Source organism: Lagenorhynchus albirostris, chromosome 3, assembly GCF_949774975.1.
Source record: "Lagenorhynchus albirostris chromosome 3, mLagAlb1.1, whole genome shotgun sequence".
Classification (NCBI taxonomy): Eukaryota; Metazoa; Chordata; class Mammalia; order Artiodactyla; family Delphinidae; genus Lagenorhynchus; species Lagenorhynchus albirostris.
The window spans coordinates 25,695,310-25,939,102 of NC_083097.1; the positions used below are offsets into that span (position 1 = coordinate 25,695,310).

At 39.9% G+C, this 243,793-nt stretch overlaps 4 protein-coding genes across 17 annotated transcripts in view; 2 read left to right on the plus strand and 2 right to left on the minus strand.

Annotated features, from left to right (window-relative positions):
• The window catches only part of CDH6 (cadherin 6), a 129,422-nt gene extending 102,450 nt beyond the window's left edge, over nucleotides 1-26,972 (plus strand). For both annotated transcript variants that reach the window (XM_060146902.1, XM_060146903.1), the window contains 8 exons: nucleotides 1,428-1,595; nucleotides 3,752-3,939; nucleotides 5,952-6,205; nucleotides 11,341-11,477; nucleotides 14,005-14,126; nucleotides 15,186-15,303; nucleotides 15,437-15,688; nucleotides 20,962-26,972. In XM_060146902.1, coding sequence (XP_060002885.1) covers nucleotides 1,428-1,595; nucleotides 3,752-3,939; nucleotides 5,952-6,205; nucleotides 11,341-11,477; nucleotides 14,005-14,126; nucleotides 15,186-15,303; nucleotides 15,437-15,688; nucleotides 20,962-21,452 — 1,730 coding nt within the window. In that variant the 3' untranslated portion in view covers nucleotides 21,453-26,972. The remainder of the gene's footprint in view (nucleotides 1-1,427; nucleotides 1,596-3,751; nucleotides 3,940-5,951; nucleotides 6,206-11,340; nucleotides 11,478-14,004; nucleotides 14,127-15,185; nucleotides 15,304-15,436; nucleotides 15,689-20,961) is intronic.
• A 67,288-nt stretch (nucleotides 26,973-94,260) lies between these two features.
• On the minus strand, nucleotides 94,261-221,285 carry DROSHA (drosha ribonuclease III). 9 transcript variants are annotated; one of them, XM_060146906.1, is made up of 35 exons: nucleotides 221,171-221,284; nucleotides 219,963-220,089; nucleotides 218,796-218,861; nucleotides 217,046-217,879; nucleotides 212,806-212,898; nucleotides 207,152-207,262; nucleotides 206,699-206,930; nucleotides 203,470-203,611; nucleotides 201,532-201,686; nucleotides 198,461-198,541; nucleotides 192,031-192,117; nucleotides 189,662-189,748; nucleotides 180,824-180,895; nucleotides 179,147-179,228; nucleotides 178,119-178,193; nucleotides 166,050-166,219; nucleotides 161,665-161,765; nucleotides 159,934-160,033; nucleotides 158,168-158,275; nucleotides 147,562-147,669; nucleotides 146,666-146,804; nucleotides 146,270-146,330; nucleotides 139,845-139,904; nucleotides 138,350-138,449; nucleotides 134,380-134,482; nucleotides 132,105-132,175; nucleotides 125,767-125,811; nucleotides 124,084-124,241; nucleotides 122,470-122,575; nucleotides 103,893-104,034; nucleotides 101,011-101,093; nucleotides 100,816-100,919; nucleotides 98,508-98,600; nucleotides 97,654-97,700; nucleotides 94,261-94,523 (listed from the first exon to the last, which is right to left on the minus strand). In XM_060146906.1, the coding sequence occupies exons 3-35, from the start codon at nucleotides 218,810-218,812 to the stop codon at nucleotides 94,393-94,395; spliced, it is 4,098 nt and encodes a 1,365-aa protein (XP_060002889.1). In that variant the 5' UTR covers nucleotides 218,813-218,861; nucleotides 219,963-220,089; nucleotides 221,171-221,284; the 3' UTR covers nucleotides 94,261-94,392. The 9 variants fall into 9 exon arrangements, with proteins under 9 accessions (XP_060002889.1, XP_060002887.1, XP_060002892.1 ...); XM_060146904.1 differs by having other exon boundaries at nucleotides 161,641-161,765; XM_060146909.1 differs by lacking the exon at nucleotides 207,152-207,262 and having other exon boundaries at nucleotides 161,641-161,765.
• LOC132518832 (mitochondrial import inner membrane translocase subunit Tim8 A-like) lies at nucleotides 101,119-102,572 on the minus strand. Its single transcript, XM_060146913.1, has one exon. It carries the CDS (start codon nucleotides 102,366-102,368, stop codon nucleotides 102,075-102,077), a length of 294 nt encoding a protein of 97 aa, XP_060002896.1. The 5' UTR covers nucleotides 102,369-102,572; the 3' UTR covers nucleotides 101,119-102,074.
• Nucleotides 221,286-221,497: 212 nt separating the features above from the next.
• On the plus strand, nucleotides 221,498-243,028 carry C3H5orf22 (chromosome 3 C5orf22 homolog). Of its 5 annotated transcripts, XR_009539982.1 has the most exons (10): nucleotides 221,498-221,637; nucleotides 222,865-223,010; nucleotides 225,227-225,376; nucleotides 227,566-227,995; nucleotides 231,465-231,527; nucleotides 231,771-231,892; nucleotides 234,127-234,193; nucleotides 236,528-236,667; nucleotides 239,742-240,132; nucleotides 242,402-242,751. XR_009539982.1 is itself a non-coding variant. In XM_060146920.1 (9 exons), the coding sequence occupies exons 1-9, from the start codon at nucleotides 221,557-221,559 to the stop codon at nucleotides 242,801-242,803; spliced, it is 1,245 nt and encodes a 414-aa protein (XP_060002903.1). In that variant the 5' UTR covers nucleotides 221,498-221,556; the 3' UTR covers nucleotides 242,804-243,028. The 5 variants fall into 5 exon arrangements, 4 of the variants coding, with proteins under 4 accessions (XP_060002903.1, XP_060002902.1, XP_060002904.1 ...); XM_060146920.1 differs by lacking the exons at nucleotides 239,742-240,132; nucleotides 242,402-242,751 and adding an exon at nucleotides 242,758-243,028; XM_060146919.1 differs by lacking the exon at nucleotides 242,402-242,751 and having other exon boundaries at nucleotides 239,742-241,708.
• The last annotated feature ends 765 nt before the right edge of the window (nucleotides 243,029-243,793 follow it).

A 243,793-nucleotide genomic window follows, 5' to 3' on the forward strand; every position in this document is an offset into this window, starting at 1 on the left:
ACCACTCAAATTTTACTTTTGTTGTCTCGTTGTCTAGCTTATCCTAACTGCTACTGCCCTAAAAAACAAAATGGATTGCCTTAATGGAATCCTTTTTCAACATCTCATTTTTCTGCACTGTCTCCACAGAGTAGCATACTATCTTATGATGAACTGTTTTTTAATAAACATCACTTGTATTGTATAGTAAATTCTGCACATATTTTTGCTGTCATAATAGGAGCAGAGTTCCTTTTATACGATTTTTAAGCATCCATTATTGTTAGTAGAAATCAAAACCTTTCTAGGTCGCTACATCCAGTTGGAAATCGATGTAAGAGGTGCCATGAACTTAGAAAGAATCCCAAGGAAAAAGGAAATGTTGAGTTTAAAAACAATGAGGATGAAAAATTAGAATTATTCAACTTAAAGGACAGAAGGCTAAGGTGACCTCCTGTGTTTAAATAGAGAAGTACTATTATCTGGAGAACAGAAAGCAGCTTCACTTTCACTGAAGCCAGCACTGCAGGAATGAAATTGAGGTATTCATTCCTAACTGTTGTCTGAGGTATTCTTGTTAAAAATAAAAAAAGATATTTTCAGCTTCACTAGTCATTAAGCACTGGAATGTGCCACCTGAGAAGGTTATAAAGCCTTCTCCAGTGATTTTTGAAAGAATGCTGCTAATTGAAGCATAAGCCTTACATAGAAATTAGACAAACTTTTAGAAGTTCTTTAAACTAATTATTTTATAACCATCTAACAACAGAGATAAATTTTACCTAACTGAAGAATGTTGGTCACTGCTGGGACCTGTTGAAAAGTTCACGTCAGCTTTAGGGAAAAAATTCTCTAGGATCATACAAGATGATCATTACGAGACAACTGATGCTGTGTTTTTATAAGACCACAGTTTTGTGGTTTAGAAGATCCTCAGAGCATTCATTATGGTGGGTATATTTGCTGAGGAATTAGTTAATTCGGTAATGTGAAACTCAGGAGTCAGTTCAAGTATATATGACTTTATTAATTTCCTCATAATGCACCTAGTGTCCTTTATCAAGCAGCTACAGTAGTCTAGCACTGTGCCACACGCCAAGTTATATTTTGCTGTGTCATCTTATAACACTTAATATTTATAGCACTTACAGTCTGCACTATTGCAGGATGTGACTTGTACTTGTTTTCATTCTCCTTGCATTATAGGTGTATTTTTTTTAATGTATCTATGTATCTACCTCCCCTATGTGGGTTTAATTTCCTTCAGTACGAAGGAAATTGATTACTATTGATTGATTACTATAATCAATCATCTTAATGGTCAACCATGACATCTGCACAGTGTGATGCATATTGTGGGTGACAATCTATGTTTGTTTGCATAAATAAATGATTTTGTAAAGTATTTTTAATATATCCCTTTCCATTTCTGAACTTCATATCCATAGGTATCATCAAGACAGCCTTGCTCAACATGGATCGTGAAAACAGGGAGCAGTACCAAGTGGTGATTCAAGCCAAGGATATGGGTGGACAGATGGGGGGATTGTCTGGGACCACCACAGTGAACATCACGCTGACGGATGTCAATGACAACCCTCCCCGGTTTCCCCAGAGTAGGAACATTTGATTGAATGAGTGTCTTCAGTGCACTTTTGTAAAACTGTAACTTTAAGAATGATATTTATTTCCCGTTATTATTATTAATTGCCCAAGTTAGTGAATTTAGTAGGAACTGGCACATTTATTAAAATGAGTGGACAACACTGACGCTCAGTAGATGTGACCATTTATTGGTAATTAGCTGAGCGATAGTCTGATATGGTTATTATAAAAGCAACATCATTATTTTATTTTTCCTTATTAATAAGACCACCACAGGCATAAATATGCTTGTGCAGAACATATGTATACAAGCCTGCTGCTGTTAGGACAAATTTGACTTTATATTTTGTGAATTTAATCAGGCATGTAATCTCCCTTAAGTCCTCACGAGGCTTTGCAAGGGGAGGATTTATCATTTTACTGTTTCTAAAAATACAACTCTGTGGAAATAACTATTTACTTAATCCATTTGTAATCATAAATAGTTTTCTACATTATGGTTCATTGAGATACCAAAAGTCATCTCTAAAATCTTTAACGCTCATGATTAGGTAAGAAGGACGATAAAGGAGAAACCAGCATTCATAAATGCCCACTCTGTCTCAAGCAGTACACTTGACCCTTTCACTTAGAGACCTCACATAGGTACTGGTTTTAATGACATTTTTCTTCCAGGATCAAAATTCCTTTCTGACTATGATTTCCTAAGAAAACTACCTGAATCCTGTCTTCCAGGAGAAAACAGCTGCCATCATTAAGTAGAAAACCCACTTACTCAAGCGTGGCCCTTTTGTAAAGCTGGTCAGCTAATAAGGGCTTCTTTTATAATGGAGATACACACAGATCAACAGGAAATAGTTTTATCTTGTTTACTTTTTTCAAGTATTTTAATCACAGTTAAATGCAAAAACAGAATAGCTAACTAATTTCTGATTTAACGGGGAGAAGAAAGGTTTTATGAACGCTAAAACATCCCCCACAGAGGCCTGAAATGAAAATATCAGAATCACCAGCACATTTCCCAGAAACCTCCTTTTCCATATGGGGATGTCCTGGGGAAGGATAACAGAAGGATTACCCATACCACGGGACCTTCCCCCTCTGTGCTCTCTCCTTGAATAAATAGACTGTGATCATTACTGCGTAGTGTCCCGAGGCAAGGGACCGGAGAATATAGAAAGGGGCTGGAGGCACCCGAAAGGGAAGTGGAATACACTAGAGAAAAACTTGGCATGTTTTATCATTTTACCAAGGATGAGCTCAATCAATACTTAGTGGATTAAATATTGTTGAAGGACTATATTTTAGTAGTGTCATAGTCTATAAATTTTTTTTCCAAAGCAATTTGTGTAAATAGTTGGCAAAATGTAATGGGTGAGAATAGAATAAGTTTTGTTTTTACTATTTGTCTGTTCCTAAGCACATGCTGGCCTGACAGATCTAATTGAAACTCACATGTACTCTCCTTCAACGTCTTTTCCAACATGAGAAAAGTATACGTCTAGCTTTTAAATTAGTAATATAAATACAAGAATGGGAGAAATCTATGCATAGAAAAAACACTAGTAAAATTTAAAGGAAGAAATTAGTCAAAATTAGAAAAAATTAAGAGATTTTTTCTCAATGTATTTATCTATATCCCTAACTGCAACTAGACCAGCTTCATGTAGGAGTGAAGGAATCTCTACTTGGATACATTCTGGAAGTGCTGTAATTTGTTTTCACCTTCAGTTATTATTAGCAATGACAGAAAGAGCTCTTTTAAAGAACACCTAGTAATTGGCTTAAAGTCACAGTTCAGGTTAAATTCTTTTTTATTCTTTCTGCTAGATTACATTAACAGGGGTCTTTGCAACCTTCTGCACCCTCCTTTCACAGTTCAAACTTTCTCACAATCACACCAAAAACTTGGAAGCCTACTTACAGGACAAGAAAAGTGTTTTCCCTTTGCCACGAGACAGGTCATGAAATAGAAGAAATATTCTTAATAATCATGAAAATAAAAACGTTAAGGAGACTAGGGCACCATTAATTATTTTAAGGAAAGCACGAATCTGCCTGCATCCATGGTAATGTGTGAACGAACTGCTAGAAAATGGGTTTTGTTTTTAGTATGATGGAGTGTAATTAGTCTATGTTTGACTTATTTCTGTCTGGTGATTAATAGGTACATACCAGTTTAAAACCCCTGAATCATCTCCGCCGGGTACACCAATTGGCAGGATCAAAGCCAGTGATGCCGACCTGGGAGAAAATGCTGAAATTGAGTACAGCATTACAGAGGGAGAGGGGCTGGACATGTTCGATGTCATCACCGATCAGGAAACCCAGGAAGGGATTATAACTGTCAAAAAGGTAATGCATTTTTTAAAATACCACACAAATGAAGGCATTTACTTTTCTCTGGTCCCTAAGTAACTGGGGGCAATTACATCTCACATGAACGTTCCTCTCAAGTCTTGTTTTATTAATTTTCTTTTTAAGACCTAGTCTAATTACATTGAGAGTTCTTTGGTTGGCTTTCAGGGGTCCTCAATAATCTTATACATTCATTAATTCCGTACTTTCAATAAATTTTTATTAAAAACTTCCTAAGTAAATAAACAATATAAACAAATGATATACAAAAAAATACATGAAATAAATAATGTAAGTGAAGAATAAATTTAAAAACAGTTTCAGACACTGTTCTAGATGCTGGAGGTGCAATAGTACATTCAACAGGATGGTCTCTCCTCTCAGGGAACTGCTCCCATGGACAAGGAAGCAAATAAACAAAGAAACATGTATAACTACAAACTCCATTACGTGCTTTGAAGGAAGAGAATAATACAAGCAGTGATAAAGATGGTTTGAATTAGAGAGGATATATAAAGACCACAAAAATAAAGTAGCAATATTTCCTGCAAGCTCTTTAGCTACTTTTTGGAACACAATAATAAAGATTTTATATTCTTAATTCCTATTTTCCCCTATGTACTTATTCACTATTTAACCCGCAGAATTGTTTGGTACCACGGAGCAGTATACTAAAATATGGCAAAAATTAAAAACCAATAAACTGTGTGCTTCAAAGCTGAAAATAATCTTAGTTTTGGTTACTTTTTTTAAAGATTTCACTTTTATCATGTATGGTGTAATATTTTCTCTCTCCTGTCGCATATTGTTGTATTTGCTGGTAAATATACGCGTAAGTAGATGTAAATAAGAAGAAAAATTTTCATCTTAAGCTTTGGATTACATGCCTTAATATCTGGAAACACAATAAAACATGCTTAAGTGACATTCAGATCAATGTTTTATGCTATAATATAATTAGGAAGCCCATTAGTGTGCATTAACCTTTTTAATATTCTTAGTGCCTTATCAGATTCAAACTGAAATTTTGCCTAGCCGACTAAATCACATTCACTAACATCTTGATTAATTGTGTTTCTCGTGAGCCTTGTCATATTATCATCTAAAACTAAAAGTCAGCAACAAGCATTTGGGTTCACTATGTCTCCAGAAGCAGAGATACTTCTCCTAAAGACCTCTGACAACGATGATCATTACTTTCTTTGGCAAGTAATTAGCCGGACGCCCTTATCAGGATATCACTTGGAATATTTTATCAACTCACGCTAAAAAAAAACCCATTTATAATCTATTTTATCTGAATGAAGAACAGGGAATCATGCTTCAGACCAGTGGTTCTCCATCCTGGCTGCACAGTAGAATCACTAGGGGAGGTGTTTAATAAAAGTATAGATTGCCATCCCCACCCCAGATATTCTGGTTTAATGGTCCAGGGTGGGGCTCAGATATTGGCAATTTTTTTAAATTAAAAAAAAATTTTTTTTGGCCATACCACGCAGCATGTGGGATCTTAGTTCCCTGACCAGGGATCGAACCCGCACCCACTGCAGTGGAAGCACAGAGCCTTAACCACTGGACCGCTGGGGAAGTCCCTTGGCAAATTTTAAGCACTCATTAGCTGTTCAATTACAGCCAAATGTGACAACATCTGACACAGAAGGATCTACTACATATTTGCCAACCTGCCCCTGGCGAGGCTCCCTGTAGTCAAATATAAGGATTTTTTTTAAAGGGGGCCTGTTCTAGGTTCCCTCCTGCTTCTAGGTTCCCTCTCCTGCCCATCATAACTTGCACCCGTGGTGCGTGATTTCAGCCCACACTTCCATCAGGATTGTGTGGTATCTGAATTCCAATGTCTTTATCCAGTATCACGCTGTGTAGTGATGTCTCAAAGCAATATGATCACTTTCATTTATCAGTGATTTGCACTAAAAATGGCTCATGCCTTGGCTTTCTGTGTCTTGGCTGCTTTAAATATGTCACTTCTTCCTCCCCGCACCCCCCGCAAGCTCTTGGACTTTGAAAAGAAGAAAGTGTACAGCCTCAAAGTGGAAGCCTCCAACCCTCACATTGAACCCCGCTTTCTCTACCTGGGTCCATTCAAAGATTCAGCCACAGTTAAAATTATGGTGGAAGATGTAGACGAGCCCCCTGTCTTCAGCAAACTGGCCTACATCCTACAAATAAGAGAAGATGCTCAGATAAATACGACAATAGGCTCAGTCACAGCCCAAGATCCAGATGCTGCCCGAAATCCTGTCAAGTAAGCACACTTCTGTGACATGTCTCTTCCATAAGTTTGTTGACTTATATTCAAATATTCACTTGTAAGTTGGAAAAGAGGAATCCCGTTTTTCCAATTAGTTTTGTCTTCCTGAAAAACTACTTTAAAGTACCTTTACTAACTCTGCTCTCCTTGCTCATCATAAAATATTATTTTAGCAACGATGTAAACCTAAAAAACTCAAAATTGGGGGTGAAAAAACATAAAATGAGCTATAAGGAGGTTACTGCTTACATGGAAGTGGTACAAGGTAATGCAGCTGAATGGTCTGGGATTTTTTTTTTTTTTTTTTAGGTCTTAGATTTGTCAGAGATTGGTATGGAATGGAGAAAGCATTTTTAACAAACAAGGCGCTGTGCTTGAAAGTCAGTTTTTCAAGCGTGGAAGAACCCACCATGTAACACTTACAGGCAGAATTGTGCTCCATTTGGATGCATAATTTTTTTCTGTTGCAGACATGGATAAAAACAAGCACTGTTTCATGATATACGTCTGTGAAATCCTGGGGAAATTAAATTAATAGAGCTGAATCCAAATATATACTATGTAAGCAAGCTCTATTTTCCCTGTACTTTCCTTACACCTTCGTTGTAAATCATGTTGTAAGAAAGCCTCATTGCCCTTTGAGACCACCACTGCTTAAGCATTCTAGAACCTTATCATGAAAGCACTGGAGTCAACAACTTTGAGCCTTTACCAGTAGCTTAGTTGACTAGATGAGAAAAGTGCTAAACCAGAATAGTATTGTGTAAATTATTCCTCATGAAGAAAGTAAGCAGACTGAGAAGCTGTACCCGTGAGTCTACAGATCTATTCTGATCAGGGCACTTGCCGTGTGCCAGGCATGTTCTAGGCACTAGAGATATGACAGAGAACAGTACCAAGTCCTGATCTCATGGAGCTTACATTCTAATTGGGGAAGAAAGAAATAAGCAAATGATAAATATATGCTATGTCAGGTGAAACTAAAGTGTAAGCAGTAAAATAAGACAGAGTATAGAAAACAAAGGGTATCTGGGGTACTATTTTAGATAGTGTGGTCAGGCTTGGCCTTGTTGGAAATCATCTGAGTAAAGATTTGAATGAAATGAAGGGATGAACCACACTGCTCTCTGGGGGAGGAACATGCAAACAAGAGGGGAAAGCAAGGGTAAGGTCTGATATCAGAGCTTGCTTGGCAGGTAGGAGTAGAGGTCTCCGCAGCTGAGAGAGGGACGCAGGCTGGGAGTGGCACGGTATGAGGCGACAGGGAGGTTTGGTAGGTGGTGAGTGAAGCAGGGCCTACTGGGGTTTGTAGGCACTGGTAACCACTGGATTTTATTCTGATTGAGGTAAGAAGCCGCTGGAGAGCTTTGGGTAGAAAAGTTAACTAATCCAAAACTACTCTCTAAGAGGACCACACTGGCTGCTGCATGAAGAATACTATTGCAGATGAAAGAGTTTGAGGCTCTAAGGCAGTCGTTTTCCAACTTTTTAGCCATTGAGCCCTTGAGTTCAACTTTTTAGCCATTGAGTTCAAATGAAACCTCATGGCAAGTCCCACATCTAAGACTCAAAAATGCCTGGCTTATTTTCAGGGAATAATTTTAAATCTTTGGGAAAACAGACTCTGTTGTCTTATCATTCTACTGGAATACCTGTAGGCTCCTTAAATTGGATGATGGGCAACCCAAAGGAGCCACATGAGAGCCCCATGGGTCAAGTGTTCCTCCGTATACTTTTAACATAATTAATAAGGAAAATGAATGACGGCCTCTGCTCCTACAACACAAATAACCTTAAGTACTTTCCCAACGTGCAGAGTTCGTTCTACTGCATAAGACAAAAATCTTAGCAGGTCAACATCAAGACCAATTTAAAAGTGCTAATGCTGGAAGTTTATAAATATGAGCTTCGGTTACCTCTTTGATCAGTCAACATGCTTTTAATTGAAAGAGATAATGTCTTCTGGGAATGTAGGCTTCATTTTTATGTCTGTTTTACTTTTTATACCAAATACCACTTTTACCCATTGCAATTATATTATGTTTTATTACAGGAAGTAGTTAGCTTGTCAGATTAGGCTGGCTGTCAGCTAATTTTAAAGTTTCTTCTGCCAGCCTTCCCTTGGTACATATGGATTTCATATATAGATATAGCTTTAAGGATAAAAATACACATAGATATATTGGTATATAGATGCATATTCCAATGGGGTTTTTTATAGGATAAACTGATTCTTATATTCGGAAATTACAACCACACATAGTTTTTGGTTATGCAAGACATAAATATTGCACAAGTAAGTGCTAGACACAATGTTAGGTGCACAATTAATACTGGAGAATTCTTCCCCCAAACAATGATTTATCATTATGTAAGCACAAATCTTTAATTCTTTAATTACATAAAATAATTTTCTTCCAACAACTTCATATCACAAATATCCTTTGATTTCCATGGAAGTCTTATAAAATGTCACTCTGAATACTTATTATGAAAAATTTACATGCAAACACATTTTCTTTTCCTGACCCACAAATCTCCCTTCAGGATACATGAGAAGACAAATTATTGAATCACAGAATACAGTAAAATTCTAGGGAATAAAACGAGGTACCTAGCAGAATGATCTGCTATAATCATGATGAGATTGGTTACCTTTTTCCTTATCAGTTATTAATGTGACTGGACAGTAAATTTCTGGATATAAATAGAAATTACTTTGGAAAGAAAAACAACAAACAAATGAGGCCTTGTGTGCCTCAAATGAGATATCTTTCCTAAACAATGTAGACATTTTAGGTTTTCTATTAATTTTTAAAGCCCCAATTAAGGAAAGAAAATAATACACAATTATGGTATTTCCTAAACAGTCCTCTCTCTTTAAAATCAAAAGCCACCTTCAAGTAAAAATTCCTCACCCCTTACCCTTTATTTCAAGGCTTGATTGGAAAATACGATTACTTGTAAAACTTAAAACTATAGCAGGAAGAAAAGAGGCAAAGAGCAAGAAAAGATTACTGCTGTGTATAATTGTTAACAGCTTATAAAGGCAATAAGCATCATGTCTTAAACTTGACATTTTTCATGAAAGAAAAAAAATATATTTGTAGAAAATTATTAAATTCCTTACAAAGGCTATGAATACTGAGATTTCCTTTTTGGTAATTATGTCCTATAAATATTTATCATTCTCAAAAATGAAGAAAGGTGATCAAGCAAGTTCAATGCAATTGGCTTTTTTTTTTTTTTTTTTTTTTTTTTTTTTCGGTACGCGAGCCTCTCACTGTCGTGGCCTCTCCCGCTGCGGAGCACAGGCTCCGGACGCGCAGGCTCAGCGGCCATGGCTCACGGGCCCAGCCGCTCCGCGGCATGTGGGATCTTCCCAGACCGGGGTACGAACCCGTGTCCCCTGCATCGGCAGGCAGACTCTCAACCACTGCACCACCAGGGAAGCCCCTAAATTCTTAATAAATGTTGATTCATGACAAAAATGGCAAAACAGTAGCTATTTCATCTGTTTGAAACCTTTTGATAATAAAACACTAGATTTATGTAAACTGAAACTAAAATTCCATCTTGACATATATGTATCCATTGTGAACTTCATTAATTCTCTTTAAAATCAAGTTTAAATAGCCTACAATAATGGAATATATATTTTTTAGACACCTGCTAGATGACAAAAATAGATTTTATTAAGATAACATTGTTTATTATAATTCACTAGTAGTACTTTAAAACAAAATAATTAATTGAAATAGAATCTTGGAACATGATACACTATTTGCAAGTTAGTAACAAGAGTTTTTTTAAAAAGCATTCATAATACTTCCACATGTGTATGACTAGGTAGGACATTTACTTAAAATATATTTCTACTGAGTTGACATTTTAAAATCTCCTATCATGATGTACATTTTGAGAATTCAGCTGAAATAGGCAATTTTTTGTTCATAATGGCCTTCGCATATCAACTTTCTTCTGAGTTTTCTCTTTAATGCTCCCCCCATAAAACGGCGTATACATATTTTCCCCTTACATATGACTATCCAGACACTAGTAATAAATTTATAAAGAAGATAACATTTCTCAAAATCTACTAGTCTTTCATCAATTCCAGCGTTGAAGACTTTGTCCTGTTTTGGTTTCTAAAGCACCTCTTGGTTTTCTTTGAATTCTCCAAAGTCTCCTTTTTAAAGATTTATCAAATTCCTACTCTACTCTGGGCACTGTTTTAGTCCCTGTGGCTCTCCATTCTCCCGTTCATCCTTTAAGCAAGTCCATTCTTTGCATTTTTCCCGTTCTCTTCCTAGAGTGTTGAATAGGAAATCTAGGTTGTCAGTCTGGATGTTTATCTTGAGCTTCCTGAACGTTCCTCAGGCACCTCAGCCTCAACATATCAAAACTGGAACTTATGATCTTCCCCAAATCCTGTTCTTCACTCCTATCATTTGTGACAGTACCGTCCAACCGTTCTCCACAATTCAGCCAGTGATCTTTGCTAAGCATGAGTTAGATGGTGACACTCCTCTGCTTAAAATCCATTGGAAGATCCACATCCAGTTCAAATAAACTCCAACTCCTCCCCACAGCCAGCCCATCCTTCTGCAGTCCCGACTGTGGATCTCTCCGCAAGCTCATCTGCTATTTCCCTCTCCAGATTCACTAACCTCAGCCACATTAACCATCTTTTGCTTTTTCAACATAACGATTTTTTAAATAAAATGGATAATAGAAAAGTAGCCAATAACTCTACGTATGCACACACACACACACACACACACACACACACACACACACACACACATTAAAGTCCTAACCAAATGTCTAAAAACTTAAGTTAAAATGTAACAATTACTATATAAACTTGATCTAAATTACATTTTTTTAAAATGAAACTTTAGTAATGATACTCAGAATCATGCAACTTGTCTAGTGGGTGTACTATTAAGACCTCAATTGTAAAGAAATAATTTATCAGACTATTTTGCTTAATATTAAGTTACCGATATTCAAATACGTGCTACAGGTAGAAAAAAATTCACATAACAGATTTTCTGGGAATAGTTTTAGGATGCGAGAATAGCAAATCAAAGAAAACCTTTCTAAATTCTGCTCTGCATTATCAGGTATTCTGTTGATCGACACACAGATATGGACAGAATATTCAACATCGATTCTGGAAATGGCTCAATTTTTACATCGAAACTTCTTGACCGAGAAACATTGCTGTGGCACAACATTACAGTGATAGCAACAGAGATCAGTAAGTCCACCCTTTTACCACTGCTGTCCCTGATTGACAGAGAGAGCATCTCCACAAGGGCTAGTGAAATGCGGCTGAAACTCGTCACCATGTATTGATGATCCCACTCGATACTTATTGAGGGAAAGAGCTCTGCAATGATTTGCACTAATGTTTCTTCTAGACACATGTTGGTTCGTTCCTAAATGCAGAAGCAACTGTGGAAGTTCTGCAGTTTGGGAACAATAAAACAGGAATGCATCTGTCAACCTAGGTTGAATTGGTACATGTTGGATTTGATTCCAAAAAGCTTATAAATCAGAACATTACAGAAGCAGCTAAAAGAAATGGGCTCACAGACGTTGTGTGTGTGTGGCTGGGAGGAGGGGGTGGGGATCAAGTATATTCTAAAATGTAGTCATTGTTTAGAAATCTTCTGGATAGTCATCCTTTAGCTTTCTGTAGAATGTCTATTTCAAAATTGTTACAGAATTAAGAGATATAAATTGTAACTTTTTCATGGTACACCAAAGTGACTACTACTAATCACCAATACTAATCAACACAATGTTTAGAATGAATTTTATGGCAGTCCCCGTGAAATTTAAGGCAGAGAAAAATAGGGCCAAAGGAATACTTCAAATAAAATGGTTATATACAGCGAAAACTGTATAATGTAAACACAATGTATAGACCTAAGTAGATGAAAGAAAAAGGATCTTTAAAATAACATTGAAATGTTTGAAAATAGGCTTCTAAATTATAGCTCATTTTTTAGTTTTTGTTTTTGATTTTAAAAGTTCAAACATTTTTAGCTCAGTGGGGTATCTAGTGTGAAATACTCCATATCAAATGGTATAATACAGTAATATTCTTTGTCAACATAACTCATGAGATTTGAAGTGACTGAAAGATATTGACTAGAATAACAACCAACGTGGACAAAATGAAGCATTGCTTTCTGATAGTGATAAGAACTCCTCATTATAAATTTGTTAGGTAGGAATTTGATTTTCAGAATTTATGTGGACTAATGTGGATACCAATGACTGACAATACTTCAAGCTTTAAAATTATAAAATTATTTCCCACTGAAAAGATCATTTTTTATAACATCATGAAATTTTATTTTTTACTGAAGTAGTCATCTCGTGTGTATTTTAAACTTTGTACTAAAAATTTCTGTTTTTAAGATTTAATGTTTTTATGATATCTCTGAAAGTACTAGTGATAAAGATCTTTTAAAACTTCATCTTCTGCAGTTCTAACTTGGGAAGAATAATGTGAGCAAAATTTTAGATTCAAAGGAACCTAAGAATCTTATTGTCTAAACTTCTTAACTACCTTTGATACCAAGAGCCAAGAGCTTGTATTAAACCAACTCTCTCCCACTCCAGGGCCATTGCACCTGCCATTTCCTCTACCTCGAGAGCCGGAAATATTCACATGGCTTAATCCTTCTCTTCATTCATATCTCTATGCAAATGGTATCTCATCAGAGAAGCCAATCCTGGTCATCCCATACAAAGCAGCACCTCCATCTCTCTCCAGTCCCTTTTGCCTGTTTAATTGCTCCATAGCATTTGCCATCTGGCACATTATATATTTATGTGTTTACAGTTCGCCTACCCCCATAAGAACAATGCTCCAGGAAGCAGGATCTTTGTTATGTACCCCAAACAGTGGCTGGCACTACTTAGATATTAGATGCTCATTAAATATTTATGAAGTGAACAAACAAATAGACATGAGTGAAGTGAGTGAAGAGACCTGAGGTAAGAGACTCCAGCTCCTGATTCTTAGAACAGGAATCTGCCTTCCATACTACCCAGGAGATTATCAGAGATGACAGCCAAAATACTTCATTTATCTCAGGTCTTCAAACACTGATTCTGCTCTATCATTATCCTAGATGAGCAGCCTAGGCTTTGGAGTCAGACAGACCCAAGTTTGAGTCTAGGCTCCAGTCCTTACTATCTCTGTGAATATGGACAAGTTACCTAACTTCTCTGTGTCTCATCTATAATATGATGTGTTTCCTCATCTACAGTATGGGGGCAATAATTATATTTATCTCAGAAGTTTATAAGGATTAAATAAAATATAACAAAGTGCTCAGCACAATGTCTAGCTCTCAAACTAAAATACTAAGACCATTAACAATCATTATTATCCCATCCTTTTTCCTTCTGCCCACATTTTTCCCATCTGCCTACTTCCTTGGCTTCCTTTAAAATATGCTTCTAAAATTCCTTTCCTGGAGAGCTTTTCTTTATTTTGTGTTACTCTGGGGTTCGTTATACAGTTGCACTGTACCAATAGAAGTAGCTTTGTCTCCTAGATATTTCCGTCAGGTGTATCCAACTCCAGAAGTACCAAAAAATCTAATTCTACTATTTTGTGGCTATGATGATACATAATTCACTGTGGTACTCACAGGAGCCTTGGGGAATCTATGTATGAATGAGAAAGGAGTGAGTAACCATCATCTAAAGGGGCTGGCCATCAACATATAAATGCCTATTCCTTTCTTTTGGGCATTTTGCAGATAATCCAAAGCAAAGCAGCCGAGTACCGCTGTATATTAAAGTTCTAGATGTCAATGACAACCCTCCAGAATTTGCTGAATTCTATGAAACCTTTGTCTGTGAAAAAGCAAAAGCAGATCAGGTGAGTTTCATAAGAAAGTAAATTAATTAGCTCAGATTAATTTAGATCTTCTAATAATTCAGATGATACACAGAGCTGAGGGCAAGTTTTGAATTATCTATGAAATAAATGCCAACAAAATTATTACTATAAATAAGAACCACGATGAATGTTTAACTTGCATAAGAGAACAAACAGTTTTTAAGAACAGGAAGTTCATCAGTCTCAAAGACTGATGCTGATCCCAAATCAGTCTTAAGTTTTGACATAAAATAGATTAGTCACAGCTTTATTGGAAAAATCTTTACTGGTGAGCAGATACTTTTAATTACCATATATACTGGAAAGTAAAAGCTAGAACATATTTTACAATTGCCTATAATTCATAGTTTCACTTACTTACATTGCCCATCTGTACAAGCAGTACAAATTCATGAATGTTTTACTGTTTTACACATTTGTCCCCACCTGAAATCGGTCTTTTCTGACAGTGATATAAAAACTATGTTACAGTTTGTCAAAATAGAAGTGCACTGTTAAAATGCATGTTAAAATGAGAAGCTGAAGTTGTGTGTTTTATATTCAAATTAGCTTTTTTTGCAGCTTGACGGCTTATGTATATGCCAAGATTGAATTTCTAAGCAGCCTGTCCAAAGAGTGCCTCCATTTACTTAAGCTGCAATATTGTCATAGATCATTGTGATATTTTATAGCTTGGTATCACTCTAGGGCCATGTTTCTCAACCCAGGTGATACTGCCCCCCAGGGGACATTTGGCAATGTCTGGGGACATTTCTGATGGTGACAAGGAAGAGGGTACTGCTGGATTGAAGGGAGGAAACCAGGCTTGCTGCTAAAAATGCTACAGTGCGCAGGACAGCTCCACAACAAAGTACTGTCCCTGGCTCTACTTCCAGCCTGTTAGTTCTTTGCATACAGTGGATTCATTGTAAATTTTCTAGAGGCTATCATTTTAAAAGTAAAATTAGAAATCATTTGATCAAGCCATTTACTGCAAAACTGTAAGAAACACTGTTGAGTCAGCAAGACTTGATGGCAGCTTTATGGTTTCAATTTTAGTTGATTCAGACCCTACGAGCCGTTGACAAGGATGACCCTTACAGCGGCCACCAATTCTCGTTCTCTTTGGCCCCAGAAGCAGCCAGTGGCTCAAACTTTACCATTCAAGACAACAAAGGTAAATGAGCCCAAGTTGTCTTGTCTGTCTATGTATCTATATCTGCATCTATTATCTGTCTACTCCCATCACAATTGATCCAATATATAACATGGTTTCCACTTCCATTCACCACTTTGCTTTCCGGTTCCAGACAACACAGCGGGAATCTTAACTCGGAAAAATGGCTACAATAGACACGAGATGAGCACCTATCTCCTGCCTGTGGTCATATCAGACAATGACTACCCAGTCCAAAGCAGCACTGGGACAGTGACTGTCCGGGTCTGTGCGTGTGACCACCAAGGGAACATGCAGTCCTGCCACGCGGAGGCCCTCGTCCACCCCACGGGACTGAGCACGGGGGCTCTGGTTGCCATCCTGCTGTGCATCGTGACCCTACTAGGTAAACTGCTTCTCCCTGCATCCTATCTCCCCATGCTGAGGGGCACACACTGTTACTGTGGCTCTCTAGATTTATCCTCCTCCCGCATTAAGGCATACAGCCCGATCTAGGTGAGGAGAGTTATGTGCTGAGAATCTTATGTGGTTCACCCACGAACTAGTTTTTGCTTGAAAATGGCTTTGGAGAATGAACAGCTGTGAAACTTGCCCATGTCTTTCCCTACCCAGGGAGTCATTCCACCAAAAGAAATCTCTTTTCTATCAGACTGGGAATGAACCACAGGGGGATTTGAGGGCCATATAAATATGCCCTTTCCATTTCATTTGTTGTTTAATATTTAACCTGGAAAACGTTAAATTTTCAAAGAACAAAAGTCATTGGACATGGGGTATGTAATGAAGGCCATTTCTACAAAGGTAAAGTTTAAAGATCAATGGGAAAGTGGAAAGAGAAATGTGATGACTTTTTTTTTTCTCATACAGGAGAATAAATCGTGGTGAAATTTTCTTTATCTCAGAAAACTTATTTGGATCCACCCACTTAAATAACTACCTTCTTAGCATTGCTCTCTGATTGCCACATACACAATGTCTATTATTTCTCAGACTCTCAATAATAAATAACGTTTGTGACTCAGGAAATAAATCTTTGACCTAAAAGAAATGAATGAATAGTGAAAATCAAGATCTAATGGTGAATCAAAGGAAATTTTTACCCCCAACCAACTAATTAAGTGCACAAGTTGAGCTCAAAATGCTCCAAAGTCCCTTGACTGTTGTGAACTAAGAAATCAAATGTTAGTTAATGCAGCCCTTCAAAAAAAAGAAGTTAAGATTTGAGAAGCTTGTCTACACCATGGGGGGAAAAAATAAGCCAGAGTTAACCTGGATTTCACAGAAGGAGAGAAACTCCTTTTTAAAAAATGACAATATAGTGACTTCGAAAAGAGGAAAGGAAAACCTCCATTTCTCCAAGAAGAGAAAGCCTAGGGATCCCTGTTCAAGAGTTTCACGTTCCAGATCAGCTCTGCTAATTATAACAGAGTCTTGAAACTCGGCTAAAGAACTGTGATTCTCTTTGTCAGCTAAGATTTGGGGGAAGTATTTTAAGATATGAGGGTAAATAAAAACTGACAGTATGCAAAGACAAATCAGTGTTCTAATGGTGTGAGTCTGTAAAAACTGTTTTCCAAGAGAAAGATATGAATATTCTTTTTGATTAAAAAAAGAGGTTATATGGGCTTCCCTGGTGGCGCAGTGGTTGAGAGTCCGCCTGCCGATGCAGGGGACACGGGTTCGTGCCTCGGTCTGGGAAGATCCCACATGCCGCGGAGTGGCTAGGCCCATGAGCCATGGCCACTGAGCCTGTGCTCCCCGGCGGGAGAGGCCACAACAGTGACAGGCCCGCGTACCGCAAAAAAAAAAAAAAAAAAAAAAAAGAGGTTATTTTTAGAAGGGCTAGACTGGCATGCCATACTCAGGTAGAATTCCATGGACTCATGGTCTATGGAGGAAGAGCCAGCTTTCATCTCATAGAGGTCATGCTTCCCTTCCCTCATCATCTACCCACTTTGTCCTCCCCCTTAGTTTCCTTCTAACCAGCTCCCTATGTCCTCTCTTTTCATCTTTTCCCTCCAGTGACTTCACTGTCTCCTCATTACTTCTAATTTGCCTCAGTGTTTCCCACATCTTGTCTAGTCTCTTTGGAATTCTGTACCTAATTAAAAAGGAGAAAAATGGGAGCTAATCTTTACTAGGCTCACAGCATGGGCTAGACACTGGGCAAGATGCTTTACAAATGTCTTTCTCACTTAATCCTCAGAACCATCTAGTCTATATTTATCTGCATCTTACATATGAAAACAGAGGCCCCAGGGTGTGAAGCCAAGTTACACAGCTAACAAGTGGTAGAGCTAAGTTCCAAACGCAGGTCTTTACCCTGCCGACCCCTGGTGCTTCCACACTGTACTCTATTTTCTCCATGAACTTATAGAATGCAGTGTAACTTTCAGGCTGAAAGAGAGCTCGAACTAAAAATGAGACCATTGAAGAAAGTGGCCGCAAACCTGAGAGTTGGTAAGAGAAGGAAAGCCACATTGATATAGGAGGAAATCTGCCGTCAAGAAAGTGGATCATGTGGCATCTGTTGTTTTTGTCAATAAAGCAACAGTAAAAACAACTACTACATCTCGTGCTTCTTTGGTGCTTTAGAGTTGGCATAATAACTTTCACACTGGGCACTGTGTTATTGCTTCTCTTTTACAGAGAAGGAAACTGACTTAGAAAGGTCGGATCGTTTAAGTGAACCTAGATCTGCTGATCTCAGATGCCTTGCTACCTTCCAGTTTTATGATGGGATTTGAACACAAATTTGTCCAAGCACGCTGGGCCCAAATATCTCACTGCTGTCCTCTGGCCTCAAGGGGGTAGAGAAAAGGGAAGGGCTCAGTTACAGAGAAGGCAGCATTTTACTTTCTCAGAGTGTTTTTGTTCCATGTGCTTAGAACTCACATTTTCGGTTTATAAAAATTAGCTTTGAAAAAGATCTTCCTTTTAGACAGTTACACCCTCAGGAAATTCTGTTCAGATGTGCATTGGGCCAATAAGAAAAGATATAGGCAGTTGTAACAGTAGGAGAATTAGGCAGTGCACAAATGCCTTTAAATTACTGAATGTGCCCTCTGTCTTCTAGACAATTGCACTTTCAGGTGTGCACAGGAGTAAAAGACAAGATATAGGCACCTTAAGCTGCGGAAAAATCAGGAAGTGATAAATGCCTGCTATCTTGCCTTAAACGTTGGAATGAACCCGTGTCCATCAGAATTTATTTCTTTGAGCAACAGTTAGCTTGATTCTATTCTCTATCCCAAAGGCTGTCCTTATTTACAACCCTCTGTTTTGCAAATCCGCGTCACACTGGAAACCAGCATAAAAGGTAGATTAAGAGCATCCCTCCACCCAAAGCCGTGCAATTTTCCACCCACCTGGACCCCCGGGTAAAGTGAAGGCATACAAAGAACACACAGCCCCACGTGACATGGCCCTTCCTACTCCGCTCGTCTCCCCGGCACCTCACACGCTGCAGGCACACCCCCACCCCGTGGCCTTCCTCCTAGCTCTGTCCTCTTCTCCAGATAGTTCCTTAGATAACTCCTCATCTCTTTGCTCAGATGTTACTTCCTCAATGATGCAGTCTCCCCTCCCGAAAATATATACAGCCCCTCAAACGTACACGGAAGTCCTTCCCATCCTCCTTACTCTGCCCTACTTTTTCTTGTTTCCATTGCACTTATCACCTTATGATAATTTCCTTATGACATACATTGTTTTTTTCTGTCTCTATCCGCCACCCCACCACCACCACTCCTGCCTCCCTTTTTCAGACAGGCTCTTGATCTTTTTTCTTTATTATTATTGATAATGCTTAGAACTATACCCGGCACAGAGTTGGCACTAAATAAATATTTATTGAATGAACAAATAAATAAATACCCTGAATGAAAGGGATAAATGAGGCATCAGGATACTCTCTGGCAGCAAAAGAGAATGTGTACCGTTACACAACCGCATGCTTGAAAACAGCAAAATTGCATATCCTTTAGAAATAGTCTACAATCCAAACATGCTTCAAAGCAGGGTAATTAAGAGTACAGGCTTTTTAGTCTGACTGACCTAGATTTCAATTGTTTGTACACGTGACATCTCGAAACCTCAATTTCCTCTTATGTAAAATGGAGTTATAATGATGGTACCTACTTTGTAAGACTATTATGATAATTAAATTCGATTCGGTATGTAAAGCACTTAGCACAGTGCTTGGCACATAGAACTATCTCGATAGATCACCAATTATTAATACTATTAACATCTGAAATGTTAAATATATAGACACCTGGGTGTGCCTATATCCATTAATATAGAGATAGATATACACATCCACCAAAAGCCATTATTCTGTAATTTTTATTGTGATAATTCAATTTGCACGGCTCATAAAAACTGGACCATGTTATGGATGAGAGAGTAAAGAGGTGTTACTGGTACTAATCTCCCATGGACAACCCCAGGTTAACAATGCATTTTCTGCCCTGGATGGCTGTTTTCTCTCCAAGCTGTCAATATGTTTTCACTTTCCCATCCATGTGTTCATTCATGGATGTGTCTCTTTACAGGTAGCCAGCTGTTTTCTACCCAACCAGCTATGAAGAAACGCCAGGAGCTATTTGTTTTTGTTTTTGTTTCTTTCGTGGTACGCGGGCCTGTCACTGTTGTGGCCTCTCCCGTTGCGGAGCACAGGCTCCGGACGCGCAGGCTCAGCGGCCATGGTTCACGGGTCCACCCGCTCCGCGGCATGTGGGATCTTCCCGGACCGGGGCACGAACCCGTGTCCCCTGCATCGACAGGCGGACTCTCAACCACTGCGCCACCAGGGAAGCCCACGTCAGGAGCTATTTAAACACAGCTCTTGCTTTGCCTCTAATCCGAATTAGGAAAAATCAAAAGAACAAACATTCCGGTCAACAGACTTACAGAACATGAAACTCTGAGAGATTTTTTAAGTTCCCACTCAAATGTGTTTGTTTTGTTTAGCCTAAACACAGATAATCTGGCATGTGCACTATTACCTGCCCCCTTCAAACTGGCTGATCTTGAAGTCCAAAACGGCTTTCTGAATTGTATCTGGGTCTCTGCAGGTATTACCTGTCCTTATATGTAAGAAAGGTATCCAAACATCCACGTCTCTACTTTGGGTTTTAAACTAACTTTATACTTTTCTTGGGAAAAACAAAGAAGGCATCAGTGCAAAAGTTATTTTAGATGTGGAGTTATGCAAACCCTTCAACACATCCCCGAAGGTGCCAGCCTTGTACTTATAAACAGTTTCAGAGCATTTCAGGTGTTCAGCATAATTTTCACTCTTATTGCAGTACTCTCACTGTGTTTGAGCTCTTTTTTATTATTATTTTTTTCCCCTTACCTTGAAACTAGTCTGCCATTTCAAAGCAAGAAGGAACTACTGACAAAACATGAAGGTGTTCTATCCTCTACTTAAATCCTAACTTTCTTTCAAATAGTTACTCGATTTGGGGGTGGGAGAGGGTCATGGTTTGATCATGCGTGGAGGCACGTGCAACCTTAAGGAAGCAAAAGTTGAGTCTCGAGTAGTTTCCTCGAAAACTTTGAAAACTTCACTTTGGAGCAGTGTTTCTTCCTGATGTTAACTGGTCGGCAAATTAACTTTCCCTTCCCTTGCTGTTTTGTTTCTGCTTCCAGTGACAGTGGTGTTGTTTGCAGCTCTCAGGCGACAGCGGAAAAAAGAACCTTTGATCATTTCCAAAGAGGACATCAGAGACAACATTGTCAGTTACAACGACGAAGGTGGGGGAGAGGAGGACACCCAGGCCTTTGATATCGGCACGCTGAGGAATCCCGAAGCCATAGAGGACAGCAAATTACGCAGGGACATTGTGCCCGAAGCCCTTTTTCTACCCCGACGGACTCCAGCAGCTTGTGATAACACCGACGTCCGAGATTTCATTAACCAAAGGTTAAAGGAAAATGACACGGACCCCACTGCCCCGCCCTACGACTCCTTGGCCACCTTCGCCTACGAGGGTACCGGTTCGGTGGCCGATTCCCTGAGCTCGCTGGAGTCGGTGACCACGGATGGAGACCAGGACTACGAATACCTTAGTGACTGGGGGCCTCGGTTCAAAAAGCTCGCAGATATGTACGGAGGGGTGGACAGTGACAAGGACTCCTAATATGTTGCCTTTTTCATTTTCCAGTACGACACTGAAACATGTGAAGTGGCTCTTTCTTTCTATTTATCCACCGCTCCGTGAAGGGTTCTCTGTTCTACCCGTTCCAAAAGTTAATGGCTGCAGTCCGTGCGGATCCAATGTTAGAGACTTTTTTTCTAGTACACTTTTATGAGCTTCTGAGAGGCAAATGTTTATTTTTTAGCGCATCCAGTTAACCATGTCAGCCCAACAGGCACCGTGCTGGAGGAGAGGATGGGGAGTAATCCTTTCCCCTGTTCTCTTAGTGCAGGTTTGGAACATGCTCGATTTCACTGGCCTGGTCTCATAGTACATTGCATTGACTCAAGGTCAGCTGACTGCTCTGTACATTTCACATGCTAATGGGATAAGGGATTATACTTTATAAGAATATAGTTTTAGTTAAAGAAATGAAGGAGGAACCACTGCTCCTGGTATATCAGCTCACAAGGAGATGATGAACTATATATGGGTGTGTATTTCTGTTACAAAGAATTTCAAATGATATTTGCCAGTCCTGTTTATCCTTCATGATCTTTTTTCTGGCACCAGTGACTATTCAAAACATCAGATCCACCAACGTTTTGAGATTCGCCTTCTTCTTTAGGAAATGATGCCAATTAAATGGTAACATTCAAAGATAACCAAAAAAAAAAAAATCTTAATAAGACCTCATTCCTTGCCACTGACTCATAATTTGTTATATATTAGACATACAAAAGTTTGCCCTTGCACCATATAAAGGGAAAAGAAAAATAGATAATCAATGTTAACAAAGGAAATATTCAGCATATTTTAAAGTTTGGGCCACCAAATGTATCATGGATCACCTGAAATTATTTCAGCCATCAGTAGGCTAATTACAAATACGTCTAAATTGTTTAGAAAGTTCTTGAAGGAACTTTTCTGAGACAAAGTTTAACTCCTTGTCTGTAATTGTCAGTATTATTCTAATCTACTTGAAAGTAGCAGTGTGAAGTACAATAATTCATATTCTTCAGATACGTCTTATACAATTAAGTTGCATTAGTGAAGGTAGATTAAATAAAACTCAGATCCCTCTCTCAGAGTCTAATGGGGAGGTAAGAGCCAGTCACACTTGAACTTGACACCCTGCCCTTCACATTTGGAAATATCCGTATATTTATATAACACGATACATATAGAAGAACACTGAAATCACGGTGAAAACCTACATATTACATGTTTGGAAAACACTTAAAAAGGGAAAACTTGGATTCCCTTCAACAAGGGTGCTTAAGATTGTAATTAAAATGATAGCTGACTTTCAAAAGCATTAAAATTTTTTCATTGTTTTTAACTTTGTTCCCACGGCAATCCCTGCCCTCATCTTTGAACGAATGATAAAGTAATGGTCTCAAACTGCAACAGAAAAGTAATGTACAATCCATCAAACCCATTATTTCTCTAATTATGCAATTAGCATCATAGTTATCGTCCAGAGGACCCAACTGAACTGAACTAATCCTTTTGGCAGGTTCAGATCATTTATTTCATATGCTATTCTAATGATTTTTGTCATTAGACTCTTACATTGTGCAGTCATCAGAAATTTCCAAAGTACTGTAACGAAACATCCTTGTTTTGAAAACTTGGAAAAAAACAGACTCTGTATGTATATAATATGTACTTAAGAATACGCTGACTTCAATTATTAGTCTTAGGGATTTATTTTCAATTAATGGTAATTTTCTACAGATAATCTTAGTGCCATTTCCATTTGGGGATAATGTCCTATCAGCACATACTTTCTATTTGGAAACACACTGTTGTTTAGTAGTTAAGTTCTAAATAGGTTTATTACCCAGGAAGTAAAGACAGCACCTTTAAAATAAGAGAAATATAGTCTTTGGGGTTACCCAATGAGAGTGAAAATTTTTTACAACCATATTATTCCTTGTGTTTCCTGAATGGATGGACTTCCCTGTATACTAACAAGTATTTCATGGTTGGGCTGTTTCCTGCTTACAAGGTTTTCTTTTCTAGTTCTTCACACACGCACAGACATACACACACACAGGAACGCAGACAAAATACTACAGGAGGGCTTCACTGTAATGAGTCGATATATATCATAGTCACAGGTAAGTGTTGAAAAAAAGATAGCTTAGGAAAGTTAATTATAAGAACTAGTTATTTATAGCAATAGAACAGCACCTTAATCACACAAATTACTGTAAAATTTAAGAGCTCTCTATCCTTATATTTCATGTCATGTAATAAAGTATATCAAGAAAGATAGTCCTGTAAAAGAAAAGTATCATCAGAAGTCTTCCTTCTAAAATTTTGGCATTAATTGGAATGTGTGTGGGTTGACGCCAGCAACTTCCATGTTTAAGGGTAAGGTTTACGCTTTCCTCCTAAAGTGAAAGTAAGAAGTTCTGTAGTGGAACTTCTGAGGTGTAATTGGAAGTTATCTTATTCCACCCTGAAGATGGGACAGTTATACCAAGAGCAAGTTAATATGACTAAGTACATAACTGTTAAATCTCTTACCACAAAAGCTGATGATGAAGTGAATCTCTAAGAAGTTGGATAGATTGGAGCTGAATATTTTGCACAAGGGTCCTATAAATGTCAAGACTGAGTAACATTTTCCTAAAATTAAAGCTGCCTGATGTCGTGGAAACAATAAGAGCCATAGTTCCATCATTCTGTGCTGGTCTCACTTCCTTCCACCAAGACATCCGGTCAAGAACCTGGGTTGACATGAATGACTGGAGAAAACATTAGCTTTCAGCTCAGTTTTCACACTGTCTCTGTCCTGATATTAGATGTTTGTGATGAGAAAGAAGGAAATTGAGAAGAGGTAAAGTTGTTTTAATATTTGCTTTAATCACTGAGAAACTAAAATTCATTAAGTATAGGGAGATTGCCTTTGTGGGTTGTTTCAAGAACTTTGAGGCCCTTCTCACTTTTTTTTTTTTTTTTTTGCCCTCTATTCAAAGGGGAAAGTTTCTTCATCACTGAGATGTTCCCTAGAATAAGCTGAAATTTTGAAAACATTAAGCTATTGTGCATAAGTTTAAAGCCCCTTCACTTCATGGCACTTTCTTCTGAAAGGCCTGGAAAACACTCATTCCCAAATAAAAGACTAAATCAAATGAGGGAGAATCAAAATTGGTTTCATAGAGCCATAAGAGAGGGGACCTGGGCCCAGAAAATATATGTTTTTGTAAGAGCTTTCCTAGCTTTACAGTTTAGGTGCCTATAGGGAGGTTTGGATACAAATCAACTCCATTTTCAGATGGAATAACACCTGGTGTTATATTCTAACTCAGTATAAAAATTTTGGTTTAGTGTTCATTTTTCAGCTCCCAAAAAGTTATACAAAAAGTTCTTATAAGTTGAATCTCTATCTTAGAAGCATCCAAATTTTATGGATCCAAACTAACTTCAGAATGTTTTCATTCATTTCACTTTTAGGTAATTTTTAAATTTAAACATTTAAGTGATACATACGTTTGAGGTGTTCTGATTTGCTAAGCAATACCTTATACCAAATGCTTTGTCTTGAAATGGGTATTTCACTGGAGATAATCATGTATAAACTACGAATTGGGCATTCCTCAATTCTATATACTTGAGGACCATTAAAAAAGTATGCAGTTGAAAGGAAAGAAGAAACTTGATTCCTGGGCACAAACTAAATATTTAAAGCAGGTACAGCTAAATTCATTTTCCCCAGAGACTGAACGAACCACCAAATAAATTATTTTTTCATAGTCACTAGTGTTGAAGTGGTGTAATTACTTTGGAAGAACACTAAAAAGTCATGATCTCCACTATTTTGAAAGGTATCCTCTGGAAAGGATCATTTTAGTGTAATTTTATTCTTTTTTTTTTTTTTTTGGCCTAGAGGAAATCTTTTTTGAATTGTGACAGGAGATTAAAAATCCAAGCAGTCTACTATTACCACTACAACCCAGCCTCCTTTAACAGATAATAAGAGTGGAAAGATTAAGACTTCGTGTGTGCATCTTCAGGAAAATGAACTATTTCCTGAGGTCTGACAGCAGCTTTCTTTTCTAGAGAATACAAAATTACAGTATCATCTCCTTAAAAGTTCAGTGATTCTTACGGTTGCAGCATTTTTAATCTCCCTTTGGCATCTTTATGGGATAATTTTCTAAAGGGATAATTCTCTACTAAAAAATATCGGACCCCGACCATATTTTCTGTGCAGAGCAATACATTGACTCACACACTTGTTAAAAGTTAATAAAGAAATAGTTCATTTTTAAAGCCAGAAGTTTATGGTCTCTGCATTGTCAATTTAATTTAAGCATTGCTGAGACAATCTTTAATCTACTCCCCATTTGGTAATACCTTATTTATGATGCAGTTTCATTTTTTAATTTGGGGGGAACGTTTGCCCGACAGAGCCAGCAGATGAAAGTGCTGAAAGGAGGTGAAATGGAAACAAAGCCTATTACCCACTGTATTTCAGACAGGACCAGGCACTTAGTCGAAGAGCCACTGGGTTATTAGATTAATTTCAAAAGAGCTTTTACAAGTTGCTTAATTCCCTTTTTTAAAAAACGCATGGACCACAAACTCAAATTTCTCCTCAAATGGGGTTAATCCGACAAATGAGGCATGGACCCAGCGTTGTGGAAAAAGCATTCCACTATAATGAGATCTTGGTCTTTCTTGCAAGACTGTGCTATTTATGTAAATACGTCTAGAGGCACCTGCTATAAGCTTTTAGTTTTCTATGATCTATTAGTTTAGTGTTTATTAAGGAATCATATGTATAGAATTACTAGGCATTCAGGAGGAATGCTGTGTAGCAAACGAAAACTGATCTGCTCGGGAGAAACACAGGAGCGATTCAAAACCACTGTACTATTTTGTTTGTGATTATTTTCATTGCTTTGAAAGTAAACTGCATAAGAATAGGACTTAAAATAATTGCTATGGGCATCTTCAGTAGTACCAAGCTAAGGCAACATGGCATTCTCCTACAGTGATTTGTGATTTTAAACCCCCAAAATAAAAGCTTTTTGGTATTGATTGTTTTTAATTAAAAATACTCCCAAGTATAAATTGAAGCTGATACCACCCTGGAAGATTTACTGACTGGAGTGCTCAGTTCATGTGGTTTTTCTCGGTATCGCTCGTGTCTTTGGCAACAACACCTGATGGAAACAATCACTGCTCAGCTTTCATCCACATTTCTAGCTAGGGAGATTTTCATAACTTCACAGTTTACATGAGAAAGTTTTCTGTATTAGAAGAATGGAGTTGAGACAATTACCTTATAGCTCAGTGTGGTCGGGCCTTTTGTTGTAGTCAAATGGCAAATACACGCTCCTTGAAATGGCTTCTTTTATTTTCCTTTGTTTTCTTAGACGTAAAAATTTGAAAAGAATGCAATTTAAAAAGTGATTTCTCACAAAGAGTAAATATGCCTTTTGCAAATCAATTTTTGTAACAAGTTATTTATATGATATTACTTAATAAACTGGTTTTTTCTAACTTGTTTTTTTTTCAGTTCTCTCAAACTGTTGTTTGTAATCAGAGATCTTTAAAATGTACATACTGATACACACTTTATCTTTCCAAATCTGCTGTTTTAACCTCTCAGAGAGCTAGCTAAAGCCAACTTGTTATACAATAATTAGCTTGTAAACAACAGTTTCTCCCAGCCAGCAATATATATCATTGGCACGGCCCTGCAGACTTCTTACCACTGGGACATCAAGAATTCTACTGTTATTTATGGAATCGCTGTATTAAGAAAGCTGATTATCCTCATGGTAATTGCTTTAGATAAAAAAGGACAGTTCTATATTTTTGCCCATCCCAAATCTCCATCTTTCATTTCCCTCCCATACAAGCAATTATCTATGGATCTCTGATTTAAAAAAGAAAAAGGGGGGCTTCCCTGGTGACGCAGTGGTTGAGAGTCTCCTGCCAATGCAGGGGGACACGGGTTCGTGCCCCGGTCCGGGAAGATCCCACATGCCGCGGAGCGGCTGGGCCCGTGAGCCATGGCCACTGAGCCTGCGCGTCCGGAGCCTGTGCTCCGCAACGGGAGAGGCCACAACAGTGAGAGGCCCGTGTACCGCAAATAAATAAATAAATAAATAAATAAATAAAAATTAAAAAAGAAAAAGGGTTAGTCCAAAGGGGAATAAGAATAAAATCCTTCCAGCATTCTTATACTATGAGTAAATAAAATGTTTTCAGCATATTCAGAGCTGTAATATTTTACCCGCTTGCTCTTTTTTAAGCTGCCTCCTATTTCTAGAGGAAGTTTCCCAATTTTTTAATTGGGAGAATTGAATTCATTGCTTTGCTATGGCGATTTTTATTTATTCATTCATTTGTTCAGTATACAGCAGGCACTCCACTGTGTGCTGTGGAATATTCAACAATAAGCCAGATATATTTTTCCCTTCTCTCCAGATGCCTGTCCATGAGGAAGGGCTGCCATAAACTCATAACTAGAGTACCTACCAGAAGGTGGCATGGGACGTTTTCAGAGAGGTATATATGAAAATGTTCATAGGATTTCATAGGATGGAGAAACTCTTTCTGCCCAGGTACAGGAGGGTGTGGGAGGTTTAGGAATTAGTGAAATTGAGACAAAGGGAGGTAAGAATTGAAAAGAATAGCAGGAAAAGGAGAGAAAAGAGAGGGATGTTTAAGTAATGCCATTGATCTCAGCTGAGGTTCCGTGAAGGGGACTAGGTTTGGAAAAGTCACATGTCATCAGAACACAGAGGATCACCAATGCCATAGCAGCTGCTTTTTCTTGTTGCTTTGTGTTTTCATTTTTTGCCATTTGGCTTAAAGTTAACTTGGTGGGAAACAGAAAACGATGGAAATAAATGATGCTACCAGAAATATACTTTTTGAAGGATATGTACATTGTACAGTAGTATGCACGGTGCACTAGAGCCAAGCCCTTCCTACCCCGCTACCCCATCCCCAGCTCTAGGCCACCCCAAGGCAAGCATAGTCTGCAGGATCTAGGAAACTTCCCTGACCTAATAGTAACATAAGCAGCAAGTGCAATGTGCTTTCTCAAGGACCCAGTTCAGGAAGCAGATTCCTGCAAACATTCAGATGGGCTAAGCCCTTTCCCATCACCTTAACAAACCACTTCCCATAATGATATTTATTAGTAATTCACGCTAGCTGCTGCAGTAGACAAAATCCAAAATCTCTATAAAATTTATGTCTCACCCTTGTGAACGTCAGGGTTGTTGTGGGCCTTTCTCCCTCTTGTAGCTATGCCATCCGCAGCTCGTTGCCTCCAAGGGCTAACATGCCAGGGGAGCAGAGTGAGCTGGACGATCATATGAGCTCTTCCTAAAGTCAGGGCCTACACGTGGCTTATGCAACTTCTGCTCATATCTCATTGGCCAGAACTCAATCATATGGCCCCAAAGGCACTGGACAGAGGCTGGGAGATGTAGAAAGACGAGCAACATGTGACTCTGTACAGCACACGTATATGTATCTGCCACATCTAAGTTCAGTCTCTGTCAATCTTGCAATATCTTTCCCAACCCCCGCCCCAATTTCAGTCACCATAATAAGCCATATCCCATAATAATCTTGAGTGTGTTATCAGAAGAGCAGGTACAAAGTCATTTATAGGGAATTCCTTGGCGGTCCAGTGGTTAGGACTCAGCGCTTTCACTGCTGTGGCCTGGGTTCAATCCCTGGTCGGGGAACTAATATCCTGCAAGCCATGAGGGGCAGCCAAAAAAAAGTCATTTATAAATTCAACCTCCAAGTTGAAAACCCTTGTAAGAGATGTTTGTCTACCATCCCTGGACTCTAACACCCATGGTGGGCATTGTTGATGAATTGACTCACGGATTTCGAGCCTTAGCATCTCTAGCAGGAATGCTCCAGCAGCTGTCAACAACAGAACAATGTTGACCTATTTGCCATCCCAAACCTTAGAGATTAAGTCCTCTTGTAAAAGACATGGTTTTTTTTTTTTCATTCTAAATTTTGTTGACTACTCGCCACTGACATTTGGGAAGAGCATTCTGGTCTTGAGGTTACCAAAAATTTGGAACAGTTAAGGAAGCTAAAAGGCTCAGCCTGCCATTATAATTAGCTCACATTTTTATTTCATAAATCTGAACCAACAAGCCTGTATCTCTTTCAACAATTCAGATGTGAATTTCAGCCTTGTTGTTGCATCTCTCCATAGTGATACTCATGAACCTTTATATTCATTCTGCAAAAACCATTTGAGAATTTACTATGGGCCGGGCACTGATCAAGGTGATAGGGATACAGGGGTAAAAAGACAGACACACACCCTGCTCTGTGCATTCCCTTCCCTCAAGACTGCCCTGATTTAATCTCCTATTATTAACCTTAGTTTACCTGACTAAACATTTTGTACAGAATGACACCCTGACTCTTTAGATCACTTTTCTGGGTCTTATATTCCTGAATTCAATACTTTTCTAAATATGCTATGAATAGATATGGTTCTTTAGAAGGAGTAGATTGTCTCCTACTTGTCTATAATATACTTATTCCTTTTTTTAAATGTCTCCCTTGACATATTAGATCATCTTTATTGCTTCCTGAGCCATTTAGTCTCAAAAACTTAACTTTTAATGGTGAATATGTCTTGTTTGCACATTGATAAGAAAATGTGTCCTTATAGTCAGTAAAGGATAGGTTTTATTAAAGCTTTTAACTTTGCTTAGCTGCCTGATAATAATGCCTTACTTTTATGCAGCACTTTAGAAATAACTATCTTATACATGACTTAATATAACTCTCACAAATGCCCTGTACACTAGGCTGTATCACTCCCATTTCACAAACAAAGTGGGGCTATTTGTCCCTATGTCCCATCACAGGAATTAGGATTAAACTCAATTCTTTTAACTCAGGCTCTGCAATCCTGCCACTGAATCCCCCATTTTCCCCTTTGTACACATAGTCCAATCCCATCCATCTGAGATAAATATTTATTGGCAGAAAGAAAGATTCTTTTTTCCTTTATATAAATTCAGATGAGGTTGGACTCCACTGATGGCTGCAACCTTAAAGACATTCCTCTCGGGCTTCCCTGGTGGCACAGTGGTTGAGAGTCCGCCTGCTAATGCAGGGGACACGGGTTCGTGCCCCGGTCAGGGAAGATCCCACAGGCCGCGGAGCGGCTGGGCCCGTGAGCCATGGCCGCTGAGCCTGCGCGTCCGGAGCCTGTGCTCCGCAACGGGAGAGGCCACAGCAGTGAGAGGCCCGCCTACCGCAAAAAAAAAAAAAAAAAAAAAAGACATTCCTCTCCATAACATCAGTCCAAATGCTCCGTGAAGGAAAGAAGAGACTGAAAAGCAAAATTCTGCCTATTAATGCCAATCATCCAACTGATTCCTATTATGAAATGCCACTGAAACAGCTTTCCCAAGGGAAAATATTCCCGAGAAACATAAAATTCCACCCCAGACTGCAAAAACTCTAGTTGTTTATATAATAATCATCTTGACAGTATTGATATTTCACACCATCAAATCGTGGTAAGCCCTCTATAGGGTAACCATGTCCTTCAAGAGATGGGAGAGAAGGAAAAGAATTAGGACTTCCTGTCGCAATTCAGATTTCATGAGTTTGGAGGAACAAAGGAGACTTGCTCTAGCCAGGAGCATCCATTGAATCCAAGCACCCACACCAACAGCCCAGCGTCTGTTATATCCTTGGAAAACCCAACTGCCCAGTGAGGTGGCATCCATGTGCCAGAGCAGTAGCTACAGATCTGTGTTTACAAACTGAAAGTAATGTACTTTCCATATTTTTCTACAATTGAACTTCATTTCTGTTTTGAACCTTCATTCCTGTGAGCAACAGAAGCTCAACTTTAGTCATTTAGGGTTTCTTTCCACACCCTTTCACTGATATTATAGCTAAATTCTAAGGGGCCAAAGTAACGTCAAGAGTGGGGGTCAGGAGAAAGGCGAGGCATAGTCAAAGCTTAAAGCCAACCTGCTAGGAAGAGTAGATGGAGTCCAGAAAAAATATGATAATTCTCTTAACCCTCCCTGTCTGTCCTCCCACCTATTGCAAAATGGGGAAGCTGAAGTTTATTGATCAGAAATGCTTTTTATGTTATTGTCATTTCTCATTCTCAGAAGGTCAGGATCAAAAGCTTAAGAAAGACACCTGCTTCTTTCCTGACTTATGGTTTTGGCAGAGATTCAGAAAGAACTCAAAGTTGCCTTAGAATGTCACTGCTTCAAACTGAATGCTAATTTATAACTGTTTTCTTATTCTTTACTATCTCAAGCATTATAAAAAGTATTCATGATAGTATTAAAATATAATATATAATATATTAAAATTGAGCCAATCTTCAAAGATTTCTGAACATCTCTTATGTGATGAAAACTTTACTACCTACTTTTTGTATAAAACATATTTTTCCCTTATCATAATCAAGAAGATCATGACAAAGTATTTTCTGATTTGTGAAAACATTTATACAAAAGAATCTTGCAGAGTTACAAAAATTAAATCACAAGTGAATATATATTTAACAAATAATTTGTACTGAAAATAATAAATGTGCAATCCAGACTGTTTGGTTCCCTTTGGATCCAAAGAACTATATCTACCTTAAAAGAATTTGGCAAAATGACACCAAGATTCAAATGATAGCTCTCAAGTGAGAAAAGGTTGAGGGGCAGATTGATTTTGGCATTAAGACCTGAACTGGGTCTCAGAAGGAGTGCGAGAACCTACGGCAGTGTCACTGGAATGCTTCTCTAAAATGCAAGCTCCCTGGTCCCATTCCGCAAATAGCCAGGGCTATTTTATGTACTCCAGAGGCTGTAGGCATTCCAAAGTTTGGAGGCTCCACCTTCACTATATTCAACATATTAAGTTATACCCACACTTTACCTTGAAGATGTGAATCAAGCTGCAGTTCACTAGTTTACACAATGTTGTTATATATTCATATATATATATATATATACCACTAGACTTGTATTGATTTTATATCTGCAATTTTCCTTCTGTATTTTAAAGCCTTTTTTAAAAAAAATTAGGCTTTTTTTGGGCTGCAGCTCATCTGAGAGCATAAATAAGTACTGTGTGTACTGTGCCTAATATATTAAAAGATGTCATGGAGAAAGGGAAGACAGGATTGGAAATCTGCATGTATAGCAAGTTCCCCAGTGATTTTTATGCACACCAGAGCTTTAGAAACAATTCTGTTGTGGTAACAAAGGCAAGGCATGCTCAAGGAACTCTGGGTAGATGGATTTAACTAGAAAAGAAGGTTCTTGAAGGGAGGAGGAGGGATAGAAGTTGTAATAGTTGCACGTGCCTTCCAACTTTCCTTTACTTATTGAACACAATGCACGTACTTGTCCAGCAAATGATAAAGGAATTAAAACAGGTGCCCTCCCTAGAAAAGTTTGCAAGTTTCCAATGAAAATACCAGGAGTAGTTCATACACGTTCGTTTAAATTCTCAGGTGAAGCTCTTCACTCTCCCATCTTTTTTTCAGAACCTTTCTGGCTATGTTCCCTGCATATGTCAGTCAATGAGTAAATAATTGAAATCCCTATAGAGTCAATTCTCCAGTCTTCCTAAGCATTTGCTTTTGTTTCTCTTTTTAAAGTCAGCTGTTATTCTATGAGCCTCAGCTGGGGAACCCCTCCTCTCCCAGGGCCCAATCAGAGTTCCACTTCAGTTAGCTTAATTGGAAGAAGACACAACCAAATTTCCAATTAAAGTTCTAAATGAGCTATTAGAACAGACTATTTTTGTCTTTTCAGAGAAAGCTCTTCTAATAGTCACTTTTTAAAAGGTAAAACTTCTTAAAGGAGGAAAGGTGAGCACAATCTGATCAATTACCACCGTTAATCATTCCTCCTAGGAAAATGGGTCTTTTCACTTAGGTACTTTGGAAGTAATCCACTTATTCATCCTTTTATTAATTTTAATTTTTATTAAATTAATATATGTATATCATCTAAAATGCCAAATTGCTCTATAACGCTTATAAGCCAAAACTTCCCACTCTACCCTCGCTCCCTTTACCCAGAAGTCACCCCCTTCAACTCTTCCAGAGAGTTTACTTCCATATTTCTAAATAATGCTTAGGTTAGGCTGAATCATAAGAAATTGCAATTTTTGTAGGTGAAAAGTGGTTAACATCAACGGTTTCAGATGGTTCAGCTTAATACTACTATCGCTGGGGTTTACAGTTCTGAACATTGTCTACTGACTTCCCACTATGGAGACAAAGGGTTTAGATTTCCTACAACCACACCCCAAACACACGCACACACACACACGCACACGCGTTCACTTCTCCCCCCATCCTTCCCATATAGTTATAGCACAACTGGTGATTAAGAGTTTATTTACATTATTAGCCTGTGTAAATATGATGACTCACAGTTGAGCCTCACACTATACTGTGATTTCACGTCTTTTCTTGCTCAACTTTACTTTTCCCTGAAATTAGTAATTGCCTCATTTTAAACTTTGCTTGCTTTTTATATACCTGTCATAATTCAGCCACAAACATCCTGACGTGATTCTTGAATTTCTCTCAGTCACATAAGGTAATCTGTCAATTCTCTTCTGCTTGCATATCCGTCTAGAAACTCTCCATCTCTCTGATATCAGGAATGAATTTTTTAAAACATTTTCTTCTACTCCTGTTTGCTTATCTCTATTTTTTCTAAATTTCTTTTCTGTTTGCTTTGGTCTTTGTCTTCCACATTAGAAGTCTTCCTCAAATGTCTAGCAACCCTTAGCTGTCTGTTCCTAATTAATAGCGAGGTACTAAAAAGCTAATTAGAAGGTCTAGCTGTCGGCTGGCGGGCCTCCCCATGGTGTGACTGAAGTAAGAACCGATGGTTTCACTGGGGCACTCAAATGTCGGCATTTATGAATGTCTTGTCTTGGGTCAATTTCCAGTGAGAGGATTCTACCAGTCTCCTCCCCAGGGATCCAATCCTGGTTGCCAGTATTTAGAAACCTTTACACAGGGAAGGAACTGGAGGAATCCCAATGTTCAGAATAGAGATTTTTCATGTAATTCATCTTTAAGGTACAGCTCTTCCCCCCTGCCCTCAGCCATACCTGTTGTTCCTGAGCACAGGATTTCACTGATTCAGTGTTTCTAGAGAGTAAACCTCCTACCTTCTGCTGAGATGGGGAGAGAGCAGTGAAAAAAATCAGCTGGATGTGCAGGGTAGGAAAGAGGATCTGGAGACTAACTGCTCCTGATACAGATTTACAGTCAATCCGCTTCCAGCCACACCCCACCCCCTGGCAATCAGAGGTACCTGGCACCACTACGCCTTGACCTTGCCTGAGTGTTGCATTATAAATTAGCTTGCTTCTTATTACATTCCCACCCCACGCTAGAAATTAGGCTTCAGTTTCTCCATTCTGCTGAGTGCGTTGCTACTCATTTATCCTCCTTTCACCTTCTAAATCCATCAGTCAGTGAATATGAATAAATATTTAAGGTGATAGATGTTTGAGACTACAGCTTTGAATATGACAGACACTCGGGGTTTATAGTCTAGCAGAAAAAACACCAAAAAATTAAATCAGCAGTCATAATAATGTGCTATGATAGAAGTATGGGGGGGAATGTAGATACAAATCAGAGCTTCTGAGAGGAATGCACGATTATGCTAAGCAGTGAAAAATCGGCATGAGATGAGCGAAAGAACATCCCAACAAAATGAACAGCCTACGAGAAAACCTAGAATTGGCAAAAACCATGGTATATTCAGATAACTTTAGAAGTCTGGTGTGATTAGAGTGTAGTGGGCGTGGGGACGGGAAAGGATGGTGAGATCTAAAAGAGAAGGAGCGTGGAGACGAGGTGGTGAAGAGTAATATAAGACATTTTCAAGAGCTGGGACCTTAAAGTGGGAGCCATTGTAACATCTGAAGAACAGGAGTGACATGATAAGATTTTCTTTTCAAAGATACCTCTGGCTCTAGTGTGGAGAAAGGCTTGGAACAGGATGGATTTACACACAAGGGAACACAATAGGAGGCTAATGTGGTCACTCAGACAGGAGGTGAAAATAGCCAGTACCAGCACAGTGGTCACAGTGATTTTATTTTTATGTGCTTGGATTCATGAGAGATTTAGAATGGTTTTGCCCATTGACTGGGTTGTGGACCATCCCTACATGTTTCTGGACTGAGCATTTATGTGGCTTGTGGTGCTATCATCGAGAGGGCTCAGGAAAAGGAAACAATTTGAAAGAAAGATAATCCGTTCAATTCGAACAGGCTACGTGTGAGGTATTCCTGTGACATTCAAGAGAAGTCAGGCAGCAGTTGAAAATATGGATCTGAAGCTTAAGGTGAGCAATTTGGGATGTAGATGGAGCTTTGAGAGCCAGCAACATATAGATAACAACTTCAGGCACAGGAATGGAAGAGACTGTGCAGAGAGAGTCTGTAGAGTGTGAAGAGCAGAGGGACAAGGCACAACCTATTTGAACACCACTATTTAAGGAATAAACAAAAATAAAAGACCCTGCTAAGCAGACTGAGAAAGATTTTCTCAAGAACTGGGAGAAAAGCAGGGTTTTTTTTTTCCAATTTAGGGTAAGAGTTATAATAAGGATGGAAGGGTCAACAGTACCAAATGTCACCCAGGGGTCAACTAAGATAAGGACTGAAAAGTTTCCATTGGACATAAAGAAGAGAAGGTAGTAGATGACCTTGGCTACAGCAATTTCAGTAGAGATGGGACATTAGCCAGGGTGTAATGGGTAAGGAGGTGAAGTCAGTGAACTTTGCCAACTCTCTGTGGAAGTTAAGAAGTGGTGAGAGTGTGTAATGGCAAGGAAGGGAGGCACTCATAAGATAACAGATTTGGGGTCAGGAGGTTCTTTCGTTTCTGTGGAGAAGCAGGCATAGCTACCTGTGTAGAGAGCAGGAGAGAGAGATGACTGAAAAGAGAAGGCTTTCCAGGTAGCACTAAGATCCAAATTAGCATTCAAGACCATGAATTTACAGTAGCTCTAATCTGTAGCCTGATGTGATTAAAGTTTGAATCAGCTCCTTCTTCCCCAAAGCCAGAAAAGATGTAATGTGATATAAAGCCATTCACCTTTCCATCAAACTTTGTAAGATGCATAGAAAATTTAGGGAAATAGTAATACTGTATTTTGTAGAACAATTCAATGACATATTTAGCAGTGTTAAAATTTCAGTCTCGGGCCTCCCTGGTGGCGCAGTGGTTGAGAATCCGCCTGCTGATGCAGGGGACACGGGTTCGTGCCCCGGTCCGGGAAGATCCCATATGCCGTGGAGTGGCTGGGCCTGTGAGCCATGGCCACTGAGCCTGCACGTCCAGAGCCTGTGCTCCGCAACGGGAGACGCCACAGCAGTGAGAGGCCCGCGTACCACAAAAAAAAAAAAAAAAAAAAAATTTCAGTCTCTTGACAATCTAGTTCACCATTTGGAAGCTCATGTTTCTTCATAGAAGAAGCCTTTAAATGACTCTCTTAAACAACCTATTTGATTATTCTCGCTCCCTTACTTTCAAAGGCTGTTCATTAGATCCTTAGAGAATGAGCAGCTTCCTATACATTAAAAAAAAAAAAAAAACCTTCTAATCATGGGATTCCAATATTGCATTGCATTGACACTTTTTGTTTTAAATCTGTATGATTATCTCAGAGAACAGATGACATCTAATCAAGTCAGGCTTATCTCATTTCACTTGGAAAATTTTTAAAGCATTGGTTCATAGTGTCTGTAACCAAATTTGGTCTAGGACCACTTCCTCCACAGAGGAGTCATTTTAAATTCTCCCTGGTTATTGGTAATATATAATGGATCTTTGGGGGGACAAGGTTGTTAAAGGTATACCTGGTCATGTTACTACTGTACATAAAGAATAACTTTCAACACCATTTACAGTCATCAGTCCTCCTCATTTCTGCTTTGTCAGCAAAGCCCTCTAGGAAATGATATATACACGGTCAATATCATATGTTATACATCTTTGTTATCCATCAGTGTACCTGCCATGTTATGTATACAACAGGCTCCCAATGAATATTTATTGACTACCTGAATGAGTGAGTTTTTATATCTTTGAAGAAGAGTTACTCTTTAATATCTGTTCTTTGGGAATGTCAGGTTGTGTCTATATGTAATCAAGTGTGACAACTGTAATATTTTCCTAAGCTTTTGTACATTAATTTACAAGCTTTCACATTCAGTTTCAGATAGCAAGTGCAAAAAGCATCTTTTTCATGTTTGCAATGATCCCACATAGTCAAGATTCTCAGTGGAGCTATCACACATTGACCTTGAAATCTCAACGGTACAACATCGGATGGTGACTCAGGAAAAGACGTGTGTGCATGTGTGTGTGTGTGTGTGTTGTTTTGTTTTGTTGTAGGGTTGAATATTGCAGCTGGGCTTCTTAATAAGGAGACAAGAGGTTGAATACCTGGGGGACAAGTGTTATACACACACTGAAAGGCAACGTTCATCTCTTCTGAATACATGATAATGGAGAGGAGAATGGTGCTGAGCAAGCAGTATGTTCAGGATATTAGTGTGGACCATGAAAAACTGCTGCACAGTCAAAACTGATGGGAAAAGTCTCATTGAGCAGTTTTGAAAATATTTTTTTTCCAAAAGTTAAATTTTTCTAAAGATTTGGGATTAAGATTGCTTTCTGAATTCTTGGCTCTTTGTGAAAAGAAAACATTGTTTTCTGAATTTGGCTACTTACGTCTATTGGTCTATAATAGGGGTGAGGGTGTGACAAAGAGATTGTTGAGGCACAGCACCAGAAAGTTCAAGCCAGGAAAAAACTTTTTAAATCACTGCTTTAGATAAAAATAATAATTTTCCAAATGAGAGTTCACGAAATGGATAACCTTTTACACGTAAAAAACTCTTTTGTTCTAAGTTTACTCTCAACATCCCAAACATCGAAGACATTCAGTGTGGGTTTTGCTTTCAGCACACTCTTGTACTAACTTCTCTTTGTTTCTGCATCCATTTTTTTCAGTTGTTTCTAAAAGCATTTGTCACGCACCTGCTCTGTGCAAAGTCATGTCAGAGATAAAAAGAGAGTAGGATTCTTATTTATCCTAGAAGAGCTGTTAAATATTTTCATGCTGGGAATGGTATATACTGAGAGTATATGCTCTCAGCAGTTAGAAGAAGAAATTACTTGATTCTCTAGCTCTTTTACCCATAATGGATGCTCTTCTAACTAGTCTGTTTTGTGGTTTGAGTTAATAAATTCCAAAGGAGAAATTAATAGCCTACATTTCCATTTGCAGAATTGGATACATTGAATCATGCTTCTAAGTGTTTCAAAGTCTTTTACTTTGCATTATCTTGCAAAGAGTGAGGAAAGAAAAAAGCTTTACAAGAAGTATTTTTTTACTTGTAGTAAAATTTTAAATTTAAAATAGTCCAAATTACTAGTGTCCTTCATTGTATAAATTATTAATTCCTGTCATGAAATTAGTGGATAATTTTATAAAAATTAAATATTTAAGCATTTTTATTGATGTAAAATAGTATTTGATGTAGCTAAATGTGTATAATCATTTGATATGTATTTCTTATTATTTTCTTGTGTCTATTTTCTATGGAGGAAAGATTTGTATTTTTTTAGATAATTTTCAAATTTGGAGGAAAACAGTATACCTTAAATGTGTTGATAGAGCAGTGTTTTTATTACAACTTTCACAGTATTCCATCTGATGAGGCAAAATTATGTTACCAATGAATCTGCATCAAATATTTTTCCCAAGTATCAAAATAACTCGTAATTAAGGAGCATACTTAATTATCAGAGTTCATCATCCTTTGAGAATTCAGGTTATATCTGTAAAAACCAAGTATGATAATAATTCATATGAACCAAAATGCAGGATATAAAACCCTGCATGTAGTAATAATGCTAAACCAATACTAAAATTGGTTTGACATTATTGAATTGCCTATTGGAAGTGCCTATTTCTATTTTCACCAGAAATAGAAAAAAAGATGGACTTTCAAATATTTATAAGCTGGTTGAGAAACAAACGGGTAAACCAATGAATATTGTGGTAGACACCTGTGGAGGCATGTGACCAGCCTTGACTATCTGAGGACGGACAATCCCACCCCAGTGTGATTGGGGTCTCCTGGCCATAGCTGATTAGGCAAATGCTTTAGGTAGCTCAAGTTTTGTTTCTATTGCTTCTAGAGTCACTTATATAGTTTGCTTGCATTATTTTGCAGAGAGTGAAGAAAGAAAGAATGTTACTTTTGTTTCTGTTACTCACCCAAACAAAATGTTACTAAGAAAATTATAAAAGTGGTAGTTTGGGGTGCAAACAATAGGCAAAGGTCAAATCCCAGAGGACTCTGCTCAAACACCAAATGCTGGTAGCAGAAGGAAGTCCTTCTATCATCCCAGCTTCCACATGGCGAAGAAGCTCTGACTGAGGAATGGAAGCTGTCTATGGCTGAGTGTGGCTAAAGCACCATAAGTGGAAAAAAGACCCTATGCCACTAGCTACCAAAGCAATAATAACTCCATGAGGTTGTTCCCTCAGTGTGAAGGAAACCAGCCAAGGCCTTCACATCAAATCTCCTTCCATTCCCTCCCTCAGCACTTCAGGGGCAGGTGGAACAAATTCTGGTGTCTGTCACCTCACAGCCTGTACACGGCAGATATTTGGGCAGCAGTGGAAAATAACTGCTTTAGGATGAAGAACCATTCCTGAAGTAAAAATGCAAGGACTGGCTGCTGCAGCTGTCCTGTCTCACGCTAAGTGCCCAGCTCCATGGTGCTTGTGAGAATGTCCTTCAGGGGAAGATGGTCCATTCCATCCATCACAGCGGGCCATGCCTTGCTGAGCCTGAGTTATCAGCCCCTTCTGTTCTCATGTAACCACTTCCTAGGGCAAAAACAGGTCCCATGTGAACCCATTCAGGGCCATGTCAGCGGCACCTGAAGTCCAGCCTTTCACATCTCTCTCTGGACTCAAAGTAGCATTATGTGAAAAGCCTTGCTGTCCTTCCCTATCATTAGACATTCACCAGGTCAAGCCTGTAAGCCCTAAGGTCTCCACGAACTCAAATGTCTCTTCTCTTTCAGTGCGAAGAGACAGAGGAGTGATTAGACCATCTTTCCCAGACACCTCTGAGTTTCCTATGCAAAATGACTCATCTCTGCTCCAAAGGTGGTCATACCCTAAGACAAGGATAAAGATCGAATTACACTTCTGGACCTGAACTAGACCTTGTCTGGTGCGATGCACGTCTGCATGACCCTGGTCTAAATCCAAGGTCTCTCTCTACATTTTGGGAGAATGGTTGTCAGGATCTGTCAGTGATGAAGGGAAGAAAGCCCCCTATTAAGGTACCCAACTATCTAATGAAGAGGACCCTGTGAGAGAAGTGTCTGTATCTAACTCATAAGACACTTCCTGGAAAGGGATGATGAGTTTTAAGGATGAACAGCAATTTTCCAGACAGAATTGGCAGTAATCTTCCAAGCACAGAGTAGTGCAAATATGTGCTTCCCTGTAGCAAAGGCAAGTAATTTAGTATAACTAAAGCCAGTGTGGGAGAAATTCAAGCTGGAAATCCTATGCCAAGGAGTTTGGATTTTCTCCTGAAGGCTACAGGATGTCCTCAAAGGAGTTGAAGTACAAGAGTGACATAATCAAATTAGGGATTCAGAAACTTCAAAACAAGAGCAGTGTAGAGAATTGAGTAAAGCTCTGAACTATGAGGTTATTATACAATTATAATCAAGAAGTAATGAAGGCTAAGAGTAGACCTTAAAAGTTCTCATTGTAGGAAAAAAATGTGTGACTATGTGTGGTGATGGATGTTAACTAGACTTATTGTGATGATCATTTTGCAAAATACATAAATAGCAAATCACTATGTTGTACACTTAAACTAATATAATGTTATATGTGTATTATATCTCAGTAGAAAAATAAAAATTAAAAAAGTAATTAAGTTTTTGAAATAAGACCACTCAGTGAGAATAAAAATTAGGGGAGATATTTGGGAAGGACAAGTGACAGAACTTGTTGACTAACTGAGAGTGAGGAAGAGGGGGAAGTGGAGGCTAGGATGACTACCAGCTCTTTCTGGTCTAGTCAATGGGTAGGTGTGGAAGAAAAGAGTTAACATTATATTTTTGTTTAGCCTCTCTTTGCAAAAGCATTGCAATATTCCCTTACTTCTTCCCATCCAGAATTTATCACCTAATTTTTCTCTGAAACATATGAAGCAAGTGAGTGATGTTTATATATTAGTTTTCCATTGCTGTGGAAAAATTGTTACAGACTTAGTGACTTAAAACATCCAATTATTACCTCAAAGTTCTGTCGGTCAGAAATCTGGCATGGCATGCCTACATTCTTTGCTCAGGGTCTCACAAGGCTTGTAATCAGGTGTCAGCTGGGCTGGGCTCTTATATGGAAGCTCTGGGGAAGAATCTGCTTCCAAGTTCATTCAGGTTGTTGGCAGAATCCAGTTCCTTTCAGCTGTAGGACTGAAGTCCCCAATTATTTACGACTGTCAGCCAGGGGCTATTGTCAGCTTCTAAAGGTCAGCCACATTCCTTGGCATATGGTCCCTTCCATCTTCAAAGCTAGCAACGCTGTGTTGAATCCTCATTCTTTGAATCTCTGTGACTTCCTCTTCTGCCACCAGCCAGAGAAAACTCTGCTCTCAAAGGGTTCGTGTGATTAGATCAGGCACACTCAGATACTCTCCCTTGTGCCATATAACATAACATCATGGGAGTGATACAAGGGGACAACGGTCATGGGTGCCATATTAAAATCCTGCCTACCATACCCTACAAGGGTGGAGCTAAAAGAAGTGATTCTCCTCCAAGACCGGGTAGTGTGAAGAGGGATATTAAGATCAGAGTAGAGAGTTGAATAAAAACCCAGACTCAGAGAGCCAAAAGGAGAAGTCAACAGATCTCCAAAGAGAATGTCCAAAAGCAGAAACTGAAACAAGGATATGGACATAGAGGAATAAAAGCCAGGAATACAGGAGTCCAATGAGTCAAGACAAAATGGAAAAAAGGAACTGTATGTAAAATGGTGACTTGAGCAAAGATGTCTAACTGTCTTCCCAGGCCCTTGTTACAGTGACACAATGATTTTGAAAACAGTGAACAAGCTGTCTCAACACTTGAATGAGGAAAATTTCCTCCACATTCTATGGCTTCAGAGAGATACAACAGAGATGGAACAAGGTTAAAATAAGTAGAAGAGGTCTTGGGGAAATTCCAGCAACATCTTCCAAGTTTGAAGGCTGAAGAAAAGAATGGATCATGGGAAAAGCAGGAAGTGTGTCACAAGGGAACCACAATCATCTAGAAGCAACTGTTCTGTGAGCCCATAAGCATGGGCCAATCTACCTAACAGACAGTTGGATGGCAGCTGGGCTGGATGACAAAATATGGGTAGAAGAAACAGGAAAGGCACAACTCCATGGCTTGTGCTTGGAGTAGAGGTTGAACCACATCAAACATAAAATATAGATATTTGGCCCCTGGAAGACAGTTAGCAGAGATTCAACGTACAGATAAATGGAATTTCTGAAAGAGACCAGAACAAATGGAACAGAAGCAGGGCTCAAATAAATGAGAGAATAGCTAGCATTCGTTGAGAACTTATGATGTTCTAGGTGCTTTGCTAAGCACAGAACATACATCACCTCTAGTGGTACTCCTTCCATTGTTTTTGGGAATAATCGCAACCGTGTGGATGACTCATCCAACACTCTGCCTTCTCAGTTTTTAACTAGTTCACTTCTCTGAGCTGTTGTTATGATTTATCTTGGATGATATTCTAATAACATTGCAACCCCTGCTTCCTTTTTGTTTGCATTGGCCTTGATTAATTGTGGGTTTTTTGTTTTGGGGGTTTTTTTGGCAGGGGAGGGGGAATGGGGGGTTTCCACACACCTTTAATTTTCAACTTTGCTAAGTTACTTTGTTTGAGATGTGTCTCTTTTACACTTCATCTTGTGGTATTACATTTTTTAAGCAATGTGAGGTAGGAGGAGTTTTCTTTTTCTTTCTCTCAACAGATTGTTTACTCCATTTACATTTATTAATTTGACCCTATCTTATTCTTAGTTCTATATTTTATGTATTTAATACTTCCTTTGTTTTCTCTATTTTCCTATGTGATCTGGGTTTCTCTATTTTATTTTTGTGTGATTTTGTGTTTATAATAAATTTTTAGTTTTTAGATTTTATACTTTCGAATAATACATTTAAACAACTTTTAAAATTTATTCATCAACCTTAAACAGCATCTACCGATTTCCCCTAAGGAAGATGAGGAAATTATCATACATATCTATCCTACTAAATGTACACACCCTCCACATACTGATTCGGTTGGTTATATTGCTATTTTAATTTATTCTGGTGTTATCTATATGCATTAAAATAACACACTTAAACCTTCATAATTTGAATTATCAGCATTTGTTAGAATTTCTTATGCTCCATAATGAAATAACAGGAAACAAACACTTCCTCTCATCTCTATTTTCTTCTGACCTCCTGATTATTGTACTGAGATCATTATTTCTATGTTGTTACAATATATAACCTTTGCATTCTCTTCTAATGCCATAATTTCCAGGTGTTTAGTCCTGGTACTATAACTAAATGGTATCAGTATTCTCATCATTCTATTCCTGAAATCTTTATTTATCTCTTATCTCTTGATTGGCTGGATTTCATAATCAAATAGTTTTTTTTTTTTCCCAAAAAAAACTAAAGAGCGCCATGTTGCCTGAGTTCTTTGGTGTATCAAAATAATGTTTGTGTTCTATATACTTGAATGACATTTAACTGAGTATAAAAATCTCAGAACACATTTTATTTCCCTGAAGACTTTGTAGTAATTGCCGTAGCATTTTCTAGCATTGTTGCTAGGAAGTTTAAAACTGACTTGGTTTTCCCTTGAATTAGGTGAATTTTGTCATTTTCTGGCTTAGTTTCACTAATTAATTCAGTGAGTATTAGTTGAAAGTCTACTGTAATAGGTACTTTTCTAACTGCAAGATCCACATCAGGTTCTTCGCTCTTCACGTCCAGCAAATTTACCATTATCAGTTGTCCTATGGCAGTGATTTTTTTGTTTTTACCTTTAAAATGTTATGGGGTTCCCGTGAATTCTGTTCTCTTTTTGTTGAAAAGTGTTTGAAATTTTATCCACTGCATGATTTAATTCATTTTCTGACGTGTATTACCCATTTGCCTTTTTTGTTTTGTTTGTTTGTTTGCGGTATGCACGCCTCTCACTGTTGTGGCCTCTCCCGTTGCAGAGCACAGGCTCTGGACGCGCAGGCTCAGCGGCCATGGCTCACGGGCCCAGCCGCTCAGCGGCCTGTGGGATCTTCCCGGACTGGGGCACGAACCCATGTCCCCTGCATCAGCAGGCGGACTCTCAACTACTGCGCCACCAGGAAAGCCCTCCACTTGCCTTTTTAAATGTTCTCTTTCCTCCACTCACGCCACTGGCTATTTTTTTTTTCTTTATGTTTTTCTTGTTTTTCCTATCTTTCAAATATCTATACATTAGTCTATGCTAGTTTCTTTCTAATTATGAGTCATTTTTAAATGACAGTGGCTCCATCTTGTTCAGCTTTTTGCACAGGAGTCATATCAGGAAGGAATGTGGGGGAGAGGCAGAATCACAGGAGCCTCATTGAAGCAGTGTCTTCTTAGAAGACTTTCTCATCAGCTCTGCTGTGCCTTTGCTTCAAGCACGTCTCCTCCCCATGACCCGCATTCCTTCTGGGAGGGGGCAGAAGATTTTGAGACTCATGGGGAAGCCCCATAAGGCTCAAGTTCTCTTGTGGTGACTTGACATTTATTTTCATTCTCCTTCAACTGACCTTGACCCACTGATCAAATTGATTCCATGTGCAGAAGGCGCGGAGGTGAAGAGGACAGGCTCTGTAAATGACCAGTAAAATTGGGATCGTGATAGTACCCTCACCATAAGGTGACTGTGAGGATTACCTGAGTTGGTCCATGTAAACCATTTAAAGCTGTGCCTAGCACATAATAAACACTTGATAACCATCGGCCATTGTTATTGTTGATACTATTATTAGTGGTACTGATATTCCCATTGTATGCCTTCAGGATGTTTCCTGCAAAGTTAATGGATTTTTCTCCTTCCAATCCCATTGGGTCTGCAGTTCCTCAGTGTGGGATGTGGAATTAATGGTTTCCAGTAAGGGGTAACTGGTGAAGCAGTTCCGAGCAGTGCCACCTACTATTGGAAAACGCTGCAGTGTGTGTGTAGACTGTCAAGTGTGAAGCTACTTTTGGCATCCTTTTGGAATTGAGGCCAAATGTCCCTATATTTAGAAGCAGTTCTTCATAGTTTGGGATTGTATCTGTCTCCTGGTTTCATTAAAGATAGACTCTTTTTTTAGAATTGTGTTGCTTTCAGTTGCTATTAGAGAGTGGTGCTTAATCCAATTATCTTTATGCTGCCATCTTTAAGCAGAAGCTCTTCATGTCTTTAAATCCAGGAATATTTTTAAATAAGTGAGAGAATGATGAGCTCCTCCTTTTTTTCCACTGAAGCTTAAATATGAAGACATTATAAGAAGAATTTAAGAGTTAATGCAGTTTAAAAGGACAATTTAAACCTTAAAATCACTTCCTAAGGGAGATTATTAAATCTTATTCCAATTTTATACTTGTGACTAAATATTTTTTATTTAGAAAATGGCTTTGCATTTGAAATGGAAGTATAGTTATAAAATCTTGGTAAATACATTTCAAGTTGTTATTTAAAGCCTCTATGAAATTTCAACTGAGTATAAATAGATTTATTTTATATTTCTATGTAAATATCTATGTATGTGTCTGTGCATATATATGTGCATATGTATATGTATATATGAACACAGATATTCAAAAGATATATTTTGAATTACATTAATCTGGTTTCAATCTATTTTACCCAGGACAGAGTTTGAATTTTATGGATTTTACTTTCCCTTTGAGTCTATGTCTTACTTATTATACTGAGAGAAGCAAAATAATTAAAGCAGTTGATGGTTATTTGTTATTTTCACGATGATGATGATCTCACAGTATGTTTGTAAATTATTTCATTTCTTTTTCAAACAGTCACATGAGAAAAAGCAATTATTATGCCTACTTCACTGATAAGGAAAATAAGGCTTAGGGGGTAAGTCACATGCTCAGAATCATCCAATCAGCAAGTAGCAGATTTATCAAGTCACGCTGGCTTAAAACCCACACTCCTAAATAAATAATGTGCTAAACTACCTCCCCTCTTTCTCCAGTACTGCCTACTTGGGTCACAATACTCATTTTACAAGGGGAAAAAAGTAAACTTCAATTCGGTAATTGTCCAAGGTTACCTAATTCAAAAGAGAAAGAGATAAAAAGATATTCTTTTCACTACAGCTCTTAAAAATTAGAAAATTGAGGTTATGAGTCCCAGAATAAAGAACAAGTAAGAAACTTTTAATCAATATTTTAAAATTCATTTATAATTTCTGAGACCTATTTTCCTGTACTAAGGCAGCGGGGGAAAAAACACTCTCAAGAACATTCTTTTCCATCGATGGCCAAATCTTCCAAAGTATGAATGTATCTCCAAAACAAATGACCTCTTGGCTATTAAACATAGGGAAAAAGAAATTGCTCTGAACAATGGTGCATATAAACTGAATTTTTGAGGTATAATAAATATGATTTTCCTTGAAGGTGATTTTTTAAAAATTCAGGCTGCCAAAGTAAGTCAAAAGAGAAAAATATAGCTCTTTGCTTCTATATGCCGAGGTTAATCATAAAATGCATCTTTGTTTTAAAATCCTATGAATGTCAGAATAGGAAACCATCCAGTGTCAGTTCATAAATGGACCATTCTGTTTGAAACTTTGACAAATGACTCCCTGGCTTTGCTTTTCTTTGCTGAGGAGGAAAGCAGTGGCCTTCTGGGGCAACTCCTTAAAGATATTTCTATGAGATTTATGTGACACAAAGCACTCTCAAAGACAAATCAATATATCCAAGTTGAGCATTCTGATATAATCACACTGATCAAGAAAAGTGCTTCATTGCCACAGATCTGTCATTTCTTCCTTTCATTGTGTGGTGATGCCTAAAGATTGTATGTCCCTGAAACAAAGCTCTGAATGACTGTCTTCAGTCGTGTAGGGTATTAACAGAATTCCATATAATCAGCCGTCACTCTGGATACAGAACTTATTTCCCTTGGGAAAACCATTCAAGCTCAAACTTGGTGGGAGAAATACATATCAGAGAGCAAAACTTAATGAAGAAAGATAGGCCCGGATTATGGCCTTATAATTAGTTGTGAACCTAAATATACACACAACGTTAACCTCAGATATTTTGGCAAATCATAAATTCCGTAGGGTTGTAGAAATGATGATCTCATTGCCCCACACTGTTTCTGAGGGAAGACGTACAGTCGTCTTGATTACCAGGGGCTCAGGTTCTCACCAGGCACTGTCCTGAACTCTCTCCAGTTCCCAGAGATACACAGCCCAGCAACCCTCCCCCTACTGGGATCCAGCCTCTGAGCGTCACTGACCTGCTTTTTCTTTAATGAAACTAAGCAGTCCCCTGATTAAAATTTTCCTAGGTCTTGGCATTGAAGCAAATAGAGTGAAGGGGAAAAAAATTGGTCTCAAAATTGTGTGTGAGAATGTATTTAGAAAGGGAACAGGATAGGGGCTGTTGATGAAGTTTTAGAGGATGAATAAATACCATTCTCTCTCTGTTGTGGGCTGAATAGCGACCCCTCCTCCCAATCATACGTTGAAGCCTTAACCCCAGTACCTCAGAATGTGACTGTATTTGGAGAGAGGGCCTTTAAAGAGGGGATTAAGTGAAAATTGGGTCATTAGAGTGAGTCCTAATCTAATATGACTGGTATCCTTACAGGAAGAGGAAATTTGGACACAGGCTGCTACAGAGGGAACTGGGGGTGGGGGGAACAACCATCTATAAGCCAAGGAGAGACGCCTCAGAGGAAACTAACCCTGCTGACAACCTGATCTTGGATTATTAGCCTTGAGACCTGTAAGAAAAAAGCTTTTATTGCTTAAGCCACCTGATCTGTGATACTTTGTTATAGCAGCACTAGCCAGCTAATATGCTCTCCTCCAGAGCTCTGAACCAACTGATAAATAAGAGGTGAGGAACAGAGAGATGGGAGCCAAGGGTCAGCTGTATTTTCGATAACACTGATTTGGAAATGTGGCTTTGGATCCACAGTAAGGTGTGCACTGAAATGAAAACATCAGGCCTTCCCTGGAAGCATACCGTATGGAAGAGCCCAGGAGGCACTCTGGGTGGGCAGACAGGTCTGAAAGAAAGAGGACCAGAGCCAGTCAGGAAGAAAGAGGATCCCCTGTGAAGGAGTGACTGAGGGGGTGGAGAGAGGTTGGGAGTGTTCTTCCCCGACCTTTCTTCTCTGAGTGGGGCCGTGTAATTTTGTCCCTCAATGGAAATGTGAAGAGCGAGAGATTAGCACCTCCAAGCTCCCACCCCCAGCTGATCTCAAGCTTTGCAGAGAGCTGAGGGCGTCTCTGCTCATCTTCACTTGGAAAGACCACATGCAACGAAAATGCCCCAAATGAAATCTCACGTTGCCCCCTTCAACATGCTCATCTTTCTACAGTTCTTTTCTTGAGGAATGACTTTATTGTCCGGCCAAGGGCCTCAGGCAGTCTCTGGGGGTTATCTAGTTTTCTCTTTCTTTCTGCCCACCTGTAGTCTCATGGATTCTTCCTCTTCAATGGCTTAGAAATCTGTCTGCCCCACTCCAGCCCCATCGTCAATGCTTTAGTACATCCCCCTCCCCCTTCTCCCTGGATTCCCCCAATCTTCCTAAATGGCCTCTCTGCCACGTGCCATTTTCCACACTGTCATCAGAGCAAATCTTCTAAAACCCCAATCCGACCACAGCACATCGTCGATTCAAATCTTTCACACTCCTTATGTAAGCGTTAGGAAATCTGTCTGATCTGGATGCCTCTCCCTCTCTGTCCAATCAGAGCCAGGCGGAGCCGGAGTTGAGAGGCCACCATGAATCAGGGACCTCGGCTACTGAAAATGAAGAAAGGGAAGACAGTTTTGCAGGAGGTCACGGGAAGGCCCCCACTGTCAGTAAGGGACCAGACCCCAGGCCTATCTGTGGCCCTCTCACCCCTTCCTCCCCAGGGAAGAGGAAGGACTTACTGGTGAATGAAAGAAATGGGCCAGTATGTCCCTCTTCTCTCAGGGGCCTGCCTGCCCACAGAGACAGTGCCATTCTCTTGGGACACGGTGTAGGTTTTCATTCAGAGGCTCCGTCCCTGCAGGAAATCCTGCATCCCGAGCACTGACTGTAAACCAGTGAATCTAAATGCTCAGAAGCAATCTAAGGAAGTCCATCTGAGCCTCACACTAAGCCTCGTTCTCCCACGGTTTTACTAAAGACACTATGTAGATCACCATCTACCTGACTTTAGAGTTTCATTTCCAAACCTGCTTAAGGATCCCTATTGCAGGCTTATGATCCTGCCCCTGGGTTATGGCTCTGTGATGCTAAGAGCAAGTGAAATGACACAGTCAAAAAAAAAAGGTCATAGTTAACAACTTTTGCTCATAAAAGAGGTGAATTATAACAGAGGGGCCCCTTTGCTTTTCAAGAACTAAGAATCAGCTGCCACGGGGGCAGGCAGTCTTTACTGCCCCTCTTGTGGAGCCTGTTGCTCTGCAAAATACCTGTGCCTTTGAGGGCTCCATTTTCGTGAATGATGGATACCACTTTCTTGCTCATCACAGTGACATCAGAGCTTCCAGCAGTACCAATCCGCCTTTAATCCTTTAGAACTAATGTATTAGAAGGCCGTGAAGATTCTCCCATCTTAAGTCTCTCATGCCCATCATCTCTTTCCACTTCTTAGCTGCCAGCCAACTTCATTGCTCTTCTTCTGAAAACGACAATAGCTTCCTTACCCGTCTCCCTGAGTTGTGTCTCTCTCTGCTGCAATTCATCCACTTCATTGCTGGCAGATTAATATTTCCAGCAGGCATATTTGGTTATATCTTTCCCCTATTCAAAACCTGTCAATGGCTCCCCACTGGTTTCTAAATTAAATAAGACTCCTCCTGCTGGAATTCAAGGAAAGCCCATCACAGTAAGGCTCCAACTTTCCTTTTCAGCTGCGTCTCCCAGCATTTTGTATTGTAGTCATGCTACATTCATTAGTGTCACCGTAATACAACTTGACAGTTTTCTGCTTTCTTGTTTTTGCTGCCACGTTCCTACTTCTAAGGATGTCTTTTTGCGTCTCTAACATAGATCTTTAATGATATGTAGGAACCAATACACAACTATTTAATGAAATCTTTTCTTATGTCCCGGACGTTGACAAAAGGTTGACCCTTTCTCTTTTTGACACCATAGCATAAGTACTTTGTGCTTATCTTACGGCATTTATTTTATTCTACTATGGTACTGACTCACCTCTTCCCTCCAGCAATACACAAATCTTTCTTTGGATGGACAATTGCTCCTTTCCTATTCTCAGCCACGCAATTTGGGTGGAATTTACTCCTCCTTTGTTTTCATAGGAGGAACATGAACCAATCCACTAGTTCTATCTCCCCCCTCCCATCCCTGAGTCTTGATATTTTGTTTAGGGAAGAAGATATGATCCCATTAAGGTCATGAGGCTTAAGAAATATTTACTGGAGCTTTGACAATAGAAGCCTCCCTTGTCTTCCAAAGACAGTATAGTCAAGAAGACATTCTCTCTTTCTCAGGTGGTGGTGAGGGTATGAGGGCTAGAATTGCAGCAGCCATTTTGCTAACATGAGGGAAGCCGGCCTGAAGATAAATCTGGCACAAAGAGGAGGGGAAAACTAAAACAATCATGGAGAAAACATGATATTTTGAACTTCTGTGTGAGACAGTACTTGGAGCCAGGCCTAGTTTTAGACTTTTCAGTTAAGACAAAAAATTCCTTTAGGTAATAATGGCGTATTGTATATTTGAAAGCTGCTAAGAGAGTAGATCTTAAAAGTTCTCATCACAAGAAAAAAAAATGTTTGATGGATGTTAACTAAACTTACTGTGGGGATCATTTTGCAATATATACATATACCAAATCATTATGTCACCTAAAACTAATACAATGTTACATGTCAGTTATATCTCAATTAAAAATAAAACATTCAGGGCTTCCCTGGTGGCGCGGTGGTTGAGAGTCCGCCTGCCGATGCAGAGGACACGGGTTCGTGCCCCGGTCCGGGAAGATCCCACATGCCGCGGAGCGGCTGGGCCCATGAGCCATGGCCGCTGAGCCTGTGCGTCCGGAGCCTGTGCTCCGCAACGGGAGAGGCCACAACAGTGAGAGGCCCGTGTATCGCAAAAAATAAAAAAATAAATAAATAAATAAATAAAACATTCAGTGAATAACAAAACCAAATGATGAATGTTGATGTCAGCCAATGATGAAGAAAATGTATATAAACATAAAAAAAATTAATCTTGACATGCTATTATGTGCCTATACCACCTGTATGAGAATACAAATATTCCTCAATTTGTTTAAGCCAGTCTAAGTTTGGTGTTCTGACCCTAGCAACAATCTTTTCTTTTTCATACTAGACATATGGTATCTTCTCCTTTAAAGTTATTGGAGAACTTGTAGTAACTTACATTGCAGCCTTATAATAGACACCTTTTAACGAGATTGATTTTTGCAATGGGGAAAAAAAGTTCCCATGAATTCACTGAAACAAAATTTTTAAAAAGAAAGAAAATAGAATAAATAGTCACTAAATGTTTGCTGAATTGAATGGGATACACTGATACTGACTAAAGGCACATTTTATCAAGCAGATTGATTGTGGAAAATAATGTTCAAAACGATTTTTTAAAATTCTGGTTGTTTAGGAAAGTAATCAGCAGGCTCTTTTTCTCAAACTAGATTTAAAAATGTGTGTGTGTGTGTGTGTGTGTGTGTATACATATGTATATATATATGTGTGTATGTGTGTGTATATATATATATATACACACACACACATATGTATATATATATATGTATATATATATTTCTCAGACCCAGTATATGAGGGTAACCAATTCTTAACATTTGACCATTTTAAGGCCATTTGTATATTTAACTTAAATGGCCTAGCCCATGGATACAAATAGAGCTGCACTGGTATGTTAACAACAAAATTATAAGGGCTCTGAGGCCATATGCTTAGCTTCAGAAAGGTCAGTCTTTCATAAAGATTAAAGTCCCCAAGAGTAATTTCTAAGGGTTCCAAAATTTATCCTATTCATAGCTCATCTCAGAGGGTGGGCAGAGCTCTCATGCATGTTTGGTTCCAAGTAAGAGTTTCACTGTTTAACTGAGTCTCAATCTGATGAAAGCTGGAATCCATGTGCCCAGAATTGGAGGAACTGCAACAGCAGCACAGACTGCTGTATTAGTTACCTATTGCTGTATAACAAATTACCATAAATGCAGTGGCTTAAAACAACACCCCTTTATTAGCCCACAGTTCTATTGTATGAGGTTGGGCATGGCATGGTTATGTTCTGTGCTCTGGTTACCAACGGCTGACATCAAAGTAAGTGTTTCTGGGTTGAGTTCTTATCTGGAGGCTCTAGGGAAAAATCTGCTCCCAAATCATACATGTTGTTGGCAGAATTCCATTCCTTGTGGTTGTACAACTAGGTCCCTGTTTCCTTGTTGGCTGTGAGCCAGGGACCACTCTCAGCAGCTCAAGGCCACCCATATTCCTTGGCATGTGGTCTCCTCCACCCTCAAGCCAACAATTGTGCATCAAATCCTTCTTGTGCTTAGAATCACTGACTTCCTCTGTCTCTGACCTCTAGACCCAGATTTGAAGGGCTAGTGTGATTAGATCAAGCCCACCCAGATAATCACCCTATCTCATGCCAACTGTTTTGAGACCTTATTACATCTGCAAAAAATCCCTCCATAGTAGCATCTAGATTAGTGTTTCACTGAATAACTGGAAGAAGGTGTGTGTGCACCAGGGACCAGGAACCTTGGGGCCACCTTGAACTCTGCCTGCCACACCTGTAAAGATCATGAAATGCCAGGCCCTCCCACCAGGACCCGTCGGGATCTCAGGCATTAACAACTCCTCTGAATCTTGGGTGTTTCTGCTTACTCTTGGCTGGCTTGATCTCTTGTAAAACCGGGGTGATATGAAAATCAAGCCTTACACCCCTACTCTTATTTTCTTTCAATATCTTAGTCTGCTCAGGTTGCCATAACAAAACACCATAGACTGGGTGGCTTAAACAACAGAAATTAATTTTCTCACAGTTCTAGAGGCTGGAAGTCCAAGACTAGGGTGCCAGCATGGTCAAGTTCTGGTGAAACTCTTATAAGGACACTAATCCCATCATGGGGACCCCAACCCCCATCATAACCTCATCTAAACCTAATTACTCTCCAAAGGCCCCATCTCCAAATGCCACTGCATTGGGGGTTAGGGCTTCAACATATGAATTTGGAGAGGATCACAGTTCAGTTCATAGTAGTATCAAAATAAATGACAACAGCAAAAATTCCACCCATTGCTCAGGGATGATCGGCATTTTGGCAGAACAAAAAAAATTTCTTCCCACCACTATCTCTACCTCACTCCCCCACTGCACACTATTGCCTACAAACAGCAACAGTAAATTTCCTGGAGACACATTTCTATCTAAGCTGAATGCAGAAAGGTATGCTCCTAAAATAGGCATTTAGCTCCTGGGTCTCAAACATCCATACCCAGCACTGGCTTCAGCCCAGTCCTGTAGAACAAAGGGTGGGCGGAGACTTACATCTCACAAAGGCTGTCAAATCAACAGGTTTTCCACAATGGCTCCTGAAAATTGCACTACTTTTCAATTACTCTTTTTAAAATTAATGACTTTTGTTAGTTTCCTACTGCTTCGGTAACAAATTACCACACACTTAGTGGCTTAAAACAACACAAATTCATTATCTTACAATTTCTGAAAGTCTAAAATTGAACAACAGAACTGTGCTCCTTCTAGAAACTCTAGGGGAAAATCCATTTCCCCATTCTCCCGCCTTTTCCAGCTTCTAGAGGCCATTTGTCTGCACACTTGTCTAGTGGTCCCTTCCGTGCATCATTCTGACCTCTGCTTCCAACATCATATGTTTCTCTTTGACCTCCTGGCTCCTTCTTATAAAGACCCTTGTGATTACCTTGGGCCCATCCAGATAATCCAGAATAATCCTCCCATCTCAAGATCCAATCACATCTTCAAAATCTCTTTTGCCATGTAAGGTAACATATTCACATGTTTGGAGGATTAGGACATGGACATCTTTGGCGGGGGAGGACCATTATTCTGCTGACCACACTCCTTTTTTTAGTATAATGACTTTTGTATCCCAAAGCAGACTAAATTAATGAGCTATAAGAAGTGATATTCTGCAATTATACTTTCAGGCAAAGACACACCAATTTTCAGGTCAACTGCTTCTAGTTAGAGAATATCATCTGAAATAAATTTGAATTGTGTACATGTTTGGATGTTTTGCTTTGTGGACATATACTGAGCAAGAGAAATGAAGAGGTGGTACCTTTTACTAATCTTCAGTCTGTTGTACCTATACTATTTCCATGTCTTTCAAAGTGCTCTCATGTTTAGCCTTTATTTTTCCCTAAAGATATTTAACTGTGCTTAAATTTATTTTTAAATGCAGTTTGAGTACAAGATAATCACGAGCCCTAAAACGGTTGAAAACTGGTGAAGAAAATGGTGCAGGGAAAAAAGTGTAATAAGCCTCCATTACATTACATTTTATGTCTAAATTCTATCTATGTATTTTATAATTGTTGTTTATTAACTAATTAATCTGGTTTCCATTATCCAATTGATACATTTCTCTGGGAGAAAATTGCTTGAGAACCTTGACTGAGAACAGAATTCCTTACAACTAACGGAAATATTTTTCATGTAACAGATTTTCACCTAATGGCCAGGATTTCAGGAAAGAATTCACAGTGATAGAAGAGGGTTAGGTGTGTTTCCGTGTAGTTGACTAAGCAGCCTAGGGTTGAACTGCAGTGAAGGCACCCTGTTGTAGGTATAAAACATGTGTACGGAGCCTGATTTTCGATTTAACCTCTTTCTGTGTTGTCAGCAGTGAATAAGACCTCTCCTAGGTGGCGAGACCAATGGCTAGAAAGCCAAGGCCAGTTTTCAGGTATTGCACTCTAGGGAAGGCAATCTGCCCCCAGTGCTTCCAGGATGCTGTTACTGAGAAAGCAAAATTGCACTGTTAGAGGTCAGAAGCTTCCATTCACCTCTCTGTGGCCACACAAATAGAATTGTTATTTGATGGAACCATAATATAGTTGTGGAATAGCATGATTATACCCTCGGTGCCATGGGCTGAAATCAATTTTTTAAAAGAAATCTAGTTCATTCTCTGAATTTCAAGAGTTGGTTTAAATAATTTCAGAAAATTTTTTCAGGCTGAAAAGTTTCACTAATCCCACTAATAGTTGTTACCAGTCATAAACCAACTTGAATTGATTTGGGATCTAGAATATATATAACCCTCACCTGCCTCTTCAGACTCCATGAGAGTGAACTTGGTAGCATGTTGAAAATGCTACTTTGCATGCATTGCCTGAAGAATACCTACACTATTTCTATGTCTTTCAAGGTGCTGTCATGTTTAGCCTTTATTTTTCTCTAAAGACATTTGTTTGTGCTTAAATTCGTTTTTAAATGCTATTTGAGTGCAAGATAACCATGTTGAAAAAACAGCTGAAAAAATGGTGAAGAAAAGAGTGCAGGTGACTTCCCTGGTTGTGCAGCAGTTAAGACTCCGCACTCCCAGTGCAGGGGGCCCAGGTTCAACCCCTGGCCGGGGAACTAGATCCCACATGCATGCAGCAACTAAGAAGCCCCGTGCTGCAACTAAAGAGCCCTCAAGATGCAACTATAGGAGCCCCCCTGCCGCAACTAAGACCCGGCGCAACCAAATCAATAAATATTTAAAAAAAGAAAGAAAGAAAACAGTGCAGGTGGGAATTCCCTGGCGGTCCAGAGGTTAGGATTCTGTGCTTCCACTGCAGGGGGCACAGGTTCGATCCCTGACCAGGAAACTAAGATCCCACATGCCGTGTGGCAAAACAAACAAACAAGCAAAAACCCACTACAGGAGAAAAAAGTGTAATAAGCCTCCATTACATTATCTTTTGTTGGTGCAAATTCTATCTATGTATTTTACAATTGTTAACTATTTAATCTAGTTTCCATTTTTCAATTGGTATATTTCTCTCTCTGAGAAAACTGTTTGAGAATGTATCTCTACTCTTAGGGTTCCATCAGCTCAAGAGATAATGAAGGCTGTTGGCTACAGTTGTTGATATAAAAGTCATCCAAACTTAAAAACAAAAAGTGGTTTTTATGCTGTTGCACAGGGGTGATGTGTTTGACAACACTACAAGGATTTGCTGTACTGTTTCCTAGACCCCTGCAAAGTCACAGTCCTTTGCTCCAGGGACCTTCTCTTTTGGCATGGGTCAAACAATGGCTGATTTCAGGCATAACCCCCTGTCCTCTGTTTGTCAGCCCTCTGCCTCTGAGAGGACAGGGCGAGGCTGGGGAATCAGCAAGTGTCACAGACTGTTGCTTCTGGGGCCTTTAATTGGGCTCTCAAGACTCAAGGGCTAAGTGAGAAGAAGATGATGATTAGTGGGCTAGAGCACAAGCTAAATGCACTCTGTGTGTGTGTGTGTGTGTGTGTGTGTGTGTGTGTGTAAGCCTTAAAAACCAGGCCCAGTACATTTCACAAAAGACAATCCACTGCCGCATGTATCATCCCACAGCTCCAACTGCTATGATACCATAAAATCTCTTAAAAATGTCTGTTTTGAAAAGTCTCCCTGTCCAAGCTTTGTGTGTTATTTGACCTTCTCTTCTGTCTTTTTGCCCCATAATCATCCTATTGGTCTGGTGGTTGCCATACTTGCCCATAGAGTCTAGGAATTCCTGCAGAGGTCTGCAAAGCCACTCTGCAGTACGTGGTAGCCCATATTCTCAGAACACTTAGGAGTACTTTTATCTTTACTACAAGTATTCTGTTAGCATATACCGCTGCAACATAAAACTCAAAGGCACACAGGCTCATAATTAATTCTTTTCTAGTTTATATCAAAGTAACACAAGTATGTTGCAAGAAAAAAAATCAAATAGTAAAGAACAATTTATGATGAACAGAAACAGTCTCCTACCTTCCCCCAGTCCCTCTCCCAAGCAAAACCTCTTAACTATTTTTTAATTCTTATATTTATTACTTTCAAGATACTAAATAACATGAATATGAGATTTGTAGATGTATCAAATTTATATTTAGCCTATTGTCTTCCAGAAATGAAAGATGAGGATTAATTAACTTTTATAACTATCCTCTTCTTTCCCGCCTCTTCCTCTTTATAATACTTGATGTATTATCATTTTTATTTCTTGCCTGTTTATCTTTAATTACCTTAAATAATATACTTACGCCTCAATTTCTTACGTAACAGGTTCAATTTTCTCAAGCCATGTTCCTGGGCGTAAAAAGGATTAACTTGATTTTCTCTAACTAAAAGACCCTATTGTACCAGCTGGCAGAAACGTTAATCATTATTAATTCCATGCAAACTATGTTGTTTTACATTTAAAATCTATAAAGTCAGATTTAATTCCTCCTTTCCCTGTTCACGGGAGGGCAGGTCATTTCTGGAGGGTTGCTGTGGTGCCGAAGCAGTGGGGGTAGGTCGGCTTCTATTGGTGATTAACCTCTGACCTCTTTGGCAAGTCCCGATCTTTGGTCATTGACATCTGTGTTGGCATCCACCGTACTGAACAAGGCACCACTGTGATCTCTGGTTACTAGTCTGAATGGTTTGTATCATCCATGTTCTGATAAGAGTTCCCATCAGATCCACTAGCCAACTTAACCCTGCTGTGACCATTTTTCACTCATGAACAGTTTTCTGATTCTCTTCTATGACTATGGGGCAAAAGGGAGCTCAGCAGTGCTGTCTCAGGCCCCCTTTGCCTTGACCTGCCCCACTATAACTCCCATTTTATGGCTATGACACCACTCTGTTAAGCATTGAGGGGACCTCTGCAAGCCTTGCTGTGTAGCTTGCTGCCTTCCAGGAGTTGAATGCAGAGAGGTGTGCACTGCTCTCCTCTATTCTTACTTACTCTTACTCAAATCTGTCTCCTCTCACCCCAGAACTGGAGTGGTGGGCAGAGTACAAGCAACTTCCCAAGCACTTGCTTACTCTCTAAACCTCTAGTTTCCTTCCTCACATCAGGCAAACCTAATTTTAGGCCCTGATACCTTCAGAGATTTTTTTCTTTGGATATGCAAAGCCAAGCTTTTGGAACTCAATACATATTCTTCTCAAAAATCCTGGCTCTCGAAAGCTGAAAAATCTTTGGACTTCTAGACAGTGAATTTCAAATGCACACTCAGAATCTCAAAAGCCAATAACTTGACTGATGCATGGGGCTAGGTCAGCCCTCCTCCAGTAATAAGCCTAGAGTGTCTCAGCCTAATATACGAAGTTTAATAGAGAGAAGTTCTTGGAATTAAAAACCAAAAAATGGTGAGGGTCAGTGGGTAATTACCAAATATTACCATAGACTATGTTCCAAAGACAAAAGTCAGTATCTCAATTCCACTGCACATAAGGTGAGGTTATTAGCATCAGTATCCTTCACTTCAGCCTTTCTCCTTCACTCTACCTTCTTTTATGTTACTAATTAGTTGCTGTTCAGTTTCAAGTGATAAAATACCTGACTTATAATGACTCAAATATACCTGACTTATAAACTACTCAAATATCGATAATTTCAGAGACAGACAATCCAGAACTGATAAAATGGATAAAGATGGCATGGAAGACCTTGTTGTTTCATGGTTGCAAGATGACTAGTTCCAGGAATCACATTCGTGAACCAGGCAGGAGGAAGTGGAGACAGGAAGAAAGGGCCGGGGCCAGTTGCATCTGTTTCCTTTATCAATAACGCAAATGCTTCCCTAGAGTAGTTCTCTCCCTAAACTTCTGTTTATGTCTTATTGGTCAGAGCTGTGTCATATGGCTACCACAGGCTGTATGGGTGACTGGGTAAGTATGCACACTTACAACCTCTATGGTAAAGACAGGGGAGAGTGAAGGAGGTTGGACATAGATGTTTTATCCAATCTGTAGTGTCGGTCAAAGTCCTCCCTTTGGCGCGCCAGTATCCATATACCCTAGCAGAACACACTCATCCCTTCAGCAAGAAAGACACCCACAGAATATCATTCAGTTGCTGCATCAACCTTGAAGTCCACAATTTCTGAATGATGGTTTGTCCTCTGCCAATTGTAGATGATTCTCCTTGGGGTCAGATGGTCTATGCTAAGAAACAATATGTCTGATATACGATGGAGGAGGAGAAATAGAATAACTGAAAAACAAAAACAAAACCAGCAAACCAAAAAGACAAAACAAAATAGGACAAATACCCATCCGTTTGGGAAATGGTAGAATAGGAAGTATAGAGATGTCACTGCTCTACTACATACATCAAATCTCACAACCTCACAAGGTCAACCTTGGCTCTGCTCTCTGTATGCGGCTCCTGTGGTCCTTCTGCCCTTGGTTCTGCTCTCCAGAAGAGTCACTGTTGACCGTCATCTTCAATGGCCTACTTGAGACTGGTCAAGAGGATGCCCCTCCAGAATGGAATGTGACTTAGCAGGGGTGCTGCTAAACAGCCTACCATGCACAGGACAACAACCCCCCCCAACAAAGAATTATCTGATCCAAAACGTCAATACTGTGAAGCTTGAGAAACCCTGGCCTAGAGTCTCATTCCCATTTCTAATGATTTTATAGGCATAGGCATGAGACCCAATTCCTGAGATCCAACGTGACCATAAGGAAAAACTCCTAGGACATTTATGGGAAAGGTATTCTCACTAACAATAAATGGCACATGGTAAAAAAAAAAAAAAAAAAAAAAAAAATTGGGCTTCCCTGGTGGCGCAGTGGTTGAGAGTCCACCTGCCGATGCAGAGGACGCGGGTTTGTGCCCCGGTCTAGGAAGATGCCACATGCCGCAGAGCGGCTGGGCCCGTGAGCCATGACCGCTGAGCCTGCGCGTCCAGAGCCTGTGCTCCGCAACGGGAAAGGCCACAACAGTGAGAGGCCCGCATACCGCAAAAAAAAAAAAAAAATTAAGCAATCTTATTCATGTAATATCTGCTGCCATCTGTAACCACGAGAAAAGAAATCACTAACGTGCCAAGGATAGTGGAACAGAAAGATGAAAATCTCAAGTCCTTGATGACATGGCTGAGCTACTCCATTTAAGAACTCTCCATCTCCAGACTTTTTTTAGATGAGAAAATACATGTCCTCCTTGTTCAAGTCCACTTTAGTTGGATTTTCTGTTACTTGCAGTTGAATGCATCTTAGCTGATACAGGCTACCTTGGTCCTTCTTTTCCACGTGGTTGGTTTTTATCCTACGACTGATGAAGTTCATTCGTATTCAAGAGCAGAAACCAGAGAAGCCAGTGTGGCTTTCCTCTGCTGTCGTGCATGCAGATCTATACCCCAAAAGGCCCTGTCATTTTTTGAGGGAATTCTGATTGAGAAGCTTGCTCACATGGATGAGGCATGGCAGCTGACTGTTTTGCTTTAGAAAGAGTGAAAAGTCAGCCTCTGTTAGGCGGCAGGTCTACAACAGGCAGAAAAGAGAGGGGTGTGCTTCAGGCACCAATACACAGCTGGGACCTTGACTTTTTCTGAATTCGTATTTGTTTTAGAAAACATCCCTCTGTTTTTGCTGATTGGTTGATGATTGGTTGGTGGGTTGTTTGGTGGGTTGGTTGGTTTGGCTTATGGATAAGTCCTAGCCTTCTTGCTGTTCTGCATACAGAGCTGTGGGACCCACCTGTGCAGTTCTGCCATCAGATTCTCTCTGAGTAGTGTCCTTTACTCCTGTTTTATACCACAGTTTGATGTAGAACCTAGAGTCTCTTCAAGGTTCTTGGCTCCCACTGGCGCTGCTGGCTCCCACAGGATATTCTAGGCTTCCTTCCTTCAACACACTTCCATTCTTTTTCTGTCTCCCAGAAATCCATTGAACTTTCTTATCCATTGGTGACCCACCTTTCCTGGCCCTCAACTTAGTCTGCTCACTATGGGTTAACTACTTCTATATATTTTTCCCCAATGGTTTTGGAGAAATGTCAAAAGGCAAATAAACGTGTGCTCAACCTGCCTTCTTAAAACTGAAGCACAGGGCTTCCGGGAAGATGGCAGAAGAGTAAGACGAGGAGATCACCTTCCTCCCCACAGATACACCAGAAATACATCTATACGTGGGACAACTCCTACAGAACACCTACTGAACGCTGGCAGAGGACCTCAGACCTCCCAAAAGGCAAGAAACCCCCCACGTACCTGGGTAGGGCAAAAGAAAAAAGAATAAACAGAGACAAAAGAATAGGGACGGGACCTGCACCAATGGGAGGGAGCTGTGAAGGAGGAAAGGATTCCACACACTAGAAGCCCCTTCGCGGGCGGAGACTACGGGTGGCAGAGGGGGGAAGCTTCAGAGCCACGGAGGAGAGCGCAGCCACAGGGGTGCGGAGGGCAAAGCGGAGAGATTCCCGCACAGAGGATCAGGGCCGACCAGCACTCACCAGCCCGAGAGGCTTGTCTGCTCACCCACCAGGGTAGGCGGGGGCTGGGAGCTGAGGCTCGGGCTTCGGTCGGAGCGCAGGGAGAGGACTGGGGTTGGCGGCGTGAACACAGCCTGAAGGGGGTTAGTGCGCCACGGCTAGCCGGGAGGGAGTTCGGGGAAAAGTCTGGACTTGCCGAAGGGGCAAGAGACTTTTTCTTACCTCTTTGTTTCCTGGTGCGCGAGGAGAGGAGATTGAGAGCGCTGCTTAAAGGAGCTCCAGAGACGGGCGCGAGCCGCGGCTAAAAGCGCGGACCCCAGAGACGGGCATGAGACGCTAAGGCTGCTGCTGACGCCACCAAGAAGCCTGTGTGCGAGCACAGGTCACTATCCACACCTCCCTTCCGGGGAGCCTGTGCAGCCAGCCACTGCCAGAGTCCCGGGATCCAGGGAACTTCCCCAGGAGAACACACGGCGCGCCTCAGGCTGGTGCAACGTCACGCCGGCGTCTGCTGCCGCAGGCCCGCCCCGCACTCCATACCCCTCCCTCCCCCCGGCCTGAGTGAGCCAGAGCCCCCGGGTCAGCGGCTCCTTTAACCACGTCCTGTTTGAGCAAAGAACAGACGCCCTCCGGCTACCTACACGCAGAGGCGAGTCCAAATCCGAAGCTGAGCCCCTGGGAGCTGTGAGAACAAAGAAGAGAAAGGGAAATCTCTCACAGCAGCCTCAGAAGCAGCGGATTAAAGCTCCACAATCAACTTGATGTACCTGCATCTGTGGAATACCTGAATAGACAACCAGTCATCCCAAATTGAGGAGGTGGACTTTGAGAGCAAGATTTATTATTTTTCCCCTTTTCCTCTTTTTGTGAGTGTGTATGTGTATGCTTCTGTGTGAGATTTTGTCTGTAGAGCTTTGCTTCCACCATTTGTCCTAGGGTTTTATCCGTCCATTTTATTTTTGTTGTTTTTAATAATTTTTTATTTTAATAACTTTATTTTACTTTATCTTCTTTCTTTATTTCTTTCCTTCCTTCCCTCCTTTAGACAACAAATCATCCCAAATTAAGGAGGTGGACTTTGAGAGCAAGATTTATGATTTTTTTCCCCCTTTTCCTCTTTCTGTCAGTGTGTATGTATATGCTTCTGTGTGAGATTTTGTCTGTATAGCTTTGCTTCCACCATTTGTCCTAGGGTTCTATCTGTCCGTTTTTTTGCTTTTTGTTTTTTTAATCTTTTTTCTTAATAATTACTTTTTTATTTTAATAACTTTATTATATTTTATCTTACTTTATTTTATTTTACTTTATCTTCTTTCTTTTTTCCCTCCTTCCCTCCTTCCTTCCTCCCTCCCTCCCTCCCTCCTTCCTTTCTTTCTTTCTTTCTTTCTTTCTTTCTTTCTTTCTTTCTTTCTTCCTTCCTTCCTTCCTTCCTTCCTTCCTTCTTCTACTAATTCTTTCTTTCTACTTTTTCTCCCTTTTATTCTGAGCCATGTGGATGAAAGGCTCTTGGTGATGCAGCCAGGAGTCAGTGCTGTGCCTCTGAGGTGGGAGAGCCAACTTCAGGACACTGGTCCACAAGATACCTCCCAGCTCCACGTAATATCAAACGGTGAAAATCTCCCAGAGATCTCCATCTCAACACCAGCACCCAGCTTCACTCAACGACCAGCAAGCTACAGTGCTGGACATCCTATGCCAAACAACTAGCAAGACAGGAACACAACCCCACCCATTAGCAGAGAGGCTGCCTAAAATCATAATAAGTCCACAGACACCCCAAAACACACCACCAGACGTGGACCTGCCCACCAGAAAGACAAGATCCAGCCTCATCCAGCAGAACAGAGGCACTAGTCCCCTCCACCAGGAAGCCTACACAACCCACTGAACCAACCTTAGCCACTGGGGACAGACACCAAAAACAACAGGAACTACGAACCTGCAGCCTGCATAAAGGAGACCCCAAACACAGTAAGATAAGCAAAATGAGATGACAGAAAAACACACAGCAGATGAAGGAGCAAGATAAAAACCCACCAGACCTACCAAATGAAGAGGAAATAGGCAGCCTACCTGAAAAAGAATTCAGAATAATGATAGTAAAGATGATCCAAAATCTTGGAAATAGAATAGACAAAATGCAAGAAACATTTAACAAGGACCTAGAAGAGCTAAAGATGAAACAAACAACGATGAACAACACAATAAATGAAATTAAAAATACTCTAGATGGGATCAATAGCAGAATAACTGAGGCAGAAAAACGTATAACTGACCTGGAAGATAAAATAGTGGAAATAACTACTGCAGAGCAGAATAAAGAAAAAAGAATGAAAAGAACTGAGGACAGTCTCAGAGACCTCTGGCACAACATTAAACGCACCAACATTCGAATTATAGGGGTTCCAGAAGAAGAAGAGAAAAAGAAAGGGACTGAGAAAATATTTGAAGAGATTATAGTTGAAAAGTTCCCTAATATGGGAAAGGAAATAGTTAATCAAGTCCAGGAAGCACAGAGAGTCCCATACAGGATAAATCCAAGGAGAAATACGCCAAGACACATATTAATGAAACAGTCAAAAATTAAATACAAAAAAAAAAATATTAAAAGCAGCAAGGGAAAAACAACAAATAACACACAAGGGAATCCCCATAAGGTTAACGGTTGATCTTTCAGCAGAAACTCTGCAAGTCAGAAGGGACTGGCAGCACATATTTAAAGTGATGAAGGAGAAAAACCTGCAACCAAGATTACTCTACCCAGCAAGGATCTCATTCAGATTTGATGGAGAAATTAAAACCTTTACAGACAAGAAAAAGCTGAGAGAGTTCAGCACCACCAAACCAGCTTTACAACAACTGCTAAAGAAACTTCTTTAGGCAAGAAACACAAGAGAAGGAAAAGACCTACAATAATGAACCCAAAACAATTAAGAAAATGGGAATAGGAACATACATATCGATAATTACCTTAAATGTAAATGGACTAAATGCTCCCACGAAAAGACACAGACTGGCTGAATGGATACAAAAAGAAGACCCATATATTTGCTGTCTACAAGAGACCCACTTCAGACCTAGAGACACATACAGACTGAAAGTAAGGGAATGGAAAAAGATATTTCATGCAAATGGAAACCAAAAGAAAGCTGGAGTAGCAATTCTCATATCACACAAAATAGACTTTAAAATAAAGACTATTAGAAGAAACAAAGAAGGACACTACATAATGATCAAGGGATCGATCCAAAAAGAAGATATAACAATTGTAAATATTTATGCACCCAACATAGGAGCACCTCAATACAGAAGGCAAATACTAACAGCCATAAAAGGGGAAATCGACAGTAACACATTCATTGTAGGGGACTTTAACACCCCGCTTTCACCAATGGACAGATCATCCAAAACGAAAATAAATAAGGAAACACAAGCTTTAAATGATACATTAAACAAGATGGACTTAATTGATATTTATAGGACATTCCATCCAAAAACAACAGAATACACATTTTTCTCAAGTGCTCATGGAACATTCTCCAGGATAGATCATATCTTGGGTCACAAATCAAGCCTTGGTAAATTTAAGAAAATTGAAATTGTATCAAGTATCTTTTCCAACCACAACACTGTGAGACTCTATATCAATTACAGGACAAGATCTGTAAAAAATACAAACACATGGAGGCTAAACAATACACTACTTAATAACGAAGTGATCACTGCAGAAATCAAAGAGGAAATTAAAAAATACCTAGAAACAAATAACAATGGAGACACGACAACCCAAAATCTATGGGATGCAGCAAAAGCAGTTCTAAGAGGGAAGTTTATAACAATACAATCCTACCTTAAGAAAAAGGAAACATCTCGAATAAACAACCTAACATTGCACCTAAAGCAATTAGAGAAAGAAGAACAAAAAAAACCCAAAGTTAGCAGAAGGAAAGAAATCATAAAAATCAGATCAGAAATAAATGAAAAAGAAATGAAGGAAATCATAGCAAAGATCAATAAAACTAAAAGCTGGTTCTTCGAGAAGATAAACAAAATTGATAAACCATTAGCCAGATTCATCAAGAAAAAAAGGGAGAAGACTCAAATCAATAGAAATACAAATGAAAAAGGAGAAGTAACAACTGACACTGCAGAAATACAAAAGATCATGGGAGATTACTACAAGCAACTCTATGCCAATAAAATGGACACCCTGGAAGAAATGGACAAATTCTTAGAAATGCACAACCTACCAAGACTGAATCAGGAAGAAATAGAAAATATGAATAGAGCAATCACAAGCACTGAAATTGAAACTGTGATTCAACATCTTCCAACAAACAAAAGACCAGGACCAGATGGCTTCACAGGCGAATTCTATCAAACATCTAGAGAAGAGCTAACACCTATCCTTCTCAAACTCTTCCAAAATATAGCAGTGGGAGGAACACTCCCAAACTCATTCTACGACGCCACCATCACCCTGATACCAAAACCAGACAAGGATGTCACAAAGAAAGAAAACTACAGGCTAATATCACTGATGAACACAGATGCAAAACTCCTCAACAAAATACTAGCAAACAGAATCCAACAGCACATTAAACAGATCATACACCATGGTCAAGTGGGGTTTATTCCAGGAATGCAAGGATTCTTCAATATACTCAAATCAATCAACGTGATACACCATATTAACAAACTGAAGGAGAAAAACCATATGACCATCTCAATAGATGCAGAGAAAGCTTTCGACAAAATTCAACACCCATTTATGATAAAAACTCTGCAGAAAGCAGGCATAGAGCAAACTTTCCTCAACATAATAAAGGCCACATATGACAAACCCACAGCCAACATCGTCCTCAATGGTGAAAAACTGAAAGCATTTCCACTAAGATCAGGAACAAGACAAGGTTGCGCACTCTCACCACTCTTATTCAACATAGTTTTGGAAGTTTTAGCCACAGCAATCAGAGAAGAAAAGGAAATAAAAGGAATCCAAATCAGAAAAGAAGAAGTAAAACTGTCACTGTTTGCAGATGACATGGTACTATACATAGAGAATGCTAAAGATGCTACCAGAAAACTACTAGAGCTAATCAATGAATTTGGTAAAGTAGCAGGATACAAAATTCACAGAAATCTCTGGCATTCCTATACACTAATGATGAAAAATCTGAAAGTGAAATCAAGAAAACACTCCCATTTACCAATGCAACAAAAAGAATAAAATTTCTAGGAATAAACCTACCTAAGGAGACAAAAGACCTGTATGCAGAAAATTATAAGACACTGATGAAAGAAATTAAAGATGATACCAATAGATGGAGAGATATACCATGTTCTTGGATTGGAAGAATCAACATTGTGAAAGTGGCTCTACTACCCAAAGCAATGTACAGATTCAATGCAATCCCTATCAAACTACCACTGGCATTTTTCACAGAACTAGAACAAAAAATTTCACAATTTGTATGGAAACACAAAAGACCCCGAATAGCCAAAGCAATCTTGAGAACAAAAAATGGAGCTGGAGGAATCAGGCTGCCTGACTTCAGACTATACTACAAAGCTACAGTAATCAAGATGGTATGGTACTGGCACAAAAACAGAAAGATCAATGGAACAGGATAGAAAGCCCAGAGATAAACCCACGCACATATGGTCACCTTATCTTTGATAAAGGAGGCAGGGATGTACAGTGGAGAAAGGACAGCCTCTTCAATAAGTGGTGCTGGGAAAACTGGACAGGTACATGTAAAAGTATGAGATTGGATCACTCCCTAACACCATACACAAAAATAAGCTCAAAATGGATTAAAGACCTAAATGTAAGGCCAGAAACTATCAAACTCTTAGAGGAAAACATAGGCAGAACACTCTATGACATAAATCACAGCAAGATCCTTTTTGACCCACCTCCCAGAGAAATGGAAATAAAAACAAAAATAAACGGGACCTAATGAAACTTCAAAGCTTTTGCACAGCAAAAGAAACCATAAACAAGACCAAAAGACAACCCTCAGAATGGGAGAAAATGTTTGCAAATGAAGCAACTGACAAAGGATTAATCTCCAAAATTTATAAGCAGCTCATGCAGCTCAATAACAAAAAAACAAACAACCCAATCCAAAAATGGGCTGAAGACCTAAACAGACATCTCTCCAAAGAAGATATGCAGACTGCCAACAAACACATGAAAGAATGCTCAACATCATTAATCATTAGAGAAATACAAATCAAAACTACAATGAGATATCATCTCACACCAGTCAGAATGGCCATCATCAAAAAATATACAAACAATAAATGCTGGAGAGGGTGTGGAGAAAAGGGAACACTCTTGCACTGTTGGTGGGAATGTAAATTGATACAGCCACTGTGGAGAACAGTATGGAGGTTCCTTAAAAAACTACAAATAGAACTACCATATGACCCAGCAATCCCACTACTGGGCATATACCCTGAGAAAACCATAATTCAAAAAGAGTCATGTACCAAAATGTTCATTGCAGCTCTATTTACAATAGCCCGGAGGTGGAAACAACCTAAGTGTCCATCATCGGATGAATGGATAAAGAAGATGTGGCACATATATACAATGGAATATTACTCAGCCATAAAAAGAAATGACATTGAGCTATTTGTAATGAGGTGGATAGACCTAGAGTCTGTCATACAGAGTGAAGTAAGTCAGAAAGAGAAAGACAAATACCATATGCTAACACATATATATGGAATTTAAGAGAAAAAAATTGTCGTGATGAACCTAGGGGTAAGACAGGAATAAAGACACAGACCTACTAGAGAATGGAGTTGAGGATATGGGGAGGGGTAAGGGTAAGCTGTGACAAAGCGAGAGAGGGGCGTGGACATATATACACTACCAAACTTAAGGTAGATAGCTAGTGGGAAGCAGCCGCATAGCACAGGGATATCAGCTCGGTGCTTTGTGACCGCCTGGAGGGGTGAGATAGGGAGGGTGGGAGGGAGGGAGACGCAAGAGAGAAGAGATATGGGAACATATGTATATGTATAACTAATTCACTTTGTTATAAAGCAGAAACTAACACACCATTGTAAAGCAATTATACTCCAATAAAGATGTAAAAAAAAAAAAAAAAAAAGAGCATGACCCAATCCACAAACAGTAAATGCAAAAACAAAAAACAAAAAAAACCTGAAGCACGTACTTGACAGAGTATATCCTGATACAACAGGCATATCATCTCTGAAAGATTGCATCACACACTAACTAGTAACGTCAAACTGAGGATGGGGTCAAAGTTGAAATCACAGATTGAGATTCAAATTACTAAGTCCTAGAAACTTGAATATATCTTTTTTTTTCTTCTTCTGGGTATCTGATGGTATCTATCTTTATGTCATGGCTATGGGCAGAATTTGGGAAAAGTTTTGCCTCTAAAGCTTGTATGAACTCAAGAAAGAAAACCTGTCTATATACACTGATAAGCATGGTCTTTTTAATTTGTCTCAAATAACCAGCCTACCAGTCCCAGTATTTCATTAATTTTCAGTCCAGCTACATAGTTTGATGCCTGCCTATAAAATAATATATGTATCTGCAAAGGAGGAATAAGTTGAAATAGTCTATGGTTCTTATAAATCCAGCCCTTGTGACTGGAACAGAGTTTGACAAATGGGTCTCATGGAAACTCTCTCTTTCATTAGCAATGTTACTACGGCAACATGAACACTGGGCCTGACCTTAGGAGAAACTAATCTCTAAATTTGAACTCCCATGATACTCAGATGGATAGAAGCAATGTAAGAAATTTTCTGAATAACTATTTTTAAGTTTCCGGAACGGTAATCTTGTTCCAACTTCCAAACTTCATTTCACAATTTTAACGAAGAACGAGTCTGAGGGTTGGATGATGACCATGGAGGATAGAGGTCAGAGAATGCCACAGACCACGTGGCAAAACTCTATGGGAGATCTGAGCAGAGAAACAAAGGGTGGGATCTGGAATCGATGGTGAATTGTTTTACCTGCTGCTCTAATGAAGTACCAAGCAACAACACGGGACATGGAAGGCCCAGCTGGCAACCTTCCTTATTCCTCATACTAAATACTGCACAATGGGCCACAGGTTCATTCCTCCTACCCTAAGGGACAAGGTCCCCATTGGGAACTTAGAGCTCCTTCTTCCCGCCATGACAGCCCAGGAAGTGACTGTTGCCCCTGGTGATAGCAGCAGGCAGCTGTTCAAGTCATAGCACCTGTGCCTTCAACTACTCTCCCCCCAAAGCTCTGAGCTGAGCCATTGGCTACCCTGCAGAACTCCAGCATTTCTAGTCACTTTTGTGCTTCATACACTGCATAAAACATGCACAATGGGAAAACCACTTCATGTTCACTTTCTTGCTTCTATAAACACCCACATGTATTCGTGGTAAAAAGGGTTTTAACAAAACTCCTGTGAGAACTGTAGAGATGCAAGACTAAGTGAAGATCTTTTTTTAACCAATCCTTTAAAATGTTTCCAGTGTGGACATATTTTAAAGCTCTCCAGGGGAGAAAGCAACTACTTATTTACAAGGGTGTGCTGGGTACTTATTCCCCTATAGTCACTGGATGGCCCCTATTATCTCATTACTCTTTAATGGATAATAAGATGTATCTAAAAGAGAAGAGACCTCATAGGAGGGAATTCTGCATGAGATTGTCACAAAGCAACCTAGGTGGAAAATGACAGACTATTAGTGAAATGCTAAACTGGAAAATAAGTACCTGAACACCACATTTGCAACGTAACATAGATAGAGAAAAATACTGAACTGTTTAAGCTCTAATCGATCTAAAAAGAATGCTGAAAATATCTAAAACAAGGCTGGAGACCCGTTAGAGTTTGAAAAGTGTTTACTTTCAGTTAGTTGGAGTATTTTCCACTCAGGCTTAGATGTCTTTCTTTTTTTTTTTTTTTTCACATTCTCACTGTAAGGCAACAAGAATTTTTTTTTCACAGCAACCAATAATTATTCTTTTCTTCCTGTAATTATGTAAGTTTCAGGTGTATAGCATTATAATTTGACATCTTTATACACTACAAAGTGATCACCACCACAAGTCTAGTTACCATCCATCACCATACAGTCAACCCCCTTCCCCCACTTTACTCACCCCCCAAGCCCCGTAATTTCTGGTAACCAATAATCTGATCTCTGTATCTATGAGCTTGATTTTGTTTCTTTTTGTTTAGTTTTGTTTTTAGATTCCACATATAAGTGAAGTCAGATGGCATTTGTCTTTCTCCAACTGACTTATTTTACTTAGCATGATATCTTCAAGGTCCATCCATGTTGTTGCAAAAGGAAGGATCTCTTTCTTTTTTATGGCTGAGTAGTATTCCATTGTACATATATACCACATCTTCTTTATCCATTCATCCATTGATGGGCGCTTAGGTTGCTTTCATATCTTGGCTATTGTAAAAAATGCAACAATGAACATAGGGGTACATTTATCTTTTAGAATCAGTATTTTCATGATCTTCAGACACATTCCCAGAAGTGGAATTGCTGGATCACATGGTAGTTCTATTCTTAATTTTTTGAGGAATCTCCATACGCTTTTCCATAGTGGCTGCACCAATTTACAGTTCCACCAACAGTGCACAGAAGTTCCCCCTTTTCCACATCCTCGCCAACGTTTGTTATTTCTTATCTTTTCAATAATAGCCATTCTAACATGTCAGGTGATATCTCATTGTGTTTTTGATTTGCATTCCCTAATAATTAGTGATGTTGAACATCTTTTCTTGTGCTTGTTGGCCATCTGTATGTCTTCTCTGGAAAAATGTGTGCTAAGAGCCTCTGCCCATTTTTAAATCAGATTGTTTTTGGTTATTGAACCAATATTATTCTTAAATAAATTGTGTGTGTGTGTGTGTGTGTGTGTGTGTGTGTTTTATGCAAAGTAAAGAGCTTGTTGTAGTTCATGACCCCACTTACACATGGTCAGAATGGCAATAGCACCTTCTTGGAAGGTCTCTGCTAACTATGGCTTCAGTTGCCTTTTCACACCTGTGATTCAAACTGTTCAGTCAGCTAAAATGGATAGCAAGTGACCTGGTGCAAATTACAGGAATTTGCAGGACAAGCTCCAGAAAGCACTTGGCCAAGTGCCTGTGCAGTTCTATTAGACAACCCATAATTTCTTCTGGGAATGGTCCAGAGGCCTCTTTGACAAGGAGCAGTTCTTATTCAGGGCGTCTTTCAGCCCATCTTGAAGTAAAGGGGGAGCATTCCTTGAGAAGTGAGTCACTTCCAGGGCTGAGGAGTGGCTGTGTTTTTAATTTATCTGTTGAACTTCAGTCATGATGAGTAATAATCCAATAGAAAATATCTGTTCTTCACAGGAATGTCAATATCTGAAGCAGAGTGAGTGGTTGTGGGCTTCCTCATAGGACTCAGGAACACCAGATTTTAAATAGCCAATGAAAAAATGCCTTTTACAGTCGTGATAATACAAGAGAACAGTGAGGTTTTATGCCTGGTTTTTGTTTCTTATTTTTGTTTTCTCCAGCAAACACACTAAAATATAACTCATAAATATGTTCTTGATTTACAAAAGCTAGGAAAATTGAGTGTTCCTTAATTGCCTTTCTTCTCCCATAATTGAATTTCTGTTTGTGTTGATGCTTACAGGAAAGGGAGGGAGGGATCTGAAGTCCCCTGAACACTTAACTTTGTCAGATCATACATCCAGAGCTTCACATATTTTATCTCATTTACCTCATACGCCACCCAAGGAGATATGAGGCCTTACTGCTTCAGTCTTACAAAGAATATGAGATTCGGAGAAGCTATTTAGCTTTCCAAGGTCACAACATCAGTAAGTTTTATATAATCTGCCTGTCTTTAAAGACTGCACTCCTCCCATGACCTTGTTTCCTTGAACCAGCTCAAAGTATTAACTAAAAATGGTGAAACGGTGATCTTTCTTCTTGACCTACCATAAAGATGAAACCAACATTGGTTGTATTCTTGTAGATTACACTATTATGTTAAGCCATGAAAAAAATCAAAGAAACTCATTGTCTTGTTCTTTCATTCATTTATTCTTTTGTAGGTGCAGTTTGCTTCTTTGTTTTGTAGACTGAATTCAAGATTCATTCTCAGTCTACTTTCAAGATAACCCGAAGTAATTTACAAGCTGAAGCACAATGTAAAATATGACATCTACATCAGAAATAGAAATGAATTGGTCAAAAGGAACTAATCCAGTCATTCAGCAAGTATATATTAACCAGGTACTTCTCTAGAAGTCATCTTACCAGAATCAAGATTAGCCTATTATTATAATTAAGTATAGAATAATGTTCTGTAACAAGGGGGAAAGGGAAGTGTGTTATACTACAAAGTTTGCATTTTCTAATAAGTTAAAACTATAAACTTCACACTAGAGATAAAATATTCCCAGAACAAAAATCAAGTAGATGAGTCTTATGGATCTTTATAGAAAGGGCACGAGTAACCTAGGGGAGAAAATCAAAACTACCATTTTGCAAAGGACAAGACATGCCGTTCAAATGGGCAACTCTTGAATCAATCTTCCATACGCTTACGCTTTATAGGACTTACAGGCTTAGTCATCAAACAACATGGATCAATAACTGGCACTGAGAAGCATCTCTGAAGCATCAGACAATAGTACAAATTTCCAGTCCTCGTGCTACACAGGGAAAAATATCTTCACCCTAGAAAATTTGTTTTTCAACAGTGAATTCAATAAAAAGATGATACCAATCATCTATACATGCTATGGTAAGCTTTCAAAATAAATATACATTAGGCCAAAAATATTTACCATAACATGTATTAGGTGTTGTTTAGTTTTTGTGTTGTGCAGTTTGGGTGACAACTTCTCAAATTACATAAAGACGAAAAAAATGTCTCAGACATATTTGAAGAAACACCATTTGTTTCTTTGTGATAGACCCTGATTCTTCCAGCCTCCTTTCTACACCACCCACTTATTCCTGATTTGTAGTTGAGAAAAAATTGAAAAAAATAGTTATTCGCGAAAATGCAGGGAGATTGCAAACACAGAGGTAATACAGTGATTAAGATGAGGTCTCTGTTTCATGATTCTTTTCTTCTTAAAATATGGCTATCTTTCTTGGACCTCTCCCTACTTGATATTCTGCAAGCATTTGGCACTTTTGACAACCCCACTGTTTTTTATATCCTGTTCTCATTGCTTTTAGGATACAAGTGCTTTAGTGATTATCTCCTTCCCTTTTGGATCACTCCTCACCCTTACCCTCTCTTCTTTCAGCAACACACCTGAACTGTCATGCCCCAGTGCCCCCTCTAAAATAGACAATTGACCCTCTGCTCTGTTCAATCTACCTCTTCCTGAGGGAAACTCACTCCTGTCTTGTTTCCATTGACACCTCAATTTCTCCATGAAAACTGTCTTTCACAGAGTTGCAGCTCAAACTGTGCCATCTGAGGTTCTGGTTTGCTCGGTAGGTATTTAATGGCCTCTCTCACCAGCATCTCAAATACAACACGGCAGAAACAAAGCACATTTTCTTGCACTAGGTCTTGTCCTACACACCGTGTGTTAGGCAATGGCACCATCATTCTCCTAGATACACAGAAAATTATTTGCATACCTTGTTAACTTTACCTCAACAATTTCTAGGAAGGTGATGTTTTAACCCCATTTTGGTCATGAACCACTTTGGGAATCCAATAAAGGTCGTGTGCCCCTGTGGTGGTTATGAGAATGAGCCTCTCAGATCTCCAGCTTCAGGGAGCACCATTCACTGGGGGCCCTGGCTGCTGTGCTCAAAGTAGAGCTGCTGCCTTTGCATCTCAACTATGCTTCTGACAGGCTGTTTCCAGATGGTTACTAAACACAGCAGGAATACTAAGGCACAGCTGTTCCTGGGAGACTAGGGACTCCCCTGATTAGTAATTTGGCTGGAGGATTCCACTGTGGCCTTTTTGAAGCGTCCTTAGATGGAATGGCATTCTGAAAGGATTCCACCAGAACTTCCTTCCTTCCTTTCCTCTCTGAAGACTCTCCCAGCCTCTTCCAGCTCCCTCCTCATTTTCTCCCACAGGCATTTTAGCGAAGAAATTTCTTAAATGTTTAATATGATCTTGGCATCTGCTTGTTGGGGGATGCGGGCTAACAGAACATTCTCCCCAGTTAAATTCATACTTACACTTCCACAAAATTTGACACACAACGTTTGAGGTTTGTGCCTCCCCGTAGTTCACTCATGGGACTTATAGGAAGCCCTCGGCCACCATGTTAAGAACTCTCCTTAGAACCTTTCCTTTTCATTCCACCCCCACTACCTTCCCTTAACATCCTACTCACCTTTCACCTGATACCTAAGACAGTCTTATAATTTATATTTCTCCTTCCAAATATCTTTTTTAAAATCTATTATTCATGATCTTTTAACATTTTTCTAAAGAGAAAATCTACTTGCATCACTCACCCGTTCACAAACCACCATTCCTTGGAGGATAGCCCATTGATCAAGGTCATGTCTGCTCTACCCAAACTTCCATCATCCCTCTTCATGCACAATGTGGTTTTTGTCATCCCTTATGTTGCTCCCATATCCTAAAATGGCCTTTCTCCTAGTTTTGCAGGTTAAAAATGATCCTTCTCTTTCTAGGCCCAGTTTGAATGCCACTTCCCTCCTGACGTCTATTTTATACATTTATCTCAATGTCCATCACAAATGGTTTTGTGAGGAGCTGCCTTTCCCACTACATTGTAGATTCCACACAAACTATTTATGAACGCTTTCCTCCCCACACAGCAATGCCTTTCCCACAGCAAGTGCTCAGTAAGTATTTGTTGACCTGAACTACACCCAAAATCCTACAGAATAAACTCGATACTCGTCACACTGGCATTTAAGACATTCCATAATCATGCCCCATACAGTGCTTTCTCCACCGTGGCAAGGTTGTCCTCAAGAAACCTTACACAAGGGTGATTTTTGTCCCAGCAAACTGACCACCATCTAGTGTCTGGTAGTCACCCTCAGAAACCAAAAGTGCATCTTTCCCATGAGCCAAAGTCATGATGTAGAACACCAGAATGTCAGTTTATTATTTTACAGCAAGAAATTCTTGTTGTGGAGACTAGAATGCATGAAAGATCTATGATCAGTAATTATCTCTCTGCAGGCAAATCTAAAAGGAATGCTAAGTTACAATCAAAAGAATGTGTGGTGAGTCAGAAAGAGAAGAATCACAATTGAATATTTAATAAGATCCTTTATTCATTTATTTACTCATCTAATTGAATATCTACTCAAGCCCTCTGAGGCTGGCATCTCCTCATACTGTGTTCTTACCTATGAGACCAGAAGACTATAAATCATTTGGGTAAAACTCTCTTCTTGACAGAGTTTGATGGGGATGGCCAAATTTCATTTGCTAGGCTTTTAAGACTGACTCATCCTACTTATTTATTTATTTATTTTTTGCGGTATGTGGGCCTCTCACTGTTGTGGCCTCTCCCGTTGCGGAGCACAGGCTCCGGACGCGCAGGCTCAGCGGCCATGGCACACGGGCCCAACCGCTCCGCGGCATGTGGGATCCTCCCGGACCGGGGCACGAACCCGTGTCCCCTGCATGGGCAGGCGGACTGTCAACCACTGCGCCACCAGGGAAGCCCTAACACTACTTTTTATGATTGTTTTCTTCATATGTGTTGATTTTATATATTGTATCATGTTACAGTGCAATCTTCTAGGTCAGTAATACAGCTTGGTATTTAAGCTGACCTGGCATAGCTAAGCTCTGGCCCATTATATACTGAATGGCCTCTTTCCTCTGTGTCCTTGGGAGAGTACATCACTGTGGCCTCCTTGCTATCCTCCAAGCATCTTCCACTTGTCCCCTTTACAGAGGGGCCAGCCCTGGCCAGCCTGCATATTTTTGCTGATAACACACCTCACTTAACTCTGCCATAGGACATTCTTCCTACCTGACCCACCTGTCCCCCCACCTCTACCTTTCCAAAGCCTGCTCCCTCCTTTAAGATTCAGATCAGATTCCAGTTTCTCCATGTTGTCCCCTCCAATCACTGCATCTCATTTGTGAAGTCTCCCTTATTAGAACTCTCATTCATTCTGAATACCACTTATTGGTCACTTCACCTGTGCTACTTGGGTTTTTATTTAACCCTCTATTGAGTGAATATGATGTATCATCAGCTAAGTTGTAAACTCCTTGGAAACAAGGATTTTGCCTTATAAAATAACAGTTCAGATAACTATAATGCACTTAGAGAGAGAGGGAAGACTTTCCTCTGGGACTTTCCTGGCGGTCCAGTGGTTAAGGTTCTGTGCTCCCAATGTGGGGGCCATGGGTTCAATCCCTGGCTGGGAAAGTAAGATCCCACATGCTGCGCAGTGCAGCCAAAAAACATAAAATTAAGTAGTTAGGAAAAAAAAAAAGTTGTTTAGAATGTTATCTCTTTCAGTGGAACTAGACTGGAAAATACAAAAGTGTGTTGTGTAGTCTTGACTTTCCTCAATACCCCCTCTCCGGGACCTTCTGCCATCATGATATTACACCCTCTAGAATGCTCCTCCTGGCTGATTCTTCCCTCTGGTCCTGGTGTTCCTCTCACTTACTATGGGCCTTTCTGCTATGGTCCAGGCTTAAACCTTACTGGCTCCAAGCCCTGCTTTCTGTCCCCCATCTCTGCCTTCCTCTCATCCCCTATGCTTTCTTGCTGCCTTGACAGAGCCTACGGACTTCCGAGCCATCTCTCTCCTTCCTCAAACTAGCTCCACGGAGCACCCTGGCCTCCAGACTAGGAACCTGAACCCCAAGCTTCTCTCCCTCCACCCCATCTGTTCCTCTACTCAAAATAAAACTGCATGCTCTTGCTGAGTGTGCTGCCCTTAGAGCACCTATCCCCCACTCTCCCTCCCCAACCCCAGCTGAGAGGGGGTCACCACAGGAGATGTGGAAGCATGGTGATGATTGCCCCTCCTAAGTAGCAGGTTACTGAGTCATCCAATCAGGACAAGGTGTTCAGCTCCATTCTCTTGCAGGAAGACTTTTGGGTTCTGGCCCCCATATGATTAGCACCTTGGCCAGCACCAAAGGAGCCAGTGGCTTCATGCTGTGACAGCATGGATTTTCCAAGGCCATGTAGTTCAGACCAAGGATGACCAGGTCAAGAGATGTGGGTTCCAGGACTGAACAGAGTCATGGCGACCACCAGGCACTCTTCACCGTGCAAGGAAAAGAGAGGATCTGGGCAGCCCTGATTCTCACATGTGCATTCGCTGGTAGGAGCTGGAGACTGAGCGTGACTAGGTCTGAAAGGCTGCCTCTTGCTCCTGTTGACTCCGGCAGAGCATTCAAGATTATGTGCAAGCAGAGGCCAGATGAACTCAAAGACGGGAAAGTGGAGGCTCTCTAGATCCATCGTTGAAGAAGAGACACAAAGTAGGAGGCTGTCCACTTCAGCCTTACTTACCCCAGGAAACACTCTCAGTCAAGTCTACTCTCTAAATAGCTCTACTCTGAGAACCCAGATGTAGCTGAATCAGTAAGAAATCAATAAGAAATGGCCCTCATTTCTCATGCAGCCCTGGGCCAATCCCTCTGAGTATAACTATTGTACTTCCTGGTCTTTTCAGGGAAACTGAGGCTGAGAAAGGGTAAGACTCTGAGACAGCAGCCAGGAAAAAAAAATGTCCTTTGAAGGGGTTGTCCTCCCATAGGCGAAGAGCTACTTTGGCAGCCTCTGTCAATGCCAGCAGGCCAGGTGGGGTCCCTGCTGTACTGTTATGTGGGAGCTTACCCTCTACCCCTTCTCCCCACAAGTCAGATAGACATCAGAGAGGACCTGACACCCACCAACCATGAGACTCCAGAAGCAGGGGCATTGGCAGACGATGGGGTCCGCAGTGCTGCCCCTAAGATGGGACACTGATATTCTCAACCACAATGGTATTCATGGTTTTGAAATGGCCTGTTTTTCCATTAAAAATAAAAAAAGATAAAGTATTAACAACCTGCCTGGAGTCACACAGCTAGTAAGAGGTAAAGCCAGGACCTGAACTTGTTTTGTCAGATACATAACCACTACACAGAAGTTAACTAAGTAAAGGTCAAAAATATTTTTTCTATTATTTTAAATATAGTTTAATGAAAATCTTTCAGAAATGGAGCATACATTTCCATAGATTCAAAAATAGAGAAAATGAAACTCGTTTCTGCTCCCTAGTTACTGAACAGAAGCAAGAGGTTGTCATGGTATGATCCCAATTTAACATCTTCAAACAAACTCCCCTAGACCTTGCTGATGGGTGAACGTGGGGAGGAGACAGGGGAACCCAGTCAAGCTGCACTGCTTTCTTTACATGACTTCGTCCCAATCTCCCCCGCTCCCAACCAAATGTGAGCAAATGCACATATTTGGGCTTGTCTATTGGTACAACTTGTCTCCGCCCACATACCCTGGGAGCAGCCTGCACCACCTCCAGGCAGGGCCATCGCGCTGCTGGCTTCTGTGCACAAGCACCTCCCTGCGTGAACACGCCTTTCTAAGAGCGATGTGTGTCCTGAGCTTCCAGGCTTGTTGCCTGGCGGCTCCTCCTTGATGGAAACCCTAATGCCCGTGATTTCTTCTAAGTCTTGTGTAAAAACCACCTTGAGCTCCTGTGATCCAGATTTTGTGAGAAGCCAGAGGTTTACTTTCTGTTACACCCTATGGAAAGCGGTTGCTGTCAAATCAATGTTTTCCTTTCTTTCTTTCTTTTTTTTTTTCATTATCCTCTTATTTTTGGTCTGCCTTTGGCGCAAACCTGTTTTTCTTCATATGGTAAAATCTACTTCCTGCTAGAATATTATTTGATTTTGAGCCTACCAATTATTTTATGGTCAATTTTAACACATGATTTAATGCCCTGGAAAATAGCATTTTAGCCAGTTCTTGATTCAGAGTTATTATCATGAATATACAGTATTTGATTCTTATATAAAATATGGTTCCATGTATAGAATTGTTCTTTTATCATTGTTATGACTCTAGACTTAACATTTCCCTGGCTCTGACCATGTCTCTAGCTCCCACTGAGACATTCTCTTGCTCTTTCTGGCTTTCTACACCACTTCTCATCTGAAGAGAAGGAGAAACCAGAGTCAGGTACTTGTTAAGAAGCCTGGTCCAGGAGAGCCAATAAATCTGAGAGAAGAACCAGGGAAGTGAATACATGGCTTTATTCAGGGCTGAGTTTCATAAGTGAGGCTTTTTAATACTTCCTTCTGAGTCAGGGCTATACTTTGGAGAGCTGAAGATGTAAGGCAGGTAAGTGGGGTATCTCAGTCCTTTGGTAACCCCACAGCATCCCAAAGGACAAAGGTGACCTTTTGTTGATTGACAATGGACTGGATTCAGTCATTTACCTGAGGTCTTTCCTTGAAAAGACTCACACATTTCTAGTTATGCTGGTGGTATCTTGGTTGAGCAAAAATGTGTGAAGCAAAAGGACAGAAATATAATATGTGGCCATTACGACTTTTCTCCCCAAACCAGATTCTGGCTAGCAGAGTGGTTAATGACTTGTTTGTGAGGCTCTGATATTTCTGGACTTACTAACGTGGCATTCCAATTATTTGGGTAATGTTGGGCCTGGGAAATGTCCCCTCACATTTCTTTTTGTCTTGGTCACGTCTTAACTCTTGTCTTTCTTCACTGGTCCTGTGAACTAGAGGCTAGGGCCCTCTCCTAAACACTGTAACGCCCGCTCTAAACACCAGGACTAAAGTGGAATAGTCCTCACAGTCAGGGATTTATGGCCCAAATTCCTCCAGATTACATTCAATAATGAGCAAACCCTTCTGATTCAGAGGACCTCCAGTTAATTACTCACAGGACCCAGCTAAAATCATTTTTGGCAGATGGTGTCCAAAACCTAATTGGTTCATAACCAATTATCTCATAAAACAGGTACATTTATTTAGAAACTAAAACAAGTACATCTTTCAATTAATGCATCCTGGCAGTTTCATCAGAACACTGCTTTGATCAAAACTATGTTATCTGTGGGCATGTTATCCAGGTTTTATACAGTCATTGAGGGGAACAAGTAACAACTGCTCCAACACTTTAGAGGCCCAAAGCTTCTTTTCATGCTCTACAGTGTAAAATTTTCAGGACTTAATTAATCATTTTTTCAAGTACCAGAAAAGCCCCCAAACTATTTTCTGAGCACAAGTCTAGTTTTCTGCACCTGGCCTCCATGCAGCGGTCGGATGGCTATCAATCCAAGTAGATAGCATATTTTGCCTACTTGCTTCCATAAAATAGTAGTATCAAGTTGCCATCTGTTTATCTTTTATTCCAAAGGACACTGTTCTATCCTTGATTGACATACTGCCTTTCTTTAATATAAGACGGTGTCCAAAAATATAACGCCAAACTGTCAGGTGTCCGATTCTCATCAAAACCTCAGGCTGAGATTGTTGGACAGTCACTTAAAATATATGACATACATATGACCCAACTCCACATAAAGTCTATCCTTTGATCAAAGTTGATATTGGAAGGCCCAGAATTGAAACAAGTGGTCTTGGCCTCTGCAGAATTGCCTTTCCTGAGCTGTACTGTAGGTTTCATGCCCTTGGCTTTGATCTAGACACTAGAGAAAAAAACCTTATGAGTCTAGATGCCACATGTGCTGTAGGAATATGGCTTGAAGACATTGTACTCTCAGTCACTCAGTGCACCTTTTATGAACCTACTGTGAAATGCATTTTGGAATCCCTGCTAATATTATCTATAGCCACCCGAAGAGACATGAACTTTGTTAAAGGCAGGGGTGTCACTTACTCTGGGCTGCAATAATGGATAGGTTCCTCCCGTCTGGATATCAATATGACAGTGCCTAGAGGAGCCTCTTAACTCAGGACTTTATGGATCCATTAAAAAGACGAGTGGGGACCATATACTTTACACTATACTGTAAACCTGAACCTTGCTTAGTTACGATGATGGGGGATTCTGGACAATGGGGTTGTGGTATCAGTTTCCAGACCAGAATAAAAGGCCTGGCTGGATGGGACTTTGAGAATCCTTTTGTTTTACTACTCCTCTTGCCTTTGTTCCATTCCTGCTGGCGAATGTGCTCTACCCTGTTCTTACCTCACCCAGGGCTGAGCTGGAATCTTCCTTCTTGTTTCAGAGTACTTCCCGTGAGAGTCTGTTGTGCCCTTGCTCACACTGACATCACATGAGCCTTCAGCAACTGCGGGCTGAGGAGGACACCTCTGCAAGTGCCCTGCGCTAAGTTCATTTCCAAGCCCAAGGATGGCAAACTGCCTCTTTCCTTCTTCCGTGTCCCCAGTCTATGCCCTCCAGGAAGGCTGGTTCAGCTTGCCCGGCACTGCGGCAATGAGAGGGTTTATTTCCGTTTCTTTGGCCTTGAAACAGTAATTTTCTGCTGAATCACACTTTGGCCAGACAGTTGGGGCACCAAGACAGTCTCTGTCTGATTCTAAGAAAGAGTCTCCCCGGCTGCTGCAGCTCTGGAAGACGCCTGCTGAACAATTTCACTGCTAGTGGTGGGAGGAACAGGGCTGTGGTGCTTTTGAACATGAATTTGAAGCCTGGCTTTGCCTCCTACTAGCTGTGTGATCTCAGGCAAGCTAGGCAACCTCTCTGAGGCTTGGTTTCTTCATTTCTAAATAGTACTTACCTTGGCAAGGTTGAAGTAAGGGTTGCAAACTACTGCTTCTCTTGAAGAATGGAGGTGGGGAGGGGAGAGGAGAGGGTGAGATAGATCTGTACGTATTTTTTTCAATGAGAATGAAAAACCACATCTCCCTTTTTTCCCTTGGACTCTCAGAAAACTTAAGAGATAAACTGGATATTCAGTTTGAGCAGTACAGTAGATAAAATCTTCCGCCCCACAATTTTGAATGTTTATTTCTCCTGGATCTTTTTGTTCCTACTTTTACCTATTTCTGGGTCCTCCTTTTTAAATCATATTTGTGGTTCATTATTTCACGTGGATTCTCTTTATTCACGTGGGTTTTGAGCTCTGCTTGAGCTTTGAAGAATGTCTCAAATCTTTTATGGGACGAGATGTGGTGCACACAAAAATATGTCTATATTGCTTGTTCAGAGACATTGCTGTGAACATTTTTGTGGCACTATATAATAATATACTAGAGAAAGCTATCTCGCACCCTGTCTTTCTTAGTCCTCCCAGCGACCTTATGAAATAGACGTTATTAATTCCATTTCCCAGAGGAGGCAGCTTGGGCTTCGGGGTTGGCTTTCTTCAGATCACTTAACCTCTCCCAAGGGTCAGAATTTCATGTGCGACCCAAGCCTTTTGAATCCCAGCCTAATGCTCTTTCTTCTGCCGCGGAGCTGCCTCTCCAGAGAGTTATTAGCTATTTCAGATTAGCTATTGGGCCTAATAAATAACACCCATAGCAAGAGGCCAGGCTATGTGCCGGGCATTTTACATGCATTATCTCTTTTAGTGCTTCCCACAGGCCAACCGTGTAGCCACCGTGTTAGCCTCTCTCATAAACCATGAACTACATGAAGGCAGGCTCTCCAAGGTCCAGGTCAGTAAGAGGAGGGTTGGGATCTGAACCCAGGTTAGCGTGACTCTACAGCTCTCGCTCTTATCCACTACCCTCCAAGAAAGAGCATCTGCTCTGTCACCGAGTGACACTTCCTGGGAGCCGTGTTCAAAGGACTCTGGGCTTGTGTGATGTCGCTGTGTGGCTGTGAGAGAAGCAGACGGCAGCAGCAGGCTGTTTCTGCTCCCCTGACCTCTCCCCACAAGGAAGTCGGCTCTAGGCAGGCAGCCGGATGGCCGGGCCACTAACCTGTCACGGCCCATTAAAGTCTCAGGACACTGTGATCTCATTGGGGTCTGTGAGGAACGGCCACCATCACCGCCTTTGAGTCCCAATTCACGCTGTCCTTGAGGGTCAGCTTGTGCACTGTGATTTTCTTAGCATTCTCTTTGCTGTCTGCTTTAAGAGCTTCACATCTATGGTAATAACAGAATACACATTCCAGGTACTGGCCCTTAGAAGCATCCTGGGACTGTTTGTGGAAGTATAATTATTACCTTGAAGTTTATTCTTTTTATCTTTGGGATTTATTCAGCTTTTGGAGGCTTTTACCTTAAGATATGCTTTTGGGTTACAATAAACAAGGCAAAATGTTTCTGGATGTATTCAAAGAGGGTGTGCTTTTTCATCTTGATAGGGGTACCAACTCTATTAATGTTAGTAGGATTATTTTATTTTCTCTGTGGGCTGTTGCCCCTCTTGACCGGAGCTCCAGGCTTGTCTTTGTTGCTCTATCCCCAGCTCCTAGCAACACCTGAGGTCCAACCTCCATCCACCACCGCATAACTGATCACAGGCAGTTCCACAACTTCTTGAGGTTTTGGTTTTATTTAGGTTCTTTCAGTCATTAAATGGGGATAATAATCACCCTTTCTACCTCTCGGGTTGTTAAGAAGCTCTAATGAGATACTGTATGTTAAAGCGCTTTTAAAACCATGTGTTGCCATGAAAATGTAAGATCACCACTGTGGTCCGGGTGCAGACTTCTGATAAAGGGCATGCATGGACTTACGGGATATGCCAGCATTAATTACCAAGGCATTTGGGCCTGCAGCCTAATTACCTGGAAGAAGAGTGGAGAATTCTATAACCCTGTCATTTTGCCTACCTGTCATGAATCACAGGCATTGATTGTGGAACTGAGGTTTGGATGACCAGCATTTTTATCCAGATCGTCACAATCAAGCCTGCAGAGATATGGGAAGAACAGGGTGTTGTGAGTGCACCTTCCTTTACAGCAACATGATTCATTCTTCTCGAAACAGGGGTTGGCAAATTACAACCAGTGGGCCAAATCCAGCCCACCACCTGTTGTTTATACACCCCACAAGCTAAGAATGGCTTTTATAATTTTAAATAATTGTAAAAAGATCAAAAGAAGAATAATATTTTGTGGCACATGAAAATTATATGGAATTCAAATTTCAGTGTTTTCTATAAAGTTTTGAATTTCATGTATAAAATTTGTGAAAATTTGTTTTCTCTCCTGTTCTATAAATACCTAAATAATACTCTCAGTTTTGCCTGGCAAAGTCTAAAATATGTACTATCTGGCCCTTTGCACAAAAAGTTTGCTGACCCCTGTCTTGAAGCATTCATTCTGCACTCGAATCCAAGGCACTAAGAGGTTCTCATCAATTTGAATGCTGCCATGCCACTCAGGGACTTAATTTGTGCTGAGACTCTAAGGGAAAGATGTTCTATATACAGAAAAGGCTGAGACTTGGGCACTGAACGGGCAGAAGGGTCCGTTTGGGACTCAGCCAGGATGGGAATGGGCCAAACAAGAAAACGTGATAGGGAGGAAAAGAGAGATGTATAAAGCTAGCAGCGGAAGAAACCAGTTCCCCAGTCCCCTTGGTGATGCAACGTGACCCAGATCTGATGAGGCCCTGTGTGTGGTCCCAGCTCTCTCCCCACTGGACTCAACACTGTTTATTCCATTGCCGTCTTCCATTACTGAGCAATAGGTGTGTTCCTAATGCTCTCCTGGGAGACACAGAAGAAGGGAGTTTGCCATGTTGAATGCACAGCACTTTGGGCCCCCTAACCTCCCCTGGGCTTTTCTCCACGCCCCCTCCCCACTCCGCACCCATCCCTCCTCTGCTCAGAAGCCCCTCTTCCTCTCCCCCTGCCCTAGTTGCTCCCAGCCTCTGAGAACTGGCAGGCCCCATCTGTCTCCTCCTCTCTCGCCTTTCCTCTGGGCCTCTGGCTTCCCCCCAAGTCTGGGCCAACCCTGCATGCCCACACCCACCGCTTAACTCTGCCTTGACGTTTGCCAACAAGTTCCCTCCGTGTTGGGGGAGGAGGCAATAAACAACTTACGAGTTTTCCCAACCCACGGAGCCGAGGCGCCCTGAGCACCTCCGTCGGCGGTTTGGAAGTCTCGGCCAGTGATGCCGTCTCTGCGGCTTTCTCACACACGGGAGGACAGAGACATGGCTGAGGAAAACGGAGCCAGGCCCGGGCCAGAGATGGAGATTGGAGCCAGAGGAATACTTTCCCTGGCACCTGACAAGACCCAGTGCGTGGGGTTGAGTTCTGGAGAAACGCGAAAGGCAACCTCAGAAGTAAGAGGGACTGTACCAGGCTGGACAAAAATGTAATTGCTGTGGCTCCGCGGGATGTCTGCACACCACGGTTGTCCATTCCCTGTCAGGCCTCATCAAGTCTGCAGTTCACATTCGCTAGGTACGTTGTGCAATGTTGTGACATCAATTAAGCTACTTCACCTCGCTTTGCTAAGAGGGACAGACCCAGGAGAACTGAAAAAGTGGAGGGCAGTGTACAAATCACCAAAGCTCCGTGCAGTTCACGACCTGGGGAGATTCACCGAACAACCCTTTGATTAAGGAGGAACGCATTCCCGGGGGACCTGGGAGGACAGCCGAACCACCTGTGGAACCAAGGACAGAACGTCGCTGAAGCCTTTCCGACAAGTGCCCTTTCCTGGCAATACTCTATTGTAAGAAAATGAAAGCTTACATTTTTGCCACCAGCTCCTTTAAGCAGAAATGAAGTCTCAGTGAGTAAAATAACCCTGATTAGCACAGCACTACAGAGAAGCCTCCAGGGTCTGATTTCACAGCCCCTCTGGACTTTCTCTTCAGGCAGTTAAGCGTTCACAAGAAAATCCCTTCTTTTTATGTGGCTTCTCCAGCTGCATCATTTTGTGAAACAATTTTTGAAAGACAAAACACAATAAAGCCCCACACTTGTACTTCTCTTATCTTCGATGCCTCTTGAAATTTCCAACTAATCTCCAATATGCTTAATTTCTCCCCACCCCCAAGCCTCAACCATTAAATTAAATAAAAAGAAAAGGGGGGCAGGGGGAGAGATGTCCCTTGTGTTACTCAGCAAGTGTGTGATTTGTAAGATTCTAAAAATCCTTCCAGCCCTGCTTATTTTGACAAAACTACTTAACACTTCAAGCAACGAACCACGGGGCATAAAAGTATAATCTGCAGAGAAAACCTTAATCCTCTATAGTAACCTATTTGAATCTCCTCAAAACCATTTTGGTGTGTAGGCCTGGAGAATTAAGTCAATTGTTTGATCTGAGAAGAAAGGCAATTAGGGCTCTCTCTTGATCTTTCTGGTTGAATTCTACTCAGGGGCAGCCACTGTTCTCAACAGCTCCATTTGAGACCCCTATTATTATAATAATAGAGGTGAGCATTAGAATTGCTACATTTAAGGGTCTTGCTGCATTTTCATTATGAGTTGTTTTATCTGAGAGTTTCCAACTGTGATGGGCTAATATTCAGCCTACAAATATTAGCAAGCTGGGTTTTTTAGTTTTTGTCTTTAAACTTCATTTAAAACTTTTTCTTTCGTCGGACAAATATTTCAGCAGAAATGAAACTTTCAGAAGCAGCTACTTGGGTGATGGGATGGATGTGTTCATTCACGGCTGGGTTATTGACAGAGATCTGATGGGGGGGGCTCTCTTCAAAGGGATGTCTCTGAGGACATTGACAGTGTAAGACAGAGATGGAGAATCTAGTCGGGGTTGTTGTGAGGGAAAACTGGGGGTTCTGCCCTTATTTGCTTATAGCACCTCCCAAATTTCGACATAGGAACAACAATCTAGTTGGAGGTGCTGACTGGCGCTGTGTCTAGATATACAGTTATACGGAACTGAATAAAGATCATTTGTATTTGTCCAGAGCAAGGAATATTGGAGAGGGAGCTGCTGCCGGAGATTATGGGGTCGGGTGACTAAAGCTTGTCCCACAACACCCATTGGTGGCATCACTGGTGACCAAGCCATTCCTCAGGTTTCTGTGGCTCTATCTCATCACCTAGAAGTAGCTCCCGGAGCTATTCTTTGTCTGCTTGCCTGTTTATGTGAACTCCCGACCTCAGAGAGGTGTGAGAGCAACAGCTTCAGGAAGACAAGAGAAATCAAGCTCCCCTGCTTCCTGCCGGATCCCACTGAGCTCGTGCTCTCCTGCTCTAGCACCGAGCTCCCAGCCAAGTGCAAGGGCAGGAGGTCCAGAGAGGGTACAGATGCTGCAGCCTCCAATGGTCATTCTCTTCACCTTAGCCCCAGAGTTCCTGCAGGAGGGTTGCTTGGAGGATGCTGGAGTTCTGCTCTAGGGTAGTTGAGGCTTGTGGAAGCGTGGCAAGGAGGAGTCTGGTTGTTTTTATTCAGCCAACAGTGATGGCAAGCCCACAAAGATCCCGTGGTTCAAAGGCAGATTAGTGATGGTCCAGCCCACGAGGAGCTTGTGGTCTAGCAGGCAAAGATGGGTGAGTCAAGAGACAGTAAAATACAGTGTGACAAATGTGATTCAGGAAAGAACCCAAGGGTGTACGCTTAACCTACGTTTAAGGTCCAAGGAAAGGCTTGTGAGAGACAGTTCCTGAGCTGAGGCCCAAAAGATGAGTAAGAGATAAGGAGCAAGGAGGTGGCCTATTTAGGGCCGTGCACAGCCCTGGAGGGGAGAGAAAGGAGAAGGTGTTTATGTATCTACAACTGCTTCTATGAGGCTGGAGTGCAGCGTGAGGGGTCCAGGGCCAGCAGAAGAGGCTGGTGTCTGGGCAGGGGGGAACTGAATGCGGAGATGAGGAATTTGGGCTTTATCCTACAGGCAAGGGGGAACCCATGAAATATTTTAAACAGGACAGTAACGTGAAATGATTAGCCGTTTAGAAACAGAAGGGGAAGGTATTCACTTTCTAATGCTGCATAACAAATGACCACAAACTCAGTTGCCTAAAACAATATCCCTCATCTAGCCCCCACTGACACATAAAATTAATCATCACAATCATCTAGTCCCCAAAAGAATTAGAGAACTGGCACTGTTGAAATTATTATTTCAGGGGTGGAGGGTAGGGAACCTGAAATACACACATGCCACAAAACTTGAAACTAAAGCTAAAATCAAGCCTTTAGTTCTCATACAGAGCATAAAGGAAAAATGTAAATGACGCCACAGGAAAGCAGTGCATCACATCCAGAATGTGGGAAACTCTACGGAACAACTGACCAGGTTTCTTCAACTAGAAAAAAAGGGGGAGTGGAAGAATGTTCCAGATTAAAAGTGATGTAGAAGACGTAAAAATGAAGGCAACGTATGGATCCTGTTGGAATCAACAGTTGGACAAACCAGCTGTACATCTGAATATGGGCTGGTTATTCGAAGTTATTAAGGAGTTTTTGATAATTCTGTTAGGGGTCATAATGACATTGTGGCTAAAACACAAAATATTATGTTTGATCTGAAAAAAGGTTATTTGTCATGGGGAGTATGGTAAGGTGGAGTCAACAGCTGGGTGGATTGACATCATCTCTCAAAACCAAACTAAAGGTGGGCCTCCCCGGACCCCACCATTCCTCCAGAAGGAATGAGTCACTCTCTGTCTCTGATCCTCTGTGTTGCGCCTTATGTGCATGGGTGTATGTGCTTCCTTTTCTAAAGAGTGAGCATCCGGGACTTCCTTGGAGGCCCAGTGGCTAAGACTCCACCCTTCCATTGCAGGGGGCATGTGTTCGATCCCTGGGTCAGGGAACTAAGATCCCCCATGCTGCAAGGTGCAGCCAGAAAGTAAATAAATAAATAAATATAAATAAATGGTGAGCTTCCTGAGAACAATGATGCTGCTTTTCCCAGGATTACAGTAGGTGCTACAAATACTAATAAATCTTAGAATGAATGTTCTCCAAGCCACTAATTCATATGCAAAAATGTATTTCATTTCACGGCTGTTATAATTTAACATTTCTTTTAACATAAAGGGGCATTTCTGAACCACACATAACCATGTCAGAATGAAATCAGGAACATGACAGCATTGGTTCAATACAACATTAGTAACAGGTGGATGAACTTTTAAAAAAACTCTTGTTGGGCTGGCAAATATTCAGTTGGGGTTGTTCATTGCCTGCCTCGGAAACACTTATGTTAGTGATGGTAACACTAGTGGCTATAACGGATAAATCCCCAAGTAGTGGTTTAACACATAGATGTTTGTTTCTCATTTGAGTAAAGTCCAAGCAGTATTCTCCTATCCTTGGAGGGGAGGTGGGCGGTGGGAATGGGGGTGGAGGCTCTGCTCCACACAGCCACTCATGTTCTCACTGATGGTAGCTTTCAAGGTCACCCTCCCTGGATGTCAGCATCCAGCCAGCAAACTGGAGTAAGGGGATGGAGAAATGGCAAACATGCTCCTGGCACCACAGCCTGGAAGCTCTTCACATTCAACGGGTGGGAACTAGCCACTTGGATTCACTTCAACACAGAGGCTGGAATGTGGTCCCCTGTTGGGCAGGCAATTCCTGATAACGATTCTATAAGAATAAAAATCTTTTGTGGCCAATTAAGTATCTCTTCCACATGCCGTTCGCTTAAAAGTTCTGATATTTACACAAAAGAAATACAATACCTAATTATGCTTTATTTTATCCTTCATGAAACAGAATAAATAATGAAGGTCTAGGGAAGATTCGAGGGCTAGTAGCTTTAGGGAACGGGTCTGCAAGACTTTAGTGTGTTGTTACTCCCGGTTTAGAACCATCTCATGGAACCCAGGTAATTCACAAAGAGTCTTCTTCACTTTGTACAAGGTAACCATAGGGAAATGTCACAAACAAGGATGATGATAGAAATAATTCTGAAACAGCTGGCTGGTCTAAGAAAGCTCAGCTAGAGTTGAAATAGTTCAGATGGAAGCTGAGTTCCCTCTCTGGTGTAAATTTATCTCCCGTATGAAGCCCACAGTTTCGAAGCAGTACATCCCTGGAATGGTTTCCTATCTCCAACCTGGGAAAAACAGTGTTCTCCTTTGTAGATGTACAAATAGCACTGAGGTTTTTGAGTCCATTTCTAATCTGTACTTGAGCTCAGATAACTTCGTTGGGCTATAAAACCATGTATGCAACTGCTTATTCAACATCTCCACAGAGACATCCCATAGGCCCTGAAGTCCAATACAGCCAACTCAACTCAACACCTAATTCTGCTTTTCTCGAAATAGTTTGTATCTTGATTGTACAAAAATTAGCCTGGTGTTCTTTCACTTCATTTCTCCTACCTCGGTGGTTCTCAACCAGAGGTGACTATTTTGTCGCCAGGGGACATTTGGCAACATCTGAAGACATTTTTAGATGTCATAACCGGGGGAAGAGATGCTACTGACATCTAGTGGGCAGAGGCTAGGAATGTGGTTAAACACCCTACAAGGCATGGGACAGTCCCTCCTGGCCCCAAAAAAGAATTATCTGGCCCAAAATGTCACTAGCGCTGAGGCTGAGATACCTCGCCCTACTCCATGGCCTGTAGGTTCTACCTCCTATGTATCTTGCAAATCTGTTCTTTCCTGGCAGCTCCATTCTCAATGCCTTGTTTCTGGCCTTCATCACATCTCTCATGGAATACAATAGGATCCTAAGTCGTTTTCTTGCCACCCAGTCCTGCTGCTTCCTTGGAAGGAAATGTCCGAATGGCACAAGCTCTCTCATCTTCAAGGTTCAGTTAACTCCTCAAGTATTAACTCCTGTGTGAAGGAGACAGTTAACGTCCCTGTCCGGCCTGGTCTCCCCCTTCCCCTCCCAATCTCAGAGGCCCTTTGTCGGTAGATGCACCATCACTTCATTGTCTCCCTGACTAGAACCTAAGCGACTTGTGAGAAGCAACCTTAATATTCAGCCTCTATGAATAACACAGCACAGTTGAACTGATGCAGGATATACACCCTCACTGGTGCTTCTCATGATCAGAAGTGGAAGGTGAGAAGACTGGGTTAGGCTGGGTCAGAGGCAAAGTGGGAACTGTAGTCACAGGGCCTGCTGAGTTGGTCTGTGGGGCTAGTTACAGAGTTTGGCCACTGGCCTCATTACTGCTCAGCAGAGCCCCCGAAGCTAACCTGCCCTGATATGTGTTTGATGTGTTTCACTGCAAGGGGTTTTCTACTGTGTTATGGACTTAACTTCTTCAGGTTTCAAGAGCCATCAATATGGAGAGAGAACCTGAAAAAGGCCAGAATACTACAGAGAGGAAAAGTGCAGGTACAATAAAGTCCTGAACCCATGCTGGCTTTGGCATTACTTTGATGCACAGGCAAGACTAGTAAAAGTGCTTGTTTAAAAAAAGTTCAAATATTTTCCCTTGCTTTTTGGCTTTTGCTCTAACATTTTCAAGGCTACAGATGAATTCAGGGTTCTTTCCCTGTTAGTCCTCCTCTGGGGGAGAGAACCAAGACAACCTTTTCTTACAGCCACCATCTTACATTTCTATAATTAACAAGTTAACGGAGTCTAGAGAGGTCTTCTCTCTCACTCCTCTCTATCGTGTGTGTGCGTGCACGCACGTGCATTTGTGTGTGTGTATGAATGTGACAGCATTGTCTATGACAGCAACGAATTACTTACAACTACACATCTTTCATTAGGTTAGTCAATAAATTATGGTATAACCTGGCATACAAAATACGCATTAATACGCAGCTATCAACGTATATGTGGATTCAACACTGAGAGATGATTTATTAGTTAATAAAAAAGAAAGGATGGGCTTCCCTGGTGGCGCAGTGGTTGAGGGTCCGCCTGCCGATGCAGGGGACACGGGTTCGTGCCCCATTCCAGGAAGATCCCACATGCCGCGGAGCAGCTGGGCCCGTGAGCCATGGCCGCTGAGCCTGTGCGCCCGGAGCCTGTGCTCCGCAACGGGAGAGGCCACAAGAGTGAGAGGCCCGTGTACTGCAAAAAAAAAAAAAGAAAAAAAAAGAAAGTCTCCAGATAACCTGAACGGCTCCCTCTCCTCCTTCCCTTCTTAACTCAAATGATACCACCCTTTTGGGGAGCTTCCCCAACCACCTGACTGAAAACTGCACCCATCTCAGCTCCTACTTTACTTTGGCCATCATCTACATCACCCTGTGACCTCTGTCTTATGTCCTGTCATCGTGTGTATTCCTTCACTAGCACACGAGCTCCCCCAAGGGCAGGGAATTTTATTGTGTTCACTGCTATAGCCTCAGAGGCTAGCAAAATGCCTGACGCATAGCGGGCACTCACTCGATAGCTGTTAAAGTAATGAATAAAAACACATTTGTTTTAAAAAAGAAGTTTTGTCTTTATTAATAATAAACCAGTGAGGTTCAGTTTAAAACAACATTAAAAAGATGTTACGTCTTTTAATGCAATGTTAGCCCTTTATTACCGGGACCACTGTGAGCTGATGGAAGCTATGAGCCCCCCTCTCCCTGCTCCCCGCCACCTCCCCAAATCCAGTACAATTTCAAGATATTCTGAGACTTTCCTGAAGTCTGTTTATAAACTTCTAAAGGGTCCACTGACCCCAGGGTAACAGCACCTGGCTTAAAGCGTCCTCTGGCTTGGAATCACAATTTCTCCCCTATTCTAGTGACTCAAGGAATACGTATGACTCAAGTATCAGTCTTCCCCCACCGCACCCCACCATTAGCCAGTTAAGTGTTACAGAGATACCTTCTACACAGGATTCACCAGTTAGCGACGGTAAGCACAATGTCTGCAGCTGAGACCATGACAAACACCCAGATGAAAGCTGAAAGATCGAGTGAATAATCCAGAGATTTCAAACAGTACTGATGTTTACAGAGCACAGCCCAAGAATCTGGTAAAGTGAATTTTTTGCCTGTCAGCTAAAAGTCTGGAGTCACAATCTCAGAAAGATAGAAAAATCAGGATCTATTCCACATAGAATATATGTTTCAAATTTTACTATTTAAAGAGCAAAATCATAGGGAATATGCACATTTACCCAAGTGAAGTTTTCCATTCAATAGGAGAGAAATCAAATACGTTGTAATAAAGACTCTCCAGCTAAAAACTGAATATGAGATCAGTAAAACAACAAGAGTGATTTGACTGTGTTTTATTTCAGTGGGCACACTTTATTCATAACTGTCTCCAGGAGAACTAGGCTAGGTCTCAACCGGCAACAGTCACAGTTATCAAGCAAGTAAATACACCACCACTTTCGTGCTCTCCTTTATTTCTTTATGTCTTCAGTCTCATCTGGCTCTTTCTCTTGATGCTCTCTTTCCCACCTCATTTCTTTTAACTCTTGTCTGTATTTCCGTTCAATGAACCGCTTCTGATGGGCCATCTGGGGAAAGTTATCTGACACGAGGAGATATATTTTACACTTAATAAAGGAGAGCCACCAGTGCACAGAATGATGCAAACTAAACATACACACATACGAACGAACATGTATTCATAGGAAATCTATATAGTTGTATTTTGTAAGGCAAGAGAAAAAAAATTGCTTGCTTTCTTCTCTTATTCTTTTATCATTCGGGAACACAGTGGAAGTCTGGATCAGCAGTCGATTCTGGATTTCAGTATCTGATGTGAACTCGAGCATAAAAGGCACCGAAATACACAGACATGTGGCTTCCGAATGTTTCCAGCTAAGGTGTTTTAACACAGTTCTCCTAGCAACAAGTGATTTTCAGGGAGAGATTAAAGGCTATAGCAAAAGGGAGTTGTATATTTTTACAAAGCTTAAACCAAAAACCTCAAACAAATAAGGACATTATCACACCATTATTTACCAACAATTAAAGTTTCTGAAAAGAGTAAAAAGATCAGATGGACAAAAGGAGGCCACATCCTAAGTCATTATTTCTGATAATTCAATTTGTGAAGTTTATCATGAGAAGCTAAAAGCTATATGGGCAACAGCAACTCAAGTAGAGCACTTGCATTTGGTGAAAGGAAACATGTCACTCAATAGTACAGTTTAACCTACATTTAGTTTGATATTTGACCCCGCTCAAGAGTGTTGACACAGTGGAAATCTCGAATAAGATGTAAACGTTTTACAATTCATTTGTTATTTGTGGTATATAATGAGTGTAGCAATGGAGTGAGCAATCAAATATGGAACAAGAAAAAGTCATTTTTTACACACTTAGTCAACAAACACTTACACACTTCAGCAACAAATATCACAAAGGGATGCATGCACGAATGAGAGCAACACAAGTTATCTGGTAACAGAGGAGAAGGACACCATTCTCCCTAACCTGGTACGGGTCTGTTAAACACAAGAGGTACTACTTCATATTTGAAAATAGGAAGAATCAGCATGGCATGTTTGGGGGAAAGTTTGATTTTGTTGAGGTTGAAGCATAATAAACGTGGACATAAATATACAGTATATTCCTAACCCCCCTTCCTTTCAGCACAGTGTCCCATTTTTCACCCCAGGTGGGAGGAGGGACAGGGAGGGTGGTAGGAAAAGGAGCTGAAAGGCAGGTGGTGAATCACCTAAGACCTAAGAGTCAGTGATTGACTTTAAACAAAAGAGGAGCCATAATGGCATATTTTAGAAATAAAACAGCAATAAAATCCTATTCTCTAAACGATATTAATTTGATTCCTTATGTACTGTATAAAACACAGGTTTCAAGTATTAAGAGTACTTAATTCCACCACTCAGATCTAGCCATAGATAAGCTTTTAGAATATATCCTTATAATAAGCACTTTTCCTATGAAGTAAAGTTATACTCCACACACACACGCAATGTAAGTGTGCACATATATTACACAGACACATGAACACTTAAAATCATTCCCCCAGCCATCCTTACATTGGGAGAGTACAGTTATAGGCACATTTTGATGGGTACACTTGGGTTGGTAAACTACTGCCCACAGGCCAAATACAGCCCTCTACCTGTTTTGGTAAATAAGATTTTATTGGAACACAGACACCAGCCATCTGCATACTACCCGAGCCTACGGGCTACAGTGGCAGAGGTGCATAATTGTGACAGAGTACTTACTATCTGGTCCTTTATAGAAAATGTTTGTCAATCTCTGGGATAATTTATTTAAACATTTCCCTACCTTCAAACGTGCAGTTTGACTGGTTGGTTTTTTGGCTATTACAAACCAAGCTGTCACATTTATCGTGGTAGGTGAACTTGAGCTCATAGCTCCAATTATTTTCTTAGGTTTGACTCCTAGAAATGAAATCTCTAGATCAAAGGGTATGAACCTCTTTAAGGACCTGATACAGACAGCCAAACTGTTTTCCAGCAGTTTAAACAATTCCCTTCCACCAGTATGCATGTGGAGGCCAGTCTCAGAATCAGCCATCTCTCCAGTATGTTTTATGGTTGAAAGCAAACAAACCAAAAACTCAAAAGATCATCTCTAGCAACCCTACAGCTGGAAAATGGAGTCTCATTTTTAGTTCAATATGTGATTATACACATATAAAAAAGCTCCACAACAGAGTCAACAAAACTCTCAGTGAAGATTCCATGGACATGGGACCCTGGTAACACCAGCTTCTGCCCCCAGGACTCCTCCCCCTGCCCCCACCCACAAGCTATCATCCGCCAATTACCACTTGGCTCCTGGCCCTCCTGCCTTTCCTGGAATCTCTCCCAGGCTGAGCATCCGGGGCCTCTTTACCTTTAGCTTCCCGCACTTTGCTCTCTCCCACACTGAGCTGGCGTTTGAAGCATGAGGGAACTGCACTGTCAGGTTTTACCCACAGGTTCTGCTGAGCGGCACGATATACCTCAGAAGAAAACTTCCTTGCACTTAAGCCTTCAATTTACAAAAGACTCTGTAGTTCCCTATAGGGTCAATTATATAATTGGAGTTTCTTCAACCCAGCCATCCCACTCTTGGGAATCCAACCCTTAGAACTAAAAGCAGCAATACAGCAACTTTTATTATCAACAATGATAAAAAGACAGAAACAGTGTCCACCAAAAATTTTAAAAGCTGAATAAAATACGGCATGAAATATTATGCAGCCCTTAAGAAAGAATGAATTGGAGCCACTATGACCTGCAGGGCTGCCCGTGATGTATTATTTAGCAAGAAAAGAAAGATGCAGAGAAGTACGTAAATATCCTGTCTTAATAAAACAATGGCTAAAAACTAAAAAGAAAAAAACCATCACAGGTTTAAGATTTTAGAAGTATAGAGAAATATGTAGAATGAAATATACTAAGTCACTCACATGGGTTACCTGTGCTGAGAGTGGGACTCTATACAAAACAGGAAAATGAAAATCAAAAAGCATTTGGGAATACTTTTTTTGTAAATTATAAGCCCATTTTATACATATCTTACATTCTACTACACTCTGTCTGGAGAATAATTATGAAGAAAAGATCACATTTTATCAGTACTTACCATTTTTCTACTTCCCCATTTTCTTTCCATAAAATACTCATTACATTATGAACATATAATTATAGAAAAAGAGATAGGCTTACATTTTTCAAGTGCATCCATTGCTGCTCCCATTTCTGCTTGCTGAATACTATTAAATAAAATAAAGACAAGGTACATTTTAAGATTTTTTTTTCAAAAACACAAAGCATGGCTCCAAATTATTCAGCCTGATTTTCTTTCATATTTCGTTCATAAAATTTTATCTGATTACTTCTACTGTCACATACTGAATTGCACAGATAGGAATACACACAAGGGCATGCAGAAATGTCATTTATTTGCACAAAGCCTGTTAAGTTATTCATTCCACACCTTTAACACTGCAATAAAATGCCTTCCATCTATATTAGGTCTGAAGTATTTCTTACTTAAATTTGAATATCTTCAGTGTAAAGTTTAAGAGGCAAAGAGTAAAAAAATACACGTGTAGACAGACTTCAAATCATTTCTCAGTTTAAGATATAAATTGGAAGGTTCAAAGAAAGGTGATAACATACGAAATTCTTTTTACCTGAAGATGTGAACTCAAGTGAGTAGTAATAAGAGATCAAGTGTCTAATGGCTGTGTCATGCATGACATGTTCTGTGAAATGCTTGCAGCAGTGTTGGGTAACTTAAACTGGACAGACCTTACCTGTGCACCAGGTAATGTTCTTTCCTCAGGTAGCCAAAGCCCTTTAGGCAATGGCATTCCCACTGCTCAAGGCCAATTCTCAAGTTTGGGGCTGAGCTTGGTGGGGACATTAAGCCTTGGGATTCACTTTGCTATTACCCTCGAATACTCTATACTCTGAGTTTAAAAAGACAGGCTGCAGAGTTTGGAAATACCAAGCAGGCACCTGCCAGACACACAGGATGTTCATGTGAAGAAATTTAAAGTATCTTCTTCTCATACCTTGGGCCTTTCCCACAGCCGATTCTTTCTCCCTTGAAGTAGACAGCCACGGTATAGGTCCTAGCATGGGATGGCCCCACTGTCTGCAGAGTCCTGGAAGGAAAAGGAAAAACATTAATTACGTAAAGTGTTACTTAATTGTTATTGCTAATATATAACTCCAAGAAAAACCATGTGACTTATTGCTTAGAGAGAGGAAGCTAAAATTAACAGGAAAATTAAAGGAGTAAGGTTTTGATTTGCTAACGTGACAAATATAGAGAGCTTTGAAGTAGGAAATTTAAAAAATTCTACAGTGGATTTTTATATACACATATTTTCCCCAAAGCATTATAAACAGTATCTGAAGGCGAACAACGAAGGGTAAAATATTTTTTAACAATTTCAAAGTGTTATTCCTAGTATCATAAAATTAACAAACTTTTGTCAGTGAAAAGTTAGCCATTTCAGTCTGTTCATTGTTTTTCAGTGCTAATCACAGCGAAAAATCATAAATATTCGGGTAATGCACCTCAAGCCAGAGCTGAATGGCTTCACACCCTTTACGGATTCTTTCTAATGTCTGGTATCTTATCCAAAAGATCAGAAAATACATTTAATTTCTGAAACATCAGCGATCAATTCAAAGGTATGCTATGATGTGGAGTACACAACACAATTGCCAAAAAACAAAACTCCAGGCACTCTGGATTTTAATGACAAGGTGCAGATTTCAAATGTGGTAAAACTGATAACTTCATGGAAAAGGGAAATTAAACGCAGCCAACAAAGATAATGGAATGAACACAGTAATCTTGAAAAAACTATGTAAAACAACCCCATCATCTTGATAAAAAAGAACAAGCTCATCACGTACTTTCATTTGGGGGATATATGAGAAGGGAGCAGTCATTTCCTTTGTGTGTATATACTCACTAGGATGAAAGTACACGGATGGCTTCTTAAAGGTAGTGCTTATTATAGTAATCACGCTGGCGCTATGAGAAGTTTATCATCCTCATTTTATTTATTGAACTTTAATTATCACTTTGATGAGGAAATACTTTGAGCCTTTCATGTCATACAGTTTGGATGTTCATTATGCTTATTAGACACATGTTAAAGTGCTGTTTCTAAACATTTGGTTTTTTTCCCAATAAGTAAAGGAATCACTGTTTAGCAGTGACAGCTTCTTGGGACAATTTATAGCAGCCTGCTGTGGGGTGACTCAACCTTCTCTTGGCCTCAGTTTTTCTTTTAGTGAAAAAGCCTATAACGTGTTGTGACTATTAAATAAAAACATAAAAAAGGATTTAAATTCCCGGCTGCCACTCCGGTGTTTTCCCTTGAGTACTGTGAAGTCTGAGAAAGTCCGCAGGAAGGGGCTTTTATTCCATATGAGACACTCACACAAATGTGTGTACTTGCACCCATGTGTGTACAGAGACGGGGGTAACCCAGTCCTAAAACTAGATACTTAAACATCCTTAGAAACACATATCCAGACCATACCTTGGGAGGCAACCCAGTTATTTTGATAATCCCTCCCTTTTATAATTCCTCTTTGAAACCACCTTCTAAGACCACCTTCTGAGACCACCCTCTGAAACCACCTTCTGAGTGTCTCATGATAATTACTCTACTTCAGAGTCAAACCTCCTGTTTTCATCAAAACTGGTGTTACGTGTTTAGTGACCTGCGTTTCCTTTGAATGACTTTTGGCTACTACTCAAAGGATAAAGATGTGTCACTAAAGATATTCAAATGTACACGGCAGCTTTTAGTACACATTCTGAAAAGAAAAGTTCCAAATATTTGAATAATATAGCAGCGGTGAAGAACTGCCCTGCTTTTTACAGTGATTGCCTATCAGGCAATCGGGACAGAGGCCAGCAGGGCCTCAAAGAGAGTGGAGAGAGACACACAAGTACTGTTACAAACAAACAAGCACACACCATCTAATCTAGATGCGTAGGCAGCAGGGGTTATAAGAAATAAGAAGACAACTATAAGAATGTACATAAAACAATTTAACCTAAATTTTTCTGATCTTGATCAGAAAAATTATCTGAGCACGTCTTTCTCCCAGGGAGCAGTTGCCAAAGCATTTTAGAGATGGGAGAAAGCACAGATAATCGAATGTGACCCACTTACTTAGAGCTCAAAGACTGAGAGGCCCAAAGAGTTTGAGCATTGGGCCCAGAGTCGAGACGTCTCCATGCAGGACTCATGTGGCCATTACCCCACAGTGATTAGTTTTTCCTCCAGGCACATGGAGCATTACTCTAAGCTTCCCGGATCCAGCAGCCTGTGGGCAGCAGGTACTCACTTGTACAGAGGAATGTCTGGCTCTTTTCCTTCTGTCCTAAGTGTCAAGCAACACTGCTGAAGCTGGGATTTGGGGTCATTCCAATCCTGATTCAAAATGAACTCCTGCAACAAGTCCCCAAAAAGTTTTTAGTAAAGGGTTCTAGAATCACCAAGCATAGAGCATACAACCAATTTAAATTTTATAGGAGCTTACTTTTAATCGTGGAAAGAAACAAACATTCATGAAAGTATGAACATATTCCAAATCCTTATCAATGTACAGAGCTGCAATAAATGCTGAAAAAGAGAATACGTAAAAATAAGCCACAATGCATTGCCATTTACTAGAAAGAGTACAAGTCCTAGACTTTTTTTTTTTTTCTTGTAGCAGCTTTTATTTCAGTGATTAAAAGAACGCAGTAAATGGAAACTATGCTGATTTACATTAGGCGTGCACCTCTACCTGAAACTGCTGTTAGTTTTTGACTGGCCTAAATCTTTATAACTTATTTTTTCATTTAGGCACATCTTTAAATTTTTTTGGACTCTGACATACAGGGTAAGTTAACTTGTTCCTTGTGGCAGTTTAGTATGAGAATTATGTTCGCTGGCTAGATTCCTTTAACTAAAGGCCTCTAGACTCTCAGGCTACCTGTACTAGCTCAAGACTGTACTTTACATACAGATATTTAAGTGAATCACAGTATAAGGGAGGGAGATAACCTAGAAAGGTGAAATGTACTGTATGAATAATCCATACATTTTTTTTCTAGCACTGATAATCAAACATTAGATAAGGAGGCCTACAGGAAAGTACCAAATTACTCTTTCCCCCACTGCTGCCCTTTCTGAGAGACACAAAGATGTATATCGATCTCTCCAGAAATCTGAAAGGAATCCAACAAATAACAGATTATTACCTATGTGGTCCCACTATCAAACTATAGAGCAGTTCCACTATTAAAATTGTAGGAAGCAGTTAATGGGACTATGAGGAAAGCATCGTCCCACATACAGTAATATACATCTCGTAGAGTTTTCCATTCATCTGTCAATTGTTTTCCCAAGATTAGCATTAAAAAACACAACCCCAAACACATTTGACCCTCAAACCACCCCCACACACAAAAATTGGTCTTTGTTCATTCTCAGATGACAGGATGTCCCAAGAGTGACAAAGGTGGGAGCCGATCCCCCCACAGCCTTTTCTTCAACCATCCCATCAACTGCTCTTCATTTCTTGAACTACCTTCCTTTTCCAAAGAGGTAATACTCAGGTCAGTCAGAAAGGCTTTCTGAGAAGACTGGCTTGGATTTCTGGGTCTGTTCCAGTCGATTCAAGATGAATTGGCTTGTATCAATGAAGCGCTCAGCGCAGTTCACAAAACAGGCCTCAGCCCGACTGTCCAACTTTGGCCCAGGCTTGTCCATGCACTTTTCCCAACAAAGTTCCGTCATCTGGTGCACCAGCTGCTGGAAGCGCTGCTTCTGAGTCTCTACCTCGATGAAATGCTGCAGCTGCGGGTCGACCGAGCCCAAACCCGCTGCGGAGGAAGACGAGGAGGACTCCATCCCAGCGCGGCCACGCGTGCCGAGACAAACTCTGCACCAACTCACCGACCTTCCCAAGTCCTAGACTTTTAAGAAACGTTAACTTCCAAGCCCTCTTTATTTTTTAGCATTACCGTTTCATCTTTCTTCAAACAAGAACTACTCTTTATCACTAATATTAAAAGCAGCAATAGAGATGTATAATTAAGATGCAAAACCACAAAGACCAAATTACGTTTGACTAAGGGATAAATGAATAATTAGTTAAAATGATACACAAAGTGCTGCTGTATAGCAGGGAAAGAATGACACCTGGGAACACAACCATGTTAACGTCAAATAAATCAAAATAAAACTTGAAGATCAGATGTGATGCCAGAATGAGCACATCCTTGGGGTCTGCTATTCTTAACACTGATCTTGAGGAGATCACCCATTTACAAGGGTTTGTGTTACCTTTCATCAACAGATATGGGACAATTTATAGATTCAATCTGCCGAAACAGAGAAAAAATTAATACTGCGCTTAATGACAAACAATATAACCAAATTTGCATTAAAAAATGGTGACCCCAAAGACAGCTTCATTAAAAGGTACCTTCACCACACAAACAAACGGCGAGTTTTTAAAAGGAGGAATAAAAATAGCTTTTGTTGAGCTAAAAAAAGCCAGTGAGACTGATGATCACTCAACTTACTTTTTTTCTAATTCTAATCTTAAGTTACTTTTCTTTAATTGAAAAAGAAGTTCTTTTAAGCTCCTTAGTCAGATTGCCTTTGCACTTTGTAAATCAGCTGATCTTGCATGGTAGACTTTAATATCTGTATATAATTCCAATTGCCAAAAATACCAAAACATTAAAAAAAAAAAAGGTTCCAAGACCCAGTGAATGGCCCACTTATTTTACAGTAGTATCAGAAACAATAAAATTGTGTGTATAATTCTTTAGTTAGGTATAATAGGATTACTTATAATGCTACGAGACCATATCAGATGGTCTGATAACTGCAAGAGATGACAACATTGTCCATAGAGCTTTGAGTTCATTCACAACAATAGACAACTGTTTTAGTATTTAGGGAATAAATTACCTTCTTTCTTCTAGGCCTCTATCTAAAGGCTGCTGGGTGGCAAAAACAGCTATGATTCACTATTTCCCATCTTTACATTCTGTTACTGTTTCACACAAAGAGATGTGATGGCTGAACATTAGGATGGAGGGGCGTAGGGTGAGGAGGGGGGAGCATTAGTGAACACAGACTGAACATTAATTCATTATCCACAAGTCTTTTTTTTAAAATTTTTATTGGAGTATGGCTGCTTTACAATGTTGTGTTAGCCTCCACTGCTCATTATTCACAAGTCTTAATTCCAAATTATTCTCCTTCAAACAAGCTTTGGAGAGAAGCATAAATAAAAATTAAAATAGAGAAGAGGTTTCTTTAATCAGAAAATAATAATAATGAGAAGCAGCATAAATTTGGTCCATTGATTTAAACTTGAACCTGCAGGTTAAGAGAAAAGCTTTATTCCCTAGGACTCACATTCCAAAAGGTCGGCCAAGGTCTTGGTCCTAAGGGCCACAGGCCTCTTGGTCTTGTCGTTGGTGATGGCATATTCCTGCATGCCCAATTCCTCTGCTACCTTGGCTTGAGTTCTGTTATTCACCAAAGAGCTTCGCAACAGCTGGCCAAAAGGAATTGAGGTACATTTAGAAACCATTTCACTTTTGGTCTCTCTCTTGCTCCTGTGTTGGGCCCACCCAGCCTAGACCACAGGGACACCTAGGCAAGCAATGGCTTAAGTTCTCAACCACCACCCCCAGGCAACAGTGACAAATTCCACATGCTCTAGTTTCTCCTTAATAACTTACTCTGCTCTTGGATTTTACCTAACTGACATATAAATAGTTCATTTAGTTGTTTAGTAGCAGTGAGCAGTGTTGGGGGAGATGCTATACTATACTAAAGGTCAAAGATTCCATTAAGTTTAATGTTACTAAACCAAGGAGCATTAAAACTTTAAAAAAATCAACTTATTGAAGTATAATTTGCATACAATAAAATGCACCCATTTTAAGTATAGTTAAATGAGTTTTGACAAGCTTCTACATTTCTGTTACCCCAAACAAGTTCCCTGGCCCCTTGGCGACCAATCAATCCAATCCATCTATCACCAGGCAAGCTTGACCTACTTTCTGTCACTGTACGTTAGTTTTAAAGGAGCATTTTTTAAAAAGTCAAAAATAAGCTTCACATTTTATGGCACTGATGCTAATTTTGATATCACAGGATTTGGGGAAGTGACGCTTTAGTATTATTTAAAATATTGAAATTATTTTTTTACTTTCATTCTTTAAAGATTTATATTGTATATATATATATCAGATTTATATGTGTGTGTGTGTATATATATATATATATATATATATATATAAAGATTATATATACTATATATCCTGACTCATAGTTTTTCAAGCTGAGACCCTTTATTTTTAATCAAATTAAAATGTAATTTCCGTATTTCAACTTCAGGAATTCCAAACAAAAATTTCTACTAGGAATTTCAGTCAGCTAGCAGTCCTCTAAAAGGACCATCCAAGTAGTAACATTAAACAGTGCATGAAAATTGTACAACCAGTCTATTGTAGACGTGCCCATAAAACAAGCATGGCTTAGGAATTCAACAGTCACTGATCACTCACTAAAGGAAGGTGGGGAGGGAGGCTGGAGAAAGTGGGTAGATACAAAGATGAGAACTCACCAAACAAAAGCTGAAAGTAATTATCCCCAATCTCTAAGATTTGGGGGAATAAAGTACCTAAAATTAGAACTTTTTCTTACAACAGATAAAACAAACTCTTGGTCTAGTACAATTCCTTCCTGCTAAGGAATAACCCTGACACCAGGGCCAAGGAACAGGAAGCACTGCAAGTTATGCTGGTACTATATCCCCTGCCGTTCCACATCGAACTCTGTTTATTAGATGCAAGTTTTATGCTCTGTGGCTCCACAGTGTCAACTGAGCTTATGAAAATCAAGATTTATCCTCAATGCCTGAGACTGCAACCTTGACAATAGATAAATAAGAAACAATATGTTCTTAATTTGTCTGACAATGATTCATGAAGCAGAAATACAACTTGATCTTCACATGCCATGCTTGCTGTTGAGTTAGACTGTTATTCTTTGCTTGTCTCTGCTCCTTTCCTCCTCCGATTGCCCCTAAACTCAATCTTTTCTTCAATACAGTGTTTTCATTAAAATTAATATCCACAGAGAAGCTCAAAATTAAAAAGGCCTAGCATATAACGTTAAAAAGAAGACACAACCAGGGAATTCCCTGGTGGTCCAGTGGTTAAGACTCAGCACTTTCACAGCTGTGGCCCAGGTTCAATCCCTGGTCGGGGAACTAAGATGCTGCAAGCCATGCGGTGCAGCCAAAAATAACAAAACAAAACAAAACAAAAATGCAACCATTAGGGAGCCCACCAGTCTAATATCTTGTAATTACAGAATAACTGAGCTGGAAGCTGGAAGGGAGACATCTTTTTCAGTCTGGATTTATAATGGGGGAGGGGGAGGTTCACAAAGTACAGGCCATGGGGGAACAGAAGGGCTATTTTGAGAATATGGCTATGCTGCGTGAACTAGCTTCTCTCTCAGTACATGCTTTTGGTGAGAGGAGAAAACTCTAACTTGGGCTGCATGTATGGAGATTTCATGCCTTAGAATCATGGCATGCCTGGTGTACATATGAGCTCACACAAACCAAAATATGTCACTGGTTATTGGGCCCCAGCTGCCGCCTTCCAGCCTCAGGGCTCCTCATTCGGTGCTGAGCAGTAATGCTGTCTGACAGGGAAGGAGGAAAGCAGTGAGGATGTAAACAGAAACACTACCAATTTTATTTAAGATATGCCCCGATGGGTCTCAAAGCACCGGCAGGGTGGCCAGCAGAAGGTGAGATCTTTCAGTTCTTGCCAAAACTTGGAGCCTGAACCAAAAGTCAGTGGGGGAGAAGGAAGATATAAATCATCCATATTTTTAGAGTCAGTTTAAATTTAGAAGATGGGTTGAAAAGAGGTAAGACGTTGCTCTTAAACAACAAAGTCTGAATGGCAGTTCTTTAAATGACAACCTCCATCCTTGGCCTTTGCTGAACCCTGTTTCAGAATAAATCATGCTGTTTGCCAACCAGTGAGATCAAGAGGGGATCACAAGGCAAAAAACCACCTAAAGTTATGGCAGTTCAGTGCAACAGCTGTGGAGGCTGATGCTATAGCAGACCCTGGGCTGCTGGCTGAAGATCTGAGCTGATCAACATCCCGTGGCTGCCCTCTGAGAGCCGCTATCTCTGAAGGAAGCCATACACAAAGTGGCCGATGCAGTGCACTGTGACAGCTGCAGTGAGAGCAGAGGCCACAGCACGCGCAGGTACTCTTCTCCAGCCCAGCTTTTCAAAAAGGCCTCCTGGAGGACCTGACCCCTGAGTAAAAACGTTTCAGAGGCTTGTTGACCTAGCTGGCTGTTATAACAGAATCATTAGTTAGTTCTGTCATACTGGTACTCAGGCCTCTTCCAAGAACCAAGGGATTAGAATTTCTGGACAAGTACGTTTTTAAAAATTTTATGTAGGTGGATTCTGATGAATGTAGAGTCAGAACTGAAAAGAATGCATCTGCCAGTGGGAGAAGAATGGGTGCAATGGTCTGAGTGTTTGTGTCACTGCAAAATTCATATGTTGAAATCCTAACCCCTAAAGGTGATGGCATTAGGAGGTGGGGGCCCCTGGAAGGTGATTAGGTCATGAGAGTGGAGCCCTCATGAATGGGAGCAATGCCCTTATAAAAGAGGCCCCTATCAGCACAGACACCAGACACAAGCAGGAAACACTAAGGCTGCTGCTGCCGCCACCAAGAAGCCTGTCTGCAAGCACAGGTCACTGTCCACACCTCCCCTCCTGGGAGCCTGTGCAGCCCACCACTGCCAGGGTCCCGGGATCCAGGGACAACTTCCCCAGGAGAACACACGGCGTGCCTCAGGCTGGTGCAACGTCATACCAGCCTCTGCCGCCGCAGGCTCGCCCCACACTCCATACCCCTCCCTCCGCCCGGCCTGAGTGGGCCAGAGCCCCCGAATCAGCAGCTCCTTTAACCCGATCCTGTCTGAGCGAAGAGCAGATGACCTCAGGAGACCTACATGCAGAGGCGGGGCCAAATCCAAAGCTGAACCCCAGGAGCTGTGCGAACAAAGAAGAGAAAGGGAAATCTCTCCCTGCAGCCTCAGGAGCAGGGGATTAAATCTCCACAATCAACTTGATGTACCAGCATCTATAGAATACCTGAATAGACAACGAATCCTCCCAAAATTGAGGCAGTGGACTTTGGGAGCAACTGTAGGCTTGGTGTTGGCTTTCTGCATCTCATTGGTTTCTGGTTTCATGTTTATTTTAGTTTAGTATTTAGAGCTTACTATCATTGGTAGATTTGTTTATTGATTTGGTTGCTTTCTTCCTTTTTTTTTTTAATATATATATATTTTTTTCTTTTCCTCTTTCTGTGAGTGTGTAGGTGTATGCTTCTTTGTGTTATTTTGTCTGTATAGCTCTGCTTTTACTATTTGTCCTAGGGTTCTCTCTGTCCATTTTTGGCTTTTTTTGTTTCTTTGTTTTTTAGTATAGTTTTTAGTGCTTGTTATCAATGGTGGATTTGTTTTTTGGTTTGGTTGCTCTCTTCTTCCTTTCTTTTTAAAATTAATTATTCACTTTTTTATTTTTAATAATTTATTTTTAGTAACTTTATTTATTTATTTATTTATTTTTCTTTCTTTCTTCCTTTATCTTTCTCTCTTTTTTTCTGAGCCGAGTGGCTGACAGGGTGTTGGTGCTCCAACTGGGTGCCAGGCCTGAGCCTCTGAGGTGGGAGAGTCGAGTTCAGGATGTTGGTCCACGAGAGACCTCTGGGCTCCACATAATATCAAACAGCGAAAGCTCTCCCAGAGATTTCCATCTCAACTCTAAGACCCAGCTCCACTCAACAACCAGCAAGCTACAGTGCTGGACACCTTATGCCAAACAACTAGCAAGACAGGAACACAACCACACTCATTAGTAGAGAGGCTGCCTAAAATCATAATAAGTTCACAGATATCCCAAAACACACCACCGGACATGGTCCTGCCCACCAGAAAGACAAGATCCAGGCTCATCCACCAGAACACAGGAACCAGTCCCTGCCACCAGGAAGCCTACACAACCCACCGAACCAACCTGACCCACTGGGGGCAGACACCAAAAACAACAGGAACTATGACCCTGCAGCCTGTGAAAAGGAGACCCCAAACACGGTAAGTTAAGCAAAATGAGAAGACAGAAAAACACACAGCAGATGAAGGAGCAAGGCATAAACCCACTAGACCAAACAATTGAAGAGGAATAGGCAGGTGACCTGAAAAAGAATTCAGAGTAATGATATAAAGATGATCCAAAATCTTGGAAACAGAATGGAGAAAATACAAGAAACATTTAACAAGGACCTAGAAGAACTAAGAGCAAACAAACGATGATGAACAACAAAATAAATGAAATTAAAAATTCTCTAGAAGGAATAAATAGCAGAATAACTGAGGCAGAAGAATGGATAAGTGATGTGGAAGATAAAAGAGTGGAAATAACTACCACAGAGCAGAAAAAAAAAAAAGAATGAAAAGAATTGAGGACAGTCTCAGAAACCTCTGGGACATTAAACGCACCAACATTTGAATTACAGGGGTCCCAGAAGAAGAAGAGAAAAAAAAAGGGATTGAGAAAATATTTGAAGAGACTACAGTTGAAAACTTCCTTAATATGGGAAAGGAAATAATCAAGTCCAGGAAACACAGAGAGTCCCATACAGAATGAATCCAGGAGGAACATGACAAGACACATATTAATCAAACTATCAAGACACATATTAATCAAACTAATCAAACTAAATTAAATACAAAGAAAAAAATATTAAGAGCAGCAAGAGAAAAGCAACAAATGACAAACTAGGGAATCCCCATAAGGTTAATAGCTATCTTTCAGCAGAAACTCTGCAAGCCAGAAGGGAGTGGCAGGACATATTTAAAGTGATGAAAGGGAAAAACCTACAACCAAGATTACTCTACCCAGCAAGGACCTCTTTCAGATTCGACTGAGAAATTAAAACCTTTACAAACAAGCAAAAGCTAAGAGAATTCAGCACCACCAAACCAGCTTTACAACAAATGCTAAAGGAACTTCTCTAGGCAGGAAACATAAGAGAAGGAAAGGACCTACAATAACAAACCTAAAACAATTAAGAAAATGGTAATAGGAACATACATATCAATAACTACCTTAAATGTAAGTGGATTAAATGCTCCAACCAAAAGACATAGACTGGCTGAATGGATACAAAAACAAGACCCGTATATATGCTGTCTACAACAGACCCACTTCAGACCTAGGGACACATACAGACTGAAAGTGAGGTGATGGAAAAAGATATTCCATGCAAATGGAAATCAAAAGAAAGCTGGAGTAGAAATTCTCATATCACACAAAATAAACTTTAAAATAAAGACTATTACAAAAGCCAAAGAAGGACACTACATAATGATCAAGGGACTGATCCAAGAAGAAGATATAACAATTGTAAATATTTATGCACCCAACATAGGAGCACCTCAATACATAAGGCAAATACTAACAGCCATAAAAGGGGAAATCGACAGTAACACATTCATAGTAGGGGACTTTAACACCCCACTTTCACCCATGGACAGATCATCCAAAATGAAAAAAAAATAAGGAAACACAAGTTTTAAATGATACATTAAACAAGATGGACTTAATTGATATTTATAGGACATTCAATCCAAAAACAACAGAATACACTTTCTTCTCAAGTGCTCATGGTGTTAACATCCTCCAGGATAGATCATATCTTGGGTCACAAATCAAGCCTTGGTAAGTCTAAAAAAATTGAAATCGAATCAAGTATCTTTTCCGACCACAACACTATGAGACTAGATATCAATTACAGGGAAAAATCTGTAAAAAATACAAGCACATGGAGGCTAAACAATACACTACTAAATAATGAAGTGATCACTGAAGAAATCAAAGAGGAAATCAAAAAATACCTAGAAACAAATGACAACGAAAACACGACAACCCAAAACCTATGGGATGCAGCAAGAGCAGTTCTAAGAGGGAGGTTTATAGCTATACAATCCTACCTCAAGAAACAAGAAACACCTCAAATAAACAACCTAACCTTACACCTAGAGCAATCAGAGAAAGAACAAAAAAACCCCAACGTTAGTGGAAGGAAAAAAATGACAAAGGTCAGATCAGAAATAAATGAAGAAGAAATGAAGGAAACAAAAGCAAAGATCAATAAAACTAAAAGCTGGTTCTTTGAGAAGATAAACTAAATTGATAAACCATTAGCCAGACTCATCAAGAAAAAAAGCGAGAAGACTCAAATCAATAGAATCAGAAATGGAAAAGAAGTAACAACTGACACTGCAGAAATACAAAGGATCATGAGAGATTACTACAAGCAACTTTATGCCAATAAAATGGTCAAATTCTTAGAAAAGCACAACCTCCCGAGACTGAACCAGGAAGAAATAGAAATTATAAAGAGACCAATCACAAGCACTGAAATTGAAACTGTGATTAAAAATCTTCCAACAAACAAAAGTCCAGGACCAGATGGCTTCACAGGCAAATTCTATCAAATATTTAGAGAACTAACACCTATCCTTCTCAAACTCTTCCAAAATACAGCAGAGGGAGGAACACTCCCAAACTCATTCTATGAGGCCACCATCACCCTGATACCAAAACCAGACAAATACGTCACAAAGAAAGAAAACTACAGGCCAATATCACTGATGAACACGGATGCAAAAATCATCAACAAAATACTAGCGAACAGAATCCAACAGCACATTAAACAGATCATACACCATGGTCAAGTGGGGTTTATTCCAGGAATGCAAGGATTCTTCAACATATGCAAATCAATCAACGTGATACACCATATTAACAAGCTGAAGGATAAAAACCATACGATCATCTCAATAGATGCAGAAAAAGCTTTCGACAAAATTCAACACCCATTTATGATAAAAACCTCCAGAAAGTAGGCATAGAGGGAACTTACCTCAACATAATAAAGGCCATATATGACAAACCCACAGCCAACATCATTCTCAATGGTGAAAAACTGAAACCATTTCCTCTAAGATAAGGAACAAGACAAGGTTGTCAATTCTCACCACTATTATTCAACAGTTTTGAAAGTTTTAGCCACAGCAATGAGAGAAGAAAAAGAAAAAAAAAAATCCAAATCGGAAAAGAAGAAGTAAAACTGTCACTGTTTGAAGATGACATGATACTATACTTAGAGAATCCGAAAGATGCTACCAGAAAACTACTAGAGCTAATCAATGAATTCGGTAAAGTAGCAGGATACAAAATTAATGCACAGAAATCTCTTGCATTCCTATGCACTAATGATGAAAAGTCTGAAAGAGAAATTAAGGAAACACTCCCATTTACCACTACAACAAAAAGAATAAAATACCTAGGAATAAACCTACCTAAGGAGACAAAAGACCTGTATGCAGAAAACTATAAGACAATGATGAAAGAAATTAAAGATGTTACAAACAGATGGAGAGATATACTATGTTCTTGGATTGGAAGAATCAACACTGTGAAAATGACTATATGGCCCAAAGCAATCTACAGATTCAGTGCAATCCCTATCAAACTACCAATAGCATTTTTCACAGAACTAGAACAAAAAATGTCACAATTTGTGTGGAAACACAAAAGACCCTGAATAGCCTAAGCAATCTTGAGAAAGAAAAATGGAGTTGGAGGAATCAGGCTCCCTGACTTCAGACTATATTACAAAGCTACAGGAATCAAGACAGTACGGTACTGGCTCAAAAACAGAAATACAGATCAATGGAACAGGATAGAAAGCCCAGAGATAAACCCACGCACAGATGGTCACCTTATCTTTGATAAAGGAGGCAAGAATATACAATGGAGAAAAGACAGCCTCTTCAATAAGTGGTGCTGGGAAAACTGGACAGCTACATGTAAGAGAATGAAATTAGAACACTCCCTAACACCACACACAAAATAAACTCAAACTGGATGAAAGATCTAAATGTAAGGCCAGATATTAAAAACCTCTTAGAGGGAAACATAGGCAGAACACTCTATGACATAAATCACAGCAAGATCCTTTTTGACCCACCTCCTAGAAAAATGGAAGTAAAAACAAAAATAAACAACTGGGACCTAATGAAACTTCAAAGCTTTTGCACAGCAAAGGAAAACATAAACAAGACCAAAAGACAACCCTCAGAATGGGAGAAAATATTTGCAAATGAAGCAACTGACAAAGGATTAATCTCCAAAATTTACAAGCAGCTCATGCAGCTCAGTATCAAAAAAACAAACAACCAATCCAAAATTGGGCAGAAGACCTAAACAGACATCTCTCCAAAGATGATATACAGATTGCCAATGAACACATGAAAGGATGCTCAACATCACTAATCATTAGAGAAATGCAAATCAAAACTACAGTGAGATATCACCTCACACCAGTCAGAATGGCCATCATCAAAAAATATACAAACAATAAGTGCTGGAGAGGGTGTGGAGAAAAGGGAACCCTCCTGCACTGTTGGTGGGAATGTAAGTTGATACGGCCACTATGGAGAACAGTATGGAGGTTCCTTAAAAAACTAAAAATAGAACTATCATATGACCCAGCAATCCCACTACTGGGCATATACCCTGAGAAAACCATAATTCAAGAAAAGTCATGTACCACAATGTTCATTGCAGCACTATTTACAATAGCTAGGACATGGAAGCAACCTAAGTGTCCACAGACAGATGAATGGATAAAGAAGATGTGGTACATACATACAATGGAATATTACTCAGCCATAAAAAGAAACGAAATTGAGTTATTTGCAGTGAGGTGGATGGACCTAGAGACTGTCATACAGAGTGAAGTAAGTCAGAAAGAAAAACAAATACCGTATGCTAACACATATATATGGAATCTAAAAAGAAAAGGTTCTGAAGAACCTAGGGGCTGGACAGGAGTAAAGACGCAGATGTAGAGAATGGACTTGAGGACATGGGGACGGGGAAGGGTAAGCTGGGACAACGTGAGAGAGTGGCATGGACATATATACACTACCAAATGTAAAACAGATAGCTAGTGGGAAGCAGCCGCAAGGCACAGGGAGATCAGCTCGGTGCTCTGTGACCACCTAGAGGGGTGGGATAGGGAGGGTGGGAGGGAGATGCTTGAGGGAAGAGATATGGGGATATATGTATATGTTATTCACTTTATTATATAGCAGAAACTAACACACCATTGTAAAGCAATTCTGCTCCAATAAAGATGTTAAAAACAACAACAACTAAATCAGAAGCTATCATGAGAAAGAGGAACTTTATTAAATAAGTAAATTTATTAAATGCTAAAAAAAAAAGAAGCCTCATACTGATCTCCTGCCCCTTCCACCCTGTGAAGGTACAACGAGAAGTCTGCGAGCCAGAAGACAGCCCTCAGCTGACCATGCTGGCACTCTGATCTCAGACTCTCCATCTCCAGAACTGTGAGCAATAAATTTCTGCTGTTCATAAGCCATCCTGTTTGTGCTATTTTGCTATAGCAGCCTGAATAGACTAAGACAGTAGGAAGGGGTTTTCCAGGATGATGAAACAGCTCTATTAAAGCAAGGGGCCAGGACTTCCCTGGTGGTGTAGTGGTTAAGAATCCACCTGCCAATGCAAGCGACACGGGGTCGAGTCCTGGTCCAGCAGGATGCCACATGCCACGGAGCAACTGAGCCCGTGCACCACAAGTACTGAGCCTGCGCTCTGCAGCCTACAACTACTGGGCCCACGTGCCACAACTACTGAAGCCCACCCACCTAGAGCCCATGCTCCGCAACAAGAGAGGCCACTGAGGTGAGAAGACGGTGCACCACAAGGAAGAGTAGCCCCCGCTCGCCGCAACTAGAGAAAGCCCGTGCGCAGCAATGAAGACCCAATGCAGCCAAAAAAAAGGCAAGGGGCCATGACACAGTGAGGTGATTCCTGGGTGGAACTGCAGGAGAAATCTGAGCCTGGTGGGGAAAAGCTGATACAGGTGAGGCTGCCCAGCCTCTGGGCAGAGAGAGTCTTGCAGGTGATGTAAAAGAAGTCTGTACTTTCCTATAAGGGAAGAGGAGTCCCAAAAGGTGTCAAATGAGAGCAGTGGCAAAGTAACTTTCTTATTATAGAAAGATCATTTTGGTGGATGGATTTGAATGGGGTAAGACATAAGGTTGGAAAGCCTGCAGATGTCGATGCTATAAATTAGTATTTTACAAAGAAGAAACATTTCTTAGTAGAAACCTTGAAAATGAACATTAAGCACCCAACTGAGCATGAGATGGTTATTAGACTGTTTTGCAAACAATGCCTTGAGTTAGATGTACTGGTAAAAAGCAGAAGATTTGGCGCCAAGCTGCCTGGGTTCAAACTACGGCTCTACCACTTCCTGGCTAGGTGACCCTGTATAAGTTACTAAATCTCTCTGAGGCTCAGTTTCCACATCCATTACATGGAGGAAGTAGTACCTACTTCACAGGGATGTAATGAGAATTAAAGTGAATGAGTATACAATCTAAGTACAATGACTGGCACATAATAAACACACAGAGACGTTAGCCGCTGTCATTACTGACATCATCATTATAAGATATGCTTGCTCTTCGGTTATAGGAAAACGGTTATAGGAGGTTCCAGGAATTCCTCTGGATTTGTCTTCAATCAAAATATTCTGGATACCTGTCCACTAATAGTCTTCAAAGCTCTCCATTTTACTAAGTGCTAACCTGTCCTTAACAACTTTTTTTAACACCCAGCAAGAAAGATACAATTTAACTTGAAATTAGCAGAAAAAGTGAGGAAAGCTGTAGTTAGGGCTCTCTGTGAAGCTGAGAAAAAGACTGCTGAGTTCCTGAAGCAGTGGCAGGGACCGACAAAAATATCACAAATTGCCAAGTGCGATTTTGAGAATCCGGTATGTTTTCTATTATCTCAACATAGCAGTCTTTCCTAATTAGTGTAAACTTAAATTTTAATAAGAGAAAGGTTTATTGGTTTAAAATAAGCAAAGAAACACATTGGCACTCTTCCTTAAACTTCTATTCACTCTTGATTCTAAAGAGAAAACCACAGCTGTGGGACGTGAGCTACCAGAGAGGGCCATCTAGTGTAAAACAGTAGACTCTGATTTATTATTTTGAGGACTTTACTACAAGACCATGGGGTGAAAGTAGAACATATTATTAAAAATGACAGTGATGTGCCACACAGGTCTCTCATACCAACAGTGGTAGCCAGATGGCCTCCATTTCCCGTGATAACTAAAGAACTAGTTTATTTCTGGTAAATGCTCATATGTTCTTAAGAATTTAATATTAATTCAAGAGGAATTTCTTGTCCATCCAAAAGCAGTTAACTTTAAGTGGTAATCAAACTGCTAATTTTAAACTAAATGTAAAATAATAGCATTCCCGATTTCCCATATAATGGTACATGGGGCATAGCAGGAACATAATATTCAGTGAATAATATTCACTGAGTGAAAGAATTAAAGGACCATATTTTGTTGGGCTTAGAAATTCTGCTGAAAAATTACATCTAAACATAGTCAAATAACCATATTCTCCCCAAATCCAATATTTGTGTGTCACATAAACTATTTCCAGGGTTCACAGTTGCAGAGATAAGATCCAATTCTATTGAAAGCAAAACATGTATAGAAATTGTAGAGATGCAAATGCTACCCGCTGGAGTGCAGGTCAGATACAAACAGCCAAATTATGACAGTGATGGAGAAATTCTCAAACAGGAGGCTGTGGAATCTACCCTCTCAAAGAGATCTGTTAGATAGCTTGTTTGATTTATGCTTAGTGCTGTCTGAAGGCAGCAGGGAAGGATTAGATCACTGGTTCTCAAATTTTATCTGTAATCTTTGCTTTCCCATTACCCCAAATCATTCCTCTACAAACAAAAATTTCTGCAAGTTCATCTTGCTGGTGGACGCCTCCACTAGGCACAGTGCCTTGCACATTGTAGGCATGGGACTGACAACTATCTTTAGCTCGGAAACTTATAGGAAAGGCTAAGAGAAAAGAATGAAATAGAGGTGAAAAAGATGCAAATGTTAAAAGTTGAAAGTGTGATAAAAGAGGCATTCTTGTCTAAATAAATGCTCTTTGAGACACTCTCCTATTTACCCTGACTCTACTGAGTAGGTTCTACCCTCAAAAACCAAAACTTCAGTCTATGAAATAGAACCTCTTCCCTATACATCCCAATTCAAACTCCATCATGCTAGCACAATTATATAAGTCTGACATTCATTCCCAAACAGGACTTCTTGAACACCCAACTTATAGAACACTATAGATTTCCCCCATCAGCATTCAAAACTTGAAAACCACGGTTTCATTTGCTCAACCGTCCTTATTCTCTATGAAGCGAGTGTGCAAGGGAACAGCTCTGAGCCAACTAATGCCTCGCCGTAGTTGTGTGTTCTTTAATCACAATAATGAATAATTAGCCATCCTCTCCCTGCCTTCTACCCAGCCAAATACAACTGCAGTAAGTAATCCTCTGCAAATTTTAAATTACTTTTAATCCTTAGATATTCATAAATAGTTTTCAGCTTCTTTCCTTACACATAAAAAAAAACATGTTGTTTCCTTCCAATGCCACTTCCACTTCCCTCTCTATATGACTTAGCTGCCCACAAAACTCTCATTCTTCTACTTATCAAATATGTATTGAGAGCCTACATATACCATATACATATATGCTGCACATATAGTGATAAATAAACACATGCTCTCACAGAACTTCCAGGCTAGTGGGACAGGAAAACTCAAATAAGTGCCAGGAAGGAAAAGAACACAGAAATTTGACTGGAAAGTTTCCCTTGCAGGCAGCAGTCATGCGGGAACTGACATCTAATGCAGAGTAGGAGATACCAGGCAGCTGAGAGTAAGGGCAGGAAGCAGAATGGTCTCCAGGTAGAACAGGTACAAACCCAATGGCAGGAGAGAGCTTGGAGGAACACAAAGCAGGCCAGGTAAGAGGTGCAGAGTGATAAGACAAATATGTGACACAAGGCCGGGCAGGTGGGCAGGCTTGTTCATTTCACTCTCCAAAGAAAAAATGAAGAGCATTAGACTGGAATATGATGATTATTCACTCAGCATATTTGCTGAGCACTGATATGCCAGGACTGTCCAAGGACCCAGGGAATCAGGAGTGAAGAAGATAGACAAAGTTTACACTCTGATGAGAGAATAGTATGTGCTAAGTAGAAAAAGGAAGGAGAAAATGGAGGTAAGCTTCCAGACTGGGGGAGGGGAGCTGGGGATGAGGAAAAAAGGTTACTATCAAGCAGAGTGAATTAAAGAAAGCCTCACTGGTGATGACATCTGAACACAGGTGTGGGATTTGGCCGCAAGCATGTAAAAGGCCCTGAGGCAAAGGCTTGCTTAGTGTCCTGCAGGAATCTCACAGAGGCTAATGTGAAGTGTCTAGGAGAAAAAGTCTAAGACGGCAGCAGGAAAGCAGGTCATACAGGGTCTTGTAGGTAACAACATTGTCTTTCACCCTTGAGATGAGAAATCTTTACGTTTTGCACAAAGGAAGTTGTAATCCGACTTCTCTTTAAAAACAGTCCCTCTAGATGATGTGCTGAACATAGGCTGAAGGGTGGGGAGGGATGGACCAGTTGGGAGGCTATGGCTGTAATTTAAGGTAAAGATAACTGTGGTCCAGACCACGGTGATAATAGTGGAGCTGGTGAAAAGTAGTTATGTTTGGGACGAGCTTTTAAGGTAAAATCAACAGGCTATGCTAATGGCTAGGAGGTGTAGGATGAGAGAAAGAGAAGAGTTAAGGATAACTCCAAGGTTTTTAGCCTGAGCTAAGAACAGAACAATCCTTACTGATATGGAGAACACCAAGGTTTGGGGGTAAAAATCAGTTTTGTTTCGGCCATGTTAGGTTTGAGGTGCCTGATAGAAATCCAACCAGAGATCCAGTATATCTAGATATCCAAGTATATCTCTAAATATGGAGATATTTGAGTATGGAGTTAGGGGCAAGTAAGAACTGAAGACATAAAATAGAAGGTAACGTACAGATGTATTCAGACTCATGGAGAGGAAGTCAACAGAAAAGAGAAGAGGTCTGAGAAGGTTGGGGAAGTGAAGAGGAACAACCTAAGTGGACTGACGATGAATGGCTAGTGTGGTCACAAAATATGTGTGGTGAAGACTCCACTGGCCGCAGAAGGTAAGAAGACTTCCGCAGAAGGCAGAAGACTCCTGGCCTGCATGGGAGCAAGAGCTGATTCAGGAAGGCTGGTGTAGGAAGCCGTAACGCTGTCCAACAGGCCCGAAACCTGAGACAATGTCCCCCATTGGAGAGTACAAGAATGGCAAAGACCAGCTTTTCCAATAGTAACACACATCTCATGGGAAATCTGAGCCTGCTGCATTGCCTACTGCTTTGTATAAGCACAACCTTAAGATTCCTATCCTTTGCAATTTAGTAAATGCCACCTCTTCTAACCGAGTCTCTCTGTCAATCATATTCCTGTAACACTGTGACAGCTATGCAGAAACCACTGCAGTGGTCCAGGTGACAGAGGTCGGTAGAGAGGATCTGGGTGATGAAGACATAACACTGTCCAGCAGTAATACTGTCAAAACTTGCGAATGGACTAGAATATAGGGAAGGGAAGCAGAGGGAGGAATCAAAGATGACTCCTAGGTTTCTGACTTGCAACACTGGATCGGTGATGTTGCCATTCAATTACTCAAGGAATACTGGTAGAGGACCCAGGTGGCAGAAGACTTCAAGTTCAGTCTTCAACATGTGGAGATGATGAGAAGGCAGCTGGCACTGGAGCTCAGAAAAGAAACGGGATTGAAGAAGTCCATTTAAAAGTCTGCCTACAGGGCTTCCCTGGTGGCGCAGTGGTTGAGAGTCCGCCTGCCGATGCAGGGGACACGGGTTCGTGCCCCGGTCTGGGAAGATCCCACATGCCGCGGAGCGGCTGGGCCCGTGAGCCATGGCCACTGAGCCTGCGCGTCCGGAGCCTGTGCTCCGCAACGGGAGAGGCCACAACAGTGAGAGGCCCGCATACCGCAAAAAAAAAAAAAAAAAAAAAAAGTCTGCCTACAGAGTGAAACTAATGCTATACTTGGAAAAGACTGCCTATAAGAGACTCTACTAAGAAGAAGAAATGCCTAGGAGTAAACCTTGTACATCCTGGAATATTCATCAGCTCTATAGAATAGGATGAGCCTGCAAAGGAGGCTAAGAGAGTAGCTCAAGAGGTGAGAGGAAAACCAGGAACGTGCAGCATCATAGAAGCCAATGGGAGACAGCGGCTCAAGGAGGGAGGGGGCTTCCCTGGTGGTGCAGTGGTTGAGAGTCCGCCTGCCGATGCAGGGGACACGGGTTCGTGCCCCGGTCTGGGAAGATTCCACGTGCTGCGGAGCGGCTGGGCCCGTGAGCCATGGCCGCTGAGCCTGGGCGTCCGGAGCCTGTGCTCCGCAACGGGAGAGGCCACAACAGTGAGAGGCCCGTGTACCGCAAAAAAAAAAAAGGAGGAGGGAGGGAGCAACCACATCAAAGAGACATTAATGAGAGTCAGTATCTTTTAAATATGTATTTCACTGATGACTGAACATCTTTGTTTTGTCAGCAGATCTCTTGGTCCTACTGATTTCTACAGAAGCTTTCTGTGAATACAGTTCATAAAACCATCATATCAGAATTTTGTTCTTTGTTAACATTTTTCTAAGAAGCTATCCAAAAATTCTTTATTTTTAAGACAGCAAGGCTGATAAACACATTTTGGATAAAATTAGTTACAGCACTGAAGTCATTTTGGAAAGAACACAAAACTGGAGTCTAGCATAGTCCTGCTTTTACCTTTATCCAGACCTTGGGCAGGGCCCATGCCTTTCTGAGTTCTGGTTTCATTATCTGTTCAGTGTTGGGGGTCAGGGGCGGGATGTGCCGTGGCCAAGAAGAGAAGCAGTAAACTTGCTGATCCATACGTCCCTGCTCCACAAAATCCTGGAGTTCACAATTAATTTGTGGGAATATAGGGGTAAATGTGTGTATTTAAGTCACACATTTTCTACAGTGGTCTCTTTATGGCCATAAGATGAATTACCACTTAAGCCATTTGGTTTAGTTTCGCCATTTCTCAGACCAACCAGATACTCTGACAGCTATGAAGTGTATTCCCTAATGGAAGATACTGAACGAGCATTTATTGATTCCTGAATGTAGAGCAAGATACTAGATACTAGTTTATTTCTGGTAAATGCTCATATGTTCTTAAGAACTTAATATTAATTCAAGAGGAATTTCTTGTCCATCCAAAAGCAGTTAACTTTAAGTGGTAATCAAACTGCTAATTTTAAACTAAATGTAAAATAATAGTATTCCCGATTTCCCATATAATGGTACATGGGGCATAGCAGGAACATAATATTCACTGAGTGAAAGAATTAAAGGACCATATTTTGTTGGGCTTAGAAATTCTGCTGAAAAATTACATCTAAACATAGTCAAATAACCATATTCTCCCTAAATCCAATATTTGTGTGTCACATAAACTATTTCCAGGGTTCACAGTTGCAGAGATAAGATCCAATTCTATTGAAAGCAAAACATGTATAGAAATTGTAGAGATGCAAAGTATGAAAGACTTATTTGCCTCAAGCTAATGAAGAATGTCTGCACTCACAAAATGTCTTATAGTGAGTACTCTTTTTATTTGCCCAATAAAATATTTGCTTTTCCAATGCCCAATTCTAGAGGGACTTCTCAAAGGTTATTCCTTGGGCTGGGAGAGATCATCACGACTGGCTTCCAGATATGTTTTGTTCTCCACTCTGGTTTTATTACTGATTGGTTTCACAGGGTAAAAACCACACCCAGCAAATAAAAAAGCTCAATAAAATTTTATAAAATGAAACAAAGGTGAGAGGAATGGGAACTATTTCACTTTGGTCATAAATCAAGCCTTGTCTAAGTCCCTTTCAACTCCACATGATCCAGCCAAAGTAGGCTTTTTTTTTTTTTTTTTTTGCGGTACGCGGGCCTCTCACCGCTGTGGCCTCTCCCATTGTGGAGCACAGGCTCCAGACGCGCAGGCTCAGCATCCATGGCTCACGGGCCCAGCCACTCCGTGGCATGTGGGATCTTCCCAGACCAGGGCACGAACCCGTGTCCCCTGCATCAGCAGGCGGACTCTCAACCACTGTGCCACCAGAGAAGCCCCTCAAACTAGGCTTTTGATCTTCCATGCTGTGCCCTTGTTTCAGCAGTCCCAATGTGTGCAATGTCTTTGCATAGAAATTTCTTCCCATTAATTCCCAGTGGCCAAATCCTACTCATCCTTTTAAAGACTCAAACATCATCATATCCATGAAGCCTTCTAGAAATTCCACAGCTGAAAGAAATCTTACTTTTCCTAAACAGCACAGTTTCCCTATGTCTCTTTATAATATTTAACGTGGTACTCCCTGTATTTAGTTACAATTACTCACTTATACTTTTTATAGTGTACATGTATACGTATATACACACACCCCACACTATATCTATATACATATGTATATAGATATAGAAAGAGAGAGAGAATTTGTAGTTATTTACTTATATTTTTAATTTCTCCTCATAGTTTTTAAACTTCTTATGGATAGACTAGGTGTCAACTAATATTTGCTCCCCCCATGAAGCCTAACTCAATGTCTTGCACTGAGTAGGCAGTCACTAAATGGAAATGAGCTCTTATCATATATTGTTTTGCACACAATTTACATAATGAAACAAAACCATATGATATGCTAAAGTCACCAAGAACTAAGTCAATTACATAAATATATATTTGGTTCTTCTAATCTTTGCTCTCTGTTATACAGCAATCTTATTGGAGGAAATGATTTAATACAAACTCACAGTTAAGTGTCCTTCATGATGATCTGGGAAATGAATGAATAAGTACTCTGTGGCTACCAGCTGCATTATGGAGTCACCGAGGAATTCCATCCTCTGATTGTGGCCTCTGGGAAAAAACATCAATGCAAAGAGATCAATAAGCATTTGTGGATTAAAAAAAAAAACACAGAGAATTTTTTCAAAAGGCAGGATGTTAAAAGGAAAGTGTTCATCTTGCTTAAAGCACAAAACTAAAAATAATTCCCTAAGGCCCCTCAACTGAGAAGAGATCTGAGTCAATACAGGTTCAGTTTCAAAGGAGAGTAAAGTAAGTACTATAAGGATTAAACAACTGCTAAGATAAAGACTAGTAAATAGTACCTGGCCAAAAGCTGGGGAGTATCAATTGAAAAATAAAGCACAGTTGAATCCTTGAACAGTGAGGGGGTTAGGGGCAGCGACCCCCCCCATTCAGTCAAAAATCCAGTTTAACTTTACAGTCGGCCTTCTGTACCACGGTTCCGCATCTGCAGATCCAGCCAATCAACCAACCGACCCTGTGTAGCACTGTTGCACATACTTATTGAAAAACGTCCACATGTAAGTGGACCCATGCAGTTGAAATCCATGTGATTCAAGGGTCAACTGTACAGCAGAGACAACAATGTTGCACAGACAATCTTCATACAGACAAAACAAAGCAAAAAGGCCCAAGAATTTTCTTTGCTAAATCTTTATTTATTTATTTATTTATTTATTTATTTATTTATTTATTTATTTATTTATTCTGGTACACGGGCCTCTCACTGTTGTGGCCTCTCCCGTTGCGGAGCACAGGCTCCGGACGCGCAGGCTCAGCGGCCATGGCTCACGGGCCCAGCCGCTCTGCGGCATGTGGGATCTTCCCGGACCGGGGCACGAACCCGCGTCCCCTGCATCGGCAGGCGGACTCTCAACCACTGCACCACCAGGGAAGTCCTAAATCTTTATCTTTTTATTGAAAAATACACTCCATTATTCAAATCTGGACTCTAGGTTAAGGACTAAAAAATCTATGACAAGAATCCTTAATCTTTACAGTGTAAAGAGAACTGTGAATATCTGATTTGGGGGAAGGAAGCCAAAACTGAATAAAAAACACCATGCAAAGAAACAACGTTTTGGTTATTTTATTAATTATTTCATTAGCTCATGTTCAAATCACTCATCCAGAGCAGGGATTGGAGGACCACATTCAGCCTATGGCCTGTTTTAGTAAAAAGGGACACAGCCATGTTCATTCATTTACATTTTTCCTGTGGCTGCTTTTGTTACTATGGCAGAGTTGAATCATCATGACAGATACCACATGGCCTATAAAGCCTATAATATTTGTCCCTTCATAGAAAACGTTTTTACTTCCTTCACACTTCTCTTATACTTTACAGAGAAATAAGATGCATGACAATGAGACCAAAAATACTTGATTAGAGCATATCCTCTGGTCCACACTGGTGTCTGCTTGCTCATCCATCGAACGACGTGACTTCCCTGGAAATATGTTCGAGACCCCAACCTTGGAAGGGCATGCAGCAAACGTTTGGGACTGCCTGTCTAAATGCCCATGTTAGAACTACATGAGTACTTCTAACTTACAGGGTCAGATGGTTAAATCCCACAGTTCTCAATGTGAATGCTCTTGCCAAAAGTCGAACATGGGTAAAAATTACTCCAATTGCGTCTTCAAATTCAGTAAGTTTCTGCAGAACTGGAGAAGTCTCAATAAGTTGTCGATCAGTATTTGGCTCTTGAAGCTACAAGAAGAAAGAAAGAAAGAAAAATCACATGCAGTTTTTAGTTACAAAAGTAATTATCCATTCTAAGATAGTGTTTTGTAAACTTCCTTCTCCCACGGGCAGAAATTTCTGAAATGCCAATAAAACACGAAAGCTTCTTTCTCATCCCTTAGAATGGCAAACAAACCTAATATTTAAAGAAGGCTCAAATAATATTTTCCAATCTTCTATCAGATTTCAAGGCCAAATACTGTACACAGATAGTTCAAAATCCCAAGTATTATACTAGCTCTCCAAGGAAGAGGCAAGCTGAAGAACCACTGGTAGAGAATACATATATATCTATCTGGTAACTCAGTGGTTCTCAAACTTTAGTGTTCATCAAACCCTTGTAGGACTTGTTAAAAGCAGATAGCCAGGCCCTGCCCCCAGAGCGTCTGATTCAGTATGACTGGAATAAGGACCAAGGATTTGCCTTTCTGATAAGTTCCCAGGTAATGCAGATGCTGCTGGTCTGGGGACCAGCTTTTGAGAATCTCTGCATTGAGTAACTTGACCTCTGCGTGTCTTCTAGGGACCAACCTATTTTGGCAAATGAACATCATTAAAACTGGATTCAGTTTTATCACACTGGAGATTATTATACCACTAGTCAGGTGCTCCACATAACAATGAGACTTTAACCACTAGCAGAGAGCAAATATGAAGAGTTTAAATAAAATGAATATTTTCAGGAACTCTGGGCAAGCTCATACTCATAAAATATTTCTAAAGTACTCTGAATTAATGTCACTTATTACTGTAAAGCCTCTCATGAGAGAGTTCAGCCACTAGTGATGACTTTTATATACACATAATATACATATACAAAAATATGTATATATGAGTATACATTTACATGTGTATGTATATGATGTATATCTCCAAGGTAAAATGGTAATAAAAGCAAAGAATAGTAAGAATTTTTAAACCAACTGGGGAAAAAAGTGTCACCATAAGTAGATCTTTTAAATTCCAAAATCTTGAATAAAAAGCCATTATACTGTACTAAAATTTTAATTTACAATATGTTTTATGCATCAAAGCCAAAGCCATCAACTTCTAAGATCCAAATTAGGTTACGATTTAGCAATGTTAATTTAGTATTTGTTCTACTTTGTAATAAGCCCAGACTTGCTTCCATATTATTTTCCCTATAATAGCAGGCATGTAGATATACTGGAGACAACATATTATGCTTTGACTATCACTGTTTTGGGGAAGAGAGGGGACCAAACCACAGCCATGCAAGTAGTTCTCCCTGCCTCCTGAGGGAAGGCGACTCCCAGTGCTTCCCCCACCTCACCCCAGACCACAAAGAGGGCAACACATGGCATCGTTTTAATATTCGTTCCAAAGTTCTCCGGCCTGACACCCCAGCTTAAAGTCATAAAGCCACAGAAGGGAATCAAAGGATAAAAGCAGGAAGGGACAAAAGGCAGACTGAAGCATCATGAATGCCCAGAGTTATAAAGCTTACTGCAGACAGGAAGGTCACACTTACCTGGAGTGGGTGGAGAGGATAATTGAGCCAGACTTCGCGCAAGTCCTGGAAAATGGAGTGATGCCTTTAATGCTTGAGGGAGCCATTTAACACACTCTAGAGTGCTAAATAAAATGCCATTATGTGAAATACTGAACTATTTTAGATGCTGACTCCACTTATTGCAAATTTAATAGTGCTGGCAAACTATTTTTTTTAAAGTGTATTCACCACTCAAATTGCCTGCAGTGACTCTAATTAGCCTATTAAGCTGGGGAGGAAAAGAGCCCCCCACACCCCCAAGAGTCAAAGACACCTTTTAAAACTAAGTTACCCATTTGCTTAACCTAATACACTGGATTAAGCTGCTGTTTTAATCACATTTTTTAGTTTACCATTCCCCAGAAATGCACATCAGCTGTGCCTTTTGTAATGAAAACTCATCTCAAATGGTCCTTTATTTAGGCACTAATTCATTATCGTTGAGTTGTTTTAAGATGGAGTGGAAAACACCCCATATCTAGTTCCTAAACACTTAGATTTGTAAGACCACACTTTTACTGTGGATCATTACAAATGCATACTTGAAATAAGAGAATAAATAAAAGAATAAATTCTGTGGAAAATCCTAATCCATTGAGTTAAATCCAGAGGCAGTTATAATTAGACCTTCCTCGGGATTAAAGTGTTTTTCCTTCAGTTTTAGACTCTAGGGAGCCTCCAACTGAATCTCCTTTCTGGCCTCGATGATAGGTTTTTGAGATAAATGACAAAACTAAGTTTTTTTTTTAAATTTTTGGAGGGGGGAAGTATAGGAAAATATATTATCACTTGTGATCAGATGATGACAAAGTGAAATAAAATACCTGATATTTTTGTACAACTTGCATCTTAATAAAATACACTTAGGTTTTATTTTTGGTGTTTTATTTTGCCAATATAAAAAACAAGCTTAAATATCAAACTGTTCTTTTAAAGCTATTTAAAGGACTTCTCTTAACCAATTCAATAACCTTTCCCTTGAATTCTCTGTAGCATAAATTATACTGAATGTCACTCCCTTCCTGCAACTTTCTCATGTTCTCTCAATGCTTTTTCTCTTCCTGCTGTACCTGAAACGGACATTTGCCAAACTTCAGCCCCTTGCCTGACCTGTTCATTACCTGCTTCTCTGGAGAGCCCTGTCATTCCCATTGCTTTAACTGCTACCTCTGTTTAAATCACTTGTTCATCTCTGCTGCAGTTCTGACCTCTCACCCAAGCTACAGGTCCATAACTTTAAGTGCCTTTATGGGCATCTTTTACCTCAAACCTAAATGACCAAATCATACCTTTTTACCTTTCACCTTAAACTAGGGAGTATGGTGTTAGAAAAAGCTGCAGGATGAGGAGACAGGCTGCCTGATTTAATCCTGATTCCCCGTTGGCAAGTTACCTAACCTCCCTGAGCCAACCTTTCCTCAAGTGTAAGACAAAGATAATCACAGTACCTACTTCAGACTGTTCTCTGATGCCTCAGTGGGCAATGTACTCAAAGCATTGAACCCAGTGCTGGCATACAGAAAATGCCACTATTAATAATGATGACATCAACAATGACGACAAACAACGCTCTCTCCTGACCAACTTCAATCTCCAAAGCTCAAAACTGTCAGGGACTTCTAGATTCATCTTCCTCCTTTCTCCTATGTATTCTTTGCTCAAAAACACTGATTTCTTCTTTGATGTTTGCTGTCACCCATCTTGGTGTAATAGCTTAAAAACCTCACAACTAGCCTGTTTCAATGGCATCCATTTCCTTTATTCTACCCTGCACACTGAGATAAGGTTCTGTTGCCCCCTTGGGGTCAGAGAAAATACCCTGGAAAAGATCTCGACTGGAATCCCAGCTCTGCCTTCTATTAGCCCAAGGACCTTAGGTAAAGCCTCTACCTTCAGTTTGCTCTTCTGGAAAATGTTCATTGACTGTTGGGACATTAGATCATACAGCATATTTTTATTGAATACCTGTTACATATTAGCTTACTAAGACGAATAAGACACTATCTCTGTCCTCAAAGGAGCCTAGTGGGGAAGAATGAAGGTAAATAAGTATAATTTAATAAACTATGACAAATTCTATAATAGTGATGTATATATACCAAGTGCCAGGAAAACTCTGCCTGGGGTGTCAGATCAAGCTTCAAAAAGGAAGTGACTTTTCAGCTGTATTCTTAAGAACACAGAACACTGAGGAATTCAGTACATCAGCAGAGGGAGGGAATCAAAAGCAGGGTACCATACATACACAAATAATAGGTCTCAAAGTATACACACACAAAAGGGTAACTCTTAATAGGCAGAGCACAGAGGATTTGAAGGCAGTGAAAACGTATGACACTGTAACGGTGGCTGTATGTCATTACATATTTGTCTAAACCCACGGAATGTACACCAAGAGTGAACACTCATGTAAACTATGGACTTTGGGTGATTATGATGTCAGTGCAGGTTCACTGATTATATCAAATTTACCTCTCTGGTCAGGGATGCTGATAGTGGAGGAGGCTGTGCATGTGTGGGGCAGGGAATATATGGGAAATTTCAGTACCTTCCTCTCAATTTTGCTGTAAACCTAAAAAAAATTTTTCACAACACTGTAAAGCAAAAAATAAAATAAAATAAACACTTATTTGTTAAATTATAACAGACTCAAAAAAAATTAAAATTAAAAAAAGGTAATTCCTAGAATGGCACAAAGAGGGAGTGAAAAGAAAGGAGACTGAAAAAATAGGTGGGAGTCAGATTATGAGAACTATTAAATGCTATGTTGTGTAATACAGACTTTGGCAGGCAATAAAGAAACCAAAGATTTTAAGCCACAAAGACCATAATCAAATCTCTGCATTAAAAAGAAGACAACACTAAACGCAGCATGAATGATCGACTAGAGCAGCAGGGAAGGACAACGGGTTAATTATGGCAGATGAGAGACGAGGAGGACAAACGTTAAAGCAGCAGTACGGGGCTTCCCTGGTGGCGCAGTGGTTGAGAGTCCGCCTGCCGATGCAGGGGACGAGGGTTCATGCCCCGGTCCAGGAAGATTCCACATGCTGCGGAGCAGCTAGGCCCGTGAGCCATGGCCGCTGAGCCTGCGCTTCCGGAGCCTGTGCTCCGCAACGGGAGAGGCCACAACAGTGAGAGGCCCACATACCGCAAAAAAAAAAAAAAACAAAAAAAAAGCAGCAGTACGGCCACCGAACTGACAGGGGTTTGCAACTGAATGGAGATGAGAAAAAAGCTTAAGGACAAAAGAATACCCTAAGGTTTCTGGTTTAGATCATAAAATTAAAGAAGGAGATATATGTTTGGGGGCTAAGGCATTGAATTCAAATACTAAACCTGTTGAAATTAGGTGTCTGTGGAACACCCAGGTGAAGCTGCCCAGAGGCAATTTGAAAAGACACTTTTTCCAATTTCTGGAGCTCCAGAGAAAGGCCTGGGTCAGAGAAATTGGGACAGATATGCACAGACAAAAAGAGGTGTGTATGGGGTGGGGAGTGGAAGACTAGGAAAGATTACATAGTAATTGCTCCCTATGTTTCTGAGAGGGTCATTGGATGGTCAAATGGAAACAGTGGCTCTGAATGTACTGGGTAAGCCGGGAAGGGTCACACAGACCTGAAAACACAGAATTGGCAAAATCATCCTGGGGCTGAAAGAGTAAAAAGTAGTTCAGGCTGAGAAAGAAAAATAGCCCTTCTGTTAACAGGGCTGATAGGACGATGCACATAAAGCCAGCTTCCAAGTTAACAGGAAACAGCATTTCCCTCAAGGTCTTACAGCATCTGTAAAACCCTGAACGACCCCCTGGTTTGAGAAACAACTGCTCTCCCACCAGTGTTGCCCTCTGACCTGCTCTGCTATGTCTTAGCCCCGAAATAAAGATTGCCAGGGACACTCAATAGCTAAACTGCCCCTTGGCTCCTGACAGCACCCAATCCCAAATTAATCCCCTTCTTCTTCTTTTTTTTTTTTTTTTTTTTTTGCGGTACGCAGGCCTCTCACTGTTGTGGCCTCTCCCGTTGCGGAGCACAGGCTCCAGACGCGCAGGCCCAGCGGCCATGGCGCACGGCCCCAGCCGCTCTGCAGCATGTGGGATCTTCCCGGACCGGAGCACGAACCCGCGTCCCCTGCATCAGCAGGCGGACTCTCAACCACTGCGCCACCAGAGAAGCCCCCACTGCTTCTTCTAACCCGGCCTCAGACACGGCAACCAAACAAGAACTGATCCCTGCTTTCCTGGCCCCTCGGAACCGGTCAGCACCAGCCCAGGCCTCAGAAAGGAGGGTCCCCTCCCTGTTATGAGCATGCCCCCTGCCCCCTCCCCCAGCCCCATGCGTGGAGTCAGTAAACCTACAGCTTGTCTCTGGCTGTCTTTGGCTAACTGGACTTTCACAGAACCATTACTCAAGAAAAAGTACGATGGTTCGCCAAAATCTCTCACATACTACAACTAAGAGATGTAAACCAGTATGGAGATGTCAGATGAGTTAGACTGTCCAAGTGTGCGCACTTGAAAACGCTGAAGTGGGAAGACCATATATTACTAAGCACTGTTCAATTTCACAAAAGACACACTAAAATGACTAAAACAAATTCTGAATGTCAGCCGTCCCATTGGTAAGATGATGTTCAGACTCTGCTTTTTCATTTAGTCATTTATCCATTTCATTCCTTTAACAAATATTTATTAAACTCTGCACATGCCAGCATTGTACTTGGTACTGGAAATAAAAGATAAGCCTGCTAAGTAGACAAGTGGGAGAGAAGCAGTTTAAAGAGAGAAAAGAATCTAAACAAAACTGATGCAATTAAGACTACCAGGTATAAAGCTGCATATAATTCAGGAAAACGGGAACACAGAGTGGATGGGGGATGCAGGTAAGATGGGAGGACAGGGGCAGGAGTAGGTGGAGGATAGGTTCAAGGGGTGAGGGGGCACACAGAGGCAAGGCTGGAGGAGCAAACAAAGTAAAGAGGTTGCTGAAACTGCCAACAAAAGATAAAGGCCAGAACAAAGTTATTTTAAGTTTTGAGAAAGAGACTTAAAATACATCTGCTACAGATACAAATCGAGATGCACACTTGTTTATAGGTTGTAGGACAAAATGGGGGACATGGAACACCTGTAGATAATGCTCCCACCGGGAGGAAATTCACACGTATAAAATCACCACCTATCTCTATAAAAACAGGTAAAAGAAGATCAAATCCTCAGATATGAGCATCATCCAGGCCCCATTTTTCAAAACTATTGATTCTTTTTTTTTTTTAACTATCCTAAGGAATACAGTAATAACATCTGACAGCCACTTACATTGAAGGTTTCACAAAGGCTTAAAACCCTGGCTTCCTATGTTCTTTACTGCTCCATGAGGGCTATTTCATTCAATTATAATGACATTTCAATAGGGAATACAGAGTTGCCTCTCCCTTTAAATGTTAAATTGACTTGTTTGGGTACAAAAAGCAGCCAGTATGCTCTATTACATGCAGGATTAAAAAGGTAGCCCTGGCAATATTAATGGCTTAATACTTTAGTAAAAACAGGAATTATTTTAGAATCTATCATTTCTTCTTGAGCTATAATTTGCTTTAAAAAAAAAAAAGTACTTCCATATTCTTTATTCATAGCCCTATCAGAAACTCCCTATGAACTGACTTTCTAAAATAAATATACATTTATCTAGTCTACATAACTTACATAAAAACAAATCATAAACAGAAAAGCCAAAAGGCTATAGCTTCAACTAAGCCTGCATGGGGTAGGTACCCAATGATTATAAAATATAAAATCATAATTAATTTCAAGATACTTCAAAATAAAGCAAAGTCCTACCTTATTTGTATTCATATTTAACTTAAAAGTGACCTGAGGAAAGATGGGGTTTCGGGTAGAAGCCAAACTAGTGTAAATGTCCACAGAACTTTCCCATCTGTGACAGAGTTGAATAAGCTTTTTTTTTTTTTTGCGGTACGCGGGCCTCTTACCGTTGTGGCCTCTCCCATTGCGGAACACAGGCTCCGGACGCGCAGGCCCAGCGGCCATGGCTCACAGGCCCAGCCGCTCTGCGGCATGTGGGATCTTCCCGGACCGGGGCACGAACCTGTGTCCCCTGCATCAGCAGGCGGACTCTCAACCACTGCACCACCAGGGAAGCCCTAAGCTATTTTTGAAGTGCTTGAAATCTACCATCTATGGTAGATTTGGGGTTTTTGTTTCTCTTACACGCTCTTTAAAATACAAAGACTAATTGATATAAAATCTTCTGTAATGATATATAACTGAGAAAAATCAAATGAATTGAGATAAATACCGGATCATTAAAGAGTAAGCGTCCAAATAACTGTTTGGCTTCCTCCAGGCTTCCCTCCAAGTAAACAGCTCCTAGATAAAAGGAAGAGAATGCCAAAAGGAAGGCTGCATTAATATTCAGAGAAAATTACATATCTCCATAAAAAAGCAAAAAGGCAAGCCAAAACCCACTCACAGAAAAATTTGACAAGATCAGAAGCAATTGTTTTCTTTGTTTTGTTTTGTTTTTGCGGTACGCGGGCCTCTCACTGTTGCGGCCTCTCCCATTGCGGAGCACAGGCTCCGGACGCGCAGGCTCAGCGGCCATGGCTCTCAGGCCCAGCCACTCCGCAGCATGTGGGATCTTCCCGGAACGGGGCATGAACCTGTGTCCCTTGCATCGGCAGGCAAACTCCAAACCACTGCGCCACCAGGGAAGCCCAGAAGCAATTGTTTTAAAGGTAGCATTTTCCCTCTTTTAGCTATGCTTTGTGTTATAAGTTAGACTGAAATACGAAATTCAATTTACTAAAACATAAACCTTATTTTGTAAGAAAAAGAGGCCAACTATGAACTATCGTGAAGGATATGGGTATGAAACATTAGTGACTAAGGGAACTATGCACAAATACTTAACTTTATGAAAATGTTATGTTTTATTTTCTATATTTATAGTTTATATTTCAAACCATAGATAAAATTTGAGCTCAGATCAATTAAGGCTTCTGCAAATAAAAATCAGGATAACCTTTACCTTTAATTAGAAATAATTATTAAAAATTTTTTGAAATAACTAAGCACTGTACACATGTTTACCATTCATCATAACCAGTAAGTACTATAGTAACATCTTAACTGGGTATCAAATAACTGGAGTAGGCTAGTTCTTATAATCATATTTTTTACATCTGCCTTCAGAAAGGCTATTTTCCACATAAAATATTCAGATACTTAGTCACCAGGGCTTTTGATGACTAAATACACTTATTATTTATCAATAGTTGTAGTAATAATGATAATAATAACAATAATAATGATGATGATGATGACAGTAGTAGTAGTAGTAGGGGTTTGTGGGGGTCACTCATGCCCTAGGCCCTGTACAAAGCATTTTCACATTCTTATCTTCACCTTCAAGGGCACCTTAGTAAGAGGGTATTAGAAAAGATTTATAGGACTGGGGCCCATAGTAGGTGATTTTGGGGAGGGTTAAAGGAAATGGAACTTTGCTCTGGATTTGATGCAACCAGGATCAGATACTAAGATCGTTACAACTTTGTGAGGTAAGTGATACTATCTCCATGTCATAGATGGGGAAACTGAGCCTCAAAGAGATTCAATAACTTGGCAAAGATACAGAGCCAATAAATGATACAAAAGGGAACTGAATCATGTGTGCCAGGCTATGGGGTCAACTGTAACATTAACTGTCAAAAGTATTATGTCTACAGAGCACAGTCACTCCACGTGACAAACCCTCTGAAAACAGACATATTTGTGCAAAACAGACATACCTGTGAAAAGACTGTGGATAATTATTAAACATTCTCTTGCTACCATCATCAGCATGGAACTACAATGGGAAGCTTTTATATTCATTTTCAAAGAAAGAGGGCAAAATTGATAAGGAAGTACAAAGCCCTTTGAAAAATGCACTCAATCGTTTACCTTAAAAAATCAAGGAATTGTCAATCTACTGAAACGTTTCATTGTAAAGCATACTTGCAATCACCAGCTAATTAACTCTTCATAACTTTCCTGTACAAACAGCTAATTATATTCTAGTTACAGTAAAAAAGAAACTGAGGAAGTAAAGAGCCTGAGTGAGGAAGTAAAGTGTCTGCATCAGTCTTGCTTCAAGTGAATAAACAATAGTTATAGAGACTCAAGCCCTGGGATTTTAAATATGTGGTGTCTTCAAGATGTTTAAATCAGAAAATCCTGTGAATAGTTTAAAATGTGATCAAAAACAGTATTAGGGCCTCACCAGCAACTTATTTATGTATGTGATCCTGAATCAAATCTGGCAAGTAATCCATCCCCATATTAATTCACTGCACTTCAGTTCAGTATATACTAAGCATGTACATGACATGGTACAAGGATTTCAAGAAAAGAAAGCATGACTGCTGCTCTGGAGGAACTACAATAACTATAGTATAAGGAGGTGGGTATTATACTGGGGACCTCACATGCTTTGGGAACAAGTAATTTTGTCCCAAGTCTCCACACTGAATTTTATGTGCCCTCCAGACATTGTAGACATGCAGGAAATTAGACTATAAGTGAGAAATTACCTATTAATGCTTCAAAACAATTAGCCATGGCATGTCGAAGGTCTGATTCTCTACAAAGGTCAGGTCCATGAGCATAAAGCATAAATCGATCCAGTTCAAGTTTCTACAAAATTCAAAATGACAGAAAGTAAGAAAAAAATCGACAAAATCGTATTGTAACTGTAATAACTCAGCATCTCCTAGGGGTATGGTTACAAATTAATTGGCCTTATGTGAAAATTTAGTCACCATTCCCTACGAGTCCTTACATATGGCTTAGCACTGACAAACCTCGACTTTTCCCCAAACAAGCTTCTATGAACTCTGATGGTTCAATTTGGTTCAGAACTGATCAGATCTGAGCTGTCCAATTCCAGGTTCAGAAAAAGGACTAGCTTAAGCTGGAATAAGACTCTGTTACAAGACCATACCCTTGGGTTCACCCAATACATCTAGGGAGATACAAACCCAACCCAAAGTTAACCTCTAGGATTCCAGAGTTATGTGGTACTGATGGTGTTTGTACCATATGTAAGAGATTTTTATGTGGTAGAGTAAATGGGGACCCTCAGAAGACTTCAAAATGTCTTATATCTCTAAATCTTTTTATTTGACAAGGATTTGGGGAGCCATATAGCTTTGCACTTATGTCTGCTTTTTGAGGTTTCCACACTTATCCTTCTAAAGTCTCAGTGAGATCTAAGCAATGGGTTGGAACTATCTTAAGGGCTCTGGGAATACGGTTTATAATGAATTATATTTTCTTTTTTTATTTGGCCTCAGACAAGTTTAGAGACAAATTTACGGCCCAGTTCTAGAAATTGTTTAGGACTTAATGAATATATCTGTGCACACTAACTTTACTTCCGCCTTCATTTACTGTCTTACCCATATTTTCTCTTTATTTTGAGTTCAGTACCTACTTATTTCTTATCCTATTGTATTACAATGTACAAATCAAGTCCTTTTAGAACTAGACACAGTATGGTTTTTTATAAAACTCCTGAGATTGAATAAATGGAAATCATAATTCATGCCATAAAAGGAGAAAGATACAGACATTGCATAAGCATGCAATAGATCTGTTTCTATTACCATGTAATTCAGTTCAATAAATACTTACTAAGCAATAACGTGCCACGTAATATGGAACAAGTCGCAAGTCAATGAACAACATAGGACAATATGAATCTCATCAGCTCTCAGATAAAAGAGACTCAGATTTTGTATGTCTTGATATGTATGTTAAAAATACCCATATCTGTTTACATTGGAAAAAGGGACAATAAAAATGGGACATATATGCTATCAGTATTTTGTATTCCTAGGAATTCATGAGTGTATTATAAACTCAAATGAGAGTTTTGACTATCAGAAATGCAACAGCAGAAACCACCTCTTTTTAAAAAATTGATCCCCAAGTGCAAGAGTTTATAGTAGAATATGTAAATTTCACTTGTTTCACAACTTCACTGGGAAAATCCAATTGTTTGCTATCTCTGGAGCCGTGCTTGAGAGTAGAGTGCAAGCCATATTTTATATTATAAACAACTATTCTGGAATGCTATGAATTTTCCAACTTCTCATAATACCTCCTCTATATCCTTATTTTTTCATGAAGGCATTAGTGGAAATTTTAAAAAGGAGAGTGGTGCTCCACTGTGCATGTGTTAAAATGTTCCTGTCTGGAGTGCTGACCTAGAGCTTTTATTACCTTCTCAGAGTCAGCAATACTCCTCCACCAAGTCCCTCCTCCCAAATGGTTAAGAACCACTGGTCTAGACAGAAGAAGGGTAAGACCACCACTGCCTACTGCTGGAGGAGATGGGTGTTGAGTGCTATGGGAATGTCAGGGTTTGGGGTAGAGGAAGATCACACAGAAATCCCTGAAGGGAGAAACTGGCCACCCCCATCATAACTCATGGCTTTGTACAGCACCCACTGTGTTATGTAACAGCATCCATGTTCATACTATGGTAATTTCCCACACTTTGTAAATATCCTCCCTACAACTGTTTGAAAAACAATTATGCAATTCTATTATATCTGAAACTGAAAAGAAAACAATGGCGAGGTGGGGGGAGCGTGCTGACAATCTACTTATTAAAGGTATTTCCAATGGACACTTACGTGAACTATCAGGAAGCATCTTGACAATTAAATCAACTAAACATTGAAGCAGTTTTATATAGATTGTGGAATTTCATTCACTGTAAGGCTAAAACCAAGTTAGCATACCTGTTGCCTATAGTTTTTCCTGAAGGCATCACTGTCTATATTCTCAAATGCCACTGAAGCTACTAGGTCAAAGCCTACCAACATAGCTATGATGAGGATGTTATATATAATAAAGCAATGCACTCTTGCTAACATGAAAACTGTGGGATAAAAGTAACCACATTTTAGATGTAATTAATACCTTGGCAAGATCAAATTAAGAAGTCAGGGACTTCCCTGGTGGTCCAGTGGTAAAGAATCTGCCTTCCAATGCAGGGGACGCGGGTTCAATCCCTGGTCGGGGAACTAAGATCCCACGTGCCGCAGGGCAACTAAGCCTGTGCGCCATAACTACTGAGCTAGCACACCTCAACGAAAGAGCCTGCGTGCTGCAAACTACAGAGCCCAACGTGCCCTGGAGCCCACACGCCACAACTAGGGAGAGAAAATCCATGCACCACAACAAAGAGCTCGCACGCTGCAACGAAGACCCCGAGTGCCACAACTAAGACCTGATGCAGCCGGAATAAAATAAATAAATAAAATAAATAAATATGTTTTAAAAAAAATCAGTCATAAAACTAGAATGGGTTTTATCTAGTTTTTTTTTTTACCAGATTTCAACATTTATAACAAAATGAAGAAAAATAAAACTACTTAAGGCAAAAATCAAGGAAAACTCACAAAAGCTTTTCTAATGGATCACTACTGTTTGGGAATTTAACAGCCACCGTTCCCCTTACTACTGAATAAACCCACAGGCCTATAAAATATAATGATTTATAAATGTAATTTATAAGTGGCAGCAGCAATAAAAACAACTAACTCCTACTAGTTTATTCATATGTTTATGTGATTACTATGATCAGGCATTGCACCAAGCACTTTACAAGTGGAATCATTACAACTCAAATGATAATCTCATTTAATTCTCACAAGCACCCTGTGTAGTAGATGCTAATGCCATCTCCATTCTATAGATGAGAAAGCAGAGGCTTGGCATAGAGAATAACAATTTGTCCATGGTCCCCCTGTGGGTATTCTGACGGCCCAGGCAAGTGCCCATGTCCTATCCGTTATGATTTATGATAAGACAGTGCAAGAAACTAACACAACATTGTAAAGCAACTATACACCAATAAAAATTAATTTTAAAAAAAGACACTGCACAGAGACAGGAAGATCAAATGAGATAATGTAAGAAACATGCCTACCATGAATCTAAATCAAGAAAAGTTTCTGCTAGTCACTCAGCTAGTCAACGTGGCTAGCTGAACAGCCTAAAACCTAAATCTTCATTAATAGGATTTGTGATTTGGGGGGAATTCTCAAAGATCTGTAAAGCATCCCCTGTGGATACAAATGGCCTGGAGTATTTTTTTTTTTTTTTGGCCTGGAGTATTCTATTCAAAGCTATAATTCTGCTTGTTAAAGTAAATTAAAAACAATTATAATACAGAAATATTACACAAAGGGAAAATACGAAATGTTTCATTTCTTTTACTCTGTTCTCATGTTCCTTTCCCCAAATGTTTAACTCTGTACACGCACATCTGTCAAATTTTTCCTCTTCTCTTATCAAGTTACCTCACTGTGGAGTTCACTGGCTGCTGGTGAAACTCACTAAGGTAACAGAACTAATAAGGCTGAATCCTTAAAACCCAAACAAAAAAGTCCTTCCTCGTCTATAAAATATTAAACCCTTAATGCACCCTAAAGGGTTACTTATTCAAATGCAAAATTATGCATGGACTGCTTCAGATATCTGACGTACCTTTGCTAGCATGGCAAGGTGCTGGTTCTGAACGATGGCAGTCCGATAGGTTGCTAATCCTCCCTCTTCTAGACTAGGAAACAAATAGTACAAATGGACACTGCCAAAAAAAAAAAGCATATAAGTAAACATGTATCACAATATTCTGTCTGTGGTTCTGAGTCCAAAAAACAGGCCTGACACATAATATCTGGGCAATACATACCAGCTGAAGTGAACTAAACTGTAGGGTCTTTGAAAGTTAAACAGTATGCACGGTATATCTGAATGTGCTAAAACCCAAACACCACCATTCACTCATACGTTCACATTGACTTCTGTAAAAAGATTTCTCTGAAATATGATAACAACAAAGACCTGAACAAACATTCATACACTGCTGAGAGCAAACCTATCTAATACATGAAAATTGAGCCTGGAAACAGAGGGCTTTGCTTGGGTTGGGTTATGAGGGCCCCTGAAGAGGAGCCTGGGAGCTCTGAGCAGGGCAGCTGTGCGGCACGTTCTTCACAAGTACAGACAGGGACAGGAACAGGAACATGAGTGGCACACAGAACCGGTGCTGTTGATCAGGAAAGTAAGGGAATTAGGAAGAAGGCTGATGGAAGACCCGTTCAGACCATGACACTAACTGCGCTCCCCTAACTCTCACACTGGTGTCTCAGACCCACTGTTGATCGGGGCAACTGAGCTTGTCTAGTCCTACTGTGTCCAGTGAGAACAAGCTTAGAAAACAGCCCCTTTGCCTCATTATGTCCTGCCGGGAAAAGAAATGACCTAAAGAGAATAAAAATAGCTCAAGACAGTTCCAAGAGAAACATGTGTTATCTCCCTTTAAAAGGGAAATTTTATGAGTAATGAAAAAACAAAATGTACTTTCCTACCCCTACCTCCAAATTAAGGACCCTAAAATATTTCTGCGGAGAAAACATACAGAAACATGTACACGTACACACACACACACACACACACACACACACACACACACACACACACACACACACACACACACACACACACACACACACACACACACACACACACACACACACACACACACACACCAATCTAGTTATTAAAATTCTTGTAAACTTTACTTCCCTTGAGTTCAGGAAGAGTGAGAAAGGGATCAAAGACAAATCCTAGAAAATGAAATGACATTTTAAAATATCATCCCTTTCGCTACAAATTGAATAGAAGCTCTGAAGCATCTAGACCAAGACAAGCTGATCTCTTCTGGCTGTAGCAACTTGAACATAAACTTGACAGGACAGAGACAGTAGCCTTTCATCCTGTAATCTTGCTCATTAGAGCATCAGTGAGTGCAAGTTATCAGTGAGGGCAAGAGCCACAGACATGTAGCTTTTAAGCTCTACAGAGGAGACCAAAAACATGGTGTTTCAAGGCCTTATTTGGCTAATTACAAAGAAGGTATGTATTAAGTATGTTACCTATAAAATGCAATTGTTGGGGAATGGCAGAAAAGCCTACTTACCTGGTCAGAAATTCAACAACAGCATCACCCAGGAACTCCAACCGTTCGTTGTGATTAATCCTACAGAATTAAAAAGATCACTTAAAATAGCACACATTTATATTTCCTCCCTCTCTTCTCAAAGAAAAGGATACGGAGGGTTAGCTCCTTTAGTAATCAAAGCACCCTACCTTATTCCTCATAATCAAGAACACTGATGGCCATCTTAGCTGGAGGTACAGGGGCTGCCTGGTGGGAAAGGGAGGGAGTGTCCCCTCATACTACGTGTCTCAGGCTTCCCACCCGGGTGCTTCCTTCCCCCTGGGAGTCAGATTTAAAGCTAGGAGACATCACCCTAACAATTGGGACTCTTTCCACACCACTATCAGGTGGACGAGAGAAAGGAGAATGCATTCTTAGAGAGAGTTAGGACACTGAAAAATCAGCTTTGGTACAATGTTCTAGCTTCCCATGGTCCAAACTCCGAATTCTAAATTTAACCTTGCATCTAAAGTCCTTCAAAATAGGCCTAACCTACCTTTTCAGTCTCACTGTCCACTGCTATCCTCTCCCACCTATGCACAGGGTCCTGTTCCAAAACTGCCTGGTCCTCTCTGAAAAGGGCATCCCCTAAAATACTCAGTGCCTCTGTTCAGGCCAAGCTCCTTGCCGCCCTGGAGGCTTCTGCTCTCCCCTGTGCACTGAGACACATTGAAAACCTACCCATCTCTCAAGGTCTAGCAAAATGTGAGCTCCAGATGAATCCCTGCCTGAGTCCCTCATCAAAATTAATAGTCTCCCCCTCAGTGCAGAGATTGCATTTTATTTATATCTTAATTACATGATGAATGTGCTTCTCACAGGCTGTTTCTCATGTTGGAGTACAAGGCTGAACCGAATGCCTAATCCTTCAGAGACCTTCTCTGTGGTAACATTTCATTGTAATGTGCATGAGTTAAATATAACTATACAACTGAGATTTACGTGGTTAAATAGTGACACTTTAAAAAATTATGGGCTGCATATTCACTTGAGATGATGCCATCCTAAAAGTTATTTTGTAGTTTTTGATAGGCAGACAGATTTTTATTTATTAATTTTAAGTCTTCATGTCTTTTTGTAAACGCTAGCTGATCCCAAATCAGATTAAGAGAGTAACCAGCCATTTAAACTTTTGATGGCTCTGACCGTGACCTTTCCTAATGCCCCCATTTCCCTATTTCTAGTCAATGAGTAAATAACCCAGAATAAAAGTAATGTCATGAATGGCATTCTTTCCTTTAAGACTTATTTACTGAGCCCCTGCTTTGTGAAAGGCATTAGTTGGAAAAGGAAAAGAATTTGGAAAAAGAAAAAAGAGAGTAGGACAAAAGACCTTCAAAATGCTCACAGTTAAAAAAAAAAAAATCAGACTATGACACATTTATAATACCTGGGAGAACCAGAACATGCACAATAAAACAAATGCCAGCAGGATCTGGGCAGGATGTCACAGGGTACACAGGGCATTCCACAGGCACAATTACTGCTGGCATTCAGGGAAGGGAGAGGGTACGTCTGGCAGCACATCAAGTCCCTCAGTCTTACTGGTGTGCAGACAGCCACAGGGAAGAGAGTGACGTGCCTGGATCACTGGGTGCTGAGACTGCCAGGTAAGGAAGTTCAGACTTATTCAGTAGGTGACGAGACGTCACAGAAAGCTTTCAAGCAGGTTACAGCTAAGATCTAGGGAGGAGGCTCCAGAAATAGCAAGATGAAGCCTGGAGAGGCAGCCTGAAGGGAGACCTGGCAGAAGGTGGCACTAATTGCACTGCAGGATGGGCAGGGGTGAGGAGTGGTACCCAGAGGGGCTGGGGGAAGAATTCCACCAAGCTCCCCTACCTGCCTTGTTCCTCCACCTTCAGTGCCAGACGCAGATTCCCCAAACAACCTACTAGCTCGTTGGCTCTCTCTTTCCTTTCTCTAGTCTGAAATTCTGAGCAAGCTTGCTTGGGAGGAGATATAACCACTGACATTTGAAATTGGATAGTGTTCATTTCAAAGATATACTTATACTTCCAAGGAGCAGAGACTACTGCATCCCACTTTGTAACAGCAAACTAAGAAACAAACAGGACCAAACGTAAGGTAGATAGCTAGTGGGAAGCAGCCGCATAGCACAGGGAGAGATCAGCTCGGTGCTTTGTGACCGCCTGGAGGGGTGGGATAGGGAGGGTGGGAGGGAGGGAGATGCAAGAGGGAAGAGATATGGGAACATATGTATATGTGTAACTGATTCGCTTTGTCATAAAGCAGAAACTAACACACCATTGTAAAGCAATTATACTCCAATAAAGATGTAAAAAAAAAAGAAACAAACAGGGAAGAGGGCAAGTCGTTTCAAGTGATTGCAATTATTCTGGTGCACAGTGCATAACTGACCTATAATCCGTGAACAACCACCAGAGCTCTCCTTAGCCCCCAGTCTGCTGTGTATGTGCTGTTTCTGACCTTCACTGAAGCACTTAGCAGGGTCTTCCTTATATGAAGTTACTTATGTTTACGGCACTTTTACCCCACCCCAGGCAGTCACACCTCCTGGCGAGTGGGGGCTTTGTCTTACTTGCCTCTGGATCCCTGTAAAATATCCACGAACTGCCTCAAGCTCAAAAGGCACTGGATAAATGTCTGTTGGACTACATTCGCCTGAGTTTCTTCAGTATGGCTCCCAGGGCTGTAGTGACACAGCTGGGGCTACTGGACAGCCGCAGCCAAGCAGCAGCCGGCCCGGCCACCGAGGCTGGGAGGATCTTTCTGAACAGAAACTTGGGGTCGACTCTGCATCAGCCGAAAGATCAGACCTACTGCAAGAGGCTCTCAGCACAAGCAGCAGAGGCCAGGGCAGAAGTCAAAGGACAAGAGAGAGCGTCTGCGTATTCTCTATCAATGGTATCATTTTCAAAATGGTAAATTCAGAAAGAACACAGTTTCTCAGCTATAGTTCCCTTGGCCACAGTAAGAAAACATAAACCATGAGGTTTAAACTATGCTACCAAAAGACATAATTTACATACCAATAACTGTGGTTGGGTAGATGAGACAAAGATCACTTAAATCTGTGCTTTCATCGTTGAAAAGGACGTGTCTATTGTGTGTGCGGCCTTGCTAAAGGGGCTGCTGGGGACCAAGGGTTTCACTTATTAAAATACAGAACCGGTCATCGGGAGAATCCACAGTATAGCAAGGTAAAATGAAACCATGGCCACGCTATCCCTCAGGCTCCCCTAATTAGACAGTCCTTTTCTGATCTTACACCCTCACAGAACACAGTAGTGAGGCATGTGATCATCTTCAAACTGGAATTTTAAAGTTCTGTCCTGCCTTTCTTTTTACCTCTTGATTGAAGAGGAAAGACAGTTTGGTTTATGATAACCTCAAAAGACAGCAACGTTAAGGCAAGTCTATTTGAAAAGAAAAGTGATATATGAAGAAAAAGGTAGAAAAGGAAGCTACACTAGCTCAGCTGGGCACCTACCTCACTGTGGAGGCCAGTTACCAGCTGCAGCAGTGTCTCAACTCTGTCACTTCCAACCCTGCTCTACCTACCTTTCATCCATCTAAGTCTGGATCCCAAGAGGGACAAACCTGGCTATTCAACTCTTCAATGCCCCGTTTTAAAAAGCAAGCCGCCCTCAAGCAACCTCCTCTACTGGCTTTCAAAATAGAACCTGCTGTGCTTCACACACAGAGATAAGCCTCCTGAGAGCAACATCAGAGCCCCATCGGCATTTGGCATTTACTTCCATTCAGTTTTCCAGGGTGTTAATGAGTTTATATAGACTCAGCCTACTTCCTTCCCAGGTTCCTCAGGGGTTCCAGGCCACAAAGTGAGAATATTCATATATTAAGGTATCACTTAAAATCAAGAAATAAAATACGGAAACCAGCATATAAAACTTTCCAACCCATTGCATGAGGCCAGTATTATCCTAATTGTGAAACCAGACTAAAACGTCACAGGAAAGGAAAACTACAGACCAAAAATCCTCAACAGCATACTAGCAAACTAAATTCTAACTAAACATAGCATATAAAAAGGATTATATACCATGATCAAGTGTGATGTATCCCAGGAAGGCAAGGTTGGTTTAACACCCCAAAATCAATTAATGTAATACACCATGTGGATAAAATAAATGAAAAAAACACATGATCATCTTAATAGATGCAGAGAAAGCATGTGACAAAGTCCAACACACTCTCATGACAAAAACATTCAGCAAATTAGGAATAAAAGGGAACTTCCTCAATCTGATAAAAGGCACCTATGAGATAACATCATACACAATGGTAAAAAAATGTTTTCCATTTAAGATTAGGAAGAAGGTAAGGATCCTCTCGCACCACTTCTATTTGATATTGTACTGGAGACTCCAGCTAGGGCAACTAGGTTAAGAAAATGAAATGAAAGGCATCCAGACTGGAAAGGAAATAGTAAAAATATCTCTATTTATAAGTGAAATGATCATCTATACAGAAAATCTTAAGGAATTCACTAAAAAACTACTGGAGCTAACAAATGAGCTCATCAAGGTTGCAAGATACAAGATCAATAATCAAAAATCAATTGTATTTCTATATGCTTGCAATGAACAATCCAAAAATAAAGATTAAGAAAATAATTTCATTTATAATAGCATCGAAAAGAATACTTATGAATAAATTTAACAAAAGATATACAAAATGTATACTCTGAAAACTAAAAAGCATTACTAAGAAATTAAAGACAACAAAGAAAAAATAAAGACATCTAATGTTCAGGGAACAGAAGACAATATTAAGCAGAAGACTTAATATTAAGATGGTAAGCATTCACAAATTGATCCACAGACTCAACACAATCCCTATCAAAACCCCAGCTGGCTTCTTTGCAAAAGTTCTTAAGGTAACTAAAACATTCATGTGAAAATGTAACAGGTCTAGAATAGCCGAAATAGTCTTGAAAAAAAGAAAGTTAGAGAAGAGATCTTGCATTTCTAGATTTCAAAACTTATTACAAAGCTACAGTAATCAAGACAGTGTGGTACTGGCTTAAGGACAGACATAAAAATCAATGGAATGAACTAAGAATCCAAAAATAAACCCTCAAATATACTGTCAAGGGTGATTTCAACCCATATGATTTAGTGGGGAAAGATCAGCCTTTTCAAGAAATGGTGCTGGGACAACTGCATATCCACAAGCAAAAGAATGCAGCTGGACCTCTATGTCATACCATATATAAGAATTAACTCAGAACAGAACAGATCTAAATGTCAGAGGAAAAAACCCATAAAGCTCTTAGAAGAAACAGATGTAAGTCTTCATGACTTTAGATTAGGCAATGGTTTCTTAGACATGACACCAAAAGCAGAAGCAACAAAAGCAACAAAATTTATCTATTATGTGGAATTCATCAAAACGTTTGTGCTTCACTAAGAGAGTGAAAAGATGATCCACAGAACGAGAAAAGATTTTTACAAATAACATACCTGATAAGGGACTTGTATCTAGAATACATTAAAAAATGATTGTAACTCAACAACAAAAAGTAACCTGATTAAAAATGGGAAAAGGATCTGGATATTTTTCCAGAGAAGATACACAAATGGCCCATAAGCACATGAAAAGATGCTCAACATCAGTAGCCATCAGGGAAATATGACAAAACCACAATGAGATACTATTTCATATCCACTAGGAAGCCCAGGTTCAAAAAGACAGATAATAACAAGTGTTGGGAAAGATGTGAAGAAATCAGAACCTTCATATACATTGCTGCTGGGAAAATAAAATGGTGCAGCCACTTTGGAAACAGTCTGGCAGTTCCTTAAAGGAAAGGTGAAACAGAGTTACCATATCATCCAGAAATTCCACTCCTAGGTATATACCCAAGAAAAATCAAAACATATGTCCATACAAAAACCTGTATACAAATATTCATAGCAACAGCATTCATAATAACCAAAAAGTAAAAACAACAAATGACCATCAGTTGGTGACTAGATAAATAAAACATGGTATACCTATACCATGGAATATTATTTGGCAATAAAAAGAAACACTGACATATACTGTAACATGGATAAATCTTTTAAACATAATGTAAAGTAAAATAAACCAGTCACAAAGGACCACATACTGTATGACACCATTTATACAAAATGTTCAGAATAGGTAAATCCATAAATATTGAACATGGATTAAAAGAAGACTGGTGGATGTCCAGGGCTGGGCAGGCTGAGGGAAATGGGGAGTATGGGGTTTCTTTTGGGGATGATGAAAATGCTCTAAAATTAGACAGTGATCATGGTTGCACCATTTTGTGAATAAACCAAAAACCACTGAATTGTACACTTTAAATGGGGGAATTGTATGGTATGTGAATTATATCTCAACAAAGTTTATTATTAAAAAATCTACTTTACCTTGAGGGAGTTGGGTCATCTTGGCCAAGGCGTGACATAATATTTATTAAGGTGTTAATTCCTATTAAAAAAAAAATCACAACTAAATACTGTTAGAAGAATTCTGGGACCATCATCATATGACATGTAGAAAGAAAATTATCTATCTCACCCCAATTTGACTAGCAAGTCTGATCAACTTAGTTACTTAAAACACTTGATAGGAGAAAGGAAATTCTCTCACAAATTCATTTACTCTTATCATAATGCTCTGCTCAAAGTGAATGTTATTACATATGGGTCAGGAAACACTAAAGAAAGAGAGAATGAATCAGTCACCAGGGAACCATTCCTGGTGGGGATTTAATTTACAACAGGAGACACAGAACAAAACAGGGGAGTGGAATCCAAACATACCTTTTTTCCGCATGTGCATGTGATGAACTTTTCTATCTCCATATTTGGGTTGCCGAATTCCACAGTTAGACAAAGAGTTCCTGGCATGATCAGGATTCATTCCAAAATTTAAGTGATGACTTGGGTGGGTCATTGCCAGCTAAAATTTCGGTGAAATAAGTTCAGTCTTAAAAACTCAGCATAAAAACAAAAACAAATTCAGCATAGAAGCACCATCTTTATATCACCTCAAATGAAACAGGAAAGAGATCTGTTTATCTAGTCAAATTTTAATCCCCGATCTTTCCATCCTATTTCCTCCAATGTCACATTTCCAAAGCTTTGGTGCAAGCTCTTCTAAACAAACCTAAAAAACCACATCTTTCAGAGACGAATTAGAATATACAGCACCTGGAAAGAAGAGCCATAAAGGAGGAAAAGCTGAAAGAAGTGGTCAGGTTTGACGGGCAAATTTTAGCTTTAGTCTCTCTTTTTTTTTTTTTTTTTTTTGCGGTACGCGGGCCTCTCACTGTTGTGGCCTCTCCCATTGCGGAGCACGGGCTCCGGACGCGCAGGCTCAGCGGCCATGGCTCACGGGCCCAGCCGCTCCGCGGCATGTGGGATCCTCCCAGACCGGGGCACGAACCCGTGTCCCCTGCATTGGCAGGCGGACTCTCAACCACTGTGCTACCAGGGAAGCCCTAATCTATTTCTTTAGGGACAGCATCAAAAAGAAAAAAAAAAAAAGTGAGAAAAAGGGTTTGAAAGTGGCAATAAGAGTAGAGTAATGGAGAGAGCTTTGTTTCTAAACATCCTCATCATCTCCCAGAAGAGACTCTCAGTGCTCCATTTGTAACCTGCAAGATGAATTACTCCTATCTTGTTATTATATAAATGTACAGGAGAGTAATTCTTACCTGTAACAGACAACGATCTTGGAAAGTATACCCTATCAACTTGTCCAGATGCATTAGGCACTGGTGGTATCGAATATGATGGGTCAAAACAGGCAGCATCATTGCATGCTAGGAAAAAGCATATTTCAATATGTTTAACTCTATAAAAACTTATTAAAAACATTCATTTATTTTACAACAAACAAGAACCATTTTTACATTCTAAATTCCATCTCACAAAGTCTTGAAACAGTTTACTGGCTACATGGCATCCTGGCATATCCTCTGTGAGGGGTGGTGGACTACAGCTGTTAAAGATACGGTCTCTAGAACCAGAATGCCTGGGTCCAAATCCTGCTCTGTCACTCATTCATCATGGGACTCAGGGCAAATTATCTAACCTCTCTGTTTCTGTTTCCTCACCTGTAAAATGAAGACAATCAGTGTAGCTACTTTCAAGTACAGTTAAAAGGATTAAATGAGCAAATACAAAAAATTGCTTAGAACAAGGCCTATTGGCCCTCACTGAAGTAGGAATAGCCATGGTTCATCAGTACCCAGCAGGGTAACCTTAAGGAAGTCATAAGAATTTCTGTGCCTCCTTGTCTATCTTTAATTCTAAGGGAATGGATTAGGACTCACAAATTCTGAAACTTTGTCAGTGTCCAGACACTTCTGAGAATCTAAGGAAAATGAATCTTTCCCCAGAAAAGTGCCTATGTGCACAAACATGCAAAAATTGTATGGAATTTTAATGAGTTCACAGATCTCTAAAGCCCATCACTATCCTCTGGGTAAGAATTTCTCAGGCAGATGATCTCGAAAGGCCATTCTAGGTTTAACACTCAATCTAACACTATAAGGACAACTTTTATAAAACCACCGATACAGTTAAATCACCTGAGGATATAGAACTTTTATTTTTATTTCACTTTTCATTTGGCTATAGATTCCTTATTGGGAGATTTCATGGAAAGCATATCTTTTTCTTTCTTTCTTTCTTTTTTTTTTTTAATAATGTTTCCCTAGAACTCAAGAGAATGAAGGAGTCATTCTTATTCATCAGAACCTGGAGGATGGGCACAGCCCATCACAGAATGACTGACATGTGCTTTATATCATTTTAGTCTTTGAAGTATTTTAAGCTGGCATTATTTAAAAATACATGATAATGGATTTGCTTGAAACTACAGAAATCAGTTTCCTGTATTAACTTATAAAGAAAGATTAGTTCTCCAAAAAAGGATCTCTAATCAACAGAAAGTCTTTCTTTCCAGTTCAATTCAATAAATACATATTAAGCACCTCCACGGGTAAGGCTTATATTAGTTGTGGAAGAGAAAAAAGATGAAGACACTCTTTTTGCTCCCAAGGTATAATATAGTTTTCCAGGCCTTTCAATTGCAGGGGACTCAAGGGTATTGATGCTAAGCACACAAGGAGGATGGGTCATGAAGACTATGCAGTGTAACTATCTTTCTGAAGTATGAATTCAAACTGGTGTTTTAATACCTCCGGGAAGAGATAAATCATTACCTGTTAAGAAAACAACACTACCTTTAGAGTACTCTGATTATTAGAAAATTATCATTAGTCCAAATCTGTCTCTTTGGAGGTTTACCCCTTTCAACTTAGGTCTACCCCTGGAAAAGAACAAAACCTTTACTTATGTGAAACAGCTGTGAGTCCCTTCGCCACTTCCTCTAAACTTGCTCCAAACAGAGCCAGTTTCTCTACCCAGGTATGTTTCTTGTGACCACCATGGAAAGGTATATATGACCCATGTCCATCTTGTATCCCTGACAAACAAGTCTCAAGGTTATCTACGAGGCTCTAGCTCAGTTTTTTAAATTATCAATTTTTGAAATGTTAAAATAGACACAATCACTAAGCATCTCCCCCCCACTCCATTCATGCCTAGAAACTGCTTTCATTTTTAAAAGCTCCTTTGGAAGACTGTAAGAAAATGGCAGTGCACAGTTTTTAAATCTATTCAAATTCTCCACTAAAAATGAGCAACCAGTATAGCAAAATAGAACTGTGAACAATAAATACATAAAAACTAGATGACAAGGTATCCCCACGAGTGCCAAAATAAGTGTGGGTGAGGACAAAGACCTGTGTGTGGTCTCAGCATCTGAGAGAGAAAAAACACAGGGAGAACAGCAAGGCTTCTGATGACCCCAAGAATGGAAGAGCCCCCAAATTAACATATATTCACTGGAATTGTGGCCCAAACTGGAGAGGGCTCTACAGAATCCAATTCACTGGATGAGTCTAAGAGGACAGTCTAACACTGTGGGAGAAGCCTGGGCCCTAAAAATGCTCAAAATTAAAAACTCAAGTTCCCTTCCAGGGTAAAGCCCCATGGTGTAAAGAAAGTGCTAGGAGTAAAAGCCACATTTAGCAGGAGACAAACAATAAAAGGCAAAAGAAAGAGAATGTCCAGATAAAAGTAGAGGAACAAAACAGACGCAGCAGATCTCAGATATGATGAGCACCCACCCCCCATTTTTTAAATCACTTTGCAAAAACAACAGAAGGAGAGGCTCTAGAGCCATGAGAACTATTCTGGCTTACATTTCCTCCTAAAAGTGCAGGAAAATAGGGACTTCCCTGGTGGTCCAGTGGTCAAGAATCCACCTTCCAATGCAGGGGATGCAGGTTTGATTCCTGGTCAGGGAACTAAGATTCCACATGTCATGGGGCAACTAAGCCCGCACGCCACAACTACTGAGCCCGCGTGCCTCAACTAGAGAGCCTGCGTGCCACAAACTTCAGAGCCCACGCCACAACTAGAGAGAAAACCTGCACACTGCAAATAGAGAGAAGCCCGCGCACCACAAAGAGTGAGAAGCCCATGTGCCGCAACAAAGAGCCCGCACGCTGCAACGAAGATCCCTCATGCCACAATGAAGACCCAACGCAGCCAAAAAAAATTTTAAATAAAAATAAATAGATATTTTTTTAAAAGAGCACAGGAAAATATTTCACTTATTTAACAAGATTTAACCTAAAGAGCAATGGAAAAGACTCATGATTAAATCACACTCAAGGATTTTATAAGAAAATAGATGAAAGGAATAGAACAAGATACCTCTGATAATAAAATGCCAGAAAAACATGCCAATAAAACCAATGAAAGCTGTAACCTATTATTTCAAAACAAACTAAATTAAGAAAACAATAACATTTATAAGGAAAACTATTAATAAATACTATATTAATTCAGAAATGAGATGACTGGAGGAAAGGAAGATCTGAAAAGAAGTGACAAAACTCAGGAAAAAGACATAGAAGGAAATAATGATTTCAAGAATATAGACTAAACAGAAGGAACACAACAGCATATTAACCAATGACTACTGCCTTTGAGAAATAAAAGATGGAAAAAAGAAAAACTTTTAGAAAAAATAAAAAATCAGAAAAAATGAAGGAGTTAAGAGAAAATGATAGATATGGAAAATAAGCAAAGATACAAGATGCATATAATAGCAGTCCTTAAAAAAAAAAAAGAGAGATACATGTAAAAGTATGAGATTAGATCACTCCCGAAAACACCATACACAAAAATAAGCTCAAAATGGATTAAAGACCTAAATGTAAGGCCAGAAACTATCAAACTCTTAGAGGAAAACATAGGCAGAACACTCTATGACATAAATCACAGCAAGATCCTTTCTGACTCACCTCCTAGAGTAATGGAAATAAAAACAAAAATAAACAAATGGGACCTAATGAAACTTCAAAGCTTTTGCACAGCAAAGGAAACCATAAACAAGACCAAAAGACAACCCTCAGAATGGGAGAAAATATTTGCAAATGAAGCAACTGACAAAGGATTAATCTCCAAAATTTACAAGCAGCTCATGCAGCTCAATAACAAAAAAACAAACAACCCAATTAAATAATGGGCAGAAGACCTAAATAGACATTTCTCCAAAGAAGATATGCAGACTGCCAACAAACACATGAAAGAATGCTCAACATCATTAATCATTAGAGAAATGCAAATCAAAACTACAATGAGATATCATCTCACACCAGTAAGAATGGCCATCATCAAAAAATCTAGAAACAATAAATGCTGGAGAGGGTGTGGAGAAAAGGGAACACTCTTGCACTGCTGGTGGGAATGTGAATTGGTTCAGCCACTATGGAGAACAGTATGGAGGTTCCTTAAAAAACTACAAATAGAACTATCATATGACCCAGCAATCCCACTACTGGGCATATACCCTGAGAAAACCAAAATTCAAAAAGAGTCATGTACCAAAATGTTCATTGCAGCTCTATTTACAATAGCCCGGAGATGGAAACAACCTAAGTGCCCATCATCGGATGAATGGATAAAGAAGATGTGGCACATATATACAATGGACTATTACTCAGCCATAAAAAGAAACGAAATTGAGCTATTTGAAATGAGGTGGATAGACCTAGAATCTGTCATACAGAGTGAAGTAAGTCAGAAAGAAAAAGACAAATACCGTATGCTAACACACATATATGGAATTTAAGAAAAAAAAATGTCATGGAGAACCTAGGGGTAAGACAGTAATAAAGACACAGACCTACCGGAGAACAGACTTGAGGATATGGGGAGGGGGAAGGGTGAGCTGTGACAGGGCAAGAGAGAGTCATGGACATATACACAGTAACAAACGTAAGGTAGATAGCTAGTGGGAAGCAGCTGCATGGCACAGGGATATTGGCTCGGTGCTTGGTGACCGCCTAGAGGGGTGGGATAGGGAGGGTGGGAGGGAGGGAGACGCAAGAGGGAAGAGATATGGGAACATGTATATGTATAACTGATTCACTTTGTTATAAAGCAGAAACTAACACACCATTGTAAAGCAATTATACCCCAATAAAGATGTTAAAAAAAAAAAAGAAATCAAAACAATAGAATAATGAAATCAGTAATTCAAGAAAACTTTCCTGAGATGAACGACAATGTGAAAGTATATATTGAAAGGGCACACAGCATATCTGAAAAAAATTAACCAAAAGAGCTGAGACATATTCTAGTAAAACTACTGTTAGTTTTTAAAGAAAAAAAAAAAATCTTTGGACACTGAGACAAAAGGACCTAAGCTGTTCAAACCCATGTTGTTCAAGGGCCAGCTGTAGCAGATAGTAGTTATTTTCATTAACAGACAGCGGGACACACACACATAGAAAGAGAGGGAGAGGAGGGAGAAATTTAATTATACAATAAAGGTAAACATTAGAACAAAAATATAATCTTTCCTAAATACAAAAAGAGATACGGAAAAAAAAAAAGGCAAATAAAATAGACCTCGTAAGTGACCACAAAACTTCAAAACAGTTTGACAGAGGGGAGGTCACATATATCAAGAGAGTGTGTGTGTGTGTGTCTATTTGCTTATATTAAAATGGGAAAAATTAAATCATTTCTAAAAGATGGTTACCTTTGGGGTGGGGGGGAAAGTGGCAAGAGATAGAAATTAGATTTTTGAAAAACATAATTGCATTTGTAAATCTGAGTTTGGAATCATGGTAAATATACTACATAATTATAAGACAATATGTAATTTTTAAAAGGAACCTTTAAAATCAAAAGTAAAATAAAATAAATGAATCTGTGTATCCAGTTTGTGGTATAAGCAGAAATGACCTTAAAACATAGTAATCTGAGTGTGCATGCCTGGTGGGATACAGCTATCATCACAGACAAAAAGACCCCAAACAAACAAACACCTACTTCCCATAATCATATTGTTGGTGGTGCCATTAATACTGTTATTCTAAGACTACTGTTTGTGTATGTATTATGGAATAAATCGAATGAGCAATTTTTTTGGTTTTGTCCTATATGGGATCTGTACTTCAGCGTAATCAAATAGCTGGTGAGAGGAATATCCTTTATAAAAGTATTCTGATAAATGCAGAAGGAAAGAATATCACTTTGGCAACGCCTAATGAATTACTGGGCCTAGGTAATGATCCATCAATAACTAATAACGTCACACACGAAAAAGAGAGACCAGGTACTTCTCTAGTGGTCCAGTGGTTAAGACTCCATACTCCCAGTGAAGGGAGCCTGGGTTTGATCCCTGGTCAGGGAACTAGATCCCACATGCCGCAACTAAGAGCCCACGTGCCGCAACTAAAGATCCCGCGTGTCGCAACAAAGATGCCACATGCCACAACTAAGACCCAGTGCAGCCTAATAAATAAATATATTTTTAAAATTTATTAAAAAAAAAAAGAGAGACCACACTACTCCCTATGAAAAAGTCCTTCAAAAAAAAGAACTTTAAACTCATCACAGCTGTCCAACAGAAGTTTCTATGATGATGGAAATATTCTGTATCTGTGCTGTTACAACAGACACTAGGCCAGAGGTATCCATTAAGTGCTTGAAATGTGGTGAGGGCAACTAAGAACTGAATTTTTCATTTAATTTCATTTTAATTAATTTAAATTCAAATAGCCATGTGTGGCCAGTGGTACTGTATTAGATGGCACAGTATTAGATCTAACTACCAATCTGTAGGAAATACAAGGGACAGAAACACGTGTTAAATGACCCCATAAAGCTACAATCAAGGAAACCCTGATCAGAGCTTAGGAACTCTACAGAATACCTGATCCAGTTTCTTCCACAATAAAAAACTGCAAGGAACGCAAAGGGAGAAATGGAATGAGAACCCACAGTTTAAAGAGACTTAAAAAAACATCAACTAACCGCAAAGTATGGATCTTGTTTGTACTCCATTTCAAACAGGCAAATAAATTTAATAGGCAATTGGGAAAACGTGAACATTGACTAGCATTTGATATTATAGAAATGTTGTTGATACTGTTGAAACTGACTGATGAGTCCATGGAGTTCATTATACTTTCCTCTCTAATCTTGTATATTGATATTATACTACTGTAATATTGATATTTTTAAAAATAAAAGTATAATAATAGTTCTCTATCAGGCCAGTTAGCTTTTAAGCAAAATCTTCTTCCCTTTCTTCACAAGAAGCATTACTTCTCCAGTAAAAAAAAAAAGAAAAAAAAATCAAGTCTCTCACATGGTCCAAAGATGTTGTTAACAATAACTGTGAAGCCATATGCCTCTCAGAGGTTCTTCCTTTTTTCCCCCAAGTTTTAACTTAGAAAATACTTCCTTCAATGTGTTGTCCAAAATCTCTTAATCCCTAGAGATGTTTCTTTTCACTGTTCAGTCATCACCTGCTAAATCACTGAGCAAGAACATCAGTTAGTTTGATAACACATGGCAGGCTTCCATCCCATTCTAGAGAGTCACTATAGGAAGACAGCCAGCTATTAATCAGTCCAAATACAACTCTGTCCACTCAATACAAACACCAGCCATGACGTGTAGTTCGTCAGGCACCATGCCTCCTCATAAAAATAAGGAGCTGTAGCGTCCTCCAGTTTTGCACGAGCCTCATACTGGTTATATGACTGTCCTGATGCAGATTCTTTGCTCCTTTTTTTGACAGCTCTGTGTGTCACATTTATTCATCCTTCATTCTTGTGATTCAGTTTATTGATTTCCATGGACAACTTCCTTAGCATAGCACAGGGCACAGGTACCTACTCCTCTAAGACACCAATTCAACTTTGGTGTGCAAAACCCCATTCTTTTTTTTTTTTTTTTGCGGTACGCGGGCCTCTCACTGTTGTGGCCCCTCCCGTTGTGGAGCACAGGCAGGCTCAGCAGCCATGCCTCACGGGCCCAGCCGCTCCACGGCATGTGGGATCTTCCCGGACCGGGGCACGAACCCGTGTCCCCTGCATCGGCAAGTGGAGTCTCAACCACTGCGCCACCAGGGAAGCCCCAAAAACCCCATTCTTAAAGCACAGATACTGTAGCCACATGATACCCTTTTTCCTCTTCTGAGTCATAATGCTGAATTTCTCAGCCTCAGTTTGGTTTTGATTTCTGCTTTTTCTTCCATATTACCCGGAATTCACTCTAACAAGCAGTAACACTGAGAAAATCTTTCAATAGTTTCTCTCTAAACATGGTTCAAGTCTGCATTTAGTTCACGTGTAATTACAGGTTACTGGACCACCCGTAGGTTTCCATTCCTCCTAACACTGATTGGGGCATCAGGTAGAATTTTCTTATCTCCTAACAACCCTTGCTGTCTTCTCTGGTTGGGAAATTCCACTTCTAGGGTGAGATGCTGGTCCTTAGGTTGCTCTGCCTTAGATTCATCATAATAGTTTTATCGCCAGTGGCAGTTTGACAGCATCACAAGGCTTTCGCTAGCAACCCACTAGCAATTATTACTAACAAAAAGTAGGTTCTACACCGATGAACTACCAAATAGAGGAAAACTCTCCCTGCCCCCACCCAACAATTTTAGAGCTGCGCTCAAGCCTCTTTCTCTTAAAATTAAGTATGAGTCCATTTTTTCACAGGCTTCAGGGTTATTCAGAGTATTCAGTGTATAATTTCATTTAACTGCTATTTCTCAATCAGATTCTTATTCTTCATTACGAAAAATACTAAATGCATTTATTTTGAATGTTTTAAACTACATTATTACATGCTACCTGCCATCTTATTTAAGGAACACACACAAAAAAGAAAACATTTATTCTGGGATAAGAAATTAAATATAGTTAAGAGCCAATGTTACTTGGAAAAAAATAGGAGAGGAGAATGGAAGCATGGCTTTGAAACAGATGCCAGTTTTCTGTGGAACAGCAGGAATCCTCCAGATGGAGGAACCATTATTAGATCAAGAAATATTTCCCGTACCGCAAAAAAAAAAAAAAAGTATTCACCTTTGCCAAAGTTTTAATCAGGTCCAGTTAGTCAAAAGAACTGATGGAGTGTGTTTGCCTAACAACCTCAAAACAGAATGTAAAATATAATATACACAGAGAGAGAGAAGATAACCTAGTCCTCAAGCTGCTTCCAATCCAGCTGAGGAGCTATTTGTGTCACAGCTGAAGGCCATAAAATGGCAGGGGAACATATCATTCAGCACCCCTATTTGTTTTACCAAAACAAAGGGTACAAAGAGCTCAATGCTTTCAAAAAAACTGTGTTCAGCGGAACAAAACTGCCTTAAGGACTGCTCCACAGGGTGGGAGAGAGATCTCATACAATGCGATGGATACTCCCTTCATACCCACCACTCATCAATCAGTTGTTTTTTTATCTTTTTACAAACTAGGGCGCCACAGGGTCTTGTTTAAAACAAACAAACAAACAAAAACTTCAAAGTCAACCAAAAACACAAGTTTAAAAGCCACTGAACTAGAAGAACTCTCAGGTCCTTTCCAGTTCTTCATGCTGCTCAATGTTATGATCTCAAACAATCAACTTTGACTTATCACCACGATTACCAGATTTTGAGCAGACTGTTGAAGATTCCACTCATTGTTCTTACGATGTCTTAAGACATTATGTTGGCATTATGGTGTTGTGTTGGTTTTGGAGAAACACTAGCAAACAGAAAAACTGGGTGATACGGCTCCAAGTGGCGCTAAGAAAGGATCAACGGAAGTAAGAGAGTCGCTTCTGAAAATACTTACAGTACAAAAAAAACTGGTCAATTGGCAAGATAACTGAGGACTTGGTGGATGTACTGGCTACCACTGTAGATGATTATTTTCAAACTATTTAGCAATACTGCATCAATAGCAGTTCATCCTAGCACAAAAACACTTAGCTTCACATGGTAAATGAATGACATAGCAATTCCTTCAGTGATACGATTAAATTCCACTGTTCAATACAATAATTAAATGCCAACATTGATTTTTTTAAAAGAAAACTCATTATGATGAAATGAATACCTAAGAGTATCTGAACTTATTACAATACATGCTACCATTACAACAGATAGGTGGCAGCCTGGAAGTATTATTCCAAAAGTTCGAACATAGCAAACTGCATTACCTGACTCCGCCTGGGTAATCATTTCCTTTACTGTAATTCCCATGGAGTGCAACCAATATCAATCGTTAACCAAAGAATCACGTGAAGAGTCAAAGAACATGCTCGGTTTGGGGGACCTCTAGTCTGGTAAAAATTCCACCCATAAGGAAAACAAAAATACTTATTAGTGAGCCAGTTATATATATAGCTGAAATGTTCCTCTATTAAGTTTACCCAAAGAAAAAATATTATCATTTGGCTCAAACATGAAATGTATACTGTTTCTGTTCATAAATGCCTTCCGTTCTCTGCAATATAAGTCTGAGTCATCAGTCTGGAAAGTTTGTACACACGACCTTCAGGAATCTGCCTGTAGAGCTGCTGGAGGATCTCTTTTGACAGGCACCTACGCACGAGCTCAAACAGGCAGACGCATTTGAAGAACAGACCTGCCTTCATTCAGTGTACAGAGACAGAATTGAGCATTACTAAGTCAGTGCGTCCCATGCCCCCACTGTGCACATGCACAAGCACACACACACACACAATGAAACAAGACAACATGAAAACTGACACAAAAACAAAACCCAAATGATAGAAAACAATGCATGGTTGGTGTTCCATTTAGCTACAGGTAATATGTTCTGCAGAAACTTCCCAGAATTAGGAAGACTTCAGTGCCAGACGCCTTTTAAAGGAAGAGATGTTTGGGTATAATTGTGTTCTTAGAAGTGTCATCACCTGACAGACATCAGAACGGATGCCAGTTTTCCAGAATCCTTGGCTACTCAGCTCCACTGTTACTTCTCGCCTCATGGTATTCTTCTGTCGTATTTTTTGGAGTGCTTCCTAGAAAAGACCCCATTATGATGAGTAACCTTTAAGTTCTAAAGCAATACTAAGCCAAACAACAAGCATTAGTAAATTAGCTGGATTCATTCACCCTTACATTCAGGTAGTCAAACCTCTTCTTGCCAAATTAGATTAAAAAAAAATAATAAAGGCCTTGGGGATAAGCCAGCTTTTCCTGGTAAATGGATAAGAAAAAAAGTAAACCAAATCAACTACTCTGGCAAGTTCAAACAAAAAATGCCCTTTTACTGAAAAAGAAACAAAATGTGGTGTTTGGAATTTGACATCAGCATGTAAAAATTATATTTAAATTAAGCCTTATGCTAAGCATTTACATATAAGAAAGACAATCAGTAAATTAACCAGAAACCCATGTAATTGTCAAAGCTGCCTTCCAATTTGCATACACTTGCAGCAAGGGTACATTTTATTAAAAAAAGACAGTGATCCAAAACTTCTGCAAGACATAAACAGGAACTGACTCTTCCCTTTTATGCCGCCCTTCAAATAATTAATGATAAAAAATAATTTTATACTTGTACGCTTATTCAATAAAAATCTCATAGGAATTCATAATTACAACAGGTACCACCACCACCAGCTCCACCATTGATTAAGTTCCTACTACAGGCCAATACCACTGGAGGAAAGTTAAATGGAGTATTTCCAAGTCCATACAACCACCTTTTTCCCTGGGTGCACCAACAGAGGGACATTTCAGTCAGCCTCTCTTGACCTTGGTTCCGTCCTATTATAATGAAGCTGACTGACTCAAGTCACAGAAAGTGATGAGGTCAGAATTCAAACACTTTTGCCAGCTTTAAAACCTTGCTCTTGGGACTTCCCTGGTGGTCCAGTGGCTAAGACTCTGTGCTCCCAATGCAGGGGGCCTGGGTTCGATCCCCGGTTGGCGAACTAGATCCCGCATACATGCCTCAACTAAGAGTCTGCATGCCTCAGCTAAGAAGTCTGCATGCAACAACTAAGAGTCTGCATGCTGCAACTAAAGATCCTGCATGCCACAGTGAGGATCCCGTGTGCTGCAACCAAGACCTGGCACAGCCAAAATAAATAAATAAATATTTTTTAAAAACCCCCACCTTGCTCTTACACTATGGCAACAGAATAAAACCTTACTAAGACAAAATTTATGTTGATACTGAATCCATTTATTCTTAAAATTAAAACTAAAACACAAATGATCCTAGAGTTCAGATAATACTACCTATTAGTAAAGAAATATGGAATTTGGGATATAAAACCTTAGAAAATCAGTTCACCTTACCAAACTAACAGACATATGGAAGCCAATCTTTTACAACTTTAAGACCACAAAGTTTGAATAAGTGGTACTATGTGCAGCCTAATTAGTGATACAAGGCTGATCCAGCACATTTTAAACTTCAACTTCTATAGAAGCTATATTTATTCCCAACTTTCTTTAAAAAACTGGCCTTTTTAGGGGGAGAAAATGGTCCCTTAGCTACTAAAAGATGAAAAAAATCAATCAGCATACTAATGTGAGGACGGGAATAAAGTGTGATTTTTTTAAAGTTTCTTTAAACCAATTGTTTTAAAGATTGTTGTAAAAACAACCTCAAGTAAACCTGAAATGCATCACCATTAGTCACAGGAGAACAGGGTCCGATACCGACCTCCCTCTGTGCCAGCTTCTGCTTGTCAGTTTGTTTGACTTTAGGGCTATTTGCTAGGAGGTGGCGAAGTTTTACATAACTCTTCCACAGTTTCTGGTACCTAAGGAAAAGGACAGACAGACACCTCAGACAAAAAGAAGGCAAATCTAAAGTGCAATAAAGCCAGGTGTTCTAACAGGCCTGCTCAATCATAAATGCATTCTTGTGAATATCCTTAATGGCAGCAGACCTTCATTCTAAGGAAGGATGTGATCTGGGGGCGCTGAGGGGCAGGATGACCAAGAGGCATCTGCAACCTACTTATTGACCGCTGCCTACATGGGTTGAAAATGAGGTGTCACTATACGGATGAATCTCTCTGGAAAAAATTCCTAGGGAGACACAGAAACATGTATGGTTTCTCATTGTTACCTCTTTGAAAGTAACACGTTTTATTTAAATATGTGTTTTCTGATGTTTGTTGAAAGACCTCTTACTTAATAAAGATACTGTCCGTGTCCAAAATGCCTTCACTGAAAGTGAAAGTTGGAGAGTATTAGAAAAGAGAACCCCTTTTGGGACAATACCCAAGCTACATAGCTACATACATCCATTTTTCCACTGGGAAGGGAAAAAAGACAAATGGTGTATATCAATTTGTATATGCCATGACAAAAATAAGCATATTTGTAGCCAAATATGTTATAACCTGGATCACAGTTAAAGCATCCTGGAAATGAAGAGAATATGAAGTCTTTTATTAGTTTACACTCCTGCCATCTGAGAGTCCACGAGAGCCTAATCACATTCTACTATCACTTTTCGGAAAAGAAAGGACTTTCCTAAGATTTTCTGTCATACTGAAACTGCTCCTTCCTTGGCCTTAGCTGGGTGTCTCCTTTTTGATAACATTTTTTTAGAGAATGGAGGAAAGACAGAAGTACTTACACAGTGCCTGGTTCACTGCTTCATACTTTTATCCAAAGGGGGGAAAAAAAGAACAAAACCCTTTAGCCTCTTCTAATATATCAGCCAGAATTGGATTTATGAATTGAAAATCTCCCATGCCCTTTTCTCCCATTATGAATCCTTTAAAAAAATTAAATCAGGAGACGGTTTGTTTGTTTAACAAGGTAGAGAATCCAAACACTCCTGAAGAATATAATGGTACTATTTCCATTCCCACACATCTTCATCTTCTCCCAGCAAAACACTAACATGCCAGTTGGAAAGTAACATCAATTCTAAGAGTCAGAAGTCATGGCTTCTCCTTCCAATACAACCCTTGACTTTGCATGGGATGTTGGGCTCTTACTAAGATGTACCCAAAAATTAGAACTCTGCGTAAATGTGGCAGTGCTAAGAACCAACATGGCGCTACTTTCCTCTAGAAGGCACTGAAAAAAATAAAAAAGAATCATAACAGTAAGTACTATAATGATGGATAAAGGAAAAGTTCCTTAAAGGTTAAAAACATACAGGACTCATATGACCAAGACTGCCAAGGATAATCTATTGAACAGTAATTTCCTGAAGTCAAACATGTAGAGAAAATAATTCTTCAGGAGCTACCAAAACCTGCTTCATTTGGTAACCTAAATTTGGAAACATGGCTCATTTCAGGTCTTAATTTTTAAAAAGAAAAAATCCACTAAAGGGGATTCCTCGCTAATTCAGCTGTTAGTAGAAGGTGAAATTGGCTAAGACAAACACTGAAAAATATCTTACTGTGGGTCTCCAGCATAACTCAACTGTGCAGGGCGTATCCCAAAGTGGACAATAATAGGAAAAGTAATCACATCGGGGTTGAACTGTTCACGATCCAGTTGATCGATGCGGACAGAGCTTGGTTTCTAGAGAGAAAAATCAGAGCCATTTATTCCCTTAAGAATTCTTTAAGTATTGTCTTTAATCTAAGTAGGGAAGAAAGTAATCGGATTTTTCCCTAGGAAAGCCTCATCCCCAAAGGGAAAATGTCATTTAAAAACCCTTTAATCATAGCAGCTAAACTATATAAAAACTATAATGTCATCCCTATAAATGAGTTTGTGCCATTTGGCATAATGAACAATGATTTTGTCCTTGTTTGCCATCCACATAGAAACCTTTAAAAATTAAACTTTTGAAAGGACACTTAGGCAGATGTAACTTTTCCTTAACCTCTCCAAAGACACAGAGGAAGTATTCCACATGACCAGAAAGAGATATGCTGACTTATTCTGCTTTAATTTCACATTTCAAATGAATAGCTTATTTCTACGCAGAAGGCACAGACAGATGCCTCTATATAATTTTTCCCCCATTAGTTCTCTGTGTACCTTGTGTATTCCTTTAATTCTATACCTTTAAATTAAAAGGTATGGTGGTACAAAGACCAAATAGTTAAGCTTCTCTTATTATGTCCATGTAGGCCATTCTTAAATTTTAATAGAGAGCTTCATAAGTCTTTTTTTTTCCCAAGTCTAATAAAAAAAGAAGTGAACAGCTGGTTCCTTCTTAAGTTACTTAAGTATGAGGATCCATTTGTAAAATATCTTTCATCTTGAAAGCTTAAGTTTGTGAAAAGATGGTAAAATCACAGAGAGTGCTTTAGCAACCTTCTTGCTTATACTCAATGCTCAGGGCAGTCCCTAATTAGAAACTAAATTCTTACTAAGAGATTGTGGCGTCTTTGGCTCAGTTGCTTTAGAGCCAAGGCTATGGAGTTGATCCCCATGGAGGCCAATAAGCTTCATTCTGTTGAACAGCTATGCCCAACAACTATGACTTGTTTGTCCAGGACACAGGGGTTTCAATGTTAAAACTGGAAAAGCCCCCAGCAACTGGGACAAGCTGGTTACCCTACCCACAACCGTAGTCCTAGTCAGCCATCTGACAGATACAAGTTGGTGACAAAGTAAAAAGATTTGTGTAAATTCATCTAGATTAGTGAAAAAACAACTTAGACTTCAGTTTTTAAAGAATATTTCAATGTCATTTAACAGTCAAAATTTTACTAGCATCTTGAAAAGTTGACCTCTGCTCTCAAAATTAATAATTGGAGAAGATTTTGGTCACAGAAAACCTAAGATAAAATTATTTAAATGCCCATCAACAGTAGCAACATGTTATTTGGGTCTAAGAATTGTTTCCAGTATTTTATGCATCAAAGCAGCAGAATTCATTTTTAAAAGAGGGACTGCCCCACAGAAAAACGCTAGTGAAGTATTCATGTTTTCATTATTTTAAATACCATGCTATGGTATCAACAGAGGAAACAGTGATTTAAAACATCTATAGTATCTCTAATTTATAGGGGGAGGGGATGAAATAAGTTCTAGACTTTGGCCACACACTACAGTATCTATCACACCATTTTTGTAGAAGAATAAAAAACATTCTCGCCAATGACCAAAGTATTCCCCAGCAGAGGCAAAGTACCTAGGGAGGGAGATTAATTCTTCTGAGTTCTGCAGCAATAAAGTACTTAATGTGACCATAATGGTTTGGAAATTTTAATAAATTCCCCAATATCCTTACCACTGGGCAATCTTCCAAAGCAAGTACTGCAGAGGATGAAATGTCTATTTCATCCAGGTCTATTCTCAAAAGGATATAACGAAAGGATGTTTTATTATACTGAGTTTCATAATATTTTTCTCCTTTACACTAAGACTAAATACTAAAAGAAGAAAAAAAAAATTAACTTCAACATGTCCCTAAGCTTGGCACCCAAACATAGCTTTCTTAATTTATTTCCAATTACTTTCCAACATAAACCTTTCACCCTGACTAACCTGTGGTCTCCTTATTATCTTTAAAACTGGCCATATACCGTCTCAAGTATGTACATTCAATTGTGCCAATAATTTATACAATTTCTTGATTCCTTAAATACCACAGTAGAATGTTTATGAAGAATTCCTTGGCAGCCCGGCCCAGTGACTCACCAAAAACTACAAGCTTTCCTGACCGGCTTTTTCAGATTGGTCCATTGATTCAATAATTCATCACAAACTCCTTTCATATGGATATGCTGTGAGTTTGCAGCTGGACAAGCAACATATATAATGTATATACTTCACTAGCACCTGGCTCACGTAGTAGTCCCTCAACAACTGAGTTGAATGATGATGATGGTAATGGAGTAAATATCCTCTACGCCATTGTCTCAAAAACAAGCAAGGAGTGAACCAGAAGCAACTGGGGATTATTTTTTTAAACTTCAGATCTTTGAACCCCATTACGTGGAGCATATGGGGTGGGGTGCATCAGGGCATTCTTATATTTTCAAAAGCTCTCCAACTGATCCTAGGATCTTAGGGAATTTTAACCAGGCTGTGGAAGAAAGCCCCAGGATGAAAGTGTTTCCACAGTAAATCATGGGATTCTTCAAGCAGTCCTACCAAGGTGAAAAGGCATGTCTCCCACCACCATCACACCCACCCATCCTCTGACCCAACTATAAAACTGACAGAAGAAATGTAAATTTGTGCAACTGTTTAAAGAAAAATTAAGTCCAGAGTCACACTTGCATAGTACTATGACTTGTATACTTCTTTTAAAGTTACTTTAATAATTATTTGTGTGGCTAAACAATATAACAGTAAAAATTGTATAAATTTTTTAGTTTTAAACAAGTTTAATGTTTAAATACGTTTTTATTAAACTTTCACTTTCTAGATTTGTTTAAAATCATCAGTATTAGTTGGAATATTTGATTTGAAAATAGCAACATTTTGCTTGTGCAGATATTACTGTCATGCTACAACAAATTGATCCAGAGTTTTTATTTTTATGAATCAAGGCTATTAAGCAATTTGGCAGCCTTTTAAAAACAACAGCTTTGTTTAAATAGACTACTCTGTTTCTTTACATAGAAGTATTTTAATTCTCCACTTTTGGAAAATTGTATCCTGATAAGATGCCAATATATAACTATTTTATGAAATAACATTTTAGACAAAACAATTTTTTAATAAATATATAGAACAGCATATTCTTTATAAGAGAAAACTACTTATCTATTAATTCTCTGCTTTGATTTTTATATTTTTACCTCAAAATAAACATTAGAAGCAAATTTTAAAGCCAAAAATTTACAAAACAAAATGGGAAATATTTGTAACAATTATGGCAAAGAATCAATAAAAAAGGACAAATACCACAAAAGAAAGTTAGACAAAGGATACCGATAAGCCATTATCAGAATTTAAAGGTCAATAAACATTTAAAATATCAATTTTTGCTAGAAACCAAAATAAACAGAAAACTGAACTAAATAGTATCAATTTTTTTCCTACCAAATTGACAAAGTTTTTTGTTAAACTAGTATAACCGTATGAAGGAATGGGCAATCTCATATACTCCTTGTCAGAGTGCAAATTCTACAACCCTCTGGAAGGCAATTTATAACATGTACCAAAAGCCTTCAAAATGTGCCTACCTTAAGGAATTAAATGGACACATTCAAAGACAAATACATACATATGTATACATGTTTACACACATATATACAAATTCAACACAGCATTATTTGTTATAGCAAAAATCTGGAAGCAACCTAGGTGCCCAATAACAGGGGGTTAATTAAATAACTTAGGGGCTTTTTTTTTTATTACACGCCTAAAGAGATTTAAGACTAAGGAAAAGAAACGACTTTGTGGTGGTTGTTCCTGGAGGAGGATAAGAAGGAAAAGGTCTGAATGTTAATATTTAATAGTATGATGCCAATTTTGTTTCAAAACAATATGAAATATGTCTATTCTAAATAAACTAGAAAAGTGAATAGTATCATCTCTGGAGAATGGAATTATGGGTAATTTTTATCTTCATTGGGCCGTTTTTCTATTTTCCTAATTTTCTATAGTGAAGACATATTACTTTTATACTCAGCAAAAAATTAGATCTGAACATATCTAAACACTTCAAAATTCTCCATAATAATCAGAATAAATTTACTAAGCAGATGAAATTACTACTAAATATGCCTACATTATATTTTTCTTATTTACTAAATATTTAAAGGAAAAAATTACTCAAAGAACAAGAAGCAATGAGTACGTAAATCTTTAAAAATGTTCTGTTATCGTTTTTGCAAAACACTCAAACCTGAAACGAAGGTGATTCAGTCTCTGACTGTCAACACCAGCACATACCGTCCCAGGGTTGGTAACAATCATGCCTTTGCATTCTTCCGCATATTTCTGCCACTCAAGTTCTTCCCACTGAAGCATATTGGCAATCTCCTCTTCGGGAACCAGGGCTTTGCTACACCGTAATAAGTAAAGGAGGATCTGGTGCATGGACAGTACTTCCTTTCCTCCGTCTTAGGGGACGGTGGAGAGAGAGGGAAAAATAAGGCTACTCAATTAACAGCCAGTCATCCACCCAATAAGGAAAAACGAGACAATGAGAAGAGAGCATTTTTAAAAAGGTAGTACAGAATTTACATCATTAAACCTTTGTTTAACCAAGTGCTAAATAACAGGAAAGCCATTTGTTTCACTGATGAACGGTGCTCATAAACTACCTTATTTACTAAAATGGCAACAATGGCATTATAAATGATAAAAGGCCCATATGTGAGGTAGGAATATAAAAAAGGTGCCTACCTAAATAAATTTAAAACCACCTAATGTAAAGAACCACAGTTTATAATATACAGAACCGTGTTATGTTTTAAGTATTTTATCACTCTTTACAGGGTAACAGATGAAAGCTCTTTGACAGTGATGTTACTGATTTAAGGAAATTCTAAGCTTTTATGAGATATTTATGGATGTTTTCAGTAAGCTATCGTTGCATTATGGTCTAATTTTTTGGTGCTAATGTGCTGCACCTGCCATGAGGAATAGAGCTAAAGAGCTTGTACTAATATCATGAAATCATTGTGGAGTTAGTACATGGAAAAAATACCAAGTACTCTGAGACTTACAGAAGCATATATTACCAAGTACAGAGGATAAAAACAACAAAGAACATAATGAAAGCACCTTGGAAAAAATCAACTAATCTGGTACTTGATGAATCAAAGACATTGATCTAATGTGAGCATTAATTTCAGATTCACAGGCTTCTGCCTTCTCTTTGGGCTTAGGTTCTTGACCAGCATGTACAACCACCTTTTCTCTGCCTAGTCCCACCCAAAGGAAGGACAAGAGCCCTGAAGGTGTAGAGAACAATAACTACCCTTCCCAGGTCATGAGACATGCTAGGAACAGTGGTATAGGACCAAACACTTCATGGAGAAACAAGAGGACCAAGATGGTAGAGATGGGTAGGAATAAATGAGGGGGTCCTATTTGTGCTAGATAGAAGAGTTCATGGCAGCCAAGGAATCTGGGATACTAGTAAATGGAAGAAGATAAAAGATTTTAATTCAAGTTGCTATGGGCTAAGAACTGAAGCCTACACAAAATTTCTTTTTGATCTGTGTCTTTCTATCTCAGATGCTGCTCTGGAATTAGATGGCATTGCTGCTACAGGGCCACTATATATGTAGGAATGCATTCATTCATTAATCTAAATATGCATTCATTCATTCAATAATTACCAAGCACCTATCATGTAGCAGGCCTAGGAAACACAGCTGTGTTAAATAGCCAAAACCCCTTATGGACTTTCCTGGTGACGCAGTGGTTGAGAATCTGCCTGCTAATGCAGGGGACACGGGTTCGAGCCCTGGTCTGGGAGGATCCCACATACTGCGGAGCAACTAGGCCCGTGAGCCACAACTACTGAGCCTGCACGTCTGGAGCCTGTGCTCCGCAACAAGAGAGGCCGCGATAGTGAGAGGCCCGCGCACCGCGATGAAGAGTGGCCCCCGCTTGCCACAACTAGAGAAAGCCCTCGCACAGAAACGAAGACCCAACACAGCAAAAATAAATTAATTAATTAATAAACTCCTACCCCCAACATCTTCTGAAAAAAAAAAAAACCCTTATATTCCAGTGGAGGGAAAGATACAATAAAAAACAACTACATAATAATAGATCAGAGATGACTGCTATGAATAAGGGTCAAACTGGGCAACTACACATAAAAGGGTGGTCAGGAAAGGTGTCTTTGAAGAGGTGTCATGTGAGCAAAGACCTGAAAGAAGCAGAGGAGCCCCATGAGGCTATCTGGGAGCGGGGTGTCTTGGGTAGAAAACATAGCAAAAGCCCTAAGGTGGAGTGGGATTGATGTGTTCCAGGAACTGCCAAGAGGCCAGCGTGGATGGAGTGAGGAGGAGGAGAGCGTGAGGGAGGCAGCAGGGAAGTCAGATCTTGCCAAGCTTTACAGAGCACAGGAAGCGCTCTGGACTTGACTCTCAGACGGGAGCATGTTTTTCACCATCATGTGCCAGGCACTATGAGTGGTCCCATGTAGCAATTATGGAAAACAAACAAACAAAAACACAAGCTCTAGGCCTTCAAGAAGCAAGTTGACTAATGATGACTAATCACAACTGTTCCTAGAGGAATCTTTGCAGATAACATTCTGAAAACAGAGCTCTCTTAAAGACACAGAGTCTCTTAAAAAAAAATAACTGTCTAAGAAGTAACTAAAGTACAAAATACAATCAACCCACAGGAGGACATGTTCTACCTACCCTTCATATTATTGTTCACAGCAGTAAAAATTTTTTATGCCTCATTACAAAACATCAGCCTTAAACCCAGGAGTCACCTTTGATTAACAAACTTCCATGGTTAAGGGCATATTTCTCAGTCTGTCTCAATAGAAATTTTAATCCGCCTGCACGTGACATGTCTTTCTCAATCAATGATGTTCCCCTCTTTGCTATGGAGCCCAGCATAGTCATAATGCCTACCTGTCCGTCTGAGCCCATGGTAATCTCTGCTTCTAGGGGGGCCTGAAGTGACCAGGTAGACAAGAGAACTCTTAAAGTCAGAGTAAGTTGACTTACACTTGCACGTGTCCACATACAGGGCAGCAGGGATAAAGAAAACCTAGAGAGCCCCGAGAGGAACTGCCACACTAACGAGATTCTAGGCACCAAGGAAAGAGTAAAATAGTCTTTAGATTGTAATCATTATATTCGTTAAGGCTACTAAAGAGCACTGTAAGCCTGTAAGGATACATCAGGAGTCTAGGATACTATAAGCAGCAGAGGGTTGTTTTGTTGCGAGGATTAGAAAAAAATTTCAGATTTTATTTGGGGAGGCTGGTGCCTGGTGGAAGGAGAAAAGATATGCAAGTCCAGGTATACACACTGGCACCAGAATCTCCCCACAAGCAGTTACAAGTGGCTGACTTCAGGGCACTTCAAATAAAAGTGAAAAGGAGTAGGGGCGTTGAATTTAAAGTGAAAAGAATAAAAAACTCAAAGAGCTAGTGGGAGGGGGTAACACTTAAACCTACAAACCAAGGGCACTGCCCAATTTAGGAGAAGAATACCTGTGAAAGAAGGAAAGCCACTGAATGCTTATGAGAACGCATCTACCTAGATTAGGTGCAAAGCTGCTGACGTGGGAGGAGAGTTTTATAGCAGCACGGAACTAGAAATAATTTTTTAAAAAACATACACACATCAGGTGCAAAATTGGTAATGCTGAAGGGGAAATTGTAAATCCATGTTGAAATCTGCTAAATATTTTAAATAGCAACTAAAATCTAAAAGGATAGATATTTACCAATGTGAAAAAGTAGAAACTCAGGACAGATAACCTGAGGTGAAATCCTTACGGAAATATAAGGAAAAGTAGACGTGACTACAAAGTCCTGCAGAGCCCACGGGGCAAGGGATGCATCCCTCACACCCAGTCAGGCAAAAAAAGACACTCCAGAAATATTTGTGGAATGACTTTCTGAAGCGGATAAATAATGTGGCCACTTGCTCGCAGACTGCCATGAATTTACTAATGTTAATGAATTGGCTCTTTTGGTTTGTCTGCTTTGCTACATGTTTATGTTGGGGATTTATGGAACTATGTCACTGAGGGCTAGGAAGTAATCTTTATCTCGTTGGCTGAGATAAATAGGACATGATATAAATGAGAAATGAGAGTGGGTAAGCTAAGGTTAGCAGGAATTCTGCCAGCACTGGGACTGGAACCGTGACAATGGTTCATTATTCGGGAAAAACTGGAGTTTGTGTTTCGGGGAATGAATCTGGACAGTCATTAATGAACTGACAGACTTTATAAACTGTTTCTTAGAGACCCAATTCTCTCGGTTTATATTGCTTGATTATTTATATGGTTATTGGGGGGGAGGGGCAATTTGCTAGGGAATTTGTGTTAAGAATACAGCTGGGGTACTTCCCTGGTGGCACAATGGGTAAGAGTCCACCTGCCAATGCAGGGGACACGGGTTCAAGCCCTGGTCCGGGGAAGATCCGACATGCCGCGGAGCAACTAAGCCCATGCGCCACAACTACTGAGCCTACGCTCTAGAGCCCGTGCTCCACAACAAGAGGAGCCACCGCAGTGAGAAGCCCGCACACCACAACGAAGACCCAATGCAGCCAAAAAAAATAAAATAAAATTTAAAAGAATACAGCTGGTTAAACGAGTATTTCTCAAGGCTGTAACACTCAATTTTAAGAAATATAAAAATACCTTCCTCTTTTCTTACACTGAGAATAACTATATAGCTTCATTACCATGTCTCCTGTATATTCCTACTAAGACACCTTTGTATAATCTTAAGTTCTGAAAATTTGTATTAACAACACAGTATTTTCTAAACTTTCCAAATACAAAGTTATATTAAGATGCTATATCAATTGATGTTTTTTCCAAACTACACTTCCCTCCTGGGAATTTTGATACACTCTCCCACCCTCTGGCTCTCTGTCAGCCATACCTAAAGAATTACTTCTCCAAAAATCAATCTGCTAGATAACTGATTTGCAAAATTGATTCAGGATTCTCAAAGCTTTACTACAGCAATGATATAAACAATGAAAAGGCTTTCCCGTAAGTGCAGCCTTCCTAACTTGAATTATGCCCTGCCCCAGCCCTAACTACAGTCAGGATAAAACCTTCAAGTGGCTCTAGGAGAGCTCATATCAACTATTTGGCTACTAGAGGTAGAGGCAGGGATAGGAAAGAAACAAAAATTTGAGAAAACTCTTAAAATATCAATAAACTGGTTGTTCCGTGATTTGACTTCTGGTAAACTGGCCTGCACTGAATAATCCTTGGTTTAAACTATAAGCTTAACTTTGGATAAATCTGTATAAAGCAACTGAGACAGCTGTCTTCAAAGCAGGTCAACTGAGGAACTAGAGAAAAACTGGAATGACTGATAAACTTTCAGTTACATAGTATAATAAACTGATACAAACAAAAAGCAAATGAGGAGAGGACCATGTAATACTATATAAAAGCTGCTCATTCTACAGGAGTTCAAGCAAGATGCAAATAATAATAATCAGATGACTTTTTACCTATCAAGTGACTAGTAATATCCACTGCTGGCAGATGTATAGAAAAAGGGTACTGTTAAAAATGTTGGTTAGAACTACCAACTATGTCCTTTCTAGAGAAAACTTGGCCAACCCTTTCCAAATTTAAAATGTGCGTACTGTCTTAACAAATAATTTCACTTCTAGAACCCTACCTTGTAGAAACACTCACACAAATGCAAAAGGATAGATACACAAGACTATTCCTGAAGTATTTATATGTAATGGAGGAAAGATAGAGACCTCCAAAATACTCATGACTAGAGGAACTGCCAAAAAAGTTAACGTCCATTCATACTATGGAATGCCATGCAGGTGTTAAAGACTGAGGCAATGTATTTATATAGAGGATGTCCGAAACAGTTGAGTAAAAGGTCAAGCTGTGTAACATATTTAGTGTTATCCCACTTAAAGAAAAAAGCATAATTCTCTCTGTACAGGTTAAAACAAATACAAATCAAACCATTTATAGCACCTATTCATTTTCACATGTCTAGAAGGGGGTGTTCACTTTTTTACTTCATACACTTTTGTATTGTTTGTGCGTACGCACACACACACACACACATACACACACACAGAGTCGACATAATTAAGGGCGAGGTAACACTTCAATTCTGTGAAGAAAGAATGGTCTTTTCAAAAAATGGTGCTGGGTCAACTGGCTGTCATACTGAAAATAATGAGTATTGACCCATATCTCATACCATTTGTAAAAACAAATTTGAGACAAGATTATAGACCTAAATTTGTAGAAAATATAGAAGAGTATCTTGATGACCTTGGGGTAGGCAAAGTTTTCACAAATAAGATACAAAAGACTCCAAGCAAAAAGGGTAAATATGTAAATTGCACTACATTAAAATAAAGAATTTCTGTTCACCAAAAATCACCATTAAGATGTTGAAAAAGCAATCACAGAGAAGGTACTGGCAATATATATGTCCGACAAAAGACTCACATAGAGTACATATAAAAAATACCTACAAGTAAATGAGAAAAAGGCAGATATAACCCAACAGAAAAATGAGCTAAAGACTTGAACAGGCACTTCAAAAGACAACATCCAAATGGTCAATATATGAAATGGTGCTCCATTTCATTAGTCATTAGGGAAATGAAAATTAAGACCATAATGTTATACCTCTGAATACTCATCAGAATGGCTAACTTGAAAAAGAAAGAAAAATGCCAAGTGTTGGTGCAAATGTGGAATAACTTGAACTCTCATACATATTGCAGGTGGGACGGTAAAATGGTACAATCACTTTGGAAAACTGTTTGGAAGTATCTACAAAGCTTAATATAAACACATCCAGAATTTCCGCTCCTAGGTATATATCCACTATAGAAAAGCATAAATATATGCTCACCAAAAAGCACGTATAAGTGTTTGGTGAACACGTGTATGCTATCTAAAAGAGTCAAAAACTGAAAGCATGCAAATGTCCATTAATCACAGACAGGTTAAATACATTTTAATTTAGTCATACCATATAATACTATACAGCAATGAGAATGAGCCAACTACAGTTAACTGTAACAATAGGTATTTCAAAAACATAATACAGGGCTTCCCTGGTGGCAGAGTGGTTGAAAGTCCGCCTGCTGATGCAGGGGACACGGGTTTGTGCCCCGGTCCGGGAAGATCTCACATGCCGCGGAGCGGCTGGGCCCGTGAGCCATGGCCGCTGAGCCTGCCCGTCTGGAGCCTATGCTCCGCAACGGGAGAGGCCACAACAGTGAGAGGCCCACATACCGCAAAAAAAAAAAAAAAAAAAAACGTGTTAAATATGTTCCCTTTCAGAATCAAGCTTCCATGTATTTCCTTATCGGTCTCAGATAGCAGGGTTTTTTTGTGTTTTTTTTGATGGGGGGGTACGCGGGCCTCTCACTGCTGTGGCCTCTCCCGTTGCGGAGCACAGCCTCCGGACGCGCAGGCTCAGCGGCCATGGCTCACGGGCCCAGCCGCCCCGCGGCATGTGGGATCTTCGCGGCCATGGCTCACGGGCCCAGCCGCCCCGCGGCATGTGGGATCTTCCCGGACCGGGGCACGAACCCGCGTCCCCTGCATCAGCAGGCGGACTCTCAACCACTGCGCCACCAGGGAAGCCCTCAGATAGCAGTTTTTAAAGAGTTTCTACTAAGAGCGACAAAATATAACAAACAACAAATGTTTGGAGATGATCTGAGAAGTGATAATTCTAGTTGAAGTAAGGACAGCTTTTGAAATTCTGCTGTAACTATTGAGTAAACAATTGTAAGATATATTTTATGTGATAATGACATTAACTCTCTCCATAGTGTTAGTACTGGTAAAATATAACATAAAGGCTTTGTATAATAGAAGAAACCTAAAGTTTCTTGCAGTAAACTTGGATAAAGTAGCTATGGGTTAATGAACTTTAAATATTTAATGGCCTAAGTATAGAAAGGCAAAAAGTATTTGGAAAATGACATCTTAGTAAAAATATTATAACTTGTAGTGACCCTAAGAAGTTTGCTCTCAAAATCCCATTGATGCGTTTTACTATTTAGGATATCAGCTATTTGATGTCTCCCTTAATTTCTACAAAAGTTCTGGTTACAATACATTGAATAGATAACATTTTTCCTGTTTTGGTAGATATAAATCTGAAAATAAATTTACATGGGAATGAAACTGAGCTAATGTTTTTCCTTTGTTTTTGGTAGGATTTACCTAACCAGTTTCATCAAGATTCTCATACTTTACATGAAGTTCTGAGGTGAGTTTCAGTGAAGTTTTCTAAAACTCCAAATTAAATGGCAGGTGTTTTAAATTTCAACCTTGCTTGCTATCTTTTGTTATTTTAGGAAGTATGTGCAGATTGGTCGATGTCCTCTAATATTTATAATCTCTGACAGTCTCAGTGGAGATAATAATCAAAGGTTTTCCAAAGAAATTCAGAAAGAGTGTGTTATATCACATAGAATAGAAATAGAATGAAATTTCTGCTTAAAATTTTATATACATACTGTATTTTTTTTTTTTTTTTTTTTTTGCGGCACACGGGCCTCTCACTACTGTGGCCTCTCCCGTTGCGGAGCACAGGCTCCGGACACACAGGCTCAGCAGCCATGGCTCACAGGCCCAGCCGCTCCGCGGCATGTGGGATCCTCCCAGACCGGGGCACGAACCCATGTCCCCTGCATCAGCAGGCGGACTCTCAACCACTGCGCCACCAGGAAAGCCCCCATACTGTATTTTTTAATTAATCACATAACCACTATCTTCCTTTATAAAACTTTGACAGTTTCAACCCTGTGGCACCAACAATTATGATGAAGTTTCTTAATCGAATAGTGACAGAAGAAGCTAATAAGGTAAGCCTTTTAAGAACTGATTAATTTGAATCTTACATTGTAATTATAGAAAGCCAACCTTAAGTAGTATTATATAAACTTGAGAAGTTAGAGACACAAACTATTTGTTTTTAAAATTAAAAAAAAATTAATTACACTCAGAAAGCATGTCGTTTTAGAAAATGTAGGAAATTCTGATTTTAAAAATCCTTAACCTTTTTCTACTTTTAAACTTAATTTTCTTTTTCACACTGAGGAAAATTTCCCTTTGCTTGGCTTAGTATTCTAAATTGTATCTGTTATCAAGAAACTGTTTTCTGGTATCTAGGTCCATTAGTCAGCAACATTCCAACTCTTTTGTCCTGTTGTCACTTTTTAAAGATTTAATATTTTTTTTATTTTGATAAAAAACATCATAAAATTTACCATCTTAACCATTTTTTTCAGCTTTACTGAGATATAACTGACATATAACATCATGTAAGTTTAAGGGGTATGACACATTGATTTGATAAACTTATGTAATGAAAAATGATTACCACCATAGTGTTATCTAACACTTCCATCATGTCATGTAATTACCATTTCTTTTTTGTGGTGAGAACATTTAAGATTTTTTTCTCTTAGCAACTTTCAAATATGTAATACAGTATTATTAGCTGTATTATGTATTTGAAATACCTTAACCATTTTTAACCATCCAGTTCAATAGTGTTAAGTATACTAACATTGTTCTGAAATAGTTGTTACTTTTTTGTTTTATTTGGTTGTGCCGGGTCTTAGTTGCGGCATGCATGTGGGATCTAGTTCCCTGACCAGGGATCGAACCCGGGCCCCTTGCATTGCGAGCACAGAGTCTTATCCACTGCGCCACCAGGGAAGTCCCTGAAATAGCTGTTACTTTAATTAATTAATTAATTAATTAATGCTGCATTGGGGCTTCATTGCTGCATGGGGGCTTTCTCTAATTGCGGCTAGCAGGGGCTACTCTTCGTTGCGGTGCATGGGCCTCTCATTGTGGTGGCCTCTCCCGTTGCAGAGCATGGGCTCCGGGCTCACAGGCTTCAGTAGTTGTGACACACGGGCTCAGTAGTTGTGGCTCGTGGGCTCTAGAGCACAGGCTCAGTAGTTGTGGCACATGGGCTTAGTTGCTCCGCAGCATGTGGGATCTTCCCAGACCAGGGATCGAACCCGTGTCCCCTGCATTGGCAGGCGGATTCTTAACCACTGCGCCACCAGGGAAGTCCCGGGTTTTTTTTAATAAGTATATTTTCAAAAGGAAGTCTAATGAAAAAGTAAATCCTGTTTAAAAATAAGTCAATAGACCTTTCCCTTCTTGACAACCTAAGTGTTATCCCTATACAGTTACAAGAAACATTTTGTGAGAGTTGAAATCCCACGAAGTAAATATCTGACATAAGATTCTTCTTTAAGATGATTTTTTAAATGTCCACTTTCAAAAAAAAAAATGTCCACTTTCTCTTAGAGATTTGTTTGGTCATAAAATGCCTACAGGCAGACAGATACAGAAAGGAAAGGCTTTTCAACAAACTAACACAATTTTCTAATAAGTTTACTGCTAAACCTCCATTATAAAATCATAGATGCATTCACTTGAAAAGAAGAAAAGGACCTCAGGACTTCCCTGGTGGTCCAGCGGTTAAGAATCCGCCTTCCAATGCAGGGAATGTGGGTTCAATTCCTGGTCGGGGAACTAAGATCCTACATGCCTCAGGGCAACTAAGTCCGTGCGCCACAACTACTGAGCCCTCACGTTCTACAGCCCATGTGCCACAACTAGAGAGAAGCCCGTGTGCCACAACAAAGAGCCGGCAGGCTGAACTAAGACCCGATGCAGCCAAACAAATAAATAAAAATAAATAAATATTTAAAAAATACAAAGGACCTCTCAATGAAATAAAACCAGATGTCCAAAAGAGAAAATATTTTGAATGCATTTTCCAAACAAAATGAACATTAAGAATACTAAAAATATGATTAACACCATGCTAAAATAAAAATAAGCCATTGTGACTGAGTGGACTGAGGAAAGGGTAGCATGGACAAAATCTGGAGGAAAAGCTAAACTAGAATGAAAAGACAAGAAACAAAAGCCACAAAGGACGAATCAGAGAGCCAGAAGGCAAGTAAGGAGAGTGCAGCAGGCAGACCAGAACAAGAGCCCAGGTACCACATTAGGGAGGAGACTCAACTGAAGCATGTCCACTGTTTTTGGTCTTCTGCAGGCTGGCTCTGGCATCAGCAGCTGCAGCGGGGTGGGGACAAGGTAAGAGGCAGGTGGGGCACCAAAGGAAAGCCAGGCTGTGAACGGCCCAGAATCTGACAGGCTCAAGGGATGGTTCTGAGGCATGAGGGAGGCAAGGGTCCTGCCCCCAGGAGGGCAAGGGGCACGAGGAGGAGAGCACGAGCATGAGGCTGAACTTCTGAAACTGCTGATATGTAAACGTGGGCAGAAAGCTTACATGCTGAAAAGCTCCCCAGCTGAAATTATAAACCACAGTTTTGTCGCAGCAGCCATTTTTTTTTCTCCCGTATCACTGAGTGGCCCAAACATCAGAGAAGAAAAGGCAAATGGTTGAAATGACATTTCCATGCAAGGTGGTGGTTAGCACAAGGGGCTGAGGTCACTAGAGCTGAGACAGAAGTCAGAGGACAGGACTTAAGAAAGCAAGGAAAGATGGCTGCACACAAGGAGAAAAAAGAAGAGTCAAGCAGAAGCAAAGGGAATAAGGGAACGAGAGGGTGGAAGTATAGATGGATATCACCAGAAAGTGAGACACGGGAATGAGATTCCAGGGATGAATTCATTTAGGATGGTGAAGACTTTACAAACAAAAAGGCGTCCAAACATTTCATTAAAAACCCAACCATTTTAAAAAACACTAAATACAATGCCATAGCTCACAGCTAGCCTCTTGACAAAAGTTTTAAAATAGTTAAAATATTGCTTTAAAAACATAAAAGTCATATATTTACTTATATATTTTTAATTTCATGAGACAATAAATTATTTTTTTACTGTAAAATGAATAAAAGTATATGTCAAAAAAGAGAAAAAAAAACCTATAATATTAATCTTACTACAACTATTACTGCAGTAATTTTTAGCATAATTATAATCATATTGCTTATAAAATTTTATAATTGTTTTCTAATTAACGATATGCATTTTTTAAGCCACATGCATTTTTCCATATTAATTTTAATACTTGCATGATATTTTATCAAGTAGACTCTCAAAATTTATAAATCAATTTTCTCATTGCTCATCTAACTTGGGGCTACCGTAAATTATGCAGGGGTACAAATCAACATGTATAATTTTACATTTTCATGCCTGACCTGAGAAGTAGATATTAAGTGTCTGAGGTGGGAAAGTTGTCCCTGAAGACTGAAAGGAGAATGGCAGGCTTATTTTCAGATGCACTATCTCACCAGGTCACTGACAAGTCAAAAGATTTACCTGGAAGAAATCTTACAAAACGTGGCATGAAATGAAATCTTGGGCAGCAGGGAGGACTGTCTTCAAACAAAGGACCTAAAGCAAACAAGTGAAAAGGAAAGAAAAAATAAAACCACCTTAGGAAACAAACATTGCAACTTAACTCCTGAGATTTATGATAAATACAAAAAAATACCACCAGAAGTAGGGATATAAGAAAACCGCCCCTTTCTCCTCAATAGCTAAATCAATCATGTGGTAACTGCCACAAACATTCCATGAAGACTGTAGGGAAGAGACCACTCAAAAAGGAGAATGAATGCCCCAAGGTTATATACGGTATATGGTATATATGGTAAAACTAGTTTTAGAAATTCAAAGATACAAAGATTTTTGTTATAAATGAACGATTGGATGATATAATATGCTTGTGTCTTCATTCCGTTCCATTTTAACCAATACAACTGGGGAAAAAAAAGAGAGAAATACTATTAAAAACTTGGTTTGAAGAGCCATTCATCAATATACTATTTTAAAAATAAATAAATGTCTGCTGGAATAGAGGCACTTCCAAAAGAGGGAACTATTATCCAAGAACCAAGTATCAAGTTTTGAACTGCTGTAGCTCACAGTGTATGTGTGTGTTTCGAAGGTTAACTAAAGTTCTGTTTTAATAAACTGTCATCTTGGAAGAAGTTTATTACAGTAAAGTTCAATAGATTTAAAATATTAACTAATGAGATTTCCCCAATGCAGATAAACCAAGGTAGTCACTCAACATAACTGATACCATCTTCTGAGGTACCAGTTAGGTAACAATTAATGGTAATCTTCCGTAATGGACACTGTCCAGCTGTATTAAAATGAGACCATAACAACTTATTCATGTCAAATGATAACACGCACTTCTATGAATAATAAACTTTTCCCTGGGTATTTCAAAAGTACGAGGAATTTCAACTATGTCTCCCCACTTTTATAAGAGTTTTCACACATACCACAACGTTCTTCGACAAGCACTGCACTTTTCTTTAAATCCTATTATTTACCTTTAAGATTCCAGTCATACAATTCCAAAATATCTCTGAATAGGAATAATGAAAAGAGTTCAAGTCCTTTCACACAAAAATTCTGAAAAATAAACCAAAATCAAATCACTGTAGTACTGCAAACATGTATTAACAAGGTTCAGCTTGTTCTAGTCAAGTGTTTTCAAAAGTGTCTATTGCAACTGTACTAAAACAAGGTGATTTCCTAGTTTGGTCACCGTCCTATAATAGCTCATTGGCTTGAAACATTAATGAAGTAGGCAATAGTGTCATTAGGATTCCTAAGAAAATGTGAACTTGGCCCTTCTCAATGTACAAATAAAATGATGTGCAATTTAAAAATCAGAGTCTCCTTTACGTCATATTTTTCTAACCCAATTATAAAATATATCAGAATCTCCTAGGGACTTTTCTGTTAATTCAAATCACACACTGGGCAGCCAGGTCTGATAGGTTTGTCCCCAGCACCTCCCCCGCTCCACCCCTGCTCACCTCCACCCCTCAAATACACCCACAATCACTATTATTACAAAGTTACCATAAACAAAGATCTCTGTGCCAAAAAAGTTCCAATTCTTAATGAAGGCAAATACAGGACTAAGACAAACTACAGAACCTTGTACCAAAATTTCTGCTGTAAACAAGCTTAACAGATGATATATTTGCAAGTGAGACTTGTCTCATAATTCTTCCTCCTACTTGTTTTGCTCGGGGTTCATAAATCACCCTGCGTGAGATCATGCCAGAAGTCATAAACTTTTACAATAGCAAATGAAGGCTTATGACCTTAAAAATCAAAAGGAAGCAAAAAAGCCCTTCCAAGCTGAAGAATGAAGGGGCGGCCCTTTCTCTTCAATTCTCTTTGAAAGACAGGTGGAATTAACAGGACTTGCCCAGAATGAAATAGGTGCAAACTAAGCATGCGTGTCATGCTCATCAATCCCCCTGGGTGCTCCGCTGCCCTCGACAGAGCTGCACCGTTAAACGAGGTTTGCAAGAGGAGCCAGGGGCTCAGGAAATCGACCCCGACTCCAACACAATGTTAAGTGCACAAGCTTGTTTGCTGTCTAGTTGTTATTTCTTAGTGTGATTTGTTGACAGCACTAAATTCAAGATCAGGCAATGAATCATTCTGAGATTCACATTTATCTTGCTTTGGAATTTTAAACCTCTTGCATATATTTAGATAAATCTGCTGCTGAGCATACGTAGTGAAAAATATGTAAATATATGGCAAGAAAAATGTGTAAATATATGAGAAGGAAAATGAACCAAGCATTGATCTTGTCACTGGAGGTAATGAATAAGATTATTCCAACAGCTATCAGATTCAGTTTCACTTTTCTAATTTCCTCTCTGATAATGACCAGTAACCAAAAGCTGTCCCCTGTCCAAAACAAACTAGAAACAGATGTAAAGTTACTATCAGTAGCTGCAACAGGAGGAGAAATGGGTTCAAAAATAGGTCAATAAGTTGGAAAACGACCTGAATTTTAACCTCATTCCTAAAGCTACATCTGACTACATCTGACTGGTCCTTTCAACAGTGAACACAATACTTTAAGGGTATACTTATGGCAAAAAGCCAGACCTGGCCAAGTTCAATGCTTTAAAGACATGTGTGGAATAAACAAAAGAGCAAGCTGCATCAAGCTGTTAAATAATCTTTTCCCTTACCTCAGGCATCATCTCCTCAATGAAATGAATCGTGTAGTCTATGTTGAATCTAATTACTTTACACAGTGGAATCTGCAATAATAAGGAGGAAAAGTTCAGTTTCAAAATACCTTCCTGCGCTCACCCTGTACATGTGTTTGCTACCTAACCCAGAAGGCCATGAACCAAATGAGAAAGCTTCGCCTTAATCTAAGCTGCTAACAATACTGCACATGAAACTTGACCACAACTGCTGAATTTTAATAACAAGAACCCAGCTGGCCCAGTCTCTACAGGAAACCTGCATAATGTTGGTGCTCAATTAACTGTATTAGCACCAGCAACACAAACATGACAAGAACTCATTAAAACCAAATATATTGCCTCTAAAGAATTAATAAAACCACAATTAAATACTTCTTTTTCTCAGGTTTTAAAAATCTTTCAGGCTCTTCAGGCAGAGCAGGGATAGCAGGCTGACAATTCATCAGCTATAGATTCATAAGTCATCGTAGTAGAGACAACTCATGCTGCCTCTCAGGCTCTGGAGCAAAAGCAATCATGGTAATAAAAATAATAATAGCTACCACTTATTCAGCTAGGCACTGTTCTACTGCTTCACATACTGTCACTCATGTAACCAGCCCTGTGAGACAGGTACAACTACTCTTCCCAGGGTACAGTGGAGGAAACGAAGGCAGAGTCGTCAGATATTTTGCCGAAGGAAGCAGGTAGCTGGTGACTTAGAAATTCTTGCTCTAGACCCCAGCTCTAAGCCACTTGGGTATCCACCTCTCATTTCCTGTTCTAATACTCAGGGTATGTGTGAAAATGAAGGAAAGCTCAGATGAAATAAATCCACATCTGTCTTGCTTTACCAATGTATCATGAGACACTAGCCTAGTGCCTAGATTTAATAGGTTTTCTTTAAGTATATTTTTGAATGAATGAAGGACTGAGAAAGGAAGGGTGTGAGGTTAATGCAGTGGCTTGGCTGACTAGCCGGAGAAAATAATAGACTCAGAAGCCCTAGAGATGTGTTAAGTGGGCTTTTCTGGCCCCTTGATCTGTCCATAAGACGAATTTATATAAAGGTAATCGTTTTTACAAACCACAGCAATCAGAAAGAAACAAATTTTAATTCCACCAGCAAAAGGAATGGTAAGAAAAGCAAATAGTCCTATAATGCCATCTACTGGAAATCTTTTTCTCAGAAATGAAGTTTAGCTCTTAGGTGCTTTCTTTTTTTTCTTTAGGATGGTGGCTAATTTGAGTGAAATTCATAATTAACGTTAATAAGAGATCCATTTTCAGCCTTCTCATGGTAATGAGTTCTAAACCAGATGAAGTGACATGCTAAAGCCACTATCATTTTTAAGTTCTTCTTTCTTCCTACAATCATTTAAAAATATTTGAGAGCTACAAATTTGTGCAATTATTCATATTTTTAAAATACTTTGCTAACAACTGTTAGATTCACAGTTACTCTAAAATATGTCACAGCCCTTACCTTTTAAAAAGGCAGGGATCTCGAATAGCCAAAGCAATCTTGAGAAAGAAAAACAGAGCTGGAGAAACCAGGCTCCCTGACTTCAGACTATACTAAAAAGCTACAATAATCAAGACAGTATGGTACTGGACAAAAACAGAAATATAGATCAACAGAACAGAACAGAAAGCCCAGAGATAAACCCACGCACATATAGTCAACTTATCTTTGACAAAGGAGGCAAGAATATACAATGGAGAGGGCTTCCCTGGTGGCGCAGTGGTTAAGAATCCGCCTGCCAATGCAGGGGACATGGGTTCGAGCCCTGGTTTGGGAAGATCCCACATGCTGTGGAGCAACAAAGCCCTGTGCCACAACTACTGAGCCTGCACTTTAGAGCCCTTGAGCCACAACTACTGAGTCCGTGTGCCATAACTACTGAAGCGCATATGCCCTAGAGCCCATGCTCCGCAACAAGAGGAGCCACCGCGATGAGAAGCCTGCATGCCACGATGAAGAGTGGTCCCCGCTCGCCGCATTTGCTGCAACTAGAGAAAGCCTGTGCACAGCAAAGAAGACCCAACGCAGCCAAAAATAAATAAATAAAATTTTAAAAATAAATAAATAAATCAATAAAAAATTTTAAAAACTTAAAAAATGGTACTGGTGAACCTAGTGGCAGGGCAGGAATACAGACACAGACGTAGAGAATGGACTTGAGGACACAGGGAGGGGGAGGGGAATATACAATGGAGAAAAGACAGCCTCTTCAATAAGTGGTGCTGGGAAGACTGGACAGCTTCATGTAAAAGAATGAAATTAGAACACTCCCTAACACCATATACAAAAATAAACTCAAAATGGATTAAAGACCTAAATGTAAGGCCAGACACTATCAAAGTCTTAGAGGAAAACATAGGCAGAACTCCTACGACATAAATCACAGCAAGCTCCTTTTTGACCCACCTCCTAGAGTAATGGAAATAAAAACAAAAATAAACAAATGGGACCTAATGAAACTTCAAAGCTTTTGCACAGCAAAGGAAACCATAAACAAGACCAAAAGACAACCCTCAGAATGGGATAAAATATTTGCAAACGGAGCAACTGACAAAGGATTAATCTCCAAAATATACAAGCAGCTCATGCAGCTCAATATCAGAAAAACAAATAACCCAATCCAAAAAGAGGCAGAAGACCTAAATAGACATTTCTCCAAAGAAGATATACAGATGGCCAACAAACACATGAAAAGATGCTCAACATCACTAATCATTAGAGAAATGCAAATCAAAACTACAATGAGGTATCGCCTCACACTAGTCAGAATGGCCATCTTCAAAAAATCTACAAATAAATGCTGGAGAGAGTGTGGAGAAAAGGAAACCCTCTTGCACTGTTGGTGAGAATATAAATTGATACAGCCACTATGGAGAACAGTATGGAGGTTCCTTAAAAAACTAAAAATAGAACTACCATATGACCCAGCAATCCCACTACTAGGAATATACCCTGAGAAAACTATAAATCAAAAAGAGTTATGCGGGCTTCCCTGGTGGCGCAGTGGTTGAGAGTCCGTCTGCCGATGCAGGGGACACGGGTTCATGCCCCAGTCTGGGAAGATCCCACGTGCTGCGGAGCAGCTGGGCCCGTGAGCCATGACCACTGAGCCTGCACGTCCGGAGCCTGTGCTCCGCAACGGGAGAGGCGACAGCAGTGAGAGGCCCGCGTACCGCAAAAAAAAAAAAAAAAAAAAGAGTCATGTACCACAATGTTCACTGCAGCACTATTTACAATAGCCAGGACATGGAAGCAACCTAAGTGTCCATTGACAGATGAATGGTTAAAGAAGATGTGGCACATATATACAATGGAATATTACTCAGCCATAAAAAGGAACAAAATTGAGTTATTTATAGTGAGGTGGATGGACCTAGACTCTGTCATACAGAGTGAAGTAAGTCAGAAAGAGAAAAAGAAACACCATATGCTAATGCATATATATGGAATCTAACAGAATGGTACTGGGCTTCCCTGGTGGCACAGTGGTTAAGAATCTGCCTGCCAATGCAGGGTACACGGGTTCAAGCCCTGGTCCGGGAAGATCGCACATGCCACAGAGCAACTAAGCCCGTGCGCCACAACTACTGAGCCTGTGCTCTAGAGCCCATGAGCTACAACTACTGAGCCCACGTGCCACAACTACTGAAGCCCACGTGCCTAGAGCCTGTGCTCCACAACGAGAAGCCACCGCAATGAGAAGCCTGCGCACAGCAAGGAAGAGTAGCCCCCACTCACAGCAACTAGAGAACGCCCGCGTGCAGCAACAAAGACGCAACTCAGCCAAAAATAAATAAATAAAATTTTAAAAATAAATTAAAAATTTAAAATAAAAAAAAATTTTTAAATGGTACTGGTGAACCTAGTGGCAGGGCAGGAATAAAGACACAGATGTAGAGAATGGACTTGAGGACACAGGGAGGGGGAGGGGTAAGCTGGGACAAAGTGGGAGAGTGGCATGGACATATATACACTACCAAATGTAAAATAGATAGCTAGTGGGAAGCAGCCGCATAGCACAGGGAGATCAGCTCGGTGCTTTGTGACCACCTAGAGGGGTGGGATAGGGAGGGTGGGAGGGAGGCTCAAGAGGGAAGAGATATGGCGATATATGTATGCATATAGCTGATTCACTTTGTTGTACAGTGGAAACTAACACAACATTGTAAAGCAATTATACTCCAATAAAGGTGTAAAAAATAAAAAGGTAGGGATCTAGAAGAGAAAAAAAGGCATGTAAACAAGCATAAACAGAATATGATACAGTGTAACTTGTAAGTGCATTTAAAAAACAAATAAGCAAACAAAATAGTATAAAGTACAAAAGAACCAAAGAGGAGGTAACATTTGAGTTGAGTCTTCAAAGATGGGAAGGGATTTTCCAGGTCATCCCGAAAATCAACTGGGGAAGAACAGGTGTTTAGTTTCTAGCAAGACAGAGAAAAGGGAGCTGGGAGAAGGACAGGTCATTTAGCTCTTCAGAAGTGAAATGCATGGAGACAGAGATGTAAGAAAATTCTAGAAAGGAAAGTATGAACTATATTATGCAGATCTTAAAAACCATGTTAAGGATTCAGAGCTATCCTTATGGCAACAAGAAGTCATTCAAGTACTTTAAGTGAGAGACTATCACAGTTTACATGGATGGGATGCTATGTAAACAGGGTGGGAATGGCTTGTAGAGGAACAAGGCAAGAGACCAGAAGACCAGAATGGAGTCTAACAAACAGTTCAGAAGCCAAATGAACAAAAGATCAAAAAGGAGGGAGAAGAATTTAAACACAGGCGATGTGACTGAAATATACAGTGACTGTTCTGATGTGGAAGTGAAAGAGGAGAAAGAATAGAGGATAATTTCTAGGTTTCTGGCCTAAGGGACCAGATAGCTCACGATGGCATTAATACAAAGAATTTCATAGGATGTCCCCTGAGTTCCTCAAACTCAGTACGCAGAGAAGATGATGAGTTCAGTTTCGCATAGGTTAAGGGTGAGGTACCTGAGGGAACATCAAGGTAGGTATGTCCAACAGGCAATCTGAAATGTGAGTGTGGAGCACAGAGCCATACGTCACAGCTATAAATATCAATGTCAGAACATGCATGGGAGGAAAAACTGCGTGACATTGCATTACTAGGGGAGTGTATCCAGGAGAGAAAAGGACCAGAGCCCTTGGGAATAGTCCAGAGGCAAGAAAAAGAGCAAAAGTATAAACCTTACTCCTTTTACCATGTGCAACAGCAACTCTGCTGGATGATTTATGCAAATTCAGTCCTTTCCCCACATTATTTCAACTAAAATCACTTTTGGGGGATTCCTTCTTTGACCTCTTTTCTTATACACACTGTATTTTCTTTGGGGCTCTTACCTGTACCACTAGAGCCCTTCTCAGACACACAAATTTGGAAAGGCAGAATCTCCTTTTCTATGCGAACTTTCATCTCTCTCTAAGACTCAAAGAGACTTGTCATTTTCCTACATACTGGGAACTCAGTGGATTGAGAACTCAGTTGGCCAATCAAATAATATAAATGCCCACTACCATTTCTTAAAACACGTTTGAATGCTGATTTGACACTAACTCTTATCTCATCCTCCCAGAAACCAATGAAAAAACCCTCCCTAAACTTCTACATTCTAACTCTACTACTTCCAGGAACTGAAAGACTAAATCCAGGGCAGCGAGTCCACTGGAAATGGAAAGCAGCAGGGAAATGATCATGGTGCTGCCTTGTGCTTTTGAGGACGGGATAAAATATTATGCATGTAATACATATATCTAGGTAATTTTAGTTATGTTGTCAAAGTCCCTAATAACATCAGGTATTATAAGTAACAGCAAATGTACTACATAAAAGGACAAAATTTTCCCACAATGCTCTATACTTAGCCAACAAGGCTTTCAATCCACTTCAATTCAAGAAGACCTTAAGAGAACTTGTTGGTACTAGACTGGATTGAGATTCTAACATTACCATCATCTGCATGCCCTTCTTGCTGATGAGCTCTCTCTAGCAAAAAAATGAATCAGAACAGTAAAGCGATTTAATAATTCTTTTTCTTGGGAGGCTATTTCAAATTCAAGAGGCCTTTGATGGATGTAATTCCTATGAACTGTACAACACTCAGCTTAAAACTCGATTTATTTTATCAACATCTCTAACATAAATGATGGGGCTTATCTTCTCATTACAGAGTTAAGTTCTCAAGTTTTGAGAACTTGAATATTTATAAAAAATATACTCTGAAGCCAGGAATTTTTCAGTCCTATCTTTTACAACAACAGTAACAACTGCAATTAATTTTGCACTAGCAGCCTCTCAGTGCCAAACCTTGTGCTGAGGAACTTTAATAAAGCTCAAAGAATCACTCTTCCAAAGTCACATAAATATGGAGAATCAGTTAAAAAAAAAAAGAAGAATTAGAAGAAAGACTCAAATCCACATCTGCCTGACATCTTATCCAAAATAATTAGTGCCAATATGTATTGTATATTAAACATCATGATAAACACTTTTCATTTGTCATCTCATTTATTTTTTTACAAAAACCAGTAAGACTGCCACAACTAATAACGTCTGTTTTACAGATGAGAAAATCAGGGTTTATAAAAATTGAAATGTCAAATCATACAGCTAGTAAGTAGAATTCACTAAGGTTTAAACCCTCTCTGAAGTCACACTTCTTTCCTTCTTTAAGGTGATCCTAAAAGTTAAAATGAGATCTGTATTACTTGTAGGGAATTAATAGATAAGACAGATAATTTTTAAATATTTTCATGGTAACTAATTATTTGTATTTGCAAGCCTGCTGAGGAAAAAAAAAGAGAAACGTATTATGTAGGGGGGAGTTGGACTAGATGACTTCTGAAGGCCTTTTCAACTCTAAGACTATGAGATTTGGTGTAACAAAGGGTTTGAGTGCCTAATTGAGACATTTTAAAAAATAATAAAATAAGAAACCTTCAGAATTCAAAAACTTCCCAGTGTCTCTTCATAAAGATTGTTTAAGAATAGTCCAAACAACCTAAACGTCCATTGACAGATGAATGGATAAAGAAGATATGGTACATATATACAATGTAACGCTACTCAGTCATAAAAAAGAATGAAATAATGCTGTCTGCAGCAACACAGATGCAACTAGAGATTATCATACTAAGTGAAGTAAGTCAGAAAGAGAAAGACAAATACCATATATCACTTATATGTGGAATCTAAAATGTGGCATAAATGAACCTATCTACAATATAGAAACAGATTCACAGACATGGAGAGCAGACTTGTGGTTGACAAGGGGGAGGGGGGAGGGAGAGGGATGGACTGGGAGTTTGGGGTTAGTAGATGCAAACTATTACATATAGAATGGATAAACAACAAGGTCCTACTGTATAGCACAGGGAACTATATCTAATCTTCTGGGATAAACCATAATGGAAAAGAATATAAAAAAAGAATGATTACAGCATATAACTGAGTCACTTTGCTGTACAGCAGAAATTAACACAACACTGCAAATCAACTATACTTCAATTTAAAAAAAAAGAGTAGTCCAATTTAAAACTTTGTAAGTATGTATGATGATGGATGTTAATTAGACTTATCGTGGTGATCATTTCACAATATATACAAATATCAAATTATTATGTTGTACACCTGAAACTAATAACATTATGTGTCAATTATACCTCAACAAAAAAAGAAGTCCTTTTTATATTATGGTCCACTCTAGAGATAGATGTGATGTGTATTATCAAATGATTTTATTTTTACATTTACAGTGTAATCATCTTCTCAAAAAAAAGATTCTCTAGGATAAAATATACTGTAGCATAAAGAAAATCTCATTAAGAAAACAATCTGTTTTAAATTAGTATCACTACTATAGAATCATGTCTGCTAATAAAAAATAATAATCGAAAGGAGCAAGATTAGGCAAAGATTTTTTCTTTACTCTCCAATGGAACAGAATTTCACAGTTTAAGTAAACAGTACTAAAATAACTTCTCAAACTGCAGATGTAATTTCTTTTAACCAAACCAGAAAGGATTAAAGAACATTCTACTTTGATGTACATACACCATAGCTGTAATTCAGTAAGTTCTATAGCAGCATCTAGACTGGCTCAAGTATACGTCTACACTCCCTTCCTGAGCCGCCAGTGAATTCCACTCTACGTCCAACTGGAACACAGAATAAGTAAGACAATTCCCATGACTGCCAGCTTTGAGACAGAAAGATTTTGACTTACAAATACAGGACTTCCATTTGAACCGATTACCAACAAATCGATTACCAATACCTATATAATATCATGGATCTGTATGTCAGAGTGTCTTAAAGAAGACATATTTCTGGGATTCAAAAGCACAAAAATGTATGAAGTTAATTCAGGCTCCAGATGTCCTGAACAAGCTCTATTTCTTTACCTATTGCTCAGAGACTAAATAATAGCTTCTCCTTAAAACTTTCCAACTTTCTTTTGAAGGACACCAAACCCAAAATAGCTTTGACACATTACTCCACAGTTTATCCTTCTTTTTCAATCTTTCACACTCTCAAAATGTTACTCTGACACATGTTTACTTACACCATTTAATGTGGACCAAACCTGTGACTCATTAGCACAGATGTCACATTGCCACCTGACACACACTGCCGCTGACTTCCTGCAGCTCAGGTAGAGGGGTGCAAAGTAATTGTTACTTAGAAGTCAGATTAAAAGAAATTTCCTTTGACTTTTAGAAAGAAAGAGTGAAGGGAAGGAAGGGGGCTCAGGGAAGGAGAAAGCCAGCTGATCAGCATATACTTACATTGGTCAGGGGGGCGTGTGCAAACATAGAAAATCCTTCAAAAATATACTCATGATCATCATATTCGATAACAGTTGGCCTGTCAGTCTGAAAGCAAACAGAAACACAAAGTATGAAAAAATGACATGATTTGCATGTGCAGAAACCCATCTGGACACACAAAGCAACCAATAGGTGAAATGTATGGACTTCTGTTAACGTTTTCCCAAACACCAGGGAGAAACTTTACACAGAGGATTAATTTTAGCTAGAATTCTCCTGCTTGGTAGAACTCTCTAGCTTCAGTAATATTTATATACTAGACAATCAAGAATGTTTATTATGGGTGCCATAAAGAAAAAAAAGGCTAGCTACATGGCTTCATTTTCTAGGAACTTGTTTTATTTAATCCCACAATACTACCAGTCCTGTTCTTACTAAGCTATATTTCTGAACTAACAGAAGCTCTAACAAGAACAACATAATGGCACAGTTGAATCAAAGCAAGTGGAGAAGACTCAGCATCACAACAGTCAAAACTAGCAACAGCCTGGAAGGCTCTGAAAAGACTCAAGGTGCCGGAGGCTCATCCCCTCACAGCTCCATTCCCAGGCCCTCCAAGGAGAAGCCAACCCAATAAACACTGTAACAAATCAATTCCTGCATAATGTCAAAGATCTTAATTACCTGCAAATTGAATCTAATTAAAATATACAAATGTTGACCTAAGCATAAGAGATTCTCTTCTTTATGCCATTCTTATAGCCCACCATTTTTAATCCTAAATGCTAAACATGGAACAAATTATCAAGATTGGAAACCTAAAAGACATGTTTTTTTACATAGGTATTGAACATTATTCTTCTAAACATTTACACACACACACACACACACACACACACACACACACACGAAGAACTTGGGTGGGGGGGGGAATAAAGAATATCCAAATGCATATTATTTGTTTTTCCAATATTACTGTTACTTCCCATTTGAATAACTCAACAAAGCTGGTCTAAATTAAATATTATGAAAGAACTTCTAGTGAAATGATAATGGTACAGCCACTTGGGAAAACAGTTTGTTAGTTCCTCCAAATAGTAAACATATAGTTACCATACAACCCAGCAACTCTAGTCCTACATTTATACTCAAGGGAAAGGAAAACATACATCCACACAAAAACTTGTACACAAACATTCACAGCAGCATTATTATAATAGCCCCAAAGTGGATACCACACAAATGTTCATCAACTGATGAATGGATAAATAAAATACAGTATGTCCATACAGTGGAATATTACTTGGCCGTAAAAAGGGATGAAGTTACATACTACAACATGGATTAATCTTGAAAACATTATGGTAAGTGGAAGAAGCCAAAAGATTACATATTCTATGATTCCATTCATATGAAATATCTAGAATAGGCAAATGATAAAGACAGAGAGTACCTTAGTAGTTTCTGAAGGCTGTGGGGTGGGAAAGAATTTACTGCTAATAAGTACAGGGTTTCTTTGGGAGATGATGAAAATGTTCTAAAATTAGATTGAGGTGATGGTTTCACAATTCTGTGAAAAGACTAAATATCATGAAATATATACTTTAAATGGGTGAGTTTTATGGTATATTAATTATATGTCAATAAAGTTGTTAAAATATTAATAATCTAATTTTGAAACTGAAATCTCTTAATTAAAAAAGTAACCAGAATTAATTAATTTTGTACTGTGAAAAGGCAGTATGGCACAGTGGAATGGCATACAGCCATGCACCGTGAAGTCAGTCTGCCCAGGCTCAAGTCCTCACTGTGCCACTTATTGCCTGAATAATCTAGAGCAAGCGGCTTAACCTTATCTGTAAAACATGGACGACTGCGCCACCTGCATAGTGGGGATAATAATACCTACTTCATCGATTTTTTTGTGTGAAATAACTTAATACATGTCAAATACTTAGAATGGTGCCTAGTACCATAGTCAACAAACATTAGGTATTATTATCACTGTCATATATGCAATACTTATGGTCATAATATATAGATAATACACAAGCTATTAGCTGATTTTTAAGAGATGCACAAGCGTTCCCTGCATTCTTCCAACTCCATAGCTCCAACGAACAAGCTCTCCATAATTCACTGGCTATTATGTGGTACCAACAATATAAATGAAAAAAGATACAGAAAGTAGTATAATGAGAGGAAGCCAAAAATAAAAGTCATTATGATAAAGGTCAATTTTATTGGCATAAAAATAAAATGTTTTTAAAAGAAAGAACATTTAAGAACTGAATCCATATTTAACCAATTCACATTTTAACCTATGTACATAGAACCTATTTACTACATTTTTAAACAAATGAAACCTGATTTTGTTAGGAACTCACTAAAAAGTTTGTAGGAGGTGAGACTGTAATTCGATAGTGGAAAAGTCTGCCAGCATTGTTGGTCATAGGACGACAGGGCTTGATGGCCTGAGGGGAAAAATAAAAATGAGTTTAAGAGTAAAGCAGCAAAATACTGTTATTTAAAAATAGACTGTATTTTCTAGATTCGCATCTGACAAAAGAGGTTGTATGTGTGTTCCTTCACAAACTGGAAGGGAAGGACAGTATTCACTTTACCATTACTAGATAGATAAAAATGGGCTGCTGGTCACTGGCATTCAACCCACCAACTCATATACAATACAACATATAGATCTCTCTAGATCTGAATGTACAATACAACATGTACAATACAACATATAGATCTCTCTAGATCTGAATTTCCATGACTGTCTTCCTTTCATTTAAAATAACATAATAATTGACTTTTGGCTAACCTCTCAATAAACTAAAAAAACAAAAAAAAAAAAACCCAGAAAGCAAGAAAAATAATCTCAGAAGTAACAGCAGTAGGTTATAATAGGAAGGGGAAAAAAGTGAAAGGGTTAAATATGCTGAATAAAAATAGAGGGAACCAGAAATGCAGGAAGCACAAGAGGTGGTGGACAGAATATGCAGAGAGCTTAAGACGGGAAAAGGAAAACAGCAACAGAAGCATCAGTGGAATCACTGGGTACGCTGTGACAGACACAACGATGGGTGACCCAGACCATCTTTCAAGGAAGGACTTGCTGCCTACTGTGAAGAGCATGGACAGCAGTCTCCAGCTGTCGGCTCCTTCAGGATCTGTGTCAACTGCAGAGGTCCCTCACCTGACGTCAGGCGTGTACTGAGCGAGGCAGAGTTACAAAGGCCCAGCCCCCCAGCCCGACTTGAATGGGCAATACTCATTCCTTGGGTCAGCACCAGGTTGACAGGGGCTTTGCTGGAGCTGACTCATAGTTAGACTAATCCGTCTATCCGATGCTGCTAATATCCTCTTCCTCTCACAGGTGAAGATCCCTAAGAAACATGCACCCCAAACTTCATCTTAGCATCTGCTTTGGGAGAATCCAATGTGTGACAGTTGGCACCAGAAGTGATCCAAGAAAGCAGGAGATGAGATAGGGTTTTGGAGCTGAATCACTTACCATCCAACTGGCAGAAAGGAACCCATCATGGTGGCTGGTGGAGCACACAGCCCCTGGCACCAGATAACACGCCAATTGAAACTTTCAAAGATGCTGAATTGGGAGACTGTACCAGTGGAAGCAGGTGCAATGCACCAGGTGTTTAAAACTATGAGAGACGGGTAGCTGTAGGGATAATGGGATGGGCGGCTACTGCCGAGCACCACTGATGCCTTACCATGCTCTTCAAACTTTAGTGTGATCTCAGATTGCTTGCTCCCCACGCCCAGAAGTTTCTAAGTCAGCAGCTGAGGCAGGCTGAGAATCTGCGTTTCTAACAAGGCCCCAGGTGATGCTGATACTAGTTGGAGAGCTGCACTTAAGAGAACCACTGCTCTACAGAAATGCAGCAGCAGAGGAGAAGGAAAGGCAGCTAGAAGCCAGATGTGAAAGCCTGCTATTGCACACAAAGAGGCTCTTACCACCTGCAGTGAGAGGTCAGAGAGCGCCAGGACCAAGCCCAGGGCTTTCCTGTCCGAGTGGGTGGACCTTAAAGGCTAATTAACAGTCAACCAAGGCAGGTCTGTTATGCCAAGGTCAGGGATATGAAAACCCGGGATGAGACATACAGGTTCTGACTCCTCAGATGCCTCTAACCCTTCTGCCTCTTCAGAGGTGGCCCATCCTTATCTACTAAGAGCAAGCACTCACCCGTCTGAAGACAACGAAAGCCCCTGAAGGCAACATTGTCCTCACTCTCCCGGCACCCGACCTCACAACAGACCTGTAATTAGGGTCATTTCACAGCATAACTGGTTTCACATTTTACAGCTGGGAAGGTGCTGAGAGGAGACATAACATCCCAAAGGAACTGTAAGAACCAGCTGGCACCAGCACGTGCCGGCAGCAGGAGTCCACACACGACCAGATGCTGGGAGTGCTCGATCAAAAGGAACAGAACATACAGCTAATTAGAGAAGAGTTTACTGACTTGGGAGCATTCAGGATTCAAGGATGTCAGGAGATGCTGAGAACTCCCTACTAAGACATCTCCTAAAAGCATGAAAAAGCGATGGCCCGTGCTGAGTAAAGTGAAAATACCAAAACTGCAGTGACCGACAGAGGAGGAAGGAATTCAGAGATTCAAGGAAATGGGTACGTTGGGATGGATATAGTATCTATGACTGAAAAATATTATCAGATAATCATATTCCATGGGAAGGCCCAGAGGACACGCCATTGACCAAGGCCAAAAGGAATGTGCTCATGAAGGGGCACCAGCATCACTAGGACGATCGGTGGTGGCCTCCTCTGCAGGCCAGGGCTGATTGTAAGAGAGGCGGTTACAGCAGCAGGGATGACAGGACTCTGAAACAAGAGAGGCCAGATGATGGGGCTCATTATAAGAAGCCAGGTCACACAATTATCATTATTGCAAGACGGAAGTGGCAGCCAAGGGGATATAACCCACAAAGAGTCATGGAAGTGGTTTTCACAACACAGTGTCCTTAGGTACAAAAAAAATGGGTAGCTGATAAGAGTACTACCTTAGTTTGTACCAACGGAAGTGATCAAGACTGGATAACCAAGAGGCTGAAGGTAGGCCGCTCCAGCAAACACTCATGATCCCTTGCCCGGCTCCAGGCCTGACAAGTTACTGGACTGAAATCCACTGCCTGAAGAGGTGGCCAGAAGGCAGGAGGATGGGCCCTGCAACATTATCACCAGCAAAAAGGGTCATGATGGCCCTGTCCTTCCCCCAAGGGGCCTACGGCCATTTTGCTCAGATAACTGTACACCGGGGAAGGAAGAAGCCAGACAGTTCAAGGAGTGTTAGACCCAGCATCAGAATCAATTGATATTCAGAGACTGGACGTATCATCCTGGTATCCCTGTCAGAGTGGGGGAGATGAGGCCAAGGTAGTAAACAAAATCTTGGTCAAGGTCTGGCTTACAGTAGGTCCACTGAGTCCACAGATCCACCCAGTGGTCATTTCCCTGGTTCCCAAGTGTACCACTGGAATTGACAAAACTGGCAGACAGCGCCACCTCACACTGGGTCCTTGATCTGTGGAGTAAGAGCCATCGTGATGGGAAAGGTCAAGCAGAAGCCACCCAACCCGGACCTCAAAACAGTATGACTCTGGGGGAATGGTGGAGATTAGTGCCACCCTTAAGGATCCAAATGACACAGGGATGACTGCCCCTATCACATCTCTGTTTAATTCACCAGTCTGGGCCCTAAAGAAACCAAATGGATCCTGGCAGATGACTATATACCACCACAAGCTCAATCAAGTAATTGCACCTGCTGTGCCAGGTGTTGTAGTGTAGTTACAGCAGATTAATCTGACCTCAGGTACAAAGTATGTGGCAACTGATCTGCTGAAAGTATCCTTTTCTATCCCAATCAGGATGAAGACCAGTTCCGATCAGAACCGGTTCACATTTACGTGGAACAGACAACATTTTTGGGTTTGCCACCGGGTTAACTCTCCCACTCACTGTCATAATACAGTCCAAGGTGCCCCTGACCTTCTGGAATACTGCAGAATGTTATATTGCTCCACCGCATCTGTGACATTATTACGTTGAGGAAACTAAGAGCCCTAGTAAAATGGATATGCTCCAAAGAGTGAGAGAGAAACCCTGCAAAGATTCAGGGTCTACACCAGCCGCACCATTTTAGGGGAGCATTCTGGGGAGTTCCAAGACATCCATCCAAAGTAAAAGACAAAATGATTGCCTCGTCCACCTCCTACAATGAAGAAGGAAGCAGCACACTAGGTGGGCCTCCCTGGGCTCAGGAGGCAGTGCAGTCCTTAGCTAGGAATATTACTGCAGCCCATTTATAAAGTGGCACAAAAGGCTGCCAGCTGTAAGCGTGACTCAAGTGAGAAAGGCCTCAGCAGTTCCAAACCGCAGTGCAAGCAGCCATGCTGCAGGGGCCATACAATTCGGCAAATCCCACACTGTTGGTGGGAAAAGATGCCAAGAAGAGTTTGTGGCCACACTGGGAGAATCACAATGCTGGTCTCTGGGGTTCTGGAGCCAAGCCATGCCATCTGTAGTGAAGAATTATATGCCTTTGAAAAGCAAACTGCTGGGCCCTGGTAGAACTGGAAGGCATGGCCAAGGGACAGCAAACAGACATGTGGCTGGAACTGCCCATCGTAAGCTGGGTTCTGCCAGTCCCACCCTGGCATAACTTTGGGTGGGACCAGCAACAACCCATGGTAAGGTGGAGGGGGCGTACATCCAGAACCAAGCACACGCAGGAGCAGAGGGCACGAACAAGCCCACCACCGTTGCATCAGCTCCCCTCCCTCAGCTGATGACTAAGGACGGAAGGATGAAAGCATAAGGAAAAGCCCAAGCTTGGTTTGCAAACAGGTCAGTCAGAAAGGGGATGCAAGCCGAAAACGGACCATGCTGCAGCCTCATTCAGGGATGGCTCTGAGAGACAGCGATGAGGGAGAATCTTCCCAGTGGGCGGAGTTTCAGGTGGTGTACCTGGTCATCCACTCTGTGTGGAAAGAGAAGTAGCCTGAGGCTAGAATATAGATGGACTCATGGCAGAAGCAAGTGGCCATGCCAGCTGTCAGAGGCCTAGAAGGAAAAAGATGGGAAGATCAGGGATAAGAAGGTCTTGGGGGAGAGACTTGTAGGTAGACAAACAGGAGAGAACGATGATCTCTCCATCACATGTGGATGTTCACGGGAGAGCACCCACTGTGGAAGAGGTTCTAAACCATCTAGCTGACAAAATGGCATGGCCAGATGATGCCGGCCAGCCTCGGTCATTAGCCACCTAGGGTAGACAGGGTGGGCACACGAACGAAGTGGCCACAGTAGCAGAGACGGAGGCTTCACACGAGCCCCACAGCATGGACCTCACTTCCCCAGGCTAAGCTGGCTAAGCTGACCGCCACTGCCGAACGTCCAGCCAGCCACCTCCAATGACCAACGCTGGGCCCCCAATATGGCACCATTCCTAGAGGAGACCAACCTACCACTTGGTGGAATGCTGACTACATAGGTCCCGTCCATTGTGAAAGGGCCACATGTACTCTGAGGATGGGTTTGCCTGCCCAGAAGTCCTCAGCCAGCACCACTGCCCACCTGAATCTCCCTTCACGGAAGGGCCTGCTGCCCAGCTGTGGGAAAAGCAGTCAGCACACAGCCTGCCGCTGTCGGCTCCTTCCAGGTCAGCCTCCACTACAGAGCCCCTCCCTCTGCCAAAGTCGTGCCCTTCCTAGGGCAGCTTGCTCGGGACGAGGGAGATGCAGGTACGACAGCCACTCCAGCCCCATGCAAGATAATTCCGACAAGCCCGGCTTTAAAGGCCCATCACAGGTGGACTTCCGCCTCTGCTCAGTCCCAAGCCCACTCTCTTCTTGCCTGGTCCCTGTGAAATGTCTCCACTGCAGCCCTGCCTGCAGAGACCCCAGCCTGAAGCACATGCATGGACACCCACAGAGAGCACATCTTGTCCCACAGGCCCTCGCTACACTGGCCAACTGCCAGAGACAAACGAGGTCAAAGGGAGGCAAGTGGTTCAAAGTATCCTCCATCGGCTCCTAGCCCTTAGTCTGATTACTGTTATGGCCTCAAACAAGTTTTACATAGAAATGAAGGATTTACATAAACTATGTTTAAACATAATGTGCTGAATCATAAAGTGACAATCCTGGGATTAATGAGAATAGTTTGTAAAGATAAAAGATAATGGGGAAAAGACGAAGGAAAATAACTGAACAGGAGTAGGTATATATAACTCTATGATGTAAAAGTATTCAACTCATCAGGCAGACACATTTGGCGCGCTCCTGACAGCCCAGGGACTGAGGTGTGACACAGGTAAAACAAGTCCGTGTGCCACTCCCAGTTGAGTGGGGACAACAGACAAAGACTAACAAACACAACGGTGTACACTCACGTCCCCAAGGAAAAAGGACATGTGCCTTACAGCACTTCAGTAAGATCATTTCTCCAGGGAGATTCACAACCATTTATAACAAAAACATGAAAAAAGATTGCAATATGTACCGTTTTAGGATACTTAAAATAATAAAAAAGCAACTCAAATTCACTTTGCCTATTTTAAATAATGAACCTTCCAAAGTTCCCTTGATAACATTCCCACTCCACCTCTAAAACCCAAGTACGTTTCTTCTCCAATTATCAGTAACAGAGACTATTAGGGAATATGAGAAGACTATTTCCATGGTATTATTTCATTTACGGGGAAAAGAATAGCAACAGCATCTGTCTACTCTGGCTTCTCAGCGCTGACAAATATAATAACCTGAACCAGTTACCTCTTCTCCGGGATAAATGCTGTGCCTGATTCCCGTGCGTCTCGCTTTTGCGCTGCATTTGCAGAGTGGGCCATCATTCATCTGTCAGAAACAGAATGTAATTCGTTTTTACTGGGGGAAAATCCACTCCATGCACGATGATGCCTCGGAAACTGTGTGGGTTTTAATGTCATGAGTACCGAAGCTCTGAAGAGGCTGTCACGGTTAGAAGATTAAACGGATGTTCCCAAACCAATAAAGCTGCAAACTGTCTCTATTGTCTGATAAAGGGAAATGGTATGACAACGCTGGATTCCTGACTTATTTGTGCAGCCAAGCAGAAAATAACAATGTCAGAGCCCTGTTTGCCCCCATCTTCTCCTATCACTTTCCAGTATGTTCCCCCTATTTTTTGTTTCAGGAAAAATGACTCTTTCACAAAAGAAAAGCCTATTTTATATTCTGAAGGAACACAAAGAATGCTCTGAAGGTGACCTGCAGATTAAATGTTTTCAAAGACAGACCTAAAGGTATCTGAAGCAGAGGGAAGAAAATGCCTACCTGAACCAGAAAAACTTTCAACACTAATCAGGTGAGTCTGTATATGTTTGTTCACCTGAATTCATTTTACTGCCATGAATTCCATCCACATGATTCAATAAGTGAATAATCCTGAATGCCTCTTGGGTAGAAAGGGGAGAAGGAGGGTGATACATAGCTAAGGGTCCACATAGTCAAGGAATACTCATTCTAATTTTAGTGTATGCACTGCTGAAGCAAGCACTAGGAATACTTACACCACATGGGAGAAATAACACACATATGAAATGCTTAGTAATTTTAAAGAAAAAGGAAAAATGTCCAGGCTTCAAGAAACCAAAATGTGAAGGGTTGAACAGGACGGGAAAAGAAGGTGGCCATTCTACATGAGGCACCAGCATGAGAGAAAAGAGAGAAGGAAGAAATCCTATGTTATGCTCCAGGGACATGAGATTGAGACCCATCTAAATGGAACGGACCATATGTGTGAGTGAGAAAACCAAAAACGCAGAATTGAGGTCAAAATCTTAAAGGGCCTTAAAAGCCAATTTCATGAGTTTATTCAATATAAATGGTTAATATGGAATCAAAAAGGACACGAGAGCATCAGTTTAGAGTATGGGGAAGTGGAGTTCCATTTATCACTTTCTTTGTATTAATTAAAATGTATAATTTATAAATATGACACATATTATGGGACAAATATATTCTATATACACACACATATTTCTTTCGATTTCCAGGGATTTGTAACTCGTGCCCAATGAAAATATCTCATTAAACTTTGAAAAGAAATTTAAAGGAAAAATCTGTAACTTTCTTTATCCTTTTGGGAAATCTAAAGCTCCAGGTGGTACAGCAGAGGAATAACGTGGCTACCTAAAACAAACAAACAAAAAAATCACATTAAGATATTATCCAAAGTAAAAGCTGGCAAACAGAGATGTGATGGAATTCCCTCAAAAGTCACAACACATTCGTAATGCTGGGCACAACCTGTTGTGATGAAAAATGTGGAAAAATCACTTAGTGCTCACTTAGGAGAAGTGAGATAGACATCATACATTCCTGCCTTTTACCAGGGTCTGGGCCCCAGTGCAGATCAGCCCTTTATAAGGCTCAACTGTACAGAGGACGCAAAGCCACAGAGTAAACACAATATTGAGACTGTACAGAAGGCCCTGGTAAATCTCTGACAGGAATAAGAACCCACAGAAACCAAGGAATAGGTTTCTTGATATGACCACACGGTAAGGGGAGTGACTGATGGACACAGGAGTTCTCTTAGGGGACACGAAAATGCTCTAAAATTAGATTGTGATGATGATTGCGCATATTCCTGTGAATATACATAAAAACACTGAAATGTACATTTTAATTGTGTGAATTGTATGGTATGTGAATTATAACTCACTAAAGCTGTTTAAAGAGATCATACACATGATTAATATATCAAAGTAAGATTTCAAAATGCACTGACCATTTGCAAACATTTCTGCTCAATTCTCAGAGAGCAGTTCTCAGAGAAAGTACCCTTCTGTCAGGCATTCTAACTATATTAATTCTATCAAGAAAAAAAATTTAGATAGCTGTCATCTAATAAGTACCAGGAGAAGAGCATTCAAAATAATAGACAAGGGTATGAATTTATGTATAAAACATAAATTTTAAATTATCTTTTTATAGAGATATGTTTTATTATGCTTGATAACTTCATATGCATTAAAGATACTATTTTTGTATGTACTGTATATTTGTAAAATACAAATCTTTTATAGATACTATTAATATTTTGTATTATGTATTAGTTCATAATAAAATAGTAAGCAAAAATAAAAACAATTATGTCCAGCCATGATGTAATTAGCTCAAACATGCTTATTAACAAGAAAGAGAAGTTATAAGACATTGTGACTACTACCAACTACGAAATATGGAATCTTACAGGACTTGGGACACTGTTTACTGGATGGCTGCAAGATAACTTACAGATAAACTGCTTTTTTTTTTTTTTTTTTGCAGTACACGGGCCTCTCACTGTTGTGGCCTCTCCCGTTGTGGAGCACAGGCTCCGGACGCACAGTCTCAGCAGCCATGGTTCACGGGCCCAGCCGCTCCGCGGCATGTGGGATCCTCCCGGACCGGGGCACAAACCCGTGTCCCCTGCATCGGCAGGCAGACCCTCAACCACTGCGCCACCAGGGAAGCCCCCAGATGAACTGCTTTTAGAAAGAACTACAAGTGCTCTCTCCCTAACCCACCACTCATCTCCTTCCATTTACTGAAAGTTTAATGAGGCAGCACCATCATCCTGCTCCCCAACACAGGATTTTACCAACATCATCAAACATGATTCAAGGAACACTTGCTCTGGTGCTTATGCTTTGGAGCTGAACTCAGAAGCTGAAAAGAAATACGCTGTGAAGAATGACACTCAACCCTGAGGAAAATTCAGTTTCAGTGCCAGCTAACATGCATCTTCTGAGCCTAGAGTCATAAACGTGATGTGTACGTCCGCAACCTTCACAGCAAGAATATAAAAGCCTTCATACCTGGCCTGGGTCATTGTACCAAAGTTCATCGTGAAGTCGGTCAGGATGGGCCTTTTTGCGTTTGATTTCTGCAATGACGTCGAAAACTTCAGAGTCTGAGCTGCTAGAACAGGTGCTGTCCTCATCGGACTCACATTCGGATTCACTGGAACTCTCTATAGTGGTGAGGGGAAAACATGGAGAGATGCTGAAGCAATCTGCAAGCTGGTTCTACCTGGAGACTTACTTTCTAATGACCCAAACCTCTAAATATAAGGAGAGCTGTTTATCTCCCAGCAAATATTCGAGTGCCTACTCCATACTAGAACTCTGCTAAGCAACCCCATGAAAAATAATAGAGTCCATAATCCTAAGTCACAGTCTAGTGGGGGAAGCAAAGAATCAAATATTTTTACAAAGAAAGACTTGATGAACAACGCCAGAGAAAATGCAAACCACTGTAGCAGTACAAAGTTTCACATTCAGAAAGGTGCGGTGAATCCACACTGGTTCGGAAAGGTCACTGAGGATTTCCTAGAAGGGGTACATGGGACCAAGGCATGGAGCAGGGGTGGGGTTAGGCTGATGAGGTAGAAAGGAACACAGATGGGGCACTGCAGGCAAAAGCACAGAGGCAAGAGCATGGGTGGAATCTGGCTGGAGCAAAGGCCTCATGGAAAAAACCTGGAAGTGAGGGGCTCAAATGTCATGAATGCCAGGCTCTGAACGTCAGACTGAAGATTGTAAATGTTTTTCTCTCGATGGTAGCAACAGAAGATTTTAGTCCTTGGAAATGACTGGATAAAAACAGACCAAGAATTATGCTAATGAAACAAGCCTGCCACAAAAAGACAAATATGGTGTGATTCTACTTATATGAGGTACCTAGAGTAGTCAAATTCATAGAGACAGAAAGTAGAATGGTGGTTGCCAGGGGCTGGGGGAGGGAGGACTGGGGAGTTGTTCCTTAATGTGGATAGAGTGTCAGTTTAGCAAGATGAAAAGAGTTCTGGAGGTTGTTTGCACAACAATGTGAATGTACTTAACACTACTGAGCCGTACATTCAAAAATGGTTAAACGGTACATCTTATGTGTCTTATGTACATGTTGTAAGTATTTTACCACACTTAAAAAATTAAAAAAGACCTAGAACTTTGACTAATGCTACAAGAGATTAACGTAGTACAGCATAGTAATAAGGAACCCGTACATGGTTGTATTTTCGAGTGTACTGTGTGAGATGGAGGCTGTCATCCCTCTTTTACAGATGAGAAAAGTAAGGCACAGAGAGATTAAATCACTTGCCCGAGATCGCACTTTTCAAGTAGTGGAGCAAGGATTCAAACCCAGGTCAGCTGGTGCAGTCAGTGCTCTTCCCCACCATGGACACTGCCTCTCAGCGAGGGAGACATAATGAAAGTAGACAGATGAGAGCCAGAGAACACGCAGGAAAAGGCATGCTGAATGTCTTGTCTGCGAACAGACAAGACATCACCATATAAGAAAGTTATGAAAACTTTGTGAAGAGAGAGAAACCTTCAAACAGAGCTGGGCTATAGCTGGAGTTTCTCATCAAACCAGAAGCACCCTGGCAGTGGGGAGGGCCACAGGGAATGCCTGCCAATCAGAGGCCCGAGGCACGGGAACAGCCTCCTGCTTTTGATGGGAGGCTGGACAAGGGTCCTTTCTGATTAAGACAAAAGACGATTCTACAGGAGACACAACTGTCAGCACACCTTGCAAATGAGATCTCTTATGTATTCTGCTGAATGTAACTAAGGAAAAATAAGATCAGAAAGAAGAAAGTTTCGCTGCTATGTATTTGCTGACTGTAATTAGGAGAACCAAACGGGCAAGAGGAAATTTCAATCTGGGACTCTCAAGGACACATCCCAAAAGTTCAGGATTAAGCAATAATAAAAGAGCACAGGATCTCGGTCTAGTGCCTTGTGACTCACCTAAATCTTCATCTAGCTTCGTCTTGGGAGGCTCCCATGGGGGTCTAGCAGCTTTGGCCTTCTCTTGCCTGCTCCCCAACTCTTCCTCAAATTTGTCATATAAGTCGCGGAGCCTACTCGTTCCAACTACCGTAGAATCTCCCTTTGAAAAATAAAGGATCAATATTAGGAACTGTATTAATAATAGTCATACCAAAGAGACAATAAGAGCTCACCAGTGACCAAAGATTTGTACTAGCAAGGTGTCATTTTTCAACCCTCGATTTAATAAACATTTAAAAGCAAAATGCCCAGTGCTGGCAATGATGCTCTGAATCACACACACACATATATGGTCGACAAAGTCCTCAGGAAAATGCACATTGCCAACATTCAGAAACATTAGAAAAGTTTATCTATGCTCTTTTGATATAACAACAATAAAAAAAATCATAAACCCCTGAGAATTCATGACACCTGACACCCTGCTAGGGAACATATACTCCTCCCCTACTGAAAGTCACTGATAGTCTATATCCCACATTAATCTAATGACCGCCACAAACACATGCACCCCATAAACACAGGGACACACGCACACACTCCACAAACACAAGGTTCTGCAATGCATTCCTAGAGGAAGTGTTCCACTTTTCCCCACTCTCCTCCCAGGTTGAAAATCACTTTAAATGTCCATACTCTCTGACTTAGTAATTTTCAAAATGTACCTTTCAGACATAAAATGAATATTAAATCATAAAATGTGCAGTTACCCCAAAAGGGGGTAACTGCTCTTCCTCAGCCCCGGCTCATTACTGACACTGGCGATGCTGGGATAGCTCTGACATTCTTACTGTCTCTCTGCCCCAACGCTGCACAAACACAAAGGCCAATATTGGGCTTCAGGTTTATCTGCCTTCCTTCTACACTGGAGTTTTAATACGCCCACAAAAAGGTGAGGGGGAAAAATAGAACTCTGCCTGTTTAAATGCTGAACCTCAGTGCCTTCAACTTTGTTATTTCAATAATAATAATACCCATGGCAGCCATTCTGCCATTCCTCCTTGCTTAGAGAACCATGATTCCCTTCAGATTTGGGGCAGAAAACTCATGATCTCAGAAGGCGGACTGAGCCACAGTCCCCCTACCCCTAAAATGCCTCTGTCCTAATCCCTGGAAAATGAACACATTACCTTACATGGCAGAAAGGACTTTGCAGATGTGATTAAGGCTACAGAATTTGAGATGGGATAATGTGGGTGGGCCCAACCTAATATGAGCCTTTAAAAGCAGAGAACCTCTCCCAACAGGATTCAGAGATGCAATGGAAAAAGAGGCAGGAGATATTCAAAGCACAAGAGGGACTCGACCCGCTGGCTGCTGGCTTTGAAGATGAAGAAGGGGTCCACGGGCCAAGGAATGCACATGGCCTCTAGAAGCTGGAAACAGCCCTTACCTGCCAGCCAGCAAGGAAACAAGGACCTCCATCCTACAGCCACAAGGAACTGAACTCTGCCAACAACCTGAATGGGCAAGAAAACAGGCTCCCTCCAGAAAGGAATGAAACCCTGCTGGTACCTCAATTTAGCCAGTGAGACCCAAGTTTGACTTCTGACCTACAGAACTGTGAGGTAATAAATGTGTATTGTTTTAAGCCATGAAGTCTGTGGAAATTAGTTACAGAAGAGATGGAAAACGAATCCGTGGGGAGAACACACGACGCAGCTCTGGGCAAAGTGATGGAAGAAAAGATCCTCAGGCACCCGAGGCTCCACCCAACACTGCCCTCTGCATCTGTGTCTGGACAGAGGTGTGTAAAGACGTGATGCCTGGAGCTGCTGCAGGCATCCTGCAACCGTGGTGGACCCTCCAGAAGACAGCAATGCCAACCTAGGACCCTGCCATCACTGATCCACTAAATGCACACCGGCCACCACCTCCCTCCAGACAGCTTGTTGAGAAAAATAAACCCAGCAAGTTTAAGTCACGATTAGTCAAGTATTCTTATTTACAGCAACATTCTGAAGTAATAGATGCCTTCTTTCCAGGGATGTTTTAAGGATTAAATGAGATAATCTGAGATTCATGGAGTAAAGTTTCGACACCAAACAGATAATCTGAGATTCATGGAGTAAAGTTTCGACACCAAACAGTGCTCCTCCCTGTATCACGTGAACTATGACTTAAAACCCTGCTTTACTTTACCAAGTAAAATATCATGCCACCAGGAAAGATTTCTCAGACCCTTTTTTCAAAGGCAAGGGAGTCTCCTCTCTAGTTCCCCATAGATAAGGGCCCAGTCCAAGTCAAAGCTATGTTTACAAAATTCCAGACAACTGCTATGCTCTCTTATCTACCCCACTCACTAAACCTAACATCTCCAAGCTCTTCTGTCCTAAATCTGTAGATATCCATTCCTTCACTCATTCATTTAATCAATGAACATTACTGTACATCCATCGCATGGCAAATACACCTAAATTAATGGGATAGAGGCATGACACCTATTGGGAGAGAGAAAGAGAAAAAAGAAAGGAGAGTGACAGAAAATAAAATGGAGATGGAAGAAAGAAAAGAAGTGAGCATATGGAGGTCGTGGGGTCCCCACTTCAATGAGGTGCGGCTGCCGAGCCCCAGGAGCCCCATCTCCCACAGCACATGTGCTGAGTCTCTCGAGAGCCCACCAAAGGCAATGACACCTGCCACTCCACAAAACCAGCAATGTGCTCGGGAAACTTGCTATGGCTACCTTTGGTCAAGGATAGACTTGTAAGAGACAAACTCAATTCTCCCTTGCTTCTCATTTTGAGGGGAAAACACACACACACACACACAAGGCTATAGATCACAAAAGGCATAAAGCAGCTATGAGTGAGGGCTTACAAAACCACCAGTATTAAGACTAGCAGTGTCATAAAAAGTGCAGAATGCAGAGATCCTTTCATTAACCTGCTGCACTCTTGCGTTTGTAAAGCAGCTTTGGTCTACAGCAGTGGTTCTCAACTGGAGGGGGCGGGGAGGGGTATTCTGTCACCCCCAGGGGACATGTGGCAATATCAGAGGACAGCTTTGGTTATCACAACGAGCAGAGGGTGCTACTGGCCTCCAGTGCGTAGAGCCCAGAGATGCTGCTCAACATCTGACAATGCACAGGGCGGGCCCTGCCACAAGGAATAATCTGGCCCAAGATGCCCATAGTACTGAGGCTGAGCAGCTCTGGTCCACAGCTTCTCTCCTACTTCAGACCTACCACCTGATCCATGGGGTCACTGGAGTAGTAGCTTTCTGAGTGGGTGCATCGGATCCACACAGGCTTAAGGAGCTCGTCGTCGTCCTCCTCGTTTCTGTCGGGCAGCGACTCCTCCGGCTCTCTTTCCTTGACTGAGCTACCATTCTTCTCTTTGCCGGAGCTCTGGTTGTCACTCCATCTGTCTTTTTCTTCCTCCCAACGAGCTCTCTTCTTCTCCCTACTTGGGGAGCGACTTCAAAAGGGGACGAAGGAGGCTAATTATTAAAAATGTTCATCCATTGTAAAACTGTTCTATTTCACCTCTTTAGTTCATTTTTTACCTAAAAGAAAAACGTCATGGCAAACCACCATATTCACCAGTGACCCCCTGACACCAGTCTGGTGACATCAGAATCACCTGAAGTTATTTGTTTAAAAATACAAATTCCCAGGCCCTACCCCAGATCTACTTACTGATTCACAGTCTCCGGGGGTGGGGCCCAAGAATCTGTATTTTTAATAATCTCCCCAGATAATTCTGGTGTGCATCCAGCAGGTTCAGAAGCACCCGGCAAACCATAACTCCTGGAAGAGAAAGATATCTGGGAAATATTTGGAAATCTCCACATATATAGACAATCTCAGCATTGAGCATACTAGTTTTGAATCCTCTACATCCTGCTTTGCCAAGAAAAAAGAAAAAGATCTTCACAAAACATGGTCTCAACTTGGCCATAAATTTAGCCTGAGGACCATAATCCAAGAGTGAACCAGTTATACTATCCCTAAGCATCTCTCTGGAAGTGCACACTTGGGTATTACTGCTTAATGAACCACCACTTTGCCTAATTCGAATCCCCACAAATACTAACTCAACTAAAAAGGAAAAAAGCAATTCTATCTCCTTGAATCTCTGGGGCATGAAATTTGCAAAGGCCCAGCCTATGGATGTGCTTGGAGGGAAAAACTTATAGGATAGGTTTTAAATTAAGCCCAAGAAATTCAGGTGAAACCATAAAGGCCTTGAGAATCCAGCCAAGGAGAGTAACTGCTTTATTAGTGTTGCGCTGGCAACCTGATAATAAGAGTCACTATTATCCAAGAAAGTTTACACCTGGGTCAAAGTCACAAATTAACTTTTTCCATCAACTCTACCATTCACTCCTGATTTTATGACAGGGTAAGTGTGAGTGTGTATACATCAGGGGGAAAAGGGTGAGTGATTAGAAGGGTTATATATATTACTTATTGATAAAACTTCCAAATATTACATGTACATCACTAGGTTTGTTACCAGAAAAAAAAATGTACTGTGAAGTAAAATGTATATATGTTCACTGTAGAAAAATAATAAAGCATTAACAAAAACAAGACAAAAATCACCTGTAACACCACTCAGAGATAACCACTATATTTCACAAATGTGTTAAAAGATACAGATATGTAAACATACAAGTTTTAACAAAAAAGAAACTCTATAGCCTGCTCTCCGCAACTCAGTAGTAAATCAGGAACATCATTCTACTTCAATACATCTATATCTGAACCATTTTTAATAAGTTCGTATTATTCTTTTATATGTATATACCATAATTTGACAAATCTGATCAGTCACTTAGGTTGTTACTATTTTTTTTTTGCCACTGTAAACAATGCTACTGTAAACACACTTGGGTTCTCTGCAGACTTGTCAGATTATTTCACACACAGAGTGTGTACTTTTTTTAAGCCTTCTCTACAGATAGGCAGTACCAGTTTAGATTACCATCAAAACCATATGTGATTTCCCATTTCTACACATCTTGTCAACATGATTGTTTTTAATCTTTTCCATTCTTATGAAGAGTATCTCATTTAATTCGTCACTACTGAAATGACACGTTTCACATTCACTTCTTTTCTGAACATCTGAGTCAATATGCCATGCCAATATTTTTAAAATTAGGATTATAGTCTTTTTTGTTTATTGAAAGAGTTTTTTATTAAAATAATCACCTGTCTGCTGTCATATGTAATGTAACCTTTGTCAGTTTTTTGTTTTCCTTATAATTCTGCTATGGCTACATACAATTTTTATATGGCCAAATCTAGAGATTTTTTTGTTTGTTTCCAGTCTTAGTGTTACGCTTATAATCCTTTCCCATCCCAAGGTTAAGTAAATATTTTATATTTTCTTCAGTTACTTTTAACATTAAATTTTTTTACTGTATCTGTCCAAGACCTAAGGCAGAAACCTGAATTCAATTTTTTTTCCATATGGCTTGCTAATTGTTCCCACGTCAGTTTCCCCTCTGATTTGAAAAAACAGCTTCATGATAGATGTAAAATTTTATATACACTTCAAAGTTGTTCAATATTTGTTTCATTCATCTATCTATATCCATACCAAATTGTGCATTATTATTTTTCTTCATTATACTCACTTCTATTCCAAAGAAGAATTTTAGATTACTAAAACTGGTACTTCAACCGAACTTACATTAAAATAGATTTTTTGGAAGGCAGCTATACTCACCACTATACCACCAATGCCGCTAAAAACTACAGCTGTTTTTGGAAGAAAACTGGTGTTTTATAACCCTTTCTTCCACTTCCACTACAGGAATATGGCATGCCCTCCATTCATCTACATCAGCTTCTTTGTCATCTACTACACTTACAATGGGAAGTTTTCTTCCCATTGATCTATATATTTTTTAAGTTTAATAAGATATTTAATTTTTATTAATTTAAATTTTCTGTAGTCAATCTACATTTTTTTCCCTGTTATATTTTCCAAGTAGGTATTACTAGTATTTAGGAAGGCTATTAATTATGGTATGTTTATTTTATAACTGTCAACTTCAGTGAGTTAATTCTCATGTTTCTTAGCTAATTCTCTTGAATTTTCCTGATAATATCATCAGCTAATAATGGCAAATCTTGGCTCCCAGTGGTGTGGTTTTGTTTGTTTGTTTATTCATTTGTGGTACTTCCTAAGAGCCTGACACTCTTGTAAGCACCCTGACACACTTAGTCCTTACAAGAATCCTGAGGCAGATATAAACATCCCCTAGAGAGGAAACAATTAGAAATTATATCACTCGCCCACTATCACACAGCTAATAAGTGGTAGTTAAATGCTAATATGGTTGTTTGACACAGACATTTTGACATGTACTAAAAATCCCACCAAATGTTTATTATTATCATCAAGAAACACAGGCAGAAGACATTGTCACCCCATCCCCTTAGGCAGGTATCTTGAATAATGGATGGTCAGGGTTGTCTATTGCGAACAACAATTAGTATTCTTTTCTTTCTTTCTTTCTTTCTTTCTTTTTTTTTTAACACTTTGAGAGGGACATTTCAAAACAGGAACAAAACATCTTTTTTAGGTAGGTGTCTCAGGAATTTCAAATTTCAAAATCCAAACTCGAAATTGGTTTTTAACAAGATGCTATATTACAACTATGATAACTCTCCCTCCTTTACAGGATTTACATCTGTAATTTTTATTTTCTCATCTACTGCATTAGTTAGACTCACAGAATCCAAGTCTCTGCCTTCTCCACAAGCTACTGGGCATGGGGAAGAAACCAGCAGACTGAAGAGATTTCTAGCACAGCACATTAAAAACCATCAACCTCAGACGGGTCCTCAATGATTTCCACCAACACAGTATCTTGACTTGTTTCCTATCCTCATCCCCTCCTTCTTCTCCTCCTCCTCAGGCCCTTTTTCTCACTGAACAAACTCTTCCCAGCCTACCTCGTCTAATCCATGGCATTTAGTATTTCCAGCTAGGATCTCTTTTCTGAACCTTGCACCTCTGTGTCCAAATAACTACCACACAATTCCATCTGGTTGTCTCACAGATTCTCAAATCCCACTTGCCCCGAATTGAACTCTTTCTTTACCTGTTTCTGAGTGTTCCCAGCCCTCAAAGGGGAACACCAGACCTCGATGATGACTGCTGCCACCTCTTCCTCACGATCAGTTATCAAGTCCTCCTGCCTCCCTCATCGATCTCTCAATTACCTCTACCTTTCCCCATCGCCACTGTCACTGTGCCGGTCTAGGCACAATCATTTCTTCTGTGGATTACTAACAAAAGCCTTCTAAACTCATTTCCCTACCTCGAGGCTTCATCCTCTGAGACCAATTCTCCATACTGAACCTTCACACCTGCTCTCTCTCTTCCCCTACCATCCCCCTTCCCTCATGCATTCCTACTCATACTCTAGGTATCAGTAAAATGTCAATTTCTCTGTGACTACCCTAAACTGAGTTATCGACTGCTGTGTTCCCAGAGCGACGTGTAATTAATTGCTCTACCAAAAGCACTTCTCACAGTACTTAACTTTCTTATTCCTGAAAAGTGGGGACTCTTGTTAATGACTATATCACCGCACCAGTGCAATACCTGGGACACACAAGGATGCAATGTTTTTCGTTTGCTTGTTGATTTAGCTATGCATCAGGTGACAGTGGTAGGCAATTGGGCCCCCTTGTCTTTATTTAATGTGGGTCCTCAATGATTTACAGGACCCCTTTTAATGTGTATGGGAAGGTCTATAAGGTTTCAACATTGAATTTGGCTCTTCTGAGATGGTATCAATCATGTTCGTCACGAGATAATGTTCTCATCATGTTAAAGAAGTCTGCTTATACTCGAGGTTTACCAGTTTCTACTCATAAATGGATGTGACTTTATTTTAAATATCTAATAGGCAGGTACTGAGATAACCCTACAGATTCTGACACAAAGGATTACAGTTACAAATCTCCTAATATTAACCTATCTTCCCATGCAATCTTGGAATAATCTCTCAATTATTTTAACACACAACTGAAAACTTGCTAATATACTAATCAGTATTTTCATATCCCTATTCATATGAGATTGTTTTGTGGTTTCTTTTCATTGATTAGGTTTTGCCATTTGGATTCTCCTGGTATCACAGCACGTGCTGAGCTTTCCTTCCATCTTCATCAGTGTTCTAAAATAGTTTAAAACTTTTTTGAAAGTGGCACAAATTCACCTTCTTCAACTTTTTTCCATGGTTATCAGCCTATTAAAATTTTCTGCTTCTTGTGTAAGGTTTGCAATTTTTGTTTTCATAGAAAACAACCCATCACATCCAAGTTTTTAAATCTCTCAAATAAAATATCTGTACTTATACCAACATACAATAATTTTTAAACCTCCTTCATTCCTGTAATAATACAGGAATGAAGGAGGTTTAAAGTATAATTTCTTATACTTAATGGAATGTATGTATTTCTTTTCTTGATTTGCCACTTTTTAAATTGTACGGCCTTTCAAAGAAATCTTGCATTTATTTACAAATATTATTATAGTACTTCAGTTCTATTTTCTATTTCATTAATTTCTTTTATCTTTAAATCCCTTTTCTTATACTCTACCAATTTCTAGAGTCAAGTGATCAGATAATAATTAGATATATAGTTACCATTTATTTGGCACTACTGGGCCCAGTTCTAAGTGTTTTACGTGTATTATCTCAACGACCCCTCACCACTCAATAAGGCAAGTATAACTGTCCTTATTTTAGACAAAGCCACTGAGGCTTAAAAAAAGTTAGATTACTCTGCTCAATAACAAAGTTGGGAAAACTAATAATTGACCCCAAATCTGTCAGATCCTAGAGTACTGTTCTTAATTACCATTACATAAGACATGAATTTTACTTATCGATATAGAAATGGTTACATCCTGCAAGTTTTGATTTGCAGCAATCTCAATGTCATTTTTCCAAATAAGGTGTGACTGCAGTTTTGCTCTTTTTTTTTGAAACAAGTAAATTTAAGAGCATAATTATGAATTTTCAAGGTTTTTCTTAAAAAACCTTGAATTATTAATGTTTAGTTTTATAGCAACTGAGGTCAGAAAATGGCCCATATAATTTCTAACTTTTGGAAATGTATCAAGATTTTCCTTGTTCATTCTCAATACATCTTGAAAGTAAAGGTTTTTAAGTAATTGGCTACTTTAACTTTTCACAGGGCTCTTTGGACAGACTCTCAGGCTATTCTTAAGACCTGGCTGATACTTTGCACAAGCACAAAATTTGAATTCCAGGAGATAATCCTATGACTTCTACCAGTGTCAACTCCTTGCTTACCTTCCAGATCTCTTATACTCTTTTTTGTAGGACCTTTCCAGAGACGGTGATCTTCGGCTGTCCCGGTGCCTGTGTCTCTCCCGTTCCCGCTCTCTTAAAGGAATTAATACACAGAGCTGTTTTCAACAGAAAGACTCAAAACACCATCTCTTTTCACTGAATTCACCTTCTGAATAAATGAACCTCACCTCACCTAAGAATTTTGCAGGCACTATTCACTATGGGAATTTTTATTCATCCTTCATTTATTAGAGGATAAAGGAGTGTTTCACGTTACAGAAGTTAACTAACTTGGACATTTCTTGCTGTTTTCTTTAAAAAAAAAAAGAAGTCATACTTAATACTGAGCAACAAAGGGAATTTTATCATAATCTTCTCTTGAGACCTTCTAACCAGCCAACCTTGATTATTTAACCTAAGAGGAAAACTTCAAAGGATTCAACTGTCTATTGATTTCTAGAACACTCTTAATTTCATCCATCAAATATATGCCAGTTAAAGCTTTTACAGTAAAGATTAGGACAAGGGTCTATAATGAAAGAGTTCTAAACTCTTATAGGTTATAGGCCTGAGGTATAGTTCTAGCCATCACTAATTGTCATGAGACTCTAAGTCACTTTACCTTTAAATGCTGTCTTCATCTGAAAGAAAAACTCTAAATGGAGACACTGAGTTTACTCAGTGTAAAACTAGAATGTAGGATTTTGAACCTTCCAATATGACACCAGAATTTAGTAATAATAATAGTAATAACTTCTGAGTCTATTTAATAAGTACAATGAGATCTGAAACAAAAATCGGAACTCCAGTGTGTTTATATCAGAAATAAATCTAAGGGAAATAACTACTAGGTCTTAGAATGGGGGAAAAAAATGCTATATTAGTCTGAGTCCAGCAAGAAGACTACAAAAATGTCTGAACTCAAAAACATCTCCCTCTCCCTGCACCAGGCTTCCCTGGCAGTTCAGTGGTTAAGACTCCGTGCTTCCACTGCAGGGGGCACTGGTTCGATCCCTGGTCTGGGAACTAAGATCCTATATGCTTGCCATGTGGCATGGCCAAAAAAAAAAATCCCCCAACCTACAGCCAAACAGAAGAAATGTAAATTCACTGAAATCAAAATTTACAAAACTGATAGAGATCTTAGATATTAAAACAAAAATTGTTTTTTCACCTAAAAATCACCCCTCCTCAAGAAAGACTCCTTTGAATAATACTTTTAACATATACTTAAGCCTCAGGTACACACCAGCTGTGCAAAGTAAAGGAGCCAGTGCTTGGAATTATACATTCTTTACCTGATACACTTCTAAATTTACAGTTTACTTTTAGGCAGTAAATCCCAGCTAGTGAGCGGTACCACATGGCAAAGATATAATGTAATTTGTGATGGCATGGCTGCTGAAAAAAATAATTGCCTATACTTCCAAATAAAAACTGTATTTAGGGACTTCCTGGTGGTTGGGACTTCGCCTTTCAATGTGGGGGGCATGGGTTCGATCCCTGGTTGGGGAGCTGGGGTCCCACATGCCTTGGGGCCGAAAGGCCAAAACATAAAACAGAAGCAATATTGTAACAAATTCAATAAAGACTCTAAAAATGGTCCACATCAAAAAAAACCAAAACAAAACAAACAAAAAAACGCTCAACTTAAAGGATATTCCTAATTTTTTGTTTGTTTTTTTAACATCTAGGGGATAGAATTTTGCATTCAAGAGTGGCATTTCTGATGATGATTACTACCTCTGAGTGGCTATGAACTGAAAAGACCAGTATGGACATAAGTCACAGTAACATTATATGATAAAGCCATTTAAAGCAAGAAAAACAATGCTTGGGTTATTTTTCCAAAAACTTTTCCAGTTTGGAAGCATAGTATTAGATACATAATACTAGCTCTCTGATGACTACACGTTGTACTCAACAGGACAGCTATGGGGATTACTGTACTATAACACTACTCATTTGTGGGAAGCCGCTGCACTGCACCTTACTGGTTGCATCTGCCGCTGCTTCTTTTCCCACTCCCCGGAGGAACCCTGATCTTTCACGATAGCAAATGCATACATCTACTTCTTCACAAACTTCCTCTAGAAATGGTTTGCCCTAAAAGGATCTTGTAATTATTATTCAACCAGATTTCGGAGCAGGAGAAAAAGAGGGAAAATGAAATTTGAAAAAGGACAGATTCACTTACCCTAAGAAGCAAGGGGAGAAGTAGCCAGAGGACAGACTAAAGAATTTGCATAAACTTAACACAACCTAATGCACAAATTTGTGAACTTTTGGTTTTCTCCAATATACTTCTAGAAGTTATACTAGGACTTCAGGTGCCCCATGTTTGTTTCACAGAAGCATTCCATATAAAACAGATGACTGACACGCTACTAAGACCCCAAAAGGAGCTGATTTTAATGTGGCTGTGACACAAAGGCAGCTCCTGGGCAAATATCCCAAATACAACATTATAAAACAACTCCAAAGTAAATAAAGGCCATTTAGAAAGATGAGCTAACTGCCTAAGGTCCTTCATGGTAAAGGGGTTGCCTTTTAGAATAATGGAGATTAAGGGTAATTCTTTTGGCACTTGATTTCACTTACTGATAGACATCCTCAGTTTACAGGACATCTGTGTTTCTTCAAACAAACACATTAACTCCAAGCTTAAGCCTGGATAGAAGAATCCAGGATTTTACAGCAGAGCCCTAAAAACTACAGCACCCCCAAAACGGAAAAAAAAAATGCCACCTAGAATGCTGAAGTTTGCAGCAAAATGTTTCCCCAGAGACAGGTTTATTAATAATCACTTTGTCTGAAGAAAACTATTAACAAATTCTTTCTGATTTAGATTTTCACCATAAAACTGTAAAATAAACCATCACAGGCCTCTGCCAACTAGTCCATCACAGAATTAAGAACAAAACTGACCGGGAACAGTAAGTCAGTCGTGCTGAAAAGACTTTTAAAAGTCTACCAACTCTGTCAGCTTTGGCCCACCAGAATCAGTCACCTCTGAAGGAAACATGTTCCTTCCACCTTCCACTGGGCATCAGGCAGAAGCAATAGAGCATTTTCCTTCCAAACCTTCCGAGCATTGGTCACTCTCTTCGGGACTGAGAATGACTGCTACCGTTTACTGGCAAAATGTTCAGTCAGAATCAAGCCCCCAGCCATGAGAACAACATGGGAACTGAGAAGCACACTGATTCCACAGAGGCCAAGACCAGCTCTCCACAAACCCAAGTAACGGAGTGACCGCTCTGGGGACCTCAAACTTTTCAGCACAGAAGTTCCACAAGACAATGAAGGTAAACACACCACAGCAGACACAAAGAGCAGCACTGTTACCAGCTTGACAACCGGAAAACCTCAAATCTTCATCAATATAAAGAGTTCACTGAAGGTACGAATAAATATGAGTACAATCGGTATCTGTGCATTTTTATTTTTCCATCTAAACCAATGGTTGTTAGATTTTTGGTGTAATAGACTCACACCATCTCTTAAGAATCTGCTGTAAGCAACTGATTAACTTATAGAAAAACATACATACACAAAGAATTTGCATATAACTTCAGAGCACTTCTAGATGCTCATCTATGAGTGTCTGTTGGAAACCTTATTCTTTTGTATATATAGATATTTGGTCTTTTGGAAAAAAAAAAAGAAATGTAATCTGGAATGGAATAGTACGTTTTAAATGCAACTTTCTTTAGTATGAATATGTTTCAATGCAACAAAATCAAATTAAAAGCCATTTTGAAAACTGTAACTTTGATAATGTGTATTATTTCATTTTATAAAGGAACAGAGCAAGAAAGCAACAATATATGATAAACTTCCACTTATCCTAAACATCAGAAAGCAAGTTCTGCTTGTTAACTACTTCGATTCCTGACTGTTAACATACGCAGATCAACAATTCCAAAAGAACTCAAGTGCTGTAACCTGATATGGTGATCACACTGAACGTAATTAAATACAACATCCACACAAACAACTACAAGATCTTTTATTGATCATCATTAAAATGTCAACTGCATTATGCAGAGTAACTGGCTTACATTCATTGAAATGAATCTTACATTCATTGAAATGAATCTATGTTGATAATTTTGGGGCGCTTTTCCTTTTATAAACCGAAATGCACAGCTGGACCTTTTCGGTTTGGTTGTTGATCAACAAAAATGGCCTGTGCCAGGGCCTCTGCACTTCATTAAAAAACACACATGTGCTTTACCTGCTCCGCTCATAGCTCCTGTGGCGGGACGGTGTCCTCCCCCGGTCATAATCGGATCTGTAGCGGCTGTCCTGCCTTCTCCTGTCAGGACTTCGGCCTCGCTCCCGCCGATCCAGGGAACGATGCCTCTCGCCCCTCCCATGACTGTGATCCCGGCGTCTGTGATCATCATAGTGCTTGAGCCTTTCTGGGGACCTCCTCTCACTGGGAGCCTTTGGGAGTGGGTATGGAGGGAGGTGCCTAAAATGAGGGCTACTGCTATTATTAGCACTGGGTGAGAAGGAACTGAGGTTGTTCTGGAAGCTATTAAAATTGGGAGGTGGGAAACTGTGGTGCGAGTATCCCGGAGGGTACTGGTAATTGACCTGCTGAGGCACTACGGGAGGAGGTGGGGGGTGGGGCATGGATGGAGGGGGCATCATGAAGGGGAAAGTGCCCTGTCCAGGAGGTGCTCCAGGGACTGGGGGGTTATTGGGACAGGGCATCGGAGGCGGCATGGGAGGAAAACAGGGAGGCATGGGAAAGGGGGGCCTCATCTGGTGGCTGGGGAAGGGGGGCCGGATCGGGCAGGGGGGAAGGGGGCCTTGTGCTGATGGAGGCATGGGTGGAGGGAAGGGCACAAAGTCTGGTCGTGGAGGCAGGAAATTGGGAGCTGGGGCGTTGGAGAACGTGGTGGAAGGGGCGCTCGGAGGTTCGTATTGGTATTGCACAGGAGGCTGCTGAGGGTGAAGCAGTCTCAGATTTTGGGGCCTGAAGGCTGGTGCTGAGGGTCTGGATCCATGTCCTCCTCGCCCTCGGGGACACCCTCGTCCTGGGTGGAATGACATTCTATGACTTTGTTGGAGGAAAGAAAAAGATAAAAGAAAAACTCACTATATATACAGGGTTTTACAAACGCCTGACCATCCCTTAGGCCACTGCCATATCCCACCCATCTAATACTGAGTTCTCTGTAATAGCGGAACCTCCTCATGGCCAATAAACTCCTCTTCCCCAGTCTCAGCCACCCAACCCACTGCCATGGTCAGTCCCTGCTCCTTGTCACTCCCTACAGCTGCTCAACCATGTGCTATGACCTCACCATGTCATCCCGTCCACATACCCCACGTCTCTACATCTGCACCATCTTCCTGTCTACACTTTCCTCCCCACTCAGCACAGACTCGCAAATTCAACCTAACGCATCCTAAAAGGAATTCATGATCTTCCCCTTCAAGACACCACCACCTGCTCCTTTTTTAGTGTTTCCTGTCTCAATAGATGAGACCATTTACTGGTCCTCAAGTCATATACCAGGGGTTACCTGACAACTTCTCCCTTATCCCCTCTAGTTAAAAATTTATTTTCAAATGCCTATCATTTCTGCTTCATAAATACTTCTTGAGTGCATCCATTTCACACCATCGTCTCCTGCCTGGCTAATACAATAACACCCTTGCAGGCCTTTGTACAGCCACTGTCACCACCCCAAGGGTTTTGTTAGGTCCCCTGCTCTTACACACTCTGTGCTGCTTCTTGGCAGGTCGTACAATGATTACAGGTCACCAACTCATTACCTCATCCCACCTTTAACGTCTGCCGGCACCTCAGAACTGCCAGGGCCATCAGGGCAGGCAGTGTACATGGCCCACATGAACACACTCCCCCTCTCCTCACATATCTAAACCCTTCCCACCCTCAATGGCCCAGTGCCAGTGTTTGCTTCTCCCTGTTCTCCCAAAACGGCTGCCATTACTGTCATACCACTCACCAGGTACTGCCTTGCATGGTGACGTATTATCTGGGTATGTCACATCTTCCACAGAGAATATAAGCTCTAGAAGGCAGAAAGAATAAATAGACATAAAAGTGATTCCCAAACTGCTAATGCTAGAAAACATTTCTACAATTATCTTAACACTGATTTTGCATCTTCCAATGCAGTTCGCATACTAACAAAATTAAGAGCACGCTGAATTAAAGTTTACAGCTAACTTTTTAGATATCCTTAATACTTGTTTTACAGCTAACTTTTTAGATATCCTTAATACTTGTCTTGCTGACTCAAAATAATCAGTAGCTTAAAAGACTGGAAACTTAGGCATACTCTATCTCCAATTTGCTAAAAGACTGAGAGAAAAAAATCATTTCTGTTCTCCCACTCCACACTCCAGTTTACTTCACAAAGAGACCAGCATTCAAATTCAAACTTAACTATAATCTTGTCAACACAACAATTTCCCTTGATTCTCATTCTCAGCTCTTTCCACTGAAGAATGTTACAAACAGGAACAGCTTTCCAAATACTTAGGCTTCAGCAAAATGTTTAAAAAACCCAAATAAATATTAACTGCAAAAAGCTTTAATGTAGAAGCATCTTCCTTCTAACTAAAAGCTTTACCAATAGGCTTAAGGTAGATTTTCAAATGGCTCATGAAAATAGTTTCAGATTATTTAGCTGTATCAACCACTGTGCTTAATAAAAAGTAGATACCAAATGATATCTGATTAATGATTATTATTCAGTTCAAGGCCCTCTTGATAGACCTAGTACCTAGACAGCCCATCTTGCCACCACAGGCTACTCAGGGCCCACAGAATCGAGTTCAAACCACACGTTTGGCATTTAAGGCCCTCTGCAATCTCGTCCCAACTTCTTCCAGGCTAATTCTCCATTAACCTCCCCATGAAGTGCCTATCACCCCAGATTTTCCCAGTTGCCTAACATACAAAGTACTATCACCCCGCTTGTTCTTTGCTCCTGCCCTTCTAAAATCCCCTACCCTATGAATTTGCCCGTTGAATTTCTTCTACCCACCAACCAGGCCAAATGCCAACTCTTCTGTGCTGCCTTTCCTGGTTCCCTTCAGGAAGTAATCCCATTCCCTCTACACGTCCGTTGCTCTTAGTCTGTACTTAATTCTTTTATAGCACTTACCAGAGACTGCCTCATATTACAGTCACGTGTGCGCATGTCTAACTCCTCCACTAGATTATGAGCTCCTTGATGAAACGGGTTGATTCACAAACATTTCTGTATCCTTCACAGCCCCTGGCAGAGCATCCTGCACACAGTAGGTGATCAATAAATGTTTACTGTCTCACCAGTGATATACATTTCTGTGTTGCTACTGTACATTTCCCTACTGCATATATCCACAACAGATTGGCATTACCAAAACCAGACAAAAAGCAGGTCTTTTCACTGATTCATGCAATATTTAAGGGGCCTATACATGTGGGGCACTGTCACAGGTCCTAAGCACTCAAAGATGAGTAAGACACAGAGCCCACAGGACTCGTGAAGCCCAGAATCCACATACAAATACAATTTTTAAAAAATAATATAATGCTATAAACACAAGAGGTATGCATAGGGTCCTGGGGAACACAAAGGAATGTACTGAACCTAGAGTTGGGCAACAGTCAGGATCACCAACACTCCTGTACTGTGTGTTCAGACTGCTGTTGAAGACTCACCATTAGATCCTCATGTATGTTTCTAGAGACAGAATATCTGAAAACACTGATTATGAAACTGACCTATTAAAAGCATAGTCAGGCTGTGTTAGGGTGCGACAAAAGTCAAAAGTCAAGGAACTCACTGCAACTGGAAAAGTAATTATTTTCTGCGAGTGCCTACTCCTAAGTTGCTGTTTGGAAGCAGGGAAACTGAGGGAGCTGTTTTGCACAGTTAACACGTCCAGGAACATCAGTCTATGTAGAAAACGTTGCAAAGTGTGCCTACATTTCTATTAACACTCTCTTTCTCCCAGCTGAATCCCCAGGCCGGTCATCTTCGGCTGGCTGATCCGAAATTACGTGTCTCCCTGTTCACATCTCCCGCCAGATCGTGCGCCCCACGAGGTAAGCTTACGGTCTCACTCCCCTCCGAGATCCGGGCGACCCCAGGGCTGGACCACCGCACGCGCTCCACAATGAAAGAAAGATCTCATTTTTCACTTCTATTTATTCGCAGGATCCGGGCCTAAAGTCGCTTTTTCGCCCTTCGCTGCAGATCTGAAGAGGGGCTGCCCGATCCTAATTCCCAGGCGCCCCTCGCCCCAGCCCCAGACTCCAGCCCCGTTGAAATCAGGACACTTGGAAACACTCCCTCTTCCAACACCCGCAAGCTGCCCCTTTTACCTGCAAAAGGCTCTCAGGCCGCGAGGTCGCCGTTAGAGTAAAGCCAGACTCAAATTGCAGCTGCCTAGACCTTAGCGTCGCCAGCGCCTCCGGAACAGGAAACCGAGAGAATTAAAAAGCGAACCTGCGAAAGCCGGACCACAAGAGGGAAAACTCTTGGGCTCGTCGCAGCGCCTTGTGCGCGGTGATTGGTGCATCAATAAGAGCGATGAACATCTAAGCCAATCGTTCTCGTCGACCCCTCCTGCGCCCGCCCGCTGCCCCCTACATCCTCCAATCCAGAACCACAACCGGGTGAGCGCGCGTTTCCTCTCGGGAGAGGAGGCGGGGTCGCAGCTCAAGCCTCTTTGAGTCCAGCTAGCTGGGACGCTGTCCCGAGGGAAAAGATGAGCGAGTGCACTGGAGAGTGCGCCCGGCTCCGGCGCTACCATGAGCTCCCGGTGTGGGTGGTGGAAGACCATCAGGAGGTGAGAGGGCGGCTGCCGGGCCTGGGGCAGAATCGCGCGAGGACCAAGGAGGCGGCGGAGCCTGGCCATCGGAGGCCAGAGAGATAACCAGCGTTAGTTATCCACGCGAGTTGCATTGCTGTGGGGAAAACACCAGAACGGTTAGCTTGGAAGAATAGGCGCTGACGTTTATGGGGTGCTTACTACGAGTCGGGCAACTCCTCTAACACTCGAGGCTCTGGTGGCATCGGGAGTCGAACGCGGGCAGTGTAACTGCACAGCCCCGAGTCCTCAACCTGCGCATTGACGCAGGCTTCCTACTGTCTCCCGGCCTCTCTACACGTTCCTGCTGTGTAGCCGGGAGATTTTTGTTAAGAATGTGGACTGTCACCTGTGAAATGGTGCAAAGTAGCACTCATAGGGCCGTTAGTATTACTGTGTACGTAGTGTGTGCATAAATCTTTTAACAGGGTGCCCCGAGTTTATAGACACTAAAGATATGTTCTGTTTCTGAGGTAGTGCTACTTTGGAATAGCTAAAATGGTGCCCTAATCTAGATTTCTGGAAGCCTACGAGACAGTCCCGTGGTCTAAGACTTTTTTTTTTTTTAATAGCATTCATATGCCTTGAGAATGCTCTGGCTATGAAAGAGGAAGAGGGTGATTCCAGATTTGTGGATGAATAAAGTAAAGAGAATAGGAAGGAAGTTGGGTCTCTCAGGACCTAGAGACGGTGTGTATGTGTCTGAGAGAGCAAGCATAGGTTAGGTGGTGCTTTCAGATTCAGTCTTAAACTTAGAACTCTAGAGACCGTAACAAGACAAAGAGCCTTATAGACGACATAGCCCTGCACCACCACCCTAAAAGTGTGGAAAAGACCCAGAGACCCAGGTAGCTTGAACACATCTTTAATGCCAGAGAGGGTATTAACCAGCAGTTTTTTCCTGAGTACCAGTCCTGTCTGTTTCCCCACATTATTGTGTTTGAGGTGGAGGCAGCATGGTGGTGAGAGATGCCCATTAAAGCCTTTGGAGGTGTAACTTGGAAGTTCTGAGGAAAAAATAAAGCTTGAGATGATTGTCTAAACCATGTGCAATGAACAAATTTAATATTTCCCTACTTTTTAACAACTTGGTGTGCTTCAAATTATGTGCAGTTATGTTTAGCATTGTTTTTCAGTCTGTAATTGAGTGTATGCTCATGAATTCAGTACCAATTCTGAATGTGTGCATGTATGTGTCTTTTACAGGTTCTGCCCTTTATATACCGGGCCATTGGCTCAAAGCATCTTCCTGCAAGTAATATAAGTTTTGTGCATTTTGATTCACATCCAGACCTCCTTATTCCTGTGAATATGCCAGCTGACACTGTATTTGATAAGGAAACACTTTTCGGGTAAAATGTGATTTTTGTTAACCATTTTTTATGCACCTGAAATACAATTTGCAGTAGATGATAAGCAATTAAGAGAAATAGTCTTTGCTAAGCTCATGAGTTTTGCTTTTGTTTGCCTTTTTTATTTTATTTAGAACAAGTATGGACAAACTTTTTCTTAACGAACCAGATAGTAAATATTTTAGGGTTGCTGGCCATATGGTCTCTGTTGCAACTACTTATTTTTGCCTTTGTGGTGTGAAAGCAGCTGTAAACACTACATAAACAAGTGTCAGTGGCTGTGTTCCGATAAAACTTTATTTGCAAAAACAGGTGGCCCAGCCAATGTTTACCAGCCTCTGCTTTAGAATTAGAATTTTAGAAGTCGGAGACTTTAGAAATTACCTAAGCCAGTTCACTCTTCTTTACCCCTTTAAAAGTCTGGTTACGGAGGCACAAGAAAATGTGTCTTGAACACATAGTTCAATAATTGTATAAGCAATGCATCTTTAATTTGTGTATCCTTTCTTCCAGTATTGAGTCCCTGCAACCTCCCAATTTGTTTCTTTTCAGGTCACAAATCCTATTGACTTTCAGTTATACAGAATCATAGAGGTGGACGTGAAATTGGTAATTTGTAGTCCATTCTTCAGGAAAGACATACCTAGTGTATCTCTAAATAGTGACTTACTGACCTCGCTTCAGTGATACAGTTCCCTGAAATCGTGTCACTGTCTCTTTACTTATGTATTTGTTACAATGTAGCCTACTCGTATAAAATGAAAAGTTACATAGCAGTAATTATCCTGTTGTAATATAAAATTAAAATATAAATGCTTGTGTGAATTAATTTTAGCCTACTGCATTTCTTTTAGTTGACTCTAAAACTAAAACTCAGAGAACTAATTTCTAAAGAAATGTGGTAGCTCTACCATTGTCCTTACTCTCGTTTATATTTAGAGATTTTATATTTTAGAAATTAAAAAGAATTATGAAGCAGGTATGATGACTGTACAGTTAGTCATAGAATAATAGTTTTTAAACTTTTTTAATCTCAGGATTCCTGTACACCCTTAAAAATTCTTGAGTTTTTTTTAATGTGAGTTATATTTATTGATATTTACCATATTTGAAATTAAAACTGAGAAATGTTTAAGATATTAATTCATTTCAAAAATAATAGGACTTTATATGTTAGCATAAGATATTTTTATGGAAAACAAATCTTTTTTCTTTTTTCTTTTTTTTTTTATTGCGGTACGCGGGCCTCTCACTGCTCTGGCCTCTCCCGTTGCGGAGCACAGGCTCCGGACGCGCAGGCTCAGCGGCCATGGCTCACGGGCCCAGCCGCTCTGCGGCATGTAGGATCTTCCCGGACCGGGGCACGAACCCGTGTTCCCTGCATCGGCAGGCGGACTCTCAACCACTGTGCCACCAGGGAAGCCCACAATGTTTAAATTTTACATATCTCTTTAATATTTGCCTTTATAGAAGACAGCTGGATTCTCGGATTCTGCATTCAGTCCGTTACCATATGTTGTTTTGGTGGAGGTATATGAAGAGTATTTTCATAGCCTTTTCAGTTAATTGTGAATATTCTTTAATACTATACTAAAACTTGACAAGTGGTCATTTTTTAAAGCTTAGTTGGAATGTAGAATCCAGCAATTCAGGTTCACGTCTGAACAACTATGGTTTATGAGTCAGTCTTCCTGTAAGAAAAATGGTGTTCAGCTTGCAATTCAATTACAAGTGCTTTTCCTTGAGACAACCGTTGTACTTCAAAATCCGTAACAGAAGTGCTTGCTGTGCACTTCCCATCTTGCCACACAGGTTATTTTAAAACGTATACTCAGGGTCAAAGTTTAATAAAATTATGAAAGACTTTCTCACGTGAAACTGGACGGGGGTGTGGGACACTGGTGCTTGGTAGTGATGAATACAGTGACTACTTGTAGAGTTTGGTGCCTTTGCCTTGATTAATCTTAGGACATCGACCACCATTGCATTGTACTGTCAGGGTAAATGTCAATACAGTGAAAAGGGGGAATAGTGCCTTGGTGTTCTTAGAAAAATTGTTTTGAACTAGTTATGCTGAAAAGGTCTCAGGAACCCCTGCAAGGGTCCTTGGACCCCACTTGGAGACCTACTGTCTTAAAATATTGTTCTGAATGAAATTACATTTGGAAAAACCTACTTACTAACAGTTTTCATGCTTCCTCTCTATTTCTTTCCAGAGAATTAAGTATCGAGAATTGGATTATACCTGCAGTTTATGCTGGCCATTTTTCCCATGTAATATGGCTTCATCCCACATGGGCTCAGCAAATCAGAGAGGGCAGACATCATTTTTTAGTAGGCAAAGACATTTCGACCACAACAATCAGGTAATTTCCTCGTATTTATGAGTATGAAAGGGATTGAATACTTCTTCTATCTGATTTTAGGTCCCTGTAATAACTTATAAGTATCTCCACACAAAAATGGGGTCAGATTAGCCCTCAACTCTTCCAAAAAGAGTTCTCGAAACACCAGGAACAAATTTGCAAGTCTCTTGATCTTTTTCACACATCATTTGTATTTTGTTGGTAGTCAAGTTGGTTTTTGAATAACATGATCTTCCTCCTTTGGAAACCTGGCTCCATTGATGACTAACTCCATAAAATCATTGAAGTACCTTATAGACATATATTTAATGATAACATTTTATTATTTCCTTCCAATGTAACTTTTGTCTGCTGAATTTAACAATTTGCAATGAAAAAGCAAAATTATCTCACTTTGGTCTTTTTATAAATTCAGTGGCTGAAAAGTAGATTTGGGGTTTTAATTTTATTAATATGGTGAGCTCTAGATAATTACCTAATCTAAATTAAATAGCAGCATTCTCTGACTTGAGTTACATATGCAATTATTTTTGGTGTATAAGCTATTTAACCAATGTTTTATGTAGCTTGTGATACTGTAATATCTTTAAAAGTATCAGAATGTTCTTAGCTTTCTAAATTCTCTTGTTATGGGATGAATGTTTTAAGCAGTGGAATCATGACTTTCTAGAACCTGAAGGATAGTGGGATGAAATGGTAATACATTGAAAATGAAATACAGTCTATCTCACTGAAAATGATACTTTTTATTTTTGATTTATCCTTAATGATACAATTAACTTTTCTTGTATGTTCTTATCAATTGGACAAGTAACTTTTCTGTGTATACATAAAAATTGTATTTATTGAGGATATAATAACAAATTAAATAGGGCTCCACATACAAATATTATACATAATACTGGTTTATATGAAAGAGTGGTAGGGTTTTTATTAAGTACTTTGGTGAGTAGGCCTAATTTAACCTGTAACAGGTTTCTGCAAAATCAAATTAATTTTGAGCAATCTGAAACAGACATTTGATACTCAATGTGTAATGACAATATTAGGAAGATTTTTATTATCTCATGATTTTAGTTAATCCTGCAAATAAAAATTTATGGAAAAGACACACATATAGGTATGCAGTCTGAGATGTATGTATGTGTTTGTACAGATGTGAACAAAGTAAAATGTTCCTTATTAAAGAAGAATACAGATTTAGATTGGAGGATACAGCCTTTGTCTTTCTTAGGATGGTACAGTTTTTAATAATCTTGGACATTAGTTTTCTTGTCATTAATCTTTTCTTAGAAAATTGAATCTTTTTAAACTTAAGGCTGTATATGCTAGAGGAGGGTGGGTGGGAAATAAATGTTAACCATTATTTTAATTGGGTAGATCCTACCTCTGGAAGAAGCATTTGGTTTTGCTGTTCAAAGTACTTACCAAGGCATAATATAGTTGAAAAGCTAAGAACATGCTGATATGTCTAAAATCAGAAATCTACAACTTGTGAAATGCATTCTGTACATGCACAAGATTTTTTTAAGTTGCTTTTCATATTAAAATATTATAGTTATATAAAATTTAATGAAGCTTTGAAATACGTCAGAGGGAGTTTCTATTATTTTAAATTATTTCCAGATATAATTTTTCTCTTCAGTGATTTTTTTGGGTAAAGATCCAGCTGGTATGAAAGAGATCCAAAGCACTGGCTAAACAGGACCATTTATTTCTTTCTCATGTTAAGAGTTGACCACACACAGTCCAGGGCCAATGTGACAGCCCTACAGTTTGGAGAACGCCAGTGTCTTCTGTCTTGTTGCTCCCCCGTCTCTAGAGTATCGCCTTTGTCCTCAGAGTCCAAGTGGGGCCTGCCACCACCTTGTTCACATTCCAGTCGATGGGGAGGGGAGGGCGAGGCTCTGTACACTTCTCTTCCACTCACGGCTTTTGACCAGAATTTAGTCAAATGGCCACACCTAGCTGCAAGATAGACTGTGAAATATGGTCTTTACTTTGGGCTGCTGTGTGCCCAGCTAAAAATTTGGGGAACCGTATTTCCATAGAAGAACAGGAAGTACAAATATTAGAGACAGCTCTCCAGTTTTTGTCAAATATGTCCTTTCTTGTATTTCTGAAATTCTATATGAAATGTCAGCTAATTTGTCCTTTCGTCTTTAAAATATTTTTTTCCTCTGATCCAGGGTTACAAGTACAGATCATTACTTTCTAAGTGATGGTCTTTATGTAACTGAAGACCAGCTAGAGAACCAAAAACCTTTACAATTGGATGTAATTATGGTGAAACCTTATAAACTCTGTAACAATCAAGAAGAAAATGACACAGTGTCTTCTGCTAAGAAGCCAAAGCTAGCACTGGAGGACACAGAGAACACTGCCTCTACTAATGGTGAATCTTGTTCAGAAGGACTGGAAGATGACTCAGTGACACAGAGAAGAGACCAAACTTGTCTGCAACCATCATGTTCATGTTCTTCTGAAAGCCAAGAATGCCACACTTCAGTCAGCACTGGAGAAATCCTGAAAATTTTGGAGAAAGGGGATGCATTTGTTTTAGATATTGACTTAGATTTTTTTTCAGTCAAGAATCCCTTCAAAGAAATGTTCACTCAGGTAAATGGGGTATTTTTTTTTTTTTGATGTAGACCATTTCTGAAGTCTTTATTGAATTTGTTACAGTATTGCTTCTATTTTATGTTTTGGTTTTTTGGCCACGAGGCATGCGGGATCTTAGCTCCCCCACCAGGGATTGAAACCCTTGCCCCCTGCATTGGAAGGCGAAGTCCCAACTACTGGACCACCAGGGAAGTCCCAAATGTGGTATTTTTAAAACGTGGCTTTGGAGAATTGTATGAAATTTCTGTAGATCAGGGATCAGGAAACTTTTGGCAGACAGGCGGATAGTAATCACTTTGTGGGGGACCCCATGTGGTCTCTGTCACATATTCTTTGTTGTTTTTATATCCTTTAAAATTGTCAATACTATTCAATTTTTTTATACCCACTGGAGGGATATACAAAAACAGATTGTAGGCCATAGGTTGCTAATCCCTGCTCTAGATAGTGTTATTTTGCATTTATTAATTGGGGTAGTGTGTACACGGGTGGTTGAAAAAAATAAAATCATATACAGTTGCCCCTTGAACAACATGGAGGTTGGGGCACCAGCCCTCCGCACAGTCAAAAATGTGCGTATAACTTTGTACTGGGGCCTTGGTATCCATAGTTCCACATCTGAAGATTGACCCAGCCGTGGATCGTGTAGAACTGTAGTATATATTCACTGAAAAACGCCACATATGGACCCATGCAGTTCAAACCCATGATGTTTAAGGGTCAGCTGTAGTACAAAAAGGTGTATACATTAAAAAGTGTATATGTCACTCTCTTACTCCTTCTCCATTCCCCCAGTTTCTTAGAAACAAATACCATGGCTAGTTTCTTGGTATATCTTTCCAGAGATATTCTATGTATATACAATCCCATGTGACAGATTTTTCACTGAACATTGAGGTGCCTGATTACACATGTATGATTTGTAGCTAATGATTCAGTCCTGTGATCCTTCAGGTACCTCATCAGATCTTAAATGAAAATCACCAGACACTATTAGTATGCACAGATCTGAGGTAGAACTATGTGTGCCTTTAAGAAACTGGTAAATTCATGATCCAAGTGAGCATTCCCAGGTGCATTTTATGAGCACATATAACTGCTTACCTTAACATATGGGAGGTTGTTCCAGATTGGTTCTTTTGGGGATTCAAATTAACTGTCTTCTTTCTACCTAAGTTCAGTATTTGATTCATGACAATGATGTTGCACTTTACACTCCTTGTTCTGTGTGCATATCGGAAGCCATTGTGATTTATCTAAATTATCAAAGATCTTTAATAGGTACTGATTAAAAATAGGTAAAATTGGAGAATGTACAGTTGACCCTTGAACAACACAGAGGTTAGGGGTGCTGATTCCCTGTGTAGTCAAAAATCCAGGTATAACTTTTGACTCCTCCAAAATTTACTAATAGCCTGCTGTTGACCGGAAGCCTTACTGATAATGTAAACAGTAAATTAACACATACTTGGTATGTTATATGTATTATATACTGTATTCTTATAATAAAGTAAGCTAGAGAAAAGAAAATGTTGAGGACATCATAAGGAAAATACATTGACAGTACTGTACTGTATTTATCAATACCATAAGTTTATATCATGTTAATAAGATGAACCTACATCAGTATTGTCTCTTATGATACAAAACACTGTTATACGTATTACTAGCACTAGATATCAAAAATGAAAAGATAATGTGACAAAGTCATATTTATTTACAGTTACAACGATTCATGCATTGATAATGAGGAAGCAGCAATGTGATTGCTTTACAGTAGCCTAGTGTAATTTGACATGATTGCTTCACGGTAGCCTAGCCTCTATGCTAATGAATGAATCGTTATAAAAATTTTATGACATACAGTATTACAGTCATATTCATAGTACAGTATTGGAAACATTGTTATATTTTTTTAAAAACCACTTATGTGGTAAGATGATATGCAGTTTCTCCAATTAGGAGAGAGGGGCATACTGTACAGTAATGTAATTCTTCGAAAGCAAAGTTGTAAAACAGTAGGAAAACTAACCCATTATTAATTTTATAGTAATATCATTCATCTTGTGTCTATGTAAGGATAGGTTAGTATCTATGTACATTTTATGCATTCTTGACATACTTGTTCTTAATTTTTTCAGTATTTCTAGGCTATACAGTTGGTCTGCAAATTTTTTCAAATTGTTGCAGATCTCCAGAAACATTTCCAATATACAGAAAAATACCCATGTGTAAGTGGACTTGTGTAGTTCAAACCCATGTTGTTCAAGGGTCAACTGTAGTGCAGTCTGGATCAAGAATGGGGGAACTAGCGTGCTCTCCCAGCTTGCAGTAAGGGGGAAAAATTGCCCTCTGCTTCTTTCCTGCTATTGTATATGGACCAGTGACTATAACTACCAGCATTCAGAATTATGAAATGACCTTAGAAATATTTAGAAAACATGAGAATGGGCATACCTGGAAGCTAAAAAACCTGACTATGAATTTATCCTACAAATATACTCACCAAATCTTGTAATGGGAATTTCTAAAAGGTTACATAAGAAACTTAATGACAGTTATTCCTTTTCCTGTGCTATAAGGAAACTTGAGAAAGTGGGGATATTGTTTCCTTTATATCCTTTGGTTCTGTAGAACTTTTTGAAAAGAGCATGTATTATACCTTATAGTTTAATAGCTATTTTTTAAAAAAACATGTTCAGAAGTCAGAAAGAGTTAAGTTCTGTTTGTTACTTCTGCTTATTAGCTGTATGATCTTGGGAAAATTGCTTAACCTTTCAGACCCACAGTTTCTTCAAGTATAAAATCAAAATAATAATCACACCCAGCTCACAGGATTGTTATGATGAGGATAGTGCACAGCTTTGTGCTTAAGGAATTTTAGGTCTTATGTGTAACCCCTTCCTGACAATGCTCCTAAATAGGATTATTGGGGCCAGATATACCTACCTGTAGTGGGGCTGCCTGGCTGTGCTGAATAAGGGGAGACATTCTCCTGCAAAATCCTTCCATTGCATCTGCCTCCAGGATTGCCTTTGTACTCCAGAGCTCTCTTCTGTGGCTAGGGAAAGAGCTGCAAAGTGAACATGGAGAGTTTTGTTATTGTTGTTACTAAGATATGTATATTTCCCATAAATAGCAAAAATCTGTTCAGATCCTAGGATGTATCCATTTATAGAGTAGAATATTATTAGAAATATTTTCATCTCATTACCTGTTAGCCGTTAAGTCTTCTTCCATAGCTAATTTTTACACATTCTTGTCATGCCCAGATGGATAGAGTTACCCTAAAGAAGTGGTAATATTTACAATGAAATACGAATTATACATATTCCCTGATTTTCCCTGACTAACCTTTAAATGATTATCTAAGATGTTCTTGTATCACAGCTATTTTTTATTTAAAGCATATCATTGAAAAATTAATCTTTTTTCTAGTATATGGAGTTTTTGTTTTGTTTTCCAGGAGGAGTACAAAATCTTAAAAGAGCTGTACCAATTTAAAAAGCCTGGTACCAACCTGACAGAGGTATCCTCCATTTGTTTCTTTTGTGTTTGTCTATTTATCACATATCTAATAATAGCTTACATGGTGTTGGAGTACTCGCACACAACTGTCCAAAATCTTGGTGTGTGTTTCTTGGGGAAGCCCGTGGTTAGTACTTGAAAAATTATGTTTTAACTAATTGAATCAAATTTTCATTGTAATGGGATTTCACTTGTTTTTTTGAAAGAGTAACTATATAATCTCGGCTTTTCAATGTGTTTAAAGGAAGATTTGGTAGATTGTGTTGATACTCGAATTCATCAATTAGAAGATTTAGAAGCTGCTTTTGCCGATTTGTGTGATGGTGATGATGAAGAAACTGTACAGAAATGGGCTTCATATCCTAGGTAAGACCCTCAATTTTTTTTTTTCTCCAACTCTACTGTATTTAATCCTACATATATTGCTAAATTTGCTAGATAAATTGCTTTTGAAAAATTAGTATCTTCTTGGGACTTCCCTGGCGGCACAGTGGTTAAGACTCTGCGCTCCCAATGCAGGGAACCCGGGTTCTATCCCTGGTCAGGGAACTAGATCCGACATGCATGCCACAACCAAGAGTTTGCATGCCACAACTAAGGAGTTGGTGAGCGGCAACTAAGGAACCTGCCTGCCGCAACTAAGACCTGGTGCAACCAAATAAATAAATAAATATTTTTTTAAAAATTAGTATCTTCTTTTGCTATGTGTATTACCTATTTAAAATATTCAGTGCAATTTTCACTTAAAAATAAAATGTTCAGAAACATCCCTGAAATATAAGTATCGTAAAACTTTATTGTCACTAAGGAAAGCAGTGGTATGGAAGAATAAACCATAGTAGTATTAATCATATCAGTAAATACTGATCAGGCACTTTTTTCCTCTTCAGTATAGGGCGCTAGATCTAAAAATGATTCCCTCCTTTTTGAAATTATGATGGAAGATGGAGATATAGAAATAAGTCACAGGACATGATTCTTCCCAGGAATGTTGAAGAGTACCTACTATATTGTGATTTTGTGAAGTCTTAAGCCAAGTTTAAAATTAAATGAAACAAAACAAACAAAATAGCCTGACAACTTTAGAATCCTGAATCTAGCCACCTTCCACTGAAACCCACCTGCCTACTGAGCACACTTAGCTCTTCACCACCTGCAGGCAGTTCTGTCACAGCCTTGAAGAAACGACAAGGCTACAACAGTGGTGAGTTTAAACTGTGACTGGAATTGGAGGAAAAAAAGGATAGCACAAAGGAAAACTGAGTCAGACAACAAGACACGTCTCCCCAAACTTACCATGCCCCTAAAGGGTCAGACCCTCAGCATGAAGGAGTCTTCACTATTCCTAAGGAAATAGAAGAGGTGGGTGAGTAGGGTCCAGAAGCCCAGAAAGTGTCGTTAATAGAAAGGGAGAAGTAATAGGGTAAGTGGGTAGACAGGCCTCCATGCCTTCCTTTTGTCTTTATTTTTTTCCCTCCCAGCAGATAAGTGGGTATTGGTAGAGGTGGCATTAAAATACTAGAAACACTAATTAATCAGGGCTTCCAAAGAGTTCCATCTATATTAAATAACTTAAAAGCACCATTGTTATTATATCACACAGTATAAAACTTTTCCAGTTATAATTGTATATGTCAATAAATATGTCCTTAATTTTTTTTTTTTTAACTTTTGGGAAACTATCTTTTCTCATCACAGGGTGCTAAAGGCACTTAGTTTTCTTGCTGATCAAAATAATTTTTAAAGTCACAGTAGAACTTCCATTTTTAAAGAAGAGGAAAACGTCAGTTTCTTGAGTGCTAATTTTTTTTTTTTTTTTTTTTGGTGATACGCGGGCCTCTCACTGTTGTGGCGTCTCCCGTTGCGGAGCACAGGCTGTGGACGCACAGGCTCAGCAGCCACGGCTCACGGGCCCAGCCACTCCGCGGCATGTGGGATCTTCCCGGACCGGGGCACGAACCCGTGTCCCCTGCATCAGCAGGCGGACTCTCAACCACTGCGCCACCAGGGAAGCCCTTGAGTGCTAATTTTTAATCTTTAACACAATCTGTAATCTTTTAAGTAAGAAGACAGCAGGGAGGGGCTTCCCTGGTGGTGCGGTGGTTAAGAATCCACCTGCCAATGCAGGGGACGTGGGTTCGTTCCCTGGTATGGGAAAATCCCTCATGCGGCAGAGCAACTAAGCCTGTGCACCACAACTGCTGACCCTGCGCTCCAGAGCCTGCGAGCCACAAGTACTGAGCCCGTGTGCCACAACTACTGAAGCCCGCACATCTAGAGCCCGTGCTCCGCAGCAAGAGAAGCCACAGCAATGAGAAGCTCGTGCACCAAAACAAAGAGTAGCGCCTGCTCGCCGCAACTAGAGAGGCTGTGCACAGCAACAAAGACCCAATGCAGCCAAAAATAAATTAATTAAATAAATTTTAAAAAAAAGAAAAGAAAACAGCAGGGAACCTTTGTTTCTTAATATTTTAAGATGATATTTGAACAATTTTAATTTCCCAAGAATCATGAAACATACTGTTAATGGTAAATTTCATTTGCTACTATAATTTTAGTTGAGGTGATGTGATGTTTAATTGAGGGGTGCTTTTTTCCAGAATGGAATCACTAGTTCCACTGGTACAAAGTTTGAAAAAACGGATGGAAGCACCGGACTATGAAATGGTAAATACTTACATTGAAGTATAAAATGACCCTTTAAGAAAGGCATTTTTCTGGCTAGAAAAATGTGCTCTTTGTTAAAGTGATTCACTTTTATTTGTGTTCCTGGAAAGTGTGAGTGGATTTTAAAAAAAAAAAAAAAAGAAGAAGTGAAAGAAATACATACTTTTTAGAAACCAGAACACTGGAAAAGTTTTCCAGGACAAACACACTTTTGCCAATTTTATGTATGAAGCAAAAGTACTGTGGATTTATTAACTTTGCCTATGGTCAGATCTCTCCTTGCCAGAGAAAAGATTTCTTTTAGGAAAGAAAATTTCTACATTTGCTCATTCTTTGTTGGTTCATTTTTATAGTCCCTTCCCCCTTCTTTCTTTCCTCTCTCTCTGAAAACTTCTGATTGTAAAAACCAAATAGAAGGACAATAGAAGCCATTGTGGCCAGCACATCTTAACTGTATTAGCTGTATAAGTTTGTTTGCCAACAGCAATCTGAATGCTGTGTCAAAAGAAGATGCCTTTAATGATAATTTCTTTTATTTTTATATCATTTTGTAGTATTTAAGCATAAATTTTCCCATTTGAAGTTCAGGTACCTTTTCTCAAATTTTGTGCCAGAGCTGAGACCTCCAGGTCTTCTGCTGCTTTTACTTCTGGTGTTTATTTTACTTTAATAAATTGTGGTTTTGCTGTAGTGTTTTATTTTTTTGTGGAATATAATCAAACCACTTTATTTGAACTGAAGTTTATGTATTTATTTAATGCTAACTTTGTAAGAATAAAACATACCAGCAAAAGAATATTTTGGTTAAATCAGAGATAACTCAAGACTCACCCTTTTTTTTAATGGCAATTATTAAGAATGATAGAAGACATTTAGGGTTTAAAACTCCTTTGAGCTCACGTGATATTATTGAATGTGTCTTCGTGCAGGTCTACTTTAGTCATCACATGGCATCTGAACTTTCTGGTGGTGGAGGGGGTGCGGTTTTGTACATCGTTTGTTGAGAAAAAGGATGGCATAGGCTTGGGAGCAGATTATGTAATCAAATATAATGTGCCCATAGCTGCAGGGTTACTAGGTGTTTTGATCATTTTAGTAGAAAAGAACATGCAGAGTCTCTGTTTTTAGTGCATTGACTGATGATTGCCAGTTAAATCTTTGATGTGTATCCAGAGCCTCCAGTAATACAGTAGATTAGTGTTTGTTTCCATACTTTGCACTTACGTACCCTAGGCAAAGCTACAATATATTTGAATTCCAGTTTTCAGAACTTTAATGCAGAGGCTGCAAAATGTCAGCCTGTGGGCCATTTCTAGCTCTTAGGCACGTTTAGTGCTAAGACTGGAACACCAGTCATTTATATTTACAACACATGTATAAGATATCAGTATATATGGTTATACATGAAGCATACACAAGAAACTCAAAACAGTAGGTTCAGTAAGGTAGGAGGAAGTCTTCCCCTTGTATCGTCTTGAAGCTTTAAATGTAGTACTCATTACATGTATTTAAAAAGTAAATAGGGGGCTTCCCTGGTGGCGCAGTGGTTGAGAGTCCGCCTGCCGATGCAGGGGACACGGGTTCGTGCCCCGGTCCGGGAAGATCCCACATGCCGCGGAGCGGCTGGGCCCGTGAGCCATGGCCACTGAGCCTGCGCGTCCGGAGCCTGTGTTCCGCAATGGGAGAGGCCCACATACCGCAAAAAAAGAAAAAAATAAAAAAAACGTAAATAGGGACTTCCCTGGTGCCACAGTGGTTGGGAGCCCGCCTGCCAATGCAGGGGACGTGGGTTCGAGCCCTGGTCCAGGAGGATCGCACATACCGCGGAGCAACTAGGCCCATGCGCCACAACTGCTGAGCCTGTGCTCTAGAGCCCGTGAGCCACACCGAAGACTCAGTGCAGCCAAAAATAAAGTAATTAATTTTTTTAAATCTGTTAAAAATAAGTAAATAAAAAGTAAAATAATTTGTTGAAAGAAAAGTAAGGTGAGAATACTATGTACCAATTTATAGTAGCTTTTAGAGTCCAGGTGAAATGGACAATTTGCTAGAAAATGTAAATTATCAAAATAGACTGAAGTAAAGACAAACTGAATGAATCCACAATTACAAAATAAAGAATTATTCCTAGAAAAGGCATCAGGCCCAAACTGGTGTACAGACCAGTTCTTCCAAAACTTCGAAGTATAAATAACTGCTGTGGCATGGAAACTATTAAGGAAGAAACAATCCTAATCCACAAAAATATTAAAAATTTGTCAGCAAGGCCATAAATGGGTAAAGAATCTTCTGAAAACAACATTACCTTGTGATTTTTAATTGTCTTATTTTCAGGTTCACCAGGCTGGTCTAACCTGTGATTATTCAGAACTTCCTCACCATGTCAGCACGGAACAAGAAATTGAATATCTTATTCAATCTGTGTATTACATTCTAAAAAATTTGCCAAAACCTACTGTAGTGACAATTGCAAGGTAAGTGTGGTAGCTTGAATAATGGCTCACCAAATATGTCCACATTCTTATCTCCAGAGCCTGTGAATATGTTGCTTTATATGCCAGAAGGGACTTTGCATATCTGGTTCACTCAAGGAGCTTGAAATTGAGGAGATTATCCTGGATTATCCGGGTGAGCCCAGTGTAATCACAGGGGTTATTATAAGAGAAAGGCAAGGAAGGTCAGAATCAGAGAGATTGGAAGATGCTAGACTGCTGGCTTTGAAGATGGAGGATGGGGCTTTGAGCTAAGGAATTCATGCAACCTCTAGAAGCCAGGAAGACAAGGAAACAGATTCTTCCCTAGAGCCTAGAGAAGAATTACAGCCCTGACAGCACCTTTATTTTAGGACTTCTGATCTCCAACACACCTGTAAGGTAATAAATTTGTTTTGCTTTAAGTCACTAAGTTTGTAGTAATTTGTTACAACGGCAGTGGGAAATTAATTCATCTCCGTAGATGAATCTAATGGTTACTAATGCAGTAGTCCTTACGTACTAATTTTTTTACCTACTCAGCTCGAAATTCAGGTGTTATATTTTCTCTTTCCTGTTAGTGATGGTTGGCAAACAACATACAACTCCTGTTAATCTTGTCTTCGGTGATGTTATTCAGTTGAACATAAGAATTCCCGTTTCTGTGTCCTACAGATGAATATTTACTGCTACCACATTTTAAATTTGAATGTCCTAATGTGCTGAATAGTTACAACAATTTAATAAAAATTTCTTTTCTATGTTAATCTTTGGACTCATTTTGTATGTAACTGAGTTTCTAAAATAAGTACTTTAAATGCTCAGGCAAATAATATTACATATTTTATGAGAAATATTCATGAGAATTCTTTTACCATCCTGAATGAAATACATAGATAATCTAATCTATATACACATAATTTAAATATATTTAGATAGCATTTATAACATATAGATGATATCATTGTCTTAATCCATTCAGGCTGCAGTAACAAAAATATCTTAGACTGGGTGGCTTATAAACAACGGGAATTTATTTGTCAAAGACCTATAGGCTGGAAAGTCCAAGATGAAGGCCACCAGCAGATTCAGTGTCTGGTGAGGACCTGCTTCCTGGTTCATAGAGAGCCATCTGCTCCCTTTAACCTCACATAAAATGAAGGGGTGAAGATGCTCTCTAGGACCTCTTTAATAAAGGCATTAATCTCATTCATGAGGACTCCATCCTCATGACCCAATCACCTTCCAAAGACCTCCACCTCCAGATATAATCACACTGGGGATTAGGTTTCAACATAGTAATTTTGGGGCACACAAACATTTAGTTTATAGCAGTAACCTACCTATACACATAATTTAAATATATATTCATATATCCACACACCAAAAAAATCGTAACATAAAGGAGAAATGAAAGTAATTGATAATAGAGTAATATATATTAAGATGCCACACCAAACTGGCATCTTTACAAAGAGTCACTAAATGCAATTGTTAAAAATGCCGACAGATCCAGTGTGTCATATTGCCCAAATACCATGAACAGCACTGCCATGGCAACATGGTTAGTCTAGTCACAAGAACCTCTTGGTTAAGTTTTGAACTTAAAGTCCAATCTTCCCTCAATTCACAGAGTATTTGCAGTCCTGGAAAATTTAGTTTAATCCATTTTCAAAAATACTTTGTTCATATGTAGAAGAAAGAGTATTAAATTCTAGGCTCAAAAAATTAAAAACAGGTTTTTCACTTATATAAGTGCTCTGTGGACCTTGGAGACTGTACAGAACACAGGACAATTCATATTCACATTGCAGGACTGTGCTGCATATTGCAAGCACTCAAGCAGCCCTGACCTCTTCCCTGGTCCCCTAGTTGTCATTGTGACAATCAAAACTGTACCTGCAGATTTCCAAAACTCCCTCTTGTGGGTAGCTCCCATCAAGAGCTACTCTAATACTGTTTTAAAGAAGCCAGAAATCTTTGTGAAAGCATTGAAATGCCCCTTATTGTTTAAGGCTAATAAATCAAACTTATACATATCCTGCTTTCTTAAAGTAGACATTTATCCATATGTGTATGTTAGACAGTATTTAATAATTTAAAATTGTTTACATCAAGCCTCAAAAATAACCTAATCACCATAGAATGAAATGAGCTCATCTGAAGTCTTACAGATTGTTTCTTTAGGTCGAAAATACTTGTGATAAGGAGTAGGCTAGATAACAAATTCCATTTCCTCCTATAAAGATTTCTATGCCATTTTCCAATCCAGTGGGATTGCCAATGGATTTCCTCACCCCAGTTCAGAACCAGGAGACACTGATAAAATCATTTCAGATACTAATCCCGCTAAAATTATCAGCGACATTGTTACTGGCTGGTGCCACTCAAATTACAGTTGGCGATTCTAGAAAGACCCAAAATGCAAATTCCTGCCCCATCGCACTTTACTCTCTTCTCTTAATACTACCTAGGAGACTAATCCCAGCACCAGCACATCCGCACCTTTCATTTTGGATGATCTTGTACGCTTGTGTGGTTAGCAGGTTGTTTATAGAAGCAGAACCCTTTTATCGGTTGGAATGCCTCTACTGTCATAATTTCTAGCCTGAGTGTACACATAATAAAAGAATGTGAAACATGATGCCCAGTCACTAATATAATTAGCCCCAGTGTTCCCAAGCAACATCTCCCTTTCAGGGAAACAACAGTCTAGTATTAAGCACTGAGGCTTTGAAGACGTGCTGTATGGTTCTGAATCCCATCACCAACACTTACTAGTATGTGGCCTGTGCAGGTTAATCTTTCTCTGTTTCAGACTCCTTTAAAGGGATGGTAAATGTACCTATTTCATAGAGTTGCTGAGAAGATTAAAGAACATAATTCATGTAACGCGCCTGACATAGAGTAAACGTTTAGTAGCTTTCAACAGTTATTATACCAAAATTCAACACAGCTTCTTCATTTCTAATTTACATTGAATTCAACACATGCAGGCTTTTCCTCACTTCACAGTATGATCTCATCCTATTTATGTGTATTTTTCTCTTCCTTTCTCTTTCTCTGCTTGGTTCCAGGTCAAGTCTGGATGATTACTGTCCTTCTGAGCAAGTTGACACCATTCAAGAAAAAGTCATCAGTGTGCTACGCTCCCTCTATGGGACTCTAGACGTTCACCTGGTGTATTCAGCAGAGTCCACTTCATCTTGAAACATCACAATGCTAGGCTCCTATTAACATCTTGATGTAGTAACAGGGTTTTCATTAACTTGTTTGCAAATGAATCTTCCAGAGAACACTTTGTTTTAATATTAACTTTCATTTAAAATCTTGCAGGTATTTTGAATCTCCGAACAGGTATCACCAGTTGTTGAATGATGGCAGGGTTTTTTTGGCATCAAGTCTACCTGCAGTTGATGGAACTGATGCTCATCTTTCTTCCTGTCCATCACTGTCATCTTCACTTTTGTGAGGGTTTTTTTCCTCTTTTCCCCTCTTCCCCTTAGGTTGGTTGGACTGTATGAGATTTATTCATTTATTCATTCACTCACCCAACTGACATTTTTTGAGCACATTCATGTGCCAGACATAATTAAGTGCTAGTTATATGGTAACAAACAGAATAGACAAGGCCCCTGCCCTCTTGGTGGACAGCTGAGAAGCAAATTATGGATTGTGAGACATGTTATGAAGGAAAGGAAAACCACAGACATGTCTTAGGCATGCTCTTAGTACGCAGGGCACCCTGGCCTTACAGGAAGGTAACATTCTCAGAAGCTACTAGCAAAATAATGATAATAATAATAATAAAAAAACTTGCCAGTCCATGAAAATGTTCTAGGAAGTCTACCTTTCCAAGACTTAGGATTGTGGCCCAACTCTTATGAAATGCTCTCAGCATTGTTGGTATTGAGGGGGTCTATTTGAGTAAATTCAACCAAACAAAAAGTAACTTTTCTTCGCTAATCAGAAAAACCCTCCAGGATTTTTTGTTCCTCCAGATGGTCAGAATGGGTGTCAATTACCATTATATCAATAGTTCCTAAGTGCCACTTTATTGGCAGTCTGGGTTGATAATTTTTTCAAATAAACCAGCTTTTTCTGTAAATAGTAGGGGAAAGAAGTTAAGTCCTTAATTCTGATCTACCATAAATACCCAAGGACATAACTGCCTTCCACCAGTCTCTCCATGAGTAAGAGACCGTACCTAAGTCACTCTTGATCATGGAACTTTTCGTTTACTTAATTTGCCAAAGTCTTCCTCTCTTCAGTATTCCTCGTGTTCAGTAATCATTTTTAGCCACCTCCTTGGTTTCCTTTCCTTTAAAAGGTCAGGTGGCATTTAAAGAAAAAAAAAATACATCAATCCTCATTCCTAATACAGCAGTCGTTTTCATTTTTGCATGTAGCTTTTAAGCCTTGACCACAGGGGTACAGTTGCATGTAGCTAAAATTATAGTGTGTTACCTAACTTGATGGCTAATACCCAAGGTCACATTGCCATTGCCACTCAGTAGGTGGCACCAGATCCTATTTTTCCAATGATTCTATTTTCTAGCAAACTTTTCTTGTCATTAAGTTGATCTCCCAATGCTAATAAGTATAAATGCTTATTTCTGTTGTGAAAAGCAAAGCAAACTGATTCAACTTTCCATTTTTGATAGAACATTATGTGCCAAAAAGCTTTTTCCCTGTAAAATCAGGATGCAAAATAGTGCTATTGTTTATTTTTTAATTTTGAAAAAATTTATTAGAGTTCTGTAAATGATGTTACTTTTATAAGTAAGTTATTTTATCAGCTAAAGTAAATAAAAAGGTGTGTTTTGAGGTTTTAAAGATTTAAAACCAAACTGTAGCACTAATTAATTGTGTATGATCTTGGTGTGTTCATAGCCTTGGTAAGTCTGGTTTAGTAGTCATTTATTACGATTCCCATGAACTCTGATGAGATTCATCATTGTTTTAACTCAGGTAGAATAAAAGGGCATCAATTTCCTTTTTAGGAACATTCAGATCATTTGGTTCTCATGCTCTGTAATTCTCATTGAAGAATAAAATTCAGTCCCTACTTGTTGACCATAACCAACTTAGTAAATTATGTCGCTGCACATTTCAAATAGGAAGATACTTAGTTTATCAAGACATCCTTCATTTGTGTTCTAAGTGCCAATGAGGAATACCACGGTACCATGCCTTGGATTATTTACAAGTATCACTAAAGCATGGGATTTTGAGCAGCTTTTTTGAAAAATGTGAATTAAATGTAAGATTAGGCCATAACTTTGATAATTGACAAGTACGTATTTCCCAGTATCTAGGGGGATTTTTTTTTTTTAATCTCTAGAAGTATTTTCTGTAGACATCTATCTGTAAGTGTTCTAGGTTCTCAAGGAGCTCTTAGTCAAGTCCTTCACTTTTTATATAACATTCTCTCCAAATCTTCCTTTGGTTTTAGCAGTAGTGGTCCCACATTGCTGGCAATATATGCATTGTACTGCCAATAGTTTACAGGATGTTTCTTAGTATAAGATTATCTCACCAAACTTAAGAGAAAGCACTTTCATGAAACTTAGGGAGTTTTTGTTGGACATCTTTCAGAAATGCTCAAGATACATGAGGATCACATGTAAAAATACTATTGGACTCTGCTGTACTACCTGGTCATCCTGAGTTGCAACACTCTCTTGAAGTGCTTGTTTGTGAACTAACTGGTCCTGGACCACCTCTGGTTTTGTAGGTCTAGCTGCCCTCGTGGAATCAGTGCCATCCTTTCCCTTTATTCGTTATTTGAGTTCAGCAAATGAAGTTACAGTGACTAAGGAGGCTTCTGTGAACCTTGATTCTTAGGAGAGAGTTCTCTGAACAGTGAATATTCTAGTCACTCACTGGAAATTAGTAAGTTGGCATTCTGTACATTAGTATCTTGTGAGTTTGGTTCCTGTGATTCAGAAGCAGGAGCCCATTTCAGAGGCTGAGGCAAGCCTCAGGGTGTACAGTGTCTCTTCCTTTGAAGACCTTCCTTGGTGACTTGTCAGCCAGCCTACAGCTACAGCATTCCTACCATGTCTCTAACTTCAAAACGTTCTTCACCAGCAAGCAGATCTCTGAAGCTGATGGATCAGACATCAGCACTGCTTAGAAGCCTTACCACCCTAGCTGATAAGATCATGCCAGGATCAAGACAAGAAGTGTCATGACTGAAACAGAGCAGCGCATCGTGGTAAGAGTGTGAACTTCCAAGGGCCACTGCCTGGCTCCATTGCCCCCTTCTGCATGTTCCGGCTGTGTGGCCTCAGCCTCAGCTTCTCCTTTGCAATGAGAGAACTTAACGCATCAGGATATTGTGAGGAATAACACATAATAAAGCCCTTAACACAAGAGCCATTCAGCAAACATTGGCTGTTATTTCGAAACTCAGCCCTACTTAGAGTGTCCTGTGATGGCTGTTCCAGGTCTCACCTGCTCTCATGCCTCCTAAACCCCTGATCTTTTTAAATCCCACATTAAGTTCAACTGTATTTCTGTGAATAGTGGAATTTCACTTTCTTTATTCAAAGAAGGCAGGTCCTTGCACATAAGGAAAGAAGTAATGGAGGAGGGCTTTTAAGCAGAGATACTCATAATTTAAAACTCTTTTGTCTCGAATTGGTGCAAGCATCCATTTATTCACAATTTTAAAACTTGCGCAATCAGCAGGGTTAGGGAAGCCAAAGCCTGGCGCAGCATTTTTTCCTCTGCTCTTCCCTTCCTGCCTGCTGGTAGATGACACTAGAATTTATGGGGCTAAACCTGTGATGTAGACAATGTCTAGAAGTTGCTACCCCTGTACTTATAAATTACCTTCATAGAATCTAGAGTTATCCTTACCATTTTTTACGTTGCTGATTTATTTATAGGTGACCTCCAGCAAAAAAGTCCCTCATGAATCAACCAGAGCATGACAGGGAAGTGGGGTAGAGTGAGTATCTCCAAGCAATTCACTATCATTTCCAAACCCTCCACAAGCGTTCCCTTCATCTGGGCCTCAGTCTTACCACGGAGCAGCCTCCGCTGTGGAAGGGTAAGGAAAGTGGAATCGCTCGAGAAGGGGGGACGCCTCTGTCAGCTTGGTCCAGTAAGGTTTTGGAGC

What these genes read in the sequence shown, in the direction of transcription:
- C3H5orf22 (XM_060146919.1), top strand. Translation starts at nt 221,557, where the DNA reads ATGAGCGAGTGCACTGGAGAGTGCGCCCGGCTCCGGCGCTACCATGAG. An exon ending in TGGTGGAAGACCATCAGGAG is followed by an intron (nt 221,638 to 222,864) that starts GTGAGAGGGCGG and finishes TGTCTTTTACAG; the next exon opens with GTTCTGCCCTTTATATACCG. An exon ending in ATTTCGACCACAACAATCAG is followed by an intron (nt 225,377 to 227,565) that starts GTAATTTCCTCG and finishes CCTCTGATCCAG; the next exon opens with GGTTACAAGTACAGATCATT.
- DROSHA (XM_060146904.1), bottom strand. An exon ending in TTTTGTAAGATTTCTTCCAG is followed by an intron (nt 166,220 to 178,118) that starts GTAAATCTTTTG and finishes CCGTCCCCTAAG; the next exon opens with ACGGAGGAAAGGAAGTACTG. An exon ending in GCTTACTCTTTAATGATCCG is followed by an intron (nt 125,812 to 132,104) that starts GTATTTATCTCA and finishes TCCATTTTCCAG; the next exon opens with GACTTGCGCGAAGTCTGGCT.
- LOC132518832 (XM_060146913.1), bottom strand. Translation starts at nt 102,368, where the DNA reads ATGGAGTCCTCCTCGTCTTCCTCCGCAGCGGGTTTGGGCTCGGTCGAC.